The 288358-nt window shown below is 40.7% G+C and overlaps 4 protein-coding genes across 12 annotated transcripts in view; 1 reads left to right on the top strand and 3 right to left on the bottom strand.

Moving 5' to 3' along the window:
- The window catches only part of RASSF8 (ras association domain-containing protein 8), a 48251-nt gene extending 4423 nt beyond the window's left edge, over positions 1–43828 (bottom strand). Inside the window, exons 1-10 of one of the 4 annotated variants that reach the window (XM_071696879.1) lie at positions 43731–43828; positions 39698–39793; positions 36913–37023; positions 33170–34816; positions 31786–31935; positions 26511–26627; positions 23768–23916; positions 22518–22683; positions 20390–20528; positions 1–19064 (exon numbers count right to left, since the gene is read on the bottom strand). The exon at positions 1–19064 is cut by the window's left edge and continues 4423 nt beyond it. In XM_071696879.1, the coding sequence (XP_071552980.1) occupies positions 18964–19064; positions 20390–20528; positions 22518–22683; positions 23768–23916; positions 26511–26627; positions 31786–31935; positions 33170–34816; positions 36913–37023; positions 39698–39769 (2652 nt within the window). In that variant the 5' untranslated portion in view covers positions 39770–39793; positions 43731–43828 and the 3' untranslated portion in view covers positions 1–18963. Of the gene's footprint in view, positions 19065–20389; positions 20529–22517; positions 22684–23767; positions 23917–26510; positions 26628–31785; positions 31936–33169; positions 34817–36912; positions 37024–39697; positions 39794–40660; positions 41465–43730 lie in introns of those variants that run through there. The other 3 variants (XM_071696876.1, XM_071696878.1, XM_071696877.1) reach the window with 3 other exon arrangements.
- A 30515-nt stretch (positions 43829–74343) lies between these two features.
- Positions 74344–162819, bottom strand: LOC139767422 (cytoplasmic aconitate hydratase-like). 4 transcript variants are annotated; one of them, XM_071696788.1, is made up of 21 exons: positions 162677–162819; positions 156915–157010; positions 153224–153288; positions 150066–150167; positions 143769–143914; positions 130518–131405; positions 120666–120798; positions 116612–116741; positions 115991–116121; positions 114869–115040; positions 114153–114253; positions 113276–113392; positions 95829–95988; positions 94963–95183; positions 93663–93819; positions 92178–92413; positions 89518–89654; positions 87559–87706; positions 80344–80466; positions 80025–80210; positions 74344–76460 (listed from the first exon to the last, which is right to left on the bottom strand). In XM_071696788.1, exons 1-21 carry the CDS (start codon positions 162687–162689, stop codon positions 76347–76349), a joined length of 3576 nt encoding a protein of 1191 aa, XP_071552889.1. In that variant the 5' UTR covers positions 162690–162819; the 3' UTR covers positions 74344–76346. The 4 variants fall into 4 exon arrangements, with proteins under 4 accessions (XP_071552889.1, XP_071552891.1, XP_071552890.1 ...); XM_071696790.1 differs by lacking the exon at positions 162677–162819 and adding an exon at positions 162532–162633; XM_071696789.1 differs by lacking the exon at positions 162677–162819 and adding an exon at positions 162491–162616.
- Positions 162820–163363: 544 nt separating this feature from the next.
- Positions 163364–190546, top strand: Plap (phospholipase A2 activator protein). 3 transcript variants are annotated; one of them, XM_071696758.1, is made up of 6 exons: positions 163364–163460; positions 171744–171931; positions 173114–173337; positions 183073–183233; positions 187339–187503; positions 188738–190546. In XM_071696758.1, the coding sequence occupies exons 2-6, from the start codon at positions 171805–171807 to the stop codon at positions 190230–190232; spliced, it is 2172 nt and encodes a 723-aa protein (XP_071552859.1). In that variant the 5' UTR covers positions 163364–163460; positions 171744–171804; the 3' UTR covers positions 190233–190546. The 3 variants fall into 3 exon arrangements, with proteins under 3 accessions (XP_071552859.1, XP_071552858.1, XP_071552861.1); XM_071696757.1 differs by lacking the exon at positions 163364–163460 and adding an exon at positions 165417–165723; XM_071696760.1 differs by lacking the exon at positions 163364–163460 and adding an exon at positions 170800–170866.
- Positions 190547–207367: 16821 nt separating this feature from the next.
- The window catches only part of LOC139767410 (sodium- and chloride-dependent GABA transporter 2-like), a 142846-nt gene continuing 61855 nt past the window's right edge, over positions 207368–288358 (bottom strand). Inside the window, exons 2-12 of the mRNA XM_071696756.1 lie at positions 248327–248484; positions 247524–247658; positions 244266–244479; positions 243949–244081; positions 241833–241967; positions 222149–222377; positions 220633–220760; positions 218818–218943; positions 215369–215569; positions 212506–212682; positions 207368–210692 (exon numbers count right to left, since the gene is read on the bottom strand). Of these exons, the coding sequence (XP_071552857.1) occupies positions 210465–210692; positions 212506–212682; positions 215369–215569; positions 218818–218943; positions 220633–220760; positions 222149–222377; positions 241833–241967; positions 243949–244081; positions 244266–244479; positions 247524–247658; positions 248327–248484 (1864 nt within the window). The 3' untranslated portion in view covers positions 207368–210464. The remainder of the gene's footprint in view (positions 210693–212505; positions 212683–215368; positions 215570–218817; positions 218944–220632; positions 220761–222148; positions 222378–241832; positions 241968–243948; positions 244082–244265; positions 244480–247523; positions 247659–248326; positions 248485–288358) is intronic.

Genomic DNA, 288358 nt, shown 5'->3' with positions numbered 1-288358 from the left:
ACATATCAATCCTAGCTAGGATACCAAACTTCATGAAGCTACAGGTTTTTCATGAAAGATACAGAAACTTCATAGCACAACTTCTCGTGCCACAAATTATACAGATCTAAGTAATATCAATTTTGGCTCTGAAGAGCTATACAATTTATTCATGAACCCAAACAGTGTTCAATCATCATCATGTATGCTTACATGTAAAAATCTACAAGGATTTGTATGATGGCTTTATAAATGGTTTGGCTTGAGCACTATAAAAAAAAATGCACATATGCATGTATGCACACAATGAGGCATTGATGCATCAATAATTATCTTCATTACACCTACTCATGGTTTACTCCAAGAGAACACCAGAAGCAACATAGCTTTGCAATCTTTGCGACTTACAGAGATTAATATTCGAACAAGATAACATTCCTGAAGCCCATTTAGTTTGTATCCATCACAATTACGACTAATGTTTTCCTTCTTAGATTACATTGCAATGTAATGAATGTACAGCAGGGGTGATCAAACGATACAGCAGGCATTTAAAACAGTGATTCATTTCACAGCCACGATACAACTGAGGGATTAAAAGAGAAAACATACACACAAAGGAATATACATTATCTATGGATTGTGGGACTAAGAGAAAACTATTTCACATACACAGTACTTCAATCCCCTTATAATAAAGTTAATACAAGTAAGATTAATGCAGAAGAGTTGTTCCAAGATACATTTCCAATTGTCACAATGGCACTAAAAGTGAAACTTAGATCATTGACGGTAACAAACACTGAAAAGAATGTAATTCCTGAACACAATGCCTCCGACATGAGGATGTTGTTAACCATTTGTGAATGAAAATACTACAGTATAATCAAATACTGTACTTTACAGATATTTCCTAACACATTATAAACACTGCTGTACAACAATATAGAATTCAGACATAACATAAAGCACAATAAACAGTGATATGTTTTAGGTATATATTCAGAAAGTGATACAACAAACAAGTTCAAGCAGAAGGTATACTCAAATCGTGCAATGTTAAACGACAGAACATTTGTTGTTTAGTTAGTGCAATGTTATCTGAATGCCCAGTAAAACTGGTCCCATAAATTTTGCAAAGGAGGGGGAGGGAAAGAGATAGGGAAAGTGATCAAGAATGAGAGAAGTACAGAGGGAGTGAGGGATATACAGTATATACATCTATACATTACTATTCTTTGTTTTCCTGCCATAGCAGCCACATTACTGGGAATCCCATTGCACTCAAGAACTGGGCGGGACCACAGCTTAAGAAGCGTGGTACTGTGGTGGACTCTCTGTCTGAGGTGAGTGCAAGACAATTAAAGAGTAAGTCTCCAGTGTCGTCCAAATGGAAGTTGCGTCTTGGGCAGGAAAGGTTATGCTGAACTGGTGTTCGTAGTGTTGTACAGAGGGGTGGTGACTGGAACACCAAGGAGAAAGCGTAACTCATAATGATGAGTAATTTGAATGCGAGAGTAGGTGATATTAAGGGTTCAACTTAGGGGCATGGGGTACCCAGTGTGAACAAAAATGGTAAATACTTGTGGAGTTGTGATGACAATACCCAATTTCAAAAGAAGGACATGCATAGGTATATATGGATGTGTGAGGTTGATGGCAGGCAGCCATTACAGCATGCTGAAGGGAGACTTCTGGACATAATGTGCCAAGGGGCATCCGGTGGGTTGTCTGATCACTTCCTGGTGGAGGTGATGGTGAAAGTTTGTAGATTAGAGACTTTTGGAGAATAAGAAATAGGAAGGAAGAGGGTGGGGAAAGTGGATAAGAAGCTTGTGTGAGGCAACACCAGGTAAGACAATGAAGAATGACAAAAGGTGAGTAAACTTAACTTAGGAAGTAGGCACAGAATGGGAGGTATTCTGGCAAGCAGTACTTAGATGTATGAGATGTGCATGGCATGTGGAAGGTGGCTTGTGGGCACGTGAGGATGGGTAGTGAGTGGTGAAATGTGGAAGGTAAATTGTCAGTGAAACAGATAAGAGAGTTATGTGTGTGTCACTTGCAGGGAAGGAGTGCAACAGATTGGGGAATGTAAAGATGAAACTAGATGAAGCCAAGACGAAGAAGCAGGAGCTGAAAAAGAAGGTAAATGACAGACGGGATGAAAAAGTATCCACATCCTTCATGGAGATTAAAAAAATCTTTAGGTGGATGTGAATAGGGAAAGGAGAATAAAAGACAAAGGGTTGAAAGGGGGATAAAGTGACAGGCAAAGAAGAGGGGAAGAGTAGATGGAGTGAGATATGGTGTGTGGGACATGAGGGTATACAAGGCAAGCCAGGGCAAGTGGTATGGTGAAAAGAGAAGAGGTGGTGAATGCTTCGCATATGATGAAGAGTGACAAAGCTGCTGATGAGGATGAGATTTTAGATGAATTTCTCAAAAAATAGGTGGCAGTGTTGTTAATTGGTTAGTTTGGATTTTCAGTGTATGTATGGCTCAAAGTAAGGTACCTGAGGATTAGCAGAATGCCAGTACAGCACCAATGCAAAGCATTTTGATTTGATTTTATAGACTTCTCCAGCATCTTTTAGCATTAAAAGACATTCATAAACTTAAATCATTTACAGTCATACATATGTTTCCTTTCTAAGATATCTAATAAAACTAATTATGTAAAATAATTTATTTTGCCTTTCTTTAAAAATCAGTCTATTTGACTTAACATTATGGAAAACAATTTCTCCAACAGTTCTTCCAATGTTACTAAATGACTCATATTTGACTCTAATACTGATCTTTTCAGCATTCTGTTCATACATTCCATGGTAATGTTACAATTGCAGGTGTTACATATTAAGGGAAGTTGACTGGCTAGTCAGGATTTTCCGTCTCGGTACATATCAAGGTGAAGTGCCTGAAGACTGGCTAAATGCATGTATAGCATTCTTACTGGCAAATAAAGGCAAGATGGACAAAGCAAATACTCAAAAACAGAGTTACAGGTTTTTATGATTTTATGGTGTAAGGGAAAGCCACTACATGTAGAAGGTAAGGCATGTATACGAACAGTAAGGGAAGAGGGTGAATGAAGGTGGTTTTGCATCTTGGGTGTGGAATGTCACTATGGCTGTTTAATCTGTGATTGCAGAGGGGGAAGCAATGGTAAACAAGAAGGTCTTGGAGCATGTGGCAAGTCTACAGTATCCTGAGATGGGGAATTGTAGGGGTGGGTTAGTTGCTGTTTGCAGATGACACAGCTCCGGTAACAGACTAGAGTTAAGCAGAGGGACAAGACAGGATGATCTGGGAGTAAGCTAAATTGGAGGAAGTCTACTACTTTAGTCATACAGTGGAGAGGGGCTAAGGTCCTGGGTGCTTTGAGGAGTATGTGTAATGGGAGGTCAGCATTGTAGAATGAGAGATCAGCATTTGTTATGGCAAAGAAAGGGGATGGGAAAGGAAAAACAAGTTGGAAATGACAAAGGATGATAGTTATAATATGAGGAAGGTTGAGATGTGGAACATCAGTGTAACAGCAATGTGTAATAATACCTGCATTCTGATTAAAGAGAACTGACCAGTGTGTGTTCAAACAGGTCGACACATACAGAGAGAGGTAAAAGAAAGACTATGAGGATCTACATTTCATGAATGGAGAGAGAAAGGGAAAGTACCTATGAGTACCTATGACAAGCTTCTGCCAGAATGGCAGGGCTAGCATGTAGCACTCTTCCTCAAGTCTTGCTTCCTGAATTACTGCATACTGTTTCCCTCCACTATAACAGTGCTGTAAGGGTGCGAGACATGGGCCTCAAGCAAACTGTACAGAAACGGAATGTTTGAGGACAATATGTGGTGTGAGGAAGGTTAACAGAATAAGAGATGACAGGGTAAGAAGAGTATGTATAAGGGTTCAAGAGGGAGTACTGAATTGCTTCAGACTTAAGGAGAGGACGACAAAGATGGTATAAATGGCAGAAGTGGAGGGAGCAAGGAAGCGGAAGGACGGAGTGAGACGTGCTTTGACGGTTTAGGGTCTGAGCATGCAGGAGGGTAGAAGGGTTTCAATGGATACGGAAAATGGGAGCAATGTGTTACACAGGGAACAACATGATGTCACTGGGCTGAATCAGGGAATATGGAGTGATCAGGGGAGACCACTGATTGGTGTATGAGGCCTGGTTGTGGATAGGGGGGTCTTTTTTTGTACATTATACATGACAGTTAAGAGGATAAATGAGAGGGAAAGAGTCCATTTCTTTTGTCTGTTCTTGGCAATACCTCACTGACATGGGATGTGTTAAACGTATGAAAAAAGTACATATGTATACTTACTGGCATTACTGAACTCTGCCTGCTCAAGGTTACACCATGAGTGAATAGTCACATCTGATGAAGTTGTATCAACATTAGTACAGTCTTGCCAAAGAACTCACTCTGAGTTCAAATGTCCCTACTACTGGAAGTAGTTTAGCCTTAAGCTGAAGGACCCTTAAGAAAGAGATCCTACGTAACACCAGGCTCGTTCTTAAAAAGGGGCCCTGGGGTAATTATGAATAAATAAGCATATACTTACTTACTTACTTCCTGGCCCAGGAGTCCCTTTTATCTTTACGAGACTCCTCTAGCACTCAGGAGGATGGCCTTATCCATCAGTAGGGATCACAGCTTATAAAGTGTAATGATGTGTGTGTATATATGAGCAGGGAAAGCAAGATAACTAAGAAGTGCTTGGTGTCTTTGCTGCAGCAGTTGCATCATGGTTATGAAAGGTCTTGGGTTCTGTTGAAATGGTGTTTGTAGTGTTGTAGGAATGAGTGATGTCTAGAGCAAAGATATCAATATAAATCATGTATATAATTATGTATGTAAATTCTTTCCAAGTACTGCCTGGTTTACGCACCCTGACACATCATCATCACTACGTGACAATCAATATCCATGTGCCAGCGGATGTTAGTCATCAAAAACATACAAAACAGCTGTTACGTTATCCCCTTCTCCAATCAAATAATTCCACAACCAAATGCAGTCCCTCTATCAGAAAAGTATGGAACACAGAGAGCCACATCCAAAAACAGAGGTCAGTCTCTCTACATTATCAAGCTGAAAGAAAAATGCTTACTCAAGGGAACCGATGGCATCGTATGTAGGAAATGAATACTTGCTATTCTACTCCCTAAGTGTACCCAAGTACCTCTCCATCTATAATACACTACTTTTTCCAAGAGATGACAATAAATGACCAATCCAAGCCTAACTTACTGACACAATTCAAATGTTACTGTGATTATGACGTTCACAAAGAAAGCAGCTAGCACTGTTTATTTTGCAAATAGGTGTAAAGATAATTTTCAAGCACAGCAACATATCTAAAGACTTAAAATCAACCTTCTTGGTTCTCCTACCTGCACAGCACTTAATGTAAGTGAATGAGGCCATTTTTCATCCGTTCCTGGCATTACCAAACCAATGGTAGAAATGACAAACATATGAAAATAATGCAAAAAAGATACATACTTTAAAAAATTAAAGTCCTCCTGTCTTAAATATGTCAGTGACCTTTTGAACAAATTACAGTTCTGCAAATATGCTTAATGCAAAACTACATAAGTATACAATCTGGATTGGAGGAATTTTTGATGCAAAATTACATGTCAGACTAAGAAAGCACCGTAATTCTAATTTTCATCTATGCCCCTTTAGCTATTAGGTAAATATACTGGCCTGCTTACTCCAGAATATCACATGAATGAATAAAATCACTCACTCTCCAAAACCAAAAGTGAAAAAAGTAATGAGGAGGGCAGCTTTTGCAAGTAAATGACTTTGTAAGTTCCAATGGCTCAAAGAAAAAATAGTACGAAGTGTTTTTATACTAACTAGAAAGGAAAAGATTTACCTTAAAGATTCGACTTCAAAATATCTCTCATATGTCATATGAACTTAAGGGATATAAGAAATATACAAAGAAGGCAAAAATTTAAAGAATCCTACTAAAAAAGCCATAAATCTGAGTAACACCCAACGTTTTTCACTCTCTATACTTAAGATAGAGACTGATATGGTAAGACTTTCATGTGTATGGATGTGCATACAAACACAATAAAGTAAAAGTGTTCCCATTCTTTCAACCTGAAACAGCAGCATATCTATCTGCTGATTATTCAAAAAATCCAATAAAAAAGAAAACTCAAAGCTCCTGAATTCTCATGAAAATTTACTATGGGTTGGATAGAAGACCCTTGTGGGATGTAGGATATGTGAGGAACAAACCCCAAGAAGCTCCTAGGTTTTATGCACCCCAAACATTATTTCTGGGTAATCCTGGATATTCTAAAAGTATTAAGAAGACGAGCTATCAATGCGTACGTATGCTAGTATTCAGGGGTGGAATGATGGACTTCCAAACTTATGATAAGTATATTAATTTGCATTATTTAAGATCTAATAAGGGGCTATCTGCTTCGTTCCTACTCAAGGATAAGTACAAGAATACGGATGTGCATATACACACTGCATACAGCAAACAAACATTTAAGAAATTGTATGACAGTTGAGAATGTTCAAGAGATAGAGTCCCATGACTCTAAAACTCCCTCTCCATACAGTGCAAATAGAATATCAGATACACATGAAATGGAGCTAAAAAAGAGTTGAACTCCCACACGAAATGTACAAATGGGTAATTGCATACAACTTGCGAAAATATTTCGACTGAAGGATATTCAGTATTAATCATTCTAGACTGAATATGAAAGTAAGCACACAAAAGTTTTCATAAAATGATTCAACAATGTACAATGCATTGGGAAACCTACATTGTGTCCATTTAAAAGTTATGTTTTTTGTTTGAGTGAGTGCAAGTCAAAATATACATCTATTTACTCATCAAAAATTTCAAATCAAGATTTCATCTAAGTCTTAATACCTTATTTAATACTGCAAAACTTCATTACTACAACTTTGTGAAAAAGAAAATTCAAGTTGCAGCGATTCTATAGTAATAAAGTTGGCATATTAGGAAAAATTCATTATCAAAAGAGCAACGTCTAACTTACCACACAGGGAAAAGAGAATGGGAAACAGGAAAAGAATCATGAGGGATATTTTGACTAGTACGATGAAATTAGAACAATAATCGTATCAGAGTTTCAACTTCCCACACTCATCCACACCAACTAATCACTCTACAGTCATATACTCTTCCTGCTAAACATGTTCATAGTTCCCAAATTACTCAAGTAACTTTTACGACACTTGAGGAAATATCCTCAGTACCTCTCATGGAATGGTAACATAAATAATGACCATCCCACTGGTCCAGTGCCCTTATTTCATGTGGTATTGCCTGGTGAGGCTTACGATCGATCTGATCAGAGCAGGTGCGTTAGGTTCAAAATTTACCTTTTTCTCTTCTCTCTGTGCATGACCTTCATTTCACACCCCAGAGGCCTTCATCACATAGCTCACACAATGAACACCTGATACGTGGGAAAAAAATTACCTCAGCTTATGATCAAAAATGGTAAACACAGCAAGACTACAGCTCAATGAGTGCTTGTAACACATGAGGGCACCTAGCAGCACCAGCACAGGTGTGCTTGTAACACATGAGGGCACCTAGCAGCACTATCACAGGTGCGCTTGCAACATATGAGGGCACCTTGCAGCACCAGCACAGGTGTGCTTGTAACACATGATGGCACCTAACAGTACCAGCACAGGTGTGCTTGTAACACATGATGGCACCTAACAGCACTAGCACAGGTGTGCTTGTAACACATGAGGGCACCTAGCAGCACTAGCACAGGTGTGCTTGTAACGCATGAGGGCACCTAGCAGCACTAGCACAGGTGTGCTTGTAACATATGAGGGCACCTAGCAGCACTAGCACAGGTGTGCTTGTAACATATGAGGGCACCTAGTAGCACTAGCACAGGTTTGCTTGTAACACATGAGGGCACCTAGCAGCTCTAGCACAGGTGTGCTTGTAACACATAAGGACACCTTGCAGCACCAGCACAGGTGTGCTTGTAACACATGAGGACACCTAGCAGCACTAGCACAGGTGTGCTTGTAACGCATGAGGGCACCTAGCAGTACCAGCACAGGTGTGCTTGTAACGCATGAGAGCACCTAACAGCACTAGCACAGGTGTGCTTGTAACACATGAGGGCACCTAGCAGTACTAGCACAGGTGTGCTTGTAACGCATGAGGGCACCTAGCAGTACCAGCGCAGGAGTGCTTATAACGCATGAGGGCATCTAGCAGCACCAACATGGGTGAGCTCGTAACATGAGGGCACCTAACAGCACCAGCATGGGTGAGCTTGTAACACTTGGGGACACTTAGTGTTCACCAGCATGGGTGAGCTCGTAACACTTCACAGCACCTTGTGTCACCAGCACGGGTGGGGTCGTAACTCATGACAACGCCTAGCATCACCAGCATGGGTGTGCTCACAGCATCACCAGCATGGGTGTGCTCACTGCATCACCAGCTTGAGTGTGCTCATAACAATTACGGGTGAAGATTACTGTCAAGGTTCCCCTGCGTAGTGGGGAAAGGGGGAATCCTTAGGCCTAGCAATTCCATAAACAGGTATCAATATTTTCAGCACTAGCTACAACAATACCAACTCAGCTCAACCGATGTATCTTGATTACATGAGACATACTAAGACGTAAATTCAACTTCTGCTGTTTACTTGAAAAGACACAAGTCAAAGGTAATGATATCTATGGATATGAGCAAACACACTGTTTCATAAGAGTGCAGTGTATGTAAAACTTCTGGAATTAACTCGAGGGACACATTAATGTCAATTAACCTGAACATACTCTGAAGCAAATTTATAGTGGTCGAATAACACCCAGAGCTGCAAGCTGTCCCATACTGATAGCAATTTTGCTTTGTTTTAAAAGCATATGATCAGCTGACCTTAGAAAAATGGTTCTTATACGATGCTGATATTTGCTGAGAAGTTAGTTATGACAGGTGTATGTGTATCCAATACAAATACTTTTATCCAGCAATCAAAAATGCAATTGTTTAACAAAAGGAGACAAGCTTATATTGCTTACACTACAACATACAAACATACAAAAAATTATTCTTATAAAAGTAAGTATGTGCATGAAGGAAAAGAAAAGGTAGGAAAGCAGGAAAAAAATCAGACAGGAAGCATTACAAGCACAACTAAATGACATAAAAAAAGGAATAAACAGCAATGTTACAAGGGTAGTGCTGGATTTCAGTATATGATGCAAAACCATCAAGTGGTTTTGCATTTTGAAAATAAACTATTAAAGAGCCATTTACAAGAAAAACTGCACCTTCTCTAAGATTAGCCTCGCAAAATTTAGCATTTCATTTCAAGACCTATGTTATCACCCCAGTTATGCAGGCAACACTTAGCTTAGCCTTATCTTTCTTTTAATAAAAGAAATTAACAACATATACCATTGCCTAATTAGTCAGCAGAGGATAATACAGAGACACATCCAAATCATGAAATCAAGCAAATGATTATGAGTACAAAATTTGGAAGATGTGTCAATAAATGGAGTGCATGTGGCTTGATAAGTATGTACACACATATATATGTATATGCCCATGTGATGCGTGTGTATTATAATTCTACCTACCTACCTATATCTCTGATGCCTGTTCTTCCCCGGGGATTCCTATCAAGGGAGTGGCCATAGCAAAAGTTTCTCCATTCATCCATGTCCTTACATGTCTCCCTCGCATACACTATTCCAAGCATTCTTACCTCATTTCTCTTTCTCTTCCACACTATTTCCTTATGTCTGACATTAACCACTTTAATCATATCATCATATATTCTACAACTTGCATTCTTTTCACTTGCCCAAACTCCCTCAAAGAATTGCATTTCATCCACTGTACCTCTCCGCAATTCATTCCCTTCCATGCCACATCTCATGCACATCCTCATTACTTCCTTCATTTCACTGAGTCATACTACATCCTCCACCTCAAGTAACTCATTTCCACAGCCAGGATTCTCGACCTTTGTGACTCATTCCATGTCCATGTTTCAGCTGCATAGGTTGGGGTTATGAGGACTAGTGTCCTTTAATCTTTTCTTCACTTCTATACTTACACTTAATTTATTTATTTTCATTATACTTAACCGCTGTCTCCCGCGTCAGCGAGGTAGTGCAAGGAAACAGACGAGGAATGGTCCAACCCACCCACATATACATGTATATACATAAATGCCCACAAACACACATATACATACATATACATTTCAACGTAAACATACATATACACCTAATATAATTATCTATATATAATGCTAAACCCCTGTCTAAAAGGCACTTACAGCTTCACGACTGCACTCCACAAAGTCACAAGGAAATTATGGACTCCATTGGAGCAAGAAGGTCCTTAACAAGACTGCACTCCTTTTCATCCACAGGTGATCATAAAGCCTTGCAAAGGTGGTTTCTTGTCTTTGGCGCAACAAACAACAGTAACATGTACATATAGGTGTATGTCCATGTACTTAATCATATATAATCCCAAAAACCCATTTATGGCGATCCTGCAACTTCAAGGCTGCACTCCAGTAAGGAACATGGAAATGATGGACTAGCTAGGAGTAACATGTGCATGATGATAATGTACTCCTTTGTGTCCATTGTCCATAATATAACACTACTGAAGGTGATTTTTCACTTGCAGTGTAACCAACATAAAGGGGAAGTCCAGTAACACCTACATATATATACATAACTTGAAATTTTCACCGCATAACCCTTGGACCCCAATTACACAGCACCCGCAGCTTCAAGGATATGCTACAATCAGTAACAGGGAAATGATGCACTCTTCTGGGAATGAGATGTCATCAAGGAGACTGTAATCCTTCTCATCCACTGATGATGATACAATCTCGCTGACAGTCACTTTTTGCTTATGGTACAACCTCAAGGAGGTGAAGTAAACTAATGCCCATACATAAGACATTAAAATATATACATCTTTTTTCATGCATATTCGCCATTTCCCGCATTAGCGAGGGAGCGCTTAGAACAGAGCACTGAGCCTTCTCTGTTCCTTCCCTTGGAAAAGTAAAAACTGGAAGGGAGGATTTCCAGCCCCCCCACTCCCTCCCCTTTCAGTCACCTTTTACAACACGCAAGGAACACATGGGAAGTGTGGGTAGAGGAAGAATACAAGGAGTATTGGGAGTTCTCCCAATACTCCTCACATTATTCCTCTATCTACACTCTCGTATATTTTTTTTTCATATATATTTGCCATTTCCCTCACTAGCAAGGAAACATTAAGAACAGAGGACTGAGCCTTGGAAAGAACATCCTCACTTGGCCCCGTTCTCTGTTCCTTCTTTTGGAAAATTAAAAATGAGAGGGGAGGATTTCCAGTCCCCCACTCCCTCCTGTTTTAGTCGCCTTCTACGACATGCAGGGAATACGTGGGAAGTTTCCTTCTCCCTTATATATATTTATGTTACACAAACACTCACACAGAAGGGAAATAAGAGGTATGTCGTGGAGGTGGGATGTGGGTTGCACTGAAGTGCCAACCTCGGAGAAAGGAAGAATGATGACCAGTTATACAAGGTTAAGCCACAAATGCATACAGATAAATATATCTCTAAGGTTCATGCTCAATGCTAATCTCAAAGATAAGCCCATCCTACCAACGAACTGGAAAGCAACACATTAAATTGCTGATAGATGAACTATAACTCAAAAATATTTCTTGAGACACTATATGCTACTACAATGCTTAAAGCAAGATAAGAAGGAATATTGGAATGAATGCAAAATTATTAGGGTAGTATCTTAGGAATTTTACAATTAGCATAAATATGTACAAGAAAATCAAAGTTAGGCAATTTCTATTAATGTGAAATGACATTCATAGTAACATTAAGACATTTCAGTTCAACAAGATATGTTGCAGTCTATGTGTATTCAGAGCCTGTACCTTACACAACAAAACATTAACAGCTCTTCTAAAGGTTAGAAAAGCAGAAAAAATTTAGCAGATATATAATAAACCTTTATAGTAAAGTGGACTTACATTATAAAACCTACTCATATTAAAATGAACAATTTCTTACATAATTTTTCATGGACAGTGACCCATACTTACACAAACACTGATTTTTCTATGAATGCAAAGGAAAGATGTATCAACAGATAGACTAAATGTTGTTGAACATACACATCTTTACATGTAGTCAATCTTTTTTTTTAACTTGGTTCCATGTTTATCCAAACCAATATACAAGTAGTACAAGTGAATATACATATCTGTTCTTTCTTCTTCAGATTCCTGTTATTAATGAAGCTATCGTTGCTTACTCTGTATCTTCACAAATGAAAATTAAATTAACATATCAAGGATTGCTAGATTTTTCAGTGTGAACTGAAGCTCTGCACACAGACAATGCATAATCATAGATGAATCTGTGACGATAGTTTTTACTTGAGAGAGTAGAAATAACTTAAGAGTTATTACTAAATTGGCTGAATATGTAATGTATTTCAAGAACAACCAAAAATATATGAACATTTCTTTCTTAACTCTAGCAAAGACCAGTATGGCATAAGCTCACTATCTTCACTAAATGATCCTTGCTATTCACTCAACAATCTCACTATCAACCAATTACTGGTGCATATTCAGATGATATCTTTTTGTTCTGTCTTATTCAGAATGGAAATGTATAGCTCACAATGAGTCTGTTTTACTGGTAATAATAAGCACCTAACTTGTAGTATCAATTATATCATCATCTCTGCAATCAATTGGGAGATTTACTGGATTTAATGTAGAAAAATATATCTCTACTATCACTAATTAACTCACAAACATTCTCTTTCCTCTTTCATGATTTATTTACACTAAATGAAAAACAGATACTTTCCCAATAGTACGATTTGCACACTATTTACGTTTGGATTAAAAGCTGAAAGCGTCACAATGCAATGTCTCTTCAAATTTCAACTGGTAGTACTATAAAGCCAACACATACCTTCACATGTAAAAATTCTGTGTAAGGTAGTTAAGTCTCAGGCCCATGAAACTGGGAGCATTATATCTGTTATGATGAAACATCACGATGAAAAAAAAAATGACTAGAGCTGAAAAGGTGCCAGCGTTGCAGTGCAACTCACTGTAGATTACTACCATGCAAATGGTGCACCTCAAGTTGAACAATCAATACTTGTTATTACAGCATGAATCCTCAACAATACTGTATACTACTTACAATAATTGGCCAAGCTGACTGGTGGAAGAAATGCAGAACAACCAATTATAAGTCAGTATTAAGAGCCTTAGTAGGATTTCATCTAATGACCAAGAAGATACACTCAAACCTAATTTTAAAAAGTTATCATCAAGGACATCAGATATTTGAACTCCTTTCAATAATGGTATCATAAAGCTGTATGATTAACCTCATTAAAATATTCTATAATTCAGAAATCTCATTCAACTAATTTCATATAAGGTACTTGTGCTTATAAATGATATGCTACGACAGTAACTTAAGTAAAGAGAACCTTATAATGGTAACAGCTGTAAAACCGAGCAGTTATTGTTACCAAAGTTGATATGTTACTTTGCTCAGCACCAGTTTTACTTTTAAAGTCCCCTTTATATATACATACATACATTTTATATATATCATCCTCACCACATAACCCAGCTCCCTCTGATGGAGCTCCTGCAGCTTCTAGGCTGCACTCCATGCAAGAGAAGAGAAATGACAGACTCATCTGGAGCAAGGTGGTCCTTGACGAGACTATACTGCTTTCTGTCCAATGACGATGGCATAGCCTTGCTGAAGGAGGCATCTTGCTTACAGTGTAACTACTGGCAGGATGAGTCTAGTATCACCTATATATGTGTATGTCCCTTTAAACCCTGGATCCTATTCTATGGGGCTCCCACTACACTCTTGTAGCCAGCAATATCCACCAGAAGGGACCACAGGTCAAGAAATCTAACAATGCATCTGTGTCTTTGTAAGATAAGTAAAGATTAATTGGGAGAAAGTATTCAATGTTTTCTGTGTGATAGTTGCATCTTAGGCAAGATGAATCCTGTGAAATGTTGACTCTGTATTTTCACTGACAGAGAGATGGATAGTGTCCAAAATGTAGATAAGTACAGGAAACTCATACACATCTAGAAAGTGTGGTTTTGTATGGGCATATGTTTCATGAAGTGGTGGTAAGTCTGTATTTGGGAGGGTGTATCCATTTTGTCAGCGTTATGTTTTCTGACAAAGGAGTTATGTAAATATACAGTGCTGAAGTGTGAAAAGTGGTGGCTGGACAGAGACTGGTATCCACAGGAGAAGTCCTGCACTAATGCAAAGACTAAGCATCAAGTATATTGAGGTGAGATTGTACTATAAGTGTTTTGCTATCGTTATGTATGTGTTGAACATTTGTGGCTGCTTGACAGGTGGCAACTGTTATGAATGCTCTGTTCTGTGTGACTTGAAATTGTTATAACTGCTTTTAATTGGTTCCACATCCAGGAAGGTGAAGCTGGGTTTAGGGTGGAGCACATGAATTGTTTGCTGGGGATACTAAGGGACTCTTTTATGTATATACATAAATCATTATCATCATCATTGTTATTATTTACTAAGGGATGCTTTTATGTATATACATAAATCATCATTGTTATCATCATCATTGTTATTATCATTATCATCATTATTATTATCATAATCATTATTAGTTTAGTATCATGCTTTATAATCATCATGTAATCCCAAAGCCCCAAGTAAGAGGCTTGCAACCCCAAGGCTTCACTACAATCAGTAGCACAAAATGACAGGCTCTTTGAGGAAGTTCCTTCAAGAAATTATATTCCTCTTCATCCAATGGCAATAATACAACCTTGTCAATGTGACTTTTTACCTGAAGTGTAACACCAGCGGGCAGAGTTTTAGTAGTGTTGTGGTAGTAGGAGGCACTTAATAGCAGGAAACAGGCATACAGCTTCTAGGAAAGTACTAGCATCTGGATGTCGAAAAGGTTGGTAAAGTAGCGCTATATGCTGTATAACCCCCACCCCAAAGGCTGTTGTTTTGTTCTCTGTTTACCTCACTTTCATGTGGATGACTGGCATCCAAAATTTGGATGACTGGCATCCAAAACATAAACTCACACATCTCCATCTTAAACACATTTCACTATAACACAAAACTCTTTACTCTCCGCTAGTTTTTCCTTATTTAGTAAAAACATGGCATAAATTTCCAATCACAGCACCCCTAGATGAGGGGGGGCTGGTTGATTCCCAAGGCGCACTTAACCATTGTCAAGCGATTGGAACCCACATCATTCTTCCACAAACAGTTTCACAGAGGACATTCATAACCTAAAGAAGTCTACCTTACCCTGCTTTTGCATGGAGAATAGTCTTGAAAATGCAGGAGCACCACAAGAGGGATACTGGGGTTGTATACCTAACTACCAGTATATGTATCATACCATTACGCCATCTCTTTCGGTACTCCTGACACTTCGAAGCTATGCTGCTTTAGAGAGTATGGCATGGTGGGCTCCCTTGGAGTGAGAATATTCTCATCACAATGCCACACTTCTATCCTCCATTGAATATGGTAAAGCCTCATGGAAAGTGATTTCTAGCTGGCTTTATTACTACTACTTGCAACAGACAGACATGGATAAATAGATAACCCAACAAGCACTACACAACCACTCTCTTTGCTCCAACCCACCAAACATACACCCATCCGGAGCTGCAATCCCTAGACAAACAAGGGACACACTTTCCCATCTATGCTCTGGACATCACCCATCCTTACAACACTAGAAACACCATTTCAACATATCCCATGACCCTTATATACCCTATATACCCTCAATGCAACTATCACAATGAAAACAGGGAATCCTTACAGCTCACTTGCCCTGCACTCTCTGCACAGTGTAGTGATTATAGTAATGTGTATACATTACTATAATCACTACACTTAATGAACTATGGTCCCAACCAATGGTTGTGGCCAGCTTCCTGAGTGCTGCAAGAACCTCGTAAAGATAAAAGGAACTCCTGAGGAAAGAAGTAAATAAGCATACATGTTACTAGACTCTGCCTGCATCACTGGGAGTACAGTCTTATGAAACTTCTCACTCTAATGGAGTTAATCATTTTCCTGCTACTCGAAGTAACAGAGCCTTGGGCTACAGAAGCCTCTAGAGAGGAGGTCCTGGGTAACACCAGGACTCTTTCTTAGAAATGGGTCTTGAGTAATTCTAACTCCATATTCCGTGCATGTTGTGGAAGATAACTAAATAGGGTGGGAACAGGGGGGATAGAAACCCTCCAACCTTCTTGTAATTCAATTTCTGGAAAATGGAACAAAAGAGGGAGCTAAGTAGAGGGTGTTCATCCTCCTCAAAGGCTCAAGCTTGAGTCTCTAACTGTGTGCAGATGTAACCAAGTTAAGAAGAAAGGAAAAGTAGGAAGTATGCTTGAGGGAAGAAAACTGGATGTTCTGACTCTGAGTGAAATACAGCTCAAGGTTAAAGGGGAAGAAAGCTTTCGAAATGTCTTAAGAGTAAAGTCCAGGATTTGTGAGAAGATGAGTTACAAAAGGATTAGCACTACTACTGAGGCAGGAGTTGCGGGAGGTTTATGAGAGGACAAGAGTTAAGGAAGGAGTAGCACTACTCTTGAAGCGAGTATGAAGTCTGTTGGGGATGAGAGAGCTTGGGAAGTGAGTCAGTTGTTGTTCGCTGATGATACAGCGCTGGTGGCGGATTCATGTGAGAAACTGCAGAAGCTGGTGACGGAGTTTGGTAAAGTGTGTGGAAGAAGAAAGTTAAGAGTAAATGTGAATAAGAGCAAGGTTATTAGGTACAGTAGGGTTGAGGGTCAAGTCAATTGGGAGGTGAGTTTGAATGGTGAAAAACTGGAGGAAGTGAAGTGTTTTAGATATCTGGGAGTGGATCTGTCAGCGGATGGAACCATGGAAGCGGAAGTGGATCATAGGGTGGGGGAGGGGGCGAAAATTTTGGGAGCCTTGAAAAATGTGTGGAAGTCGAGAACATTATCCCGGAAAGCAAAAATGGGTATGTTTGAAGGAATAGTAGTTCCAACAATGTTGTATGGTTGCGAGGCGTGGGCTATGGATAGAGTTGTGCGCAGGAGGATGGATGTGCTGGAAATGAGATGTTTGAGGACAATGTGTGGTGTGAGGTGGTTTGATCGAGTAAGTAACGTAAGGGTAAGAGAGATGTGTGGAAATAAAAAGAGCGTGGTTGAGAGAGCAGAAGAGGGTGTTTTAAAATGGTTTGGGCACATGGAGAGAATGAGTGAGGAAAGATTGACCAAGAGGATATATGTGTCGGAGGTGGAGGGAACGAGGAGAAGAGGGAGACCAAATTGGAGGTGGAAAGATGGAGTGAAAAAGATTTTGTGTGATCGGGGCCTGAACATGCAGGAGGGTGAAAGGAGGGCAAGGAATAGAGTGAATTGGAGCGATGTGGTATACAGGGGTTGACGTGCTGTCAGTGGATTGAATCAAGGCATGTGAAGCGTCCGGGGTAAACCATGGAAAGCTGTGTAGGTATGTATATTTGTGTGTGTGGACGTGTGTATGTACATGTGTATGGGGGGGGTTGGGCCATTTCTTTCGTCTGTTTCCTTGCGCTACCTCGCAAACGCGGGAGACAGCGACAAAGTATTAAAAAAAAAAAAAAAAAAAAATATTAATTGATGTGCATATCAATTGGGGACTTTTGGATGTAAATGTTCTGAGAGGGACATTTAGTGAGATATCTGATCGCTATCTTGTGGAGGCAAGAGTAAAGACGTGTAAAGGTTTTCAGAAATGAGGAAATAATATTAGTGAGAAGAGAATGGTAAAAGTGAGCTTTAAAAAGAGACTTGTATGAAGAAATACCAAGTGAGACTGAGTGTATAAGGGAGAAAGCACTACAGGGTTGAAGTTATTGGGTCCCATTACAGAATAATGAGAGACTGAGCTTAAGAGGGGAAAATCCTCAATCGGGCCCCCCTTCTGTTCCTTCTTTTAGAAAAGTAAAAACTAGAGGGTCCCTTTCTTAAAGGATGCTGGTGTTATTCCGGAACCCCTATTCCAGGGGGCTCTCAGCTTCAAGGCTTTACTACACTTAGAAGGGAGAGGACGGTCTCCTTTGAAGTGAAAAGTTCTCTGACAAGACTGCACTCTGTTTTGTCAAATGACTGATACACCCACATATACACCAGGACCCAATCACAGAAACTGATCCTGGGGTACCTGGGGTATCTATAAATCAATAAATTAATTATATATATGTGTGGGTGTTGCCAGACTTTGTCAACATGAGATTACACAACAAATGAAAAGTCAACTTTGGCATAGATATATCATCATTTGTTGACGAAAGAAAGTACATTCACATGAAAGAACTTCTCACTTCAAAGGAGTCTATCTATCCCTGCTACAGTGTGTGTACCAAAGCCTTGAAGCTGCAAGATCCCCTAAATAGGGGGTCCTAGGGTTGTACTATAATAATAATAATAATAATAATAATAATAATAATAATAATAATAATAATAATACGATATATATACTTTTCTGCAAGTTCTAATGGACAGCACTTGTTCATTTCATGGTTAAATATCACTATGTGATCAAGCACTCTACAAAAGGAACAGCATAAGCTGCTGCATGGTTGGAAAACATCATAAGCACCATAGTGAAGATCACATTTCTTCGGTATTCTATGTTCTCTCAAAATGAAGCAAACTTTAATTAAAAAAAAAAATCAATCTCTATAAAAGGTATACATAAAATCCTTATACTGTCACATTCAAAGCCTACAGACAGAAATATAGGAGCCATAAAAAATATCAATTTGTTAAAACCAAGAGCAAACATGATATGATTATCAACAGATTATATATATTTACACCCAAACACCATGAGGATTCTTTGACGTAGGAACAGCATTTTCTAGTTGTCTCGGAGAACCTATCATGCGACGACTGCTACCAGGCTTTGATGTTCCTGAGGCGAGGGGAAAAAAATTACACGTCAGGTCAGATTCATAAGTTGTCTGAAATACTAACACAAGCAACACTAAAATGAGACACTGAATAAAATCAATCCCATTCAAAAACATACACAGCCTCATGACCAACATGATAAGCTTGTGTATCATGGGGTTATTTGGTGGTAAATACACACGCGATACTATTATGGGACTGATGTTCTATGGCTCAGAATGTATACCACATATGCAAGAGATGGCAGATGTTACTTGAGGTGCCACTTTATATGTACAAAAGTCCTCTGGTTAATAAAGTGTAAACCATATGCCTGATCTGTATAATCTTTCTGATAAGTGTATCAGTGATAGTCTCAACCATTAAATTCTGGAAATCATCACGTGAAGCCTAACATAACAGGAGCCATTAGCCACCACATGTGGCATCTTACATTCATGGGCTTCGTTTAATTAACTGCTAATACTAAGAACTTTAATTTGTCCCTGGGCAACTTTAAAGCCCATCATCCTATCATTAACCAAATCATTATGAGATAATTGACAAAAAACATAAACACAAGAAAAGTGGTCCCTGACACACCTAGCTACCCAGGTCAACCCCCATCATGTAACCCCCCTTAAACACTCTCCCTTTTAACGGTTAGTCGGTTACTGTCAGACAGGCCAGTGTGTTGTCTATGTTGGTAGATGCTGGATGGTACTTCTGTTGTGATATTGAGATTTAAATAACTTTATTAAGTACTGGCACCTGATGAGGTGGATTGTCTCCATGAAACATGTCGTGCCACATGTACAGAACAATTACATGTAAAAGACAAGATTTGGGGAGTGCACATATGAGTAACAAATATTTCTTTTATACTACTCGCCATTTCCCGGATCAGCAAGGTAGCATTAAGAACAGAGGACTGAGCTTTTGAGGGAATATCCTCACTTGGCCCCCTTCTCTGTTCCTTCTTTTGGAAAATTAAAAAGGAGAGGGGAGGATTTCCAGCCTCCTTCTCCCACAGTAACAAATATAGATAAATATAAAAGATGTAAAGTCAAATTTTTAGAGGATTTTGAACAACCTGCTGTATCAGATACAAAAGAAATAACATTTTCTTGAACAAACTTATTTAATATGCAGAGTGTGGAAGAAATAAATTACAAAAGTTTAACAATCCTGTTTAATATAGGATGAGAAACTGACATCACACTTCAGAAGTTTAAATTACTAACCTGAATCATTATGTAATTTACATATACATTATCATGCAGTTTTCAGTAACTAAAGCTAAATAAGACAAAGAAGTATGGTGATGTCAATGGCATGACACCATACCTGTCTTACCCTCCAAAAGGGTGCGAATCTCCTCAGATGGCGTTATTGAAAGGGACTCTAGGTTTGCGTCTTTCATTTCCATTACAAGCTTCTCAATTTCCCTCTTCTTCTCTGATATGATCTTTTCTGAATCTGCCACCTACAAAAAGAAATCAGAGAATGCATGATTCATTACTGAAGTAACAAATATCAATCAATGGCATTTCTGGGAAATGTTAAGCATTTTGAAGATTTTTTTCATACTCAGTTGCTGTTTCCTGTGTTAGCGAAGTAGCATCAGGAACAAAGGCCACATCCACTTACACCCATTCTCCAGCCACAACATGTAATGCACCAATAGGACAGCTCCCTAACAAAAACCAAGCCCCAAAGACCTTTTTATTGTTTACCCAAGATGCTTCACATGCCCTGGTTCAGTCCATTAACAGCACAATGACACCAGCACAGCACATTATTCTAATTCACTCAATCCCATGCAAAACTTTCCGTCTTATGCATGTTCAAGCCCTGATCACTCAAAATCTTTTTCATTTCATCTCCAATTTGGTCTCCCTGTTCTTGTTCCCTTCACTTCTGACAAATATATCCTCTCTGTCAACCTTTCCTCACTTATTCTTTCTATGCGTCCATACCATTTCAAGACACCCTCCTCTGCTCTCTCAACCCCACTTTATCACTCTTTCATTACTTACTCGATCAAACCACCTTACACCACATGCTGCCTTTAACATTTCATTTCCAATAATCCACCCTCCTCTATACAACCTTATCAATAGCTCATGCCTAACATCAATTAAAATATTGTTGGGACTATTATTCCTTCAAACATACCCATCTTTGCCCTACCAGATAATGTTCTCTCCACATCCTCAGCAAACCGAGATCCTTCGTCCTCTCACCCAACCTCTGATTCACTTCCGCCTCTGTGGCTCCATTCGCTGCCATGTCCATTCCCAGGCATCTAAAACACTTAACTTCCTCCAATTTTTCTCCATTCAAACTTACATCCCGGCTAACCTATCCCTAGACCTTGCTCAACATAATAACCTCGCTCTTATTGACATTCACTCTCAAGTACCTCCTTTCATTCACTCTTCCAAACCCAGTAACCAACTTCTATAGTTTCTCAGCTGAATCCACCACCGGTGCTGTATTATCAGCAAACAAAAACTTACTTATTTCCCAGGCCCTTTCATCCCCCATGGACAGCATACTCCATAATCTCTGCCATAGTTTTCAAAGCAATACATCCCCTCATAAAGTTTCAAGAATCTACCTGAGCTCTCCCTGAAAAATAATCATACAAAAACAAACATTTCATGAATATTTGCTATTTCCCACATCAGCGAGGTAGCGCCAAGGACAGAGGACTGAGCCTTAGAGGGAAAATCCTCGCTTGGCCCCCTTCTTTGTCCCCTCTTATGGAAAAGTAAAAACTAGAGAGGAGGATTTCCAGCCCCCCACTCCATCCCCTATTAGTCGCCTTCTACAATATGTAGGGAATATGTGGGAAGTATTCTTTCTCCCCTATCCCCAACATATGATATCTAATATGCTTTTTGAGCATTTTCAACTTGATAGATAGTCAATCCAGTTACTGCTTCTCTCCTTTCACAAGTAGACTAAGAAACTCTTTATCATCATATGTTTTTCCTAAGAACACTGATGAGACAAATTGTTTATCAATTGCAGAATAGGCTGCACTTTTTATATTTTTCTCCGACAAGCCTGACCCTAATGTGGGTATCTGTGCCTTTGTATAGCAAAAGAAACAAGGGGCTTGGAATGTTGGAGGTTAAATGATATGTAAGTCAAAAATTAGGTGTAGAGTATAAAGGCAACTATGCAGAAAGAATTAGGATGATTGGTATATGGATAACGGGGAAATGTTAGGTAGGCAAACTGCAGGTACCCACAAATGTATCAAACTTTCTATATATCCATAAGTAAGTAGGCAGGTTAAGTGTATGGGCAGGAGTGGGAGTGCCATCTGGTCTATGTAACGTGCAGTGATACAGACCATAAACTTTGCTAAGCTGCTCACTCCAACTTCCAACAAAAAAGGCCACAAAAGCATTAAAAGAAATATTAAAAAAGATATCAGATTAGTTTTGGTATTCATATTAACCTCTTGAAGAAGTTGCTGCGATGTTAGTTGAGCATGCTCAGCCTGCGCATTGGCCTGGGCAATGGCCGTCTGCAACTTTTCAATCTCACGCACTATTGCTTCCTGCTGTGCTTTTGCTTCCTCCTGGCCACGCTGCTTTTCATCACTCATGTTTTTCTCCAGTTCCCTGTACGCAAGAGAAGGATAGGCTGAAGAGAAATAATATTGATTTTTATTGAGAACAAATCATTGCATCAAAAAATTCTTTATAGCACAAAGTTGTATAACACTGTAAAGGTCTTACAGGTATTAGCAGACTGCTTAATCAAGGTCACACAGCATGAGAGACCTCACTTTGGTGAGGCTGTATCATTGGGAGTAAAGTCCCATCAAAGAACTTCGTAATATAGAGGAGTCGACATTTACTTGTTACAGGATGTAGCACAGCCTGGGCTGCAGAAGCTTTTAGGAACATTCTGGGTAACACCAAGACCCTCACAGAACTCAGTCATGGGGTAATTACAGACAGATATAAACAGACAGGGTCTGACATATAAATTCATCATATGTATGCCTAACTAGATAAGATTCTCTCTTTCCACATATTTTCAGTGCTCCCAGAACCTTTGCCCCCCTACCCATCCTATGACTCACTTCCGCTTCCATGGTTTCAATCGCTGCCATGTCTACTCCCAGGTATGTAAAGTACTTTAATTCCTTCAAATTCACAATTCAACTAACCTGTCCCTTAACATTACTTTTGTTCACAGTGTCGCTAACCTCTGCTTCAGTGAGGCAGCACCAGGAAAACAGACAAAATGAGGCCACTTTCATTCACACTGTCTCTTGCTGTCATGAGTAATGCACCGAAACCACAGCCCCCATCAACATCCAGGCCCCACGGACCTTTCCATGGTTTACCCCACAAGTTTCACGTCCTGGTTCAATCCATTGACAGCACATCGACCCCAGGATACAACATCATTCCAATTCACTCTATTCCTTGCACAACTCTAACCCAATCACATGATATATCATACTTAAAGGTAATTATAAACAGGAGATTACACACACATATACTCTCAAACATATTCATATATCTATTATATAAATAAGTTTGAGAGTATATGTGTGTGTAATTACCTGTTTATAATTACCTTTAAGTATATCATGTGATTGGGTGAGAGTTGTCAATGTACAGACATTAGATGAATACATATTGTTAATCATATTATTGAACTCTCCAAAGCAAAAACCAACAGTTATCTTACTGAGCTGACCTGACGGTCTCATTGTGAGCTGTCAACTGATTTTCACAATGAGTCACCTGGGCTTGCAATACACTGATCTCAGCTTTAATCTTTTCCTCTGTCTGTCGTACCCCTTCAGCCTCCTGCTCTAGCTGTTGCAGATGAGTTACCTGTGATAAATTCCAAAGTCATAATACAGAATGGAACCATCCTGCAGCAACACAAAAATCTGTTTATCAAATAAAAGGAAACTATCATAAGGATTTCTTTAGGTGCACTAACAAATGAGATGCGACTGATTTTTAACACATGATAAAGCAATGCTAAATAACTTAAAATCACTTCATTTAAGAAACCTGTATGTTCTGGCTATATGTGAAATTAAGCTCAATGGTAAAGGGGAAGAATGGTTTGGAAATGTCTTGGGAGTAAAGTCATGGGTTGGTGAGAGGTCAAGAACAAAGGAGTCAGTAGCACTACTGCTGAAGCCCCTACTTAACAAACTTATCCCTTCATAGTTTGAACACTCACCTTTTGCCTTTATACAGTGGCACCAATCCCCAGACAATTCATCATGATTCATGAAAATACACATTATCCTTTCTCAAAATTCAACAGCAATACTATCCACTCCTACCACTTTGCTGGATTTTGTCTTCTACAAGGTTCTCACAACCTCTTCTCTCTTCGTCAAACCCCTTTCCACCATTCTCTCACTTCACATACCATCCCAACCGAAACAACCTATATCTGCCACTCTATTATCGAACAGACTTAACAATCCTTCAAAATACTCACTCCATCTCCTCACTTCATCACTACCTGTTATCGCTTTCCTTTTTGTCCCCTTCACTGTTGTTCTCATTTGTTCTCTTGTCTTTTGCACACTATTTACCTCCTTCCAAAACATCTTTTTATTCTCGCAAAAGTTTAATGATACTCCCTCACTCCAACTCTCATTTGCCTTATTTTTCAACCCCCACACCTTTCTCTTGACCTCCTCCCGCTTTCTATTGTACCTCTTCCAATAATTTGCACTCCTTCCCTGTAAGTACTGCCCAAATGCCTCTCTCTTCCCTTTCACTAGCAACTTTACCTCTTCAACCCACCACTCACTTCCCTTTATGATCTTTCCACCTCCCACCTTTCACATGCCACATGCATCTCTTGCACATACAATCACTGCTTCCCTAAATGCTTCCATATATCTATTCTACCAGATTATACCTGCTCAATGTTACACAATGAGCGACAAGTCACCTGTGGCTAGGTCATATCACTACCCAGTCTAAAGTAGTCCATTCTTCCTTGCTACTAAAATTAATGCAACCTTGGGCTGCAGGATTCTCTAGAGAGATCCCGGGTAACACTTGAACTCTTTCTTTGATTGAGGTCCTGGGGTAATTGTAAACCCTAATATCTACCTATCTATCTATACCTCTAATGCCTGTTCCCAACTAGTACTACATCAAGGGGGTGGCCAAGTTAACAGGGTATCCATAACTAGTAAACTCTACTGCCGCTTCTTAGCCTTTAATGCCTCACCCTTAACAAGACACTGGCAGAAGGCAACTCCAGCACAGTGTTCGCAGTCTCCTACCAAATGATCATGATGACTACCTCTACCTAATGCTCCTGCCTAATGTTCCTTACTACTTCTACCTAACATTTCTATTTAATGCTCCAGCCTATATGTCCCTAACTACTCTGCTATACATTGCTCCTACCATTTACCAAAAGGAAGAGCTAGCACACTGTGCTTACTGCAGGAAAATCTAACTATGAAGAATAATCTGTGTGAGTTAAGAATTGTCAAGAGTTTTGTATGACAAGGAGGTTGTATGTTTGTGAACAGAATGCCAGTGATCCACATGTTATCAAGGCAGAATGAAAAGATAGCTACCTGAGTCAGAGGAGCGTAATTTGACCACCACCGAAGTGCTGGCTCACTATGTAGCCGTCTCTAACCCTCCTGATACCCTGGCGGGTAGTACTGGTAATATATCTCCCTTGTTGTTGGCTGCCTACCAACAACTACCTACCCTCTTTGTATTTTGAATTTCTTGAAGTTGGAATAGAATCAACCAAGCAAAGCAAACTCATCTACCTCAAGAGCCCAGCTGGGATGCCTGAACATTTGTGGAAAAACCAAAATGAAGGAGGAGAGATAGGTAGTCTGTTTGAGGAGAGAAACTTGGGATGTTTTAGTGCTGAGAGTAACAAAGCTCAAATAGATGAGGGAAGAATGGTTTAGGAATGTCTCTGTGGGTACAGCTATGAGTTATCATGAGGGTGAGAGCTAACGAAAGGGTAGCACAGGTGCTGAAGGAGATGTGGGGATGTAGGGGAGAGTGTAAGGAAGTGAACCCCAGATTGATGTGGATCAAAATGAAAGTGGATACAAAAGCTGGGTGACTATTAGTCCTTATGCACTTGGAATCAAGAGGAGTAAGGAAGAGAGGCAGGTGTTCTGGGAGGAGCTGGGAGAGTGTTTCTGCAGTTTTGATGCAAAGGACCGAGGATTAGTGACTTGTGATTTGAATGTGAAAGCAGGTAATCTGGCAGTAGAGCATATAGCTGGGAGTCATGGGACAACAATGTTAGAAGTCTGGTTCACAGGACAGTGGAATCCATTATATGCTATATACTTAAACCTAAAAATCAGTAAATAAATAATGCCAGAATAATCTGATCATTGTTCCAAAATTAAAGCCTCTTCTCATTAACTAGTCAAAAAACAATGAACAATGATTATTGAACTTACCTCTTGCTCTATCTGCTGAGCTAAATTCTCTTGTCTCTCTATTTCTGATGCAACATAAGCAAGCCGTGATTCATCTTCACGTGACCGACCCTCTAAATATGCAATTTCAGCTTCATACTGTAAAAAAATGATGAAAAACATACAATTTCTGAAACTTTTCTTTATGATCTTTTACTAATAATGTGCTGATGAAAAAGCTATGAATATTTCAACAATAAAGTGCCATTATCATCAAATATACACAAAAAACTTTGTTCTGAATAGTACCAGCATGTTAAAAACTACAAATTAATACAACTATCCTGCTAAACAATAATTCGCCTTTAACATACACTGATCCCTGTTCATTCCCACTCACTCCGTACTAACACCATCATCAGAAACATACACACACACACTGACCATAACCTTCAGGTTTTTAAAACAGTGATGAGAGAGAGATAAAAGTTCTTCAAGGGATACAGAGATAAAACAAGCAGAGGATGTTAAATGATTTTAAGGGAGAAACTTATTAAAAAAGATGTAAAAATTTATCTACAGTAAAAGAAAGGTGGATAGAATAAGATATAGTTCTGAGTAAAGCTCAAAGGTAATGAGGAAGAATGGTTTGAAATGTTTCAGGAGCAAAGTCAGGGGTTGGTGAGAAGACAAGAGCAAAGGAAGGGGTAGCACTACTCCTGAAGTAGGAACTGTGGGAGTATGTGACAGTGTGTATGGATGTGAGCTCAAGACTAATGTAGGTAAAAATGAAAAGTAGAAATGAATGTGTATGGTTTATGCACCTGGCCATGAAGCCATGAAAAGAAAGATTACTAGAAGCAAGTGTTTTGGGAGCAGCTGAATGAGTGTGTCAGCAGTTGCAAGACACAGGGTATCAGTGAACGGTAGTTTAAATGTGGAGGTAAGTAATGTGACAGTTAAGGGTATAATTGGGGAGGAATGGGATATTCAGTAAAGTAAATGGAAATGGTGAACAGCTTGTGGAACCATGTGCTGAAAAAGGACTAGTGATTGGGAATATCTTCTGCTTTGAAAAAAGGGACATAGACAAGAAAACGTATACGTAGGAAAGATGGTCAGCAGGCATTACTCAATTACATATCAACTAAGGAGAAGCAGTGTGGTTTCAGGAGTGGTAGAGGATGCGTGGATCAGGTGTGTATTCGCATTTGCAGACCTGGAGAAAGCATATCATAGGGTTGACAGATATGCCTTCAGGAAGGTCTGAAGAATATACGGTGAGGGAGGAAAGCTGCTAGAAGCAATGAGAAGTTTTTATCAAGGGTGTAAGACACGTGTATGAGTAGGAAGAGAGAAAAGTGAATGGTTTTAAGTAAAGATTGGTCTGTGGCAGGAGTGCTTGCCATCACCATGGTTGTTTAATTTGTTTATTGTATCGAGAGGAGAGAGTTAATGAGAGTCGTGTAAAAAGGGGCAAGTATGCAGTCTGGTGAGGATGAAAAGGCTGAAAATATGAGTCAGCTGTTGTTTGCTGATGATAAAACACTGGTGGCAAATTCAAATGAGAAACTTCAGAAATTGGTGACTGAGTTTGGAAAAGTTTGTGAGAGGAGGAAGTTGAGAGTAAATGTGAATATTGTTAGGCTTATCAGAGTTAAGGGAAATGTCAATTGGGGGTGAGAGTTTGAATGGAGAAAAACTGGAGGAAATTAAATGTTTCAGATATCTGAGAGTGGATAAGGCAGCGAATGGAACCATGGAAGTGAGATGTATGGTGGGAGAGGGGGCAAAGGTTATGGGAGCATTGAAGAATGTGTGGAAAGAGAGATCATTATCTGGAAGGGCAAAAATGGGTGTTTGAAGGTACAGTAGTAACAACAATCTTACACTGATGCAAGGAATGGGATATAGATGATTTTGTGTAAAGGAGGGTGAATATGTTGGAAATTAAAAGTTTGAGGACATGTGGTATAAGGTGGCTTGATCGAGTGAGTAATGAAATGGTAGAAGAGAAGTGTGGTAATAAAAAGAGTGTGGTTGATGGAAGTGAAGCGGGTGTGCTGGAATGGTTTGGACATAATGAGAAAATGAGAAGAAAGGTTAAAAAAGAAGATATATGTGTCAGAAGGAATAAGAGGAAAGGGTGAGACCAAACTGGAGGTGGAAGGATGAAGTGAAAAAGATTTTGAGTGACCAGGGACTGAGCATAAAGGAGAGTGAAAGGTGTGCATGGGATACAGAGAACTAGAATGATGTAGTATACAGGGGTCAACTTGCTGTTATGGACTGAACCAGGGTATGTGAAGCAGCTGGGGTAAACCATGGAAAGGCTTGTGGGACCTAGTTATGGACTGCATGATGTGGTTTTGTACACTGCAAATGACAGCTGAGAATGGATGTGAGCAAAGGTGGCCTTTCTTCATCTGTTCCTGGCACTACCTAACTAATGCAGAAAGTGATCTAGTATGAAGCGAAGAAGTGAAGAATTTATAAAGTCTGCTAAATGAAAATACCAGAATCAAAACTAAATTTGTCAATAAGCATGTCAGAGATTCTAACATAATGCACATAAACTTTACTGAAACATGGAGGAATGGTAAAATAAGCAATGTGACCTTCAGAGCTGAAGAGGATAATGCAAGCAAGGTGGGGTAGCAATACATGAAGAAAATATATATGACGCAAAACATAATGAAACTATCTAATAATAAATGTGCAACATTAACAGTAAGCATTACAGTAATAAGAACATTCATCACAGCAAATGGAGTTCAGTATGATATAAACAAAACCTGATGACATTCTAAGGGAGTGTAACGAGCCAGAACTAAGAATAATTTGGTCTTGAGATTTCAACTTTAATTCTGAACAAAGGGAAAAGTATGGGCTGGAATATGGATGTAATCAGAGAGTCATGAAAGAAACAGTGCACTGGCATATATGCCGACAACTTAACACAAAATATCAGGGGAAAAAAAATATGATTTTTACAAATATCTTTCATTATACATACTGAGGTCACAAGAATGAGTATCCCTGATCATAATATTACTGGAGTGTGTACTAATAATAATCTCGACATTGATACAGGCAGACATGGTGAAATCAAAGGCATATATATTGAGAAACATTAACCTCTACTTTGAAAAATAAAGTGGAATGAAGTAAATAATCTAAAGTAAAATATCCAAGAGTTGGACAGCCTGAATAGCAGTAATGCAAAATGAAGCATGACAGTGTTCAGACTACAGAGGTATAATCATAGTGTGTTGAGTATACCTAGTAATTTGTAGAAGAGGGAACTGCCTGCAAGGGTGAAAGTATGTACAGAGCGTCAGACTGGGGAGGAGCAGTGTGGTTTCTGAATTGGAAGAGGATGTGTGGATCAGGTGACTGTTTTAAAAAATGAGAGCAAGAAATACGTAGAAAAATGTATGGATATGTGTGTGTTATTTCTGGATCTGGAGAGGAAATATGATACGGTTGATAGAGATGCTTTGTGGAAGGTCTTAAGAAGATAGTGTGGGAGGAATGCTTCAAGAAGCAGTGAGAAATTCTAAGGGTATAAGGTTTGTGTACACTCGAGTCATGGTTCCAAGTGAGGCTGGGTCTGTAGCAGGGGTGTGAAATGTCACCATGGTTGTTCAATTTGTTTGTGGGTGAGGTGGTGAGGTTGGTAAATGCAAGTTCAATTTGTTTATGGATGAGGCGAGTATGCAGTCTGTGGGGGATGAGAGGGCCCTACAAGTCAGTTGTTTGCTGATAATACAGCACTGGTGGTAGATTTGAATAAGAAACTTCAGAGGGTGGTGAGTCTGGAAGAAAACTTGATAAGAGAAAGTTGAGAGTAAATAAGAAGAAAAGCCAGGTAATTAGGTTCAGCTAAGTTGAAGGACAGGTTAGTTGGGGTGTGAGTTTGAATGGAGAAAAATTAGCGATGTGAAGTGTTTCTGGTATATGGCAGTGGATATGGCAGCAAATGGAACCATGGAAGCAAAAGTGAGTCATCGGGTGGGAGAGGGGGGCAGAGGTTCTGAGAGCACTGAAGAAAGTATGGAAAGAGAGAAAGTTACGTGGGAAGGTAAAAATGGGTGCACTTGAGGGAACAGTAGTCCCAACATTATTACATGGACATGAGGCACAGGCTGAGCAAGGGAAAGGAAGTGTGTTGGAAATGAAATGTGGCGTGAGGTGGTCTGATTAAGTAATGAAAAGGTAGGAGAAAAGTGTGGTAATAAAAAAGTGTGGTTAAGGGAGTAGTAGAGAGTGTGCTGAAATGGTTTGGACATATGGAAAAAATGAGTGGGGAAAGGTTGACAAAGAGGACATATGTGGCAGAAGTGGAGGGAAAAAGAATGTGGTGACCAAACTGGAAATGGAACGGTAAAGTAAAAATGATTTTGGGTGATCGGGCACATGAACATGCAGGAGGGTGAATTTGTATAAGGTGGTATACTGGGGTCAACATGCTGTCAATGCACTGAACCAGGGATGTGAAGCATCTGGGGTACACCAAGCCTAGTTGTGGATATGTAGCTGTGGCTTTGGTGCATTACACATGACAGCTGGAGAATGGGTGTAAGTGGATGAGGCCATTCTTCATCTGTTCATGGCACCACCTTGCTAATGCTAGGAGCTGGGGAGGTTGAATATCCTCCCTTCCTGTACTACTGTCCAAAAGAAGGAATGGAGGAAAGAGCCACATGAAGATTTTTTTCTCTAAATCTTAGTCATTTGTTCTGGATGCTGCCTTGCACACAAGGAATATAACTCACAAGAATGAAAAAGATGTTACAGGCCTTCCACTACCCACATCCAAAGCCATAAGAATATTAACAATGGTCAGAATTACTGTACTTGAGATGGGGGCAATACGGACACTAATCAAACGTCTTTCTCTTTTAATCACTTCCTATCAAATGCTTAATAAAGCATCTATCTATCTATACATCTGATACCCATTCCCTCTGGGAACTCCTATCATGGGGGCCACGGCAAAAGAATCTACATTGATCCCCGTCCTTACATGTGCCCCTCACATACACCATTCCACACATTTTCCTAATTTCTCTCCCTTCAATACTCTTCCACTCTGTTCTCCCATGTCACAGGTGGTCTCCCTTTCTTTTGTCTTCCGTTCTATATCTTTGATGCCCATCCCCTTTGGGAACTCCCCTAAGGGGATGGCCACAACAAGAGTCTCCATGACTGATAAAATCCAGTCCTGCTTCTTAGCCTTTGGTGCCTCAACTACTTCCTTTCTTCATATACAACTAACATAATTCAGTGCAATAAGACATGCAGGCATTCTTACCTTAGTTATCTCCACTTGCTGGTTGTTTAATGTGTCACGTTGCAGGTTGATAAGTTTGATAAGGTCACGGTACTTTCCATCAACAACAACCTGCTCCACTTTATTGTTATGGTTCAGTCTCCCACCGTCATTACTTGCTTTAGGAGATTCCTGAGGTAAATCAAATCTTTTAATGTAAAATGAAAGGTTCTGTATAATCATTAGTAAAAATCAATGTACATTATGGCCAATCTTAGCCAAATCTTTACCAATAATTTACAACTATTCAACTTACAAATTCACGATGTCATTCAAAATATCATCAAAAGCGAACTGTCGAAAATGGACACACTTTCATGTCACTGTAGCACTTTTCTAAGACACTGAAAAAAATCTCATGCCGCTAAACTGAATCCTACAAGCATGAGAGAGTACTTTTTACAAAAAGGTTAAAAATACCTTTATTTCCTAATCATCCCTCATGGCTTACCTACCTGGAATTACCTTTCCAACCACAGTAACATCAATGACACAAGAAATGTAATGGTACATAAATACATACAATTAACCATTCTGGGTTGTAAAAGCATAAGCCTAAAAGTATCCATCGGGTCAAGAATTAACTTCCACACACCACTCAGCAGAATAAATAGAATAATCAGACCATAAGCATTCAAAAATCTCATGCACTTCATATTTCCATCTCACTTGTCCCCTCCACATCAAACACAAGCATCCTCTCTGTCAACTTCTCATGTCCAAACCATTTCAGTACACAGTCCTTAGCTCTCTCAACCGTGCTCTTCTTATCACCATATCTCTCTCTTACCCTATCATTTCTTTTACAGTATCAAGAAAAATTGTCTTTTTGCATTTTTTTCTCCTATGTTCTGAGTATTACCTCACTAAGGTAAGATATGTGGTAAAGTCAGAAAAAAAGTCTTTTAACAGTAAACAAGATAAAAGAGCACTGTCTCATCTGCAATCCAAATGAATACATATTATTTCACTTCAATGTTTATGTCTGATATTATCAGTTACATCCTTGTGGCACACCCAAAAGATCTTTGTTGACACGATCTGTTAGCTACTTCCTGAATTTTCTGTTTGTCAGAAATGCCTTACTCCATCTTCCTAGCTTACCTTTAATGCTCTGTGTTGCAACTTTCTCTAATCTGTTATTTACTTTATGAAATTACTCAGTACAGTCAAGAAAAACCGTAACAATTCTCTTTCCTCACAAGTTTCATACATGTGCTTCGAGTGAGATAGCAGCTGAGTTTGAGTAGTTTTCCAGACAAATCCTATCAGTCTTTCTTCTACCTTGTAACATTAATCAAACATGCTAAATAATGAAAGGGCTAAATACCACACCCAAAATAATACTAACTTCGAGACCACTTACCTTTGTTGGACTTCGACGGGTGTGAGGAGATTTGACATTATGATTGGTGAGCGCAGTATCTGAAGAGGAGTTAAGTCGTTCATTACAGTTGGAAAGGGCAATCTCACTATTCACTGGTGGCTCTTCACTGGTCCCACGTCGACCTTCTGATGTCAACTGGTCCATACTCCCCCTCTCTTGGTTCATCTTAAGTTGTGTATCTGAATTAGTTTTCCCCACACTGTTATTTACATTCTCTGACTGTAATACCTCTCTCGTGATATCACCTTTTACACCATCTTCTTTTCTAGAATTTGTTTCACCTTGCCTTGAATTTGATTCCTCATTCAATGGTCTAGAAGGGTATTTTTCATGACTGGCACTTCCTGGTAATTCCTCAATGTTAATATGTCTTACTGGGGCATTCTTAACTGGGCTGCTGGAACGTCCACTCTTAATATTATTTAGAGGATTAATAGAATTTAAGTTTGGTGGATTGACTGTATAAGGGCGTGTTGGTGATGGGTGGCGTGTGGGCGATGGGCGACGTGTTGGTGAGGGATGACGTACAGGTGAGGAATGAGGTGAGGCAGTGACCTGATGAGGGTTAGGCACTTTGCTTGCTGAGTGTGGCACTTGTGTCACTGGTGGAGGAGGTGGCTGTTTTGTAGGTGATATTTGTGTTGCAGGTGCTGACTGAGATACATTTACAATTTTCCTTGGTGATCCATGAGATGGAGTGACCTTGTTTGGAGAAGAAGAGGGTGGTGGAGGGTGGCGATATGGGGGAAGCTCTCGCGGTCCTGCTATGTGTGGTGGCTTTGGGCCATTATACACAGGGGAAATCTGACTAGGAGGGGGGCCACGTGTGGCATACTGAGGACCTGCAGGAAGGCCAATATTACCTTGATGTGTATAGTTCGGGTATGGAGCTCTTCGACTATCACTATAAACAGGTTCCGTCCTCACTAATGACTGAGAGTCAGTTCGCTGGTCTCTTCTACCTGTCGAATATGGAGGCTCACTAGTTGGAACTGGTCTACTTGGTGACTGATGGATAGCTGCAGCATTTGATGAATGTGATGGTGCCAGAGGGGCTTGAGGACCAGGCCGAGGCGCGCTCCAGTGACTAGTGGTAGCCCGAACATTATCTACCCCTACTCTGGTAGAAGCTGATGGAGGTGGAGGGGGATTACCTCGAACCACTTCATACGGTGGAGGTGCAGGCGGTCTCCACGCGACTGCTCCAGGTTTTTGATCTGCCTTACTTCCTTCACCCGTCCATCCCTGCCCCTCCCAATGTGTCACTGGGGGGGTGGGGTAAACAAGGTCTGTATGACGGGGGCCAGGAGGAGGCTGCACAGCCTGTAGAGTAGGTGGTCCAGCAAGAGGCTGAGATGGGGAACCCACCTCTTGTCGCCGAAGCTCTGCATGACCACCACTAAAGGTAAGAGATTTCTTTAGATCTTTATGAACATGAGGAGACTGTCTAGGTCGGTCATGCAAAGCCTGTGAGCCGAGAGGGACTGATGGCCTGCTGGGTGGCTCCACTCTCTGAGGGCCACCAGGTCGAAGGGCAGTTGGGCCATTCGGTGTCTTAGGATCGAGGGCTGATCGCTGAAGGATGAACTGAACATCGTTGGAGTATTCTCCCCATTTCATAAGAATCTGGTGGAAAAAAGATACATAAATAATCAAGTATTCAAGCCTATTTCATTAATGAGAGAGAATGAAGAAACAAAGTAAATGAAACCAAGTATGAAAAGTAAAAAAAAAAGGTGGAAAAACATAAAATCTGTCCTGCCTGCTAAAGCTGAAACCTAAATTGTAGATAAAGCCATCATCTGCAAAAGCCAGAGGCTCAAATACAATTTTGGCAATTTATTAACCACGAACATACCTACGTCAAATGAGCAATTTCGTTAGAAGAAACAGATATACCTGGATTAAGAGGAGCATGTTAGATACCTTAGCATGAAATGGAACTATGGGAGAAGTAAGCCAATGGGTGGGTGAGGGGGCTAAGATCCTGGAAGCATTGAGAAGGGTACAGGAAGACTTATTTTGATTTTTGCCGCAAGAGTGGCTATTCCATTGCACACTCCTTCCCATCCTGTCAGCAGTGGCACAAAAGAGGATACAGAGAGGGCAAAGATGGGTATGTTTTTGACGGTGAGGTATGGATGTGAAGTGTGGACCCTTAAAAAAAGTATGAAGCAGAGTGGATGTGTTCCAATGGAATGTTGTCAAACACCAACAAATAAAAAATGATAAGATGAGAGATATTGTACAACAAAGCTGCAAACCACAAAAATAGTCCATTCACATCAATTACCAGCTGCTAGAAACCACAAACACTCAACACCCTCACAATAAAACAAAAACCTTACTAATACAATCCCACCTCAACATGTTCAGCACTAGAGCACTCCCAACCAAACCACTTCATAACAAACCACCAAGCCCAAAGTAAAAATAAAAAGCTTATCCCTGTATCACACTTCAATAATCTCTACACACGGATTCCCTAACCCAAACAAACATAACACGAACAAAACATACACACAGAATTGACCCAATATGAAATAACCACCCTCCCAAGTCAGTCTGAATCTCCAACCCATCAAAACCATAAAACATGAAGCTATCTGAAGCCAAACTCAGAAGTCTGATCACTATCTATGTGGGCAAGGGTGAAAATTTGTAGGGATTTTCAAAAAAAAAAAAAAAAAAAAAAAAAAAAAAAAAAAAAAAGTAACAATGTCTGTGAGAAGACAGTGGTGAGAGTAAGTGAGCATGGAAAAAAAACTTGTGTGATAAATACCATGAAAGATCGAGCATAGAGTAGCAAAATGGGGGATTAAATAAAGGGAGTGGGTGAGGAATAGGAGTTATTTGGGAAGCAATGAATATGTACATGTGTATATATATATGTGCATGTACATATGTATATGTTGATATATATGTGTATGTGCATGTATGTGTATATGAGTGGACGGGTCTTTCTTCAACTGTTTCCTGGCAATACCTCACTAACGAGGGAAACGGTGATCAAGTACAATAATAAAATCAATAACATACATATAACAAGTTGTAAGTACACATATTGCAATTAGGATATCCAAACAAAAGAACAACAGCATAAATCTAATAAAGTAACTATATTCACTCAAAAACTGCTAAAGAGCTTACACTTCAGTAGCACTTGTATGGACCAAACTTCCCACAGGTAGCAGATGGTACTGAGAGATGGCAACAAAGGTAAGTCCTGCATCCTGACAAAGATGCTACTAGAGGGCCTCAGTGATGCTTGGGAGGTGTGAAAGGTATATGTGGTTCAAGAATGCTAAACTTACTGCACAACCGTGGTACAAACTGTGTTTCAAAAGAACTAAGTTGCAGCTGATGGTAAACCATCAAATGATGTATGTTGCAATTTGAGGGATACAAGACCCAAACATAATATTGCATTTTAATTATTCCCAATGCATTTACAACAATTCACAAATTTCTAATATCGTCAAACTTCATCTCCATTCTAAAAGCTCCCTGGACCTACACATAACATGCAAAGATTCCAAAAAAAATAGGAATTGAATTGAGACACTGAAGTAAAAGGTCCTGGCATCAAAAAAAAAAATTAACGTGACTATGCAAATTTAAGTACAAACAGGTAAATAATGAAAAAAATACATTTCTAGATCTGTTGGGACAGAAAAATATTTCAATTGGTTAACTGGAGTAAAGAAGCCCCCATGACTTACCTTCAATGGGTACTCATTAGGTGCTAGAAGGCGTTCATTGTTACGCCACCGTTCAATAAGAGTGAAACGGCCCGTCTTTCCTGTGGCATGGGCAAGCGCATACACTACATCCTGAAATCAAATGCTTTCTAAATTAGTACAGGCAAATGATTCAATACAATCATAAAATTACATATCAATAATTCTGTCCCTTTTTTCAGTAACAACTGCTTTGTCATGCAAGATGCCAAATGGTTTAACCCAGTAAGCAGGAACTGTATAGCAATGTTAAGTCAAATTTCAAGTTCATGGGTAATTAGGTGTCACTTAAAGTAAGGCTTGAATAAAGCCACCAGCATAACAGCAAGGCGTGAAAAATTTTTTGAGGAAAGCAGATAAAGGTATTTGGCACCTTCTACATGAACAAATTGTCTGTCAGTAATTATGCGAGTCAAAAACTTTCACAAAAACATACATGCATTATAATAAATACTAATAGTCACTGAGCAAATATTATATTTATATGTTTCTGTATGCAAAGAATATTGAACACATAAACATTACAATTAACGTATTTTACTTTTCCATAAAAGGAAAATTATGGGATTGATTCAAAACTTTTTCACAGCTTTTGATACTGTGTACTGACAAACAAATGCCATGGATCCTTAAAAAAGAATTTTTTGAGTTTGCATCTTGGCAATCAGGAAGGAATAATTCTTATCAAGTCATCCTTTAAAGTAATGGGATCTAACTCAAAAACCAGTCACAAATATATTCTCACCATTATCTTTAATTCAATGTTTCCTCAGTTTACATTTTTTAACATGAAATTTTCATTCTGTAAATATGTAGCATTTTTCATTATATAACGCTCTCTAAGAGTAAAGTAAATTTCATCTCCATCAACAAAACACACATTTACTACAGCTCTTCAAATGAAATTTGCAAACACTAGATAAATTCAAAAGAAAACTCATCATTTGTCCATACTACTACCTCAAACTGCTAGTACTGTAAACCTGGCATCTATTCCAAGCAACTATGCATTATGACTCATGAATCATTGGCTATGCTTTAAATGATGGAGTGGGTGTTGGATTTTCTTTCCAAATTCATGATAAAGTACAGGATGCCTTTCTTCGACGCAATATGTAAAAATAGGTGATGAGAGGCATATGATAGAGTTGATAGAGATGCTCTGTGGAAGGTATTAAGAATATATGGTGTGGGAGGCAAGTTGTTAGAAGCAGTGAAAAGTTTTTATCGAGGATGTAAGGCATGTGTACGTGTAGGAAGAGAGGAAAGTGATTAGTTCTCAGAGAATGTAGGTTTGCGGCAGGGGTGTGTGATGTCTCCATGGCTGTTTAATTTGTTTATGGATGGGGTTGTTAGGGAGGTGAATGCAAGAGTTTTGGAAAGAGGGGCAAGTATGAAGTCTGTTGGGGATGAGAGAGCTTGGGAAGTGAGTCAGTTGTTGTTCGCTGATGATACAGCACTGGTGGCTGATTCATGTGAGAAACTGCAGAAGCTGGTGACTGAGTTTGGTAAAGTGTGTGAAAGAAGAAAGTTAAGAGTAAATGTGAATACGAGCAAGGTTATTAGGTACAGTAGGGTTGAGGGTCAAGTCAATTGGGAGGTAAGTTTGAATGGAGAAAAACTGAACTGGAGGAAGTAAAGTGTTTTAGATCTGGGAGTGGATCTGGCAGCGGATGGAACCATGGAAGCGGAAGTGGATCATAGGGTGGGGGAGGGGGCGAAAATTCTGGGAGCCTTGAAGAATGTGTGGAAGTCGAGAACATTATCTCGGAAAGCAAAAATGGGTATGTTTGAAGGAATAGTGGTTCCAACAATGTTGTATGGTTGCGAGGCGTGGGCTATGGATAGAGTGGTGCGCAGGAGGATGGATGTGCTGGAAATGAGATGTTTGAGGACAATGTGTGGTGTGAGGTGGTTTGATCGAGTAAGTAATGTAAGGGTAAGAGAGATGTGTGGAAATAAAAAGAGCGTGGTTGAGAGAGCAGAAGAGGGTGTTTTGAAATGGTTTGGGCACATGGAGAGAATGAGTGAGGAAAGATTGACCAAGAGGTGGAGGGAACGAGGAGAAGTGGGAGACCAAATTGGAGGTGGAAAGATGGAGTGAAAAAGATTTTGTGTGATCGGGGCCTGAACATGCAGGAGGGTGAAAGGAGGGTAAGGAATAGAGTGAATTGGATCGATGTGGTATACCGGGGTTGACGTGCTGTCAGTGGATTGAATCAGGGCATGTGAAGCGTCTGGGGTAAACCATGGAAAGCTGTGTAGGTATGTATATTTGCGTGTGTGGACGTACGTATATACATGTGTATGGGGTGGGTTGGGCCATTTCTTTCGTCTGTTTCCTTGCGCTACCTCGCAAACGGGGGAGACAGCAAAAAAAAAAAAAAAAAAAGTGATGAGAGAGAGCACTTTCTCTCTGTCAGGTTAATATGATTATGTTACAATTTGATCACATAAAGCATCAAATAAATAAATAAATATATAACAGAAAACTTAAATGATATGAAAAAATGAAACCCCATTCACTAACATAATTGACTTAATTTTCAGGTCCCCTTGGTAAAGTCAATACCCACACTCTGGCAACCACTTGGACCTAAGGTTGCTGGACAACTAACCTTAAACAAAGGGTATAACATTCATTCCTAATCTACAATTCTTGGGAGACAACACATTTTCACGCAATTTATGGAATGTTCCAGGAATGTTTGGAACTTTTTCGCTTTTAAACATGCACAGACACCAAGGAAAATATGTAATGACTCACCTGACAGGTGGTGGTGTCTGTGACTCCACACACAATGCGCTGGATACCCTCTACCCACACTTTCAGCTCCATCCTGGCCACAATGAAGCCATCTTCCTGTTTATGTTAAATATCAAAACTTCAGTCTGTATCATTACAAGAAAAATACCACAGATGATTCTGATCTTGAATATAACATTAGTCTGTTCAGTTTAATATCACATAATCATTTCTATTCCTAGAAAATTCATTGCCTGCAAAGTAAAGTCTCAAATTTTGATGAAGATTACTTTTTAACTTTATCTTACACATAAAAGCAGAGAAGGCTGCTGAGAGAACTGATCTGAACCTTTTGTAGTTTTTGAAACAGATTGACAATGTGGACAGTGGACAGTTCTTATGAGAAATGCAGGGATAAAACAACCTGATGGCATAATGTGAAATTAAATCCGAAACTTGTACATAAAGATGTCAAGAAATACTTTCATAATATTGAGTGGTGGATGAATGGAACAAACTGCCCGAGGTTATAGTTAATACATACAGCATGAATAAATCTTAAAAGTTGTATGACAGCAGAGATCATTTAAGAGTTGGGGGTCCCACGAGTGTAAAACTCCCTCCCCATACAGTACACATAATTACAAACATACAGTCAAAATTGAACTTGCCGTTGTTGTACAGATAAGAATACGGCAAAAAAACTCAGATCAAAGCCTGGACAATTCTGTATGAGCAACGTGAGGTATGTCACACATTCAAGAGTGCCAGTAAATTGAAAATTTATGTGACTTTAACACTAACGTGAAATTAGATTGGAAAATCAGGACTGACTCTTTAATTCTTTTGGTGTTTGTGAATGGAAATATGGGAAGAAAACATATAAAACATTGAGTTAGAGGAGCCAAATTTAGTAATTTGGGTCTCCTCAGAGTAAGTTTTGGTGACTGAACAACAAACACAGGAAACAGGGGAAACTCTTACTCTCATGGTGGTTAGACTAATAGGAAATGAGGGATGGAATCAGGGGGCAGTGAATCCTTCCTTCCCATATCATTACAGATCATACGAACAGAGGAAATCGAGGGAGGATTTTTCCTTTCAGGCTCAGTTAACTGCTCCTGATGATACTGTACTTTACTGAAATAAGGCAAATAATTAAAGATTTGTACACAGTTGGAGAAATCTCGTGGATATACATGAAACATGGCAGCAAAGTTTTAGGAGGGTAAAGAAATCTTGGGGCAAACGGCGTCAGGTTTAGATGACTCAAGATCTGTGAGGTAAGCAAAAGAGAGTTTTAGCATTACAATCGGCATAAAAGCCACCTTTGGAGAAGAACAAATGATCCAGACTTTAGTAATCTGATAGTGTTAAGGGGAAGCAGCCTTGAACAATTAGGTTTGAGAGAGATCAGGGAAAGATGTGGAGATGGTGTTCCACAGTGAGAATAGATTGGAGTCTGCAAATGTTCCAGAAATGAGCTGAGGAAGGGCCAAGTCTAGTTGTGTCTATTGGGCAGAGTAAATCCCAGTTGCTTGATGTCAGTCAAGTGGGCCTGAGAAACCACACCACACAGACAACCTCAACTGATGGTGCTGAGCTGGTAACTGAGAAACTGAACGAAATGGAACATTTATTTTTGTTTTTGAGGAAGGAAAAACTAGAGAAGAGAGCATGAGGTTCTGTAAGGCATGTGATATCAAGTGCTGCATATATCTATGTATTATGTTTCTGTAACAATACATCACAATTTTCAATTTTCTAACCATCACTGCTTTCAAATAATTTAATACAGAGGAATCAAACAATGCTATAATTCACTCTCCACCAATCTCGTCTCAGTCTTTAAGCTCCACCATCACAAAAATAACCCATAATAATAAGCTATTAGTCCCATGTGGTAAAGCATTGCTTTACCATCACACATAACTCAACTGCAAGAGAATGTCAGGTTAGGTTTCCAGCAGTTCTGTCGATTTCTTCGAGCGATCACCTGTCACACTTTTATATTACTTATTCTCACATCTTTGATATTTGCAGACTTTGCAACTTTTACTTACCTGTTATCATAGGATATAAATAAATGTTCCCAAACATGCTCCCCGATCTCAGTTTACTCTAAGCACAATATAATAACAATGCAAAACGAAACCAATGAAATTCCAACATAATGAAGGTACTGATCTTAAACATCATATTAACGAAAGGCATTTCTTCCTTTTTCACTTCAAACAGATAATAACAATGGCAAAGTAGTCTTCTGAGAACATAGTATGGGGTCTGGAGTGAGTGATTTTTACATCACGAAAAATCTAAAACTACCATAGGTAATTCATTTATCAAAAAATTAACAGAATCTTAGCAAAATTTCCCTAGTATTCATATCATATGACAGAAATATTCCGACAAAAAATTAGTTTCAGACGAGGTCATCTGTTTGTTGACATTTAGTGGCATTTGTGCAATGCTCAAGCATATGTGAGACATATTCACGCTAAAATACTGAATGTTATGATACCTCTTATCTGCCAGGGAGGTTTTCCAATGTTTGATTGATCTCTTAACAGTATGCTTACTAGCATCATCTTATTGTATCAGTGGGACGATTGGTATTGGACTGCTGAAGCGGTAAGCCATGCTGGCTCCTTTGGTGGCCCAATACTAACGTATAACTTCTTACCTCAAATCCATTTATATCAGTTGCTGTAACTGCCTCTGCAGGCAGCTTGTTCCATTCATCGACACTTTGCTGGTTGAAGATGTAATTTCTGAAGGTTGTTATTCATCAATGCTTAAAAACTCTGTAGTCACACCCTCTGGCTGAGCACGCATTAAACAATGGGATTTAAGCCCCCCTAAGTCGATAAGTGATTTTTGAATAACAAAATCAAGTCACTTTTCTGTCATTGCATCTCCATGAAATTTGTTTTCTTTGCAAACTTTCTTCATACGCATGATTCAGAAGCTCGACAATCATATTTGTCATTCATCTTTACACATTTTGAACACTATTTATATACCATACATAACAGAGATGCCAGGCCCGCACACAGTATTCTAATGAAGGATATATTAGGGACGTACAGAGGAAGACGATACTAATACTTTACGGTTGGCCTTCTTGAGAATCTCAACAATGACCAAATTCACAACGATTCATACAACACCAAGGTCTCTATTGCTGTCAACAATGGCAATCATTCCACTGTACAGTCCTTTCAAATTCTGAGTACAGGAGTGTCCAACTCGTATACGTATACATACATCCACATCGAAGATCATTTAACAGGCTTGCGACACTAAATATCAACTATTGCACAAATCAATCCCAAATTACAAATAAAGTTTCTATTCCTCCATATCATCACTTATTATCATAAAAATTTCTGATTCGTCACATCATGATCCACAGTCTCGTCTTACTACGCTTGAAATCCATTATCGCAGGGATTCAGGTGGTGCCCTTAAACCTCAGAAGTACCACACAACTTCCTCACTATTATCCCTTGATAATCCAAGTTTATTCATAAATTATAATCGATAATTATATTCCCAGCCAATATAATCAATGCCATAAGTGATCGAGTGGTAATAAATTGGTTATTATGAACTTCCTAAGGGTATTAGGGCGGAAGGGGGGCACCTGAACACTCCAATTTTGCCACAGAACTTCATAAATCAAGAGGAATTAATATATATATTTTGATCTACAGTTTAGGACAGGAAAATGTCGACCCCATTGGTGAGGGGGGAGGAACTCTACTCGTATATCCTTCACAACTTCACTATATCCTTATTACTCATACTTTGAACTTTATAATTTATATTACATACATCAGATACCTCATCACTGCTATACCTCGTTGTATCTGGGAGGAAAACTTTCCCGAAAACGGTGTCTAACTCGAACGAGTTAGTGGTTAATGGTGGTTGGGGGGGCGTGTGCTATAGTGGCCCTCCTCACGCGCCATTATCCCCCTTAATGGCGGCTCCTCCAAGATAGACAGAGGCTAAATCCTACCAAGACATGATATCTGTAGCTGTCACTCACCTTAAACTAGAGTTAGTGTGCTACGGACGCATAGAATAGGGTCTAAAGATAACTTTGCCTTACTCTAACCGCCGCCATATTTGTTGACTTGAGGCTGGGAGACAAGTGCCGGCCGGGATGCGCATCCCGCTCTCAACCGTCTCCCTTTATCATTTATCATTCATTCCTCTCAATTACTCACTTAATGTCGGTCGATCACTATTTCTAAATCGTCTTAGTGATATAACTCGTACGTGAGCGTGAGTCTTGGGGGAGGGAGGGAGGGAGGGGGAATTCATCTCGCCCATGTATGGAGAGATTTGAACTTGCTGTAAGGAGAGCAAGTCTCCCGCTTTACATGAAGCCTTGACTCGGCATTTATTTAAGGGATTAACGAGGAAGTATCACCAGTCATGCAGATCTAAAAACTAATTCCCGTTACCCTAATGTAACATCGAATATAGAGGCAGTACGATAACATGTTGCACCACAGCCTCTGCATGGCAGCAATATCCAGCATCACTCATTATTATTAATCATTAATCTAAATCATTTCCTTATTCCATATACTTTTTGGGATATTATCATTCAACCTTCAAACTTATCACCAGCAGCCTTTATGAACATATGCAAATGAGAAAACTAATGATACATATCCATTTATATGTCACACTTCCACTTCCCAACATGTCTGATTTATTTGACAAAAATAAACCTTTTTATCGGCCAGTTGCTCCAATTATTGTCTAAATTATCTTTATGAAAGGTTTATCTACCACAATGTATAAATAATTGGTCAATAACTTGACCTAATGCATAGATACCGGTTCTTAAAACAGGACAGAGGATTAAGTGAAGTAACTGGAAAGTTGGTGATTACTTTACCCCTAACGTAATTAATATAATTTATCATAGGACGTTAAACAACGCTATATTGTAGTGTCTAACCTTGTAAAACCAATAAATATGCAAGAACACACTTCTTCATTATCAATATCCCAGCCTACATTGTAGTATTGACAATCTATCTCAATGTCTTAATCTAATTTGATACAATTCATAATTACAATTGAGTTACATTTCTCTCACAGGCCATAATGGCGATGATTGTCATAACTTTCACGAGTCCTCCTCAGACCCTAGAGGTCCACCTGCCCATCATTGACGAGTCTCCTCACACTCCCCTCCCCCCTCCTCCCCCCAAGGTCAACACTAGTATTAGGCCCCACTCCAATGCCTCCAAGGATCCTTGTCGGCAAAATAAGGTCCTCCATCGCCCCTGTGGCATTAGCCCCTAAGGAGAGAATGGACATTGTGAAGAATGACCATTTTACTGGCCATTTTGTCCTTGTAGATGTGCTTGCCTGAGCCATACAGAATATTAAGTAGATAAGACACTTGTAGAATGATAATTAGGAAGGACCCGATATCTCTCACTGCAAATACTTATTGAATTTCTTTACCATTTATCTACAGTGGTAAATTATCATGGGGGTCAGCATTTATAGTTATTTGGGCCTTTATCATACATCAAAATGTACTGTAATTCATATATGTATCTTCATATGTAATGTCTACATGCACATATATGTATTATGTTCCATTAGGAAAAGCAAAGAGACATGATATCTCATTTTGATGGTTTAATTATCTCTCTGGTGGAGATGAGGAGAGATAGTGGCCACAGTTAGTGGCACCTGGCATACAAACACCACTACATATGGCCACAGTTAGTGGCACCTGGCATACAGACACCACTACATGTGGCCACAGTTACTGGCACCTGGCATACAAACACCACTACATGTGGCCACAGTTAGTGGTACCTGGCATACAGACACCACTACATGTGGCCACAGTTAGTGGCACGTGACATACAGACACCACTACATGTGGCCACAGTTAGTGGCACGTGACATACAGACACCACTACATGTGGCCACAGTTAGTGGCACGTGACATACAGACACCACTACATGTGGCCACAGTTAGTGGTACCTGGCATACAGACACCACTACATGTGGCCACAGTTAGTGGCACGTGACATACAGACACCACTACATGTGGCCACAGTTAGTGGCACGTGACATACAGACACCACTACATGTGGCCACAGTTAGTGGCACGAGACATTCTACACACAAAAGGTTGGTCTACTGCCATGAACCATTCATGTGGCCATCATCATCCTGGTGTGTCTGGTTCCTGGCCTTGTCGGCTGGGGTGGACGCTGGCCACTTAACTGTACACTTCATTTTTTTTCCCCCCCATCACTCACACTTCTTTCTTCTTTCTTGGTCTTCACGCTTCTTTCTTCCTTCTTGGTCTTCACGCTTCTTTCTTCCTTCTTGGTCTTCACGCTTCATTCTTCCTTCTTGGTCTTCACGCTTCTTTCTTCCTTCTTGGTCTTCACGCTTCTTTCTTCCTTCTTGGTCTTCACACTTCAATCTTCCTTCTTGGTCTTCACGCTTCTTTCTTCCTTCTTGGTCTTCACGCTTCTTTCTTCCTTCTTGGTCTTCACACTTCAATCTTCCTTCTTGGTCTTCACGCTTCTTTCTTCCTTCTTGGTCTTCACTCTTCTTTCTTCCTTCCTGGTTTTTGTCTTCACACTGCTTTCTTCCTTCCTGATTGGGTCTTCACACTTCTTTCTTCCTTCTTGGTCTTCACACTTCAATCTTCCTTCTTGGTCTTCACGCTTCTTTCTTCCTTCCTAGTTTTTGTCTTCACACTTCTTTCTTCCTTCCTGATTGGGTCTCCACACTTCTTTCTTCCTTCCTGATTGGGTCTTCACACTTCTTTCTTCCTTCCTGATTGGGTCTCCACACTTCTTTCTTCCTTCCTGGTTGGGTCTCCACACTTCTTTCTTCCTTCCTGATTGGGTCTTCACACTTCTTTCTTCCTTCCTGATTGGGTCTCCACACTTCTTTCTTCCTTCCTGATTGGGTCTTCACGCTTCTTTCTTCCTTCCTGATTGGGTCTTCACACTTCTTTCTTCCTTCCTGGTTGGGTCTCCACACTTCTTTCTTCCTTCCTGATTGGGTCTCCACACTTCTTTCTTCCTTCCTGATTGGGTCTCCACACTTCTTTCTTCCTTCCTGGTTGGGTCTCCACACTTCTTTCTTCCTTCCTGATTGGGTCTTCACACTTCTTTCTTCCTTCCTGACTGGGTCTTCACACTTCTTTCTTCCTTCCTGATTGGGTCTTCACACTTCTTTCTTCCTTCCTGATTGGGTCTCCACACTTCTTTCTTCCTTCCTGATTGGGTCTCCACACTTCTTTCTTCCTTCCTGGTTGGGTCTCCACACTTCTTTCTTCCTTCCTGATTGGGTCTCCACACTTCTTTCTTCCTTCCTGATTGGGTCTTCACGCTTCTTTCTTCCTTCCTGATTGGGTCTTCACACTTCTTTCTTCCTTCCTGGTTGGGTCTCCACACTTCTTTCTTCCTTCCTGATTGGGTCTTCACACTTCTTTCTTCCTTCCTGATTGGGTCTTCACACTTCTTTCTTCCTTCCTGATTGGGTCTCCACACTTCTTTCTTCCTTCCTGATTGGGTCTTCATACTTCTTTCTTCCTTCCTGATTGGGTCTCCACACTTCTTTCTTCCTTCCTGGTTGGGTCTCCACACTTCTTTCTTCCTTCCTGGTTGGGTCTCCACACTTCTTTCTTCCTTCCTGATTGGGTCTTCACACTTCTTTCTTCCTTCCTGATTGGGTCTCCACACTTCTTTCTTCCTTCCTGATTGGGTCTCCACACTTCTTTCTTCCTTCCTGATTGGGTCTCCACACTTCTTTCTTCCTTCCTGAGTCTTCATTCTCCCCGGCACTTGTTGCGTGTGGGACCACAAGCCACTGTGTGGGATGGGATTAATAATGGCAGACATCCCATCCCAGGAATGTCGATGTTCACAGGATCCCAGCCCAGTTATTGGTCAAGTGTCGAGTACGCCCTTGTGTCGAGTACGTCCTTGTGTCGAGTACGTCCTTGTGTCGAGTAAGTTCTTGTGTCGAGTAAGTCCTTGTGTCAAGTGTGTCCTTGTGTCGAGTACGTCTTTGTGTCGAGTAAGTCCTTGTGTCGAGTACGGCCTTGTGTCAAGTGTGTCCTTGTGTCGAGTACGTCTTTGTGTCGAGTAAGTCCTTGTGTCGAGTACGTTCTTTTCTCGAGTATGACCTTATGTCAAGTACGTCCTTGCGTCGAGTATGTCTTTGTGTCGAGTATGTCCTTGTGTCGAGTGTGTCCTTGTGACAAGTACGTCCTTATGTCGAGTACGTCCTTGTGTTGAGTGTGTCCTTGTGTCGAGTACGTCCTTGTGTCGAGTACGTCCTTGTGTTGAGTACGTCCTTGTGTCGAGTACGTCCTTGTGTCGAGTGTGTCCTTGTGTCGAGAGCATCTTTGTGTCGAGTGTATCCTTGTGTCGAGTATGTCCTTGCGTCGAGTACGTCCTTCTGTCGAGTACATCCTTGTGTCGAGCATGGTCCTCGACCAGCTGTCGACTGGAGGGGGGGAATGGGAATATATAATATTCGACCATGAAGGAGAGGAACCTTTGTGTGTAGAGATAGACTGCCACTCTTGTTCTCCTTATTGTCCACTGTCGTAATCATATCCCACTTGGGATTTTGGGACATAATTAATATTCTAATTAAACTTTAGAATGTTCTCTAGAGTGATCTAGTTCTATTATGTTCTCTAGTGTGTTCTAGTTCCTAGTATGTTCTCTAGTGTGTTCTAGTTCCCAGTATGTTCTCTAATGTGTTTTAGTTCCCAGTATGTTCTCTAGTGTGATCTAGTTCCCAGTATGTTCTCTAGTGTGATCTAGTTCCTATTATGTTCTCTAGTGTGATCTAGTTCCTAGTATGTTCTCTAGTGTGTTCTAGTTCCCAGTATGTTCTAGTTCCCAGTATGTTCTCTAATGTGTTCTAGTTCCCAGTATGTTCTCTAGTGTGTTCTAGTTCCCAGTAAGTTCTCTAGTGTGTTCTAGTTTCCAGTATGTTCTAGTTCCCAGTATGTTCTCTAGTGTGTTCTAGTTCCCAGTATGTTCTAGTTCCCAGTATGTTCTCTAATGTGTTCTGGTTCCCAGTACGTTCTCTAATGTGTTCTAGTTCCCAGTATGTTCTAGTTCCCAGTATGTTCTCTAATGTGTTCTGGTTCCCAGTATGTTCTCTAATGTGTTCTAGTTCCCAGTACGTTCTCTAATGTGTTCTAGTTCCCAGTATGTTCTCTAGTGTGTTCTAGTTCCCAGTATGTTCTCTAGTGTGTTCTAGTTCCCAGTATGTTCTCTAGTGTGTTCTAGTTCCCAGTATGTTCTAGTTCCCAGTATGTTCTCTAGTGTGTTCTAGTTCCCAGTATGCTCTCTAGTGTGTTCTAGTTCCCAGTATGTTCTTTAGTGTGTTCTAGTTCCCAGTATGTTCTCTAGTGTGTTCTAGTTCCCAGTATGTTCTCTAGTGTGTTCTAGTTCCCAGTATGCTCTCTAGTGTGTTCTAGTTCCCAGTATGTTCTCTAGTGTGTTCTAGTTCCCAGTATGTTCTAGTTCCCAGTATGTTCTCTAGTGTGATCTAGTTCCCAGTATGTTCTCTAGTGTGTTCTAGTTCCCAGTATGTTCTCTAGTGTGTTCTAGTTCCCAGTATGTTCTCTAGTGTGATCTAGTTCCCAGTATGTTCTCTAGTGTGTTCTAGTTCCCAGTATGTTCTCTAGTGTGTTCTAGTTCCCAGTATGTTCTAGTTCCCAGTATGTTCTCTAGTGTGATCTAGTTCCCAGTATGTTCTCTAGTGTGTTCTAGTTCCCAGTATGTTCTCTAGTGTGTTCTAGTTCCCAGTATGTTCTCTAGTGTGATCTAGTTCCCAGTATGTTCTCTAGTGTGTTGTAGTCGCCCTCGGTTGGAGTGTGAGGTGCAGCACCAGGATGTGTGGCTCGAGGACCACCTCATCATCCTCAAGTGGTCACACTCGATCCCTCAAGCATTATTCCACTTGGGCTACTCTACCTCACCATCGACTTTTCACGGATGTATCGGGTAGATTGATCTACTTTTCATGGATATATCGGGTAGATTAATCTACTTCTCAGGGACATTGAAAAGTAGATTCATAATGAGTCTTTTTTTTTTTCTTTGGGTTATTCTGTAAGTCACTATTGACCAGGTTTTACTGAAGTCAATTACAGGAGTCATAGTCTGTTACAGAATTCCTGTATTTGTCTGTTCCAATTACAGGAATCATAATAGCCATCCAATTTCTGTGTCTGTTACAGAATTCCTGTATTTGTCTGTTCCAATTACAGGAATCATAATAGCCATCCAATTTCTGTGTCTGTTACAGAATTCCTGTATTTGTCTGTTCCAATTACAGGAATCATAATAGCCACCCAATTTCTGTTACAGAATTCCTGTATTTGTCTGTTCCAATTACAGGAATCATAATAGCCATCCAATTTCTGTGTCTGTTACAGAATTCCTGTATTTGTCTGTTCCAATTACAGGAATCATAATAGCCATCCAATTTCTGTGTCTGTTACAGAATTCCTGTATTTGTCTGTTCCAATTACAGGAATCATAATAGCCATCCAATTTCTGTGTCTGTTACAGAATTCCTGTATTTGTCTGTTCCAATTACAGGAATCATAATAGCCACCCAATTTCTGTTACAGAATTCCTGTATTTGTCTGTTCCAATTACAGGAATCATAATAGCCATCCAATTTCTGTGTCTGTTGCAGAATTCCTGTATTTGTCTGTTCCAATTACAGGAATCATAATAGCCATCCAATTTCTGTGTCTGTTACAGAATTCCTGTATTTGTCTGTTCCAATTACAGGAATCATAATAGCCATCCAATTTCTGTGTCTCTTACAGAATTCCTATATTTGTCTGTTCCAATTACAGGAATCATAATAGCCATCCAATTTCTGTGTCTGTTACAGAATTCCTGTATTTGTCTGTTCCAATTACAGGAATCATAATAGCCATCCAATTTCTGTGTCTCTTACAGAATTCCTGTATTTGTCTGTTCCAATTACAGGAATCATAATAGCCATCCAATTTCTGTGTCTGTTACAGAATTCCTGTATTTGTCTGTTCCAATTACAGGAATCATAATAGCCATCCAATTTCTGTGTCTGTTGCAGAATTCCTGTATTTGTCTGTTCCAATTACAGGAATCATAATAGCCATCCAATTTCTGTGTCTGTTACAGAATTTCTGTATTTCTCTCGCTGCAGGACAGCCCATCTTGATCCAGGAAGTCTTGGGAGATACAGGATCTCCCCTGTAACCTGATGTGGCCCACTTGTGTTATCATGAACATTGCAGGGGGACATCTTTTGGTGCATTCCTAATGCTGTTCATATGAAATGGAAAGACGTTCCACTGGGACCTCTTTGCAGCTTTTCCAGATAGTTTGACTCGAACCCTCAGCTCCAAGCTTACCAGAACATCCCTAAGTAATGTGTGTGTGTGTGTATACCTCCCAGTGGGACCTCTTTGCTGGCTTTTCCAGATGGTTTGACTCGAACCCTCAGCTCCAAGCTTCCAAGAACATCCCGAAGAAATGTGAGTGTGTATACGTTCCAGTGGGACCTCTTTGCTGTCCTTTCCAGATGGTTTGACTCGAACCCTCAGCTCCAAGCTTGCAAGAACATCCCAAAGACGTGTGTGTGTATACGTTCCAGTGGGACCTCTTTGCTGGCTTTTCCAGATGGTTTGACTCGAACCCTCAGCTCCAAGCTTGCAAGAACATCCCAAAGACGTGTGTGTGTATACGTCCCACTGGGACCTCTTTGCTGGCTTTTCAGGAAGGCTTGACTCGAACCCTCAGCTCTAAGCTTCCAAGAACATCCCAAAGAAATGTGTGTGTGTGTGTGTGTGTGTGTGTGTATACGTTCCAGTGGGACGTCTTTGCTGGCTTTTCCAGATGGCTCGACTCGAACCCTCAGCTCCAAGCTTGCAAGAATATCCCAAAGACATGTGTGTGTGTGTGTGTGTGTGTGTGTGTATACGTCCCACTGGGACCTCTTTGCTGGCTTTTCCAGATGGCTTGACTCGAACCCTCAGCTCCAAGCTTGCCAAAACATCCCAAAGACATGTGTGTGTATACCTCCTAGTGAGACCTCTTTGCTGGCTTTTCCAGATGGTTTGACTCGAACCCTCAGCTCCAAGCTTGCCAGAACATCCCAAAGAAATGTGTGTGTATACTGGCGTCTTCTTTCACAGTCCAAACTGGAATGAAGGAGGGAACTTGGGGGGTTGATTATCACCTCGTTGTATCGTGGAAAGTTCGAGATTTCGTTGTATACATACACAACGAAGTCCACCATCAATCCCTTCTCTCGCTGGGGATATGCCAAACATTAGCCTATCCCTGATGTGTGACCGCCTATTCTCCTCTCATCCCAAGGGATAGACTCCCTTTCCCTTGTTCTTTATAAGACATTAATAAAGCCATGTGAATTAAAACAGTCTCTCCTGCTCTGAGTGTTGTAAGACTTTCATTTGACCACCATTGTACCCATTTGACCACCACCATTGTACCCATTTGACCACCATTGTACTCATTTGACCACCACTGTACCCATTTGACCACCACTGTACCCATTTGACCACCATTAATGTACCCATTTGACCACCATTGTACCCATTTGACCACCACTGTACCCATTTAACCACCATTAATGTACCCATTTGACCACCATTGTACTCATTTGACCACCATTGTACCCATTTGACCTCCATTGTACCCATTTGACCACCATTGTACCCATTTGACCACCACTGTACCCATTTGACCACCACTGTACCCATTTGACCACCATTGTACCCATTTGACCACCACGGTACCCATTTGACCACCATTAATGTACCCATTTGACCACCATTGTACCCGTTTGACCACCACCATTGTACCCATTTGACCACCACGGTACCCATTTGACCACCACTGTACCCATTTGACCACCATTGTACCCATTTGACCTCCATTGTACCCATTTGACCACCACTGTACCCATTTGACCACCATTGTACCCATTTGACCACCACCATTGTACCCATCTGACCACCACCATTGTACCCATTTGACCACCATTGTACCCATTTGACCACCATTGTACTCATTTGACCACCATTAATGTACCCATTTGACCACCATTAATGTACCCATTTGACCACCATTGTACCCATTTGACCACCACTAATGTACCCATTTCACCACCATTGTATCCATTTGACCACCATTAATGTACCCATTTGACCACCATTGTACCCATTTGACCACCATTGTACCCATTTGACCACCACCATTGTACCCATTTGACCACCATTGTACCCATTTGACCACCATTGTACCCATTTGACCATCACTGTACCCATTTGACCACCAATGTACTCATTTGACCATCACTGTACCCATTTGACCACCATTGTACCCATTTGACCACCATTGTACCCATTTGACCACCAATGTACTCATTTGACCACCATTGTACCCATTTGACCACCATTGTACCCATTTGACCACCATTGTACCCATTTGACCACCACTGTACCCATTTGACCACCATTGTACCCATTTGACCACCATTGTACCCATTTGACCTCCATTGTACCCATTTGACCACCATTGTACCTTTGGGCCTTCCCGAGTCATGGCACTGGGTATAAAATGTGGCTGTCAAGTGGTCGTCATCTTCTTAGACACACAGTAAATGCTCGAGGGAGTCCAGCATCACAAGAGGCGCGAGGGAAGTCCCGCCACCAACATAGCTGTACCCCATTCCCCAGGTGTCCATGCCAGGAGTTGGCTGGGTCCAGAAGGTGATTCGCTTTCAAATGAAACTTCTAAGACTTGCCACATAAAGTCCAGCTCATATTCTGCTCAACAAATGAAGTCAGGGTTGAAGTGGTTACAAAGACTGAATGTGGATATGCGTCACCATGTTGCCACTGTGAATGCACTAAATCCAGTGGGGTGGAGGCTCTAAGTGTAGTGGATGCAGTGGGGTGGAGGCTCCTAGTGTACTGGATGCAGTCGGGTGGAGGCTCCTAGTGTAGTGGATGCAGTGGGGTGGAGGCTCCTAGTGTACTGGATGCAGTTGGGTGGAGGCTCCTAGTGTAGTGGCAGTGGGGTGGAGGCTCCTAGTGTACTGGATGCAGTTGGGTGGAGGCTCCTAGTGTACTGGATGCAGTTGGGTGGAGGCTCCTAGTGTACTGGATGCAGTGGGGTGGAGGCTCCTAGTGTACTGGATGCAGTGGGGTGGAGGCTCCTAGTGTACTGGATGCAGTGGGGTGGAGGCTCCTAGTGTACTGGATGCAGTGGGGTGGAGGCTACTAGTGTACTGGATGCAGTGGGGTGGAGGCTCCTAGTGTACTGGATCCTGTGTCTCAGGGTGTCAGTGAAAATTAAATTTTTTCCAGAGCTTTCAAAGAGCAGCTGTCTCCCTGGGGTAAGCCATGTGTAACCAGGGAATTAAGTCTCCTGAGTTATGTTTGCTACTCCAAACACAGGACTAACCAAAAGAACCTGGCTTAGCGTCAGCCACGATCCCTGGCGGTCTCTTTCTTTCCTAGGCAAAGGAGGCCGTAATGCCAGTACCTGCCTATATGGCCCAGTTTGTTTTCAACTTCAACATTAGAATGGTACCATTTAGTCTGGCCTCTTAACTATGTCTTATCTAGCTTGAATGACTTAGTCATGGACCAAAGTCTCCACTAGCACAGCTCCTTGCTTTATCGAGATGTGCAATCCTTTCCATGATGGTAAAGTGGCTTCGTGAGAAAAGGCCCTTACTGTGGACCCTTTGTAGCAAGATGGTCACCTCTATTGACTCCCTGAAGAAAGTGGATCTTGACTTCCCTGCTAACAGACTTGTAACACATCACAGTCATCCTCATCTCCTCGTTCTTTTCTTCGTTAGGTACCCTTGCCTGCTTGACCAACCCAGTTATCATCATTCCTTCTGCTGTCGCCTTCAAGACCTGTTACAATCACCTGGTTATGTGGTGCAAGAACCTCCTTCCATAATGTCCCTCTTCCTGAAGTGCCATCAACGCCATGGTATAACCTTTTCCTGGTGCTCCATGCCCTCCCTGCTAAGTATTATTTCTATCTTGGAGTTACCCATCTCTAAGGTTAGGTTATGGATGTAGTAATTACTTTGCAGTTCCTAAATCCAGTAGAAACTTCTTCAGCTAAACATGCATCTTGCCTTGACAAAGCAGAGGCAAAAACATTGAATAGATCAATGGATTCCTCTCAAGTACTTCACCTTTCATTATGAAATCTTGTAATTTTTCCTTTGTTCTGGATTAAATTTGTAATATCCACCAATTCAGACGATTACCTTACAGAATGCTAGCAAAGCTATATTGTATGAAAGAAATCGTGTCTAATCCACAAGATTAAATTGGGGGTGATATGTAAGCCTAGGCAAAGCCATTCCTTTCTATATACTCCCTGTCCCCTAACGGGGCACCCTAGTCCTGACTGGTACATAGCAGTCTTCAGATAGCCGAAAATACTGTCCCATACACCCTCAATTTTCAAAATTTTGTGGGAGCATTTGCCTGTGCTCCCACAGAGCTCTCGATTGTGTGTGTGTGTGTGCGTTGATAAAAGCTAGGGCTGGCCCTACCTACCCTTATGAATAGCTTTTAAAGTATTTGGGAGTGGTCAGCTCTTCCCTCATGGTTAAGTCTGGGACGAAGCTGCATCATTACCTAACAGAACATTCAAGCTATTTGAGGAGTCAGTCTATGGGCTTACATAACCTCCACAACATGGCGGGTCAGGTCAGTTTCCCTGATATTTCTCCAAATATTTTAAACCAATCAACAAGTTCACCAGGAATTTATTTGAGAGATCAGTATTAGGTACTGATGAAACACAGGGTGTGAAATGACTCACTTATTTTTACACAATAGCTTTTGTCGCCTATCAGTGTCACTGTCCTTATAAGCAAAATCAGACACTAAACACATAATTCATCCCGCTGGCAATGAGAAAGATGGTTTGGGGCAGTAGAGTGTTGGCCCTATCCAAGACTCCTGCCTCTTTAAGACATATTCCTCGACCACATCTATCCTACAAGCAACCCTGTAGGTAGTAAGTCATAGACAGCAGCTGTCTGGGGGTAAAACTGCGGAGTGTCTAAGTGATGCTTAGAACCATTTTATGTTCCTATTGTTACCCCCACCACTGGTTATACACCAACCCATGGGGCATGAGCATCAATGTGCTTGTTCATTATTGAATTCCATCATCTCTCTTTAGATTCTCAATTTTTCCTCTTTCAGGCAAGTGAGTCTATCTACACATCTTGGGGCAAGTGATAAGAGCAATCATTCCATCTTACAATCAGTCTCCTGTCTGGATCTTACAAGAGTAGTTGTCACTACTTATGGTAGACACCAGGTTATGAAGAGCCTAAGAATGATTTCCCTGATAAACTATGATTATGCACATCAGTTGCATTTACTTCACCTTTACAAAGTCAAGGAAAATTTAGCATACAACCCTCAGTGTTCATTTCCTATCTTCATACATGTATATCCATGCCTTGGTTAAATTTACAACTGATTTCAGTTGTCAGCCAAACTTTGGGGTGTAATCATAAAAAAAAAATCATATGAAAGAGCATATTAATGAGTGTCTCAGCATACTAAAAGAAGTAAATTGCCCTGGCCCAGGTCTCATGCCTCAGCAGTGAACTTCTTAATCAATGATTATCTTTGACATCCTCATAATACTCAGATTGTATTTGATACACTTACACTTCATGCATGGCTTGAAAACATTCTATGGGTAAAGTTTGGGGTTAGTGTGAGGGCAAAAGCATTATATCAACCAACCCCCTAGAGGCTGATAAACAGCTGGCTTGATATGGACTGATTGCTGCAGCCAGGATTAGAACCTATACACTCAACCCTTGGTGGCCTGTGAATGTGTTAGGGACACTGACTGCTGCAGCACAGATGTCCAGCAGCCGGAAGCTGTCAATAAACTTGCTAGTGTCTTCGTCCAAGCACTGCTGAACAGAACATAAAAGGAGTAAATTATAGGTCAAATTCATATGTCAAGGAAATTTAATATTGTACTTGAACACAGTAAAGCAAATGAATTATATAATTACACTATTCCTATAAAAGATACAACTTCTCACTAAGCATGAAAGCTCTTTACAAATACTCTTCATGCCCATTGAAACTTCAACAATCTTTTATTACACTTTATGCAATCGATAACATTAGAAAATTACATTTACCCAAAGCAGTATAATCAAGATAAAAAAAACATAAGAGAAAATTGTATCGATTCTCCTTTTACACAGACAACGAACAATCTACACAGGCATTTATCATACAACTTCACACACATAAAAATGGAATGGAGCAAATGATCCTACACGATTTTTAGGGAAATTATCAAACAATAGAGAAATTGATACATAAACAGTATCAACCCTAATCAATAAATAGCAGTATTGTTTCAAAATCAAAAATAAAATGTATGGGTATTCATAATTCTTCCCCGCAAAATCAACAGATTATGCTTCTTTCTCATCAATCAAAAGTTCTTATGGCAAAAATCAGCGCAAAAACTTACTGAAACTATAGATCATGTATGTACAATATATATGACAGGAGATGTATTTATCTATATACTTTGTTGCTGTCACCCACATAAGCGAGGTAGCTTAAGGAAACAGATGAAAGAATGGCCCAACCCACCCACATACACATGCATATACATACACATCCACCCATGCAAATATACATACATATACACACATGGACATATACATATATACAGATGTACATAATTCATACTGTCTGCCTTTATTCATTCCCATCGCCACCCCACCATACATGAAATATCAACCCCCTCCCCACCATATGCGCAAGGTAGCGCTAGGAAAAGACAACAAAGGCCACATTCGTTCACACTCAGTCTCTAGCTGTCATGCATAATGCACCGAAACCACAGCTCCCTTTCCATATCTAGGCCCCACAAAACTTTCCATGGTTTACCCCAGACGCTTCACATGCCCTGGTTTAATCCATTGACAGCACGTCGACCCCGGTATACCACATGGTTCCAATTCACTCTATTCCTTGCACGCCTTTCACCCTCCTGCATGTTCAGGCCATAATCGCTCAAAATCTTTTTCACTCCATCCTTCCACCTCCAATTTGGTCTCCCACTTCTCGTTCCCTCCACCTCTGACACATATATCCTCTTGGTCAATCTTTCCGCACTCATTCTCTTTATGTGACCAAGCCATTTCAATACACACTCTTCGTCTCTCTTAACCATACTCTTTTTATTACCACACATCTCTTACCCTTTCATTGAACCAGGGCATGTGAAGCGTCTGGGGTAAACCATGGAAAGTTTTGTGGGGCCTGGATGTGGAAAGGGAGCTGTGGTTTCAGTGCATTACACATGACAGCTAGAGACTGAGTGTGAATGAATGTGGCCATTGTTGTCTTTTCCTAGCACTACCTCATGCGCATGCAAGGGGAGGGGGTACCATTTCATGTGTGGCGGGTGGTGACAGGAATGGATGAAGGCAGCAAGTATGAATATGTACATGTGTACATATGTATATTTCTGTGTATGTATATGTATGCATATGTTGAAATGTATAGGTATGTACATGTGCGTATGTGGGCATGTATGTATATACATGTGTATGTGGATGGGCTGGGCCATTCTTTCATCTGTTTCCTTGCACTACCTAGCTAATATATTACTGGACTCTGACCACTTTTGGTTACAAGTTGAAAATCATCTTCAATGAGGCTTGATGAACATTTTAATGAGGTAGGGGAGAAAGAATTCTACCGCCATATTCCTTGTGTGTTATAGAAAAAGGTGAGGGAGCAGGGGGTCTGGAAACATCCCTGGATGTCTTTCTGAGAAAGAAACCTGGTGACACCCAGGACCTTTCAGAAGCTACCACAGCTAACAGCTGTGCTACTTTCAGCAGCCAGCACGTCATCTCTTTTGAAAAGTTCTATGACAAAACTACTCTTAATGATACAGGCTCGGCGAAGTTGACTTTTTGCTCGTGTCGTGAGCTTATACAGATGGAGTCTGGAAACATGGCGAGTGGAGCCCATCTATGATGGACCGAGGAGAATCTGCAATCAACCTATGAGGACATCTTCCATCCACTGAGGGACTAACCCTAGCTAGGACCTTCCTGCCTCAAAGGAGACAATATTCCCTACTTCCATGCAGATCAGAGCCTTAAGCTGTCCCTGGACACTATCAGACCAAGGGTTGTACCTGAGATCAGAGCCTTAAGTTGTCCCTGGACACTATCAGACCAAGGGTTGTACCCAGACATATTACACATTGACACCTTTTTTTTTCACTCTGGACAATGATGGCCCACTCATCTGCCAAACAGTAAAACATACCACTGACATTTGCCTCAACATTGCATCACCAGTGCAAAACACCCATCATTAAATGGCACTACTCCATCAGATACAATGGTAGCACCTTCATTGCACTTCACTGTTATCCACAAAAAATACTCAAAGCACTGGATATGCAGAAACCATGCAGACTGTAACTCTCAAAATCCCCTCACCATCAACAAAAATATCCAATGAAAAACAACACAAAATGCTCTGTCTCTCTCTCAAAAAAAAAATCTACCAACCCTCAGGGGAAAACTAGGCATCATGCAACCCAACGCCAATGACAGCAGGAACAAACACAGAAATACTTGACCCTAAGAACACTACATTCATGAAACAATCATGAAAGCACACTAACACCCAAATCCTCCCTTTTACCTTCCTGCAACTAAACAACTGCAAGAGAACTTAGACAATAAGGACAAGGAAGAGGACTCATAACACTCTTACACCAAACCATACCCGTCACCACCACTGACACTACAAAGCAGCTCACACACAGTGACAACATCCTAGAAATACAGTCCTTAAGAATAAAGATTCACAGCACTAATTGCAACATAATCAACATCTACATACCTCCCTATTCCACATGCCCCTCCAGATATACTCCACAACTACAAAATCTGACCAGCTTACCCAAATACTTATCTCAGTGGAGATCTTGATGTCCACCATACCACTTGGCTCAGCACTCAAACCCAATATCTTCTACCTGAACTACTCATAAACCACACTGCAACCTTGCAATATTCTCAACCTATTTTGTGTGTGGCGGGGTGGAGACGGGAATGGATGAGGGCAGTAAGTATGGACATGTACATGTGTATATATGTCTGTGTATGTATATGTATGTATACGTTGAAAAGTATATGTATGTATATATGCGTGAGTTGGCATTTATGTATATACATGTGTATGTGGGTGGGTTGGGCCATTTCTCATCTGTTTCCCTGCGCTACCTCACAAACGCAGGAGATGGTGGTTAAGTATATCAATAACAAAATATATATATATATATATATATATATATATATATATATATATATTATCCCTGGGGATAGGGGAGAAAGAATACTTCCCACGTATTCCCTGCGTGTCGTAGAAGGCGACTAAAAGGGGAGGGAGCGGGGGGCTGGAAATCTTCCCCTCTCTTTTTTTTTTTTTTAATTTTCTAAAACAAGGAACAGAGAAGGGGGCCAGGTGAGGATATTCCCTCCAAGGCCCAGTCCTCTGTTCTTAACGCTACCTCCCTAATGCGGGAAATGGCGAATAGTATGAAAGAAAGAAAATATATATATATATATATATATATATATATATATATATATATATATATATATATATATATATAATGCAAGAGTCCTGGAAAGAGGGGCAAGTATGAAGTCTGTTGGGGATGAGAGAGCTTGGGAAGTGAGTCAGTTGTTGTTCGCTGATGATACAGCGCTGGTGGCTGATTCATGTGAGAAACTGCAGAAGCTGGTGACGGAGTTTGGTAAAGTGTGTGGAAGAAGAAAGTTAAGAGTAAATGTGAATAAGAGCAAGGTTATTAGGTACAGTAGGGTTGAGGGTCAAGTCAATTGGGAGGTGAGTTTGAATGGAGAAAAACTGGAGGAAGTGAAGTGTTTTAGATATCTGGGAGTGGATCTGTCAGCGGATGGAACCATGGAAGCGGAAGTGGATCATAGGGTGGGGGAGGGGGCGAAAATTTTGGGAGCCTTGAAAAATGTGTGGAAGTCGAGAACATTATCTCGGAAAGCAAAAATGGGTATGTTTGAAGGAATAGTGGTTCCAACAATGTTGTATGGTTGCGAGGCGTGGGCTATGGATAGAGTTGTGCGCAGGAGGATGGATGTGCTGGAAATGAGATGTTTGAGGACAATGTGTGGTGTGAGGTGGTTTGATCGAGTAAGTAACGTAAGGGTAAGAGAGATGTGTGGAAATAAAAAGAGCGTGGTTGAGAGAGCAGAAGAGGGTGTTTTGAAATGGTTTGGGCACATGGAGAGAATGAGTGAGGAAAGATTGACCAAGAGGATATATGTGTCGGAGGTGGAGGGAACGAGGAGAAGAGGGAGACCAAATTGGAGGTGGAAAGATGGAGTGAAAAAGATTTTGTGTGATCGGGGCCTGAACATGCAGGAGGGTGAAAGGAGGGCAAGGAATAGAGTGAATTGGAGCGATGTGGTATACAGGGGTTGACGTGCTGTCAGTGGATTGAATCAAGGCATGTGAAGCGTCTGGGGTAAACCATGGAAAGCTGTGTAGGTATGTATATTTGCGTGTGTGGACGTGTGTATGTACATGTGTATGGGGGGGGGGGTTTGGGCCATTTCTTTCGTCTGTTTCCTTGCGCTACCTCGCAAACGCGGGAGACAGCGACAAAGTATAAAAAAAAAAAAAAAAAAAAAAAAAAATATATATATATATATATATATCCCCTGCTTCAGTGAGGCAGCGCCAGGAACACAGACAAAAAAAAGGCCACATTCGTCCATAGTCAGTCTCTAGCTGTCATGTGTAATGCACCGAAACCACAGCTCCCTATCCACATCCAAGCCCCCTTGACCTTTTCATGGTTTACGCCAGACACTTCACATACCCTGGTTCATTCCATTGACAGCAAGTCGACCCCAGTATACGACATCGTTCCAATTCATTCTATTCCTTGCATGCCTCTCACCCTCCTGTATGTTCAGGCCCCAATTGCTGATGTTTTTAATAACACAGCTAACATAATCAGGGAAGTAAATGGCACATTAGATACGTTCTATTTCATAGCAGAAACTGGTAAAGTACTTCCTCTACTCACCAGCTGACTTAGGCTGGGTGAATATATAAGCTTCATGTTTAGGACACATAAATAACACCAGTTTGACAAAAACATGGCACAGGTTTATCAAGTCTAAGAAAAACTGATTTTCAATCTAAAACTTTATCACAAGCTGTTTCACAGTAGCAATTCCCTATTTCAAGTAACTTACATTCTTTTACACTAAAGTTCTGAAACACTTGATTAACTACAATTCAGTTTGGTCGCACAATTTTACTAGTCCTTCCACAATAATGATAACATCAATCAAACTGAAGTATTAAAAAAAAATATAGGATCATAATAACAATTTTACTCATAACAATTACAGGAATGGAGGTAGGCTTTTGCAAGCCCAGAGAACATTTTCAAAATTTATCAGGCTCACCCGAAGAGGATAGAAAACTAGGAGAAAGGGAAGGGGAAAATGATACGTACCTTTCCGCCATAAGTAATTTCCACATAGCTTAAGTAGAAACTGCACTGTATTCATGTATTACTCAACTGAACTAACACATAAAGTATACATACTGTATTCATCAATTACTGAACTAGCACGTAAAATATACATATTCTCATTTTATTGTAGCAAATAGTGGTGAACAATGAAAGAAATGTTACATCAAAATTACCGGACAAACCCTTGTAATGTCATCTGTTGCCACGTGACCTGACTGGAGAATTTTTCATAAAACATGTATCACTTACTATACTCAGGAAATTATATCCATGTAATTGTGTTACATAGAATATATTCATAAGCTCTTGTTACCATGTAGGGTGGCCCAAATAACTGAGTTCTGAACTCACAAAAAGCCACTTTCCTTCAGAGGAAACCAGTGAGCATGAGAAATGAGAGATCCCAAATCTTTGGGATAAGTGGGCAAAACTAGATGGGCCCCTAGTCTCCGGCATCATGGTGTGCTAAGAATCTCTGGGTTCCTGCCTAACTTTGCTGTCAATGAGAAGCGGGAGAACATAAAGCAGTAGTTCCGGCCCTTTCCGTGATCATTCCCTCTTTGATTAACCTGCCTCTTTTTCAATTCACTGTACCAACACCAATGGTCCCTAGTAACCTCTCTTCTGTTAACCATATATCTATCTAGTACCTCTCCTAATGACTCTAGCAACCTCTCTTCTGTTAACCATATATCTATCTAGTACCTCTCCTGATATCTTAGTTCTCTCTATGATTCTCACTAGTCCCTTTTTCATATCCAACTATAACATCCACTCAAAATTTCAGTCCAAAGGCGATGTTTGTGCTTATTCCATTGTTACATTTTGATGTTAACTGGCTCAAGGTCTGTTTCTCAACTGCTAAACTTTTCTTTTGTTTCACCTACTGCTCTCCTAATTCTACAAATTATATATCATTCTTCGACTATCTTAACTTCAGCCACGAGACTATGGCATCCTCTCACTGACAAGCTGAGATCCCCTACTTAGTGGATATCATGTTCACCCTAAAGAATGGTTAAATTCCTATATGAAGGGTAGAGAGATTGAAGCCCTCACATTTTCAATTCTCAAGTATCTAGAGCAAAGTATCTCCCATCCTTCCCATATCCCTGATCGCTATGACCAAAGTCTTTGTATTCTGGATCTGTATCTAACCTTTAATCCTTCATGCTGTAACTCCATTATCTTGCCCCCAATTGGTTCATCTGACCACAGTGTCATAAATGTATCCTCCCTTCAGCAACCCATTCTAAACACACACATTGGTACCTCAACAAAGCAGACTAGGATAACTTAAGAAGTCCTTTCTGACTTTCCTTAGATATATTACTATTTCTTATGGGGTGATGCTTCTGTGATCACCACATGCACAGCAGAGGATATTGTCGCACAAATGGAAGCACGTAACGCCTCTTCCTCTAAGATGACTTCCTCCAATCCATGGTTCAATCACTCATGGTCTGAGGCCATTAGGGCAAGGGATCAGAAATATCAGGCTTGGAAAATCTGTCGTTCCTAATCCCATTCAGCATTGATCACAGCCCATAATCACCAAGTACAATACCTGTGAGCCAAAGCGTTCCTTCATTCAAAGGAAGTGTGATAACCTCTCCTTGTCATCTACCGATAGGTCGTTATGGTCTTTAGCTAGGAGCATCTCTGGCAACTTTTGTAGCTCTACCTTTCCTTCACTCTTCTGTTCTGACAGTATTAGTGGTGCTATAGCTGTCTCTCCCGAGCCAAAGTAACCATCTTTGGTTTCCGTTTCTCCTCTAACCTTGGATGACTCTTACATTCCTTCACCTCATGATGGTCCTCTTACTAATCCTATGCCTCTTATTGCTCCCATGGTCTTTCCTGTCAAAAAAGTGCCTCTCTCTCTGGACACAAGCAAGACTTAAGGTCCTGATGGCACCCATTCCTGTGCACTGAAAGAATGTGCCTCTCACTTGCATCTGTGTTTGCTCATCAGTTCCGTTTCTGTTTAGAAACCAGAACTTTTCTTTCTTCTTAGGAGCATGCATTGGTATATTCTATCCATATGAAGGATGATTTTCCTATCCCCTGTAAGTTTTGTCTTGCTTTGACATCTACCATTTCGAAAGTCTCTGAAACCCTGTTCAGCTCCCATATCCTCATACATCTTGAATCTCACAATATGACTTCTATTAGGCATCATCCCTGGAACATTTTGGGGAATCCTATGCAGCTGCCCTTTATATATCCAAAGTTCCATCTCTTCCGTGGTGTAGTGGTTAGCACTCCTGACCAAGACACATTCATGGGCCACCCAAGTACAAGTGCATAGGTTCAAATCCTGGTTGTGACAGTCAGTCCACAGTCAACCCAGCTGCTCATCCACCCCATGAGGTTGGTCGATAAAATGGCTACCTGGCTCAGGTGTGGGTGGGTGGAGTGGCACCAAGAATGGATGAAGGCAAAGAAGTATGAATATGTGTTTGCATCCATATGTATATTTGTCCCCAAACAATTTCACAGCCCATTCTAGCATTATCCAAATCATTATGAGAGAAATGACAAAACACAAAAACAAAAAAGTTGTTCAAGACACACCCAGCTACCCAGGTCAACCCCTGCCACCTGACCCCATTAATCACTCTCCCTTACAACGGTTATGGCCAGACAAAGCATACTGTGCTTGGTCTACAAAGACTGGTGTTGGACGGCAGAAATCAAGTGTGATGTAGGGATTTAAATAACTTTAAGTACTGGTACCTGATGGGGTGGATCGTCTTCACGAAACATGTGCCAAATGTAGATAAAAATTACGTTAAATGAAATTGTATGAACTACAGAAGTGCAATTTCACCTTCTCAATATATAAGTGTATATATATTTCTTTTCTTTCATACTATTTGCCATTTCCATATATTTATACTTATTTTATTATACTTTGTCGCTGTCTCCCGTGTTAGCAAGGTAGCACAAGGAAACAGACGAAGGAATGGCCCAACCCACCCACATACACATGTATATACATACACGTCCACACATGCACATATAAATATACATATAAATATACAATGTATACATATATATACATACACAGACTTATACATATTTACACATGTACGTAATTCATACTTGCTGCCTTCATTCATTCCCGTTGCCACCCCACCACATATGAAATACACACATATATATATATGTGTGTGTGTGTGTGTATATGCATATATATATATATGTGTATGCGAGTGGATACGCTTTTCTTCGTCTGTTTCCTGGCGCTACTTTGCTAATGTGGGAAACAGCGATCAAGAATTGTATATAGTGTTAACGGGTAGGGCTTCAGTTGCCTATATCATCTCAGTTGACATAAAAAAAGATTTATTTGTAGTGGGATTTGACTTTCCTTCTTAGGTTTTCAAATGTAATGTTTATTGTAGATTTTCAATGGTTTATAAAATAACTGGACATTTCTATTGAGAATGTTTGGGAAAAACAAAACATTAAAGCTCTTGTAGTTACAATATATACACTCTATGGTGGTGAGATGGGAGATTAAATCACTTTTAACTATAAACTAAAATATTTTATGACAGCTGATGCCTCAACATTATAATTATTTTGTTGTCTGGAACACAAACTGAAAAATCATTAATGAAACACTGCAAACCATTAATGAAACAACAATAAATCTGATATGGAAGAACATTCTTAAAACAATGTTGAATTTTGTTAATCCATGAAACTTAGGCTCTATACATCTCATGTTCACTGAGGAGTTCCACCCCAAAATACCATATTTCTTGGAATCTAACTGATATATACTTAACCCTGTCACTATGCAAGCTTTCTGAAGAAAAAAGTAACCAAAAAGTATGAAACTTTCCTCTGCATAGATGATGCAAGGGTGGAAAGGAGCAAGTGCAGGAAGGCAGCACAGATCCTCCTTAGATGTAAGTAAATTATGCTCAACTGTCCTGCACTCCTGGTAAAAAGATTCACTCACAACATTACTACTGTATGGCCTACGATTCCGACTGGTGGATGTGGTCGGCTTCCTGAAGACTGTGGGAGCCCTCATGCAGGATAGATGGGACTCTGTGTGGCAGGAAACGTAAGTATGATCGTGGTTTCTTGTGATTTCATTTTCAACACACTGAAACACATTATACACATTGTTTTTTTTACCAGATGTTATTTCACACATCCCACATGTATCATTTGCTTATCATATGTATTTTTCATATATCATATGCATTATATATGTATTTTTCATGTATTATATGCATTATATATGTATTTTTCATATATAACATGCATTACATATGTATCTTAATATCACTTACACAGAGAGAATATTCATATGAATTAATGAAAAACCTCATATAACAGAACAATAAGACAAGAGAAACTATTTCCTTAACTGTAAACCTGACTACACGACTTCCTGCCATGTTGATGCATTCAAACTTTCTTTGACAATCAATGGGTGAAAATAATGAAGGATATCATTTCCAAATATGTTGATAGGCTGTCATGATATTATGAATAAGAGAAAGAATCGTATCTCTGCTGGGAATTCTAACGAGGATGTGAAAATCTTGAGCCACAAATCTGGCTAGATATGAAGCTTGGTGCAATAAAAGGGCAATTACACTTTCTATGACGTTTTATGGATGACTGTGACGTATGATTCTTTCTTTTTTCAACTGCGTTATTTGGGTGCTACAGATATCTTTGGATAAGGTGTGGCATCATACATCAAATGGGAAGTCAAATGAGGGCAGAAAGGTTTAGAGAGACAAATAAGACTTCAGTTGGTGCAACATGCTATAGCCGGCCAGAAATGTGACCTGGTGTACCGAGAGACTTAAGAATAAAAGAATCATCACCCTGTCTTTCAAGCTACCTCAATAATGTGTTTGTTATATGATTTTGGCACGACTTCCATTAAAATGAGAAAACTGCAGTAAGAGATGGTTGCACAACATAAACACTTTAAATACAATATCAGCATATCGTTTATCCCAGCAAGGGGGGTGAGCAAGGATTAAGAATACAGTAGAAACAGTGGAAAGTATGAGTACTGGTAATGAAGAAGGGCAGTGACCACAGAAGCTGCCCTTTTAATTCAAAACGTGGCGAGACCTACAAACAACCACAACTCAAAGAGTAAGGCATTGAGAGAATTCCACAAAAAGTGACAAACTTTCCCACCGAAATATGTTTTTGACAAAGACATGTTCAAGGATAACTGTAGCCCATACACTCAAGCTAAATAAACGCTCTTCAATGGATGAGTGTAACCCACATGTCCAAAGTGAATAATATCCAAGCCCTAGTCATCAGTTTCCGTGTAATTTCTTGACATTCTCTCCATTACACAGCAGCACCCAGAGGCCATCAATGGTTCATGCTTGGGCTAAAGGACTGAAGAGATCCCATAATTTCCTTTTTACTTAGCACTAACCAACCCCGCTTTAACAGCACATTTTACTGTAAGCTGACCACACTTCAAAAGTTTACCATTAAGTCTTTTGACCCATGTAGAGCATCTCTCAGATCAAACAGCACTGCCTCTGGCTTTGTGGCATACTGACATAATGCTGTTGCTTGTTATCACAAGCTAAGTCTGGAAACAAATCATATCCCATGATTTGTTAGATGGGTGTCTCAGTATTGATGTAGTGACAACTAAATGTCAACAGAATTAAAGAGTGCTGAAGCTTAGACACAACAGTCCAGAAAAAAAATCAATAACTATTTCATAACTTCTTTAACTTTCCTATTTCCTAACTATTCTTTAACTTTCCTAATTCATAATCTGCAATGCATGACTTTTAACCACAGAAAGTCTAGGCTAGTAACTCTTTTTGCTAAATCAAAACAGAATGGCACCAAGCACTTGTACTTGCAAAACTGAACTTTCTACAGGTCTAATTAGTTGCCAAGATAAACTTTATGGTCACTTATCAGGTATGGGAAGGTTCAAGGTGGGCCAGCTCAATCATGTTGGAGGACTTTGTCAACATGGCAATTACTGAATTTCAGTGTCTAACTGCCCTCACATGATTATTAGCAAAGGTGGTGCCACTATACTCAGATCACATAAAGGTTTCCAAGATGACAATTATGCAAATCATGGACATGGCCCTCTATAGTCCAGCGAAGAAAACTGATCCCTTTTGCAGCAGTTTACTATTAAGACAGCAGGTACTGCTAAATCACAGAATCAGTTGTGAAACATAAAATGTTAAGAAATTCTACCATTCAAGGCTGCGGTAACCCATTTACACCAAAAATATTGAATACTGAATTCCATCCCTCATATTCCATAGGCTAAATGTAATATATACTACTTTCAGGATCATCCAATCAATGTAATCAAAAGCTTCTTTTGAGCTCAATGCATTGAGAATTGTGCTGGGTAACATGTGCTGAAGGTCCTCCACACTTCTATAATCAAAACTGAGGCCCATTAATCATTTACTGAAAGAACAGGCTGATCTCTCAAATCTTTGATATTAGCTTGCATACCCATCGGAAAAATAATTTTTGTACTATAAAATGTTATGTCACATCTTGCACATCTTCTCTTGAGTTTTTTAATGCCTGTTCTAATAACTGCTTCTTTCCCTTTACCATTCCCTGAGAACCACCTGGAAGCATATCTAATAAAAAAAAAGGGAAACTCTTAGTTACCCAAGATTCATCAAGTAGTTCTTATGCAACTGTTTAATTTGGGCATAAAATATGGCCTAAATTTATAAACAATGATAAAATAAGCTTCAATAAAAATCACAAACAGTTAAGTACAAAGTCTTTTTACTCCATACTATATTCTGCTTCTTGAGTAAGTTTTGAAATATCAACATAAACAATTCGAAGAAATATTATGATTTCCAAACACATACAGTGAACTCTTGATATTACTTCAACATAAGTCACGTATATAATTAAGTAAAAAAAAAAGTTTTTCACTCTAAACATTTACTATGCTGTTTCCCACAGTAAAAAAAAAAAAAAAAAGGTAATTGAAGAAACTTTGCCAGACCCTTATGTTACTATATTTTCCTATTTCACACTGTTTGAGGCAGAGAGGATAATTTTAAACATACTAAGCATACTGCTTTGACCAATTCCTGAATGAAATGATGCCTAATGCTCAAGTTAAGATAAATATGATAAATGATTTTGGCAAGTTTTCCCAGCATGCAATAAAGCTCATGTAAATAAATAATAAGAAGGCAGACAAGAGGAAAAAAGAAAAATGGTGATTAGTGATATATTATTTAAACACTTAAGTTCATCAACTGTGATTTCAGTTAACACATAAAAAAAGTCAACATATAAAAATATGAGCTATTAGGAAACATACATGTACAAAGTAATTGATAACTTGAAATGAGCCTGAGAGGTGAACACAGCACAAGAATATAGAGAGATACAGTCATGGAAAATCTTGATATTGTAGGCAACTCTGTTGAACTGGTTCATACATAGGAGTGTAAATATTCAAAATGATCGAGAGTATTCTTAAGTACAATGAATTGGTATAAGGATGAAAGATGTGACTAGAACAGTATGAATGAGTATTCTTGTGAAGTGCAAATGTATGAATGAACACAGGCAGATGTGACACTAATAATGATAAAACCTTCATAACTAAACTCCTGCTATTTGCATATACCATACATTAAAACAAAACTTCAGCTTCTGTTTAGTAAACCCAGTGGCTGTTCTTAAGTTTCTTGCTACCTAAGCAACATGAATAGGAATAGTTAATAGTGCGTTGTATAAAGGCTCACCTTCATTTGACACTTGTTCTTTTGCCTCTGATACTGTTTACTGTGGGCTGGAAATTAATTGTCAATTAATGGTGTATGCTATGATAAAGAGGAGACCCCCTACTGTCAAGTAACTTCCCTTGGTGATCTTATAGTGCATCATATCAATCACAAGTTGTGGCAGAATAACTACAGCCAAAAGAAGTGACATTTCTTGATTATGTATATATGTAACATAAAATGAATGAGCCGCAAGAATATCAAGGACAATACAATTCTTCAACAGAACTTGTCTAGTCACTAGAACATAGGGCTGCCAAAAAATGCTCAAGAGCAGTGAAACATTACAATTATCAAATCAGAAAATACTCAAGAGCAAAGAACTTTCAACTTATCATATAAGTTCTAAAATCAAGTAGGGGGATGTGCCAATGCAGAATGCCATGACACAAACTTTCCACTTCCATGCCCTCAAGTTCCTAAGGGAGAGCCTCCATGCAAATGAGATCACATATATGCCATCCTTGAGCCCAGCATCATTAGACTGGTGCAAAACTGCTCCCCCATTCATGCCAGCCACTGAGACGATTACCAACTGACTCTCATAGGTGTGACTACAATCCAATTGAAAATTTAGGGAGAATTATTGTCCAGGGATGGGAAGTTCTGCAATAAACAAGGGAAGTGGTAGTGAAGAAAGCAAGAGAATGATGGGAAAAGATCCTGAGTCAGCCAAATATTTGCAGAAACTTGGTAACTCCCTCCTGATCCAACTGTAGTGCCATTATGGCCCCTGAGTTATGGGGAGACATGATGACACTGGCACCACCAAGGACACGCCAAGGAGTGGTTGCCCTCACTACACAACAGTTGAGCAAGACACGGCCATCAGAAATGCTCCCTTTACCTCCACAACCACAATATTTGCACAAGAGGTCAAATGCACAGACAAACAATAAGAAACAGATTGCACACCATTGCCTGCATGGCCTTATACCAGCATGCATCCCAGAATTAATGGAACTCAATAGGGAGCGGCATATTGAGTATGCTCTAGAATGTCGACAAACCTCTTAGTTTCTGGGATAACATAATAGTCTGTGATGAGAGGACTGTTTCAACTCACAATACCTTCTCTCTCTGACAGTGTGTGTTTTTGTGTTATTTATGCTCATAATGAAATGTATTCAGTAAAAGGAAATATTTTCAAATCAAATAATTCCGTGTAAAGTCATAAAATGTAAAAATTCCAAAGCTTACTGTATTCATGTTTAGAGTACAAGTTCATTATACACTGCAAGGTATCATTTATAACTGTAATATGATTAATAAATGAAGTTGCTAGTACCACAATGCAACTTGAGGTAAATGGCAACTCAACATGTGGCACAGATGTTACACATCATAACTTGCTGTGGTGTTGCTATACAGTGTTTAGAAGCATATCTATTCTTACTGGAAGATTTGCTTCATCTGTTAATCACACTGACATTCAATGTGTTCTGACAGATATGTTGTGGAGTATTTATCATCTATTTTACTTTGTCGCTGTCTCCCGCATTAGCAAGGTAGTGCAAGGAAACACACGAAAGAATGGCCCAACCCACCCAGATACACATGTATATACATACACGTCCACACACGCAAATATACATACCTATACATCTCAACGTATACATGTATATACACACACAGACATGTACATATATAAACATGTACATAATTCATACTGTCTGCCTTTATTCATTCCCATCGCCACCCTGCCACACACGAAATAACCCCCCTCCCCTCTCATGTGCGTGAGGTACAGGTAGGAAAAGACAACAAAGGCCACATTCGTTCACACTCAGTCTCTAGCTGTCATGTAATAATGCACCAAAACCAGATGATGTGGAGTATGTGAGAGCTAATTTCAGAAGAGGCAGATTATCTGCTGCATTACTTGGTTGGATCCATGCATGTGCTAGCAGGCAACTAGCTAATGTTTGTGAGTGATAGTCGACAGGAGTGAAGTACATGGAGATGTTGGAAGAGGTGCCTCTCCCTTCGGTCAGTAAGGTGCCGATGTAACACCATTTTACCTCATATCGGACAACAGCCCTATAAACACAGCAAATGTCATCAAATACTGGTTTTAGGACCATCCAGAGATCAAGCAGTTGCCACATCCTGAAAAATCTCCAGACCACAACCCCACAGAACACATCTGGGAAGCAATGACCAGGAGGTGCCCTTGTCACAACTTCATCCAGTGCAGCTGATAAGTTGTGGTCAACAAAGCACTGTTGGCTTGGGACGAAATTAGAGCGCCAGAGGGACAGGACTAGACAGTCACTGATGGCCTCTATGCCCTACAAGGTGAACAGCGTCATTGATGCTGGGGGTGAATATAATAGATACCGAAACGAGAGACTCTCATCTAACAAGTAACAAAGATCTCTATGAATATTGGTATCATTTCCTATAAGGCACAGCCAATACCTAATATCATTTACGTGATTAATACTAGATATAATCATCATAGGAACCTGTGTTTTCTAAAGAATCTTGGATGCTAGTGTTGGTCATGCACTTCCAGTAAAAAATAACACTGACTGCCGTTGATATATTTTTGAAACATTATTATATCATTCCCCTAAAGATGGAGCACAGTTATTCACTATAATCAAAACATATGCCAAAAATAATATCCAGCAATCTCACAGATACTTGGAAGGCAAGTCATCTAACTTAATGCAGGTTACAAAATTACTGTTTAGGAGTTTTCATCCATTGTGATACACTGTATTGATGAGAAAAGGGGTCAATACTTTTAGGGAGAGTGTATATCAAGGGAATACTCTTACCCAAGTTGATTTATTCACAACTGCTCTTTTTGGTCCGAGAGATCTGTATAAAAGATCTATAATAACACATTCATCAAATGTTACAGCCTGTCTCAGAAAGCTATCAATATCAGCGTACTTTAAAAAGCTGAAGTGGGATACAGATATCAGGATGTGTTTAACACACGGAAAATATGGATAATTTCACACTCAAGTATGCCTCAGCATACACAACAGGAGTGGCTCTGTTCCAGGAGGTTGGGAAGGGCTATGCTTATTGACACATATAACCTTGTTAAACCAGGTACTCTGTCACCAAGTGAAACTGGCAGATACTTTATGACTTCCTAGATGGCAACTGTTTTTAAAGAGTTATTCTTCTGTTATCAAAGCCCTTAAAATCAAAGGCCATATGCTTAAAAACTTTTTCAGTGTGATTTTGTTTCACAAATTCATGGACACTTAGGTAAATGACATGTCCCATTTGCCAGTGTAATCAAATTTCTTATCTATGTATGAATCTATCTATCTATATCTCTGATGTGCAATCCCTCCAGGAACTTCTATCAAGGGGGTGGCCAAAGCAAGTCTCTACTTGTGCCTCCTTACATACCTCCCATGCATGTGTATTGCATGCATTATCAATTTTGTGCTTCATAATTTCTATGAATTCTGGGTTTTGTATGCATTATCAGAATTACATATAATATCATGTCAGATTCAATATGAGTTTTGAATCATGATCTGTAACAAAAAAGGAACTTATTGTATTAGCTGAGACAATTATAATGTTTTAAAATTAGTTTTATGTTGTTTAGCCAATTATTATTAGAGTAAAATTAGATATATGTATTAGGTATACATAAATCTACTTATCTTTTTCTTTCTTTTATACTATTTACCATTTCCCGCATTAGCGAGGTAGCGTTAAGAACAAAGGACTGAGCCTTTGAGGGAATATCCTCTCTTGGCCCCCTTCTCTGTTCCTTCTTTTGGAAAATCAAAAATGAGAGGGGAGGATTTCTGGCAAATAATTCTTTCTGGGAAGAGAAGTGAGCTGCCTGAAAGGATGAAAGAAGGCAATCACCTTCAAGATAAAGCAAAAAAAAACAGTTGAAGAAATTAGGTTTTTAGCCATCTCTTCAGAGGTATTCCTCCTGCTGTCTACAAGGAACCTATATTGTGGACATAAATTTTATAATATGGACATAAAAAAGTGCTTCATTTATATATTCAACAACAACAATGTACAAATATCCTGCAACACAAACATTTATAAATATATAGGTCTCCATCTGAATATTTACACATGTTTGTGGTGCATTTAATAGATAAACCAGGTCACACAAAACAGAAACCACTGTTGGGCTGGTATTGTAGCATTTATTAACCTGTCCATATAGGCAAAACTCACGTCTGAGCCACAACAAACTGAATGCACCAGGGCCCCATAACCCTAGCTACCCTAAGAACCACACTGGAACATTTAGTCTCCTGTGCATAAGAGAAACAGTGTAAGGATTCTATTAGCCTGTCCTGAGAACTTCCAAAAGGAAGTCGCCACAAATGGGACACCAACCAAATAAGGTACATCAGTAGGGGCACACAGAAGGGTAAGTAAACAGGAAGAAGCTGCCCAACATAGACTCTATCTACAGCAAGTGGAAAGGGATATCGTTTATCACAGAGAATGGGAAGTGATACTGATAAAAATATCCATCACAGAATTTGAGTCAAATAGGAACAGGAACCATTTCTCATGTTGACAAAAGGCAATGCTGACAAAGTTTCACAAAGAAAAATAATCCAAAAACCCATATAAAACCCACAGAAAGACCACTTAATTCTCAGGTTGGATGAAAAGCCTCTATCACTAAAGCAAGGATAAGCACATACGCTGTTCATGGCTAGCTGAAGAGCTTGCAAACAAAGGAACAGTAAGGCTAATCATGTCTGTGAAATAAACATCCAACCAGAGATATAAATCAGTCAGCCACTCAATAAAAACTTCATGCCCAACATTGAACCCAAATTTAGGATTAAAGATTAGGAAGAAAAAAAAGAAAAGAAGGCTTAAAACACCTTTGTCCCTTCAGTGATTTATCAACGTTACACTTGTACCAGTCACATGGGCATCACAATTACCTTCAAAATAACACTTCTGCATCATATCAATACGAGAAGTAAAAAGGAAAAGACAGAAAGCAAGTTCCTGAACCCAAAGGATAAATATCAGGTGGATGACAGGACACCAGAAGATGAAACTGTAAGAAAATACTGGCACAAACATGTACGACACCATGGAATTGTTGCAAGGACAGTGAACTCAACATGGGGCCTTCCAGTACTGGATGTGTCTAAAAAGCTTAATCATAAGGAACTATATGGAGGTGAGGATGTTCAATGCACAGTGATCCACCAAATGTTGGAAGGAGGGCCCAAGTCCCTCAAAATGAGAGGCAATAAGATCTCACTGCCCTCTTTTGGGAGTTAGAACTTTCACATACGAAGATCAAAGGATAAATCCTATCAGAGAGAAATGAGTTAACTCTATGATGACAATAGCATATACATATAACTACAGATGCATTAAATTTGTTATCTAATTGAGCAACTTTTATATTTATGACATGTTCTACAATTGAGAAATCTTGCAGAGTTATATCTAAACTGAGATAATTCCCATATAAGTACGTCCAATAGTGATATACTAAACCGCACAGTGGGAATTCCTCAGTAAGCTTCTAGACTGTGTGAGTACATAACCTCAATATTCATCATGCACACTCAGTTGCCTGACTTTGGTGTGAAGTGTCTCAATATCTTAAAAGAAAAAAAGTGTGTACCATGCACAATGCCAACAAAACTTAGGTTAAAAACAAATTTTAAAACCAAGGACAGACAGACATCAATCCACATGCTGGAAATGCTTTAAAATCATACAAAAAAGTTGTACTGCATATTCATCAACCTGTGAAATTTTTAATAAAATTTTCATGTTTTCCATTTAACCCATAAAATGCCATTTACATTTTCTCCAAAACACTGTGTACTAAAATATAAGTCCTAGGTTCAATCCATTCAATTCTGGGTGGTGAAAGGGCAGGAAAGGACCGGACCCATTAGACCCAGTCTCACCAAAAAGGAAAGAATTCCATACTGTGGAAAACAGCTTAATAAAATGTTTGAACCTTGTTCAATTTATCTAATCAAAATATGCTAATGAAATATATGTTGAGTAAATTAATTCACAGAGGGTTTGCATTAACAGTAAGTACTGCTACTGAATGAAAAATAGCATCTTCACTTTCTCTATCATTTATAAGTACATAGTGTTTCTAAATTCAGGCCAACGATAAATCTTGTTCACATGATCATTTTGCGAATCATGTAATTCAGGATACCACCATGACGGAAGTAAGTTAACTCTACTTCAGTGTCAAATCGCAGAAGAGCTTCAAATGAACGACCATCACCCAGCTGTGAAGAAGTCAATCAATTAGTAATCAGGCTGCTGTAAATATGTAGATGATACACAAAAGTATATGTGATTGTAAAACATTTAAATCTACATGTTATACTAAGGAATGATATACAAATGTAAAATCATTAAGTCTAGATGATCTACAAAAGTATAATACGTATATGGATGTAAAACCTTTATATCTATATGATACACAAAATCATGATACATGAATGTAAAATCTTTGCTTCCTAATCTCCAAACAGGCAAAAATTAATAAGATAGATGCATCAATAAGGTTACTTTCAAAATATTAAAAGAAATAGAAAATACGGTGTTAAACATATATGGTGTAAAGAATACAAAGATGCTTGGATAATAGCCTTTTTAAAGGCTTCAGAGGTATAAGTTTGTTGAGTATTCCTGGTAAATTATATGGGAGGGTATTGATTGAGAGGGTGAAGGCATGTACAGAGCATCAGATTGGGGAAGAGCAGTTTGGTTTCAGAAGTGGGAGAGGCTGTGTGGATCAGGTGTTTGCTCTGAAGAATGTATGTGAGAAATACTTAGAAAAGCAAATGGATTTGTATGTAGCATTTATGGATCTGGAGAAGGCATATGATAGAGTTGATAGAGATGCTCTGTGGAAGGTATTAAGAATATATGGTGTGGGAGGCAAGTTCTTAGAAGCAGTGAAAAGTTTTTATCAAGGATGTAAGACATGTGTACATGTAGGAAGAGAGGAAAGGGATTGGTTCTCAGTAAATGTTGGTTTGCGGCAGGGGTGTGTGATGTCTCCATGGTTGTTTAATTTGTTTATGGATGGGGTTGTTAGGGAGGTAAATGTAAGAGTTTTGGAAAGAGGGGCAAGTATGCAGTATGTGGGGGATGAGAGAGCTTGGAAAGTGAGTCAGTTGTTGTTCGCTGATGATACAGCGCTGGTGGCTGATTCGTGTGAGAAACTGCAGAAGCTGGTGTCTGAGTTTGGTGAAGTGTGTGAAAGAAAGTAAGTTAAGAGTAAATGTGAATAAGAGCAAGGTTATTAGGTACAGTAGGGTTGAGGGACAAGTCAAATGGGAGGTAAGTTTGAATGGAAAAAACTTGAGGAAGTGAAGTGTTTTAGATATCTGGGAGTGGATTAGGTGGTGGATGGAACCATGGAAACGGAAGTGAATCATGGGGTGGGGGAGGGGGTGAAAATTCTGGGAGCACTGAAGAATGTGTGGAAGTCGAGAACATTATCTCGGAAAGCAAAAATGGGTATGTTTGAAGGAATAGTGGTTCCAACAATGTTATATGGTTGCGAGGTGTGGGCTATAGATAGAGTTGTGCGGAGGAGGGTGGATGTGATGGAAATGAGATGTTTGAGGACAATATGTGGTGCGAGGTGGTTTGATCGAGTAAATAATAATAGGGTAAGAGAGATGTGTGGTAATAAAAAGAGTGTGGTTGAGAGAGCAGAAGAGGGTGTTTTGAAATGGTTTGGTCACATGGAGAGAATGAGTGAGGAAAGACTGACCAAGAGGATATATGTGTCAGAGGTGAAGGGAACGAGGAGATGCAGGAGATCAAACTGGAGGTGGAAAGATGGGGTGAAAAAGATTTTGAGTGATCAGGGCCTGAACATGCAGGAGGGTGAAAGGCATGCAAGGAATAAGAGTGAATTGCAACGATGTGGTACACCGGGGTCGACATGCTGTCAATAGATTGAAGCACAGCATGTGAAGCATCTGGGGTAAGCCATGGAAAGTTCGGTGGGGCCTGGATGTGGAAAGGGAGCTGTTGTTTCGGTGCATTATTACATGACAGCTAGTGACTAAGTGTGAACGAATGTGGCCTTTGTTGTCTTTTCCTAGTGCTACCCCACGCACATGCGGGGAGAAGGGGTTATTTTCATGTGTGGTGGGGTGGTGATGGGAATGAATAAAGGCAGACAGTATGAATTATGTACATGTGTATATATGTATATGTCTGTGTGTGTATATATATATATATATATATATATATATATATATATATATATATATATGTATATGTTGAGATGTATAGGTATGTATATTTGCATGTGGACGTGTATGTATATACATTTGTATGTGGGTGGGTTGGGCCATTCTTTCATCTGTTTCCTTGCGTTACCTCACTAATGCGGGAGACAGCGACAAAGTAAATAAAAAAATAACTAAAGACGGTTGTTAAAAAAAATGCACTGCATATGAAAGGCTACTGAAAACTTAGTACTTTGACACACTGGTTTAATGTACAAGGAGAGGGAGAACAATAAAGTATGGCAGAGGCAGTGAGTTAATTCTTCAGGATTCGAGACATTTCAACTGGATTTGCCAGATAATTCATTTCTGACTGTATGTAATGCAGGCATTTTTGTGCAAGATGGTTAGGATAAAATCTTTCGCTTCATCAAATGAATCAACTTTTAGTGTGCAAAGCAGATAATTGCATAGTGTTCATGTTAATGGAGAAGTCCGCGTACAGTCGCTTTACTATATATAAACAAATCTGAAGTAAAGGCAACCCCCGAAAATTAAACCTGTATAAATCAGGTGCACACTGGGTAAAATGTTCTGGACTAAAGTTATGACAAATAAGGATGCCAGTTGATTGTCTGCAATGGAAGCATTTTGTCTCTGACCGTAGTCTATGGATGAAAAATTCAGTTTCACCTGCCAAACCAATTTGAATGCAAAATAAAAAATCAAGGTGTTTAAGTCTGCAAGGAAGTCTGTATGTACATGGCCCATTACATATATATGGAACAGACTTAAATATAAATAAAAGCATACACCTGTTTTAAATAAAATTTGTTTCTTCACTCTCAAGAGCTATGTATATTGTCATCTTTCATTCGGCAGTCAATATATTTCTGTCAATTCTATAACTGTTCTACAATCACATTGACATACACTGCACAAAACAAAAAGCAAATCATTTAAAGTTAAAGTTGCTCAATCAAGTGTGGCCAAGATGATTTTACATGTATGTAAATTCATATGAATCAAAAGTACATCCCTTCTGAGGTAGTTCCACTTTTTTCAGTGAGAAATATAACGTTTGAGGTTTGAAAACTATTCATCTCAGGGTTGGTGTCCCATTACAATTAGCAGAGGGCTGAATGATGATTTGCAAAGGATATGTGGTGTGAAAACTCAATGGAAAGCTTATGAAGGGAGTTTCTTAACATGGTACAATTATGTACAAAATATGGAAGAAAACAGGGTGGACATGAAGACATAAAATATGGCTGAAGATAAATATTGATGAAGGAGACTGTAGAAGATATGGGTAGCTGGTGAATATCATCAATCAATTAATGGCAAAAGATTTTTCATTTGAAAAAGCATAGGTATTGTGTGTGACTGAGATTATGGATAAGTTTAGTATAAAGTTTAAGTATCCACTGAGAAATGGAGACTAAATCACAAGAGTAAAGTGTCCCAAATTGTACCTCATCACACTAAGCCTGGGTCAAGGATGTATATGAACGTACTGCAGCTGTACACAAAAGACCTCCCCATGCAAACTGGAAGAGAATTTAAGAAAACATATATTCAATATCTTTTACTTACATGTACGGGTATGACCATTCCAGTCTTCAAATCTTGTGGAAGCTTGATGGTGAAAGTCTCCCTTCCAGTAAGTCGTAAAGACTCTGCAGTCTGACCCTCCAAGAACTGCATAGGAATGATGCCCATTCCCACTAAGTTACTACGATGAATGCGCTCGTATGACTCAGCAATCACTGCACGTACACCCTGAGAAATTTTTAAGAAATTACTATTTCTTTAATACTAACTGAATTCTGGAGTAACAGCGTTGCAAATAATCATCAATTCACAATTGTTCTCTTAGACAAAAATGGTAAAGCTTTATGATACAGTAACCTACCAGTAGGAAGGGACCCTTTGCAGCCCAGTCTCGAGATGAACCTGATCCATATTCCTTTCCTGCCAGGATAATAACTGGGTGGCCTCCTTCACGGTAACGTTCAGCAGCATCAAACACATCCAACTGAAATTTTCAAAATCCACATGACATAACACTACACTTTTTAAGCTATATGACAAGCAGTTTCTCCTTAATTCTTAACAGCAATGAAAATGTTGCCTCCCCCATTATTAGACAAAAAGCCATTTAAAGAATTGAAGCCACTTAAGCACATCTGACATTTAAACCTTGGTATGATGCTCAGGTATCTAAATCTTGGCATACCACAGCCATACAAGGGCACTCTGTGCTTAATGACCTGTTGGCTATCCTCCTGTCATTTTCCTCCTCTTTTGGGTGAAGTCTGAGTCTTCCTCTGATACCATATACAACTCCTCATGGTCTACTGAAATGTTCAAATATGAATTACCTGTTATCATCTGCACTCAATAAAATCTTATTTGTTTATGCACTGTAGTAGGGTCGGGGTCAGGTAGGGAGCCTGTATTTAGTCTTCCCTCCATGGATTTGCTCTAGGAAACTAAGTCTTGTATATATTTCTGCATGCCAGTTAGAAATAGGAGTAACATCTGCCATCTTTAAATGCCTCTCGTCCGTCATCTTTAAATGCTTCAAATCAGTAAAGACACTGTCTCTTCCTTCAGGTGCCATCTATATCTGTGATGCCCATTCCCTCCGGAATTCCTTCAAGAGGGTGTCCACAACAAAAGAGTTTCTTTATCATGCAAAGAATGACTGTCAAAGTGAGGTGTTGTACCAAATGCAGTCTGACCATGAGAGCTGATCAGGGTAACCTGAAATAGTCTGGACATATGAAGAGAATAAACAAAGGAACAGTGACCAAGAGGATCTTCATGATGTCCGAGGTGGATGGAAGGAAAGGAAGCAGTAAGTTTTCCTGACTGTGAGGCATTCATGTGCTGCCCAGGGTCGAGCACATAGGTTCGAATCTTGGATGTGGACAGTCAACCCAGCTGTTCATCCATCCACAGAGGTTGGTCAATAAAATGAGTACCTGGCTCAGGCTAGGGAATGAATATGTACATGTGTATATATGTGTATGTATATGTATGCTCTATGTATAACAGAAGCATTTTTTCCATCTTCTCTGGATTTGTAGCCCTTGGCAGACAGTGGAGTAGACTGGACCACAGCATTATGAATTTTCTCAGCATCCTTCTGTATGTTGAAGACAGTGCATTCACTTAGGTTGTAAGCACGCCCAAGCAATGACACTCCCTCACCAGCATCAGCACGTTGCAAGATTTCTAGCTTAATTTCTAAGGTCAAAGAGGTTCTCTTCCATCTAAGTGCTGATTCTGGGGTAGGAGATGTTGCTGGACATTTGGATACCATACTAACAAACATAAAGGGCTACAGGAAAATCCCTTAAGTAGGTTTTCCCAAAATTGCACAAATAGCATAGATCCACACAGAACTGTGGTAACCGACAGACTGAACTGCTAGCAAAAATGTAGCATACTCCACCCAGGACCCACTCTTACTCCACCCGCAAACCCTCACTAAACTTTTGGTGCACTTTCTACTGCACACACCTGCATAGTAGTGATTTCTGACAGCAGAAAAAGAGGAACTTGTGATATGCTCCTCGCATAACAGCAAAATCACATATAATGATCCCGCATAAAGTGAGGACAGGGTGTATACTGATGAAGGTATCAAAATATGGATATATATATATATATATATATATATATACATATATATATATATTTTTTTTTTTTTTTTTTTTTTTTTTTATACTTTGTCGCTGTCTCCCGCGTTTGCGAGGTAGCGCAAGGAAACAGACGAAAGAAATGGCCCAACCCCCCCCCATACACATGTACATACACACGTCCACACACGCAAATATACATACCTACACAGCTTTCCATGGTTTACCCCAGACGCTTCACATGCCTTGATTCAATCCACTGACAGCACGTCAACCCCTGTATACCACATCGCTCCAATTCACTCTATTCCTTGCCCTCCTTTCACCCTCCTGCATGTTCAGGCCCCGATCACACAAAATCCTTTTCACTCCATCTTTCCACCTCCAATTTGGTCTCCCTCTTCTCCTCGTTCCCTCCACCTCCGACACATATATCCTCTTGGTCAATCTTTCCTCACTCATTCTCTCCATGTGCCCAAACCACTTCAAAACACCCTCTTCTGCTCTCTCAACCACGCTCTTTTTATTTCCACACATCTCTCTTACCCTTACGTTACTTACTCGATCAAACCACCTCACACCACACATTGTCCTCAAACATCTCATTTCCAGCACATCCATCCTCCTACGCACAACTCTATCCATAGCCCACGCCTCGCAACCATACAACATTGTTGGAACTACTATTCCTTCAAACATACCCATTTTTGCTTTCCGGGATAATGTTCTCGACTTCCACACATTTTTCAAGGCTCCCAAAATTTTCGCCCCCTCCCCCACCCTATGATCCACTTCCGCTTCCATGGTTCCATCCGCTGACAGATCCACTCCCAGATATCTAAAACACTTCACTTCCTCCAGCCTCTCACCATTCAAACTCACCTCCCAATTGACTTGACCCTCAACCCTACTGTACCTAATAACCTTGCTCTTATTGACATTTACTCTTAACTTTCTTCTTCCACACACTTTACCAAACTCCGTCACCAGCTTCTGCAGTTTCTCACATGAATCCGCCACCAGCGCTGTATCATCAGCGAACAACAACTGACTCACTTCCCAAGCTCTCTCATCCCCAACAGACTTCATACTTGCCCCTCTTTCCAAAACTCTTGCATTTACCTCCCTAACAACCCCATCCATAAACAAATTAAACAACCATGGAGACATCACACACCCCTGCCGCAAACCTACATTCACTGAGAACCAATCACTTTCCTCTCTTCCTACACGTACACATGCCTTACATCCTCGATAAAAACTTTTCACTGCTTCTAACAACTTTCCTCCCACACCATATATTCTTAATACCTTCCACAGAGCATCTCTATCAACTCTATCATATGCCTTCTCCAGATCCATAAATGCTACATACAAATCCATTTGCTTTTCTAAGTATTTCTCACATACATTCTTCAAAGCAAACACCTGATCCACACATCCTCTACCACTTCTGAAACCACACTGCTCTTCCCCAATCTGATGCTCTGTACATGCCTTCACCCTCTCAATCAATACCCTCCCATATAATTTACCAGGAATACTCAACAAACTTATACCTCTGTAATTTGAGCACTCACTCTTATCCCCTTTGCCTTTGTACAATGGCACTATGCAAGCATTCCGCCAATCCTCAGGCACCTCACCATGAGTCATACATACATTAAATAACCTTACCAACCAGTCAACAATACAGTCACCCCCTTTTTTAATAAATTCCACTGCAATACCATCCAAACCTGCTGCCTTGCCGGCTTTCATCTTCCGCAAAGCTTTTACTACCTCTTCTCTGTTTACCAAATCATTTTCCCTAACCCTCTCACTTTGCACACCACCTCGACCCAAACACCCTATATCTGCCACTCTGTCATCAGACACATTCAACAAACCTTCAAAATACTCATTCCATCTCCTTCTCACATCACCACTACTTGTTATCACCTCCCCATTTACGCCCTTCACTGAAGTTCCCATTTGCTCCCTTGTCTTACGCACCCTATTTACCTCCTTCCAGAACATCTTTTTATTCTCCCTAAAATTTACTGATAGTCTCTCACCCCAACTCTCATTTGCCCTTTTTTTCACCTCTTGCACCTTTCTCTTGACCTCCTGTCTCTTTCTTTTATACTTCTCCCACTCAATTGCATTTTTTCCCTGCAAAAATCGTCCAAATGCCTCTCTCTTCTCTTTCACTAATACTCTTACTTCTTCATCCCACCACTCACTACCCTTTCTAAACAGCCCACCTCCCACTCTTCTCATGCCACAAGCATCTTTTGCGCAATCCATCACTGATTCCCTAAATACATCCCATTCCTCCCCCACTCCCCTTACTTCCATTGTTCTCACCTTTTTCCATTCTGTACACAGTCTCTCCTGATACTTCTTCACACAGGTCTCCTTCCCAAGCTCACTTACTCTCACCACCTTCTTCACCCCAACATTCACTCTTCTTTTCTGAAAACCCATACTAATCTTCACCCTAGCCTCCACAAGATAATGATCAGACATCCCTCCAGTTGCACCTCTCAGCACATTGACATCCAGAAGTCTCTCTTTCGCACGCCTGTCCATTAACACGTAATCCAATAACGCTCTCTGGCCATCTCTCCTACTTACATAAGTATACTTATGTATATCTCGCTTTTTAAACCAGGTATTCCCGATCATCAGTCCTTTTTCAGCACATAAATCTACAAGCTCTTCACCATTTCCATTTACAACACTGAACACCCCATGCATACCAATTATTCCCTCAACTGCCACATTACTCACCTTTGCATTCATATCACCCATCACTATAACCCGGTCTCGTGCATCAAAACCGCTAACACACTCATTTAGCTGTTCCCAAAACACTTGCCTCTCATGATCTTTCTTCTCATGCCCAGGTGCATATGCACCAATAATCACCCACCTCTCTCCATCAACTTTCAGTTTTACCCATATTAATCGAGAATTTACTTTCTTACATTCTATGACATACTCCCACAACTCCTGTTTCAGGAGTATTGCTACTCCTTCCCTTGCTCTTGTCCTCTCACTAACCCCTGACTTCACTCCCCAGACATTTCCAAACCACTCTTCCCCTTTACCCTTGAGCTTCGTTTCACTCAGAGCCAAAACATCCAGGTTCCTTTCCTCAAACATACTACCTATCTCTCCTTTTTTCACATCTTGGTTACATCCACACACATTTAGGCACCCCACTCTGAGCCTTCGAGGAGGATGAGCACTCCCCGCGTGACTCCTTCTTCTGTTTCCCATTTTAGAAAGTTAATATATATATATATATATATATATATATATATATATATATATATATATATATATATATATATATATATGTATAGCGCAAGGAAACAGACGAAAGCATGGCCCAACCCACCCACATACAAATGTATATACATACACGTCCACACACGCAAATATACATACCTATACATCTCAACATATACATATATACACACACACAGACATATACATATATACACATGTACATAATTCATACTGTCTGCCTTTATTCATTCCCATCGCCACCCCGCCACACATGTAATAACAACCCCCTCCCCCCTCATGTTCGCGAGGTAGCGCTAGGAAGACAACAAAGGCCCCATTTGTTCAGACTCAGTCTCTAGCTGTCATGTAATAATGCACCTAAACCACAGCTCCTTTTCCACATCCAGGCCCCACAGAACTTTCCATGGCTTACCCCAGACACTTCACATGCCCTGGTTCAATCCACTGACAGCACGTCGACCCCGGTATACCACATCGTTCCAATTCACTCTATTCCTTGCACACCTTTCACCCTCCTGCATGTTCAGGCCCCAATCACTCAAAATCTTTTTCACTCCATCTTTCCACCTCCAATTTGGTCTCACACTTCTCCTCGTTCCCTCCACCTCAGACACATATATCCTCTTGGTCAATCTTTCCTCACTCATTCTCTCCATGTGACCAAACCATTTCAAAACACCCTCTTCTGCTCTCTCAACCACACTCTTTTTATTACCACACATCTCTCTTACCCTATTATTATTTACTCGATCAAACCACCTCACACCACATATTGTCCTCAAACATCTCATTTCCAGCACATCCACTCTCCTGTGCACAACTCTATCCATAGCCCACGCCTCGCAACCATACAAAATTGTTGGAACCACTATTCAGTTTGTTTGATTAATGGTGCTCATGCATATCACTTATGATTTTTAACACATCAAAAAGATCTTTTCATATAACTTAGTAGTGTTTATAGTTTTCTCAGCATGTTAAGCTTTGCTTAATAAACTTCAAGCTCTTCTATTGTGTGTTCATTTTCATAAACTTTTCTGAGCGGCTTTCTTGATATTTCAATCAGATTGCGCTACCTCGCAAACATGGGGACAGCGGCAAAAAAAAAAAAAAAAAAAAAAAAAAAAAAAAAAAAAAAAAAAAAAAAATCTTCCATGGGAATTTTGTACCTGCTTTTACGACTTTAGATGTAAAATCTAATATTTTTCAATGCAAGATTTATATTATGATCATGCAGCCCTAGGATCCCTTTAATGGGGTTCCTTCAGCTTCAAGGCTGCATTTTAAGGAGAAACAGGGACATGACTAAATCCTATGAAGTGAGAAAATCCATTGACAATGACACAGACTTGCTGAATGTGATTTCACACTCACAGCATAACTACTTGCAGGGCAGATTCTATCATCATTATTCAGGCACTGTGTTTTAGGAATTTGTATTAAGTCCAGCTCAGTTATCTTGGCTACTTTGGGTTATTGCTCATTAATCCAAAATGTTTGTTTACTAATCTGATGGCAGGTCTCTGGAATTATGCCAGATTAGCAAGTTTTGGCTTTCATTGCCTAATCTACTGAATGATCATGTCCTCATATATAAATAAATATTTATCCCTGGGGACAGGGAAGAAAGAATACTTCCCACGTATTCCCTGTGTGTCGTAGAAGGCAACTAAAAGGGGATGGAGCGGGGGGCTGGAAATCCTCCCCTCTTGTTTTTTTTTAATTTTCCAAAAGAAGGAACAGAGAAGGGGGCCAGGTGAGGATATTCCCTCAAAGGCCCAGTCCTCTGTTCTTAACGCTACCTCGCTTACACGGGAAATGGCGAATAGTTTGAAAGAAATAAAAAAAAAGATATATATTTTTTTTTCATACTATTCGCCAGTTCCCACGTTAGCGAGGTAGCGTTAAGAACAGAGGACTGGGCCTTTGAGGGAATATCCTCACTTGGCCCCCCGTCTCTTTATCTTCTTTTGGAAAATTGAGAAAAAAAAAAGAGAGGGGAGAATTTCCAGCCCCCCGCTCCCTTCCCTCCCATTTATAACTTTTCAAAAGAAAGAATGGAAAGGTGGGACAAGTGAGATTATTCCCTCTAAGGCACACTCCTCTGTTCTTAACACTACCTTGCCAATGCAGGATAAGTTGAAAATGTATGAAATATATATCTTTATACAGATCCGTACCAGCTCTCCAGATGGAATGTGGATGGTGCGTGGACCAGCTTTTCCAATGAACTTGTTTACTAGTCTTATGTTTGCAAATGTGCCACGAGCCATTACTGCATCATTGCCTCTCCTGGAGCCATACGAGTTAAAGTCCCTTGGGGTCAATCTGTAAAAGTATTGACAAAAAAATATTAACAACATTTACAGAACAAAGAGATAATGGTTAGAATACTTGACATATTCTAGCTTCTGGTGACTATAAACAAAGAAGTAAGTGAAATATGGCAGAAGCTCCAGAACAAGAACATGAAGGTTGTGAAAAGAAAACTGATGAAATGCATGGATTAGGCAATGAAGAAATATGAAATTGCACTAAGAAAATGTGACTGGCTTTCACATTCCTAAAAAATTCCCATGAAGAAACTCAAGTGTTTCTAAGCCATAAATAATATTGTGCTTCAGATCTATGCCATAGATCATACTGTAATTCAGATTTAAGCCAAGGATCATACTGTAATTCAGATCACTCACTTAAGGAGTTCTCAATCTTCTTCAAGAGAAATTAAAAGAAAAAAGAAAGGTGAGCGAAGCTACTGGTGAATCGGCCCCAATAATTTCCACACACCCTCATGTCATACCTAACCATTTTGTTAAATTTCTCCTTTACTGGGATTCTAGTTTGTTAATACCAACTACATTATATGCAGCACAAAAATGTGTTTGCGACCAAGGCCATTTGTTGTGAACAGCGATTCCCACTAAAAGTTTTTTTTTTTCAAACTACTCGCCATTTCCCGCATTAGCGAGGTAGCGTTAAGAACAGAGGACTGGGCCTTTGAGGGAATATCCTCACATGGCCCCCTTCTCTGTTCCTTCTTTTGGAAAAATTTAAAAAAAAACGAGAGGGGAGGATTTCCAGCCCCCCGCTCCCTCCCCTTTTAGTCGCCTTCTACGACATGCAGGGAATACGTGGGAAGTATTCTTAATTTTATTTATCTATTATTTATTTTGCTTTGTCGCTGTCTCCCGCGCTTGCGAGGCAGCGCAAGGAAACAGACGAAAGAAACGGCCCAACCCACAACCATACACATGTATACACATACACATCCACAAACACAAATATACATACCCATACATCTCAATGTACACATATATATACACACACAGACATATACATATATACACATGCACACAATTCACACTGTCTGCCTTTATTCATTCCCATCGCCACCTCGCCACGTATGGATTAACATCCCCCTGCCCCCTCATGTGTGCGAGGTAGCGCTAGGAAAAGACAACAAAGGCCCCACTCATTCACACTCAGTCTCTAGCTGTTATGCAATAATGCCCGAAACCACAGCTCCCTTTCCACATCCAGGCCCCACAGAACTTTCCATGGTCTACCCCAGACGCCTCACATACCCTGATTCAATCCACCGACAGCACGTCGACCCCGGCACACCACATCGATCCAATTCACTCTATTCCCCGCCCACCCCTCACCCTCCTGCATGTTCAGGCCCCGATCACTCAAAATCCCCCTCACTCCATCTTTCCACCTCCAATTCTCCCCGTTCCCTCCACCTCCAACACACACATCCTCCCGGCCAACCCCCCCCACCACTAAAAGTACGTGCGGCTTTTGGAATTGGAAACATTACTGCAATCATTTATGATGAGAAATGCATTTCTGTTTTGAGGGGGGGAAGGACAGAATCTAAAGAAATGAATAATGAATTTACAAGGTGGAAAGCTGTTATTCTATGAAGGATAATTTGTATTCAGCAAGTTCATGTAAAACAAAACTGAAAGGGGTGATGTGCTGTCTATGGACTGATCTAAGGCATGTGAAGCAGTTAGGGAAGCCACAGAAAGGTCTGTGGGACCTGGTTGTGGATAAGGGGCTGTGGCTTTGGTGCATTCCATGACAACTGGAGAAAGCATGCGAGCAAATAATATTCCATCACAGTTACCTACCCACGAGCTGCCAAATAACGAGCTGCAGGAGAAGTACGAGAAATCGAGCCAGCTGGTGATATGTGGTCAGTAGTCACTGAATCTCCCAGGTTCAAAAGAACATGTGCATTCTCGATGGCCTTAATTGCTGGTAAGTCCTGCAGGAAAAGACAGGCATGAATGGTTTATTTCAGTTTTACATGTTGGTGTCACAAATAGTAATCACCATTCAAAAGAAATATGTAAAAAACACACAAACTACATATACATTCCTCGATGTTCATCACGTTACAACCTCATGTTGTTTCTTAATACTAATGCTTAGATTAATAATTCACTTGCATATTTTTGCATATCAATATAGGTTTTTCAAGCATTTCATTCATCTTTTATGCAAATTAGGATGAGAAATTTCCACAAGGAATGTAATCACAATCCTACTGAATTGTATGGTAAAATGCGATCCACAATCTGGTGTTTCTGTTAAGTTGCCATAACCTAGAACATATCCCAAATGTCAAGTGGGGAATAATGATATCCTAAGATAGAGAAACTAAATAAATCAATACTGAACATATATAAATGTTAAAAAAATCATGTAATTAATGCATACCAGAAATAGTAGTGCACAGTGCATGTCAAGGCCTGGAAGTTGTGTGTGGGGAGTGGAGAGGTTACAGAAACAATGGGGCAACACCAGACAGAGTAGCGCTTACGTCTAGCATAATAATATGCGGTCTTATCAACAAACTCCTAACAGAAGGCTTGTTATTACTTGGCTGTCTTACTTTCCTCACATGATCTTGCATATCATAGGAGACATTGTTCTTCATATCTAATTTTTGGTGGAATATTGTAGTATTCACTGGCATTTGGAGTTAATGCAGACCCTCATTTTCTCTTTTTCAAGTTAGAGGCTCCAGTTACGGGAATAAGTCTACATCAAGACCAGGCCTTAATTGAAACACAGAAAGGATTATAAAAGGGAAAAAGAAAAGGGAAAATATTCATGAGTTTTGGAGGAAGTGACGATTTATGATTGTCTTCTGTGATGCATGACATTTTCCCCAGCTGTGCTGTTATGTTCCTTGTGATATCTATGGACATGTGAAGTCACATCAGCTGAGAATCTAAATGAGGGAGCAGAGGTTGAGACTAGATGTTGGCACTGTACCATACCATGTAATACCCTTATAGTGGCATAGTGCTATGAAGGGATTACTTTCATTCCCGATATCTTCTCATGCAATGCCTTCCTTCAAAGACCATTTTTCTTTTTCTTCTTTGCATCTACCCTGATGATGGTTATTTTTCTATGAACATAATAGTTTGGGAGTTAAAAAAACTGGCTTAACTTAGCCCAGTCTAACTGGCAAGTCTTTTCTTTCTGCTGTGGCTTCAAGAACAGTGTTGCCTGCTTCATGAGACTAATGGCCTTATTATACTTACCAAATATCTGGGGACAATATTCTTTATATCTAGTGGCTAAAAATTACTTTAATAATCTTCACAGCTTTAAGATGAATTCTGCAAATCTCCACAGAGTGGATTAATTGGTGCTACTTTCCATTTGCCTGCTTGTAGTTACACTGCATGTGAAAAGTTATCTTCTGAGAGGTCGTCCAGTTACCACTGGAGTACAATCTCAATGAAGAACTTTTCCTTCCAATGGAGTTGATCCTTTCCCTACTACTTATTGTAACACAACACTGAAGCTGCAGAAACCACAAAAGGGGAATGGGCTTCTATAACAATAATATTTTTCTTATTTTTACTGCTCCTCTTCCCTAATATTTTTCTTATTCTTACTGCTCCTCTTCCCAGCGTTCTACTTTGTTCTGAAATAAAGGCCTTGCCTGCTAACATTTTTATTCGTGCATGAATTATGGATGGCTTAAAATAATTATGAATGTTGGTGTCGTAACTCATACCTGCTTCTTGGTTAGCAGTGTAAACAATTCTCTCTTCAAACCTTGCCCTGATCTATCAACCACAGTTCCCATGAATTTTCTCCTCTAATATACACCTAGGATCCCCTATGTAATCATGAATTACCAAACATGCCCTACAGACCTTTCCATGGTTTACCCCAGCGCTTCACAATTCGTTCACCATTGTCTGCGTAAAAAGCAAGAAACATTTCACTCTTGAAAAACTTCATGCCATCCTGTAGGCATTACCCATAAATACTTCATTTTCATTTTTCTTTACTCTTACACCCCCTGCTATCAGACATGTTTGAAAAATCTTTAATGCCAGGTATGAAAACCTTAAGGAAGGCCAAAGGCTTATGGGAAATTGTAGATATCAATACAACATTTCAGTTAACCATTAACATCAGCCTCCTACAAAAAATTCCATCCTTTGTCATACCCTCAAAGCTCACTACACTGGGAGAATGCTGTGCTATAATCTCATTATACTTTGAGACTTTACTGCACTGAAAGCTTTCTACACGAAGAGACAACTTTGCTGTGTTCTAATCTCACTACAGACTGACTGTTTTCTTGTAAATCACTGCACTGGGAGACCTTGCTGTATTGGTGTCGCAATTGGAAGATTTCTTAATCTCTTAATTTCAAGAAAACTTTGCGAGACCCATATACAACCTTGCAACACTTGCTAATTAGCATCTCTTTTTTGTCAGCCATCAACAATAGCCTCCTACCAAACATTCCTACCTTTGTCATACCCTCAAAGAATGGTGGATTTTTGATGTATGTAGATTTTGAGTCCCATGGGTACAGCATCCCCTCAGGAGCTTCCAATTTGTTCCAGCGATCATTTCCAGTTGTAATGCGGGAATAGACTTCTTTGAACATGGCTGGTACAACATGTTCCTGCTCAACCAACTGTATGTCAGCACGCTGTGGCCAAATGTCACGCAGACACACTTCATGACCATCACCATTGTAACCTAAAAGGATATCAGTTATTATAAATATGAAAGTTCTTAATTACATAATAATTAGATATGCCAAAATTAAGCCTTCATTAACAGGATTATTATCATCATCCAGTTCCGAAAGAAATTAAAGGTTTATTAAGTGATGAAAATGCCTCTGCAATTTCATTCCTTACTAGAAAAGGTATGGTAATTTGGACAAGGCTCATCAGAATTAATAATATTTACCAAAGCCTACCATCAGAAATGGAAGTTTGGGATCTGTACAGAGATGTCAATGTAGGGTGCATACTGATACACAAATTAACCTCATCACATCTGATCATATGTGAGGAAGAGTTATTTGCGAAACATTCTTTTTACCTATCTATCTATCTATCTATCTATCTATCTGTCTATCTATCTGAATCTGACACATGTTCCCTCCAAGAACTCCCATCAAGGGGTTTGGTCAAGACAAAAGAGTCTCGACTTATCCCTGTCCTTCTATGCCTCCCTTACATACACTATACCATGCATTCATCCTCACATTTAATATTAGCGAGATGGTGAAATATTTCTCTCTATACATATTCATGTTATTTACAACCAATGCTTTACCTGTGTATGAAAGTATGAAATATGGGTGAAGTGGGAAACCAGTTCAAGAGACATGAACTGCTGTCACCATGTCTTCTTCTCTTGCTGGGTATGTCAAACATGTCATTCACCCCACCCCTCTTCCTTCTTACTTAGACTAGAACAGGCCACAACACAGGTTATCATATACATTTCTGCAACTTTTGAATGCTAAATTATCATCTCACAAATAAAAGGATTTTTAATATATTTTTGCATCCCCCAAGATGGAGTCTACAAATCCATGCCAGTAGTTTAAAAATCAGTTGAATCTGTGCACAAAAATGTATTAAAAAATATACTTTGTCACTGTCTCCTGTATTAGTGAGGTAGCACAAGGAAACAGAGGAAAGAATGGCCCAACCCACCTATCCCTGGGGATAGGGGAGAAAGAATACTACCCACGCATTCTCTGCGTGCCGCAGAGGGCGACTAAAGGGGACGGGAGCAGGGGGCTAGAAACCCTCCCCTCCTTGTATTTTAACTTTCTAAAAGGGGGTATTAAAAAGTACTGACAATAAAATAAAAAAAATTCAAGAGAGGCTCAAATTGCTTCACATCTGTGAAACCTTGGTTTAATGCATAGATAATTTTTCTAATAAATGGCCCTATGGATATAAAAAGGCCACAAAATCATACATACCAATTGGTTCTTTTTCAAAGTCAATATCCATTTTTCCAGCAATAGCATAGGCAATTACCAAGAGTGGTGATGCAAGGTAATTAGCACGAGTGTTGGGGTGAATTCGGCCCTCAAAATTCCGGTTTCCTGAGAGAACTCCACAACAGACAAGGTCATTCTGCAAAACATTATAAGTAAATTAGACACTAGAAAAAAATATTACAAATTTTGAGCAATACATCACCGGAAAATTAAGATAATAAACACTCCTGATGATTGTGCTTTCCAGCAGCAAGCTTTCTTTTACATCCTCTGCCTCTTCTAAAGCCTCACTGCTCCTCCCAAATCCGAAGTTCTGTATATGCCTTCACCCTCTCATTCAATACCCTCCTATAAAAGTTATCAGGGAGATTCAACAAACTAATGCCTCTGTAGTTTGAAAACTCACCTTTATTACCCTTGCCTTTACACAATAGCACTATACATGCATTACAACAATCCTCAGGCACCTCACCATGCTCCATATATATACTGAAAATCCTCACAACCAATCAATAACACACTCACCCCCTTTCTTAATAATTCAACTGCAATACCATCCACTCCAACCTCCTTGCCACATTTCATCTTACACAAGGCTTTCACCACCTCTTTTTTCTTCAACAAACAACTCTTCGTGACTTTCTCATCTCACAAACCATTCCTACCAAAACAACTAACCCCTACCACTCTAACATCAAACACATTCAACAGATCTTTAAAATACTCTCCATCTCCTCCTGTCTTCATCAATATCTGTTGACACTTCCCCTTTTATCCCCTTCACCGATGTTCCCTTTTATTCTCTTGTCTTTTGAACATTATTCACCTCCTTCTAAAACATCTTATTCTCCCTGAAGCTTATTAATACTTGCTCACCACAACTCTCATTTGCCCTCTTTTTCAACCCTGGTACCTTCCTCTTGACCTCCTGCCACTTCCTCATATACATATATTCACTTGCGCCGCTTCCCTGCAAGTTCGGCCCTTTATTATATTTTGCTTTTGTGCAAACAAGAACCACTGTGCATGATTTACTAATGACATAAATTACTTATGCAGAATACTTTGAGCAAATATTTCAAACATTGTTGCGAGTCAAACATTTCATATGTTTAGATGGATATCTCTGTAAATGCATTAGGAAGACTCTTATGTGCTACCTCAATATTCCTCAAGAAAAAAAAGACAAACATTTTTCTATAAAAACCAAGATACTCAGCTTGCAGGCATCATCTTTAAAGAAACCAATTGATAAAATACTCAAGTCCTGAAAACTTACTGTTTCAATAGCTTCTACAATTGATTCTGGAAGAGGACCAGAGTTTCCAATGCATGTCATACAACCATACCCAACAATGTCAAAACCAAGTTTCGAAAGGTATGGAGTAACACCAGAGTGTTGTAGATAGTGAGTGACGACTCCAGAGCCAGGTGATAAGGATGTCTTGATGTAGGGGGCAACTGTTAACCCAGCTTCTATGGCATTCTTGGCTAAAAGACCTAACGGAAGATAGAAGAAATGTGACAGTGGTTAATGATTTCACCTCATAAAAGCACTTTATCTCTGCACATCTGTCAGTCTATTTGGTTACACAGAAAAGCTACAGGCATCTGAAATGCACTCAGATTGCATGTGGAGGTCAAAGCACCATATCAATCCCTAATACTGAGTATATCCTCCTAGATTCACCTTCATCACTTCCATAGTACTTGTGAGGGTGGCTGATGTCTGTTCATAGATAAAGTGCAGCCATGCTATAAAATGCCACACATTAACCACTAACCCTCAATTCTCACCAACCCTGAGTCAGTATCAAAAGCCTCTTGCTGTCACAACTCAAATGTTTTTTCAAGAAAGATTTTCCAAAACAGGCCAGAGTAAGCGGACAATGGAAAAATTAATGCATACTCAAAGGGCTCTGCCTCCAGGAAGAAAATGGCTTTTCATACTTAAAAGCCAACATTCTTAACCTTTGAACACAGTCCTGTGAGCATCAGAGGGCTTACCCACGGGCAAATACACATCGTATTATTTATGTAGCTTCACTAATGACCACATTAAAGATCTTCAAGTTAAGCAGCATATTTCTCAAAAAAAGATCAGGTGAATCTATAATCAGGATGAAATGATTATATTAAACTTACCAGCACCCAACATTACCGATGGGTTGCTTGTGTTGGTGCAAGAAGTAATAGCGGCAATTACTACTGACCCATGCTTGAGGGTATATTCTTGACCTTCATAAATAAAGGGAACAGTCTTATCATGTTCGTCGGCCGGCAGGCCAAAACCCTTGAATCCGACCTGTGGAAAAGAACAACAGTTTTAACTGATACACAGCATTTATTCTCCATGAAACACAAAATGAAGTAAATGTTAGTACAGCAAAACCTATCCTTTTTTATTCTGTCATGATATTACATCCATCTATATAATGACAGAACTCTCATGCACGAGTTATTTCCACCTACCATTAAGTCACTGTCATTCCTCTTTCATTATCATCTACCTATTATACCTATCAGACCCCTTTCTGAAATGGACCTAGTTTTACTCAGGACCCCTTTCTGCAATGGACCTAGTTTAACCCAGGAACCCTTTCTGAAATGCACCTAGTTTTACCCAAGACCCCATTTCCAAGGTCTCACCCCACTGATTAGCAGGGATAGGAAGGACTCCTCTGAAATACATTCTTTGATGCAATCATACTCTTTTTCATTACCTTACCAAATGCGATTTTTCAATTGAGGTGTAACCTCAAGCAGGCGGAGCCCATAATCCCCCTCTTAAACACAAACACACACACGCATCTGGTGCTTTACTGTCCTAAGATTCACTTACATGCTGTTCATGATGAAATAAGGTATGAAGATATGAAAAAAAAAAATAAAAAGTTTCATAAAGTGCAATCTATAATGCATGAATGATTTTCAAGAATTTCATAAGGAGGTTCCAAATGTTCAACATGACATCACTGGGTTAGCAAAATATGTAGAACTGGTCAAAGTAGAGGAGGAGGATTTGGTGGAGTTGCCCAAATCCCAAAAGGAGGACTCGTCAAATGTGAATTTGATAAACCTGGAGCAACAAGAAAAAATAAATAAATAAATAAAAATAGAAATAAAAAATTACGTCAGTACAGTAACAAAGTCCCATAAAATATGAAGTGTAAAGAAAATTGCTGAGGCTTTTGGGTATCTGTGGATGTTGTCAAAGATGACCCAGAGAAAAAAAAGAAAAAATTTCCGATGAAGTTGCTCTATTGGACAATGCGACAAAGTCTGGGATTGTAAGGCAGCTGCGGCATTCACAACGCAACCGTTGTCCCTAAGGACACACAGGATGCCTGCCTGAATGTTCCCATCTATTGTTAATGATGTAAAGTAGGCCTGAGAAGGACCATCACGGCCCCCTGCCATGAGAGAAGGCCCATCATGGCCCCCTGGTCTGAGAAGGCCTACCATGGCCACCTGGCCTGAGAGAGAACCCACCATGGCCATCTAGCCTGGGAAGGCCTACCATGGCCACCTGGTATGAGAGAAAGCCCACCATGGCCCCCTGGCCTGAGAAGGCCCACCATGGCCACCTGGTATGAGAGAAAGCCCACCATGACCACCTGGTATGAGAAGGCCTACCATGGCCACATGGCATGAGAAGGCCTATCATGGCCACCTGGAATGAGAAGGCCCACCATGGCCACCTGGAATGAGAAGGCCCACCATGGCCACCTGGTATGAGAGAAAGCCCACCATGGCCACCTGGCCTGAGAAGGCCTACCATGGCCACCTGGAATGAGAAGGCTCACCATGGCCCCCTGGCCTGAGAGAAAACCCACCATGGCCATCTAGCCTGGGAAGGCCTACCATGGCCACCTGGTATGAAAGAAAGCCCACCATGGCCCCCTGGCCTGAGAAGGCCCACCATGGCCACGTGTTATGAGAAAGCCCACCATGGCCACCTGGTATGAGGAAAGCCCACCATGGCCACCTGGTATGAAAGAAAGTCCACCAAGGCCACCTGGCCTAAGAAGGCCTACCATGGCCACCTGATATGAGAAAGCCCACCATGGCCACCTGGTCTGAGACCTCCCATGGTCACCTGGTATGAGAAGGCCCACCATGGCCACCTGTTATGAGAAAACCCAAAATGGTCACCTGGTATGAGAAGGCCTACCATGGCCACCTGGCCTGAGAAGGCCAACCATGGCCACTTGGCCTGAGCGAGGCCTACCATGGCCACCTGGTAAGAGAAAGGCCACCATGGCCACCTGGCCTGAGCGAGGCCTACCATGGCCACCTGGCCTGAGAAGGCCTACCATGGCCACCTGGCCTGAGCGAGGCCTACCATGGCCACCTGGTATGAGAAGGCCTACCATGGCCACCTGGTATGAGAAAGCCCACCATGGCCACCTGGTAAGAGAAAGGCCACCATGTCCACCTGGCCTGAGCGAGGCCTACCATGGCCACCTGGCCTGAGCGAGGCCTACCATGGCCACCTGGCATGAAAAGGCTCACCATGGCCACCTGGTATATATATATATTTTTTTTTTTTTTTTTTTTTTTTTTTTTATACTTTGTCGCTGTCTCCCGCGTTTGCGAGGTAGCGCAAGGAAACAGACGAAAGAAATGGCCCAACCCCCCCCCCATACACATGTATATACACACGTCCACACACGCAAATATACATACCTACACAGCTTTCCATGGTTTACCCCAGACGCTTCACATGCCTTGCTTCAGTCCACTGACAGCACGTCAACCCCTGTATACCACATGACTCCAATTCACTCTATTTCTTGCCCTCCTTTCACCCTCCTGCATGTTCAGGCCCCGATCACACAAAATCTTTTTCACTCCATCTTTCCACCTCCAATTTGGTCTCCCTCTTCTCCTCGTTCCCTCCACCTCCGACACATATATCCTCTTGGTCAATCTCTCCTCACTCATTCTCTCCATGTGCCCAAACCATTTCAAAACACCCTCTTCTGCTCTCTCAACCACGCTCTTTTTATTTCCACACATCTCTCTCACCCTTACGTTACTTACTCGATCAAACCACCTCACACCACACATTGTCCTCAAACATCTCATTTCCAGCACATCCATCCTCCTGCGCACATCTCTATCCATAGCCCACGCCTCGCAACCATACAACATTGTTGGAACCACTATTCCCTCAAACATACCCATTTTTGCTTTCCGAGATAATGTTCTCGACTTCCACACATTTTTCAAGGCTCCCAAAATTTTCGCCCCCTCCCCCACCCTATGATCCACTTCCGCTTCCATGGTTCCATCCGCTGACAGATCCACTCCCAGATATCTAAAACACTTCACTTCCTCCAGTTTTTCTCCATTCAAACTCACCTCCCAATTGACTTGACCCTCACCCCTACTGTACCTAATAACCTTGCTCTTATTCACATTTACTCTCAACTTTCTTCTTCCACACACTTTACCAAACTCAGTCACCAGCTTCTGCAGTTTCTCACATGAATCAGCCACCAGCGCTGTATCATCAGCGAACAACAACTGACTCACTTCCCAAGCTCTCTCATCCCCAACAGACTTCATACTTGCCCCTCTTTCCAGGACTCTTGCATTTACCTCCCTTACAACCCCATCCATAAACAAATTAAACAACCATGGAGACATCACACACCCCTGCCGCAAACCTACATTCACTGAGAACCAATCACTTTCCTCTCTTCCTACACGTACACATGCCTTACATCCTCGATAAAAACTTTTCACTGCTTCTAACAACTTGCCTCCCACACCATATATTCTTAATACCTTCCACAGAGCATCTCTATCAACTCTATCATATGCCTTCTCCAGATCCATAAATGCTACATACAAATCCATTTGCTTTTCTAAGTATTTCTCACATACATTCTTCAAACCAAACACCTGATCCACACATCCTCTACCACTTCTGAAACCGCACTGCTCTTCCCCAATCTGATGCTCTGTACATGCCTTCACCCTCTCAATCAATACCCTCCCATATAATTTACCAGGAATACTCAACAAACTTATACCTCTGTAATTTGAGCACTCACTCTTATCCCCTTTGCCTTTGTACAATGGCACTATGCACGCATTCCGCCAATCCTCAGGCACCTCACCATGAGTCATACATACATTAAATAACCTTACCAACCAGTCAACAATACAGTCACCCCCTTTCTTAATAAATTCCACTGCAATACCATCCAAACCTGCTGCCTTGCCGGCTTTCATCTTCCGCAAAGCTTTTACTACCTCTTCTCTGTTTACCAAATCATTTTCCCTAACCCTCTCACTTTGCACACCACCTCGACCAAAACACCCTATATCTGCCACTCTGTCATCAGACACATTCAACAAACCTTCAAAATACTCATTCCATCTCCTTCTCACATCACCGCTACTTGTTATCACCTCCCCATTTACGCCCTTCACTGAAGTTCCCATTTGCTCCCTTGTCTTACGCACCCTATTTACCTCCTTCCAGAACATCTTTTTATTCTCCCTAAAATTTAATGATATTCTCTCACCCCAACTCTCATTTGCCCTTTTTTTCACCTCTTGCACCTTTCTCTTGACCTCCTGTCTCTTTCTTTTATACTTCTCCCACTCAATTGCATTTTTTCCCTGCAAAAATCGTCCAAATGCCTCTCTCTTCTCTTTCACTAATACTCTTACTTCTTCATCCCACCACTCACTACCCTTTCTAAACAGCCCACCTCCCACTCTTCTCATGCCACAAGCATCTTTTGCGCAATCCATCACTGATTCCCTAAATACATCCCATTCCTCCCCCACTCCCCTTACTTCCATTGTTCTCACCTTTTTCCATTCTGTACACAGTCTCTCCTGGTACTTCCCCACACAGGTCTCCTTCCCAAGCTCACTTACTCTCACCACCTTCTTCACCCCAACATTCACTCCTCTTTTCTGAAAACCCATACTAATCTTCACCTTCGCCTCCACAAGATAATGATCAGACATCCCTCCAGTTGCACCTCTCAGCACATTAACATCCAAAAGTCTCTCTTTCGCACGCCTGTCAATTAACACGTAATCCAATAACGCTCTCTGGCCATCTCTCCTACTTACATAAGTATACTTATGTATATCTCGCTTTTTAAACCAGGTATTCCCAATCATCAGTCCTTTTTCAGCACATAAATCTACAAGCTCTTCACCATTTCCATTTACAACACTGAACACCCCATGCATACCAATTATTCCCTCAACTGCCACATTACTCACCTTTGCATTCAAATCACCCATCACTATAACCCGGTCTCGTGCATCAAAACCGCTAACACACTCATTCAGCTGCTCCCAAAACACTTGCCTCTCATGATCTTTCTTCTCATGCCCAGGTGCATATGCACCAATAATCACCCACCTCTCTCCATCAACTTTCAATTTTACCCATATTAATCGAGAATTTACTTTCTTACATTCTATCACATACTCCCACATATATATATATATATATATATATATATATATATATATATATATATATATATATATATAGAGAGAGAGAGAGAGAGAGAGAGAGAGAGAGAGAGAGAGAGAGAGAGAGAGAGAGAGAGAGAGAGCTGGCGTGTGTGTGTGTGTGTATATAATTAAGAACGCGGAGGATCGAGGCCCAGCAGGACTTGGGTGTGTGCGTGGGTGACCTGACCTGACGTGACCTGACCCAGCGTGGGACCCGAACCCTCTCTCTTAGCACCCACTCCCCTTCCAAACCCCCACTAGTGACCTCACTCTCCCATCATCAGGAGAATGTGGCTATATACACCCCCCCACCCCGCAGTGGGCAGTAAGGGCGACAGTTCACTCCCCAACTGGTCGTCACAGACCTCACATGGCCCAGGTGGAGTCCTCGCCCCCTTCCCATACAGCCTCTCAAACAAAGACATACAATTTCCTTAAGTATTTCCTAACAATTACTCCGTTTTCTCTCATTTTCAATTCCATTTTCTCTAATTTAGCGCATTTTCTTTTGTGTTGGCCAATTTACCCATTAGTTTTCTTTACTTTCGAAACTCTTCATATTTAACCTTTGTGGTTAATGAAACTCCCACCTGATCTGTACCGTCAGTGTGGTCGAGAGAGAGAGAGAGAGAGAGAGAGAGAGAGAGAGAGAGAGAGAGAGAGAGAGAGAGAGAGAGTGTAGGTCATTTCCACACTTGGCCAGCCACATGTGACCTCCAGGTCACACCTACCCTCCCCACCCCCACTCCATGTGACCCTCCTGCCACCACCTGGTCACCATAATGACCACCCTGCCACCACCTGGTCGCCACCATGACCCCCTCCCAACACCTGGTCATCACTATGACCCCCCTGGACACCACCTGGTCACCACTATAACCCCCTCCCACCACATGGTCACCACTATGACCCCCTATCACCACCTGGTCGCCACTATGACCACCTGTAACCACTATGACCCCTTGCCACCACCTGGTCACCACTATGACCACCCCTGCCACCACCTGGTCACCACTATGACCACCCCCTGCCACCACCTGGTCACAACTATGACCCGTCACCACCTGGTCGCCACTACGACCCCCTCCCACCACCTGATCGCCACTATGACCCCCCCCCCTGACCACCTAGTCGCCACTATGACCCCCCTGCCACCATCTGGTCGCCACTATGACCCCTGCCACCATCTGGTCGCCACTATGACCCCTGCAACCACCTGGTCGCAACTATGCTCCTCCTGCCACCACGTGGTCACCACTATGACCCCCTGACACCACCTGGTCGCCACTATGACCCCTTGCCACCACCTGGTGACCCCCTACCACCACCTGGCTATCACTATGACCCTTCTGCCACCATCTGGTCACCACTATGACCCCCTGCCACCACCTGGTCACCAATGACCCCCTGACACCACCTGGTCACTATCATGACCCCCTTGCCACCACCTGGTCACCACTATGACCCCCCGACACCATCTGGTCGCCACTATGACCCCCTGCCACCACCTGGCTATCACTATGACCCTTCTGCCACCACCTGGTCACCACAATGACCCCCTACCACCACCTGGTCCCTATCATGACCCCCCTGCTACCACCTGGTCACCACTATGACCCCCTTGCCACCATCTGGTCGCCACTATGACCCCGTGCCACCACCTGGTCGCCACTCTGACCCCCTGCCACCATCTAGTCGCCACTATGACCCCTGTCACCACTATTACCCTCTTGCCACCACCTGGTCGCCACTTTGACCCCCTGCCACCACCTGGTCGCCACTTTGACCCCCCCCTGCCACCACCTGGTTACCAATGTGACCCCCTGTCACCACTTAAGTCTCCACTATGACGCACTTGTCACCACTATGACCTCTCTGCCACTATCTGGTCGCCACTATGACCCCCTGCCACCACCTGGTCGCCACTATGACCCCCTACCACCAGCTGGTCGTCACTATGACCCCCCTGCCACCACCTGGTCACCAGTATGACCCCCTGCCACCACCTGTTCGCAACTATGACCCTCATGCCGCCACCTGGTCACCATTATGACCCCCCTGCCACCACTTTGTCGCCACTATGACCCCCGTCACCACCTGGTCACCACTAGCACCCTCTGTCGGATCATTGTATCTATCGTCAGCCAGGGTCGTGGATTACTATATCTATCGACAGCCAGGGTCGTGGATTATTCTATCTATCGTCAGCCAGGGTCGTGGATTATTCTATCTATCGTCAGCCAGGGTCGTGGATTATTCTATCTATCGTCAGCCAGGGTCGTGGAATGCTATATCTATCGACAGCCAGGGTCGTGGATTACTATATCTATCGACAGCCAGGGTCGTGGATTACTATATCTATCGACAGCCTGGGTCGTGGATTACTATATCTATCGACAGCCAGGGTCGTGGATTACTATATCGACAGCCAAGGTCGTGGGTTATTCTATTTATCGTCAGCCAGGGTCGTGGATTATTCTATCTATCGACAGCCAGGGTCGTGGATTACTTTATCTATCGACAGCCAGGGTCGTGGATTACTATATATATCGACAGCCAGGGTCGTGGATTATTCTATCTATCGTCAGCCAGGTTCGTGGATTACTTTATCTATCGACAGCCAGGGTCGTGGATTACTATATCTATCGACAGCCAGGGTCGTGGATTACTATATCTATCGACAGCCAGGGTCGTGGATTATTCTATCGACAGCCAGGGTCGTGGATTACTTTATCTATCGACAGCCAGGGTCGTGGATTACTATATCTATCGACAGCCAGGGTCGTGGATTATTCTATCGACAGCCAGGGTCGTGGATTACTTTATCTATCGACAGCCAGGGTCGTGGATTACTATATCTATCGACAGCCAGGGTCGTGGATTACTTTATCTATCGACAGCCAGGGTCGTGGATTACTATATCTATCGACAGCCAGGGTCGTGGATTACTATATCTATCGACAGGCAGGGTCGTGGATTACTATATCTATCGACAGCCAGGGTCATGGATTACTTTATCTATCAACATCCAGAGTCGTGGATTACTCTATCTATCGACAGCCAAAATAAACGACATTGTATTTACTCATAAATTTAGGGCATTTTCGAAAATTTATTCCACATTGCCCGAGTCTCGTGTGATGATGATGACGTGTTCAGTGGTGTGGAGGTCCGGGTAAACACGACCTCGCACGATTCAGCTGGATGTGGTCCCCTGGGCTTGGTGCTGGCCCAACCACCAGCTGTAGTTCTACCACCACTCACACGGCTGGGATGACCGTCCCAAAACACCTGACTCCACCAATCACGTGGGGGCCCCTCTCCGCGTCACCTGGGACCCTGACCTGACCAATGGGAGGTCAGGTCAGGGTCCCGTGACCCGTGTAGGGTCCTGGCTGTGGCCAGGGAGCGGCCGCCACAACGCCAGGGAACGTCGTGGTGTTCAGTCGTTGTCAGTCTTTTGAAGTGTTCGCCTGCCACTACCTCCTCCAGGCGACGCTGTAGAAGGCGCTAGCGGGTGGAAGTCGAAAGCAAGAGCCATGGTAGGAGGCTACTTCGATGTCGGACGAAGGACCTACAGCTACAGGCGACCACTTCGATGTCGGACGAAGGACCTACACCTCCAGGAGGCCACTTCGAAGTCCGGACGCAGGACCTAGGGCGATGGTGGAGGCCACTTCGAAGTCCGGACGCAGGACCTACAGCGATGGTGGAGGCCACTTCGAAGTCCGGACGCAGGACCTACACCTCCAGGAGGCCACTTCGAAGTCCGGACGCAGGAACTAAGGTAAGTGTGACGAGCTGTGTCCAGCCAACACGTCACAAGGAGGAGGAGCAGCAGAAGGGTGACGTTGGCTTGGGGGTTCCTACCCGGAAGACGGTCAAGGCTAGAGCGTCACCGGGTAAGAATCATCCAAGTCCCGTCACAGACCCACACCGCGTCACGGACCACACCCCGCGCAAACCATCACGGACCCCCACATCCGTCACCAGAGGCCCATCACAGGTTAAGGGTGAGGCGTCGGATGCGTGGTCGTCTAGTGCATGTTTTACGTCCGGCCATGACTAGATGCGACACTCATCGACCACCATCTCCCTCCTTCCCTCCCTCCGTCACCCAACTGGAGCACAAAGGGAGGAAGTAAACTTCAAGGGGGGCGCGAGCGCCTTCCCCCAGCGGTCATGCAAGAAGAACCACCTGAAGAAGTGTGCGCCAGTGAGTGGCACAGATGACCTACCTTTGGTGGTGTGGTTATATAGACGAGAGGACACGAGGCCCTTCGTCATAAAAGCTACCACATCAAGGCGAGGTATACCCTCCTCCCTCATCGTCACAAGGGCAGCACTACACGGCTCGCACTTCGTCCGTCCATTTAGACTCTTAGTTAACACAACACAGTCGTCCAAACTTACCACCATTCTCACGGATCCTCTCCCTAAAATTTCTCCTTCATGCCTCGTCTCCCCAAAATTACTCTATGAATCTTAAAATCTTGGTCACTTTCTCTACTTCCCCCCAAAATTCGTGCTTTTTCATTCGTATCTTCCTTCAAAATTTGCCTATACAATTTTACGACACTTGTGTTGCAGTTGCATTAAAGTATAACGAATAATTTCAACTGTGTTGCATTATCTTTTTTTATTGAAGTATAACACTACTATTTTCAGTGCCCCATCTCAACGACATTATTAAAATTAAGTTGATCCGTAACACGTTGGTGTAATTTTGGACGGCCCCTTCCCTTCCTAGGTGTCATTAGTCACTAAATACCTTTTAAATGTCATTAATTACATTTATCACAATTAAGTAAGTATTAACTGTGCGAGGGCGGCGTCAATAACCCCCATTATATACGAGGGTAAGCCATTTAATATGTGCAGGGCCTTTGGTTCCATCCGGGGGTGCCATTACACCATTTAGAAGCTTCGGGTGGTGGGAAGAGGGAAGGCTCGAACCCCTTCGTCAGGTGTCCATAGTGCCTGCCCCCATACAGGTGTCCACGGCGTTGCCCCTAGGAACTTTGGTTGTGTATGTGCTCGAACCCCTTCGTCAGGTGTTGAGCCCCCTCCCTCCCTCCTTCTACAGGTGCCCACAGCGTTGCCCTGGGAACTCTGGCTGTGTATGTGCTCGAACCCCTTCGTCAGGTGTTGAGCCCCCTCCCTCCCTCCTTCTACAGGTGTCCACAGCGTTGCCCTGGGAACTCTGGCTGTGTATGTGATAATGCTGGTTGCCCTGGGAACTCTGGCTGTGTATGTGATAATGCTGGACACCATATCACAGTTGAAGTTACTAGACGCAGTCGCTCTCGCGCGTCACACACCCACCCAACGGCGTCACACGGGTTGGGGGAGGCGTCACGCGGGACGATAAAGGCGTGACGCGGCCCTGTAAGGCGTCGCACACTTTGAACTGTGGTGTCCTTAGGATGAGGCCCTTCCAGGGGCACGAGGCTGCTGCCAGTGGTGGTTCTCTGACCGGCTGCCGTGTGCTCGACATTTGCGTCACCGGGAGGAGATCCATCACCGGTACCGGATCCATACCAACCGGGAACCACGGTCGCCAGTACCGGACCTCGAAGCTGAGCTGAGCTTTGTAGGTCTCTCCCGTACGCATCCTGACGGAGAGGGACGCGTCCGTGGCTGTATCCTGACGGAGAGGGACGCGTCCGTGGCTGTATCCTGACGGAGGAGGACGCGTCCGTGGCTGTATCCTGACGGAGAGGGACGCGTCCGTGGCTGTATCCTGACGGAGGGGGGACGCGTCCGTGGCTGTATCCTGACGGAGGGGGACGCGTCCGTGGCTGTATCCTGACGGAGGGGGACGCGTCCGTGGCTGTATCCTGATGGAGGGGACGCGTCCGTGGCTGTATCCTTCACCCGGCCTGACATGATCCTTATGAAAGCTGTCACCGGGAATGATACATCCAGGGGCCGGGCCTCCTGCTTCCTCGCCTTCTGTAGGATGAAGACCACGACGACGACGACGAAGCCTCGTTCTTCTTCGCCTCCTGTATGATGCCCCTCATTATGACGACACTGTATGATGCCCCCTCATTATGACGACACTGTATGATGCCCCCTCAGTATGACGACACTGTATGATGCCCCCTCATTATGATGACACTGTATGACGCCCCCTCATTATGACGACACTGTATGACGCCCCCTCATTATGACGACACTGTATGGCGACACTATGTGGGACGAGTATGGACGGGTAGAATGTCCCACCAAACATAATTATCTAACTACTTGCCAACCTTAAAATGCTGATAACAAGTAGACAATCCCCCAAAATGTGAACAGTTTAATTTAACCTGTTAAAGTCAACTAAGTTCCACTCCCTTCGGCCCATCTAGTAACGTTGGAGGGGAGGGAAGGGGGGTGGGGGTGTTGATGGCGGGGGCAAAAAGGTTTTTGTGTGAGGGGGGAACTGTGGGGGCCATCATAAAATGTCAGACAGGAGGAAGGTCAAACATTAAGGGAATGTTGGGGGGTGGGGGGGTCAACCTCAGGGCAGCTGAGCTGGTCAGGATGTGTGTGTGTGTGTGTGTGTGTGTGTGTGTGTGTGTGTGTGTGTGTGTGTGTGTGGAGGGAAGGACAAGCTGACCTGGCCAGATCTGAAGTGTGAGGTGCAGGTTATTTATAGCAGCCACGAGGGAGGGCTGGCAGCTGTGTGACCTGACCAGACCTGACTCTCTTTCTCATTGATCCTCAACTGGCCGGTCTTCCTCAATCCCAAACCACTGTGGTCAATTTATTAGATGTATATGACAACAGCACAATGCAAACTGTATCTCTATATCTATAATGGGGTTCAACATTGAAAAATGGTGGGTCCCTAATTTCACTGTAGACAGTAAACAGCCATTATCCCAAATGAAAATAGTGTTCCTAATTTTGAAAAATGACTGGGGCCCTAATTTCACTAGACATAACAGCTATTATCCCAAATGAAAAACTTCATAATTTGGAAAAATGGTGGGCTCCTTAATTTCACTGAAGTCAGTAAACAGCCATTATCTCAAATGAAAAACTGTATTCATAATTTTGAAAAATGATTGGTTCCTAATTTCACTAGACAGTAGACATATATTATCCCAAACGAAAAAACTATAATTTTTGAAAAATGTGGGGTCCCTAATTATATATATTATCCCAAACGAAAAAACTATAATTTTGAAAAATGTGGGGTCCCTAATTTCACTGTAGAAAGTAAATATCCATAATCCCATATGAAAAACTATATCCATAATTTTGAAAATTGATTGCTCTTTTCTGTCTACATGTGTCTTGTAAGTTCACGGTAATCCTTTATTTCTCAAAGACAATCTGCTTTTAAAAACGTCGGCATGAAAAAGTACGTCACTTAAAATTTTGTGAATGTGATTTGAATTCTTGGATGATTAATCAAAGAAGACAATATTGAACTCAATCTACCTTTTGTTGATACAGGCCTTACCAAACTTAGAACATAAACTAAAATATTGATATTAATGGACCGTGAAGCAGTCTGTAACCATGAACAAATACTTGGACATGAACATTTTTATTTCAAAATATCAATCTTTCTAAAGAATAACATTTAAGAAAAAATCTAATGTTTGGAGACCTTCGGTGAGGTCGGGCCAGGTCAAGGACCCTGTACCTGAGGGCTGCTGGGTCAACTGTGACCCCTTGTTCCCTGGGTGCTGGGGGGTGGGTCAAACCAGCTACCCTGTTCCTCGTTCAATCTGGGTTCTACAATTTTTTGTAGAGTTTGTGCCATACCCCTCAAGAGGACTAAAATAGTATAGGGAAATTTGGGAATTTTTTCTTGTCTCAAGTGTGTGTGTGTGTGTGTGTGTGTGTGTGTGTGTGTGTGTGTGTGTGTGTGAAGCATGACCTCAGTCACCCCACCCCCCACCATGACCTGGGTAGGAAGGGATTAAATAGGTGAAACTCAGGCCACACCTGCACTACCTCACTCCCTCAAAGCCCAGTCAGGCAAGGAAATATATATAAATATATATTTATAAATATAAATAAATATAATAAATATATAAAAATATAAATATACATATAAAATATATATATATATATATATATATATATATATATATATATATATATATATATATATATATAATGAACTTATACGTGAGTGATTTAAGCACCCAAATGTGATTCTAGTCTTCCTTTCATACTATTCGCCAGCAGCAAAGGATGGCAAAGACTTCCTCCCTACTCTCCACTCCCTCCGGACACATGCTGGATGTGAAACAGGTGGAAAAAATGTACCTTATGGGTTTTAATATGCCTGACGAAAATTTCAAGAGGAAAGTCAGATGGTGGAATGGATGTGAATATCATGCATCCTACCTTTTTCTTATAAAAACAATAGTAAGGATGAAGTCTGATTTCCAGCCTTGTGAATTAATGTCTATATCACTCCAAGTGTGGAAGGATGATACAATAATTCCTTGTCCTCTTAAAGCGAGCAACATTAGTTGATCAATGTTGGCGAGTTACAATAGCTTGGCTAATCTTAAAAATAGCACGTAGTTTCCTTACTCTTTCTCCATATAAAAATTTTCTAAAGCCTAGTCAGTATATGAAACACTACTTCATTTTGAGAGATTGCATAATCTGCAGTGAATTTATTCATGATATATAACTTTTTTGAAGGTTTGCTGAATGTGTTTGATGATAGAGTGGCAGATATAGGGTGTTTTGGTCGAGGTGGTGTGCAAAGTGAGAGGGTTAGGGATAATGATTTGGTAAACAGAGAAGAGGTAATAAAAGCTTTACGGAAGATGAAAGCCGGCAAGGTTTGGATGGTATTGCAGGGGAATCTATTAAAAAAGGGGGTGACTGTATTGTTGACTGGTTGGTAAGGTTATTTAATGTATGTATGACTCATGGTGAGGTGCCTGAGGATTGGCGGAATGCGTGCATAGTGCCATTGTAAAAAGGCAAAGGGGATAAGAGTGAGTGCTCAAATTACAGAGGTATAAGTTTGTTGAGTATTCCTGGTAAATTATATGGGAGGGTATTGATTGAGAGGGTGAAGGCATGTACAGAGCATCAGATTGGGGAAGAGCAGTGTGGTTTCAGAAGTGGTAGAGGATGTGTGGATCAGGTGTTTGCTTTGAAGAATGTATGAGAAATACTTAGAAAAGCAAATGGATTTGTATGTAGCATTTATGGATCTGGAGAAGGCATATGATAGAGTTGATAGAGATGCTCTGTGGAAGGTATTAAGAATATATGGTGTGGGAGGCAAGTTGTTAGAAGCAGTGAAAAGTTTTTATCGAGGATGTAAGGCATGTGTACGTGTAGGAAGAGAGGAAAGTGATTGGTTCTCAGTGAATGTAGGTTTGCGGCAGGGGTGTGTGATGTCTCCATGGTTGTTTAATTTGTTTATGGATGGGGTTGTTAGGGAGGTGAATGCAAGAGTTTTGGAAAGAGGGGCAAGTATGAAGTCTGTTGTGGATGAGAGAGCTTGGGAAGTGAGTCAGTTGTTGTTCGCTGATGATACAGCGCTGGTGGCTGATTCATGCGAGAAACTGCAGAAGCTGGTGACTGAGTTTGGTAAAGTGTGTGAAAGAAGAAAGTTAAGAGTAAATGTGAATAAGAGCAAGGTTATTAGGTACAGTCGGGTTGAGGGTCAAGTCAATTGGGAGGTAAGTTTGAATGGAGAAAAACTGGAGGAAGTAAAGTGTTTTAGATATCTGGGAGTGGATCTGGCAGTGGATGGAACCATGGAAGCGGAAGTGAATCATAGGGTGGGGGAGGGGGCGAAAATCCTGGGAGCCTTGAAGAATGTGTGGAAGTCGAGAACATTATCTCGGAAAGCAAAAATGGCTATGTCTGAAGGAATAGTGGTTCCAACAATGTTGTATGGTTGCAAGGCATGGGCTATGGATAGAGTTGTGCACAGGAGGGTGGATGTGCTGGAAATGAGATGTTTGAGGACAATGTGTGGTGTGACGTGGTTTGATCGAGTAAGTAATGTAAGGGTAAGAGAGATGTGTGGAAATAAAAAGAGCGTGGTTGAGAAAGCAGAAGAGGGTGTTTTGAAATGGTTTGGGCACATGGAGAGAATGAGTGAGGAAAGATTGACCAAGAGAATATATGTGTTGGAGGTGGAGGGAACGAGGAGAAGTGGGAGACCAAATTGGAGGTGGAAAGATGGAGTGAAAAAAAATTTTGAGTGATTGGGGCCTGAACATTCAGGAGGGTGAAAGGCGGGCAAGGAATAGTCAATTGGATCGATGTGGTATACCGGGGTTGACGTGCTGTCAGTGGATTGAATCAAGGCATGTGAAGCATCTGGGGTAAACCATGGAAACTTGTGTGGGGCCTGGATGTGGAAAGGGAGCTGTGGTTTCGGGCATTATTGCATGACAGCTAGAGACTAAGTGTGAACGAATGGGGCCTTTGTTGTCTTTTCCTAGCGCTACCTCGCACACATGAGGGGGGAGGGGGATGGTATTCCATGTGTGGCAAGGTGGCGATGGGAATGAATAAAGGCAGACTGTGAATTGTGTGCATGGGTATATATGTGTCTGTGTGTGTATATATATGTGTACACTGAGATGTATAGGTATGTATATTTGTGTGTGGACGTGTATGTATATACATGTGTATGGGGGTGGGTTGGGCTATTTCTTTCGTCTGTTTCCTTGCGCTACCTCGCAAACGCGGGAGACAGCGACAAAGCAAAATAATAATAATAATAAAAAATAATTTTTTTGAAACATTAGAATAAGCAGTTAACAAATCCTTGTTTCCAGAGTCTGCGAAGAGTTGTGTTAGCCATAATATGGATGGAAGATTGGGGGAGGAAGTTATACTGAGAAAAACTAGCTACTTAAGTGTTGGATAAGGGTAGCTGGTACTTGGGTGCACAGCCGGGGATGCTTGGACCAAGTGCATGTCTTATATCTCGTGACTAGATCCATCACTCTCCAGCTGCGCTGCCCTCACTCACTACCTTGTTTTACTACTCTTAACACACCCTCGAGAAGACCTTAGCAAGAAACTGGCTTTGGTTTTGCAATCCATTCATACTATTGCCCTCTGTCCCTCATGTAGCTGTTCTGCCTTTTCTTATGTCTCACTCCCAGCATCCACAAACTTAAAGGATGACCCCCCCACCATATGGTCCAGATTTGCTGCCTTATTGCCATGATGCAACAAAGAGGAGGAGTTCGCATACATCTGGCCCTCGTACACACTAGTCCACCAGGGAGGCAAAATCTCCTTCAGCTTCAGGTATTCCAGGATGTATGTATTATGGTGATGTGTGAGGCTTGGATAACACTAGCTGGGATGACTGTAGCTACGGTGGTGTTGTCAAGGGACCATCACCGGGTAACATTCATCCTGGTACTGTGTCTGACAATCTGCTTCACCAGCCAAACCAACATTTCTGACTTGACAAGCTTAACCGTCATAAAATTTTGTTTGAGCACTACTAGTGTCCCCCACTTGGTATGTATTCGTCATAAGGTTTTTCTCATCTAAACCACATACTATATCTTACTTTTTACATAATAATTAGGGTGTATTTACTCTCCACTATTTGGCAATAGAGGGATATATTAAAGTGGAAAAGGCACATAGAGGATTAAACAGTTAAGTTGGCCAAAAAGAAAAAGTAAAATCCCGAATTAAAATACTGGACCAAAGTATACAAGCGTGCACCTTTTGAGAAAGAAATTTTGCAAAACTGGAACACTAGATGACTGATAAATATACCCATCCGGTTAAGACTTGGAAGTGCAAAAGAAGTCATCGAGTATTAGAGACAGACTGAATATTGTTGTGGTAACTGCAAGAAAGTGGAAATGAGCATCATGAAAATGAAGTTTCTGGACTATGTAGGTAAGAATGGTTGCTGAAAAATGGTTGAATAATATGGACAAACCAGAGCACAGATTATGAATAACAGGTACAATCACAGATGACAATGTACAAGAGTAGTGACTTGTGCATGCAAAAGAATGTACACAAGGCAACATAATTTAAACCCATGTGAAAATTTACAATGCTCTTAGAAGCAATGAATTCATATGATTCATTATCAATAAAATACCAGTCCTTACCTTATTTCCAAGGCACTGGTGAAAGTCTTCTTTCATGGATGAAACAGACACTCTGTCATGGGGTCGTTTTGGACCAGACAATGAAGGAACCACTTCTGCCAAATCCAAGGTGACCACCTGTTGGAAATTGAACAAGGTGCATAGTCTACAGTATAAAATTTTTTTTACAAAGTTTATCTAGCATACAGGACAAGGGAAATATGGTTGATGTATAATAATCAACCCCATGGATGGGGGAGAAAGAATCCAATCCACACATCCTGCATGTTGTAGACGACTATGTATGGTTGGAGGAGGGGCCTGGAATCCTCCCTTCGTGTATAATTACTTTCTGAAAAAATACAAAGGAAACAGCCAAGAGGATTTTTCTCCTACAGCACAGCCATTTTGTTTCTTGCTGAGGTGGGAAACGGTGTGTCTGCACCTGTTATCTCATTCTAAGCTCTAAATTTTCCTCCACATACCTTTCATCCTTGCTATCTTAGAAATAATTTTTCTAAGTATATCTAGAAATATAAACCTGATTAAGTTAAAATAAAACCATCTTAACTACTCATACCTGTTACCTATCTTTTCATCATAACAATATAGCATTTCAATAGGACTCCATCAATCCAAGCAACCATATAGACATTTATTTCCTAACATTGTATATTCATGTCTGTGTATGTATATGTTGAAATGTATAGGTATGCATATGTGCGTGTTTTATGTATATACGAGTGTATGTGGGTTAGTTGGGCCATTCTTTCGTCTGTTTCCTTGCGCTACCTCGCTAACGCGGGAGACAGCAACAAAGTATAAGATATTGCCTAACATTATTTTGGTCAGTGCTTTCCCACTTTACCATAGAAAACATGTCACAAACTTTTCTTACCTCGCTGAAAACAGGATCCTGGGAAGCATCTGAAAAGTCTCTGTACATTTTGACTGCCTTTAAATAAGCCTCAATCTGTGCAATCTTGCTTTCCTCACGACCTATCGGAGAGAAACCACACAAAAATCTCATTACATTGGGAGGTAGTATAGTTATGTACAAACACAGATACATGAATGTGCATGTCATCAAAAAATGAGAGAGAACACCTACCAATGCACCTAAAAGTATCTTGAAGATATTATGTCTCAAGGCAGAGCTCATGTACATATATAGTTGGTTTAGTGAACCGAAACAATGTATCATCATACAGGAGTCTATATGCTGTCAACAGAATGAACCAGGGCATGTGAAGCATTAGAGGTAAACCATGGAAAGGTCTGATCTCCACCTTTTGAGAGATTTTTTGTTTACTCCCATTTCATACCACCCACTTTATTGCCATAAGCATTTAATTAACATTTTAAGCTACTGTGGTGCCAAGAAATAATGAAACCATTAATCATGATTATTATTACTGTGCTCATATGAAATGGCTACCTGGTTCCATGTGTGGTTATTAAAGGTAGGCAATATCTGTCGCACCATTCCTTTTTGAACCAAGCTTCTGCAGAAAGCCAAACTAATGTAAGGGGACATATAACTCACTACAGAGGAATTACTAAACAATATTTTTGATTCCTTATTACAAAGAATTTAATAGCAACAACACTTACCACTCTGTCGAAGATACTTAACAGTTGTGTCATCTACTGGAAAGAAACCAATTGTTGCACCGTATTCTGGACACATGTTGGATATTGTAGCACGATCAGCCAAGGACAACTGTTGCACTCCTGGACCATAAAACTCTACAAACTTTCCAACCACACCTTCTTGTCGTAAATGCTGTAGACATAAGAATTTAGTGATTAGTGAATAAAAATTTAGTGATTAGTGAAAATTAGTGAAAATGTTAATATAAACAAAAAAATGCCTATAACACAAAAAATTGAAATTAAGAAGGGAAAACTGCTTCCAAGATCAATGTGCAGCAAAGCTGAAGAAACAGGGAAAGAACTATGCTACAACCTACAACGGCTTGCTTGCAAAGTGTATTTACTGCAGATGGGAATAGGTAAATTTCATCATATAGTCATTCAGTTCACGATGCATAACTATACGACTTCACTGAAATTCTGCTGGTGCAGGGGAACTGAAGGTATTAGTTCAGTAAGACATGTACAACCAGTGACATTCATTGGTTCTTGACAAAGGAGTTTTTAATTTTCTTTTCTCCAGATTGCATTCTCCTGCCTTTGGAAGACAGCACCAGGAACCAAACCTAAAAAATAAAACCAGACCATGTCTCCTGCCTTAGACACCTTCAACTACAGGGTAGTATTCTTTCTTCCTTATCCCCAAGGAAAATGTTTTTAAGATCATATCAGTTTCATTTCTGAGCCAACAAAGCCTGACCCTCTGATAGTTTCTCTGAAATCCATAATTTTTCCCACCCTCACAAGCATGCTATCCGTTAAGCCTAAAGAAAGTGTGCTGTTTATAAAAAAAAAAAAGACAAAGCCATAACATCACGTGAACACATTAAGTGGTCATGATTAATCATATAAAACTTATCACTCACACTATATTCCTTGTAAGCTTAAGAACACCACACTATACATAAAATACATGAATATGAAAGTCAAAAATGTACTTCAAAATACAAACTCACCCTAGTAACAGGGCAACATCAGTTGTACTTTAAATCCACCTTAATGATAAGACAGCTATGAACCCACCTTAGTGATACCTAGAGCAACTATATAACCTTAGCAACAGTACAACTATAAACCCACCTTAGTGATAGTTAGGACAACATCGGTTGAAGTAGCAAAAGGAGAAAGAACACCAGTGATGTAGTAACCAACAACTTTTGGCAACACCATTGACACTGCTTGTCCAAGCATGACCGCCTCAGCCTCGATACCTAAGGAGAGAGGAAAAATGTAATATAGATGCATTTAGGGATAGACCTAATAAATGAAGTAGTTCAAGTACAAGACTTTATTTATGCCTCCATAGTCAAAATGACACTGCAGGTCATTCTCTGAATTATCTGCATGCCCCCTACCATTTAATTCATGATTCTGAGAGTTTTTGATATCTTCCACTTTCACAAAGCCTTACAAGGACACAATGGTCTCTTACTGTTTGAATATCTTTGTATTCCTTTGTGTCTCTGCTCTTTTATCTTCATTTGCCACAAAATCATACTTCGAAGAAAACATGATCACTTTCCCAAATGATATATCAAACATGATGTTCATAATATCATAATATCCATGGTAATATGTAAGAAGATCCACTGTGCACATGCAAGTGGCAAAATAAGAATACTGAAATATATAAGTAACTGAGATCTACTGTGCATTAGTAATAAAAAAAATGGAAAATTAATTCAAACTTTTGAACTGTACCTCCAACTCCCCAGCCAACAACCCCAAGGCCATTGATCATTGTTGTATGGGAATCAGTACCCACAAGAGAGTCAGGAAACAGCAGCTTGTCGTCATTAAACACAACTCGTGCAAGGTACTCTAGATTCACCTGAAAAGAAAATAGAGCTAAGATTGCAATGTTACAACATTATAGGAATACAACTTAATAAAAGGCAATGGAAAGTTTAATGTTTCAACTGCACAATACTACAAACACCATATACATTGATCAAGTGCACAACTTTATTTCATCAATAAACACACCCATTTTGCCTTATAGCATTTAACAGATGAATTATCAACACATGATCATTGCATACCAAACTTTCAACCATACTTCACATTCACCTCAAAAAATATTCATCTGCAAGCCTCGTCACACACAAGTACAGATCTGCCATAGTCTTATGTATCATGTGTGTTAGAATAATTTACTTTCATGGTCATTTTGTAAAGTCCCACACTGAAGGTAGAGATATCTTGGGCCATGACAGTCAATGGGATGATATATGGTTTCAGTTCAAGTTTTCCCCACATTTACAAAGAGCATTAGATGCAGAGGCAACTTTGGTCTTGGCATGTTCCATGGCAGTCAGCCAATCATTGATTCAAAATAATTTTCATGTATTTCATGTTACACTTGGTTATAATTTTTTAATTTTCCAAAAAAAGGAACAGAGAAGGGGGCCAAGTGAGGATGTTCCCTCAGAGGCCCAGTCCTCTGTTCTTAACACTACCTTGCTGATGCAGGAAATGGCGAATAGTTTGAAAAAAAAAAAAAAAATGTTTGATATATATAAATAATGTTCTTTGATACGCCTGGCAACAAAAACACCTACATTAATGAAATAATAAGCCTCATGCAGCAAGTCCTGGATGAACTGAGTCTGTCATAACACTCAGGTGAAAGAGTATTTGTCCCATGAAGCTTTCACCCACACATTTAAGGGTCTTTTTTTTATTAATAACTATATATTCAGAACAAATAAAAATACATGTCACCAGACTCTGCCTGCATGTGGTAGCACCAAAGCAAAAATTCAACTCTGATGAGGCTTTATCAAATGGAGTACAGTCTCATCAAAGAAATTCTCAATCCAAAAGCATCCATCATTGCCCTGCCATCAAAGTAATGCAGCCTGGATGTGGAAAAAAAAAATCAGGGCAAAAAATTATCATCAGCGAAGGAACTTAACACTCTCTGTTCATACTTGATCGAAGTTTCCTGTGTTAGTGAGGTAGCACTAGGGATGGATGAAGAAAGGCCACATCCACTTGCATCCATTCTTTAGCTGTCATTTGTAATGTACTAAAACCACTACTACTTATCCACATCCAGGCCCCCAGTGACCTTTCCATGATTTACACTGGGCACTTCACATGTTATATCAACCCCTTTATATGACATCAACCCAATTCACTATTCCATGCATGCCTTCACCCTCCTGCATGTTCAAGTCCCGATCGCTCACAATTTTTTTCACTCCATCCTTCCATCTGTACTTTGGTTTTCCCATTCATCTTGTTCCCTTCACTTTTGATACATATATAATCTTTGTCAACATTTCCTTGCTCATTCTCTCCAAATGTTCATACCATTTCAGCATTCAGCTTTATGCAAATTCTCCCACAACCCAAATATAAAATTTTTTCAAGATAAAATATGCATTAGTAGCAAAACCTGAGAAAACTGCTGAGCTATGCATTGGGCAGGCAGCCACTTCCTCAAGGAATGAGTCTTACATGAATAGTGATGATGTTGCAGTGACTGAACAAGTCTACATTGTATTGAAACTCAGTGACTTAACATAGATATTACCCTTATTTCTAATGCATAATGACTGGAAAATGACAAAGTGATGATAAAAGTGGAAGAACTCCTCACAAACAGTGATTGATCAAGAGATAAAAATGAAAATTATAAAGAAGCATGGAGCCTGGCAAACACTCTTCCATCACACCTGAGTTCGGGCTGGATACCTCAACAGTGAACACAATTTTGGAGGACAGTGAATGTACTAAAGAATACATAAAAGGTTTGGCACCTTCAAAATCAACTGTCATAACAATGAAGAGATCTGATGCTATATCTATGAGCTGGAGAAAATTACTAACACTGTGGATGAGAAATGAGATTCATGTTATGTACCACTAAGTCTCATGGTGATACAAGCAAAGGCTACTAGTCTCTTCACAGATGTTAAAGGAAAGTACAGTATTTTGCGGCCAGTCATGGATGTGCTAATTTTCATATCAAAATGAGTGGCAAGCCTGAGCATCACTAGATTTAAGGTGTAAGGATATTTCTTTATAGCTATATAATTTCTTTCTCATGTTTCTTCTTTTCTGTAAGTAGCAATTTCTTTCACATATTTCTATTGGCCAATGTGCAGGCATTTTAAGTATGGTGTTGGTGTATGGATAACTTGAATATGGGAACATGAAGAATACAGGAAAACAATATGAATAGCCTGAATATGTGTAAGTCGATTATGGGAAAACAATAAATGTGATATAATGTACAACACACTCTTATACTTAAACACTCAGCGATATCATCCTTGACCAATGTAAGAATGGCTACTACTGTCATAGTCTGAGGCATGTGCCTTCCCACCACAAGTTTATTTCTGTGTGCTCTGTTGGCTTGCCACAGATGGCAACTCAAAGGATCAGTGAACAGAGCTTCACTACCCCACTAGTAACTGGTGGGCAGTTGTGGACATTTTCTACAGATTCACCAAGTCTGTGGCACCTACCATCATCCATAGCACCCATCGCTGTGCTCCCACCAAACTCATGGTGCACTTAATTTGGATTGGCCAATCCAGTACTTAATGTGCTTTCCCTATATTACAAATGCTTGTCTTTTAATATAAAAGGAAAAGAATGGTTTTGATCGTTTTTCTGCACGTAATCATTATAAGACAGAAAATGTAAGTAAATACATATTGTCTACACACAACAGGATACACCAGTAGAAAATGCCATTCCAAAGCATGGAATGGCTAAAGTTTGATTCTTAAGAAAAAAAAAAAAAAAACCAGTCCACCTTTTCACAAACAGAAGAAGCAATTGCATTTTTTTATTTACATTCTATTCATTCGTTTCTTCTGAAAACATCACCTGCACCCCCCAAATCATTCAAACGCATATTCCCTCCGGTTCATTCCTTTTCCAATTTTTTCTTCCAGGATACGTCTACAACATACTTTACTAAATATAACTATCCAAAAAAAATGTATACTTACCTTTGCATTGATGTGGCAGGGTGTTGAGTGGACAGAGGAGAGCCTATGCTAGTGGCAGGGATGCTCCTTATCTATGTAAGTATATGATAATTACGGGTTTTTTCCCCAAGCATGATTTCATGCTGTATATCATACACCCAATCACATTACACAATTCATGACTTTTTTCAAGGCATGATTTCACACTACAAATATATTCTTAATATAAATTTTACATATTACATGTATTCATAAATTTTTACAGTAGTTCACGTTTCCATGTTATTTATAGACAACATTTTTGTACAAAAATAAATGTCTCATACCTTTCTTTGCATCAAGTATATCAACGATAATAATACTGAATTTCTTCATCTTACTCTAAAACTAACAACAGTAGCGAGCATCACACAAAGATAATGCACACACACTCTCTGATGCTCTGTGGATGACTGAGATGCAAGATATTGCATCCATCTGTGGAAATAAGCTGCGAGTGACACCTATGGATAACTGGTGGAAGCAAACGTCAACTGGGATTTTAAACAGAAGTGGGAAGCTTTAACTCATCATGTGATGACAGGAACACCTTATATGGGTCATCAGGAGATGAAGGTTAAGTGTGAAGTTTTCTGTGGGATTTAGGAATACAAACGAGACCATATGTGAAGTGCAGTGTGAACATGACCAATGAAAATGATGATGAACAGATGGTAAATTCCTTGTTAACAGTGATATATTTATTCATTAACTGGTAAGGGTAGTCACTACATCTCTAAGGTTAAAAGAGAAATAAACCTCACCTGGTGTACTATGCCAGAACCAGGAGGGACAATTAGCATGTTCTTCAGTGCCTGAGCACCCCACTTGAGGAACACAAAGCGTTCATAGTTACGTTCAAACTCTAACTCTTGGTTCTTTTGTAATGCACTGGACCTAAGGAGAGAAAAAAATTGTACTAAGTACAAAAACATTTACATATAATTATGAATGGCTCCTGGAGTTACCCATGACCTTTCTAAAGGCTCCTGCAGCCCAAGATGGTGCTGCTTCTAGTAGCAGGAAAATGCAGGCTCCTTTGGAGTGAGAAATTCTTTAGTGAGGTTGTAACCTCAGTGATACAGCCTTGCCAAACGTCACCTTTCACTCCCTGGTTAATGTAAAGTAGATGGAGTCCATTAACACCAAAATATCTATTCAATATGGTCTTCATCACTTACTTCTTAATATACATCAACGAAAGATATAGATAAATACATTATAGCAAATGTTACATCCTCTGAAAGAATAACTACTCTCAAAAATGCCTAGAATTTACTGATAAAATACATGCTGTATTCAACTATCAAACACATTAGTTGAGTTTTCTTTTTCTGTATCATTCTTTTATGGATGATATAAGTGTACGAGATCCTTCAAGGCCGTTACTGTAGAAAAAAAAATTGCAGTCACCAAAACTTGATGGTATATCAGTATGGAAAGAGTTACAATTCTTGAAGACTAATTCATAACAATTTCTGCAGTATAAGTACAAACTTTTCCACTAACAACTCACCTTAAGTTACGGGATAATAAGAAGTATATAAAACAAAGAATTATGCGACATTTTACAATACCTATGCAAAACAACTATATATTACAGAAAAGCCTTAATATATTGTAAACTATCACACTACCTTTACAGTACAGGAGCCTCCTAAGCATGAAAATAAAACTTGCTTATGTATAGATAAAATTAAACTCTTTCCTGTAATCTAAAACATGAAACAAACTATACATCACAACTTAATCATCCTAAACTTGCAATGTTCCACAGCGAGATGGAGCACTTAGAAATGTTATTGTCGACCCTTTCACATGCTTCACTAACACATTGCAAACATACATACACAGCAAAATCTATGAGAAAAGACACCATCCAATAATAAAAAAAAGACATCTTTAAATCTGAGAACCATACAGGAATTACAAAAATCTATTATACAGTAATGTCCATACAGCAAATACAGCAACATCATAGGGGATATTAATTTAAGTCACGGACCACAACAAATCAGTGCAAAAGGAGGGTGGCTGATGATCATTTGATACCCAACACTGTTGTGTGCCACAAAAGTGAAGAATCATCGACTACCAGTCATGACCCCTACAGCCTCACTGGTCATGCAAAGAATGTATTTTCCTGTCCCTTCTGAATGAGATGTTTTAATATGTAAATACTAGAAATGTGCTGAACGGTATATAGTGTATCAAATCCATTCTCCTATAATATACTGCTCAAAACAGCAGGACATCAGGTGACTGACTAAGTTTCAATCTTCATCTTTCAAGTTTACATTAAATGTTACGTGTGTACATATACAAAATACTGTGGAGGAGAAGCAAGGAGCCCTGAGTTTTGGGGGGTCCAAAATATAAAAGAAAACAAGATTCTGAAGCTGTGATAGGACTGTGTACAGCACTCACCTCAGGAAAATGTTTCTGTTGAAAATAAGGTCATATGAGTTATGCATTGTTTAAGTGTTATCTGGGAGATGTAGAGCATGTAAATGTGGAGTACATGCCAGCAAATATAGATAGGAAAAGATAGGTGACACACAAATATAATTCCAGAACAGAGCCACATCTGTTTTATACTTGCATCTAAAAGCCAGAACAAAATGTACATATATATATATATATATATATATATATATTTCTTTTTCTTTTCTTTCAAACTATTCGCCATTTCCCGCATTAGCGAGGTAGCGTTAAGAACAGAGGACTGGGCCTTGAGGGAATACCCTCACCTGGCCCAATTCTCTGTTCCTTCTTTTGGAAAATTAAAAAAAAAACGAGAGGGGAGGATTTCCAGCCCCCCGCTCCCTCCCCTTTTAGTCGCCTTCTACGACACGCAGGGAATACGTGGGAAGTATTCTTTCTCCCCTATCCCCAGGGATAATATATATATATATATATATATATATATATTTTTTTTTTTATACTTTGTCGCTGTCTCCCGCGTTTGCGAGGTAGCGCAAGGAAACAGACGAAAGAAATGGCCCAACCCCCCCCCCCCATACACATGTACATACACACGTCCACACACGCAAATATACATACCTACACAGCTTTCCATGGTTTACCCCAGACGCTTCACATGCCTTGATTCAATCCACTGACAGCACGTCAAACCCTGTATACCACATCGCTCCAATTCACTCTATTCCTTGCCCTCCTTTCACCCTCCTGCATGTTCAGGCCCCGATCACACAAAATCTTTTTCACTCCATCTTTCCACCTCCAATTTGGTCTCCCTCTTCTCCTCGTTCCCTCCACCTCCGACACATATATCCTCTTGGTCAATCTTTCCTCACTCATTCTCTCCATGTGCCCAAACCATTTCAAAACACCCTCTTCTGCTCTCTCAACCACGCTCTTTTTATTTCCACACATCTCTCTTACCCTTACGTTACTTACTCGATCAAACCACCTCACACCACACATTGTCCTCAAACATCTCATTTCCAGCACATCCATCCTCCTGCGCACAACTCTATCCATAGCCCACGCCTCGCAACCATACAACATTGTTGGAACCACTATTCCTTCAAACATACCCATTTTTGCTTTCCGAGATAATGTTCTCGACTTCCACACATTTATATATATATATATATATATATATGATGTACAGAGCATCAGATTGGGGAAGAGCAGTGTGGTTTCAGAAGTGGTAGAGGATGTGTGGATCAGGTGTTTGCTTTGAAAAATGTATGTGAGAAATACTTAGAAAAGCAAATGGATTTGTATGTAGCATTTATGAATCTGGAGAAGGCATATGATAGAGTTGATAGAGATGCTCTGTGGAAGGTATTAAGAATATATGGTGTGGGAGGCAAGTTGTTAGAAGCAGTGAAAAGTTTTTATCGAGGATGTAAGGCATGTGTACGTGTAGGAAGAGAGGAAAGTGATTGGTTCTCAGTGAATGTAGGTTTGCGGCAGGGGTGTGTGATGTCTCCATGGTTGTTTAATTTGTTTATGGATGGGGTTGTTAGGGAGGTGAATGCAAGAGTTTTGGAAAGAGGGGCAAGTATGAAGTCTGTTGGAGATGAGAGAGCTTGGGAAGTGAGTCAGTTGTTGTTCGCTGATGATACAGCGCTGGTGGCTGATTCATGTGAGAAACTGCAGAAGCTGGTGACTGAGTTTGGTAAAGTGTGTGAAAGAAGAAAGTTAAGAGTAAATGTGAATAAGAGCAAGGTTATTAGGTACAGTAGGGTTGAGGGTCAAGTCAATTGGGAGGTGAGTTTGAATGGAGAAAAACTGGAGGAAGTGAAGTGTTTTAGATATCTGGGAGTGGATCTGGCAGCGGATGGAACCAAGGAAGCAGAAGTGGATCATAGGGTGGGGGAGGGGGGCGAAAATTCTGGGAGCCTTGAAGAATGTGTGGAAGTCGAGAACATTATCTCGGAAAGCAAAAATGGGTATGTTTGAAGGAATAGTGGTTCCAACAATGTTGTATGGTTGCGAGGCGTGGGCTATGGATAGAGTTGTGCGCAGGAGGATGGATGTGCTGGAAATGAGATGTTTGAGGACAATGTGTGGTGTGAGGTGGTTTGATCGAGTAAGTAACGTAAGGGTAAGAGAGATGTGTGGAAATAAAAAGAGCGTGGTTGAGAGAGCAGAAGAGGGTGTTTTGAAATGGTTTGGGCACATGGAGAGAATGAGTGAGGAAAGATTGACCAAGAGGATATATGTGTCGGAGGTGGAGGGAACGAGGAGAAGAGGGAGACCAAATTGGAGGTGGAAAGATGGAGTGAAGAAGATTTTGTGTGATCGGGGCCTGAACATGCAGGAGGGTGAAAGGAGGGCAAGGAATAGAGTGAATTGGAGCGATGTGGTATACCGGGGTTGACGTGCTGTCAGTGGATTGAATCAGGGCATGTGAAGCGTCTGGGGTAAACCATGGAAAGCTGTGTAGGTATGTATATTTGCGTGTGTGGACGTATGTATATACATGTGTATGGGGGTGGGTTGGGCCACTTCTTTCGTCTGTTTCCTTGCGCTACCTCGCAAATGCGGGAGACAGCGACAAAAAAAAAAAAAAAATATATATATATATATATATATATATATATATATATATATATATATATATATATATTCATTCTACTTAAGCCTCCCAAACTACCTCCTCCTCACTCATAGCAACACAGAGACCAACAACAGAAAGTGTAAAATGGGACATGCAGAATCATCCTAAGGACTATCTCACTGAACCAGTCCACTCCCTCTGAGCAAAACAAGCAGCTCACACAGAAGTTTGGCCATTAATTGTTGACACACCTCCATCACAGATACCTCCTACCCCTTGCTGCCCCTCCGCCATGGACTGCCGTTCATCACCACAGATAGATATGAGAACAAGTGAATAGCTAGGCAAGCAATCAGCTCAGTTTTCCATTAGGCTACATGATATGTCAACTACTGTATTACTATAACTATTCATCCCAATGTTCAATCAAATTCACTAGTACAAACCATACTATTTACTCCAAGAACATCACTGCATATCTGCTACCCTGTATATGTAAAAATATGGAAATATCTAATTCACCCTAAACTTATGCTCTTGTATGATGAGTTATCCAGTAAGTATCATGACCTCCCAGTTCTGAAGTATCTGTAATACCTCTAACATGTATTTTCAGTTAACTGGCTGCATAAAAAACCATTATCTATTCATCTAATCTATTTCACATAGTTGTGACCATACTATTTTCAGTGACTTTACCCGAACATAATTCTGGCAATTACTTCACAAAACATGTTTCTCATATCTTTATCATTTATTCTATTCTTCTGATTCCAACAATACTAGAAAAGAAGTTCATCTCTAGTTCTTATATTTCAAGCTGTCCTGACTAAGTAAAACTTCATATCAATATTTTGGTAAGATTTGAGCTTCTGAAAACACTGTGCTAAAGTTGCCCTCTGCAGGGGGGTGACCCGCTAAAGGTGAGGCACAAAAGGATAAGAAGTGGCACTGACACTCACCAGTTATGGAGACCCTTTTGTAGTGGCCACCCTCTCAAGGGAGTTCTTAAAGGGAACAGGTGTCAGAGATATAGATAGACAGATGGTATCACTTTCAAGAATCTTGTGCTCACTGCACAAAATAACATTAACGATGACTAAAGCTTTTAATGCACCTTCAATCATTCTTCACTGCATGACTCCACTTGTCTTTAGCTTTCCCACAACCATCCCTAGTAGTTACAACTACCAAATACATATATCAGTTCACCTCTAATTTTTCTCCAAGGAAATTATACACCTACAAATCTCAAGTGTACCAACATTCTTTTGCTTCCAGATGAGAGTCAGGCTTTCTCCTTTTTAGATAGGTAAGAGCCAACCATCTTAAAGCATGGGTGGAATTCCCAAAATGAAGTGGCAGCCTGGAAGATTAGAGAGACCATTTTTCTTTCAAGACAGCGAGGCAAACTGAGGCAAGTTGCTGATGCTTGCATCATTAAAAACACTACTCTTAGTGACTTCAAATGATTATTTCTCCTAAGAGCATCATATGCTTGTACCCAGCAAAAATCTTAGCTGTGTATCACCTATGAAAATATTTGGAATTCCTAAAATCCACTAGCAGCTTAGAAGATTCGAGAAAGAGCAGTGTTCCTTCAAGACAGCCTGAAGTGCACTGAGATAAGTTGCTGATGTTCACTACTATTAGTGACCATGTACAATGATTTCACCCTAAGAGCATCATATGTTTGTTTCCATCCTAAGAGCATCACCTATGAAAATATATGGGGGGAGAGCAAGGCTTTTTGCAGACACTGTATGCTTCAAGATTCTGAGTGTGACAGGGACATACACGAGTTTGCATGAGAAAGACAGACTATGGGAGGCCTGATTAGTCCACAACTGAATTGTCTAGTTAGAAAAAACTAATTCTGCTCAGCAGTTTTTAAGCCATCCCTAACCTGTTGGTAGAGTTTCATATAAGGAAAGTAGTAAAGGACATAAATTGTCTGCTGGTAAATATCAGAACAAAGCTATCAAGTATATGGATAAGGAAATATCTAGCAAGCTATTCATACCCCAAATACAGACAGAACTAGAATATGCTTCTCAAGTCTGGTCACCAGACCTAAAGAAGCACAAAGACCATCACAATTAAAGGAGCTGAGTTACAGAGATAGGGGGTTGTGATTTCAGTACATTAAACATGACAGCTAGATGGCGCTTGTGAGAGGATGGGGCCAGTTCTTCATCTGTTCCTGGCACTACCACATTAATATGGGAGACAGAGAAAAAGTATGAAAAGAAACAAAGTTATGGGAAAAGGCTACAAGCCTTAAACTTGCCAACCCTGGAAGAGAGGAGTGAAAGGTGGCCTGATTTCAACTACATTTTCAAACCAGACTGACGGTGTAGACAGTGATCAGTTCTTCAAAAGATGTAAGGATAGGACAACTAGAGGTCACAACATGAAACTATACAAGAAACTTGCTAAAAAAAGACCTAAAGAAGTACCTTTGAAGTTAGAGTGGTGGATGAATGGAATAAACTGAAAGATGATTGGTAAATGTGGATAGCATATAAAAGTTTAAAAGGTTTACAGAAAGTAGAAAACATTTAAGAGATTGGGCTCCAAGAGTGTAAAACTCCCTCCACATTCTGTATAGAAAGGTCATTGAATGTGGTGCTCACTGTCAGGTCATCCTCCAATATATGGCCATTTAAGAGGAACAGAGACAAAACACACAGGTCTAGGAATCAGTCAAGCTCTCTTCCAGCCAAGATTACAGCAAAAGCAAGGAATCCACCGAGTGAGAAAAGTGAAATACATGTTGGCTCTATGGATGGCATATAAAAATCATAAGTTGACAGCAATCGTCTTCGGAAAGTTATGCCAGTCTGGTGCATTAGTGTACTTATACATGATTTCAATACAACAATCAGATTATTAAAATCTCCCACACGAGACAAATTGAACCAAGAAGACTTATTTTTATTACTATTATTATACATAATCGCTGTTTCCTGCATCAGCGAGGTAGGGCAAGGAAACAGACCTAGGAAACAGATGAAGAAATAAATATCACAAAAAATCAGTTACAAATCAAACAAAATCAATACCTTTACATAACTAATGTTGATCCACAATGGCACCAGTAAGAAGACAAAACCTTCATTACTCACAGAAAAAACAAAAACATTTTTCCCACGAAGAAGTAACCCATTAACAGTATACAGGGTTATTTCAACAAAACTACATGAGGCCCTCCTCACCTAACTCACCAATAACTAAGAAGCACAGTTTAGTACCTGCCCCACCATCTGTAAAACGTAACCTTACTCATTTCATCAGATCAGAGGTTGTCGTATCATTCTACTGATACTTTAGTTCTCACTTAGCTCTCTGCCAACTGCTTCAAGGTGACTTTAATCTGGGAACAGGTGGCATCATTTTACTAACGGTTGTCATGTTAAAAGCCAGATTACTTTGTAATTTTCACAGCTCATAGAAAAAAAGTCTTACCATGTTTCTGTTTAACTTGCAAGACTTTTTCAATGCGAATGACAAAAGAAGAGTAAAGTTCTGTAAAGAGAACTAAAGGAGTTACAAGAGTCCTCATTCGACCCACCAATGACTGAGGATCAAAGTTCTACACCTGACCAACTATCATCTGACCTGCGAATGAGGTCACATATCAGATCACAAGTTGTGAGCCTCAGTTTAGGTAGGTCTGATGTAGAACCTTCTAAATTAATTTCTGTTTATCTAACCTTTTGTACTGTTACTGTTATTCCCCTAAAGAGACCCTGAAAAAATTAATGAATTCCAACATAGATGTTCTTTAATTTTTTCTTACAAAGATTACCAATGCAATTTGGCTTTTAACATTATAACCATCATACTGCTGAAAAGCACTACCACAACAAACCTATACTAAAACAATCAGCAGAAAGTAGGGTAAGAACTGCAATATCAAACAAATAAAATGGCCTCTCACATGACAAATGACACATACATACATCAAGCCAAAGGCTGTATTCCTAAAGTACTACTGTGCCAAATGAGGAGCCTTCAAGTATCATTCCCCCAAAGAGGTCTTGAAAAACTGACAAGAGCATGAGAAGACATTTTCTCAACTTCCCTGTGAGTTACAAGAATACTAAAGCAATCAATTCTAATATGGCATCCATCATTGTAGCTGTGCCAAACACTGGCAGCGACAAATCGTCTAAAATCCGTTTGCAAAAACCTAGGCGAGAACTAGTCACAACTTTAAAGCCACCCACATTTGTGCTAAAGTGCACCAAATCAATAGTACCAAAACCATAAATCACCCATAATTGGTAAAATTACGAATTATACATATCTAAAGTTTTCTATTAAAATGGGAACCATCACTGCACCAATGCAGAGCTCCTCATACTAACATGTAATGCTCCACACTCACCCTTCACCATCTATTCCTCTAGCTGAAAATTAAATCCGGTATTAGCAGATATTACTTATTCTTATATCTTTTCAGCAGTTTGATGTACCTTACATATTCTTAATGTCTTGTTCTTTTAAACTGTCTAAAACTGAGAATAGTTAATCCAGGGGGTATCCATAACATAACACTTTTTATGCAGAAGCTTTTCTTCACTGAACAATTTCACTTTAAATGGCCTTTTCTAGGAATAAATCCATCTTCTATACCAAGTTAGTCTAGTCCAATAACAAGGGAAAAGAGACATGTAGCCAATTTACTAGTGATACCAGTGTAAAATGAGGTCTGAAAAATCTATATGATTTAAATATTTGGTAAAATGTAACAAATCAAAACATAAAAAGTCAGAGGAACTTTATAAATAATGAGGTGTATAATCTACTTCAACATACTGGACATCACTTAAAGATACATGTAAGTGACTTCGGAAGCTGTATGTTCCTCATCCACCTCATGGTACTGAGAAAGAAGGAAATAATGACAAAAATTATTATCCCAATTCAATCTATCAAGTGGACAGAGGAATATACCTTAATACTAGCATATCTTAGAGGTACTACAAAACAATTTCTTATATTCTAGCTCACCAATGGACAATAACATGAACAAGCAGCGTTTTCATACCAAACACCATTACCAAGAAAGTCATGGGCAGCAGTCATAGATTCAACAACCTGTATGAACTTACTGGAGTTGATCGACAAAAATTCACCATCTGAAACCACTTCAATTCACATAAAACTGTGAATATAATTCTAAACATGCTCTTTCCTTCAATTCAGATTTTCTTGAAACTTCAATTTCACTATAATCTAAACATTCAGAGTGACAAGAGCCACCCAAGAAAAATCCTGTGACAAGCAGATTCATAAGTAAAGCCTGCCAGGGTCACTGGGAATAAGGTGTTACAAATGTGAACCATGTAATGTATGTACATTGATACTTAATGAACAGCAACACAATTCAGTAAACTTAACTACTGAAAACTATGACAACACAGATTTCACTAGAAAAAAAAAAGAACATATTACTTTTGGGTTTATCAGAAATCTTAGTTACATCTAAACACTTAAATGTTTTAGACCTTTTAATAACATTTATCAACATATTTAATATATAAAAAATACTAGCAATGAAGGAAATGCTAACCATTCAGACTGGCGCTCGTGGAAAGGACAAACTTCATCCTGAATGGGGATCCCTGGCACATCAAGAGGCGAAGGCAACGAAGAGAATGATAATCTTAATGATGGTGTCACTGTTACATCACTCGCACTAGAAGTCTCCGATATACTGGTGGGTGAATCAACAACACTCTCTTGCTTTTTGGATGGCTTTAGTCTTGAATTGCACAGTCCCCATGGTCTAAGGGAAATGTCTTCCATATCTACACTTTGATGATTCTCCGAGTCTGGAATCTGACAAAGATCTGGAGTGGTAGGGCGACTACCTGGTCTACTACTATGACACTGTATGTATGGAGAACCCACGTAGTAATTTGTAGGGTGCTGTGTCCTATTTATTTGGGCAGGGTGTGGGGCAGGGTACATTGGAGGGTGGTATCCAGGAACCATAGGTGCATACTGAATAGTTTGTTGCTGATAATTTGGCACACTTCCTAATGATTCGCCTATGGCCATGTGTGTCACCACTGTGGGTAGGTGGTGCGTAGTGGTGGGGCTTGCAGGATGGACATGCCATGGTTGCTGAAGACCCACTATCACATTCCCCGACACAGGTGCACTAGTTGGCATAAGGTACACTTGCTGCTGTAGAGGTTGTTGTGGAAGATTTACAGGTGAGGAAGAATACACTAAAGGACTAGAAGGTCGGGACTGCACCAGTGGGGAGGTTGGACGTGACCTTGATCCCTGTGAGCCTGGCCCACGTGAACGATGCAATCTGGATTTTGGGTGACCAATGGTCCGCCTCCCTCCTAAGGTGGCTGACATACAGCCTGAATGGCCATAGTTCATGCAACGGCCACAGGACTGGCTGTTGAAAGTGCCCCCACCACCTGGGTCGTTAACTCCACGTCTGCAGGGGAGAGACAATGTCAAGATGCTGCCTCAGCCTCATATATACGTCCTTACTTCTAGGTCACACAACAGCAATACAGAATAAGCAACATAGTTAAGTTCATGGTTGCCATATGCATGCATGAACTTCGCCACAGTCAAGAACATAATTTTCACACCTACAGTGAAATTTCAAATCTACCATCAAAGCCATAAACACACTCTAGAAAACATTCTAAAATGAAGTACTGAAATTCCACAACAATTATCCATGCCAGAATGTCTAACATCTTCCAGTAAAAAATCTCAACTCAATTCCTTTCTGAAAATTTCTTTTTAAGAGCAAATTTGTATTTCCATGACCACTAACAGCAAATGCTCTACAACTGTACACGATCTGAGCAGACTACTAACTTAGATATAATGTTAATCCATGTAACTGAATGCCGTGATACTACTACAAAAAAAACTCTCCCATAACATTCACAAGCCATGTCAAGCAAGCTGAAAAGAAGACTAACCAGGAAAGAAAACAAATGAAGTTAAGTCAAGAAATCACTGCAGTACACAAGGCTTATAGAAATGTTACATCTTATATATTTGCAACAAAAACTGATCTCATACAACAACTCTTAATGAAGGATTTAGGTTTCTTTCTAAATCAAACAGTATGGTGTCCTTGCCTTCTAATCTGTGACAACTGTCCAACAAGAAATATTCATCAACATTCCATACACAAGTAAAAGATCCCCAGTCTAAATGCCCATGGTCCAAAAGCATTAAAAATCCAAGTCCAAGCCCATTCAAAATTCCTGCCACAATAGGGGAAGAGTTTCGAAAGTTTAAATTCGTGGTGGTAATGCTCTGTACTCTTCTCCCACACTTCTGTGGGTTTGTATGCAGCCAACCCCAATCAATTCAGCTTTAATGTAAAAATGAGCCTCTACCTCAATCTGCATTATGGTTGTCAAAAGCAGAGATAATAAAGAATAATGGGTAGGTACATTTCTTAAAATGTTCCATATTGTATACATGTGCAGTTTATATCTTACATACATATAGCACTTCAAAACTGGAAAACCTGTTGGAAAGATCAATATCTATAACACAAAAAACTCCATGAACATCTATAATACAAACTAATTCCACAATTCAAAAATTACTTAGTTCAAAAGAATAAAGACTGGAGATCTACCTGTACTAATTCACAAGTTTTGTTTTTGTGTGCGTGTGAGGGTATTCGCAATAACCTACTATATATGTATTGCAACGATCAAGAGAATTTATGCATCAAAGGGCTCTAATTCCTCTTTCTTTGCTATTGTACAAACTACATATAATACACCTGGCATTCTTCTTTTGTTGCTGACCGTTTTCTTACTGTATGAAATATTTCTTCACACCTATTCTCTTTGTTTTTAGCAGCCTCTTGTTTTTCAAGGAATCTATCACAATTTCCTTTGAAAAACTAATCATTATTAATATACCAAAATGCTTTACGTACTTGAGAGTTATGATATCTGCCCTCTTCCCTCTAACAAGGGAAATTACATGACTCTCTCTCTTTTTCAATAATTGGTTTAAAACAGTTCTGAACAAGAGCCTAACCAATAATTAATCATACAATGTACGAGGTAGCAGAGATAAACAGTGTTGTTCATCAGGCAATCTATATGGCAAGAGCTGTGTACTAGCCCTCCATAATGGCAAAACCTTGCTGTAGCTGTGCCCAGGTACCATACTATCAACATTCATCAACCTAATCAGCAGCAGAAAATAGTATACTCATGGAGCCCATTTATCTTTTTTATACTGTCTGCATTCACTTTTAACTATTAGCTTATTCCACTGATCCACCACTCTATTCATACAGACACAGTCCATACTAGGTATGAGTTGGATAAGGACGAGAGGTTGAGGAATGCAGTGAAATCTGGCACACAAGACAATATGCGAGAAAAGGTGTGGCAATGCCGCTGGAGGATGATTCGTTTGAAAAAGTGCTGAGCTGCAAATGTGTCAGCACAAGATTGTTCATCACAAAGTTCAAATGCAAGACATTTATGGCTATTTGTATTGGCTGCATATATGCATATTCTGCCATGACAGAAAAGAAGTGGTTAAAGAGGTTCTCCTGGAAGAACTTTAATAAGCAACAAAACACAAAGATCCAGGGTAAAACTGTATGATGGATGACCTGAACTGAATGGGTGGGGGATAAATTGATATGCAGCTATGAAATTTCAGGTATTAATGACAAAGAATAAAAGAATATTGTACAAGGACTGTGAACGTAAGTAGGAATGAGTGTTGAAAATGTGCACTTTAAACAGTAGGCAAAATGATGTTTGTAAATACACATGGCACAGACATTGAGAAGATAGGAGTATAACAGATTTGTTTCTGGTAAGAAATGGCCTTTGGGAAGACAGGAGCATAAAGGATTTGTTTCTGGTATGTAGTGGCACAGACGCTGGGGAGACAAAAGTGATTCGTATTGCACATGATGAGCAATCTAAGAGACGGTTGGCATGAAGTATGTCAGATTATATGGCAGTGCTATGTTGTTAATTCTTTAGTTGTGGGCAACATATGACTAGAAATGTGAATTAGACTGAGAAAGGTACGAGTTGAAAAGATGAGGAATGAAAACATGAAACACCTTCCTCGAGAAGTTAAATAAAGAGCTGAGAAGATTCATTATGGTACAAGGTAAGGCCAATAAGTGGTGAGGAAGTAATTTAAGAATGCTTTATTTGAGGCTGGTATGGAGGTGTGTATCACTGCATGTGCAAGCTGCAGAAAAGGTGACACAGTACAAAGAAATATAGATCTATAAATGTTAAGAGATAAAGAGTGTCCAGAAGCAGAATCTGCCTGGAAATAATGAAGTATGGCATACAAAGAGTGCCAAGTATAGTAAAAGGTTCTGAACAGAAAGTGGTATACCGTACATGAAATGAAGTAATGCAAATAATCATGGGAGAAAAATCAATGAGAATTTAAAGGAGGTACTTTAGCAGGCAAAGAAACTTAAAAATGAGTTGGAATTTAGTGGAGTATGCTTCAAACAAATTGAGGGAATAGTAGAAGAAAGCAAAGAATAGTCAGACAGCCAAAAATGGAGGAAAAAGTGAGGCAAAAGAATGGAACACCCTCAACAACATTGTAGAGAGGTCAGGAAAGCTAAGCGATGGTGATGCGAGACAAAGTAATGTACACAAATGCTGAGGATTAGTATTTTTTCATACTATTCGCCATTTCCCACATTAGCGAGGTAGCGTTAAGAACAGAGGACTGGGCCTTTGAGGGAAAATTAAAAAAAACGAGAGGGGAGGATTTCCAGCCCCCCGCTCCCTCCCCTTTTAGTCGCCTTCTACGACATGCAGGGAATACGTGGGAGGTATTCTTTCTCCCCATCCCCAGGAATAACTGAGGATTATTACATGAAAATTACATTATAAAGAGATAGATTTCAAGGATCACATGAAGCTTTTTAATATGTAAGTACAAAGCAAATGAATTCTTTTGTATTATATGGTCATTCTCAGGGTATAGAGCAAAAAACATTAGCTAAAAAGAATTCAGAAACACTTCACAAGTAAAACCAACAGACTAAAGCATTCAAATTATTGTGAGAGGATAAAAGAACTCAAACTCTACAAACTACAAAGAAGAGAATGATACACATCAATCTATACAACCAAATGGTATCAAAAAACAAAGCATTCATTTCAAGTGTCCAAGAAGAAAAACAAAGTAATTAAATCTGCAATAACACCTTGGGACAGAGCAAAAAGATATCAAACAAAAATCAAAGCCCATCAAGAAAGGCAGAAAAGTTACTCAATGTACCACGAAGCAGAATTACAAATATGCTTTGTATTAAGCAGAAATATTAAAAAAAAAAAGAAAAAAAAGCCATGGCATATACCTAAAATCAATTCCAGATGAATCCAGGATCAACAATCATACAATGCGTGTAGCAGCAGGAGAAAAACGGCATTATTATTAAAGCAAGATGTGTGATAAGTGCGAAGCACAAGCCTTGCCTAATGACAAAAGACTGTCATAGCTGCTAGTAGGTAAGTAGGTACTCAATTACTACTTATGCAGAACGAGGAGAGTTCTCCAAGATGGAGTCCCATCTCCTGAACCACCTTTGTCACTATCAAATTTTTTAAACTTCTGTATACTGTCTGCATTCTGAGTTTCTATACTTGCCTTATTCTATCATTCCACAACTCTGATATTATAACAATGCTGTATATCTATTCCATCAAGCTGCTCATTTAAATTCTTTGTGCTTTGTGCATTTCTAAGACCTAAGTGCTGCTGACAATGTCAATTTGGATTAGAAATTTCAAGTTTATTTTCATGTTATTCTTTTATTTTTTTTTCCACTTTCCAACCTCTCTCTCTAATTCTGCTCTCTTATCAGGTCCCATTTTTGCTGCCTTCCTATGGACATTTTATACCTGAACATGTTTCTATATGTGTGGTGATCAAACTGGAGATCATTGTAATCTAAGTATGATAAAAGTTGCACAAACTTTACTGAGCTCTTCACATCCATGAACTTAATAACAATTTCATTATCAACTCGTGGACAACCTACCTCTTTCACAATTCTGGCAAGAGTTTGGGTACAAAGTTTGTAACAGAATTCTATTCACTTTGTGTTTGCTTGGGTTCAACATCTTCAACTATGTACAAAAACCAATGGAGCCTGTCTATGTCACTTTGTAATCTACTCCAGTATTTGTCATTCCTTAATTCTCTCACACCACAAACATATTCAGTTATGAATGTACTCCTGGCACAGCAGTCACACAAGTCAAGAATAGCAACCATTTTCTGAAAAAAAAAACCTGATAACCCCAACTCATGTGTGTTGTCTGCTCACTTCCACCAGCATAATTTTTGATCAACCTTATTCCAATATGAAAATCCAGCATCCTTACCAAACTCTGTGTGAGACAGGGTCAAATACCTTCTGGCAGTCTAAGAATGCATTATTCATCCATCCAAAGCTCACTCTATCACATAAGTGTTAAAAGATATATTATGCATGACCTCTTTTCTCTAAATAAGTACACGTCTCTCACTTCAGTAGTTTCTCCTTCTCCATGTTTAGCTTTTTCTTATCTTTACCAACATAGTATTGCCACACCCATCAGAAGCCCTTGTCTGTAGTTCAGTACAATTCCATAATCTCCTTTCTTAAAAATACATGACATTCACTCTCTCCCATTTTCTTGGCACTCTTTCCTCTTTCAATGATTTACTGATCATTAATTAAAGTGGCTTGTCTAGTGTTTCCATATACTTCGTGAGCAGAAACAGACAATTCACCAGGGCAGTATGCCTAATATGGATCAAGCCTTATTAAAAGCCAACGACAATCTTTCCTTCACAAGCCATCTCAAAAGTATGGGGTCATAGTAACCCCCAACATCATTACAATTCTGCAACTTTCATTCATTTCCTCACATACAGTCATCATCTTTAAAAATCCTTATCTTAATCCTTCAGCTTAATCAGATACTTTTTAACCAACAGTTCACACATGGAATTGATAAAGCTTTGAAAAAAATGTCTCGAATATAAACCCTTTTTTCATATTTGTTTGCCGTTTTCTGCATAGCAAGGTAGTGCAAGGAACAGAAAAAAAATAGCCTCATTCACTCACATGCAATCTCTATCATCAAGTGGTTTTAGTGCATTATAGACAACAGCCAAACGAGACCAAATTTGTCTGTTCCTGACGCTAACTCACAAATGAAGGAAAGAGTGAACAAGTATGAAAGAAAAAAAAAAAAAAAGAAAAAAAAAAAAGTTGAATTTTAACCTGCCTTGTCCATGACAATGTTTTTCATAGCTTTTATCAGTCCCAGATGAACCAAAACAGACTACTTTAAAACTGCAGAACAGTATAATTCATCAAACAAGGCACAAGACATGCAGTGAACCATGTTCTAACCCTGCTATCACTGCAAAATCCCATTGTATGTACATGGTTAGATCTCCTCCTGTATCTTGTTATACCCAACTCTCTCGTACCTTTCAAATGCTGACTAGCTGTTGTGCAAGCATAGTACATACCTATTCTTTGGTTTGTATTTATACTTTTCCTATCTTCTTTCTATGTTCACCATCAATAGCACACTGTAGATATCATAAAACCTTCCATAATAATGTTTTGTACTATAAACTATAGAATTTCATTTTCTAATTCATATTCTGAAAGAAACCGTTTGGCACGATGAAGGTCACACAACTGTATCTTCCCTATAAATCTTACTTCCTCTTTGATCTTTCCATGTCCTCAGTTACCACAAAATTAATATTGAGCAACAATCACTTTTCCCAAGTACAGCACAATATTATCATTTCCATGTTGATATACATAAAGTTAAGAATTGGAACATCATGAGACAGGAACTTCCTGATAAATATTCCATAACACATATCTCGATGAGAATCTATGTACTCCTCATCTCTCTATCTATCTATCTATCTATATCTCTGATGCCTGTTCCCAACTGGAACTCCCTCAAAGGGGTAGCCATGGCAATAGATTTTTCTACTTCTTTATATTCATAATGCCCTACTATTGAAACTTTATCATCTCTAAAAAGTACATGTTTCCTACCTTCTCACTAAAATTCTTAAGAATGTTGTAATATATCAACACAAATTTGCAAGTTTTCCTACAGCTAAACAGTTATTTAAGATAAAAGCAATCATTTAAAGTTGTCCCACCTTACAGTCCTTTCTCAGTACAGACAGACATTTACACTAAATCAATATATTCCACTTTTAAAGGACAAAAAATCTAAATCTGCACTTTAAATTTTGAATATGGCACCAAGTACACTACTTTATAGTATCATGAAAAACAATCAATGGTGTAGTTCCATGCTGCATCACCCTTAGGTCACCAATGTGTCTCCCTGGAGTACTGCCATCAATGCTTTTATCATTACTCATGACTAATCCCTCAACAATGAGGCCTGCCCACATCAAAGAGACTTCAAGATGCAAAAAATCTAAGATCATCATCATCCAAAGAAAAATCAAATGTTTCAAACCATTTAGATGCCACTGAGCATGCATTAGACGTTACGGAAGCACTTGGCTTTGCTCCTACGACCATCAAAACAATTCATGCCAATGGAAATAACATTGGATTAAGTGCTGTGCGAATAATGTGAACACCGTTAAGTGCAACAAGAACAAGGTGTAACAGAAACAGATGCATGGAGCAAATGAAGAAACTATTTGCTATCTGGAGTGGTGATCAGAACCAGTGCAACATTCCTTCAGGGAGAGCCAGATGTCTGTGGGTAGTTTGAATGCTTCAATTAATAACTTGATTCACAAAACATCAAGCTGACTGGTGAAGCAGCTTGATTAGATATAGAAGTGGCTCAAGCTTTCCCAGCCCAGTACAAACAACTCAGAAAGGATGGCAACTTTCCAAAGCAGATTTCAATGTGGGTGAGGCAGGATCATATTGGAAGAGAATGCTGCAGAAGCCCTTTGTCTCATGAGGGGGAAAAGAATGCACTACAATTTTAAACCACCAAGAACCATTTCACTCTGCTATTCAATGGAAATCCTGCTAGAGATTTCAAGCATTAGCCTCTGTAGTACAGATGTATCACTCCAGGACACTATAGATTTCAAGCATTAGCCTCTGTAGTACAGATGTATCACTCCAGGACACTATGGATTTTAAAGGATTAGATTACAATGCAACGTCGTCGTTTGGTGCACTGCTAAGGAAGCCTGGGTAACAATGTCAGTACTTCAAAATTTGTGCTTTCCCAGCTTGAATGGAATATTGAGCAAAGAAAAACTGAACAGTAAGATTTTGCTGCTCTTGGACAAAGCCCCTGCTCATCCCATAATTTGTATTCCCAAGGTTGTACTTTTGCCATCAAACACAACTGCATCAATCCAGCCCATGGATTAAGATGAGATTGCTACATCTGAGGCATTGTACATACAGCACACATTCTCTTAAAGCATCTCAGCGAATGCCTACATGTAAGCAAACAAACAAGCAATTCTGGTGGGACTTCAACATTCTCTGTGCTATCAAAAGCACTGCTGGGTTGCAAACTGAACATATCATCTTGCTTGAATGGAGTTTGGAAGAAATTCCTATGAGACCAAGTCCATGACTTCTAATGTTTGAATAAGTAGTCCCACAGGGTTAAACATAATACTGTCACTTACACAAATGAAGTTGATTTTGATGAAGTGGACAACGCTGGTATGGAGAAGTCATTTGCATAACAAGAAGATTTGTAAAATGAAGGATTGGAGGAGATGAAATCACAAACACCTAAAGAAGAAACCTTTCTGAGACACCAACCCAGGGAATACAGAAAATATTCAGTTTCACTTATCTCCTGTTTGTGAACATTCTTGTGGTATTATGGGCTGAGAAAGGACTGATGATTGGGAGTATCTGGTCTAGAAAAAAAAGAAACATACAAAGTACACATGGATGAGTAAGGGGTGAGGAAAAATGGCATTACTGGTCCATGCATTAACTGACAGGCATACAAAGGAGACACTTTTGGATGTGAATGTGTCAAGAGGGGCAGATGGTTGGATGCCTGATAATCATTTGGCGGAGGTGAGGGTGAAGATTTGTCAAGGCTTTAGGAAAAGAAATGATATGGGTGGAAAGACAGTGGTGAAAGTGGGTAGGCTTGGAAAAGAGGCTTATGTGAAGAGACACCAAATCAGATTAAGTGGAGAATGGCAAAAGATGAGTTAATGAAGCTGGGAATGTGGGTGAGAAATGGGAGGTATTTGGAGAAGCAGTGCTCACATGTGCATGAGTAGCAAGTGGCATCCAGAGGGCGGAAACATGATAGACAGTGGCAAGTAGTCGGATGAGGAAGCTACGTCGCTACTGAAAGAAAAATGAGCATGTATGGGTGTCATTTGTAGAGGAGTGCAAGCGAGCAGGAGATATACAAAAGAAAGTGGCATGATGTCCAGTGGAAAGTCTGAAAGAAAGAGCAAATGAGACCTGAGATGAGCAAACATTAACAAACATCAAGAAGGATATGAAAATGTTTTGGAAGGGGGTTAATGGTAAAAAACAAGAGAATAAATGGGAAAGCCAGTTAAGTGGCAACATGCAGAAATGAGATGAAGAGGAGATGGAGTGAGTAATCTCAAGGGATGTTTAATGTTTGAAGACACAATGGCAGATGTTGGTTGTTTGGGTCAGGGAGGTATGCACAGAGTAAGTGGCCTGGAAATTGGTTCAGTGAAAAGAAGAGGTGAAAGCCTTCAGGCAAAGATACTTGAGTGGATGGTAATGCAGATGAATTTCTTAAAGTGATGAGAATGTTGTCGATTGGCTAGTTACGATTTTCAGCATATGCATACACCAAAATGAGGTGCTTCAGGACTGGCATAATGCATGTAGAATGCCAATGTATAAAGGCATTGAGGACGAAGATGAATGTCTGAACTACTGAGGTACATGCTTGTGCAGTGTACCTGGTAAGCTGTAAGGGAGGGATGCACATAGTATCAGACTAGGGAAGCACAATGTGGTTTCAGGAGTAGCAGACGATAAATGGTTCAGGCATTTGCTTTAAAGAATGTGAGTAATATACTTTCATTAACAGAAGGGCTTGTATTTGGCATTTATGGATCTAGAGAAAGCATATGATATGGATGATACTGATGCTTTGTGGAAGATTTTATGAATAAGATGAGGAGAAAGGAAAGCTAAAACAAGCATTGAGAAGTTTTTAATTAAGAGTAAGGCATATGTGAAAGGTAGAGCTAATAAAGAATGGTTCAGGGTGAAGATGGGTGTGATGTAGAGGTGTGCAATGTTGTCATGGCTGTTTAACGTTTATGGATGGCATGCTGAGAGCAGTAAATGTATGGGTCTTGGGGAAGGAGGTAGGTCTCAATCCTTTTAAGGGTTGGGAGCCTTGCTAATGATACAGTGCTTGTGGCAGATTTGGGTGAGACGTTGCAGAAGCTGGTTTCTGAGTTTGGAAGTGCGTGTGAAAGGAGAATGCTTATGAGTAAATGTGAATAAAAGTAACGTTATTAAGTTTATCTATACAAAGAGATAGGTTAGTCTGGGTGTGACTTTCAATGGAGAAACTTAAGAGGAAGTAGTGTTTTAGATAACTGGGAGTGGGTACGACAGCAAATGGAACATAGAAGCTATAAGGTAAGTGAGGGGGCTGAAAGTCTTGTGCACACTGGGGAATGAGAGGAAAGAGAGGTCACTATCTAGAAGGGAATAGACAGGCATGTGAGAAAGTGTAGCAGTCCTGATGGTGTTGTATGGATGCAAGGTTTGGGCTCTAAGTGAAAATTTACAAAAAAGGGTGAATGTTGGATATAAAACGTGTGAAGTAATTATTTGGTGTGACGAAGGTTGATCAATTAAGAAATGATCGGGTAAGTAAGATGCGTGAAAAAAAAAGAGTATGGCAGAAAACTAAATTGAGTGTACTTAAATGGCTTGGACATATGGATAATAAGTAAGAAGAGACTGACAAAGAGGATATGTGTCACAAGTGGAGGGAACAACAAGGGGGGAGACCAAACTGAAGAGAAAATGACAGACAGGAGAAGTGTTTTGACTTCTCAAGAGACAGAACATGCAGGAGGGAATACGGTATTCTTGAAATAGTCAATTGGAGTGATGTGGTATACAGGTGAAATACTGTCAATGGACAGAACCAAGGCACATGAAGAAGTCAGAGAAAACCATGAAATGGTCCATGGGGCATGGTCATGGATGAGGAACTGTGATTTTTGTGCATTACACATGACAGCTTGAGAGTGGATGTGACCAAATGAGGCCATTTCTACATCTGTTCCTTGCGCAACTTCACAAAAGCAAAAAATGGTGAAAAATTAAGAATAAAAAAACTATTTATACTCATATGTGTTGATAGGTTATCCCTGGGGATAGGGGAGAAAGAATACTTCCCACGTATTCCCTGCGTGTTGTAGAAAGCGACTAAAAGGGGAGGGAGCGGGTGGTTGGAAATCCTCCCCTCTCGTTTTTTTTTTTTAATTTTCTAATAGAAGGAACAGAGAAGGGGGCCAGGTGAGGATATTCCCTCAAAGGCCCAGTCCTCTGTTCTTAACGCTACCTCGCTTACATGGGAAATGGCGAATAGTATGAAAGAAAAGAAAGTGTAGATAGGTGTCACTAGATTCCCTGGATGAAGTTACACCACAGGTGAAAAGTATATGTTTAGACAGACTGTAACATTGGAAGTAAAGTCTCAAAGAAATTCATACTCCAGAGGTCCATCATTTCCCTAATACTGGAAGTAGCACAGCCTTGGAGCTGATAGAGATTCTGGAAATTAACGTTACCCCAACCCTCTTTCTAAAAAAGTCCTGGTGTTACCCAAGACCTCTTTCAAAAGCTTCCTGCTGCCCAAGGCTGCACAACTTCCAGTATCAGGGAAAGACGACTCCTCTAAAGAAAGAAATTCTCTGACAAGACTATACTTCCAAAAGATATAGCCTCGCCAAAGGTGACTTTTCATTCAGGGTGTAACCTCAAGCAGGGAGAGTCCATACATTTTTATAAATGTACGGTCAGAGTTACATTACAAGAGTTTTGAAAAATTACTTATGTTGTCCAACCAAAACATTTCTAACTCAATAATTTTTTACTGTTACATTTAACACTATAAACTTTTTGCCTAACTGTATTTTGTCTACTAAGGCTTTAAGAAAGACATAAATTAGACTGCATTATCAGGAATTGCCATGTAGATTTCACTGTTTAGACTTTCCAGTGGTGATGTGAAAGACATTCTAAAACCACGCCTCAGAGTGAACCTGAACCTACTGCCATAAGACTGGAAATGGACAATAGGTACCTTAAGCCTGAAATGTTTAAGCTCTCCCTTGCCAAATCAATGAACCATAAAGATAAAGAAAAATCAGAGCCTCATCTCCTCAAATATCCTATATCTGCTTAAGCATGTTACAATTGTGAGAGAAAGTGTATATCAGTATAAACTTAGTCAAGTTTAATTACCTACCAACCATTTACGCTGTATAAGGAAGAAGTTTTACACTCATGAATCTTCATCTCTTGAACATTCTCTATTATCAAACATCTTAAATCTACATATGCTGTCAGCATTAACCATGTCCTCAGTCATCTTATTATGCACAGGTGGGGCAGAAGTTTAAATGCTGCACACGAATACTTTAGGAACTGTTGCATTAAAATGCTTATCCATCTGGAGAGTTAATTTATAACTGGTGGTACAAATCCTTGTATGCTCTTCCTTTACAGACAAGCATAACATGCTGAGCTAATTACACAAAAGTTATCCATACTAACGTTCTGGAAAATTCCACCTGGACGGAATGATCAATAACCAGATCAGCGGGACAGATTGGGTTAATGTCCTTTGGGTCTCCACCTAACTCTTTTACTGCATCCCGCATTGCTGCAAAGTCAACGACTGCTGGCACACCGGTGAAGTCCTGGTAGATTAAAAAGGTCATACATCACTCGTAAGTAAAATCTACTTGGTCAGAAAGGTTATAAACTTATCAGAAGTAAAATGTGTAATTACCTAAAGTCATTCACAGAAGAAACATACACATGACTTAAAACATTATTCTAAAGAACACAGCATGTCATACAGTTGAGTTTTGTTGTGCAGTTAGAGGTGAATTAACAGTTAGTAAAAAAATCTGATATTTTAAGTATAACTTGAAAATACACATAGCCAATCATTTTGTTACACATTCTTTAACAGGGAGAAAACTGTCCATCCTCTATAAAAATCATGGAAACATTACTATGGTTACAATGTCAGTTTTGAAATTGGGAAAACCTTTTCTCTTGGATTCAGTGTCCCATAATCATATGACTTCCTTTAGGATATTCTCTAAGAAAATCAGGGTCAGGACCTTCTAACCTTCAGCCTTTGTTAGTTTTTTCTCTTTCACTGTGAGAGTTCCATCTATGGGAGCAAGATGGTGATGAAAGGATGGAGATTATACCTATTAAAATTTCTACAATACTGAGAAATAATAATTATGTCCTGTCGTCTTTTATTACATTGTCATATCTTTCTTCAAATCATAAATGCTTTTGCGTACAAAACACTTTCTAGTTATGAATTCCATCTTTCAATTACTGTATTTGGGAAACTAAATTTCCTTTTTTTCATCCTCCCACTGTAGAGAATTTACAGCTATGATCTCTTGCCTTCCTCTTTGCAGGTATTACATTTTGCTTGTCATCTGCTTCTTCCAGTCCTTTCATACACTTAAATAGCACCATCATATCACACCTTCATTCTCCTATGGTTGGAAGTTTCAGTTTTTCAAGTCTTTTATTATCCTAACCCAAATTTTTCAAGGTAGGCCCCTAACATGAGGTTGTTCTCTGTACTTTTTCATATATTTTTCAAGAATGGGTTACAAGCAACAGATCATTCTCGAGTTAGTGTTATGAATTATACAATTAATTCTTTTCTTGTCTTCATCTATATATCAGCCAACAATCTCCACTATCCACTGAACAATGGCAGCAATGGCTCACTCTCTTAGGTCTATCTTTGCCCAATCAGAGACTGTCGCCAAGATGATATCACTGATTTATCCCTCCTAACTACCTAACACATCAGAATTTGCCGATCATGGGCATCAACCCAACGGCTGTTACAGATGATAGACAAAGATTTAAAAAGAAGAAAAAAAAGTAGAAGAAAAGGCAGGACAACATAAGAAAACCACAAAAAGAGAATGCTAATGGGACATCACTCCAGAGGATTTTCTTTTTTTTTTTAAACTACATTTCTTTCCACTGTGGTCCATCCTGCAAGCATGAGGACATACCCATTTGAAAGAGGAGGGATTAGAGAAAAAATTTTAAATATGAAGACTAAACCAAAGAGCCAAAGGAAAATCATCCAAGATGCCTTGGAGGCACACTACAATCACTTTCTCCTGATGGAGGAATCCTCAGAGCCACACAAAGTAAATTCATAACTAAACCAAGGTGCTGCCTAATGAAAGGTGGCAGATGAGTACTCAATACCTTCTTATCTAATTTCCTCCAAAGAAAGGTTTTGCAGGAGGGCAAAGCTTAAGGCCACTTTCCTTACATCATGTGATCAAGTATAAAACACAGGTAGAGCCAATATTGCAAGTTTTCTGATCCATGTAGAAAAAGTGAGAAGAGGTTGACAAAGAGGATACATGTGTATCTGAAGAGGAAGGGACAAGGAGCACAGGGACACCTAAAAAAGATGGAATGAATAAGATTTTTGAGTGCTTGGTGTCTGAACATGCAGAAAGGTGAAATGAATGCATGAGACAGTGAACTGGAGTGATGTGGCACACGGGACAATATGCTGTCATTGGACTCAAACACAGGACATAAAGCAGCCAGAACAAACCACAGAAAGATCCGTGGGCCCTGGTTGTGGATAGAGGGCAGTGATTTTGGTGCACAACACATGAAATTTAGAGCATGGACGCGAGTAAATGAGGCTTTTTCTTCATCTGTTCCAAGTGCTATCCTGGTAATGCAGGAAACAATGAACAAATACAAAAGATAGATATTCCTCATTGGGAGGGTGTTCCAAGGTTACACGGTGCACAAGAAAATGATTCCCCACACAATAATCTATGAAGTCCAAGAGGTCTATTAAAAGATGATGCACGATGCTCTTTTAATGAAGTCTTCCAAGATCTGGTTCCTATACAAAGTTATTATCTATCTTATTCATTTTACTTTGTCGCTGTCTCCCGCGTTAGCGAGGCAGTGCAAGGAAAAAGATGAAAAAATGGCCCAACCCACCCACATACACATGTATATACATACATACATACACTGGAGGAAGTGAAGTGTTTTAGATATCTGGGAGTGGATCTGTCAGCGGATGGAACCATGGAAGCGGAAGTGGATCATAGGGTGGGGGAGGGGGCGAAAATTTTGGGAGCCTTGAAAAATGTGTGGAAGTCGAGAACATTATCTCGGAAAGCAAAAATGGGTATGTTTGAGGGAATAGTGGTTCCAACAATGCTGTATGGTTGCGAGGCGTGGGCTATGGATAGAGATGTGCGCAGGAGGATGGATGTGCTGGAAATGAGATGTTTGAGGACAATGTGTGGTGTGAGGTGGTTTGATCGAGTAAGTAACGTAAGGGTAAGAGAGATGTGTGGAAATAAAAAGAGCGTGGTTGAGAGAGCAGAAGAGGGTGTTTTGAAATGGTTTGGGCACATGGAGAGAATGAGTGAGGAGAGATTGACCAAGAGGATATATGTGTCGGAGGTGGAGGGAACGAGGAGAAGAGGGAGACCAAATTGGAGGTGGAAAGATGGAGTGAAAAAGATTTTGTGTGATCGGGGCCTGAACATGCAGGAGGGTGAAAGGAGGGCAAGAAATAGAGTGAATTGGAGTCATGTGGTATACAGGGGTTGACGTGCTGTCAGTGGATTGAAGCAAGGCATGTGAAGCGTCTGGGGTAAACCATGGAAAGCTGTGTAGGTATGTATATTTGCGTGTGTGGACGTGTGTATGTACATGTGTATGGGGGGGGGGGTTGGGCCATTTCTTTCGTCTGTTTCCTTGCGCTACCTCGCAAACGCGGGAGACAGCCACAAAGTATAAAAAAAAAAAAAAAAAAAAAACATCTCAACATATATACACACATACATATGTACATAATTCATACTGTCTGCCTTTATTCATTCCCATCGCCACCCCACCACACATGAAATAACAACCCCCTCCCCCCGCATGTGCGTGAGGTAGTGCTAGGAAAAGACAACAAAGAGCACATTAGTTCACACTCAGTCTCTAGCTGTCATGTATAATGCACCGAAACCACAGCTCCCTTTATACATCCAGGCCCCACAGAACTTTCCATGGTTTACCCCAGATGTTTCACATGCCCTGGTTCAATCCACTGACGGCATGTCGACCCCGGTATACCACATCGTTCCAATTCACTATATTCCTTGCATGCCTTGCACCCTCCTGCATGTTTAGGCCCCGATCACTCAAAATCTTTTCCACTCCATCTTTCTACCTCCAATTTAGTCTCCCACCTCTCCTTGTTCCCTCCACTCCTGACACATATATCCTCTTGGTCAATCTTTCCTCACTCATTTTTTGTCAATCTTTCCTCACTCATTCTCTCCATGTGACCAAACCATTTCAAAACACCCTCTTCTGCTCTCTCAACCACGCTCTTTTTATTTCCACACATCTCTCTTACCCTTTTATTACTTACTCGATCTAACCACCTCACACCACATATTGTCCTCAAACATCTCATTTCCAGCACATCCACCCTCCTCCGCACGACTCTATCTATAGCCCACGCCTCACAACCATATAACATTGTTGGAACCACTATTCCTTCAAACATACCCATTTTTGCTTTCTGAGATAATGTTCTCGACTTCCACGCATTCTTCAACGCTCCCAGAACTTTCGCCCCCTCCCCCACCCTATGATTCATTTCTGCTTCCATGGGTCCATCTGCTGTCAAATCCATTCCCCTATATCTACAACACTTCACTTCCTCCAGTTTTTCTCCATTCAAATTTACCTCCCATTTGACTTGTCCCTCAACCCTACTGTACCTAATAACCTTTCTCTTATTCACATTTACTATCAGCTTTCTTCTTTCACACACTTTGCCAAACTCAGTCACCAGCTTCTGCAGTTTCTAACATGAATCAGCCACCAGTGCTGTATCATCAGTGAACAACAACTGACTCACTTCCTAAGCTCTCTCATCAACAACAGACTGAATACTTGCCCCTCTTTCCAAAACTCTTGCATTCACCTCCCTAACAACCCCATCCATAAACAAATTAAACAACAATGGAGACATCGCACACCCCTGCTGCAAACCAAAATTCACCAAGAACCAATCACTTTCCCCTCTTCCTACATGTACACATGCCTTACATCCTCGATAAAAACTTTTCACTGCTTCTAACAACTTGCCTCCCACACCATATATTCTTAATACCTTCCACAGAGCATCTCCATCAACTCTATCATATGCCTTCTCCAGATCCATAAATGCTACATACAAATCCATTTGCTTTTCTCTTCAAAGCAAACACCTGATCCACACAGCCTCTACCACTTCTGTACATACCTTCACCCTCTCAATTAATACCCTCCCATATAATTTCCCAGAAATACTCAACAAACTTATACCTCTGTAATTTGAGCACTCGCTTTCATCCTCTTTGCCTTTGTACAATGGCACTACTTTCCACCAATCCTCAGGCATCTTATATGCTTATATCAGATAGTTTCATTCTTTGCTGCATATCTTCGAGTTTAGGTGTAACAAACTGAAAGAGATTGTCATCATATATAAGATTCCTGTGTATGGACATAACACATAATATATGAACTCTTCTTGCTAAGCCCAAGGTTATAAAGGAAAGTTTTCATATCAAGACACCGTAGAGCCAAGGTGAAAAAAAAAAAAAAAAAAAAAAAAAAAAAAAAAAAAAAAAAAACTGTAAAAGGTCTTGGACTTTTGAAAGCTCACTCTTGGGTGGCAGTGGAGAAGCATCTAAGCCCCTCAGAAAGAAAGACTGGAGGCTGTAATCCCAATCTGAACCAAAAAGGGCACTAAGAAAAGCTGGTCCCAATGATGGCTCTCTTGCCTATCATCTCTATACTGTAACCTTGTAATTGCCATGTCAAGGACTATCCTAAAACTTTTTTTTTTTTTTTTTTTTTTTTACAAAAACAGCTGAGGTTTCCAACTCCATCCCAGATCTCTTTAACATGAGACACACCTACCTGTCAGATTTCCATAATTCTCCTAAGTGCTATAGTCAGCCCCAAGCTGAAATGGAACAGTTTAAGGGGAACATGCCTGAAAACCAAGCTCAATGACCTCAAAAGAGCTAACCTGAAAGGGCATTTCTTATAGTTAGACTTAGTTGCACCGAGGCTCTTCCTTCTTTGACGAATTAGGAAGGAAAAATAAAGCCCCCTAGTATCAACAGGTTCTTATGTAAGTGAATGTTCACAAATTGATAAAAGGGAAACAAAAAGAAATCTTGATTAACCACTAATGGGCAAGTTTTTGGATTATGCATAACTAAGAAATCTGGTGAAACAACATGTACTGTTGAAAGGTCATGATTTTTGATGCATATATATACATACATGAGAATATTTACAAAATTATGTTGCAATGTGAAACTTACATGAAACACTAAATATATCATTCTAACATATAGGTAACTTTTCAAAAAGATGTTTGGACGAGTGATTAACAAATATCAATTAAATGTTCAGAGCACATGGTTCCAAGCATTTTCATACAATGTGCAAGGATCTTTACAGCACTATATCTGTTGGCTTTCAACTGACAAAAACTAATAAAGACATTCAATGTCAAATACTTTTACTGCTTTCAAAAAAAGTCTCACTTAGATAATCATCAAACACACAAACAGTATATGATTGACTTCATAAATGGTTTTCAAATCAGAACTATGGCAATTTTAAAAAAGGCAAACACACCACTCCCTTTTGATAACCTACCATCTCCAGTTCTGCAAATCCCCTCCTTTACTGGCATAAAACAAACAAGTTGCAAACAAGTGAAATGGTCAACCAAACACTTACCTGAAGTATTACACGTGCTGGTCGAAATGCTACCTCCACTCCTTTAGTATCATTCTGCATTTTTTCCCAATCCAAAATATTATTCACATCATCTTCTTTCACCTGCAATAATATTTTCTCTTAACACTTATAAAATCAATAGTATGAATACAGTATCAAAATGAATTTAATTCACCTCAAAACATTTCTAATGATTTATCATGTACTCAAATGTATACATGGATGTGGAAATGGTCTACAAAATGTCTACATATAAAGGCTCTGAATCATAAAATTTTTGCAAATGGTCTCTGAAGGATAAAGAAATTACAGAAGTTGAAAAAACAAGTGTGAAAACAGCTCAACCTGACTATCATACGCTTTCTCCAGATCCACAAAAGGTGTATACAGCTTCTTACCATCTGCTGGATACTTCTTGCAGTCATTTTTATCATAAAAATCTGATCCACACATTCTCTACCTTTCCTAAAACCCCTTGCACATTACTGATCCTACATTCAGTCACTTCCTGTGAATACAGTATATATATCTGAATATTATGTATACAAAATACATGCAAAAACCCTACGAGTAGTGAAATATTCTATGTTACCATTATCTTTGGTTCACTGGATGTCATGTTATAATTTCCAAAATTAAGAAATATGTTATAAAAAATGATAATTAATATGTGGTCAAACACTGATGTGATGATCTCTTATATATGTAGCAATGTCGAGGTGGTGCATAACAAAGTCAGATATGTAAGAGAGAGAGTGAGCCGTCTTTGACAAAAGGGAAGGCAGAGTAGGTTATCCATATCTGGAATGCCAGAAAGTATCTGACACTATACTGCACAGGATGCTGATCAATAAGGGGCAAACTCCTTCAGTGAACAGAAGAGTATCTAAATGGAAAGGAACGAGAGACACAAGTCGGAGGAGCCATAGGGTTATCTTTTGGGATTATTATTCATCCTGATCTTTGTAAATGATCTGCCTTATGGTGCACTTAAAGAACAAACAAGTAAACATCAAATCTACATCTGGAAAAATACCTCAAGAAAAAAAAATCAATCCCAGTGAAACAAATGACAATCTTAAAAATTTTTTTTTTTTTTTTTTTTTTTTTTTTATACTTTGTCGCTGTCTCCCGCGTTTGCGAGGTAGCGCAAGGAAACAGACGAAAGAAATGGCCCAACCTCCCCCCCCCCCCATACACATGTACATACACACGTCCACACACGCAAATATACATACCTACACAGCTTTCCATGGTTTACCCCAGACGCTTCACATGCCTTGATTCAATCCACTGACAGCACGTCAACCCCTGTATACCACATGACTCCAATTCACTCTATTCCTTGCCCTCCTTTCACCCTCCTGCATGTTCAGGCCCCGATCACACAAAATCTTTTTCACTCCATCTTTCCACCTCCAATTTGGTCTCCCTCTTCTCCTCGTTCCCTCCACCTCCGACACATATATCCTCTTGGTCAATCTCTCCTCACTCATTCTCTCCATGTGCCCAAACCATTTCAAAACACCCTCTTCTGCTCTCTCAACCACGCTCTTTTTATTTCCACACATCTCTCTTACCCTTACGTTACTTACTCGATCAAACCACCTCACACCACACATTGTCCTCAAACATCTCATTTCCAGCACATCCATCCTCCTGCGCACACCTCTATCCATAGCCCACGCCTCGCAACCATACAACATTGTTGGAACCACTATTCCCTCAAACATACCCATTTTCGCTTTCCGAGATAATGTTCTCGACTTCCACACATTTTTCAAGGCTCCCAAAATTTTCGCCCCCTCCCCCACCCTATGATCCACTTCCGCTTCCATGGTTCCATCCGCTGACAGATCCACTCCCAGATATCTAAAACACTTCACTTCCTCCAGTTTTTCTCCATTCAAACTCACCTCCCAATTGACTTGACCCTCACCTCTACTGTACCTAATAACCTTGCTCTTATTCACATTTACTCTCAACTTTCTTCTTCCACACACTTTACCAAACTCAGTCACCAACTTCTGCAGTTTCTCACATGAATCAGCCACCAGCGCTGTATCATCAGCGAACAACAACTGACTCACTTCCCAAGCTCTCTCATCCCCAACAGACTTCATACTTGCCCCTCTTTCCAGGACTCTTGCATTTACCTCCCTTACAACCCCATCCATAAACAAATTAAACAACCATGGAGACATCACACACCCCTGCCGCAAACCTACATTCACTGAGAACCAATCACTTTCCTCTCTTCCTACACGTACACATGCCTTACATCCTCGATAAAAACTTTTCACTGCTTCTAACAACTTGCCTCCCACACCATATATTCTTAATACCTTCCACAGAGCATCTCTATCAACTCTATCATATGCCTTCTCCAGATCCATAAATGCTACATACAAATCCATTTGCTTTTCTAAGTATTTCTCACATACATTCTTCAAAGCAAACACCTGATCCACACATCCTCTACCACTTCTGAAACCGCACTGCTCTTCCCCAATCTGATGCTCTGTACATGCCTTCACCCTCTCGATCAATACCCTCCCATATAATTTACCAGGAATACTCAACAAACTTATACCTCTGTAATTTGAGCACTCACTCTTAAAAATAAAAATATATAAATAAAAGTTTTAAAAAATTCATGAGTACAGAAACTTGTTTGTGAGAAAATAAGGCCTACAATCGGCATTCTACTCTTACTTTATTTTCCTTAGTCTAAATCTGTATGTCTGTACCATTCCCCAAGAAGACCTGCTGTTCAACATCCCTATGATGTAAGGAATAACCTAGTCAGGAACACATCTCAACTATAATATGAAAGTACCTCATAAAATCCTTAGGCAAGGTTAGAAAGCACTGAAAAAATGTAAACAAACTTTAAGGAGAAGATTAAAACTGAGGATTAGGGAGATGATCTAAACTAAGAGTGTATAAAAACCTGGAAAATGAAGGTTATATAAACTTGAGAAGTATTACATAAAGAATAATCCTGCTTTGTGTTGTTACAATTTCTCAATGGGACAATACCTTGGCCATCTGAGGCATTAACCACTTTTTATAACTGTCCTTATAAAATTTGGCATCACCTGTTTCCAGGAGCAAAATTCTCTGATTCCGTGCAATGAACTGAATATACACCTTACCTGGAAGTTATCACAGTTTCGCAGAGACGATTCCAACAGGACCCTGATGCTAAATGGCAGACGTTCTGTAAGAAAATCAGTAGAAAATTAAGACACTGAGACCTACCCATGCAAATATCAATTGGCTTTTGAATTTTAAAATAAAAAGCAAAATGCCAAACATGATAAATTCTTTTAGATCTGACTTTCCCACTTTACCAAGATAACATTTAGGAACAAATGATCACTGATCCCATTTGCACACATCCAATTTCTAGCTGTCATACATCATGTGTGCAAAACTGGAGCCAAGCCTCTCAGACTACTCCATGGTATACCCTGATCATTTCATGTACTCTAGCTAAGCCCAATAACATCACACATACCCCATACACCACACTGTTTCAACACATTCTATCCAATGATACCTCTTGCCCTCCTGATGCCCGTAGAGCTTCCTTTACTCCATCTTTCCATTTCTCACTCAGTTTCCCCCACTTCTGACATACAGTTCCTCTTTACTAGTCTCTCTCAATTCACCCTCTCCATGTGTCCGAACTTAGTCTGCCTATGCAGTAAGACTACACTCACTGCCATACTGCCCCCTGATAATGCAGTTTCTAAAACTATCTCATACCACCTATTATCTTCAGGCACTTCATTTCTAGCTCATTCACCCTAATACTTCAGTTCCCATGGTTCTATCCACTGCCACATAGAGTACAAGGTTTCCCTATTCAGATCAAACTCAAAAATCCTATCTCATCCCCAAGCCTCCACCTCATTACCAGTCCAACAGTGTTATTCACAAGAGACCATAATATGATGAGGCACATCAACTTACTTTTGTTCACAGATATTTTCAACGTACACACACACAGACCCATCATCAATGGAAACCACTCATTCTCCATCCTTCCTACTTGCAAACATGCCTTACTCTCTTGGTAAAACTCCTTGCTGCAGTCAAAATTTTGATGAATGAGACATATCCTCACTACAAGTCAAAAAGCAGATTCAAGTGAGAAACTGAAGAAGTTGGTGTCTGAGTTTGGGAGTGTGTGAAAGGAAAATGTTGAGAGTAAATGAAAATAAAATCAAGGGGAGATGAAATCTATCCATGCATTCCCTGTACATCATAGAAAGTGACTTCATGGGGGGGAACTAGGTGGCTGGAAACCCCAACTCCCCCTCCTTGTATTTCAATTTCTTAAGATGAAACAGACGGAAAAGACAAGTGAGGAGGGCTCATCCTCCTCACAGGCTCAAGCTGGAGTGTCCGAATGTAATCATGATGAGAAGAAAGGAGAGACAGGTAATATGTTCAAGGAAAGGAACCTGGATGTTCTGGCTCAGAGTGAAATGCAATCAAAGGGGAAGGGAGAATAATGGCTGGGAATGTCTCAAGAGTGAAGTCAGGGAATGATATGAGGGCAAGAACTAAAGAAGGGGTAGCACTAAACCAAAATCAGGAGCTGTGGGAAGATTGTAAGGAAGTGAGCTCTAGAATGGAGTAAAAATGAGAGTGGGTGAAGAGATGGGAGATTATTAGTGCTTATGCACCCGGCCATGAGAAGAACGGTGAAGAGAGGCAAGCGTTTTGGGAGCAGATGAGTGAAAGCATCACCAGTTTTGATGCAAGAGATTAAGTATTAGTGATGGGGAATTCATAAGCAAAAGTAAGTAATGTGGCAGTTGATGGCATAACTGGGGGGGTATGGGGTTTTCAGTATGGTGGAAAGTTTCTGGAGTAATGTGATGCAAAAGGACTAGTGACTGGCAATAACTGGCTTAAAAAGGAAATAAGTGTATGTGGGCAAGCTGGATAGATGGTAAGTACACATCACTGAATTACATACTGATTGACAGGCATGCAACAGAGAGACTCTTGGTTGTGAATTAGCTGACAGGGGCAGCTGCTGGAATGTTTGATCATTACCAGAAGGCGAAAGTGAAGATTTGTAGAGATTTTCTGAAAAGAGGAAATAAAATGAGTGAGAAGAGGGTGATGACAGTAAGTGAGCTTGGAAAAGAGACTTGTGTGAAGAAATACCACGAGAAACTGAATATACAACAAATGCATGTATGAAAAAGTTTGATAAAAATATACATTTTTCCTTTGACAAAATTCTTATATTCTGTGCAAACAACGTATCTGTTCTTTTGCATTACTCTCCAGATTCAACCTGTTATCCTTTTACGGATTCTTAAATCATCTAAAATCATTATTTGTTGGCATGTGCCATATGAATTTGCAATACAGCTGGTAACCTCATTAATACCAATAACAACATACCTAAATTTTATTTATTCTTCAAAAAACTACTCAATTCTCTCTTCATAGAGTTGTTTGCATGCTGCAATTTCAAATGCAAAAAATTTTTTCCCCTGAAAACTACTCACTCTGTTCCTGTAATTGATTGTATGATGCAATCGCCTGACACCTATTCTGCATATCCGTTCCCAGCAACAATGTCGTTAACCTTTTCACCCTAACATCCCCTGTAGCTTCAGCTAATTCAAGCATCAGTTGTAATTCAGACATCAAGGAACCTACTGGAAGGTCAACTATAAACAGTGAGAGCCAAATTTATAGCCATTATCACAAAAGTAATTAATATAGACTGGATCTCATCTGCATTTTTCTAAAATTTCCATTCAATTTCGAATATAATTTTAGGAAATTGAATAATCAAAGAAACATAATGCATCTAGAGATTTTGTAAGATCAACTTATAAACTGTCCCAACTTATAAACTGTCTTCCAAACTTGACCCCTTTGCCATACACTGCAATGTTGGTTCACTTTCCCTTTGCTATACGTATTACTTTGGTTTTTGATCCCAAGAGCTGGCTGCTTGTGTGCCCCCACCACTAGCTAGACCAGGTAATACTCGGCAAGCTGCTGTGTCACATGATTATTGTATGGCCATTGGCAACTCAAGAGTGGGCTGTTTTGATTCCTGCTTCTTTCCCTACACGTTGAAGCTTTGGAACATTTTATCTTCTTGTGTCTTTCCCAATCACTATGCACTTGCACATTTCAAAAGACAGGTCTTTCACTTCCTCCATAATTCGTAAATACTTTCCTTGTTTTATCTTTTTCTGTTTCATAGTTCTCTCTATATTTCAATAAAGGCCCAGCTTTGATGTGAACTTTTGCCTGTAACTGAAGCCTTCAACATACAAAAAAATATTTCTTGGGTGATTAACACTTACCTTCCCATCCATTTTTTTTTTTTTTTTTTTTGCCGCTGTCTCCCGCGTTTGCGAGGTAGCGCAAGGAAACAGACGAAAGAAATGGCCCAACCCACCCCCATACACATGTATATACATACGTCCACACACGCAAAATATACATACCTACACAGCTTTCCATGGTTTACCCCAGACGCTTCACATGCCCCGATTCAATCCACTGACAGCACGTCAACCCCGGTATACCACATCGCTCCAATTCACTCTATTCCTTGCCCTCCAGTTACATCCATAAAGACTTTTACAGTTACAATTATTGTGTCTGGCACTTTGCATCCTTTAACAACTAACTCCATATCATCATTCAAGTCTAAACAATCAATGTTTTCACAGTCTCACATTTGAACAATCCATATTCCAGTATCAAGACACAGATGAATGCACATATAAAACTGTATCCCTTATCACAGAAGCACTGGTTTTGAGTTTTACACGAGGTATATGCCATACTTACCATACCGGTTGTCCTTAAGGCCAAGGGGGTTGTAAAATTTGAAGGAATCATTTCCAATCTTTATATCTGACAGAAGGTGAGAATAAGGGTTTGGTCCTGTAAGATAAAATACATTTGAATCAGCAATGCAGAAGCAAACAGCTGGGTAAAAAACAAATAATATAACAAAAGATTCACTACATGAAAATTGGAGATGCTTTGTGGAAGGTCTTCAAAATACATGGTGTGGGATGTAAGTTGCTAAAAGCTGTGAAAAGTTTTTAACGAGGGTGTATGGCATGTGCACGAGTAGGAAGAGAGGATAGTGAATGGTTCCCAGTAAAGGTTGGTCTGCAGTAGGGGTGTGTGCGATGTCACCATGGTTGTTTATTTTGTTAATGTATTGGGGAAGAGGGAGGTAAATGCAACAATCTTGGAGAAAAGGGCAAGTATGCAGTCTGGAGGGGATGAAAAGGCCTGGGAAGCATGTAAGTTGCTGTTCACCAATGATACAACACTGGTAGCTAATTTGAAGGAGAAACTGCATCAGCTGGTGATTAAGTATGGAAGAGCAAGTGAAAGGAGAAAGTTGAGTGAACTGAATGATGAATGAAAAAAAAAAAAAAGTTATCAGGTTCAGCAGGATTGAGGGACAAGTTAGTTGGGAGGCAAGTTTGAATGGATAACAACTGGAAGAAATGAAGTCTTTTAGGTATCCAGGAAAGGCCTTGGCAGTGAACGGAACCATGGATGCAGAAGAGAGTCATACGGTTAGGAAGGGGATGAAGGTTCTGGGAGCACTGAAGAAAGTGTGGAATGAATGTTATCTCAGAGGGCAACAATAAGTATGTCTGAAGGAGTTATAGTTCCAACAATATTATATGGTTGTGCGGCATGGGCTTTAGATAGAGCTGTGTGGAGGAGGGTGGATATGTTGGAAATGAGATGTTTTAGGACAATATGTGGCATGAGAAGGCTTGATCGAGTTAGTAATGAAAGGGTAAGAGAGCTGTCTGGTAATAAAATGTGTGTGGTTGAAAGATCAGGAAAGGGTGTTGGTATGGTTTGAATACATGGAGAAAATGAGTGAGTTAAGGTTGACAAAGAGGATATATGTGTCAGAAAAGGAGGGGAAAAAAAGAGAACCAAGAGACTAAATTGGAGATGGAAGGTTGGAGTGAAAAAGCTTTTGAGCCATCAGGGTCTGAACATGCAGGAGGATGAAAGGCACGCATGGAATAGAATGAATTGGAATGCTGTCAATGGACTGAACCAGGTAATGTGAAATGTCGTGTAGCACCAGGAGACAGATGAAGAATGGCCCATCCACTCATAAATAAATGCCAATACATGTACATATACATACATATACATATCAACTAATACATACACAGACATATACATATATACACATGTACATATTCATACTTGCTCGCCTTCATCCATTCCTGCTGCTACCCCACCCTACAGGAAATAGCATCGCTACCCCCCACTTCAGCGAGGTAGCATGAGGAAAACAGACAAACAAAAAAAGCCACATTCATTCACACTCAGTCTCTAGCTGTCATGTGCAATGCACCAAAACCACAGAAAAAGAATACTATTCATATATTCCAACTTATTATGGAAGGCAACTAGAAGGGTGGGAGCAGGGAGGCCACTAATACTCTTCACATTTTTCAAATTCAAAAATTTGGAACAGAAGAAGAAGCCAAGCAAGGAATGCTCATCTTCCTCCAAGGTTCATACTGGGGAGTTAGAATGCGTGTGGATGTAACCAGGATAAGAAGAGAGGAGATATAAATATTATGTTTGAGAAAAAGAAATGTGGAGGTTCTAACTCTAAGTGAAAAGCTCAAAAGTAACAGTGAAGAATGGTCTGGAATGTCTTGTGGGTAAAGTTAGGGGTTACTGTAATGGCAAAAGCAAAGAAAAGAGTACCACTACTGCTAAAACAGCGTAGGAATGTCAACTGAGTGATGAGGGTAAATATGAAAGCAAACAACAAGAGGTGGGTGATCATTAATTTTGATGTACCAGGCCATGAGAAGAACAATGAAGAATATTTTGGGAGCAGCTGAGCGAGTGTTTCAGTAGTTCTAATGCTACTGACTAGGTATTAGTAATGAGGGTCATACACAAAAATGAGTAATTTGTCAGTTTAGGGTAAAATTAAGGGGCATGGGGTGTTCAGTAAAGTGAATAAAATGGTAAACAGCTTGTGGAGTTGTATGCTGAAAAAGGAAAAACGACAGGTGACTGGAAAACCGGGTTTAAAAAAAGTGACATTCAGTACATTTGGGTGAGTAGGAAGGATGGTCTGCAGGCTTTACTGGATTATGTTCTGTGTGCAAAAGAGACTTTTAAATGTGAATGTGCAGAGAGGGGTGGCTGATGAGATGTCTGGGCATTTCCAAGTGGAGGAGAGGGTAAAACTTTGCAGTGGTTTTCAGGAAAGAGAAAATTATATGAGTAAGAAGAGGAGGTGAATGAGAGCTTGGAGAAAAGACTTTTGTGAAGAAATACTAAATGAAATTTGAGAGTAGAATAGCAAAAGGTGAGTGCAAATGAAGCTAGGAATGTGGGTGAAGACTGGAAGGTATTTAGGGAAGCAGGGGTAGCATGAGCAAGAAAAATGTGTGGCTCATGGAAAAAGGGAGGTGGGCAGGTGAAAAAGGGTAGCGAGTGGTGAGATGCCAAAGTAAAGTTGCTGGTGAAAGAGAAAAGTCAGTCATATGGGTAGTATTTACAGGAGAGGACTGCAAGTGATTAAGAGATGTACAAGAGAAAGCAGCAGGTCAAGAAGAAGGTGCAGGAGCTGAAAAAGTGGGTAAAAGAAAGTTGGGTTGAGCAAGTATCAGCAAACCTCAAAGAGCATCAGACATGTTGAAAGGAGGTTCACAGTGAGAAAAAGAAAGGAACAAATGAGAACATAAGCGAATGGGGGAAATGGTTAAATGCTAATGAGAACAGATGAGGAGGAGAGGATATACAATAAATACTGCAAAAGACTAGTGAATGTGTCTGACTACATGATGACAAATGTAGAGGGTGGGTTAAGCTGGGAAGTTTTGCAAAGTAAGAGAGTCATGGCAAGTGGTTTGGTGAAAAGAGAAGAGGTGGGTGACAGAACTGTGCGAGTTAAAATGTAGCAAGGCGAGCTGAAGTCAAGGGTATTGTAGTTAGTTGAATTCCTTAAGAGGAGGAGTAAATTTGTTGCCGATTGTTTATTTAGGATTTTCAATGTATATATGAACCATGGTGAGGTGCTAGAAGACTGGCAGAATACCTGTATAGTGTCACTGTACAAAGGCATGGGGGATAAGGGTGAATTCACAAATTACAAACACACAAGGTTGAGTGTAACTAGTAAGTTGTATGGTAATGTGGTAACTGAGATAGCACACACAGAGCATCAAACTGGGGAGGAACAATGTGGTATCGAAAAAAATGTGTGTATCACATGTTTGCCTTAATTGTGTGAGAAACAGGTTTTGCATGTGGCATTTATGGATCTGGAGAAAGCATAAGATAGATCTGAAAAATAGTTTGTGGAACATGTTACTAATATATGATGTGGGAGCGAGACAGTAAGGTATGTGAGCAGGTTGAGAGGAAAGTGGGGCGTTTCATGTGAAGGTGGGTATAAAGCTGTGTGATGTTACCATGGCTATTCAATCTGTTTATGGATGGGGGGGTGAGGGAAGCAAAGCAAGGCTTTTGAGGAGAAAGGCATGGGTTTGGGGTACTTGGGAAAAGAATCATCTATCGTTTGCTGATGGCATGGTGCTGGCGGCAGATGCAACTGATAAACTGCAGAATTTATCTGATTTTGGGGAGTGTGAAAGGATTTGTTGAGAGTAAAGGTAAATCAAAGCAAGGTTATCAAATCTAACACTAGAGAGATAGGTCAGTTGGGAAGCGAGTCTGAACAGAGAAAACTTGGAGGAAGTGAAGTGTTTTAGATATCTCATACCACGTGGCAGCAAGTGGTACGAGAGGAACCAATGTAACTCTTAGGGGTAAGTGGGGGGGTGTCCTAAGAACATTGAGGAACATGTGGAAAGGGAGGTCCCTGTATGGGAGGATGAAGATGGGTATGTCTGAAGGTATAGTAATTCTGACAATGTTGTACGGTTGTGAGGCATGGGATCTGTACAAGAATATATGGAAGAGGATGAAAGTGATGGAAATGAAATATCTGTTGACAATAAGAGGCGTGAGAAAGGATGATGGAGTATGTGATGATAGGGTAAAACAGATGGAAATGAAATATTTGTTGACAATAAGAGGCGTGAGAAAGGATGATGGAGTATGTAATGATAGGGTAAAACAGAAGTGTGGTCATAAGAGGAGTATGGATGAGAAAGTTGGAGATAGTGCAAGTTGAAATGGTTTGGATGGAGTGGAGGAAAAGAGTGAAGAGAGGTTGACAAACAGGATATGTGCGTCAGAAGTGGAGGGACAAGGAAGAGGACACCAAACTGGAGATAAAAAAATGGAATGGAAAAGATTCTGGGGGCTTGAAGTCTGGACATTCAAGGAGGAGAGAGACATGCATAAGAAAGTGGATTGGAGAATTGTGGTATATGACAGGAGATGTGCTATCCATGGACTGAACTAGGGTGCAAGAAGCAGCAGGGGGAGACCAAACAACGATCTTCGGGCCTGGTTGTGGATGGGAGCTCTGGTTTTGGCGCATTAAGCATGACAGATAGAGAATTAAGATAAGCAAATAAGACCATTTCTACATCTATTCCAGAGGTTAACATAGGGAATGGCAGACACGCATTGCATAACACAGTCAATATTCAAGTTAAAAGTAATGTGGAGTTATTCCACACATTTACCATAGATACTCATTTTGCTCACGGGTGTAAATGTCAAAAATATATTCTTTTTTGCTTAAAACTGGCCATGTAATGTTTCTTATTACTGTCATTCATACATAACAGTGTGATGGGTTTCAGTGTCAAAGCCATCAATGAAGTGGGGATGGGCTTTACTACACATGAAAAATAGATAATTAGATTAATTATAAACCTATTATCATGGGGTAACAACCCCATAGTCCTTAGAGCTGTACCTCTGCCGTAATTAACCTCATACCCAAATGGCTTTTCCCCACCCGCCCCCATACAACCCTAACTAATAACATCCCACACTTAGCCCCTTCGATTACTGCCTTCCTCTGTACTCTAATTCTAATTCTAAAACATTATATACATAATTCGTCATCCATCTCAGGTATTGATGGCTGTCAACCACAGTTGCATCATAGCATGAATATCTTAGTAGCGATTGACACAGCCTTAAATAAATGCTTTTCTTCATGATCAAGGAAATAAATACGTTTCTTTAATGAGAAGGATTTAATCTGTATATTGTATTAGACGATAATTGTATAATACACCTACGACAAATGAGCAGACATCGTCATATAATGGATAGAAATCACGCTCCACAAACATGATCCTTCCAGCGATATCTACGGCTTTCAATAGATAAAAAGGGACCAATTATGAAGAGAGTTGAAGTTGTAGGAGAGAATTAAGGATATATATTAACTCGGGTCCCTAACGAGCGCTGCCAATCACCTCCTAACATGTAATCAGCTGATAGAGCGGTGATCACGTACACAGAGCGTGCCTCCCTGCTACCCCGAACCTCCTGTTTTACCACGTAATTCACAGGGACGGGCCACGTGCCCTGCCACTGGCCACTCGGACCATTAATCCTCAAAGGACTAAACGAGCAGTTGGTCAATGAAGGTCACAACTCACCTTCCCGAGCCATTCTACGTCTCGTCGTTCGATGTGAATCCACTGGCAGTGCTGATGCGTAGGTCAGAGGCGACACTGGCCAGGCTGAGCGAGGGAAGAGGTGGTGACGCCTCACTGGCAACTCAACCTGTTGTGGTATACGATCATCAGATGGCGCCTACGTCGGTGTGCTCACCTACAACTAAGGGACTGTATATCCAACTACGACAAAGAAGTTCGTAGATAATGACACGACAAAAGCCTTTATATCCAAAAAAAAATGTCTTATATAATTCCACTTGATCCATCCAGCTGATTTCTTACCCTTGTGTCCACCACATCAAGACAGAGAAGTTAACCAAGAGAAGTGATAAGCACTATCTGCAACGATAAGCAGCGAGGATGATAATGATTATATGATAATGCCAAACACTCTTCTTATCATTGATTTAATTGTTGTAGAAACTGATGACAAGGAGAGTTCATATTGCCTGGCTGGAAGACATGAGAGGAAGCCACTCTCCAAACAGATAAGAATTCATGTGTGCCACATAAAAAAAAATAATATTAAATGACTTAAGTAAGACGACTCGCATCATAGGTATTAATAGTAAAAAAAATCATATCTGTTAAAACTGTGAGATATAATACGAGATTTAGAGATTAGCGAACATATATAAATATATTTTTTTTCCTTGAGTCTCGAAATTGCGCTTCTGGGCGGTAATGGCAGCCAGTATGAAGCCTTGTTGACAGGGGAAATCAAGAGTGGCTTCTTGTACGTCTCCTGCTGTTGAATCCTGCCGTTAGTATCCTACAAGAGTGTCCCTAACTATAATCTTCATTCACGTTTTCATTTCAAATGTGGCTTCTGTGCTTATTCCCCCGTCAACACATAATTTTATACGCCCAAATATGTCATCTGCCTCAAAATCTCTCCATACTGCCACTTTATCTTGTCGCCCGCTGCTCCCCTGTTGCCACGAGATTAAGATACCTGTCTTCCATTACTTGAATTCCTACTGTGAGGACGTGGCAGCCTCTAAATCGTAAGTTAAAGTTGTCTACCACAAGATTTCAGCTTGCACCATAGGGAAAGGTTGAACATCTCCCATGTGGATGGTGAAGGAGGACCTAAGCCCCCTCACGCTCTCCTTTTTTTAATGATCCAGAGCAAATTACCTCCTACCATTGATTCCTAACTACTTTAGGTGACAAGAGGCAATTTCACGACAACCTGAACATCAAACAGCTATATATCTCAAAGCTGTTTTTCAAAATTGGAAGAATCAAAATGGGCCCAAACCCAGTGATCCTCAAAAGCAGTATTCATTAGGAAGATCAAACTAGTTAAAATTAGTTCTTAAAAGCTTATTGTGGAATAAAGGAAGACATTGGGTCATTGGAATGATAAAAAGACGTATCCCAACCCACAGAAATCCTCATATATACGTAAAAAAACATGTCGCAAAGGTCCTGTATTCTTTTTTCAGGGATTTTCCAGTTCCAGTGGAACATTCTACACAAATAGTGATGATGTAGAAATATCTTCAACTAACCCTTAATTAAAAGCCAAGTTTACCTAACAAATGGTTGATGTTAGAACATGGAGGCAATGATCTTGTAGACCTGCAGACTTTCTGTTTATATTGTTATACATATAATTGTCTATTTAAATTGTTATATATACACAGCCTTGTCATTTTCCCTATCCCTGGGGTTACGGGGGGAAAGAATACTTGCCACGTATTCCCTGCGTGTCGTAGAAGGCGACTCAAAGGCGAGGGAGCGGGGGTGGGAGGCTGGAAATCCTCCCCTCTCGTTTTTTAATTTTCCAAGATAAGGAACAGAGAAGGGGGCCAAGTGAGGATGTTCCCTCGAAGGCTCAGTCCTCTGTTCTTAACGCTACCTCGCTGACGCGGGAAATGGCGAATAGTAGTCGTATGTTATGGTCTCATAGGAATATATATATATATATATATATATATATATATATATATATATATATGCATATACATGTGTATGTGGGTGGGTTGGGCCATTCTTTCGTCTGTTTCCTTGCGCTACCTCGCTAACGCGGGAGACAGCGACGAAGCAAAATAAATAAATATATATATTGCGCTACCTCGCAAACGCGGGAGACAGCGACAAAGCAAAAAAAAAAAAAAAAAAAAAATATATATATATATATATATATATATATATATATATATATATATAATCTAGCGAGGCTATGGCGTCATGTGTATAGCCTATCTAAATCATGGTATAGTTTCTATAGTGTTCATGATACAGGAATTATTGAATCACTTTCGAGACCTCATACGTGTAGCTCTTAAAATAAAAGTGGAAATTATATATATATCATAAACGAAAACTTATGTGTTCATTAAAGTTAATAGTGTCAGACACTCTGTTGCAAATTAGTATAATTTATAGCATTCTTTATCACCTCTCTTTCCACCATTATATATATTGAGAATGAACATGTCGGCAAAATTAGTCAGCACTCCAGCCCATGATATGTCATGGCTTAAAGAACATCTCGACTCCCATTTTAGAGACTTAAAAAGGGATTTTAGTCTCCTGGTCCTCACTTGTGTGGGAACGCGCTGAGACCGAGTATATAAGACTCTCATATATAGAAAAATGGATTCCTATAGATTATGAGGATTATATATAAGGTCATCTTGGTATAATAAGGGTCATGTGAGGTCAGGGCCGGATCCGGAGTTGGGGAGTGGGGTGCGCCCGTCCGGACCCGGACCCCCGGACTTCAAGCGACCCAAACTGTGACCAGAGCCACTCAAGTTGGACACCCGTCCCTCCTCCTCCTCCTCTGGGATATTATCGTCCCCAGGTGTGACCCAGGCCCTGTGACCCCCACTCTGGGACGTGCTGGTGAGGTAGTGGTGTGCAAGGATGGCGTCAGGCGGCGTGTATAGGCTGAGGTGCAACCTGTTGGGCCACTCCAAGGACGTGAGGGCTGTGGCCACCACTGGCCAGGGGCTGATCCTCACGGCCTCCAGGGACACCACGGCCAAGCTATGGGCTCCCGCGGCTGATGGGTGAGGGCGACAGTCGCATTCGATGTTTAGAATTATATATATGTGACGTTGGAGTGATTATATGTATTGTATGTGTGGGCCACCATGTTGTCTGAGGTTGCAAGTTGCATCGGGGTCGGAGTTTCGTCTCCCTCTTTGCTAGTTATGGAGGCACATGATTGGGTTTGGTATATCGTACATATATTTTGCATTAATATGGCTGTTTCTGGCGAGAGGCCACCCTGAGTAGGTGGGACTAGATTACGGTTTGATATCTCAGTGTCTCTGTGGGTAACATTTCCCAGGCTCGGGTTGGTGCGGCATCCTGCTCGTATGGATAATGTTCCGTGTTTTGCTACTGTTTCAGTTGGGATGATAATTTTTTTTATTCTGAGTGCAAGTAATTTTTGTATACGTGTGCTAAAATAATTTCGTGGTACGGTATTGCTAGAAATGTAAGCCATACGACATATTGTAAACTTAGAATTTTGTATTTAGCTTTTGGTAGAAACGCACATAATGTCATTCATTTAGGGAAGTATATGAGCTATTTTACAAGGTAAATAGACACAAAATGATCCTTTGAATATTGTGGGAAAGGATTACGATACAAAAAAATTTTTGGCTATGCTAAGGGTTCTGAGTATGTTGGTGAGTCATCATCGCAAAATGGTTGAGGAAGCTGTGTTGTCAGTCTGTGAAAGGGATTGTTAACTTTGTACCGGAAAAGTTTTAGTCATCAAAATTCCAACAATTATATATTTTGATATGAGAAAAGATGGCTGAATGTTCAGTTTAGATCCATATCACTCTTGGCATTGGATATTGAGTGGTTTTCTACAATGCTTGTTTTTCTTGAATGATTCAAAGCTTGAAATTTTGTTGACTAATATTAATTGAGTCAGTTGTTGTTCGCTGATGACACAGCGCTGGTGGCTGATTCATGTGTGAAACTGCAGAAGCTGGTGACTGAGTTTGGTAAAGTGTGTGGAAGAAGAAAGTTAAGAGTAAATGTGAATAAGAGCAAGGTTATTAGGTACAGTAGGGTTGAGGGTCAAGTCAATTGGGAGGTGAGTTTGAATGGAGAAAAACTGGAGGAAGTTAAGTGTTTTAGATATCTGGGAGTGGATCTGGCAGCGGATGGAACCATGGAAGCGAAGTGGATCATAGGGTGGGGGAGGGGGCGAAAATTCTGGGGGCCTTGAAGAATGTGTGGAAGTCGAGAACATTATCTCGGAAAGCAAAAATGGGTATGTTTGAAGGAATAGTGGTTCCAACAATGTTGTATGGTTGCGAGGCGTGGGCTATGGATAGAGTTGTGCGCAGGAGGATGGATGTGCTGGAAATGAGATGTTTGAGGACAATGTGTGGTGTGAGGTGGTTTGATCGAGTGAGTAACGTAAGGGTAAGAGAGATGTGTGGAAATAAAAAGAGCGTGGTTGAGAGAGCAGAAGAGGGTGTTTTGAAGTGGTTTGGGCACATGGAGAGGATGAGTGAGGAAAGATTGACCAAGAGGATATATGTGTCGGAGGTGGAGGGAACAAGGAGAAGAGGGAGACCAAATTGGAGGTGGAAAGATGGAGTGAAAAAGATTTTGTGTGATCGGGGCCTGAACATGCAGGAGGGTGAAAGGAGGGCAAGGAATAGAGTGAATTGGAGCGATGTGGTATACCGGGGCTGACGTGCTGTCAGTGGATTGAATCAAGGCATGTGAAGCGTCTGGGGTAAACCATGGAAAGCTGTGTAGGTATGTATATTTGCGTGTGTGGACGTATGTATATACATGTGTATGGGGGGGGTTGGGCCATTTCTTTCGTCTGTTTCCTTGCGCTACCTCGCAAACGCGGGAGACAGCGACAAAGTATAAAAGAAAAAAAAAAAATAAAATGTCTGTATTGTACGTAAGTCTGCAAGTAGATCGGCATAGATTTTAGCAAGAATGTTTTAAATTCCCAGCTGATGTATGATCCTTTACCTTATCCACAGATGTCGCTATTAACCCAGTAGCACACCTTGAAAAAATATGCAACACAGACACTCAAAAAGCATGAGTATAATTACGTCAGTAGGATGGGAAGCTAAGTTTTACGACAACAGTTGAAGTCAGTTTTTTAATTTTTTGATAAAAGAAATAATTTTGTTTTTATGTTTTTGGGTGAGAGTAAGGTTGTCTTTTCATTTATTCATATAAATGCATTGTATGTAAATAATGCATGAAATATTTAAAAGAACATAGTAAGTGAAAGATATGTTTATTATACTTATGGGATGCATAGAATCATGGATGAAAAACTATAATGTGTAACATACGTAGGTTTATTTAGATGAAATCACAAAGAAAATGCCTATAATCTTAGCATACAGTGCTAACATAGATAAGTGGCTCTCTGCCATCAACTTGATACATTCCTGTGCTTGAACGTTTTTTTCTTTAGTTACACTTGAAATGGAGATTTTCCGTTGTGTATGAAATATTTAGATTTATTTTTTGTGCATTGGGTGAGCATCATTTCAGACATATGCTGCAGTTTATTGCAGATACAGTGTACAGAACACTTACTACTATTACATTATTTGATATTTATTGTTATTTTTTATTATACATAATTGCTATTTCCCACATCAACAAGGTAGTGCCAGGAAACAGATGAAGAATGGCCCATTCACTCATATACACGTATATATACATAAACTCCCTCATACGCACATATACATATGTGTACATATCATCATGTACATATAATACCTACACATATGCAGAGATATACATACAAAGAAATTATTACAATGAAATATAATACTCCAAATCATGCTCTGCAAATGTTATTGTATTCCCTTATCACCAAAGTACTGGTGGCATTACAGAACGAAATCACTCAATATCCATAGCTACTTTTGATGAAAGAGTGTACTAAACTTTTACTGTAGGTAAGGTTCCACATTAAAGGTGTGATGATTTAACTTGATTGATGACAAATCATGTGGTAGTAATTTTGCTGACAGATATAAAGGCACATGTTTGTCATTTGGTACTGGGTCAGTATTGTTGATTTTTAGTACTGGATTCGACTTGGTGATTATATGCTTTAGTGGTGTGTATTAAAACAAGGTGTGCTTATTATCTTAGCTGAGATGGCATGGGCAACTAAAGTTCTAATAAAGACCCTCTCCTTCATGCTATATCCCTAGCCTGAGCCAGGTACCCATTTATCTACCAACCCCTGAGATGGATGGACTGAATACTTCAGCCAGGATTTGAACCTATGCGTTCAACCCTGAGTGGTAAGGAATACTAATCGCTACACTACGTTGTGCTAGTAGGTTCCCAGTGAAGGTAGGCCTGAAGCAGGGTTTTGTGATGTTACCATGGCCGTATCATTTCTTTATGGATTAGGTTATGAGGGAGATGAATCCAAGGATTTAGGAGGAATGTGGAGGTATGCAGTCTGTGGTGGGGTGGGGGGCCTGGAAGGTAGCAGGTTCAAGTGAGAACCAGGGCATGTGAAACATTTGGGGTAAACCATAGAAAGGTCTGTGGGGCCTGGATGTGATAGGGAGCTGTGGTTTCGTTGCATTACACATTACACTACCTCGCTGAAGCAGGGATTAGTAATGCTGTTTCATGTGGGGCGGGGTAGTGCCAGGAATGGATGAAAGCAAGCAAGTATGAATATGTACATGGGTATATGTGTAATATGTATATATTTTTATGTGTGCGTGTATGGGTGTTTATGTATATGTATGTGTATATGAGTGGATGGGCCATTCTTTGTTTCCTGGCACTACATCACTGATGTGGGAAATGGGAATCAAGTAAAATAAATGATTGTATTAGAGCAATGTAATATTGGGAACAGGTGAATGAGCTGTGATGGAAAAATATCCTCCCTCGGCTCTTTCCTCAGTTCCTTATTTTGGAAAGTTATACAGTCAGTCACAATGACTTCACCTCAAAAACTCTTAACTTAAATAGTGGATTTCCCCAAGAAGTTCTTTTTCAAACCCTATTCAGTCTTTTCTAATAAGACCTACCATTACCTTAGGCAGATCTCAATTATATAGTTCCTTTTGTATGCAGACAACCTCACAATCACTTCAATACACTCTTGACACAGTAGCAACATGGAACATACAGCACTACATTACTCAGTTGCAACAGTGACCCACCCAAAATATGATGTCTGCTTATCCACAAAAGTCTTTAATCACTCCTTTAATCCCAGACAGACATGAATACAGCTCACACCATCCAGTATCTTGAATAATCTGTCTCTCCTCCTGAGCAAAACACCAACCATTCAAGGCATTACACACAACACATACAGGACATGCACTCTTCACACCGATAACATATTCACAAAAGCAACTTTTAAACTAAAATCCTTCAGAAAATTACTTGGCTGGCATCAGATTTGCACAAGAAAAAGAAACCCTCAACATATATGAACACTTTATCTGCCCCACTTTAAACTATACCCCACCTGCCTGGTCTTCCACCTTCTCAAAAGTAACTATAATGAAGCTATAAACCACAAAATAATGCTCGTAGAGTGATCATTGGCTGCCTAGCAACCACAAACACTCATCACCTTCACAATGAAACAATACAGACCCACCTCAACATGCTTGACACCCAGTTCTTTGCAGCAGCACTAGACCACTTCCACCTGAACCACTCTATAATTAACCACCAACCCCCCAGGTAGAAATAGAAGGCCTACACCTGACTCACACTTGAGTGATGTATACTCAGATCCCTCCACTTCCAACAAATATAACACTGACAAAATGCTTATACATTGAAGTAACCCAATAAGCACTAAACAGCCAACTTCCCAGTTTAAGTTTAAACTCTAGTAGCCTTTAGAAATCACAGTCTCCAGGCAGACTTTAATCAAATTCTCAAGCTAATGCTGCTGACATCACCCATCACTACAACAATACAAACATTGTTTCAGCACATTTCAAGACCCTTCATGCCCATGGTTCAGTTACCATAAAAAAGACACAGCACTTATTACTCAGTTGCTTTACACTCTCTTCACATAGATATACACACGACATTACAGCACTTTATGACCTGTGGTCCCGACAGGTGGATGTGGCCATCTTCCTGAGTGCTGCAGAAGCCTCATAAGGATAGAAGGGACTCCCTGGGCAGGAAGTAAGTACCCGATGAAAAGATAATTATTGTACACTGGCCGTTCACCCACCTGAAGGCTGTCCATTCAGTACCTGACCACACTGTTATTGAGGAAATTACACTACTTTTTATGGTTTATGTTTTGATAAAAGACAATTTTTTTTTCCACACGGGAAATTCTCCTTGGATCAGTTTTACATTTGAAAGGATAAGTTTTAATTCACATTTGCAGGGATTACAATAATGTAGAGGATAAATAAATTGCTGAATTTTGGTTAACTAAGCATCACCAAATAATTCAGGAGAATGTTTGGAAAAACACGTTAACAGTTGTCCGTGAAGTGAAGTGATCATATAGTCTGTAGTTCTACTACTGTGTAGTATGTAGTACTCTAGGACGTAGCTAGCTGTGCTACATTGCATGAGTTTTTGGTGCAAAACATACATGCTGCATACTTACCAAGTGTGTTATTGGTGGATATTGTACTGTGTTCAGCAAATAATAGTAGTAATTTGTCAGCAGCATTGCAACGAAAGTGTTCAGCAGAAAATTTGTCAGCAGCATTTAATGAAAGTGTTCAGCAGAACAACATTGACCAGGGTTTGCTCATGCTGAGATGCCTTTTAATGCATAAAGTTTGGACTTTTTATCAATTACAGTTGTTTTAATAATTTATATGGATATTTACCATGTTAACTGTCATCATCAAACACAACTCGTTGAAAGCAAACATTCCTTTATGCTGTATGTTGAATATTTCTATTTATCCGTCACTTTCGGAATTATGTAAACTGCTGCAGTCAGCTGGTAATTCGGTGTTTCTATCCCAGTTGCAATGTAGTTTCTAAATCTTTACTACATATTTGCATATTAACGTGATTTTTTTTTCCCCCACAGTGTTGCATATGAAGAGAAGCAGATTTACGTTGGCCATTCTTCATATGTGACAAGTGTGTGTATGATACCAGGTGACAGTGAACATCCAGAGGGTTTGGTTGCAACAGGTTCAAGAGACACCACAATCTTAATTTACTCTTTGAATGGTGGACAACCATTACACACACTAACTGGCCACTCTGATACTGGTGAGTTCTTCATGTATCTCAAGGCACTGTTTGAGTTTATTTTAGTTTATTTAAAAGAAGTAACTTTAGCAAATTTACATGAATATCTGAGACGGTTTTCTGCTGTGATGACGAACCAATGTGAATTAGCCCATGACATTATCTCTGCAGCATACTGCTTATGGTGGTCTCTTGCTTATATTTTCATCACAGCTTCTCTTTGAGTTGAACTTTAAATTTGCAGAGTAAAGTATTGTATTCTGTTGGTAATATCACTTTTAAGTGAATGGACATTTTCGAGACAAAGGTCATAAAGTGTTGTGACGTAATGTGTTTGTATGCTTGTAGAGAGTGCAGGCCAGTTGAATCATGAGCGCTCAGTGTCTTCTTTATGGTAGTTGCGTCATGGGCATGAAGGGTCTTGGGATATGCTGAAACAGTGTGTGTGGTGATGTAGTGATGGGTGATTTCCACAGTGTAGGCTAGAGAGTGTGACTTTTTTTTTTTTGTGGGTGTTTGGTTTGTATTGGGTGTATGTCTAAGGGACTGAAGTTTAAGACTGTGCTGAGAGGTTGATTTTGTAGAGCTTGCCAGGTTATTTCAGTGTGCAAGTGTTTTGACATTGTTGATATATGTTGGGGAGGGGGGATCCTTGAGTAGATATTACTGGAGGGTGAGGCAGGGGGAAGCTTTTTATTTCTAATGGGGGGGGTAGGTGGTTAGTAATTATTTCCCTTTATGTGTGATCCATCCAGGGACCTCAGTTCTTCACATTAGCTCTGTAAAATTACAGGTGTTTTTTGGCAAAAGCAACATATAGATGACAAAAGTGCTGGAATATTTTAGATCCTTTATATGAAAAATGAATAACATTCACTTCAAAATACCTGATCTCTTGATGCATTCTGCAAGTTGGATATGTGCAGACAGTGTTTATATGGTGGGTATGATTTTACAAGGTGTTTTTTCTGTATCATTGAAATGGTTAATCATGTCAAATAAAGTTTATTAGACATCTAGTTCTGGCAGGGGTTTATTGGTAATTTGGCAGGTAGATATTATAGGCCTGTGTTGTTTTGATGGAGTGTCAAGCCTATTCCAGACCTACTCCTGCTGACTCTTGACTTGCCGATAATCTTTTTAAGTGCTTGAAATATTTCTGTTGAAATGTGTAGTATGAAATTTTCTCTCATTTGTTGCCAGTGTCGTGTCTATCGTGGGGTAATGGATTATTGGTCTCAGGCTCTTGGGACCATAATGGTCGAGTTTGGATAGACTGGGAGTGCAAACATGATCTGAAGGGACACACCGGGCCATTATGGTCAGTGGTATTGGTACCGAATGAAGAGGAAAGTGCACACCAAAAATCAACTAGCATTCTTACTGCTTCAGCTGACAAGACTATCAAGTTGTGGCAGGATGGAAAGGTGAGTCTGTAGTGGCTGCACAGTTTTTCTTTAATCCTTTAATTGCAGCTGGGGAATATAAACCACAGGAATTCTTTTTTGTTATTTGTGCCTAGGGCATTATTGTTGATTTTGAATTGGCCACCTCTGCTTTAAGGCAAAATATACAGCCATTAATGCTTGTAGTTGCATTCCATGAATTGTTTCCAGATGTTTCAGCCTATATTTTTTTCTATGTGCTGGTCACTATATTGCAATAATGATTTAATCTGTGACAGTCTTACAGGATAATAGATGTTAGGAATATTTTTTTTTTTTTTTTTTGCTTTGTCGCTGTCTCCCGCGTTTGCAAGGTAGCGCAAGGAAACAGACGAAAGAAATGGCCCAACTCACCCCCATACACATGTATATACATACGTCCACACACGCAAATATACATACCTACGCAGCTTTCTATGGTTTACCCCAGATGCTTCACATGCCCTGATTCAATCCACTGACAGCACGTCAACCCCGGTATACCACATCGATCCAATTCACTCTATTCCTTGCCCTCCTTTCACCCTCCTGCATGTTCAGGCCCCAATCACACAAAATCTTTTTCACTCCATCTTTCCACCTCCAATTTGGTCTCCCACTTCTCCTCGTTCCCTCCACCTCCGACACCTATATCCTCTTGGTCAATCTTTCCTCACTCATTCTCTCCATGTGCCCAAACCATTTCAAAACACCCTCTTCTGCTCTCTCAACCACGCTCTTTTTATTTCCACAAATCTCTCTTACCCTTACGTTACTTACTCAATCAAACCACCTCACACCACACATTGTCCTCAAACATCTCATTTCCAGCACATCCATCCTCCTGTGCACAACTCTATCCATAGCCCACGCCTCGCAACCATACAACATTGTTGGAACCACTATTCCTTCAAACATACCCATTTTTGCTTTCCGAGATAATGTTCTCGACTTTCACACATTCTTCAAGGCTCCCAGAATTTTCGCCCCCTCCCCCACCCTATGATCCACTTCTGCTTCCATGGTTCCATCCGGTGCCAGATCCACTCCCAGATATCTAAAACACTTTACTTCCTCCAGTTTTTCTCCATTCAAACTTACCTCCCAATTGACTTGACCCTCAACCCTACTGTACCTAATAACCTTGCTCTTATTCACATTTACTCTTAACTTTCTTCTTTCACACACTTTACCAAACTCAGTCACCAGCTTCTGCAGTTTCTCACATGAATCAGCCACCAGCGCTGTATCATCAGCAAACAACAACTGACTCACTTCCCAAGCTCTCTCATCCCCAACAGACTTCATACTTGCCCCTCTTTCCAAAACTCTTGCATTCACCTCCCTAACAACCCCATCCATAAACAAATTAAACAACCATGGAGACATCACACACCCCTGCCGCAAACCTACATTCACTGAGAAGCAATCACTTTCCTCTCTTCCTACACGCACACATGCCTTACATCCTCGATAAAAACTTTTCACTGCTTCTAACAACTTGCCTCCCACACCATATATTCTTAATACCTTCCACAGAGCATCTCTATCAACTCTATCATATGCCTTCTCCAGATCCATAAATGCTACATACAAATCCATTTGCTTTTTTAAGTATTTCTCACATACATTCTTCAAAGCAAACACCTGATCCACACATCCTCTACCACTTCTGAAACCACACTGCTCTTCCCCAATCTGATGCTCTGTACATGCCTTTATCCTCTCAATCAATACCCTCCCATATAATTTACCAGGAATACTCAACAAACTTATACCTCTGTAATTTGAGCACTCACTCTTATCCCCTTTGCCTTTGCACAATGGCACTATACACGCATTCCGCCAATCCTCAGGCACCTCACCATGAGTCATACATACATTAAATCACCTTACCAACCAGTCAATAATACAGTCACCCCCTTTTTTAATAAATTCCACTGCAATACCATCCAAACCTGCTGCCTTGCCGGCTTTCATCTTCCGCAAAGCTTTTACTACCTCTTCTCTGTTTACCAAATCATTTTCCCTAACCCTCTCACTTTGCACACCACCTCGACCAAAACACCCTATATCTGCCACTCTATCATCAAACACATTCAACAAACCTTCAAAATACTCACTCCATCTCCTTCTCACATCACCACTACTTGTTATCACCTCCCCATTTGTGCCCTTCACTGAAGTTCCCATTTGCTCCCTTGTCTTACGCACTTTATTTACCTCCTTCCAGAACATCTTTTTATTCTCCCTAAAATTTAATGATACTCTCTCACCCCAACTCTCATTTGCCCTCTTTTTCACCTCTTGAACCTTTCTCTTGACCTCCTGTCCCTTTCTTTTATACATCTCCCACTCAATTGCATTTTTTCCCTGCAAAAATCGTCCAAATGCCTCTCTCTTTTCTTTCACTAATAATCTTACTTCTTCATCCCACCACTCACTACCCTTTCTAATCAACCCACCTCCCACTCTTCTCATGCCACAAGCATCTTTTGCGCAATCCATCACTGATTCCCTAAATACATCCCATTCCTCCCCCACTCCCCTTACTTTCATTGTTCTCACCTTTTTCCATTCTGTACTCAGTCTCTCCTGGTACTTCCTCACACAAGTCTCCTTCCCAAGCTCACTTACTCTCACCACCCTCTTCACCCCAACATTCACTCTTCTTTTCTGAAAACCCATACAAATCTTCACCTTAGCCTCCACAAGATAATGATCAGACATCCCTCCAGTTGCACCTCTCAGCACATTAACATCCAAAAGTCTCTCTTTCGCGCGCCTGTCAATTAACACTTAATCCAATAACGCTCTCTGGCCATCTCTCCGACTTACATACGTATACTTATGTATATCTCGCTTTTTAAACCAGGTATTCCCAATCACCAGTCCTTTTTCAGCACATAAATCTACAAGCTCTTCACCATTTCCATTTACAACACTGAACACCCCATGTATACCAATTATTCCCTCAACTGCCACATTACTCACCTTTGCATTCAAATCACCCATCACTATAACCCTGTCTCGTGCATCAAAACCACTAACACACTCATTCAGCTGCTCCCAAGACACTTGCCTCTCATGATCTTTCTTCTCATGCCCAGGTGCATATGCACCAATGATCACCCATCTCTCTCCATCAACTTTCAGTTTTACCCATATTAATCGAGAATTTACTTTCTTTCATTCTATCACATACTCCCACAACTCCTGTTTCAGGAGTACTGCTACTCCTTCCCTTGCTCTTGTCCTCTCACTAACCCCTGACTTTACTCCCAAGACATTCCCAAACCACTCTTCCCCTTTACCCTTGAGCTTCGTTTCACTCAGAGCCAAAGCATCCAGGTTCCTTTCCTCAAACATACTACCTATCTCTCCTTTTTTCAAATCTTGGTTACATCCACACACATTTAGACACCCCAGTCTGAGCCTTCGAGGAGGATGAGCACTCCCCACGTGACTCCTTCTTCTGTTTCCCAATTTAGAAAGGAAAAAAATACAAGGAGGGGAGGATTTCTGGCCCCCCCGCTTCCGTCCCCTTTAGTTGTCTTCTACGACACGCGAGGAATGCTTGGGAAGTATTCTTTCACCCCTATCCCCAGGGTTTGGTAAAGTGTGTGAAAGAAGAAAGTTAAGAGTAAATGTGAATAAGAGCAAGGTTGTTAGGTACAGTAGGGTTGAGGGTCAAGTCAATTGGGAGGTGAGTTTGAATGGAGAAAAACTGGAGGAAGTGAAGTGTTTTAGATATCTGGGAGTGGATCTGGCAGCGGATGGAACCATGGAAGCGGAAGTGGATCATAGGGTGGGGGAGGGGGCGAAAATTCTGGGAGCCTTGAAGAATGTGTGGAAGTCGAGAACATTATCTCGGAAAGCAAAAATGGGTATGTTTGAAGGAATAGTGGTTCCAACAATGTTATATGGTTGTGAGGCGTGGACTATGGATAGAGTTGTGTGCAGGAGGATGGATGTGCTGGAAATGAGATGTTTGAGGACAATGTGTGGTGTGAGGTGGTTTGATCGAGTAAGTAACGTAAGGGTAAGAGAGATGTGTGGAAATAAAAAGAGCGTGGTTGAGAGAGCAGAAGAGGGTGTTTTGAAATGGTTTGGTCACATGGAGAGAATGAGTGAGGAAAGATTGACCAAGAGGATATATGTGTCGGAGGTGGAGGGAACGAGGAGAAAAGGGAGACCAAATTGGAGGTGGAAAGATGGAGTGAAAAAGATTTTGTGTGATCAGGGCCTGAACATGCAGGAGGGTGAAAGGAGGGCAAGGAATAGAGTGAATTGGAGCGATGTGGTATACCGGGGTTGACGTGCTGTCAGTGGATTGAATCAAGGCATGTGAAGCGTCTGGGGTAAACCATGGAAAGCTGTGTAGGTATGTATATTTGCGTGTGTGGACGTATGTATATACATGTGTATGGGGGTGGGTTGGGCCATTTCTTTCGTCTGTTTCCTTGCGCTACCTCGCAAACGCGGGAGACAGCGACAAAGCAAAAAAAAAAAAAATATATATATATATATGGGAGGGTATTGATTGAGAGGGTGAAGGCATGTACAGAGCATCAGATTGGGGAAGAGCAGTGTGGTTTCAGAAGTGGTAGAGGATGTGTGGATCAGGTGTTTGCTTTGAAGAATGTATGTGAGAAATACTTAGAAAAGCAAATGGATTTGTATGTAGCATTTATGGATCTGGAGAAGGCATATGATAGAGTTGATAGAGATGCTCTGTGGAAGGTATTAAGAATATATGGTGTGGGAGGAAAGTTGTTAGAAGCAGTGAAAAGTTTTTATCGAGGATGTAAGGCATGTGTACGTGTAGGAAGAGAGGAAAGTGATTGCTTCTCAGTGAATGTAGGTTTGCGGCAGGGGTGTGTGATGTCTCCATGGTTGTTTAATTTGTTTATGGATGGGGTTGTTAGGGAGGTAAATGCAAGAGTTTTGGAAAGAGGGGCAAGTATGAAGTCTGTTGGGGATGAGAGAGCTTGGGAAGTGAGTCAGTTGTTGTTCGCTGATGATACAGCGCTGGTGGCTGATTCATGTGAGAAACTGCAGAAGCTGGTGACTGAGTTTGGTAAAGTGTGTGAAAGAAGAAAGTTAAGAGTAAATGTGAATAAGAGCAAGGTTATTAGGTACAGTAGGGTTGAGGGTCAAGTCAATTGGGAGGTGAGTTTGAATGGAGAAAAACTGGAGGAAGTGAAGTGTTTTAGATATCTGGGAGTGGATCTGTCAGCGGATGGAACCATGGAAGCGGAAGTGGATCATAGGGTGGGGGAGGGGGCGAAAATTTTGGGAGCCTTGAAAAATGTGTGGAAGTCGAGAACACTATCTCGGAAAGCAAAAATGGGTATGTTTGAGGGAATAGTGGTTCCAACAATGTTGTATGGTTGCGAGGCGTGGGCTATGGATAGAGATGTGCGCAGGAGGATGGATGTGCTGGAAATGAGATGTTTGAGGACAATGTGTGGTGTGAGGTGGTTTGATCGAGTAAGTAACGTAAGGGTAAGAGAGATGTGTGGAAAAAAAAAGAGCGTGGTTGAGAGAGCAGAAGAGGGTGTTTTGAAATGGTTTGGGCACATGGAGAGAATGAGTGAGGAGAGATTGACCAAGAGGATATATGTGTCGGAGGTGGAGGGAACGAGGAGAAGAGGGAGACCAAATTGGAGGTGGAAAGATGGAGTGAAAAAGATTTTGTGTGATCGGGGCCTGAACATGCAGGAGGGTGAAAGGAGGGCAAGAAATAGAGTGAATTGGAGTCATGTGGTATACAGGGGTTGACGTGCTGTCAGTGGATTGAAGCAAGGCATGTGAAGCGTCTGGGGTAAACCATGGAAAGCTGTGTAGGTATGTATATTTGCGTGTGTGGACGTGTGTATGTACATGTGTATGGGGGGGGGGGTTGGGCCATTTCTTTCGTCTGTTTCCTTGCGCTACCTCGCAAACGCGGGAGACAGCGACAAAGTATAAAAAAAAAAATATATATACATACATACATACATATATACATACACATACATACGCACATATACACACACACACACACATATACATATATATACATATGAAAAATGTAAGAAATAATTTTGAAAACTGAAACTTCTAGCTTGAAATGAAATGAAAAATGAATATATTATTACTTATTATACTTTGTCGCTGTCTCCCACATTAGCGAAGTAGCGCAAGGAAACTGACAAAAGAATGGCCCACATACACATGTATATACATACACATCCACACATGCACATATACATACCTATATATACATACCCTCTTCTGCTCTCTCAACCACACTCTTTTTACCACCACACATCTCTCTTACCCTTTCATTACTTACTCGAGCAAACCACCTCTCACCATATATTGTCCTCAAACATCTCATTTCCAGCACATCCACCCTCCTCCGCACAACTCTGTCTATAGCCCACGCCTCGCAACCATATATCATTGTTGGAACCACTATTCCTTCAAACATACCCATTATTAATTTATGCAGTTCATTTATTTTTTGCTGAAATACTATTAAATACCTCACATCTCACTCCATATACCTTAAAGAACTGGAGTACCTTATAAGCCAGGCTGTGCAGAAGCATAAGTTGAAGGGTGCTTAGCAGATGTATACAATATTTCATCAGGTTGCGTCTTAACCTCTTTATTTAGGAAATTATGTTCTAGTTAAGTGCAATGAACTTAGGGAGATTTTTTTTCTGAATATTTGAAAATATGTAAGTAGGAGAGATGGCCAGAGAGCGTTATTGGATTACGTGTTAATTGACAGGCGCACGAAAGAGAGACTTTTGGATGTTAATGTGCTGAGAGGTGCAACTGGAGGGATGTCTGATCATTATCTTGTGGAGGCTAAGGTGAAGATTTGTATGGGTTTTCAGAAAAGAAAAGTGAATGTTGGGGTGAAGAGGGTGGTGAGAGTAAGTGAGCTTGGGAAGGAGACTTGTGTGAGGAAGTACCAGGAGAGACTGGGTACAGAATGGAAAAAGGTGAGAACAATGGAAGTAAGGGGAGTGGGGGAGGAATGGGATGTATTTAGGGAATCAGAGATGGATTGCGCAAAAGATGCTTGTGGCATGAGAAGAGTGGGAGGTGGGTTGATTAGAAAGGGTAGTGAGTGGTGGGATGAAGAAGTAAGATTATTAGTGAAAGAGAAGAGAGAGGCATTTGGATGATTTTTGCAGGGAAAAAATGCAATTGAGTGGGAGATGTATAAAAGAAAGAGACAGGAGGTCAAGAGAAAGGTGCAAGAGGTGAAAAAGAGGGCAAATGAGAGTTGGGGTGAGAGAGTATCATTAAATTTTAGGGAGAATAAAAAGATGTTCTGGAAGGAGGTAAATAAAGTGTGTAAGACAAGGGAGCAAATGGGAACTTCAGTGAAGGGCACAAATGGGGAGGTGATAACAAGTAGTGGTGATGTGAGAAGGAGATGGAGTGAGTATTTTGAAGGTTTGTTGAATGTGTTTGATGATAGAGTGGCAGATATAGGGTGTTTTGGTCGAGGTGGTGTGCAGAGTGAGAGGGTTAGGGAAAATGATTTAGTAAACAGAGAAGAGGTAGTGAAAGCTTTGCGGAAGATGAAAGCCGGCAAGGCAGCAGGTTTGGATGGTATTGCAGTGGAATTTATTAAAAAAGGGGGTGACTGTATTATTGACTGGTTGGTAAGGTTATTCAATGTATGTATGACTTATGGTGAGGTGCCTGAGGATTGGCGGAATGCGTGCATAGTGCCATTGTACAAAGGCAAAGGGGATAAGAGTGAGTGCTCAAATTACAGAGGTATAAGTTTGTTGAGTATTCCTGGTAAATTATATGGGAGGGTATTGATTGAGAGGATGAAGGCATGTACAGAGCATCAGACTGGGGAAGAGCAGTGTGGTTTCAGAAGTGGTAGAGGATGTGTGGATCAGGTGTTTGCTTTGAAGAATGTATGTGAGAAATACTTAAAAAAGCAAATGGATTTGTATGTAGCATTTATGGATCTGGAGAAGGCATATGATAGAGTTGATAGAGATGCTCTGTGGAAGGTATTAAGAATATATGGTGTGGGAGGCAAGTTGTTGGAAGCAGTGAAAAGTTTTTATCGAGGATGTAAGGCATGTGTACGTGTAGGAAGAGAGGAAAGTGATTGGTTCTCAGTGAATGTAGGTTTGCGGCAGGGGTGTGTGATGTCTCCATGGTTGTTTAATTTGTTTATGGATGAGGTTGTTAGGGAGGTGAATGCAAGAGTTTTGGAAAGAGGGGCAAGTATGAAGTCTGTTGGGGATGAGAGAGCTTGGGAAGTGAGTCAGTTGTTGTTTGCTGATGATACAGCGCTGGTGGCTGATTCATGTGAGAAACTGCAGAAGCTGTTGACTGAGTTTGGTAAAGTGTGTGAAAGAAGAAAGTTGAGAGTAAATGTGAATAAGAGCAAGGTTATTAGGTACAGTAGGGTTGAGGGTCAAGTCAATTGGGAGGTAAGTTTGAATGGAGAAAAACTGAAGGGGGTCAAGTCAATTGGGAGGTAAGTTTGAATGGAGAAAAACTGAAGGAAGTAAAGTGTTTTAGATATCTGGGAGTGGATCTGGCAGCGGATGGAACCATGGAAGCGGAAGTGGATCATAGGGTGGGGGAGGGGGCAAAAATTCTGGGAGCCTTGAAGAATGTGTGGAAGTCGAGAACATTATCTCGGAAAGCAAAAATGGGTATGTTTGAAGGAATAGTGGTTCCAACAATGTTGTATGGTTGCAAGACGTGGGCTATGGATAGAGTTGTGCGCAGGAGGATGGATGTGCTGGAAATGAGATGTTTGAGGACAACGTGTGGTATGAGGTGGTTTGATCGAGTAAGTAACGTAAGGGTAAGAGAGATGTGTGGAAATAAAAAGTGCGTGGTTGAGAGAGCAGAAGAGGGTGTTTTGAAATGGTTTGGGCACATGGAGAGAATGAGTGAGGAAAGATTGACCAAGAGGATATATGTGTCGGAGGTGGAGGGAACGAGGAGAAGTGGGAGACCAAATTGGAGGTGGAAAGATGGAATGAAAAAGATTTTGTGTAATCGGGGCCTGAACATGCAGGAGGGTGAAAGGAGGGCAAGGGATAGAGTGAATTGGATCGATGTGGTATACCGGGGTTGACGTGCTGTCAGTGGATTGAATCAGGGCATGTGAAGCATCTGGGGTAAACCATGGAAAGCTGTGTAGGTATGTATATTTGCGTGTGTGGACGTATGTATATACATGTGTATGGGGGTGGGTTGGGCCATTTCTTTCGTCTGTTTCCTTGCGCTACCTCGCAAATGCGGGAGACAGCTACAAAGCAAAAAAAAAAAAAAATCACTTGTAAAGAGTATACAGTAGATATCAGAACTTTTTTCGTGTTTGGCGAGATGTGTATATCCCTTTCACAATTTTCAGTGGATTAAACTGTAACCTTGCCTTGTTTGTCACCTGCATAGAAAAAATAATGTGACACTCTGGTGACTTGAATCGTATTCTTTACGAAGAGCATTGTGAGTTGACCTCAAGTATTTTTCCCAGTCCTTTTTACTTTTTTTCTTTAGCAAATTAAATCCATTTATTTAGATTTGTTAGCTTGTTACTACAGTTTCCTTAACTATATTCTCATGTTACCATTCATGTTTACAGTAGGGGCATTCAGGTCAATGTTTCTGTTTTATCAACCAGTATTTGTAAAGATTTGTCTTTCTACATTACTGTAGGTACATATATTTTTTCTCATTTTACAGGAATGCAAAACATATTCTGGCCACAAAGACTGTGTTCGAGGACTAATGGTTTTAAGTGCTAAAAATTTTCTGTCCTGCTCGAATGATGCTTCTGTTATATTGTGGGCCATCACAGGAGAGGCATTGTCTACATATTATGGACACACAAATTTCATTTATACGTAAGTCATTTGTGTCCCTTGCTAGGTGATAAGGAACAAAATGATGGAAATTCCATTTGATTGCCAGTCCATCTCTCTAACACTGTTGTGTCTGAGTCTTACTTTGCAGACTGTATGAGGTTCTTCAGTAAACATGATAGGCTTGTGGATCAGCATAAGAGAAACGGGCATAGGGAGGTTGTGGTTAGGTTTCCATGGCAGGGTTCAGTGCTTCAGGGAGTTATTCTGAATTAAATGGTCTTCTTTTATGAACTGTTTACTTGCAGAAAATGCGAGTCTCTTGCCTTACCAGACATCCCATATCACTGTATATTCTCATTCTTTTATTATACTTAGTTGCTGTTTCCTGCATCAGCAAGGCGGCGCAAGGAAACATGAAGAATGCCCCAACCCCTAATATACACACAGTGAGTCAGTTGTTGTTCGCTGATGATACAGCGCTGGTGGCGGATTCATGTGAGAAACTGCAGAAGCTGGTGACGGAGTTTGGTAAAGTGTGTGGAAGAAGAAAGTTAAGAGTAAATGTGAATAAGAGCAAGGTTATTAGGTACAGTAGGGTTGAGGGTCAAGTCAATTGGGAGGTGAGTTTGAATGGTGAGAGGCTGGAGGAAGTGAAGTGTTTTAGATATCTGGGAGTGGATCTGTCAGCGGATGGAACCATGGAAGCGGAAGTGGATCATAGGGTGGGGGAGGGGGCGAAAATTTTGGGAGCCTTGAAAAATGTGTGGAAGTCGAGAACATTATCCCGGAAAGCAAAAATGGGTATGTTTGAAGGAATAGTAGTTCCAACAATGTTGTATGGTTGCGAGGCGTGGGCTATGGATAGAGTTGTGCGTAGGAGGATGGATGTGCTGGAAATGAGATGTTTGAGGACAATGTGTGGTGTGAGGTGGTTTGATCGAGTAAGTAACGTAAGGGTAAGAGAGATGTGTGGAAATAAAAAGAGCGTGGTTGAGAGAGCAGAAGAGGGTGTTTTGAAGTGGTTTGGGCACATGGAGAGAATGAGTGAGGAAAGATTGACCAAGAGGATATATGTGTCGGAGGTGGAGGGAACGAGGAGAAGAGGGAGACCAAATTGGAGGTGGAAAGATGGAGTGAAAAGGATTTTGTGTGATCGGGGCCTGAACATGCAGGAGGGTGAAAGGAGGGCAAGGAATAGAGTGAATTGGAGCGATGTGGTATACAGGGGTTGACGTGCTGTCAGTGGATTGAATCAAGGCATGTGAAGCGTCTGGGGTAAACCATGGAAAGCTGTGTAGGTATGTATATTTGCGTGTGTGGACGTGTGTATGTACATGTGTATGGGGGGGTTGGGCCATTTCTTTCGTCTGTTTCCTTGCGCTACCTCGCAAACGCGGGAGACAGCGACAAAGTATAAAAAAAAAAAAAAAAAAAAAAAAAAAAAAAAAAAAAAATATATATATTTATTCATTTATTTATTTTGCTTTGTCGCTGTCTCCCGCGTTTGTGAGGTAGCGCAAGGAAACAGACAAAAGAATGGCCCAACCCACCCACATACACATGTATATACATACACGTCCACACACGCAAATATACATACCTATACATCTCAATTTATACATATATATACACACACAGACATATACATATATACACTTGTACATAATTCAGAGTGTCTGCCTTTATTCATTCCCATCGCCACCTCGCTACACATGGAATAACATGGAATAATAGTGCTAGGGAAAGACAACAAAGGCCCCTTTCGTTCACACTCAGTCTCTAGCTGTCATGTAATAATGCACCAAAACCACAGCTCCCTTTCCACATCCAGGCCCCACAGAACTTTCCATGGTTTACCCCAGACACTTCACATGCCCTGGTTCAATCCATTGACAGCACGTCGACCCCAGTATACCACATCGTTTCAATTCACTCTATTCCTTGCACGCCTTTCGCCCTCCTGCATGTTGAGGCCTCGATCACTCAAAATCTTTTTCACTTCATCTTTCCACCTCCAGTTTGGTCTCCCACTTCTTGTTCCCTCCACCTCTGACACATATATCCTCTTGGTCAATCTTTCCTCACCCATTCTCTCCATGTGACCAAACCATTTCAAAACACCCTCTTCTGCTCTCTCAACCACACTCTTTTCATTACCACACATCTCTCTTACCCTGTTATTACTTACTCAATCAAACCACTTCACACCACATATTGTCCTCAAACATCTCATTTCCAGCACATCCACCCTCCTGCGCACAACTCTATCCATAGCCCATGCCTCGCAGCCATACAACATTATTGGAACCACTATTCCTTCAAACATAGCCATTTTTGCTTTCAGAGATAATGTTCTCGACTTCCACACATTCTTCAAGGCTCCCAGAATTTTCGCCCCCTCCCCCACCCTATGATTCACTTCCACTTCCATGGTTCCTTCTGCTGCCAAATCCACTCCCAGATATCTAAAACACTTCACTTCCTCCAGTTTTTCTCCATTCAAACTTACCTCCCAATTGACTTGACCCTCAACCCTACTGTACCTAATAACCTTGCTCTTATTCACATTTACTCTCAACTTTCTTTTTTCACACACTTTACCAAACTCAGTCACCAGTTTCTGCAGTTTCTCACATGAATCAGCCACCAGCGCTGTATCATCAGCGAACAACAACTGACTCACTTCCCAAGCTCTCTCATCTAAGACAGACTGCATACTTGCCCCTATTTCCAAAACTCTTGCATTCACCTCCTTAACAACCCCATCCATAAACAAATTAAACAACCATGGAGACATCACACACCCCTGCCGCAAACCTACATTCACTGAGAAGCAATCACTTTCCTCTCTTCTTACACGTACACATGCCTTACATCCTCGATAAAAACTTTTCACTGCTTCTAACAACTTGCCTCCCACACCATATATTCTTAATTCCTTCCACAGAGCATCTCTATCAACTCTATCATATGCCTTCTCCAGATCTATAAATGCTACATACAAATCCATTTGCTTTTCTAAGTATTTCTCACATACATTCTTCAAAGCAAACACCTGATCCACACATCCTCTACCACTTCTGAAACCACACTGCTCTTCCCCCATCTGATGCTCTGTACATGCCTTCACCCTCTCAATCAATACCCTCCCATATAATTTACCAGGAATACTCAACAAACTTATACCTCTGTAATTTGAGCACTCACTCTTATCCCCTTTGCCTTTGTACAATGGCACTGTGCAAGCATTCCGCCAATCCTCAGACACCTCACCATGAGTCATACATAGATTAAATAACCTTACCAACCAGTCAACAATACAGTCACCTCCTTTTTTAATAAATTCCACTGCAATACCATCCAAACCCCCATACACGCACATATACATACATACATATACATTTCAACGTGTACATACATATACGTACACAGACATATACATATGTACATATTCATACTTGTTGCCTTCATCCATTCCTGTCGCCACCCCGCCACACAGGTAACAGCATTCCCACCCCCGGCAAGGTAGCGCTAGGAAAAGACAAAAGGCCACATTTGCACTCCCCTGTAAGTACAGCCCAAATGCCTCCCTTTTTTCCTTCACAAGCAGCTTTACTTACCTCAGTCCATTTCTCTGCCCTTTCTAATGTAGATTTTTTTGTGCATGGGGCAGCAAATGTGTCAGAAAGAATGCACTATGATAAGGTTAATCTTTCATTAGAATTAAGGCATGGAAGGGACTGTAGATTTCTTTGGTGTGTGTATCATTCATGATTATATGGAGTTATTGAGGGAAGACTTTTTATGTGCAATCTTTGTAAAAAAAAAAAAAAAGTGCAAGTATATGCAAGGATTGGGCTGTGCCACATCATACAGGCAGGAGACAGGCTTTGACATCTGTAAGAATTCATTACTTGTTTCCAGTAAGTAGGTAAATGAATGAGAATTGTAGTAGTTTGCAAGTTTTATGTGTTTGAAATGGCTTGTATGTTTCTTGAAAATGATGATTAGCACAGCATTGCCTAATTTTTTATTATATTTTTTTTTTACAGAATTTATATTTATATTTTTTTTTTCAGAATTTAATATTTAGTGATTATCATCACTAATAACTTCAACAAAATTTGTTTCTGTGATATTTCAGGATAAGTCTTCTTACTGAAGCTGGAGGCTTTGTGACTGGAGGGGAAGATAGAACACTTCGAATTTGGGGATCTAATGGCAACTGTACTCAGACCATTCATATGCCTGCACAATCTGTTTGGGCTGTGGCAACCCTTCCAAACTCAGACATTGTCTGTGGATCAAGGTAAGTTTTTGAATAGCTAAGAAATTGAAAGAAGTGACAGTGAGTTGCTTTTGTGCTGAAGGAAAGTCCATTTCCCTCCATGTATTGTGAGAGTTGATTTCCGTATGTGTTTTACATCAGAGTTCATATCCATCTATCCGTCCCTGTTTTGGAACAGGGTCTAGTTCAGTAAGATACCCAGAACTTCTAGCTTTTTGGCTGATTTGCCTGAAATTTGAATTGTAGCTACATGATTGTAAATTTTTTGGTATTTGTTACTGTTTTTCCTGTAAATTATACAGTTTTGACACATTTTTTCAAGTATGAAAATTCCTTATGTTTTGAAAAGATCGATGATTTGGCAAACTTGGAGCCAAGCGAGCAGAAAAGGTTCTTGTGGGCCTTTACCTTTATTTATTTAGCCCTGTTTCTGTGAGCCTTTAGCTTTATGTGTTTAGCCCCTTATTTTCCCGGTGCTTAATACCCCATGTCACTTTTGGTGGAGCCTCTGCAAACACTACCCTAGAGTTGCCCTCTACCAATGGCCTGTTAAGGATAAGGCACTAAAGGTTAAGAAGCAGCAATGGAGTTAATTGTTTATGGAGGCACTTTTACCTATGGCCACCACCTTGAGGGAGTTCCAGGTGGAAACGGGCGTCATAAATATAGATAGATATACTTTTGGTGGAGCATTACTGATACTTTCATTTGTAATAATGGTTTTCTGTTCTTTTGTATGAATTTTATATATATATATATTTCTTTTTCTTTTTCTTTCATACTATTCGCCATTTCCCGCCTCAGCAAGGTAGCGTTAAGAACAGAGGAGTGGGCCTCTGAGGGAATATCCTCACCGTGCCCCCTTCTCTGTTCCTTCCTTTGGAAAAAAAATAAAGTTAAATAGATAAATAAATATATAAGTTCACCATATTGTGTTTTCCTGCTTTGAGATATATGTTTATTATTAGCTCATCTATTTTTCTATCAGTGGTTATATGTATGACTCATGAATTGAGTTTTTTTAATTTGTTTATAACAGCAAACATCTACAGAGAGCAAATTTAAGTGAATTGTGACAGGATAAATTAGCTTTAGGTCATAGATGTTAGGAGTCACAAGAGAATGGATCTGTATCCCAGATTCTCAGGTTAAAGGGGATGTTAGGGATAGTTTAGAGTGGTGGTATTATGATTTCTGAATGTATCTGTATTTTGTTTTATATGGCGTATACAGTTTCTCCTCTTTTTTATTACAGTGATGGCATGTGTCGAGTATTCACAGCAGCTCAGGAGCGACAGGCTGATGCAGAAGGTCAGAAAGAATTTGAAGAGAGTGTAGCCAAGTCTACCATGGCTGTTGGTGACCTTGGAGGCATTAAAAAAAGTGAACTTCCAGGTAAAGAGATTCTCCTTGCACCAGGAAAACGTGATGGACATACTGTAATGGTTCGTGATGGTGAGAAGGTACACTGTTATTCTTGGTCATCAGCTGATCAGCAGTGGACTGCAGTGGGTGAGGTAGTGGGTGGTGCTGGAGGGTCACAAAGTACTTCAGGAAAAGTACTTTATGAGGGTAGGGAGTATGACTTTGTGTTTGATGTAGAACTTGATCAGGGTAATCGCCTGAAACTACCTTACAATGTCTGTGAGGACCCATATTTTGCTGCGCAGCGTTTTATTCACCGCCATGAATTACCTCAAGAGTTTTTAGACCAGGTAGCTACATTTATTATCAATAATACTAAGGGTATGACTCTGGGAGGGGAGACTAGCGGTCACTTTGCAGACCCCTTTACTGGTGGTGCCCGCTACCAGCCAGCATCATCAGCATCAACAAATGTAGTTGCAGACCCTTTCACAGGTAGTGGTCGATATATTCCTGGATCACCATCTGTTGGGATAAGTGATGCAAGTGATCCCTTGACTTGTGCATCAGGTTCTTCATCTCAGGGAACAATGAGCCCTTCTCCCTCTCATTTCTTTCCTCAGTTGATACCCTTAAAGTTTGAGGCTTGTAATTCTGCAGGTATCCTTTCAAAACTAATAGAGTCCAATTCCATGTTAAGTCCGGATAAGCAGCTTTCTCAGGCTGTGCTAGAAGAATTAGTTGGGGCTGTATCTGGGGCAAAGGAGTCAAATCCCAAACTTTTGGCTCCCTTGGAAGTTGCTTTGCAGTGGCCAGTGGAACATATATGGCCAGCCCTAGATGTGTTAAGGTTAGCTTTACAGTCTGATCATATGCAAAATGCATGGTTTACAGGGGAACGTGCAACAGTTTTAGTTAACCATCTTACCTCTTTGATTCGTTTATATTCCCTACCTACTGTCCAGCTCCTTGCGCTCCGTTGCTTGGCCAATATGGCTACTCATGAACTAGGACGTCAAACCCTCGCCAAAGCATGGGAAGAGGTGACATCTGCTACAGTGGAAATATCACCATATCCTAACAAAAATATGGAGATAGCAGCAGCTACAGTACTTCTTAACTACAGTGTAATTTTAGGCACAACAGGTAATCTTGAGAAGCAGTGTAAAGTTCTTAGTGGTTCTGGTGCTATCGCCATGTGTTCAAAAGATCCTGAGGCAAAATTTCGTTCTCTTGTGGCCCTTGGAACTCTTCTGTATCATAGTGCTGAATGTCGCTCTCTTGCTGGATCTCTTGACCTTAAAAGTGTGGCTCAAAGCTTATCAGGAGTTACCTCCCCCTCCAAAGTTGGAGAATGTGCTGGTCACATACTTCGGCTCCTTTAGCATCATGATGGTAAAATTGGTTAGTTATTTATGAACTTTACATTTTAATTTAATAATACAAATCTTTAATACCTTATAGAGATAAGCTGCCTTAATCACTGTAACTTGGAACAAATGATGTATCTACTTTTTAAAGTTTTAAGATTTAAGAAAATCACACAAAATGTTGATATGAAATTTTTTTTGTAATGTACATAAACTGTGATGAATAATGTTAATAATTGATATACAGTACGGTATTGTGAATTATGGAATTGACTAAATAAAAGTAAAGCAATATAGAAAACTTGCTATATATGATTTGATTTTCCTCATGATATAGTTTCATTTTTCCCCGGATTTTCTTGTTTTTTCCATATATTCTTGTAGAGAGTATTTATGGTATAAAATCTAAATAGTAGGGTTGAGGGTCAAGTCAATTGGGAGGTAAGTTTGAATGGAGAAAAACTGGAGGAAGTAAAGTGTTTAAGATATCTGGGAGTGGATCTGGCAGCAGATGGAACCATGGAAGCAGAAGTGAATCATAGGGTTGGGGAGGGGGCGAAAATCCTGGGAGCCTTGAAGAATGTGTGGAAGTCGAGAACATTATCTCTGAAAGCAAAAATTGGTATGTTTGAAGGAATAGTGGTTCCAACAATGTTGTATGGTTGCGAGGCGTGGGCTATGGATAGAGTTGTGCGCAGGAGGATGGATGTGCTGGAAATGACATGTTTGAGGACAATATGTGGTGTTAGGTGGTTTGATCGAGTAAGTAATGTAAGGGTAAGAGAGATGTGTGGAAATAAAAAGAGTGTGGTTGAGAGAGCAGAAGAGGGTGTTTTGAAATGGTTTGGGCACATGGAGAGAATGAGTGAGGAAAGATTGACCTAGAGGATATATGTGTTGGAGGTGGAGGGAACGAGGAGAAGTGGGAGACCAAGTTGGAGGTGGAAAGATGGAGTGAAAAAGATTTTGAGTGATCGGGGCCTGAACATTCAGGAGGGTGAAAGGAGGGCAAGGAATAGAGTGAATTGGATCGATGTGGTATACCGGGGTCGACGTGCTGTCAATGGATTGAATCAGGGCATGTGAAGCATCTGAGGTAAACCGTGGAAAGTTGTGTGGGGCCTGGATGTGGAAAGGGAGCTGTGGTTTCAGGCATTATTGCATGACAGCTGGAGGCTGAGTGTGAACGAAAGGGGCTTTTGTTGTCTTTTCCTAGCGCTACCTCGCACACATGAGGGGGGAGGGGGATGTTATTCCATGTGTGGCGAGGTGGCGTTGGGAATGAATAAAGGCAGACAGTGTGAATTGTGTGCATGTGTATATATGTATGTGTACATTGAGATGTATGGGTATGTATATTTGCGTGTGTGGACGTGTATGTATATACATGTGTATGGGGGTGGGTTGAGCCATTTCTTTCGTCTGTTTCCTTGCGCTACCTCGCAAACGCGGGAGACAGCGACAAAGCAAAATAAATAAATAAATAAAAAATCTGAATAGATGGTGATAATTTAGACAGTTGAAATGTATCAATACTGAAATGTCAGGATGTACTTGTATGTAACCAGGACGAGAATAAGGGAGAAATAGACGCTGTACAAGGAGAATAAGCCTGGATGATCTGGCTCCTACTGAAACTAAACTAAAGGGGAAAGGGGTTGAATGATTTGGGAGTATCCAAAGGGGGGGGGGGTAATGGCACATCTGATGAAGCCACAGGACTGTATTTAAGAGTGTAAGGAAATGCATTCAAGACTGATGTGTGTGAGTTGAGATATTGCTGTAAATGAAGTGGGGTAAATTATTGAGTGTGTGCTGAAAAAGGATGGTTAAATGGCATACAAAGGAGGGTAAGTGATAGTGGTAGGTTACACTCTTAATTGAGGGATTGTGATGGAGAAAATGTAGGAAGTGAATTGATCTAAGAATATGGGAAATCGATGGAACTGTGGAGATGGGAAATGGTGATAGGTGAGAAGGGAAAATAGGATGGAGGTAAATTTGGACTTAAATGTGAAGTCGAATTCGAGAAAATGGGTATGTTTGAAGATAGTGGTTTTTTGGATGAGGGGGTATGTGGTGAGGATTGGAGTATTGGACAGGGGAGGAGGCGAAAGATGTTGGAGGATGTAGTGTGTGGTGTGAGTTGGGTTTCATTTGAGTTCTTATAAATTGTATGAAGGTGCTTGATCGGTTGTCAGCAAATGAGGCTTGAAGACGGATGTTTGAAATGGATGGGATAGTTCCGAGTAATGAGGAAGGGAAGATCACAAAGGATTTAGATTGTAGGAGGAGAGAACGATAGGGAGGGGAACATTGAGTAAGATGGAGTGGAAAGTTTGCTCAGACGGGAGGGCTTGATGCACCAGGTGTTTGAAGGATGGGAGGAAAATTCTTGAATAGGGATGTTTATACATATAGGAGTTGGAAAGTGTATGTAGGATTCGGAGGCCTGTAGGTTCGGGAACATGGAAGGAGGTAAAACTTATATGCAGAGCTTGTTGAGGTGGAATGTATGTGTTAGGAGGAGGAGGTTGATGATCTTTAGCGTTTCTGCATCAGCATCGATAAAACCCTGGGCATTAAATCACTGATAAAAAGATGAGAAAAAATTTATTTTTGAAACATGGTTATTAATTAGTGACAGAAATTCCAAAACGGAAAGGGAATGTATTGATGTATGGAAAGGGAATAAGGGAAAGAGTGACCAAAGGAGATAATGAGTTCGCATGGATGAATGACTACTGGAAAGTTGAATAATGGATGGACATGTAGACTACAAATGGTATGTACCTGGTAGCAAGAGCAATGAGGAAGAGGGTTATATTCTGGTCAGAGTGGAGTGAATGCTGCAGCAATTTTGATTTGTACTATTGAGTCCTTGTGGCTTGGGATTTGATTGCATGGATGAGTGATGGGCAGTTAAAGGTATAGTTGTAAGGTATGGGGTATTGGCTGTAAATGAAAGTGGGGAACAATTTATTGAGTTGTGTGCTGAAAAAGGATTGGTTTCCAGAAAGTGCATACAAAAGAGAGGGCAAATGATAGATGAATTTATCACTCTATGAATTTTAGGGAGGTGAGAAAATGTTTTAGGAGGTGAATTGCACAAAGAAAGGGAACAAATCAGAGCAACTGTGGGAGGCAGATGGGAAAATGGTGATAGGTAGAGGAAAGGGAAAATAGAGATGGAGTTAGAAATTTGAATGTGCCAGATGTGTGTTTGGAATGAGGGGGTATGTGAGGTGAGAGTCCTGGCAAGTAATTTGGTACAAAGGGGAGGAGGCGAAAGCTTTGCACAGGATGTAGTGTAGCAACACATGAGTGGATTGATTTCATTTGAGTTTCTTCATAAATTGTATGAAGGTGCTGTTGATCGGTTCGTCAGGCCCAAAATGAGGTGCTTGAAGACTGGCATAATGCATGTATAGTTTCCTTGTATAGAGGCAAGGGAGACAAAAGTGAACATTTGATATTAAGAGGAGTATACCTGATTTAGTGTGGCTGAATGCACTGAGCATCTGACTGTGATGGGGCAGTGTGGCCTCCAGGAGTGGTAGAGGGTGTGTTGACCAGGTGTTTGAAGATGAGTGAAAAATTCTTGAAGAAGGATTTTTATATGGCAATAATAGAATTGGAAAAAGTGTATGATAGGATTACCGGAGGTGCCCTGTAGGTGTTACGAGCATATGGCATGGGAGGAAAACAACTAAATGCAGCGAGAAGCTTTTATTGAGGAGAGAAAGGGGTGTGTTCAAGTAGAAAGGAGGAGGTTGAATGATACTGAGAACGGGTGTGCATCAAGGATGTGTTATAAAACCCTGGCTATTAAATCCACTCATAAACAGGGTGGTGAGGGAGTCATTTACTGTTTGTAGACAACATGGTTCTATTGGCCAACTAGTGACAGAAATTCCAAAAGCCGGCAAGAATTTGGAAGAATGTGTGAAAGAGAAAGCTGGAAGGTAGTGTGACCAAAGTGAGCTAATGAGGTTCAGCAGGAGAATGAAATGGGACAGTGTGAGTGTGAATTTGAATAGTGAGAACCTGAAGGAAATGGAGTGTTTTGGATACTTAGGAGTGGACATGGAAGTGGATGCAATCATGGAAGCTGAAGCAAGTCAGATGGTGGGAGGGGTTTTATGTCTAGGGTGCATGTAGAAGTGCGTCGAAGGAGAGGTCACTGTATGTTAGGGTCTTTTTAGGGAAGCACCAATATATTGTTACTCGTTCCATGGCCTCTTTGCTCAAGTTTCTCATTGAATTTCATGAACATCTCATTGCCTGTTTATAGAGTGTCTGAGACTCCATTATCTCTCTTGTTTACCTAGTTACTCAATCTTTTACTTGCTCTTATGTCATTCACAACATATCTGCCTTTACTTTCCCTTACAACTTCATATATGTCTGAAATCATGATTACTAAATGTATTGAAACTCATAACATTCCTTAAGACATGCCTGGAAACACATTACCCTCTTTGGACATGGTTTCATATGCCATCAATTTCAATTTTCTGTTGGTTAAAAATATTTAGTCAGTTTCCAGGTTTTCCATGAGTATTATGTCTTTCCACATTCTTTATTAACTTTCCTTAAATTGCTTCATCCAGTTCTGTTGCAGAATGTAGAAAGACGGTGTCCATTCTCTTCACTTGCATTGGAGTTTCATGCATGTCATTATAGTCCAACAGTAGTTGTGTTTGTGTGCTTTTCCTTGTACAAATTCTTGATGGCCAGTTCAAGGCTGTTAATAACTGTGGAAATTATCCAACCCAGTTTATCTCTAATGTTGATGAAACAGGTTTCTTTTGGGTGTGAATAACATCATGCCCTTTCATCTCAATGAGTGAGAAGTATGAATAGGGCTTAAGGCCATCAAAGATCATCTTATGCTCTTGTTAGGAAGTAATGCTTCGGGGGATTTCAAGCTTAAGCTCATGGTCATCCACCATTGTGAAATGCCAAGAGCAGTGAAAGAATTCTCCAAGAAATGCCTGTGTCATGCAGGTGACAATGAATATTTTCCAGCAGTGGTGTGTGTTAAGGTTTTGCCCTCCCATCAAGTGTTACTGGGAGGCAAACAACTTGGAGCAATGAGCCTTGTTTCTGTTTGATAATACTTCTGGTGACCCAGATAATTTAGACTCCCCATGTATTTTGGTGTCAATTGAAGTAGTGATTGTGCCTCTCAACATATCTTTTCTTCTAGAAGCAGCCAGTGGACCAAGTTATCATTGCAAAGTTAAGAATGTTTTCTTTGACACACAGTTAGACTGGTTAGTGCAAGAGATGGTCAAGAGCAGTCTGATTTATGATTTTGGAAGTCTTAAAACCATGAAATCCACCAAGAACATCAGCACAGTTTGAAAGAAAGTCACCTTGTGAGGTGGGAGGTATGACCAGAGGCTTGTTACAAACTTGAAGTCCAAGCAAGGGATTACATGCAAGATCTTGCAGCGGCACACAAAGTTGACCTGGAGGATGTTGACGTTTATGATGTAGAGTACCTAATGGTCCGCAGGGAGTACACAACCAATCAGGTACTGCAGGGGCTGGAGAAAGGGAAGTCTATGAGGGACCCTGAGGATGATGCTGAGGAAGCTACACCTGCATGGAGCCTAGCCACACCCATGTTAAAGGATAGGATAACCAGGATTAATGAGGTGCTGGAGGTGTCTGGTAAATGATCCAAATTTGGAGCATAGCAGTTATGTGAAGAGATCTGTGGAAAATAGAATCTCCTGCTGCTAGAAAATTCTTTGTCGTAGGAACTGAAGGTAAGGCAGTCTACCATAGCTTTCATTTTTAAGAATAATGCAGTTTTTAAGAGAGATGAACCACAGTCTGGCCTTTCCTCACAGTAGCTTCTACCATTTCATCACCCACCGCTGTCTTCATAATGATACTTTGACTGCCTGTATTAATGAGTACTGTTTCATTATTGTGTGAATATTTTTATCATATGAAAAATTAATTTCAGTATTCATAGACTGATGTAAAACATTTTTCATGTGTACTCAGTCATCATTTGTGCAAATACCACCATCTAGTGGAGACATTTATATTGTTTATAGGTGAGTAGTGGTGTTGTGGGTATGCATCTCCATTGGAGCCATGCTGTAATTACCCAGTTCAGCGCTTTGACCAGGAATGCATCCTCAGTGCTGATCAAGGTTTGTCTGTATTGTTTTGGCATTGGTTTAGATCTACCCTTATGTACTGGCATGTGCCATTTTGTGTGTCTGCAACACTGGATTGCTTGGTCCTCTGCCACAGTAACATCAAGAGGGGCCTTGCTATTTTCATCCATGTATTTTTCAGGAATATGGTTGGGATTCTATCAGGTCCTGGTGCTAAAGTCTCTGTATATTGGTCAATTGCTTCAATTATGTTTCTGTTGCTAGGTTGGTATCTGTACGCTTTGCGCAGTGGGAGTATCGTAACTAATGAGGTTAGGAGGTGCTGCAACTGTGAACAAGCACAAAATTGGGAAAAGTTTTTGAGTTTCAGTACCTCAAGGAGATACTCTAGTTTTCCTTACTACACTATTAGGGGTGGACTGAAGGGGAAGGTGTTGCCTAATTCCATCTAGGAAGTCTTTTAAATACAGACAAACACTTGGGGTAAGCTGTGAGATTTTTTTTAGTTTTTTTGGACAATTTTGGAGTCTTGCTGCCTCTAGAAACACTGTGCTGGAGTTACCCTCTGCCAGTGGCCTAGTAAGGGTAAGGCACAAAAGGCACAGCACTTGAGTCTACCAGTTATGTTGAAGATTTTAAGATTCAAGGGTGATGGTGCTGAATGTAAATGGGATGGTTCGTGAGTGTAAAGGAAGGGAGTTTGTGGATAAGTTTAAAAGTCATAGCTTGGATGTGCTGGGGATTGGGGAAACCCAAATCCTTGGGCAGGGTGTATGTAGTGAAAATGGAAATGAATGCAGGTTATAGGAGGAGCATAGAAGGAGGAGTGGTATGGATGGGAATGAATGAAAATTATCAGGAAAGAGGGAAAGGAAAAAAGTGCAATTCTTCTTTCACTGAGAATCTGGGAAGGTATTGCAGAGCATGGATGGAATGGATCAAGAACAGTTTGGGTGAAAGGAAAGATTGGATAGTGAAGTATGCATGGGTTTTTGTATATGTTCCTGTGAATCTGAAGACTGTGTAAGGCAAATGAGGTAGGGATGAAATGAAGCATTTCTGGAGAAATTTGAATAACTGTATAAATGGTTTTCAGAATGAGAAAACATGGTCGTAATGGTTGATGTGAATGAGAAACTGGGATGTGATCAAATTTGCAAAATAGTTGGTAAATGGGAAGAGCCATGAATAAATGACAATGGAAATTATCTTGAGGATATCTGCACAAAGAGGCGTATATTCCTTGCAAACACCTTTTTTTCACTGCAAATTGATCCACAGGTACAATCTGATAAGGAACAATGGAAGAGAAGAGCAAAAGGCTCTGATTGACTATATAGCAGTGGATGAGATTAAGAAATACTGTGCTCAGTGCTATAGTTATGATAGGATTCTTAAGAGATTCAGACCATTTTGTAATTTTTGTGGGGATGAGGATCAGGGAGTAGAGGAGGTATGTTGTAAGGAAGAATGAAGAAGTAAAAGTGTTGGTGAGCAAGAAGAGGAACCTGAAAAAATGCAGGGAGGAGTATGTAAGGAAAGTAACTGAAAGTTTAGATGGAAGTCCAGTGAATGTAAGGACGTGTAATGAGATTTAAAATGTTTAGAGGAATGCTACTAAAGGTTGTAGAAATAGTTTTTGGATACAAGGTTGTGAGATGTAGGAATAAAAAGGGCAATGCATGGTGGATGGAAGAAATTAGAAATGCTGTGGAAGAAAAGAAAAAGGCATGTGATATATTAATTGAAAGAAATGTACCAGTGGAAATTCAGCAAAGGAGGAGGAAAGAATATGAAATGTGTTAGTGGGATGTTGAGAAGCTGATAAAGGAAAGCAAAGAAAGAGTAGATGAAGATTTTGAAAGAAAGTTGAGTGAAAAGTTTAGGGAAAATAAGAAATTATACTAGAAGAATGTGAAAAAGGAAAAAGGTGGATGGAAGAGGATATGTTAATGTGAGAAGACAGGAATGGGAGTACAGAATCAAAAGGGGGAAGTGAGAGGAAGATGGAAAGAGTACATTGACCTGATGAATGTGGGAGAAGGGGAGGCAGCAGTTGTTACATGCATGGGGATGGAGGATGTAAGGAAGGGGATACAAGTTGCCTACAGCAAAAAGGTAGGTAAGATGGGCAGTAATGAGGCTGAAGGTAGGAAAGACACCTGGAGTGGATGGAATTACAGCTGAAATGCTTAAGTTTGGAGGAGAAAGTGATAGATTAAGTGCCTCTGGTTTGTAATTTACCATGGAAACAGAAGGTTGTGCTTGAGGATTGGTTGAAAGCTATTATTATAATAGCTATGGATGAAAGTAGCTATTATAAAGGAATAAGTCCGGTAAGTGTACCAGGAAAAGTTTAAACATGAATATTGACTGATAGAGTGATGGAAGTGTCTGAGTGCAGATTAAGTGAGGAGCAAGGAGGTTTTAGGAAAGGTAAAGGATATGTGGATCAGATTTTTGTGGTAAAGATGACTATGTCAAAATATTTAGTTAAAGGTAAGAAGTCGTATGCATCTATTGTGGATATGGAGAAAGCATATGACAGTCTAGTGGAATGCTCTGTGGGATGTATTAAGGATATATGGTGTAGAGGGACAAATGCTGGATGGTGTGAAAGCCTTGTCTAGAGGAGCAAATGCATGTGTAAGAGCGGATGGGAAGTTGAGCAAAACTTTTGGTGTACATGTGGGTGTTAGACTGGCCTGTATGATGTCACCATGGCTTTTTAATACATATATATATGAATGGTGTGATAAGAGAGATGAAAGCAAATCTAAGGGAAATGGGGTGCAGAGATGGAGTGTGGCAGAGATATGGTGGCTAGTGGCAAGCCTGTTTGCAGATGATACTGTGTTGTTTGCTGAGAGAGAAAAGGAGTTGCTTCTAGCTATTTTCCTCCCACACATTATAATCTTATAATTCTCTACTACTTCCTTCCCAATCTGATGCACCGCACATGCCTTCATCCTCTCATACAACTTACCAGGCCACGAACGCAATCCACAACACCACGGAGGTGTAGCTCAATTGCCTTGCACTCTCCCCACATAAATGTACACACAGCATTACTACACATTATAGCCTATGGTCCCACTTGATGGCCATGGTCAAGTTCCTGTGCATTGTGGAAGACTTTCAAAAACAGAATGGACTTCTGGGCAGGAAGCAAGTATATATTTATATCAGCTTAACTGAGTCCACTGCTGGATGCCTAGGAATACTATACTGGAGAGGAGCTGTATGATTGCTTGCGGTGCCAAAAGGCCTTCTTCAAGACGAGGAATTTACCACAACATAAGACAGGAGGTCAAGAGAAAGGTGCAAGAGGTGGAAAAAAAAGGGCAAATGAGAGTTGGGGTGAGAGAGTATCATTAAATTTTAGGGAGAATAAAAAGATGTTCTGGAAGGAGGTAAATAAAGTGCGTAAGACAAGGGAGCAAATGGGAACTTCAGTGAAGGGCACAAATGGGGAGGTGATAACAAGTAGTGGTGATGTGAGAAGGAGATGGAGTGAGTATTTTGAAGGTTTGTTGAATGTGTTTGATGATAGAGTGGCAGATATAGGGTGTTTTGGTCGAGGAGGTGTGCAAAGTGCGAGGGTTGGGGAAAATGATTTGGTAAACAGAGAAGAGGTAGTAAAAGCTTTGCGGAAGATGAAAGCCAGCAAGGCAGCAGGTTTGGATGGTATTGCAGTGGAATTTATTAAAAAAGGGGGTGACTGTATTGTTGACTGGTTGGTAAGGTTATTTAATGTATGTATGACTCATGGTGAGGTGCCTGAGGATTGGCGGAATGCGTGCATAGTGCCGTTGTACAAAGGCAAAGGGGATAAGAGTGAGTGCTCAAATTACAGAGGTATAAGTTTGTTGAGTATTCCTGGCAAATTATATGGGAGGGTATTGATTGAGAGGGTGAAGGCATGTACAGAGCATCAGATTGGGGAAGAGCAGTGTGGTTTCAGAAGTGGTAGAGGATGTGTGGATCAGGTGTTTGCTTTGAAGAATGTATGTGAGAAATACTTAGAAAAGCAAATGGATTTGTATGTAGCATTTATGGATCTGGAGAAGGCATATGATAGAGTTGATAGAGATGCTCTGTGGAAGGTATTAAGAATATATGGTGTGGGAGGCAAGTTGTTAGAAGCAGTGAAAAGTTTTTATCGAGGATGTAAGGCATGTGTACGTGTAGGAAGAGAGGAAAGTGATTGGTTCTCAGTGAATGTAGGTCTGCGGCAGGGGTGTGTGATGTCTCCATGGTTGTTTAATTTGTTTATGGATGGGGTTGTTAGGGAGGTGAATGCAAGAGTTTTGGAAAGAGGGGCAAGTATGAAGTCTGTTGGGGATGAGAGAGCTTGGGAAGTGAGTCAGTTGTTGTTCGCTGATGATACAGCGCTGGTGGCTGATTCATGTGAGAAACTGCAGAAGCTGGTGACTGAGTTTGGTAAAGTGTGTGAAAGAAGAAAGTTAAGAGTAAATGTGAATAAGAGCAAGGTTATTAGGTACAGTAGGGTTGAGGGTCAAGTCAATTGGGAGGTGAGTTTGAATGGAGAAAAACTGGAGGAAGTGAAGTGTTTTAGATATCTGGGAGTGGATCTGGCAGCGGATGGAAACATGGAAGCGGAAGTGGATCATAGGGTGGGGGAGGGGGCGAAAATTTTGGGAGCCTTGAAGAATGTGTGGAAGTCGAGAACATTATCTCGGAAAGCAAAAATGGGTATGTTTGAAGGAATAGTGGTTCCAACAATGTTGTATGGTTGCGAGGCGTGGACTATGGATAGAGTTGTGCGCAGGAGGATGGATGTGCTGGAAATGAGATGTTTGAGGACAATGTGTGGTGTGAGGTGGTTTGATCGAGTAAGTAACGTAAGGGTAAGAGAGATGTGTGGAAATAAAAAGAGCGTGGTTGAGAGAGCAGAAGAGGGTGTTTTGAAATGGTTTGGTCACATGGAGAGAATGAGTGAGGAAAGATTGACCAAGAGGATATATGTGTCGGAGGTGGAGGGAACGAGGAGAAGAGGGAGACCAAATTGGAGGTGGAAAGATGGAGTGAAAAAGATTTTGTGTGATCGGGGCCTGAACATGCAGGAGGGTGAAAGGAGGGCAAGGAATAGAGTGAATTGGAGCGATGTGGTATACCGGGGTTGACGTGCTGTCAGTGGATTGAATCAAGGCATGTGAAGCGTCTGGGGTAAACCATGGAAAGCTGTGTAGGTATGTATATTTTGCGTGTGTGGACGTATGTATATACATGTGTATGGGGGTGGGTTGGGCCATTTCTTTCGTCTGTTTCCTTGCGCTACCTCGCAAACGCGGGAGACAGCGACAAAGCAAAAAAAAAAAAAAAAAAAAGACCATACAGGTGAGGAGCCATATTGGTGTTCCCAGTGCCAAAAGACATTCTTCCAGAGGATTCAATTAGAGGTGCATGAATACTTACACAAGAAAGAAAGCACATGAATGTTTACATTAGGAAAAGATTTAATCCTTGAGGAATCATTTGGTGTAGCACATGATTGTTTATACAGGGAAGCCATATCACTGTTCACAGTGCTAAAAGACCTTCTCTCAAAGGATTAATTTTGTGAGCCACTTAAATACTTAATCAGGTCAGAAACCACATGAATGTTGACTTAACAAAAGACTTAGTGTCCACAAACAACACTGTCCACCCCATGTATTTTAAAAGGCAATACATGGCTCAGGTTTATTGTGGATAAAAGCATCCGATGCTCTCAGGGTGAAATCAACACACATCTGATCACTGGGACTCGCTTTTTATTGTTGTGAGCACTAGCAACTCACCTCAGTAAGCTTCAGGTTATCTTGAGGGAAGAGTGTTTTTTCTTTATTCTTCTGGGCAATGTATTACTTCCACCTGTGCTTCAAGATGGTTGACTTTTACCTGTCATAGCAGGAGAAAGGCCAATTTCTCACCTGGGAGCAAGAAAATGTGAGTACGTGTGAACTTTCTAGGCACACTGGGCACTCGGAATGCACGATGAGGTGGTTGTTTCATGCGACACCTCATCAGTGTCTCTTCTCGTTAAGAGATCAAGACTATGTAGACAAGAAACATTGCCCTTAAATGCTTCAGGAACCAAGTGATTCCATGCCCAGACTTCTGCAGATGGTAAACAAGGCCAGAGATGACAATGTACTAAAATGCAGTTGTAACTGCCTTTGAAAATGTATTGGGAAGCAGACAAGTTTTTTTTTACAGACACTATACTTCCAGAGGAGTCATTTTATCTAGCTTGTGATTGATTATATTATACAAAAGAGAAGTGATTCACATTTTCATATTGCCAGGAGGATAATTCAGTGGAGCACATGACTTCATACAGGAGAGAAGCCATAGGAATATTCGCAGTGCAAAAAACCATTTTCCAGAGGAGGGGTTAAGTGCAGCCCATAACTGTTCCTACCCGGAGAGAAACCATATGAATGTTCACAATGCTAAAAGACTTTCTAGGTGGGTGGTCTAGTGCTGCACATAACTGTTCATACTGGAGAAAGTCCACAATGATGTTAACATTGCCAAATGACCTTTTCAGAGGGTAGTTTATTGCAGAACTTGAATGTTCATGCAAGAGAGAAGCCACATGAATGTATGACTTTTCATGCAAGAGAGAAGCCACATGAATGTTAACAGTGCCAAAAGGTCTTCTCCCAAAAAGCTGATTTAATGAGGGACATACTCATACTGAAGAGAAGCCACATGAATGTTTTCAATGCCAAAGGACTTTTTCCCTAAACATTCATTTAACGCAGCACATGAATGATTTTACAGGAGAGAAGCACAAATGTTTGTATTGCCACAAATCTTTTAGAGAATATTTTTTTGAACCGAATGCCCATTCATAAAGGAGAAAAACTATATGGATGTTCACAGGCCCAAAAGATCTCCCAGAGGGTTACCTAGTGCAACACACCTTCTCACATGGGAGAAAAGACATATGAATGTTTATTGCCCAAACGCCTTCTCTCAATGGTATACTTTAGTGAATCATATTAATTCTGAGTTAAGATGGAAGACATGAGGATGTGCAGAGGAGGATGGATGTGTAAGAAATTTAATGTTTGAGGACAATATGTAGTGTGAGATGCTTTAACTGAGTAAGTAATAAAGGATTAGAGAGAGGTGTGGTAATAAGAAAAGTGTGGTTGAGAGAGGTGAAGGTGTGCTGAAATGGTTTGCACATAAGGCGAGAATAACATAAGAAGGCTGACAAGGAGAATATGTATATATATCAGTAGTGTAGGGGACAAGGAAGAGGGGAGGCAAAATTGGAGAAGGGAGGATGGAGTTCAAAAGATTTTGAGTTTTCAGGGCCTGAACATGCAGGATGGAGAAAAGCATGCATATGATAGAGATAATTGGAGTAATGTTGTATACAGAGGGCGACATACTGTCAATGGACTGAATCTCAATATATAAAGGAGCTAGTGGAAACCATGGAAAATGTCCGTGAGGCCTGGTTGTGGATAGGGGGCTGAAGGTTTTGTGCAGTGCACATGACAGCTAAAGAATGGACGTGAGCAATGCGGTCTTTCTTTGTCTGTTCTTGGCAGTACCTTGCTAACACTAGCAGTGGCAAACATGTATGAAAGAAATTGTTCAGTTATGTATAATCCCACTAATGAAGAGTGTTACGTACCTCCAACTCCCTGACCTGTGTGAGGAATTAGAACAAAGGTGGGATGGAAAATGTTTCCCTGCCATGTCATACTCAGACTCGTCTCCCAAAATCAAAACCACCTTTCTTGTCCTTTCAGAATGTCAAGGACACATTGGAAACACAGCCCATGTTTGGAAACTACTCACTCTCCCTCATGCTATTCTGGAATGCCTTGGATATTAGGATTACAGTTAAATATGAAGTAAGTCAAAGCTTAACTATATTTCATTACAAGTACCCTTACAAAACAGGTCATTCAGTGGAACTTCTCTTGACTGTACCATAAATTAGGTAACCATTTAACAAAAGGCAAAAATTTATGTTAACAGAATTTTAAATTTCAAATAGCTCCCTGCTCTATTGTTTTGACATTAGGTTGACTATGGTACAATACAATCAAAAGATATTCCTTTTGTATTTCATGGTTCACTTAAGCACTCTGTCACTTTACTTTGTTGACCATTCTGTGATGTTTAGCAAGGTTTATGAGCTTTTCAAGTTTAAAACTACAGTAGTTTGTATCAAGAGGACTGGCAAAAGGGTGTTAAGAGCCTGTGATATCTTAGCTGCAGAGATAAGCCATAAACTAGGTACTTTAGAGTAAAATTGGAAGTGTTCAAGTGGTCTGAAAATCTCACCAAAAAATTTCGAAAGCATTAGTACATGCTCCATCCACTTTGGAAACAGCAGGTGATGTGACAGACAATAAAAGTGAGAGTGCTTATGTTCATACAACTAAGTGCTATGAAAGTGACTTGCCATTCAGAGTGATGTATGTATATACAAGGAAAGACAGGTGAGTGCCTGAATCAAGGAGCAGATTCATCATACGGTGCTGTTAAACAGTAAAAATTTTTCTGGTAAGTGTTCAAAATGTTACTGTTATTACCACCGTCTTTATATCTGTACTTTATTTTTAGTATTATCATCATTTCACTTCATATTTGTATTTAAAAAAGGGGTTTCCTGCATTCTTAATTTTGTTTTACTTATATAAAAAGGGTTTTCTGCATTCTTAGATTTGTTTTTGTTATGTCTTAAGTTGACTTTATTTTCTGTGTAGGAACACATCCAATTATATGATTTTGGAGTTAGTTTGGAAGCAGATTTCACTCAACGGAATGCCACTTAATGGACAGTTGTTCTGGGATGTGCCTATTCCGTAATGTACCAATTTAAGCAAAAGATAGAAGTGAAAAGACAATCATGGCAAAACACAGGGGACTTTAAATTCAGCAGCATGATGAATAGCTTTTGATTGTAATAAGTATTTTGATACTACATGTTATTGGAGTTGCACTTGTCGTAGGTTAGAGTTAATGTTGCTTTCAGTTTACAAACTAGTGCACGCGAGCTTTTGAATTAACATACGGAAACAATGGGTTAAAGAATTCACTTATGAGGTAAGATGCAAAGAATTCATGCCATTCTTAAAGATGAAGTTCATTATATAGTCATTGATTTGGGGCTAAAGACTTTCTGTTATCAGTTATATATTTTTTTCATGTTTGCTGAGATCAACATGTCCTACATTCATGTGGTAGCACCAGGAATAGATGAAGAAAGGCTGCACCTCAAAGCTTTGGAACTCTCTACCTTCACATTTCTTTCCCAATAACTATGTCCTGGCACAATTTAAAAGACAGGTTTTCCCTTTCCTCTTCTTTTTCCCTTTCATAATCCTCTGTATATTTCAGTTAAGGCCTAGCCTTGATGTGGACTATTGTCATTGATTGGAGCCTCCAACATGAAAAAAGAAAAACATCCACTATCCATTCTATAGCTGTCATGCCTTATGCAACTAAACCACAGTTTCCAGTCCATAACCAGGCCCCACAAAGCTTTCCATGGTTGACCCTGGATGCTTCACACACTGGTTCAGTCAATTGGCAGCACATTGACCCCAGTAAACCACATTGTTCCTATTCACTCTTCCAATGCATACCTTTCACCCTCCTGTATGTTCAAGCCACTGATTGCTTAGAATCAACTTCATCCTTCCATCTCCAGTTTGGTCTTCCTGTTGTCTTTGTTCCCTCTACTTCTGATGCATATATCCTCTTTGTCAACCTTTCCTCACTCATTTCCTACATGTCTAAACCATTTCAGAACACCCTCTTCAGCTCTCTCATGCACACTTTTTTCATTACCACACATCTCTCTTACCCTTTCATAACTTACTCAGTTAAACCACCTAACATTACATAATGTCCTCAGACTTTTCATTTCCAACACATGCACTTTATATACCCTAGCCTAAGCCAGGTATCCAGTTTTATAATGAACCTCAAATGAAGGATTAACTGGTGAGAGAACTGGGTGCCAGCTGCCCTGCCCAGGATCTGAAACCATGGGGGCCATTGCAGGCATCATGTTTATTAACATTAACCACTAAGCTACGTACACGCCACTGTAACCATTAAGCTACATACACTCCACTGTTGTTGATGAAGAAGCAGATAGGTAGAGTTTCTTGGTCAGAGAACAGTAACCCTTCAGATTCTGTTAGCAAGAGTTCCTACAGTATATAATTTTTTCATTTAAATATCACAGTAGTCATGGACAGCATAGTCCTCCCAACCCTGACCTCTGCAGCCGAAACATGGGTATGGAATGAGTCACAGAGGTCAAGAATCCAGACTGGGGAAATGAGCTATTTGAGAGAAGCATGTGGTATGACTAGATTTAATGAAGAAAGAAATGAAGGGGTGTATGAGAGATGTGGTATGGAAGGGAACTGTGGAGATGGGATGAAATGTAATACTTTGTGGTGGTTTGGGCATGTGGAAAGAGTGCAAGACTGGGCATTTACAAGGAGAGTGTATGATAGTATGATCAAATGGGTTGGCATGAAGGGAAGACCAACTGTGACTTGGGTAAATAGAGTGGAAGAATACTGGAGGGAGAGAAATGGTGGAAGAATGTGTGGAATGGTGTATGCGAAGAGGGCACTGAAGGACAGGGATAAGTGGAGACACTTTTGCTGAGGCCACACCTTCGATGGGAGTTCCTGGAAGGAATGTGCATCAGAGATATAAACAAATAGATGGACAGGAACTTCTCATTCCAAAGTAGTCCATCATTTACTTATTCCTGATTGAAATGATGTCTCAAAGCTGTAGGACCCCCATAAAATGGGTCTTGGGATTATATGATTAAGCTGATTAATCATGCAGATGTTACTGGATACTGCCTGTTTGAGGTTACACCACAGGTTCTCACTCCAAAGGAGTCCACATTCCCCTGTTTCTGGAAGTAGTACAGCCTTAGGCTGCATGAGTCTAGAAAGAGGTCCTGGAAAATACTAGGACTTTCTTAGAAAGACGTCCTGGGGTAATTATAATTAAATGAATTATACGCCTAGTTATCACTACACATTTGTATGTCCAATTTCCAAAATTCTGACATGGAATTGCATTGTATTAGGGAATACATGCCAAAATGGATAGCAGCAAATGTGGTCAGTGGACGGGTGAACAAACCACAAGTAAAACCCCATTTGGTTATGGGAGACCACAGGTAACCACAAAAGAAAAGAATAAACCAAGTAGGACAAATAGTTTTCCTCTGAATTATACTAAAGAACAAGTTGTTCTTTTTACAAATCCTGCACATAGGAAATGAAAGAAATACACATTACCTGTTACAAGAATGGTTAAACTGTATATCTGTGGCTCAATGCCAGAGCTATAACAGCCAGCAAAAATACACACTTTTACATTAGCTGTTACTGATCTCTCTGTTGAACCATGGGATTTGCACAAAATGGCACATCACTTTCCTTAGGTATGTAAATAGATTCTGAAAATACGTGTGAGTAAGAGTGAGGTTCTTGTGTATAACACTGATGGGAAGGTTGCAGAAATGTAAGTTTAGATATATGATGATGAAGTAATGCACTGGTGAGTTGGAAAAGCTCTGAGAACCTAAGCTTAAAGAATGTGATGTGTAGGATGTGCAAATAGTCTTCATAGTTTAATACTTTCACTTCATGTCAATTGATGTGAGACTTTAGTTTTCCTATGCACTGACAGTTTAAAAATGAGAGAAATACAGATGGATAACCTGATTAATTTATAAGGAATTAAGATTAATGCAGGTATTATGAAGGTATAGAAAAGATCCGAGTAAACTGACTGGAAGAGGATAGTGATAAGAGCCTACTAAATTGAGGGAAGCCATGTGAGAAATGATATAAAATTGCATATATGAAAGTAAAAGAATAAAGGAAAGACTTGGAAAAATTGACAGACCCACAGTAAACTGTTGACGGTTATGAGTATTTTATGTGAAGATACCAGGTGAATGCATTATACGTGACAGTTAGAGTATGAATCCGAGTGGATGAGGCCATTTCTTTGTTTATTCCTTGCACTACCATGCTGATGCAGGGAATAAAAATGGAATGATTGTTGACAATCTGAAATTAAGGAGCATTCTTTGGGAGAGGGTAAAGGAGATTAAAAGTTTCACTGTACGCCTCAGTGTAATACATGTGGTAAATCAATACGAAACATTGTGATAATTGAAGAAGACTGTTCAGATCAAAGAAGGATGTGAATATCCAATGAAGCTATGTGCACTTCATTCATTCCCTGAAAATGGCAATAGGGTTAAGGAAAATGAAAGTAGATTTTCATGCACAACTGTCATACATCTTTGATTCAATCCACAATCTGCAGTGTGCTTGCTCACACTGACAGTATCACTTTTGACCTTTAATACATGTCTTTCATCTCTGGCCATGACTGTTACTACTAATCGAAGTGTACACCAGTGATATCTTGGCTAGGCCATGTTACAGTCCCAAGACAGACCAATGTTTGGCTACACCTTAACTGGAAAAACAGACAAGGCTTAGGCTTCACCACAGCTAAGCAGTTTATCTAAAATTGCCTAAAATTGCTTAAGAGTTTCTGAAAACCCTTTGTTATACATATTCTACAAAGGCATGATTTTATGCTAGTATATATACATATATATAATATATATATAATTGTATAAATATATATGTATACTTTTTCATTCATGCATATTCACCATTTCCCGCATTAGCGAGGTAGCATTAAGAACAGAGGACTGAGCCTTTGAGGAAATATCGTCACTTGGCCCCATTCTCTGTTCCTTCTTTTGGAAAAGTAAAAACTGGAGGGAAGGATTTCCAGCCCCCTGCTCCCACCCCCTTTAGTCGCCTTCTGCAACATATAGGGAATACGTGGGAAGTATTCTTTCTCCCCTCTACATTTATATGTATATGTATTTGAGAAAGTGCACCATTGGGCCTAATGCAGTCCTAGAGAAATGTGGCATTTTGTTTGCCAAGCATTATGGGCTTCATGTTGGCTAAAACCACCAACTGGTGAGTTTTGCCAATATAGCAGATCTTTTTCTATATTATCAATCAAATAGGTACAAAAGTATAGTTATCTGTGGTGGTGAGCCAATATACTGGCTTAAAGGTGAAGATTTTCCAAAAGGAGTTTTTCCTCATCTGGTTGCTGTAAAAACCACAATTTTTCAAGAGTCACATTCTATGATTCAGTTTTCTGGTACACTAACATTAGGCATTTATTTGTTTCTTAAATTAAGATTTAAAATCTTTTTAGATTGGTAGAATTATACTCAATTGTGACAGTATACATGTTACCAGTATAACTTACCAATAATATCTATGCAATTTATGAATCTGGAAAATCTTAACAAACTTTAATGCCACTAGAGATTCTGGTTTTAACATTTAATATAAATTATTTCTGTCTCTCGGTGACACTTTTTATCTCATCCATGTTCTTGAATTTTTTTTTTTTTATTCATACTGAGAAAACTGAAAAAGATAAGACTACAAATTTAAAATACTTCTGCCCAGGCATGTTAGCTACTTTTAAGAGGAAAAAGGGTCAGAGGGACAGACATCTGTGAAAAAAATGAAAGAGGCACAAGTGCAAACAGATAAGTATTAAGAGAAGGCCAAAGATAGATGAGAGGCAGTATGAAAAAGAGACAAGATGATATATGGTAATAGAGTAAAAGTTACCTCGAGAATACAGTGTTGATTATGAAAACATGAGTGAGAGTACAATCCAATCCAAGCCAAACAAAGTATGTGAATGTGAAGTGCAAAACAAGACCAACAGTGCATGCAAACATGAGGTAAGGTGAGCTGATATGAAAACATCTGCAAATGTGTGAGAGTGGGGAAAAGAGAGAGAAGTCAAAGTGACAGTATTCAATTATGAGAATGAAGAGAGCATGAGAATTTATGAGAATGAATGAGTGTAAGAAATAGAACAAGATAATAAGTGTTCTGAAGGTTGCTAAGTGAGTGTCCAGAATTACATTCCTACCTACATTATTTTAGATCATAATTTGCTCATGTCTATTTTCTATGTACAGTGTTCACTTCTAACTATAAACTGAGTTTCATTAGGCATTTTCCCCATTCATTTTGGTTTCTGTGGTGTCTATACTGTTTTCCTTTGTGGAAGGGGAAGATTTATTCTCTAAATTATTTTCTTGGGGATTGTAGACTACCAGCTTCACTTGATGGCTGAGAGACTCGTGGCCATGGTTGTGGCCTTCTTCCAGACAGTTGAATGCTCGACCACAGCAGGGACATTCATCAATTGGAGAACGGATAGAATTTTTCAGTTTCTGTTGAGGCCAAAATTAAACAAGTATTTAAAGACAAAGGAATGTGGTTGCATAAAAGCACATACAAAAAACAGTATTAATAATTGTAATAATAATAATAATAATAATGAGTATGTTTGAAGGAATAGTGGTTCCAACAATGTTGTATAGCTGCGAGGCGTGGGCTATGGATAGAGTTGTGCGCAGGAGGGTGGATGTGCTGGAAATGAGATGTTTGAGGACAATGTGTGGTGTGAGGTGGTTTGATCAAGCAAGTAATGTAAGGGTAAGAGAGATGTATGGAAATAAAAAGAGTGTGGTTGAGAGAGCAGAAGAGGGTGTTTTGAAATGGTTTGGTCACATGGAGAGGATGAGTGAGGAAAGATTGACCAAGAGGATATATGTGTCAGAGGTGGAGGGAACGAGGAGAAGTGGGAGACCAAATTGGAGGTGGAAAGATGGAGTGAAAAAGATTTTGAGTGATCGGGGCCTGAACATGCAGGAGGGTGAAAGGCGTGCAAGGAATAAAGTGAATTGGAACGATGTGGTATACCGGGGTCGACGTGCTGTCAATGGATTGAACCAGGGCATGTGAAGTGTCTGGGGTAAACCATGGAAAGTTCTGTGGGGCCTGGATGTGGAAAGGGAGCTGTGATTTCGGTGCATTATTACATGACAGCTAGAGACTGAGTGTGAACAAATGGGGCCTCTGTTGTCTTTTCCTAGCGCTACCTCGCACACATGAGGGGGGAGGGGGTTGTTATTCCATGTGTGGCGAGGTGGCGATGGGAATAAATAAAGGCAGACAGTATGAATTATGTACATGTGTATATATGTATATGTCTGTGTGTGTGTATATATATGTATACATTGAGATGTATAGGTATGTATATTTGCGTGTGTGGACGTGTATGTATATACATGTGTATGTGGGTGGGTTGGGCCATTCTTTCGTCTGTTTCCTTGCGCTACCTCGGTAATGCGGGAGACAGCAACAGAGCAAAATATATATAAATAAATAAATAGTAAAGCTGTACTTCTATGAGATAGATACAGTGATCAAGAGTATTCACAATACATATAGGTCAGCTTTGGAGGATATGTGATTTAAACATTTTGATATTAATTTCAGCAATGATGGTAAAATGATGTTTTGATATCAAAGAGAGCTTTAAAAGGCAAGCATGTCTTTCAATGAAGTAAATAAAGGAAATGAATGACAGCCACTAGGAAGGACTGGATCAGTGAAGTAAGTGGAAGAAATAAATGACAGCCACTAGGAAGGATTGGATCAACATCTTTCACATTTAACAGTGGGATGTGGCTCTCTTGACAACAGGATGCCCAACAACTTAGGGTAAGCAAATGATACATATTTCTTGGAAAAAAAACAACAACAACAAAGCAGACAGAATAAAGTAAAGTGAACTAGTGGATTTTTTGCTATAATGGTTACTAATGATAACCAGAAGAACTAAAGATGTTGTATGGACACATGATACATCTGATGAGAAAAGAATATGATGAACTGAAATGAGCACATGTAATTTGAAAGTAAGGCAAGAACAAGACAGGAGTAAGGCAGTACATGAGAAGATGAGCATGGAGAAATGTGAAGAGATGAGCAAATGCAACTGTTGTCAATGGAGTCAATGGATCTTCTGCATGAACCATTCATGTATGCACTAGGTCTATGGGATACAAATACCATATATTTTGAATATCGAACAATAGTAGAGGATACCCTCTAGACATGCTAAAAATTCAATTAACCATCTGTTTATGCTGATTATCTCTCCTTACTTAAGAGTTGGAACCACTGTTGAAGTCTTACCTCAAAGATGTTAGTTCCTTTGGCTTTAACGATAGCTATGATTGCAAATATTGGGATAGGAGCGATAGAGAGCGATGATATTATCCAGCCAACACCAATGGCCCAGTCTGGATATTTGTACTCTCCCTTGTTGTATGTTGGCTGCTTGTAGTCCACCATCGAAAATATCCAAATGGCCTGTAAGATATAATTTGATGGCTTATATGTGGCTCTTGCTTGTGCAATACAGAGTAATGCATTTCTAGGTACCATTAACAAGTTCCCTTAAGACTCGCCCTTTTATTTCATGTGACATTTCCTTTATTCCTTCTCAGTTTACAGCCTCACTAATATTGCAAAAAAAATATTAGGGGAAGTATAGTGTCATAATGTGAAACAGCCTAAGAATTTACTTCATGCAGCACAAGACTTTTTGATTGTTTTCTATTTCAAAATTGTTCATCATTTACTGCAAACAGTGGAGTGTCAATAACAGAACACATCTTGCCTCACATGTTTACATCCACTCTCTAACTCTCTCTAAGAAGGTACTGAAACCAGAGCTCTTTATCCACAGCCCGGCCCCCCTTAGTTTTCCCTGACCTCTCATGTGCCCTGGTTCAACCCACAGACAACATTTCACCCCCTGTGTGCCACATTGCTCCAGTGTGGTATGTCCTATGCATGCTTTCACCCACCAACACATTCAGGCACTGATAATTCAAAGCGTCTTTCATTTCATTCCCTCTCTTTTATTCTTGTGCATTTAGGGCCTGTGACATACCTATGATGCACCGTAGGGACTACATTATCATTACAAATATGAATCTTTGCCCTGACAAACAGTGATATCTCTTTTCAAAGACTCCCCAGTTCACCAATGACCTTTGCACCCTCATCCAAACTATGGTTCCATGGTTCTGTCTGCTATGTCAACTCTTAGGTATCTATTACTTTCCATTTCCTCCAGGTTCTCTTCTTTCCAACTAACCTGTCTCACCTTCCTGCAAAATCTCATAACCTAACTTTTGTTATTCACATTAACTCTCCAGTTCAACCTGTTACACACACTCTCCCAAACTAAGACCCCAGCTTCTGCAGTTTCTCAGTTGAATGTACCATCAGAGCCATGTCATCTGCAAACAGCAACTGACTTACCTCCTGGGCTCTCTCACTCTAGCATACTGTAAACCCATCCCTCTCTGAAAGACCCTCACATTTACTTTCCTCCCACTCCCATCCATAAACAGATTTACCAACCATAGTGATACGACACATCTACAACAGGCACTTTTCATCCACTTCCTTTCCTACTAAAAATTTCTCTGCTTCCAGTAGCTTTCCTTCCATACAATATGTTCATATGATCTTCCACAGAGCATCTTTGTCAATCCTACCATACACATTCTCCTGATCCATAGATACCACATACGAATCCATCCCTTTCTCGGGGCATTGCTCATGCAAACGCTTCAAAGCAAACACCTGATCCGCACATCCTATATTACTTCTAAAGCTACATTGCCCCTCCTCAGTTTGATGCTTTTTGCATGTCACGACCCTCTCCATCACCACTTTCCCATATAACATACCAGGTATACTCAGGAGATTTATACCTCTGTAATTTAAACAATCAATTTCATCTTCCTTGTCTTTACATAATAACTCTATGCAAGCATTCTGCCAGTACTCAAGCATTTCGCCTTAAGGTATGGATATGATGAAAATCCTTACTAACCAAACAAAAAAAATATTCACCCCTCTTTCTTGAGACACTTGTATGCAATCAGATCTACTTTGGCCACTTTGCCCCACTTCATATCATGCAAGGCTTTCACCATTTGATGAAAATCCTGACTAACCAATGAAGAAATATTCATCCCCATTTCTTGTGAAATTTAAGTGCAATCCTATCCATTCCAGCCACTTTGCTACACTTCATATTATGCAAGGCATTCACCAACTCTTCTGTTTTCACCACCACATCACAAATACCATATATTTGCAACCCTATCATCTATTACATTCTCCATCACTGTTTTACATATCTGTCCACCTATAGTGTCCTAAATGCATCCTTCATTCTTTTCAACATGTCCTCTAGGTTCACCTCATGTGCTTTCTGTAATTTTTTGTGGTCCTGAGCAAATTCCACTTTTTTCACCTAGTCCTCTAGGTGGTATATTCTGAGCTGGGGCTTATTTACCTTATCCAAAAGGTGGAAGTTTTCATCTGTCAGGTTCCTCATTTCAGTTCCTGGCATCCTCAGTCACCCTTCAGAAACCATCAAAATTAAAACCTTTCACTAATCTTATTTTCTTTTTGTGTACTTTTGATGTGTTTATTTTTCCTTAGTTATACTAGAGAGAAGCTGTCTTGGGGGTTATGGAAACAAGCTCAGCCTGGTTATCTAATTTTCCTGTTCTGGCTTTCAGAACCTTAGTTAAGTTCATGCAGTGCTATTTGCCTTATTATGTTCCCCTCATATGTCTAAGGGTAGTGGTTCATTAGCCTTGTAGTACTAGAATATTAAAATAGGACTCTACAGATAAAGATTGTTGGCAGCATCTGCATTTACCAGGTTACGGTTAATCAGTTCTGTTTTTGTCCTCTTACTATCTCTCTTCTGTGTATGTTTCATTAATTTCCATAATATTAGCCTTTCCTGTCAAAATATAAACTTCTTCAATTGACAGATTAACTTTGTGTGGGAAGTGAAAAAAGTGAGAAGCACTTAAACTGGTGCTGAGGATCATGTTTTGCTTTGAAATGCTTGACAGAGGAATGAAACTAATGATAATAGCTAGATAAATGATTATTTAAAGAAATTCAAATACTAAATATGGATTTGTTGAAGTCAAATATTCATCTACATTAGACTTACCAAAATTAACATTGGAGCAGCAAAGTACCAGCAAAAGCGAAAGTACCAAGATGGTAAGCGACCAGTCATTTCACGTACATTTCTTGCTAACCGACCTGCTCCATATACCCATACAATGGCTGTTACTTCAAAGAATGCCAAGTACATTAGGGAAATTGCTGCAGCGTAGTAATCAACCAATTGGAAAAAATAAATGCCACCCTGCAATAAAGGCATGTATTTAATTGTCATAACATTAAATAGATTGACTGGTTACTGGACACCTTAATTCATGCACTAATTACACATCGAAAATATGAAAACATGAAATGGGATGGCTTTCAGCTTCAATAACAAAAAGCCTCAACCCAAACTTTTCTGCTAAGTAAGACCCTAAAGCGCTTTTACGACCAACTTCCTCTTGTCTAACACATTGTCTTGGTTGTTGGAACAACCACTAGATCATGGTTATTAGGAGGGAATAATCCTTGAATTTTTTCTTAATAATGAGATATTCAGTCAATATTTACATTAATGTGTATTCTGATATCATAGATACTTGGGAGAATTTCTTACTATATGCTGTGCCACTATTTCTTTGAGTACCTTGGAATACTGTAAATAAATTTTGTTCTTGAAAATGGCAGATATTTACTACCAGTTTGGTTTCATAAGTCCAATGACATCTAGAGCATGATATTTCTACACATATGGATGGGAACTGATCAAAATTCTTGTATGGAAACAGTGAATACTACATTTTATGATGGTTATCTCATTATCAACATAATCTTAAAGGAATGCAGCAGACAAAGTATTTTGGTGGCAGCTAAAAGAGATGTGTACAGCGTTATAGCTTCAAGACTAATCTAGAGTATCCTCAGGATAGAGTACACAATTTAGATGCATTAAGATCTAAATAGTTTTCTGAAAGACAAATGTATATACATTTGATAATAACTGGCCAGTGCTAGATTATATCCTATTTGATAGGCATGCTAAAGGGATACTTTTGGATGTAAATGTGCTGAGAGGGGCAGGTAGAGGAAAATCTGATCATTTCTTGGTGGAAGCAAGGGTCAAAGTTTGTTGGGGGTTTAGAAAAAGAGGAGATAATATTGGTTGGAAGAGGGTGGGTAAATAAAACTATGGGAGTGAGTGAGGAATGGGAGGTATTTAGGGAAGTAGTACTTCCATGTGTGAAAGAAGTGTGTGGTATGTAGAAGGTGGGATGTGGGTGTGTGGCAGGTAGTGAGTGATGAAAGAGAAAAAAGAGGTGTATGGGTGTTGCTGACAGGAAAGAAATCCAAGTGACTCAGTGATGCATAAAAGGAAAAAGCAGGAGCTCCTGTCAACAAGAAGGTGCTGGGGCTGAGAAAGAAGGCAAATGAGAGTTGGGGTGAGAGTATCAACAGATTTCAGGTAGAATAACAAAATGTTATGGAAGAAGTTGAACAGTGTGAGGATAACAAGAGAACAGCAAAGAAGGGAAGTGATGATATGCAAACAAGAGATGAAGAGGAGATGGAGTGATTATTATGAAAGTGTTGAATGTTTTAAATCATAGGGAACCAAGCGAGAAAGGATACTGAATGGTGGGATTAGGAAGTTCATTTGCTAGTGAAATAGAAAAGAGAGACGTACAAGCTTTTCTTGTAGGAAAGTAACGCAAGTGATTGGGAGATGTACAAGAAAAAGCAGCGGTGGCTGAATAAGAGGGCATATACGAACTGAGGCAAGAGAAAGGTTTTGGAGAAAGGTTAATAGTGAGAGAAAAACAAAAGAATTGGGAGTATCAATGAAGTGATAACAGGGAGGGATGAAGTGAAGAGGAGATGAAGTGAGTACCAAGGACTGTTGATTGTCTTTGTTGACAGGGAGGCAGATGGGATGTTTGGGTCTTGGAGGTATGTGAAGTGAGAGTCACAACACGTGGATTGGTGGAAAGAAAGAAAGGTGATAGACTTGTGTATGATGACATGGTGGGGTAGCTGGAGTTGACAGGATTGCAGTTAAATTTTTCAAGAAATAGGGGGACTTTTGTTGATTGGTTTATTAAGATTTTTAATATATGTATGGCTCATGGTGAGGTGTCTGAGGACTGGTAGAATCCCTGTATAATGCTCATGTATAAAGGTAAAGGGAACAGAAGTGAAAGTTCAAATAACAGAGGTAAAAACCCTCTTCACATCACATACTGTGCTCATTACACTTCAGTACCAACACCTTCACCCTCTTCCGTGCATACTTATCAACAGCCCATAGCTCATATCCATAAAACACCATCAGCACAGCACTATCATACCCTCAAACATGTACGTCCTTACCCTCCCAGAAAGTGATATTTCTTTCCACATATTTCTCAGTGCACCCAGGGCCTTCACCTCCTCACCCACACTGTGACTATGGTTTCATTTGCTGCCATGTCCACTCCCAGGTATCTCAAACACTGCACCTCACTTCAAGTTTGCTCCATGTAAACCTGTACCCAACTAAGCTGTCTCTCTCCACTGCTAAACCTAATAAACTTGCTTTTATAAACATTTACTCTAACCTCTCCTTTCATATACTCTTCCAAAGTCATATTCAGAAACAAACTTTTGCAGTTTCTTATACGAATCTCTCACCTGCACTTAGCCATCAGCAAACAATAACTAACTCACCTTCTCCCCAACAAATTGTAAACTTCTTCCACTCTCCGAGACCCTTACTTCCACCTCCCTGACCATTCCATTCAAGAATAAGTTAAACAGCCATTGTGACATCATACTTTAATGCCACAAACCCATCTTCACATGGAAACACACACTCATCCTTCCTAATCACACACATCTTACTCTTTAAATAAGAACTCTTCACTGCTTCTCGTAGCTTTTCTGCCACATGTAACACCTTCTACAGAGCATATCTATCAACCCTACCATGTGCTCTCTCCAGATCTATAATCACCATATGTGAATCCTTCTCTTTCTCCAAGTATTTCTTCTACACATTCTACACAGCAAATACCTGATCTGCACATCCTCTGCTGCTTCTGAAGTGACATTGTTCTTCCCAGTCTGAAGTTCTGTGCATGCCACCACCCTTTCAGTCACCACTCTCTCATACAACTTACACTCAACAAAACTATTCTTCTGTAATTTGTACAGTCACCTTTGTCCTCCTTCCCTTTATATGGTGGCAGTACACTTGCCTTCTGCCAATCCTCAGGCAAATCACCATGATCGTTACATATGCTGAAAATCCTAATTAACCAATTACCATGATTCTGACTTACACTGAACATGGTTGCTAATGAATTAACAACTCAGTCATCTCCTTTCTTAAGGAATTCACCTCCAGCCTCCTTGCTTTTTACTCTACTAAAAATCATTGCTTAATGATACAATGTAAAGCTAATCATCCATGAAAAAACATTAATCAAACACATCACATTACTTAAAAAAAATTGAGATTTCTAAAGGACCTACTTGCATGATGTTTGGAAGACCAAAAAGAAAGGATACGAAACAAGTAATCAAAACAAGAATTTCATGATGCTTCAAGTGCCTCCGAATCCAATCCGGGAATCCATCTTGAAGTGACGTGATAATAACCTGCAAGAAAACAAAAATAAGCTTCTCTTTTTATACCTTATAATGGTTTTGGAAGCTCTTTTAACTTAAATGTCAGCCTGGTATCAAGATACTGAGAGACTCATTTTTTCTGTCCTAAACAATCAGGGGAAAGAGGAGTAAGAATACTAGCCATGTATTTCCTTTGTTGCAGAATGCAACAAAGAGGGACAGAAAGGGGATGGGTGGAAAGCCTCCCCTCTATTCCTTTCAAAAAAAAAAAAGGGGGGGGGGAAGAAGGCAAGCAGGGATTTCTTCCTCCAAGGCCCATTAATCTTTTCATGACCCAACCTCACTTATGCAGATGCAGAAAACACCAAGCACATATTAAGAAAGAAAGGAAGGAACTAATGAAGAAACCAGGCAAGGCTATCTTCTAAGTCTCATTCATCTGTTCCAAACACAACCTCACTCATGCAGGAAATAACAAACACATATTAAAGAGGTCCACAGTGATAATTTGATTCTTCACTGATTTCTTTCAAGACAGTGTAAGCTTTTTTCCATGTGCAAAGCAGCCTTTTATTTGCAAATGTTCTGATAATATTTCTTTGACCAATGACCTCCATAGTTTCAACTGTAAAAGCACAACAGTAATATTCAAAACTTTAGCAGAACAATATTCCATATTGCTCTCTCTCTCCTTAACAGGTAGCCGAAAACAACTACTAACATTATTATGCCCCCCCCAAAAAAAAAGAAAAAGTATGCAGATCTCATACCTCTGAAGCCCAGAAGCTAAGGACATTATCAGAAAACCCCCGCTAGTCAAAAGAGTGATTGGGTAGATTGTCGGGTTATTGTTACATCAATGCACCATGATGGCATAAACCTGAGCAGATTAATGGATGGGTGCTGGTCATCAGATGGTGGTTTACACCTTATTTTGGAGGGTGATATAGTAGTTTAACCTTGAATGAGAAAATACTTTATCAGATGTTCACAAGGCCTTCCCTACAGGTGAGAAATAGCAATAAAATCCAAGAAAATGGTTCATGCAAGCAATGTCACCCATTATTCACTAACCAGTGCTATCCACTGTTTATTAAAAAGCGTTAAACATTAATCATTTATATTCAGATCTCGCTAAAGCATTATGAATTACTCCATTCCCTGATGTGAGCGCAAATTCCAATAACCCCACAAGTTTTTTTCATACTATTTGCCATTTCCCACATTAGCGAGGTAGCGGTAAGAACATAGGACTGAGCCTTTGAGGGAAATCCTCACTTGGCCCCCATCTCTGTTCCTTCTTTTGGAAAATTAAAAACGAGAGTGGAGGACCCCCCCCCACCCCGTCGCCTTTTACGACACACAGGGAATACATGGAAAGTATTCTTTCTCCCCTATCCCTATGGATAAAGTTAGGACTTAATGGGGATTAAAAGATTTTATTGACCTACAAATGACATGTGTGGAGTATTGTTTATCATAGCCAGTTAGGACATGAATATCAGATACATTACAATGATTATCATTATCATACTCAAGAACATTCATGGTGTACATTTCTTACTAAGTTGAGATATGGAAAATAGTTAACCAGATGTACTGAGTCAAACAAGAGTATTCTCATTGGAAAATAGTTAAACCAGATGTCAAACAAGAGTATTCTCATTTTAGTCAGGTAACAAATTTTGCTCATTAACAACTTAAAGGAAAAAGACTAACCTCAACCGTGGCAAACTGTGAATCAAGTCCTAGTATAAGAAGCATGAGGAAGAAAAGGACAGCCCAGACTGATGAATACGGCATCTTGGCCAAAGCCTGTGGGTACACCATAAACACTAGTCCTGGACCTGGAATAAGAAAAACATAAAAATGATAAAAGAAAAACTGGAATGAAGAATTTTCTGAATTTGAATGACTGTTTCCTCAACCCATACATCAGTCTTGTAATAGATTGCAAGAGTACAGTGATCTTTTACAGTATTCTGATCTATCAAAGAGATGTAGCAGCCCACTGTCGCTCCACAGAGTCACTTTACTTACAGAGCCTTGACTAAGTGGCAGATGAACGTGTGTGACCTCACCTGACCTAGTAATTCCTAGAGAAATGAGTTTGGTGGGCCAACCTAGAGCTGCACTTGTAGAATCACTCAAAGACATCCAAAGACAATGTTCGGTGGTGGCAGGTCAAAAGCTGTCACTGTAGCTATTCCATTAAATAGATGACCTGATCGTTTCCATGAAAAGAGCCACTCTTACGGACCTGCCCTCAGTCTAACAACATGGTCAGAGCTTGTGACATTCAACAGCAATGTCTCCAGTTTCCTTTGGGATTAGCTTCTTCTCCCAGACTGCCTTCATGGCCTGACCTTCCTGCATCTCCTATACCCAGGGTATCACTGGAGGAGGGAAGCCAGGTGGTTGACATATAATAAAAAACAAGTCTACCACCCCAGTACCTGAAGTCTTCGCTATGTGACTCAAGCCAACCTAAGGATGCCTCCTTCTTCAACAAAAGTCCCCTACATGACTTGATGTTTAATCTTTCTGGTCCAAAAAAGCTATTGCTTCGGGATGAAAGTTTTATGAGTCCAGCTGAGGTTACTTTGGAAAAAATTTGTGGTGACACATACACTGAAAGGTATCACCTTGAAATGCCACATGTTTGTCCCGATCTTGAATGGCAAAAATAATTTGTTATAGGATGAACTGGAATAAGCCATTGGGCATCCTTTAAATCTATAATGATTGTCCAGTTGTTCAACTATGAGGACTGGTAGACACTACAGGAGTCCTTTCTTAATTTTCCACCCTTCTACTAGTTTCTTCCTTTTCTCCCTCTTCTTATTCTTCCTCTCCCTTCCTTCTCATCTTACTCTCATTTTTATTTTCTCTTTTTCCTCATTTTTTATGCCTTCCCTCTTCTCCCACTTTTTCTATCAATTCTAATATCTCTTCTCTCCCCCCTCTCCATCCATCTCTGTTATGACTGTCTCTATCAGTTGCTAATTTTCTCCAAAGGATTTTTCACATAGAGCTTAACACACAATTCATACTATAATAAATATGATGAAATATAAGATTTACAATAAAAAAACAGAAAACAAAAAGTTTCAGGATATAACTAATTTCTCCATTCCAAATCTCATATTTAGGTTGAGATCTTAAGCTAATGAGGTTCAGATAGTAACCTCTCTTTAGTGACCTAAAATTTGTTTCAAAACATATCACTAGTTACCTTCTGCAACAACTTCATCAATATTTTTTCCTTGCTCTTCGGATATGTTGCCAAGAGTGGAGAAGATAATTATGCCCGCCAGCAATGATGTGAAGGAGTTTATTATACTGATGGCCCATGTGTCCACTATAATGTTGTTATTAAACTTGTTATAAGAGGCATATGCAATTATTGATCCAAAAGCAATGCCAATGCTGTTGAAGTTCTGGGCAGCTGCACTAACCCAAACCTAGTAAAGAAATAAAAATTAGTCAGTCATATCAAACAAAGTATCGCTATTACTCTGGCAAGTGATAGTTACATCCTCAGATAGGCATATGTATAACATACTCTATAGTTAATCTAACATGCATTAACAGGTTATACTTAATCAGATGCTTTCTGGACTGATTAATCATGAACCAATACCTCTAATGATCATGTTTACTAAATGTAACACACAAATCCAAGGACACAATTAGCTGGCAAAATCAGTGCCAGCAATGCACAATTTGGACACATGAAAATGAGAAACTGAGTTATCTTAAGAATCACTACCTATTGACAAAAGCATTACTGAGCACTAGTCCACTGTATCATTAGTGTTTCTGGTATCAATCTCTTCAAAATAAGGACTTGGAGACCATCTAAGAATTTCTTGCTTAATGTCAGACTGAGGGGATACAGAAGCAGTGGAAAAAGACAATATATTTTTCATATTAATATGCAGTCGATGGACTGAAGCAGGGCAAGAAAGGCAGCCAGGGTAAACCATGGAAAGGTCTGTAGGACCTAGGTGTGGATAGGGAGCTGTAGTTTTGGTGCATTACACATGACAGCGAGAGAATACATGTGAGAGAATGTGGCCTTTCTTCATCTGCTCCTGGTGCTATCTTGCTAGTGCAGGAAATTGCAATCAAGCTTGAAAAAATATTTACTAAAAAATGTAACAAAAGTCTGAAAAGTTGCTATAAGCTGAACCATCAGGTGGCACAAGGCTTAAATGACCATCAGGTACTAGACATTTGCTTGTATATGATGTGGTGAATAATTTTAAGAATGTTTTCAAATTTCCTTCACACTGACTTTGTCTCTATGGGAGGCTGCCTTACCCGTGATTTACAAGCCAGTGGTTCACTAAAATTCACTGACATTGTTCTTGTCATTGTTGCAAGATGGAATATTGCTAGCGTTATCCCTCTTCCCTTCAAGCAACTGGGTCTATGAAGTCAAGTAGTATGACACTAGCAAATTTTACAGCCAACAAAATTGACGTTACTGCTGAAGTTGGACCTAGGGCATGGAATTGGAGGCAGAAGTTCTGAAGGAGGGAGGTCGGCTGTTGTTGGAGGGCCCATCATAAGACTTATTTGCTAGAGCAGACCATGCTGGCAGGGTAAGAAGAAAAGGTTGGCTTGGAGTCAAGTGTTCCACAGACAGATTCAGTAGGAGTGTCGAGGTTCAAAGTCTTCAGGCAATCAACGCAGATGTACCTCAGTCCTGTTATGGCATTTGCTGCTTCCATATCTGTGAAACCACTTTAAGGGTTTCTGCATAAGGTTGCTGATCAAATTATGTCTACAGAGATGAAGATGTGGCTTGCAGAGCAGAGATCCTGAGGAAAAAATATTGGTTACATGGAAAATGGTAAGGTGCAGTAGGACTAATATAAGTTAGTGTAGCATGCAGTTTTTCCATATCACTATAAGAGCCTGGCAAGGCAGTAGTAAGTGCTGGAGATGGGAAGTCACTAAGGACCCAGACAGTGGTGCCAGAGGTCAGTCCTGCTGAAAAGCCTCACACTTCCCTCATCAAACAATAGATGCCATGAAGGATCAGAGGAAGTTTGTCAACCTATACCTCTGGATCACGGTGCACCATGAAAGCAGTCTTGAGCTGCTGGTGAAACCTCTTGACTACACCATTGGATGCTAGGTAGTAAGCTATGATGTAATGACATTAAGTTTCAAGAAACTGAGAGAGGTCCTTCCGAGGGTTGACCCAGATTGGTAACCTTGATCTGTAACTACAGTTCACTCGGGAACAAGCTGGAGTGTTGCTTGAACACCAGAGTGGGTATTGGTTAGCAACTGTTATCAGAGTAGTCGATGGGGCCTGAAGTGTTAAGAATAACACTGAAAAAGTGTGGAGTGCATCACTGATCATTTTGTTAGTTCCCTTGATTTGGCATATGTCTGAAAAGAATTACAAAGAGAAGACCACGTAATGTGCGACTTTCTGAGAGTGGGAATCATTGAAGGCAGCAGTGGTGATGATACAGACCTCTCATCCATGCACGAAGGGACAGAACTACTGACTGGCTGTAAAGATGGCTAGAAGCTCCCTGTCAGAAGTGTTATATCTCTCTTTTGCCAGGGACAGCAGGTTGGAGAAGAGTGACAGGGAGTCATCTGTCACAGAGAAGATGGTAAACAAAACATCACCAGTGGTGGACGTTGCATTGGAGGCAAGGTGGAGGAGTTTCATAATCTACTTGGCAGAGGTGATGACATAATCTGTAGCTAGGGCTCCCCTGAGAAGGGCACAGGTGTTCTTTTCAGTCCCTATAGGAAGCCTTGGAAAAGGTGGAGGATCTCTGCACAGTGGGTAACAAAGTGGCAATAAAAGATGACAATCCCAAGAATTCTGTTAGTTTCCACTGTGATGAGGAAAGGGGAAAATCCTTGATGGCATTAACTTTCTCCTCCAACAGCTGCAGCTGAGGCTGTTGTCAATAAAAAAGGCAATGGGATACAGTTCTTATAGAACAGTAGTTCTTAACATGTTCTTACTCAGATCCCACTTAAAGTGATCCACTTAGTCTGTGGATGATCCTCTGCCTATTTAAGTGCTGATAGTGGAGTTACTAAAACAAAATTGTCCATTAATGTGACTAGTGTGTAATTTAAAAAAACACTGTTGAACTTAGAAAGCTGAAGAAGACAAAGGAGAGGAACTTTAACTAAGTTTCATCTGTAATCGTACAACAGATCAGAGAGTATTGTAGGCCATCAGGTTTTATATTAAAATCATGCATATATAGATATAATTAAGAGTAATTATTTTTTCAACATGTAATTACACATGCTGTAACAGATGTTTAATTGAATCTGTTTCGGCTTTTCCGCAGACAATAAGTTAAGAACCCCCAATCTAGAGACTTTAGTCCAAGAACTTTAAGAGAAGTTGGTAAAGATATGGCAGGTGTCCATTAGGGGGAGGGGGCTTCTGGCCCCTAGAAAGTCATCAGTGTATGCTTAGTAAAACCATAGACTAGAAAACTTAGATGACAAATTGTTGAAATATCTGAGTGCATTCCATAGTTGTAAGGACAGTGGACTAAACACATTCAGATTGAGGGGCATGGTGATGAAGTCTAGCAGCTGTAGGTGGATTCCTTGAGAATATGGTTTGAATACACTGATCTGATCTGTTTTCAAGATTTGTGAATGCCTTGGATGGAGTCTTTGATATGTGCTTCGGGGTAACAAATCAGCTGAGTTTTGTTGCCAAGGGCAAAGTAATTACTCCAGGGGCACCACTCCCACGAAGCAACATAAATAACATGGAAAGGTGAGGCTCAGCAGCTTTTAAAAGGATAGATGATGCTCATCTTTCACATCTCGTTGATCTCTTTCTTGACAGACTTCTTCCTCGATACAGTAAGCATTATGGTTATCCAAAGGTGGGAGGTACCAATGTTTGTGCCGTGTGCTGTTTGTCAGCATGGAGCAGAGTGTTTGCAGAGATAGTAAAGAGATGCTAGAAACCAGCAGTGATAGCATAGCTTTGGTAGTCTAGGTTACTGAAGCTGTCCACCTGCAGGATCCATGGAGATTTTGTGGTGCTTGAGATTTTCATATCTCAGAATTATCGGCTGCAAATTAGTGTGGAGGAAAATCCACCAGATCTGTTCTTGGAGACCCAAAAGTGAGGGTGGACTGTCAACACTTAAGTATCTTCTCACTATTAGCCATGAGAAGGTGATGTGGGACTGTGGGGGGTGGAAGAACAACGAGTACTGCACTCATAGCACCTAGGAAATAACGGCTGGCTGAGATGATCAGACATACATAGGAATGTGACATCCAGAAGACTGAGGGGCACTGGCCATCTATAGTCCCTCACTAGGGATGTTTCTGACCAGACACAGTGTTCCTGGGATTTGTGGACCTAGGTACTGAACTGCTGTGGTAAAAGCTCCTATTGGAACTGAGACTAAACATTCATCACAAGATTCTTAATGATACTGAAGGCTGCTCTGCGAGATGTACTGCCATTATGGGACTCCTTCCGCAGTGCTTGAAGATGACTGGTGACATGGTGATGGATCTAGTCAAAGTAATGTTCTGAGACAACAAAGGCTTTTGTGGTGTAAGCTGGTCATTTCTGATGGACACTGAATGTGTGGAGTCATTCATCGGAGAAACATGATTCAAAAGGTAATAGGAAGGCAAGGGCACAGGCTTTCTTACATTTGCATTAAGAGCTCCAAGTGGCAGGAGAGCGGAAATGGCATGTAGCTTCCACAGGTAGGGGCAGAAAAGAACTGGTCATGGTATAGATCTACTGGAGGTTTGGTAGCTTTGAGGAGGGAATTCTTGATGACTTCATACAAACTGGTAGCAGGTGGACCCTTGATGCTGATGCTAATGTTTTCGAGAAAATTTGGTCATAGCAGAGAGGACATATACATGCATACTTGACACAGTCATCAGAGATCTTGTTCAAAGTGAAAAATGCTTCAGCTTGGGAGAAACCACATGTGGCTTGTGTTCACTTATGTAGATTGCTGTACAGTTATATCCCGTTGTGTTTCTCTCAGAGCTCTAACCCTTCTCAGTCTGATTAGGGAGTAGTTAGGTGTTGCATCACACAGTATGGTCAACAGTGCTGGAAGGCTCTACAACACTAGTCCATTGTCTAATAAGTATCCCCGGTATCTATCTGTTCTAAAAACTAAGACCAGGCTGAGATAATACAATACAGAAACCTTAATAAAACGCAACAATACATTCTTTACACTTACAATAAATGACATGTGAAAGTAAAATGCAGAATGTTGGTAGAAGCTGAAGCATCGGATAACAGAGAGCTTGCTTACTATTGTTGCATGGAGACATAACGTGAACAAACTGAGGGATACGTAAACAGACACCAGGTAGAGGAAACTTGCTTGTGTAGAATCTGGCAGATGTTTTGGGAGATATTTCCAAATTTCCTGTGCTTTAACAGGTTCATCCATTCACAGGATGCCTTTTGTTGATTCACAAGTCAAGGTTCTCCAAAATTCTTTGACATTGTTCTTGTTATTGTCACTGTCCCGAGACTGAACAGTACTGCAAGATCAATATGCTGTGAACCCTAATCTTTTTATGGCCTGCTTTACAAAATAAAGCATAAATAATTTCCACTCTAAGAAATCCAGAAATCCATACTTTCAATAAAATTCAATTTTTTTGTAAAAGCTACTTAAAAATGAAAAAAAAAAATAACTAAAAACAAAAGTCTAATGAATTTTCTAAATCCTCAACACAGAAATTTACCAGGCCAATAACATTTATCCAGGTCCAGTAGGATCAAGTCAGATTTTAAAATTCATTGATAAATATCACTGCTGAAACCAAAATCAATGTATATATCATTGATGTAAATACTAAGAACAATCACATCTTCCCCGTGTGATACCAGCACCATACTAGGGTATTACACCAACGTGCAGCCTTCACAACTTGTGAAATATTAGTCTTCCAAATCCAAGCAAAATTAAGGACACATGGATAGTTGGGTATATCCTTAGCTTTTCCAGTCTATGATTTCTTGTCCACTTGGACTTTTTTTTTTTTTTCCATACATGCTCGCCACTTCCTGTATGAGCGAGTAGCGTCAAGAACAGATGACACAGCCTTCGAGGGAAAATTCCTCACTTGGCTCCTTGCTCTGTTCCTTCTTTGGGAGAGTAATACAGGAATGGAGGATTTCCATCCACCTGCTCCCAACCCTTAGTTACTTTCTGCAACACGCAGGGAATACGTGGGCAGTTTTCTTTCTCCCCTATCCACAGGAGGTGATGATGCTGCTTGCTGTGGGGCGGGGTGGCACCAGGAATGGATGAAGGCAAGCAAGTATTAATATTTACGTGTGTATGTATGTATATGGCTGTGTATGTGTATGTTGATATGTATATGTATGTATGTGTATGGGTGTGTATGTATATATGTGTATTTCTAAGTGGATGTGTCTTTCTTTATCTGTTTCCTGGCACTACCTCACTGATGCAGGAAACGGTGATCAAGGAAAGTCAGATCCTCTGATTCAAAGAGCCTCCAAGCTAATTTGACCCTGCAAGAATTTAAGGAAAATGGATTTTTTTCATTTTCATCCCCCAATACACCACATAACACTTAACAATGTTCTTGGTCTGTGAAGACCATAGTATCTTGTTTTTTGAGTCCAGACTGTCCAAATAATCAAAGTATCAGTAAGCAGAACGAGAGGAGACATAAATGTATGGTAAGCTCCCATGAACCAGATCTCTTGAAATAACACTTTTGTAGTTATTTGCCTACAGACAGACTTTACATGACAATTGGCATGACTTATTATTTCCAAGAGCTTGCATTTCTTGATCCAGAGTTTATGTGTATTTCTTGAAGCTTTTTGTGAAATTTATACTCGCAGCAACTTGAAAATTATGAAGAAATTCATGAACATCCCGGAGACCTTAAAATATTCCGAAAGCTTTCACACTTGGTGCCAACTATGAGCAATCTCATACGTTATGAATGTAAACAAACAACCAACTAGGCAGGTGACTAGGCATGTGAAGTGTTACATTTAGGCCTTTCAGTCCTAACTACAAATGCAGCATGTTCTAAATTGCTGGTGTCTTTATATGCTAGAGGCAAATGTAGATGCAGTACATCACCTGAAACTCTGACCAGTCCACAGAAATATCAACATGGCTTAGTTAATCATAGGAAAGCATGGTAGAACATTATGAGTGCCCCACCTTGCCTGTTAGCAGAAACAAGATTTTGAAAAGCTCAGACAGCAATAACAGCCAGTAACCAACGACGTGGATATTGCAGCGTTCACTGTAAATGAATTCTGGACTACATATGTGAAATGCCCTAAGAAACTGATGAAAATACAGACTGCTTCACTTTACTGTGATGAACAGAGTAATAGTGAATATATGAAAAGACTTTTCTGGGTTTCATATCTGGACATCTCATATGACCATGAGGAATAGATAAGAGTATAATCTTTGATGAGGACTCAATCTACAAGCAAAAGAGGGCAAAATGAAAGTAAAATATGACATAATGGGTCTCTGGATACACAGTGGCTTTGAATGGCAGCAGCATGCTGAGATTTAAATGCCTATGTCATACCAAAGTTTAAATTTCTGTGATGTGCTGGGTTTAAATAGCTCTGTTTGTTTAAATGGCTCATAATAATACTTTGTATTTTACAAAAAATATTTTGTCAGACTGCGGGGGAGACAGCTATTGTAACATAGTTAGGACTGAAAGGGTTACATAGCCTATTTCATGGCATTTTCAGTCTGTTTATATAGGCTATAACGTAATATGGAGCAGAAAGGTTTATGTTGATAATCCCTCACGTACAGAGAGCAAGATATTGTACGTGAAATTTTTTACCATAAAACTGGAATAGGCATAGTCCACAAACTGATACTGAAGTCATACTTGTAAGTTATGTTCTGGCTTTTCCATACATGTGGCTTTACAGGTGTTACATAAAGGATCAGTACCAACTTAATAAGACAATTCTGTAATTTTGTTAGAGTGAAGATTTTGCTGGTAATATGACTGACTGAACAAAATTAAGCCAATAATAGATACAGTAAAAATTGAAGTGGAACTTTATTTTTGGGGTAATATTTTTATTTTTCCAAAAAATTTAATTTTCATGCTTATGAGTGATTTACAGATGTTTTTAATGTACTTTAAGTTAGGCAACAAAAAATAATACCAAATAAGGACTCATTTTTCAGTGATCAATTGGTAATTTAGAGGTGCCCCTTGACATCTAATTATGCAGCAAAAGGGTTAAAGTCCACTTACCCAGACTCCACCATGGCCAACACTTGCTCCTCTATCAATACCAACATAAGTGGGATGGTTAGTCAGTGTCTTTCTGGACTGCCAGAAAGCGTTTGACACTGTACCACATAGGATGTTGGTAAAGAAGCTCGATCTTCAATCAGGAATAAGGGAAGACTCCTTCACTGGATAGATTACCTTAGTGGAAGGGAACAAAGGACACAAGTCAGAGAAACATTCTCAAAATGGTCGAGGGTTACGAGTGAAGTGCCACAGGGTTCAAAGCTGGGACCACTGCTCTTCCTGATCTATTCAAATGACCAACCAGAAGGAGTGCACTCATATCTGAATGTGTTTGCAGATGATGCAAAGGTCATGAGAGGGGTGAAGAATGATGAGGATAGCATCAATTTACAAGGAAACTTAGATAAACTCTAAAGTTTGTTGATCAACTTCAACTCTGGTAAATGCAAAGTAATGAAGATGGGACACAGCGGAAGATGGCCTCATTACAATTACTATCAAGCACAAAACCAGCTAGTGAATCTCTGCAAGAGAGACACTTGGGAGCCAAACTGTTCCAAACTTGTCACCAGAGCTCTACAATAGGAAGATTGCTTGAGGAGTCAGACTGTCTGCTGGCAAAGAAACAGCATTTAAGCGCAGTGATAAGGAAATGTTCAGCAACCGATTCAAAATGTACATAATGCCAAAAGTGAAATATGTTTTTCCAGTCTGTTCTCCATACTTAAAGAAGCACAAAGATCTAATGGTGAGGGTCCAGAGGCCAGCCAAAAAGATGGTACCTGAATTGAGGGAGCTGAGCTACAGAGAGAAGAGGGAGAACATTAAGCTGCCCAACATAGAGGAGAGAAGAGAAAAATGCATCTTGATCACAGCTTCAACTTTGTAAGTCAATACGATTTCAACAGCAAACATTTCTTTATGAGATACAATGACAAAGCTACTAAAGGAGATAGCAAGAAGCTGTGAAAGAAGCCTGTTTGACAGCGAGTAAGGAAGTACTACTTCATCAGCATGAGGTGGTAGATGATTAGAACAAGCTAAGTGACAAAATGGAAATTGCTGGCAGCATATATAAGTTAGCTGATCGACAGTAAAGAAACTTCAAGAACTGGAGCCTTACAAGAGTAAAACTTCCCACCAGTGCTATTCAGATGGGTCATTACAACATAATGCTTAATAAGCCGGAAGCCTAAAGTCCACCGACTCTGCAAGTATATAAAGCTATGGCTTCAGTTTTAACCACTACAGGCAGGTGACCCATACTCCTAAAATACTCAAGAGCTGTAGAAAATTTGAAGCACAAATTAACCCACTCACTTTGGCAGTCCTAATATCCACTGTACACTCTGTGTGCAGGAGATTTTCAATTATTCTAAAAAATATCTCAATAAGATTATTATTACAATTAACTGGAACATGATTTTCTGAAAATGATATAGAACTCGCATGGTGCAACACTTTTTAACATATGCTGTATGGCCTTTAGCTTATAATGCTCTCATGCCAGGTGTATGGAAAACTCCAAGAGTACATTTAAGCATACACAGTGAGGTGTGTAGTATTTTAAGAGGTGTTTTTGTTACAGACAGCTATGTACATTACAAATGACAGCTAGAGAATGGATATGAGCAAAAGCAGCCTTTCTGCATCTGTTCCTGGCACTACCTCGCTAATGCATGAGGCAGCGATCAAGTATGATAAAAAAGATGTGATTGCTAAGGGTTTGCATCACTGATATCAGTACTGTGTGAAGGATGAATTTCCATTATCAAAAACTGAATGCAAAACTGTCTACTGACATCCATGAATAAATAGTTTCATAAAAAATATGGACATATGGAAAGAATGAGTGAGGAAAGGTTGACAAATACGATATGTCAGAAGTGGAGGGAACAAGAAGAACAGGGATATCAAACTGGATGACAGAAGGGTGGAGTGAAAAAGATTTTGAGCAATTGGGGCCTGAACATGCAGGAGAGTGAAAGACGGGCACAGAATAGAGTGAACTGGAACAATGTCCTGTCAGTGGACTGAACTGGGGCAGTGGAGCATTTGGAGTAAACCATGAAAAGGTCTGCGGGGTCCAGCAGTGGATAGGGAGCTACAGTTTTGGTGATTACACATGACAGCCAGATGTGCCCTTTCTTCGAGTGTTCCAGGTGCTACCTCACTAATGTGGGAAACAGCGATCAAGTATGAAAAAAAATTATTCATCAACATAAATAATATGATAAGAAATGAAATACAGGAATGATTTTAACCCTTTAACAGCACAATTCCTTAGAATTTTTTTTCCTTACAGAATGTTCATATTACACATTACTAAGAAAATTTGAAGAAAATACCCCAATATAAATAGTATATTTTCCTCTGTGTTAGTGTGGATGGGAGAGGGTTTGGGTTGGCAGCATGAATACTTCTCATTCCTGTATGTATGCAGTAGTTATGGCTTTTTCTAGGCGTGATTTCATTTTATATGTACATATAGCACAAAAATGATCTTTCCACCATCAGAGTTACATAATATGACATACAAAAAAAAAATTTGAGAGCATACTAGACTCAAAGTTAACAGGTGATCATACTGAGACTGTCGTTCACTGGTGTAAAGATTGTTTTTTGTGCTCTGTGTACCTAACCACATTACACACTTTATGATTTTACCGGGGATGATTTCACAGTATGCACTTTATTTACACATTGTTTATATATTACACATATCATTTACGTATTTACATATCATCTGCAAAGGCAGAACTTCATGTACACGAATAAATGAACAAATTGTCTTATTTTCATCAACAATGTAATCACTTATACATTGCTATAGAAACTTTTTTTTCTTATTGTAAAAGTAACTTGAATAGTAGGTGTGTACATCCAGCATCATGCCAAGATGATGTATGGGCACTCTTAATGACAATATCTGGGTAAATACGATGCATGACATTTCAACCATCCACAGCAATGGGCTGCTAATGACACCTATGCTTAACTGGTGGAGACCAACATCAGCTGGGATTTTAAATGCTAGCATGAACCAGTAAAACATTGTATGAAACATAACCAGTGGCTTCGTACTATGTCATATGATGCATTGTCTTACCAGACTCCTTCTGTTCAAGTTTATACATCATGGGCGAAAAGTTACCTTTGGCGAGTCAGCATCATTGGGAGTAAAGTCTCACCAAAGAACTCATTCCAATGGAATCTACTTTTCCTTGATACTGGAAGTAGTGCAGCCTTTAGAAAAAGGTCCTGAGTAATACCAGGACTCTTACATAGAAATGGTTCCAGGTTACTTATACATATATAAACATGATGCACATAGCAGTGAAAGGACAATGGATGAAACTCTCACAAGATTTTCCCAAGTCTGGATTTTTTACAAACACTAACTGAAAATGGTTTTCTGAATATATCTCTGGTAAGCTCATGAATCCTGGGGAATGGGGAGAAAGAACACTACCCATTTATATTATTTATTTCATTTTGCTTTGTCGCTGTCTCCCGCGTTTGCGAGGTAGCACAAGGAAACAGACGAAAGAAATGGCCCAACCCACCCCCATACACATGTATATACATACAAGTCCACACACGCAAATATACATACCCATACATCTCAATGTACACATATATATACACACACAGACACATGCATATATACACATGCACACAATTCACACTGTTTGCCTTTATTCATTCCCATCGCCACTTCGCCACACATGGAATAACACCCCCTTCCCCCCCTCATGTGTGCGAGGTAGCGCTAGGAAAAGACAACAAAGGCCCCATTCATTCACACTCAGTCTCTAGCTGTCATGCAATAATGCCCGACACCACAGCTCCCTTTCCACATCCAGGCCCCACAGAACTTTCCATAGTTTACCCCAGATGCTTTACATGCCCTGATTCAATCCATTGACAGCACGTCGACCCCGGTATACCACATCGATCCAATTCACTCTATTCCTTGCCCGCCTTTCACCCTCCTGCATGTTCAGGCCCTGATCACTCAAAATCTTTTTCACTCCATCTTTGTACCTCCAGTTTGGTCTCCCACTTCTCCTCGTTCCCTCCACCTCCGACACATATATCCTCTTGGTCAATCTTTCCTCACTCATTCTCTCCATGTGCCCAAACCATTTCAAAACACCCTCTTCTGCTCCCTCAACCACGCTCTTTTTATTTCCACACATCTCTCTTACCCTTACATTACTTACTCGATCAAACCACCTCACACCACATATTGTCCTCAAACATCTCATTTCCAGCACATCCACCCTCCTGCGCACAACTCTATCCATAGCCCACGCCTCGCAACCATACAACATTGTTGGAACCACTATTCCTTCAAACATACCCATTTTTGCTTTCCGAGATAATGTTCTCGACTTCCACACATTCTTCAAGGCTCCCAGGATTTTCGCCCCCTCCCCCACCCTATGATTCACTTCCGCTTCCATGGTTCCATCCGCTGCCATATCCACTCCCAGATATCTAAAACACTTTACTTCCTCCAGTTTTTCTCCATTCAAACTTACCTCCCAATTGACTTGACCCTCAACCCTACTGTACCTAATAACCTTGCTCTTATTCACATTTCCTCTTAACTTTCTTCTTTCACACACTTTACCAAACTCAGTCACCAGCTTCTGCAGTTTCTCACATGAATCAGCCACCAGCGCTGTATCATCAGAGAACAACAACTGACTCACTTCCCAAGCTCTCTCATCCCCAACAGACTTCATACTTGCCCCTCTTTCCAAAACACTTGCATTCACCTCCCTAACAACCACATCCATAAACAAATTAAACAACCATGGAGACATCACACACCCCTGCCGCAAACCTACATTCACTGAGAACCAATCACTTTCCTCTCTTTATACCCATATATCTTCTTTATTCAAACTTACCTCCCAATTGACTTGACCCTCAACCCTACTGTACCTAATAACCTTGCTCTTATTCACATTTACTCTTAACTTTCTTCTTTCACACACTTTACCAAACTCAGTCACCAGCTTCTGCAGTTTCTCACATGAATCAGCCACCAGCGCTGTATCATCAGCGAACAACAACTGACTCACTTCCCAAGCTCTCTCATCCACAACAGACATCATACTTGCCCCTCTTTCCAAAACTCTTGCATTCACCTCCCTAACAACCCCCATCCATAAACAAATTAAACAACCATGGAGACATCACACACCCCTGCTGCAAACCTACATTCACTGAGAACCAATCACTTTCCTCTCTTCCTACACGTACACATGCCTTACATCCTCGATAAAAACTTTTCACTGCTTCTAACAACTTGCCTCCCACACCATATATTCTTATTACCTTCCACAGAGCATCTCTATCAACTCTATCATATGCCTTCTCCAGATCCATAAATGCTACATACAAATCCATTTGCTTTTCTAAGTATTTCTCACATACATTCTTCAAAGCAAACACCTGATCCACACATAAATAAATATCTTCTTTACACTGAAAAAGGCAACTAAATTGGGTGGTGTGGGAAGCAGGAAATCCTCCCCCAACCTGGAACATCACTTCGTACAAGGCGTTATCAGAATCTGCCTACTTGTGATTACAAAGCGCTATCAGAATCTGCCTGCTTGTGGTTACATATTGAGGCTGTATCACTGGAGTACAGTCTCGTCAAACACCTACTCCTTCCAAAGGAGTCCAACCTTTCCCTTTTTCTGATTGTACTGCAGCCTTGAAGGAACTACTAGAGAAGGGATCCTATGGTTATAGAATAATAGTAAAGTGGGAACATAATTTTGCTCTACAGCTCATTTTTCTGTTCATGGTGTTACCTTACTACAGTGGAGAAAGGCAATCAAGTTTTAAATGAAAACCACAAAAGTCTAGTTTTATGATAACCAACAGACATCCTGTAAGAGAAGCTGAAGCAGATAGCTATGAACTTTTAAATAGAATGAAAAAAGAAATTAGTTCATTAAATTAGTTTACAACCTACCAACCCAACTATACATTCAGTAACATGAAAACTAAAAATCCCCGGAAAGGACTTACAAAGAACACTGAATGATCCAAAATTGAAGGTATAGCAGAAGCTTCACTAAACTGAAAAGACAAATCACCTGACTATCAAACCCAGTTATATCTAAGAACTAGATGACTTAAATGTACCATCAACAAATTTACTCACAAAAACAATGTCATAAAACAATTATTCTGCATCATATTTACATAGGGATGACAAGCACAAATGTTATAGTATAGTCCTGCCAACACAACTAGCATTACAGGAGATTCCCTTCATAAAACCCTTCGCTGGATCATGCCTCTTATTGCAACATTATTTCAGGTTAAGGTTGAAAAATGGTCTCAGCCTTGAATAATATCAATACAAATGCAATATGTAGCATACAGTCCTTACCATTAACACCAACATAGTATTCAAGCCACCACTTTTCATTCTAAAGTACATTTCGTAGCTCATTTATGTAATATGGCATAATCATTGCAAAATATATGATTCTAACTGTAAGCTCAAGATGCAAAACAGATATGTGCATGTGTTACAAGGATTTCAAAGAGAACCATCAGGAAATGAAGCATTAGTTGAAGATAACAAGCAGCTATGTTAATGACTATGTGGCACTATTACAGTGTGAGTCCTGCTTGTAACAAAAAATAAATGTTATTACTCTTGAAGATGATGAAGAAAAATTGAAGCTCATTATCCGAAATAACCTCAAGGTTCTGTTCCGGGAACGTATCCTGTTGGAAAGCCCTCCCTTTGTGGGAGAAGGGCACCATTAATACAATCCACCTGGGCTTTAACCAAGCACTTTCTATTCAGTACGTAAAGCTGCTGACCGGCACCTTGATAATCCACTGCTAAATCACCAGAAATATATACCAATTATTTACTCATCAATAAGATGCTTCATTAAGATTCTGTCTTAGTCAGTAGTTCTGAGATTTGTTAAAAAAAGTTAATTTTCATGGACACAGTTTCTTGGCCTCTGTCAACTGGCAATGTCAGTGTCTTTCCTTCAATGGCTATGGAGATTCTGTGTGACAACATACTAATGGCAAACTTACACAAGCTGAAAAATGTTGCACCACTGTAGATTCATCGTTACCAAAAACCCACCTTTACTTTGAATCTAGAGACTCTACGATGCCCCTATCAACCCTGGTGTCAGTGTCCAATTTACTGTATATAAACAGTCAAGATTTCTATTTTATCTAACATCATTAAACCCCTTTCAAGTTCCTTTGGGGTAGATCTACTCTTCAATACTCAGAGTGAAACATGAACTTCCATACTTACGTCTACTACTAGCTCTATGAAATCTTTATCTATCATGTTTATGGTGTACTGTATTTGTGTAAGGCCCAAGTTGGGGGCTGTCCTGAAATTTGCCAAGACAGGTGACAGATTTCATCTCCACCTCTTCCAACTAAAAGTCTCAAAAATTCTGAAGTTGTCCCTGACTTCTGAAAAGCTATTTAAAGGAGAACCAGCCTCAAGATCCAGCTTTACTGCCTCAAAAGGGCTTTCTAAAAAAAAAAGCACTTTTACCACCAGCAGACTTGGACTTAGATGCTCAAAACCATTTCCTTCTTAGAAGGTTAAGAAAGCAGTAGCAAGCCCTTGAGAACAATGTTTCCTTCAAAGTGAGAGAAATAATAGGAGCTGTCTCCTTCACATTAATGATTTTAGGAGCTCTTAAGACACCCGACTGGCCTCACAGGGACACAAGGGGTCAAAAAAGGGCAAGGATTACTTTACATGCTCTTCTTCATCAAGAACAGACACTACCTATCTTCTGCACTACTGCTTAGACATAAAAATTTGTATATATAACTAGGGCTTTTTTTTTACTTTTCCACAAAAGGGAACAGAAATGCAGGACAAATGAGAAATTTGTATATATAACTGGGCTTTTTTTACTTTTCCACAAAAGGGAACAGAGACGCAGGACAAATGAGGAATTTTTTCCTCTAAGGCTCAGTCATCTGTACTTGATGCTACCTCGTTAACATGGGAAATGGCGAATGGCGAATATGTATGAAAAAAAACCTCAGCATGTGTGGATGACTAAGTATCAGAGCCATCATGCAGCAAGAAGTCTCCAGGAAATGGAGGTTTAACTCTTTTCCGAGTATGAAAGTCGGTAGAATGATTCAATTAATGCTACTTCATTATAAAGAGCCTCAGATACACAGTTGGAATCCTCCAGCTAGGGGTTCCTAGCCAAGAGGACAGGCCCTTAAAATATCCTCGAAAGCCCATCCTTGTAGCTGTGAGTCGGAACCCCATTACAATTTACAACAAATCTTAAGTAGTACTAGGTCCAACAGAGGGACTTCAACTTTGGTGAAAGATAAGAATGGACCTCCATTTCCCTTAGAAAGAGAGGCACCCACAGGAGAAGGACTGTCAGAAACCTGTAATGAGGCAGGCACTGTCTTTAAACAGTTTGGGTTATTATGACTACCTAGTCAATTACATGGTGGAGGAAGATCCAGAGCATCCTCAACTGGTCCTCTAATAGTCAGTTAAAGAAAAAGAGTAGACTCTACCCTTCCTCTGCTTGTGTTTCAAGTGGTGAGCTCTCATAAGATTTGCTTTTTTTTCAACAGGGCAAATGGGAAATAGCAGTTGTCTAGAGTGTGCAATTAACCTAAATGCCGAAATCCACTCCAACATTCTGAGCACCAATTGGGGTGAAAAGCAATTTGATGAAATGCAGCTGCCACGGTAAACACACTTCATATAGGGTTTATTGGATTCATTGTAACCCACACAGTTGGCAATAATAGAGATTTTAGTTTTGGCTAAAAAGGGGCTGCCAAGACCCTAACAGTAAATGTTACCGATTTTAAAAACACTTGTATGTTGTAGAGGAACATAGTGGTTTGAGGGTAACCAGAACACAACTAGAGTATTTCTAAGCATTTCTTTTCACAACAGAAAGCAATAGTGTCAGTGAGACGAGTGAAAATACTATGAGGTTTTGTTTAGGTTGTACCTTTAAATTGGACTCAAACGTTTCCATTACAGTCATAGACAGTGTGTAACTGGGAACTTATTCAGATGGCAATCATTTCACACAACATAGATACAGATAATCATGAAGAAATCACATGTCTGACAGCTCGTAATGTTATGGAAGCTCCAATTTTCTCTCCACAAGTAATGAAAATTTGGTTAGGTGTAAAATTGATCAGTTATTGTACAACAGCATTAATGCTTATGTTTCTTGTCATGGAAAAAAATATTCATTCATTCATTTCATGTATATAATAGTTCTGCAAGTGTAAATGTGTAAATAAATGTAGATGAAACTAAAAGATACTTAAACAATGCCTATATGTGGAAAGAAACCAGAAGTGTATATCATGCTAAGGTGGATATATGTGTAATTACGCCTGGGAAAAAACCACAGTTATCATACTCCGGCTGCCCACCACCTCAGTGCAGTCCATATGTAATAATACACATTATTATTTTTCCTTTACCTATGGATTATACACATACATTCTGTAAGAAAAAAGAATATTTGTGGACCGGATGACCATCATTTCACATGAATTGTGCATTTTAAGGTTTAATCATCCCTGGGGATTGGATAAAAAGACCAAAGAGGCAGAAGTATAGGGGACGGAAATCTTTACGTCTGCACTACTGCTTTTTATAGATAAGAGCAGAAGATGGAGCAAAACATGGATTTTTTTTTTCAAAGACTCGGTTCTCCTGCCAAGGTGAGAAAGGAGAGCATGAATGAAAAAAAATCTAATGCCTTATACCTTTCTGTGGTTCAGAAATATTGCATTTGTCGTCTTGTCCATGCTAATGTGCACACTCTCCATATCTATTCAACTAAGGACTGTATTCACCATTAGGAAGGGCTAGCAAATCAATCTGGCTGGAATAGTGCATTTCTCAGGCATTTTTTAAGCAAAAGCTGTTAAATCACCTTGGATGATGAAATACTACATGGCCTTATGGACTCATTACAAAAGTACTCATCCATATGGCTACTCTCCACTAGTCGCCACAGAAATGGTGCATATAGGAACTCATTACTTGACAGCGCACAGTGTAATCCTATGATAGATTTTCTGGATATTTCAAAGCACATTCATTTCATGACACCCATGCACTCTTTGGTGTTAAAAGGTTGATGCACGCATCACTAATGCTTTAAGCTTGGTTCACATGTCTCGTATTTTCTACCTGACATTCCCTAATAGCCTCCTCCTTAAGTTTATCTACAATTTCCTTAACATTCTTACATCTTTCAAACAAGCCAAATCTGTCTTGCATTCACTCTTTGTTCCTTAGCTAAATCCTTGTCTCTTGGGGGTTCCAGCCCTTCAAACACTAGTACTCAGCGACAGCACATTTTCATGGACATATTCTAAGAATTCGTAACTTTATCATGCTCTTCTCCAGTGCATATTCCAAAAGTTTGCAATAATCTATTTATAGTTAAAATCTTCCACCACAATGTTTTCTTATTTTCATGTGAAGGTTTTCTTTCAGCTTCTTGTTCCACTCTGATTGTCCCTTCCTCATTTTTTATTACATATCTGATCTGGTCTAGTATGTTTCTTTGGAGACGTGAAAACTGCAGTCCCCCTCCCCCATTATGTCTGAGACTTTAGGCTGCTCTCATAATAAAGGACAAACTCTTCCTACTTGTCATTTATTCCTTTGTTGTTACTATCCATTCTTTGGGATATATTAGTTGTGTGTCACTAATCAAATTGTGACAACCTATCTTTAGAAGTAGGAGGAGCACTATACTTATGGGATTCCACTTTCTGACCTTTCTTTACTGTTACATAGCATCTTGAATAACTCTTTCATCATTTAGTTTGTTTTATTCATTTACTGATTAATACTATTACAGCCTTTCTCTTCTAACTCACTTTTTTCCTATTTTCATAAGCTCTCCAGTGGTGCCACTTATAGTTACTTTAAAATAGATGATCCCCAGAATATGGCCTAAACTAAATATTTGTAATAAAATATGTTAAAATTTTAATGGTAACATGTAGTGTCTTATATCAAAAGTAAAAAAAATTATCTATGAACTCATTGAGGCATATAAAAGTTAAAATATAGGACGCACTAATGCTGATCCGAAATGAAGACAGAACACACGATAACATCCTTTACATCTAAAATCCATGACCACAACCAAATCCACCTCAAAAACATATGCTAACCTTCTAGTGGAGGCACATAGAATGGGAGAGTCAAAGAGTGGAGAACTGGATTGGGCAAGGGTAATATGAGTGTCATGTATAATGACATGTCAGTGAGAATATTTAAATAATCTTTTACTGTAAAAAGTGTTGTTATTCTATTGCTACAGACAAAGTATCAGAATAAACTTCATTTTTTCAAGTATAAATGACCATCTAACATGCTATTGAAAGGAAAATTCTGATACCACTCCACCAGAGTGGGATGCAGTATATACTGACAAGCCTATTACCTTAAACTACTTTTAGTATTACACAAAAACATTATCACATACATATATGATCAGTCTATAACACAAAGTGTCATAAGAATCCACTGTGGCTATCCATACCTCAGCATCTAGCAGGAGTTCCCACCGAGGACCAAAAAAGTACTGGAGGCCTATAGTAGCACCTGGCAATGTCACTGCTCGCCAGAGGAATGCACCAATCAGTAAATATGGGAGCGTTGCTGTCACATACACCACCTACAGAAAATGACGTAAAATAATGAAGTAAATTGAAAAAATATTTATTTTCTGAAGCCACTTAATGCGGAAGTGCTCCAAAATATATTAGGGTGCATGAAGATACATGCCTATGTTTCTTGGTTCTGCCAACAATGAGAAAAGTATAGAGAGATAGATATTAAACCCACTGTGTTTCCCTAAAATCTTATCACCTTTGCAGTCCAGTGATGCTTCATCATGACAAAATCCTTAACTTCATCATGCTTTTAAGGTTTTTAAACATTCAAGAATTATATTCTAAAAAGCATGACAAGCACAAATTTTACACTGAAAAGATGAGAAATTGTGTCATATTGGTATTTTCTGGGTGTGTTTGAAATTTCTTATTACTCGTGTGTTTGTGCAAATGGCACTTCAATGTGACCATGAAAAAGATGTGTAAAATGAAGTGTACAAGGCAGCTGAAGTGTATGGGACTGCAATTGAATTTCTCAAGGAAAGAGGTGGTGTTGTCGATTGGTTAGTTAGGATTTTCAGTGTATGTATGTTGAGTGTCCTTGTTAAGTTGTATGGAAGAGTGTTCATTGAGAGAGAGGTGGCATGAACATAGGTTCAGAATGGGGAGGAACAATGGGGCTTCAGGAATGGCAGACAATGTGTAGATCAGGTGTTTCCATTGCTTTGCTCTTATGCTAGCTGAGATGACACAGGCAACTAAATGCCCTAATCCATACCATCTCCTTAACACTGTTTAATTTGTTTGTGGATGGGGTGGTTAGGGATGAAATTGCAAGAATTTTGGAGAGGGGTGAGTATGCAGTCTGCTGTTGATGAAAGGACTTGGGAAGCGAGTCGGTTGTTCGCCGATGATACAGCACTGGTGGCTGATTCGAGTGAGAAACTGCAGAAGTTAATAACTGAGTTTGGAAGAGTGTGTGAAAGAAGAAAGTTGAGAGTAAGTGTGAATAAAAGCAAGGATATTACGTTCTGCATGGTTGAGGAACAAGTTAGATGGGATGGAGAAAAATTAGAGGAAGTGAACTGTTTTAGATATCTGGGAGTGGACTTGGCAGTGAATGAAACCATGGAAGCAGAAGTGAATCATAGGATGGGGGTTCAGGGTGAAGGTTCTGAATGTGACAAAGAATGTGTGGAAAGAGAGCATGTTATTTCAGAGGGATGAAGAACGTGAGGAAAGAGAGAATGTTATCTCAAAGGGAAGAAATGGGTATGTTTGATGGAATAGTAGTTCCAACAATATTATATGGTTGCAAGGCATGGGCTATAGATGGGGTTGTGCAGATGAGGTTGGATGTATTGGAAATGAAGTGTTTGAGGACAATATGTAGTGTGAGTGGTTTGTCCAAGTAAGTACTGAAAGGGTAAGAAAATGTGTGGAAATAAAGAGTGTGTTGAGAGAGCAGATGAGAGTGTGTTGAAATCATTTGGACATATGGAGAGAATGAATGAGGAAAGATTGACAAAGAGGATATATGTGTCAGAAGTTGGGTAAAAAAAAAAAGGAAAACCAGGAGGTCGAATTGGAGGTGGAAGGATGGAGTGAAAAAGATTTTGAGAGATTGGAGCCTGAACATGCAGGAAGGTGAAAGACGTGCTTGGAATAGCGTGATTTGGAACGATATGGTAAACTGGGGTCAATGTGCTGTCAATGGACAGCATGTGAAAACATGTGAAACATCCAGAGTAAACCATGGAAAAGTATTTGGGGTCTGGATGTGGTTAGGGAGCTGTGGTTTTGGTGCATTACACATGACAGCTAGAGAATGGATGAAAGAAAACTTTTCATCTGATAACTTATATCCATAAGAGAAATCATGTGTGCAAGTAGTGCAATTAAACTCAAGGGAAGACCTTGCAAGAAGTATTCTGCTGTGAATATGTAAAAGGGGATGCATGATACAAAGAGATAGATTGGGGTCAACTTGTTCTTAGTTTATAAAGTAACTATGTCTGGAAATAGTTCTAACACTATACTCACCCGTCCTGAAGACTTGACGGATTTCCAGAGGGAGAAGTAGACAAGTACCCATGCACCCAACAATGCTAATAACAGCTCAGTTTGCATGGATCCCATCTCGTGTATTCCTTCACTCTTTTGAAGAACCACCTCACTAAATGAACAATACTTGCATTAAATGTAATAAACACGAGCTATCATTATAGCACAAAATTACATACTTGGACAATATATCATAATCAGAATAATCATATGACTAAGAAAAATAATGCATCATCGAATCAGCATAACGTATAAAAATACCAGACACAGAAAATCACTGAAAAATAAATACTAACTCAAAGAATTCTTCAGTAGGAGATTTTGTCCCATTTGGTGCTGTAATATTTGAACCATAATCATCGAAGCAGTTAATAGCCCATGTAGCATTGCAGCTGTTCCATGGTAATTTGGTAGAAAATGACTGCACAAAATAGAATATGGCCCAAGCAATAATGACATTATAGTAGGTACTGAGTAAGAATGATATTATCACAGTTCCTACTCCAGCACCTGAAAAGAAATAGGTGAGATAAATGCCACACAATAAATATTCTTTGATCATAAACTACTGTACAAAATAAAAAGCTTACAAAGTTCTTCATAAAATGGATAATCTATGGCCTTTACTTAAAATTACTATCAATTTCTCAAAAGCCATCTTGTCCAACAACACTGTTTCATTAAACACTACTGTTTATGCTGCCTCAGACAGTGACAATATCTAATCATAAGATGGAGCAACATTAATGTGTGAGTTCCAATTATTTCTTGTACATTATCATTCGACCCCCTCATGCTTCATATATGCCTTCCACACTGAAGACACTGAACACCACCTTATGTCTACTTTACCCCACAAAGACAAAAATACAATATCAACACTTCTCGACCAGTTGTCCTACCCAGTGGATGTGGCTACTCCCTGTGTGCTCTGTGAACTCCATAAAAGGTGATCCTGGAACTCCTGAAACTTGAGTTATGGTGCCCAATAAAAATTTAGTTAAAATCCATTGGATTTCATGACTACAAAATTTTGACTGGGTTCAAAAATCTATTTTGTCTCTAGGATCAGGTAATGCACTGGAAAATACAGAGCATAAATGTGCACCATTACATTTCATTTTGAATTAGATTACCATAACCATACAACCAATCACAGATTACAGGAAAAGAAAAGCGATATCAATGACCATAAATTTGGCATATAAAACAAATCAGGTCTGAAAAATATGTGTTTACAAAACTTTGGAATAGATTTTCCAAATTTTTTCCAAAAACATCTAGATTAATACCATAAAATGGTAGTCAAATGAATCCATTTTTTATTAAAAAGGAAAATATTCAGAGGTTAAATCAATCTCTTTTATGTTCATTTCATTGTTTACATATCTACATATTCTTTTTTAAGAAAACCTGTATTTTATCATATTATCCACCTAACATTTACTATTTTACTTGAGTGACCTTCTGCAGTTCTCAATAAAACACACTTGTTCAGTCTCTCTAATCTTTCTGACCAAACCAGTGTAAAGTTGAAGTATTATACCGATAGCAACTTATACATACACCAAAGTACAGAACCATGTAGATATTTAAAAAAAAAAAAAGGCAGACAAACAGAAAAAACATGAAATTAAGCACAAAACTTTTCATATAAGACGTAAAGAAGGATTAGATGTAAAGAAAGATTATTAAGGTAAAAGCTGTACGAAGGCTCAAGAGATGGGTCCCCATGAGTGTAAAACTCCTTCCCTGTACAAGTACAAATAGGTAACAATTAAGTAATTAATTGATTAGTGGTTAACAATGTGACCCTCAATTCCCAGAGGCTTAAGTATGAGCCTTAGAAAGGGCAGTTTGCTCAAAGCCAGCCCAGCTATTCAACCTTACCTCTGGGACTGGTTGATAAAAAATTACTTAGTGTAAGCTGAGATGTATATTTTTTTTTTTTTTTCCGCTGTCTCCCGCATTTGCGAGGTAGCGCAAGGAAACAGATGAAAGAAATGGCCCAACCCACCCCCATACACATGTATATACATACGTCCACACACGCAAATATACATACCTACACAGCTTTCCATGGTTTACCCCAGACGCTTCACATGCCCTGATTCAATCCACTGACAGCACGTCAACCCCGGTATACCACATCGCTCCAATTCACTCTATTCCTTGCCCTCCTTTCACCCTCCTGCATGTTCAGGCCCCGATCACACAAAATCTTTTTCACTCCATCTTTCCACCTCCAATTTGGTCTCCCTCTTCTCCTCGTTCCCTCCACCTCCGACACATATATCCTCTTGGTCAATCTTTCCTCACTCATTCTCTCCATGTGCCCAAACCATTTCAAAACACCCTCTTCTGCTCTCTCAACCACGCTCTTTTTATTTCCACACATCTCTCTTACCCTTACGTTACTTACTCGATCAAACCACCTCACACCACACATTGTCCTCAAACATCTCATTTCCAGCACATCCATCCTCCTGCACACCACTCTATCCATAGCCCATGCCTCGCAACCATACAACATTGTTGGAACCACTATTCCTTCAAACATACCCATTTTTGCTTTCCGAGATAATGTTCTCGACTTCCACACATTCTTCAAGGCTCCCAGAATTTTTGCCCCCTCCCCCACCTTATGATCCACTTCCGCTTCCATCCGCTGCCAGATCCACTCCCAGATATCTAAAACACTTCACTTCCTCCAGCTTTTCTCCATTCAAACTCACCTCCCAATTGGCTTGACCCTCAACCCTACTGTACCTAATAACCTTGCTCTTATTCACATTTACTCTTAACTTTCTTCTTTCACACACTTTACCAAACTCAGGGGGAGACCAAATAAAAGACAGAAGGATAGACTAAAAAAGATTTTAAGTGGTCAGGGGCCTTAAAATGCTGGAGGGTGAAAGGCATTCATGGGAAAGAATAAATAGGCGTGATGTGGTATATGTTGGGGTAATGTGCTGTTACTAGACTGAACCAGGTCATATGATACAACAAGGAGAAACCTTGGAAAAGTCTGTGGGGCCTGATTGTGGATGGGGAGCTGTGGTTTTGGTGCATTACACATGACAGCTAGAGCTTGGATGAGAGGAAATAAGGCCTACCTTCATCTGTTACTGGTGCTACCCTGCTAATGTGGGAAATGGTGAACAAGTATGAAAAAAAGGGTGGTAGGAAGGTTTTGCCCTCATTATACCCAAAAAAGAAGGAATCTAGGCTATGGTAAGCTATTCTAGGCTACAGTAAGCTAAGGAGCTTAGGTTGTCAGTGCTTAGCCAACTGAAAGCATAGCCTACCATACAGGTTCTCTGGTATACAGCAGGTTAACCTAAGATCTGGGGATTAGCCTACTGTACACATGGCATAGCTTACCAGCCTGAAGTGTTGAAGATTTTTCATGTTCTAAGACAATCCCCTCAAAAATATTACTTGTATATAAGTCAACCCCCTACTTTCTGCTGGAAAAAGGATAAGCTAATACATGCATATATACACAGTAGCAACTATGTTTGAGTGTTGAAAACCTGAAAGATATGCCTAACCTTTGAAAAGGGGGCATATCTTTTCCATTGCAGCAATAGGTCCTCTACGGGTGTACTGCCCTACAGCTAACTCCATCAGCAGCAATGGGATGCCACAGACAAACAACATCAGGAAGTATGGGATTAGAAATGCACCTGTTGAAAGATCAACAGTAAATTCAGAGGAAATTATATTACACTGTATAGTCTGGCTTCATAATACTACTCCTATGGTTCTTGTACCAAGCCTGACATACTCATTACGAGAATTATCTGTAGCCACTACAGTGTTAAAACGAATTTTCAAACTCTTTTAAGAATCATGCAAATGTGAAGGAAATGTACTAGACCGATGCATTCTCATATCATACATCGGAAACATATTCTGTGGACATATAATTAAGAGAATACTAACAGATTCAACAGTAAATGAAAAGCTCCATCAGTGAATTTTTTGCAGAATCTTCCATGTATATGGCATGCCATTTGAATCATGTCATGCATATATAATGACTTTAAAAAAAATTCAATGAATTCTAAAGCAAATGAAGCAAAATTCATCAATGGAATGCCATACTTATTTATTAAACAGTGATAATTGTGGCATTAGAATATGACAGTGCTAAAGCACTATGCACAGGGTCAGAATGTGTATAAATAATATTGCAAAAGCTGTATATACCTGATGCAAGGATTACTGCTATGCTGTATCAAGAATACTAAATTTTCTATTCTTTTTGGAAATGTAAGGGCTACATGTCATGATCTGAAAGGTATAATGAAAATAGACTTTAAATAAAAATTTAAAGAAAAAAGTTACTCACCACCACCACTCTTGTAGCAGAGGTATGGGAAGCGCCAGAGGTTTCCGAGACCAACAGCAGAGCCAACACAGGCGAGCATGAACTGTGCCTTGTTGCCCCATGTCTGTCGGGGCTTGTTGCCACCCGCACCACTCGACCCTTCATCCTTCAGGCCATTTCTGTGGAACACACACACAATATACTCACCAGGCTTAACTTTATATCATTCAGTATGGCTTCTAGTGAATTTTAACTTTTTTAATTCAGATATCCCAAAATATACAATTTAGTCATGAGAAGTAGATATAAAATATCTTGGTTTCAAAAGTCTTCTGTGCTTGGCATTTTTAAGCTAGTATTTTCTCATCAATATGTATATAAATACAGATATCAAAATGAGTTAAAAGATACTAATTTGCATGCAGCTCAAAGTAAGACACTACAAGATTCCAATGTCTTTGTGGGAATCCATGGTGGGGTACAGTACAACATTACATATATAGTATCTGCCAAGCAACTAACAGCTGTTTTTGAGCCAGCACTGATTTTCATCTATATGAATACGCATACGAATTCATGGATTTAACAGTCTTGCAGTGCATATAATAAAAAGCCACTACAAGAAGTAAACTTAAAAAGGTCACATAAACTGGCAAGCCTATGCCTGCTCTCACTTTCAGCTTGCTAAACTAACAACTTCCTGAAATAGCTCATATAACAAAAAGCTCATTTTTCATAAATGAAAGTTTTGTTTCCATATGGATGACTAATGTTGAGAGCAAGAATATATAAATATACCAAAAAAATAAACTTCTCAGGCCTGATATCCAAAATGAATCCCTGGTCCTAGTGGGGCCCACGGAAGCTGCTCTTGTGGTCTTGAGGGGAAGCATCAGGCAACTTAAAGTATATCAGAAGTACTGTGTACAACCTTCTCTTTTTACTGGTAACTGTAGGAAAAAAAATAATTGGCTTGTGCCTAAGATATAGTTACCTTTAGAAAACAAATTTTGATACGTTTCAAAGGAAACTGGGCCTAAAGCATGTGACTAGGATTGCCCAGTTATGCTGTCTCTATATCAGCAATAGTGTCTTGGTACATTCTCCCTACAAATGTTCCATAATGGAGCATGATTTCATATGCTTTGAATAGTCAGCAACAGGAAATGGTAGCAAAAGTGGATCTCTGGACATACTGTTACTATGAAGTTAAGTCCACTAAACAAGAGAATTCATGTCTTTCAAGTCCACTAAGACCTAATGATATATCTGTCTTGCCTGATGAGTTTGATCTTAGTTTTTTAATTAGTTTTTAATTTCTGCATGGGGACTAGTGGTTGGTTATGAAGTGCTCTGGGTGCATGGGTTTAGTGCTGTTGTGATACAAAGAATTGGATGCTGAGTATACATGGGGTTATAGTGGAAGTGTTTTTGTTTCTGTTGCATAGAATGTTTGTGGATGCATCCAGTGATTGTTGCGAGAGCTCTGCTTCATGTGGTTTGTTGTTATATTTCCTTGTGAAAGAATGGATGACTGGGCAAGTGATATGTAGACTGAGATGGAGCAGATTATTATTATTGTAATTATTATCATATTATCTATTCATTCATTTTCAATTCTGAGGGATTCCTCTTCTCCAAAGCTGATAACAGTAAGTGTTCTGAGGGCATTTACTTTGCTTGTTTATGGCCACTGTGTTGATGTTTGAGGTGTAGGGAGTAAGTTTCACATATGTGTGATACCTAGTATGGTTTGGGTTTGTTAAGTAGGAGTAGTTGATCATTCAAGATTACAGGAGAGTGCAGGTTAAATTCATGTCTGTTGGGAGTTATGAGGATGATGCCAGATTTCTCAGGGTATTCTTATATTCAGAGATGACATGGTAATCCATGCCTGTTGTGCCAAATGATAACTGTTTTCAAGAGGAAAATGGAAATGAACTTTCCAATACTTTCTATGTAGATTATGACCCTTCTGTACTCCAGATATTACAGCTCAAGTGCTTTCAACTGTTTACACTTAATTCTGATTTCTGACTCACTGCAAGCGTGGATGCATAATTTGTAACTCCATATTCGGAGCATCCTGAATGACGATTCTATGATGAAACCTCAAGGTAGTTTAGTCTGGAGAGTAAAGTTGCTCTGAAATGATTTATCACTGGCTTTCTCTCTATCATCTCAAAGGTTCACATCAAGCAACATGAATGTGATTTCCTCACACTGATAACCAAAGATCATAATGCCGCATTACGGTCTCCCTAAGTAATTCATAGACCATAAGATTATTGCATACACTCATGAGACCAAAACATCGATACACAAATCTATGAGACCAAGACATAGGTATCAAATCTATGAGGCCAACATGGTACACGGAAGTTCAACTAAATTTGTCATTGAATGCTAATGCATATATATATATATGCATAAAGTTAACATTTGCTATATCAACGGTATAAGCATGAGAAATAGCTAAACACTGACCAAGGTCTACACCCTTATCAGGGGACATGCATAACACCCGAGGAGGACGTGAACATTATCCTGCTGGGCATGAGTGCAAGCCCAGGGCAACAAGCCCCCTCAGGCTTCTGAAAGACACAGTGGAAGCGACAAGTCTTCATCACAGCACACAGAACTTTGACGTGTTGTATGGAAGAAGAGTAAGTTGTAGATATGGGACCCTATGAGTGTAAAACTCCCTCTTTATATAGTACAAAAGGAGGGTAAGTACTAATGGTGCTAAAATTAAAACACATAATCTAAAGCAAGTAATGTAGTAAAATAAAAAATGAAGTAAAATCAGCATGCTAGTTTTAGCAAAATCACGTAATGATAATAAAAAGTGAAGCTCCACTTTTGAGGCTGTTTACTCCACACAGACTATATCTTAACAAAACAGTAAAAAAAAAGTGGAAATCTACAGGAACATGTGCAGCAAGCACGGATGAGGAGTTATGCTAAAGGAAAACCTTGGGCTGATGGATAAGACCAGTGGTGTGCTGGAGGGACACCTACCTCATCTGCTCATGGCGCAGGAGGGATTCCTGCTGTTCCTGATCCTCCTCCTGCTTACCAGGGCAGTGTTTGTCGCCACTCAGCCCTTGGCACATGGTGGCTGCTTTGTGATACTCCCCAGCCACAGACCACAAGCTTAGCTACACGCCGTCTCTATGCTACACACCCACTAGTGTGTCCCACAACCTTGTCACTCGACCTACAGGACTCACTCCTCGACAGCCACCACCCCAACCTTACGGTGGTCACTCTTCAACCAAGATCTCTTGCTTTCTGGTGAACTGTTCTCTTGCGCTGGATTATGAGGCTGTAATGAAGAGTCGAAACTATATGTTGTCCTACTTAAACCTGCAAGTTGTCTTTAGGATTATATAGACCTGTTGGGATGCGTCTCACTTCTGGTTCCTTCAGTTTATACCTTTAAGTAATAAAAATGTCTTCCAGCTACTGTAAACCCAAATTCCTTGAGGTTGTCCAGTTTCTTGCCTTTCTTCAACAGCTTTTTGGATAGCATGACTTGGCTTGATGCATACTATAACAACTGTGGCTGGTCTCTTGCCATATTTCAACTAATTTTTTTTTCAGTTTTCCTCAAACACTCCTGGTATTCTTTGGTTGCTCAGCTGTTGTGTTTCAGTTGCTCTCCCTCTCTGTACAGACTACACTCTTTATGTAATGTGGCTCCTCTGCTGATACAATCTGTCAGCTACTTTGGTTTATGTTAACCATTCTCTTGGTATCATTTAGTTGCTTTTGGCGTCACTGTCTCTTCGGCTGTTTCCCATGCATGAAGCTACCCTCCTGGCGAACTTTACTGCACTGCTAGTACTTTCTATTTACAGCTGCAACTGTGGTGTTTTCCAAAAGTTGCAATAAAATAGGTGATGAATGGGTGTGTGAGGAGGGAGAGGTGTGGTATTACCACCGTGGTGGTCCTCATTTGTGGTAGTGGGCACCCTTGCTACACCTGCTACATGTGTGGCAGCACTTAAACTACAGCTTACATAATCTGACACCACTAACTTGTGACAAATATAAATTTCTTTTTAACTACAAAGATTTTCTCACATAAATAACTTATATTTATAAGTCCTGAAAAGTGAAAATGTGCTTAAAATACATTCTGCATATACATCATTTAATCTCATGTATAAAAATATATAAACTTTTGTACTGACATGAGACACAAAAGTACAAACTTTGGTCCCACCCCTTGAGGCACAAATGTCTATGTGCATGTGTGACCAGACTGACTTATTATAAGAAATCTATAAGAGTACAATGTGCAGTAAGGTTACAAAAAGATCTATAGAGCCTTCTCTTTGAGATTACCCTGAGAGTACATGGACTGACTATCCCAGGTAGACGAGCAGGATACTGATGTATCGTTGAGCAGGCAGGATGAATGACAGGAGGGCTCCTGATTACAAGAGGCACAGGAGGGAGGGATGAGGAGAGATAAGTAAGGGTTGATGCTCCGTGACCATTGGTGAATCACAGCTTCCTACACTCACAGTAATGTAACTTCCTGCTCATTACTGCTAATGAGTTGTTTTTGATCTAAGTTAGTAGCAAAAGTCTTTCTATGTTTGCCACACCTGGGATACTTGCAACGCTGGTAGTGTCACTGGCACTCTGGAGACGTGTTGGGATGTCACTGACAAACTGAGGAAAGTGCTGGACTATTACCTGGTTTGGGGATTACTCAGGTGTTATTGATGCTTGGAAGACATAAGGGACATTGTAGGTAGTGTGAGAAATCTTCTGATACCTTTATCTGATAAGGGGCCCTCTGGTATATTGAAGGTGGTGGGGATTACTGGTGGCTTGGGAAACAGACTTCTGGGATGTCACTGGGGAGATGAAGAGCTGGAAGAGGAGATGGTGGGCATAAGCCCTGAGTCACACCCTCCACGCTCAAAATAACTCAGTTCTGTGTCCATTATCAGCTGAAGATCCTCATAACAAGATCTAGTATCAACTCCTTTTTAGCGCACCACCTTGGGGTCTACACGGTCCTTTGGCTGCCGGGAGCGCTGTGGGTGTCACACTTGGTTAGGGGAACTGCTGAGATACCACTGTTAGTATGAAGGACTGCATGGAGTTCACTTGTGGCTTCGATTCTGCAGGATATCACTCTTGGCTTAGAGGTTGCTCGCACGTCACTGGTGGCTTGAACTATATCAAGCAACTCAGAGGCTGTTCACAGATAGAAAAAAAAATGCAATTCTATGAATGAAAGGTCACACTGGGCACTGAACACCAACACATAAAATACAAGAGAAACAGTCTAGTGTGAGGCATTGTTTATTAAATCCTATGAGGAATCTAAGAACATAGATAAATCCACTAATTGTATCATTTTAAGGGAATTCTCGTTCATCAATAAAATGTCATACCTTAAAATTCCAAAATCAATGTGTTATAACCAGCACAGACATTAAAAGAATTTAAACATTATTTTTGGCAATACATTCCATCTACCAAAATCCATTGAAATAAGAAAATATTAATCCAATATATATATACATATGTGTGTGTGTGTGTGTGTGTGTGTTACCGGACTCCACCTGCTCGGTGTTACACCACAAGTGAAAAATCACCTTTGGCGAGGCTTTATCATTAGGAAAACAGTCTTGTCCCAGAACTTCTCACTCGTAAGGTGTCTGACTTTCCCTGCCACTGGAAGTAGTGCAGCCTTTTCTTTGAAAGTTCCTGTGTAACAACAGGTCTCTTTCATAGAAATTGGTCCTGGGGTAATTATCGTGTTTCATTTCCCCGTGGACTCATAGGAATATACTTTATCATGCAATCAATTGTGATCCTTTCCAATATATATGTATATGTATATATTTATATTCATATTTATTTATTATACCTTGTCGCTGTCTCCCACGTTAGCGAGGGAGCACAAGGAAACAGACGAAAGAATGGCCCAACCCACCCACATACACGTGTATATACATACATGTCCACACACGCACATATACATACCTATACATCTCAACCTATACATATATACACACACAAACATATACATATATACACATGTACATAATTCATACTGTCTGCCTTTATTCATTCCCATCGCCACCCCGCCACACATGAAATGACAACCCCCTCCCCCTGCATGTGCGTGAGGTAGCGTTAGGAAAAGACAACAAAGGCCACATTCATTCACACTCAGTCTCTAGCTGTCATATATAATACACCGAAACCACAGCTCCCTTTCCACATCCAGGTCCCACAAAACTTTCCATGGTTTACCCCAGACGCTTTACATGCCCTGGTTCAATCCATTGATAGCACGTCGACCCTGGTATACCACACCGTTCCAATTCACTCTATACCTAGCACGCCTTTCACCCTCCTGCATGTTCAGGCCCTGATCTCTCAAAATCTTTTTCACTCCATCTTTCCACCTCCAGTTTGGTGTCCTACTTCTCGTTCCCTCCACCTCTGACACATATATCCTCTTTGTCAATCTTTTCTCATTTATTCTTTCCATGTGACTAAACCATGTGACCAAACCATTTCTGCTCTCTCAACCACACTCTTTTTATTACCACACATCTCTCTTATCCTTTCATTACTTACTCAATCAAACTACCTCACACCACACATTGTCCTCAAACATCTCATTTCCAGAACATGCACCCTCCTCCGCACAACTCTATCTATAGCCCATGCCTTGAAAACCATATAACATTGTTGGAACCACTATTCCTTCAAACATACCCATTTTTGCTTTCCAAGATAACGTTCTCAACTTCCACACATTTTTCAATGCTCCCTCCCCCACCCTTTGATTCACTTCCTATTCCATGGTTCCATCCGCTGCCATATCCACTCCCAGATATCTAAAACACTTCCCTTCCTCCAGTTTTTCTCCATTCAAACTTACCTCCCAATTGACTTGACCCTCAACCCTACTGTACCTAATAACCTTGCTCTTATTCATGTTTACTCTCAGCTTTCTTCTTTCACACACTTTACCAAACTCAGTCACCAGCTTATGCAGTTTCTCACACGAATCAGCCACCAGTGCTGTATCATCAGCGAACAACAACTGACTCGCTTCCCAAGCTCTCTCATCCCCAACAGACTGCATACTTGCCCCTCTTTCCAAAACTTGCATTCACCTCCCTAACAACCCCCATCCATAAACAAGTTAAACAACCACGGAGACATCACACACCCGTGCCGCAATCCAACATTCACCGAGAACCAATCACTTTCCTCTCTTCCCACTCATACACATGCCTTACATCCTCGATAAAAACTTCTCACTGCTTCTAACAACTTGCCTCCCACACCATATATTCTTAGTACCTTCCACAGAGCACCTCTATCAACTCTGTCATATGCCTTCTCCAGATCCATAAATGCTACATACAAATCCATTTGCTTTTCTAAATATTTCTCACATACATTCTTCAAAGCAAACACCTGATCCACACATCCTCTACCACTTCTGAAACCACACTGCTCTTCCCCAATCTGATGCTCTGTACATGCCTTCCCCCTCTCAATCAATACCCTCCCATATAATTTCCCAGGAATACTCAACAAACTTATGCCTCTGTAATTTGAGCACTCAGTTTTATCCCCTATGCCTTTGTACAATGGCACTATATATAAATATATATATATATATATATATATATATATATATATATATTATCCCTGGGGATAGGGGAGAAAAAATACTTCCCACGTGTTCCCTGCGTGTCGTAGAAGGCGACTGGAAGGGGAGGGAGCGGGTGGCTGGAAGTCCTCCCCTCATTTTTTTTTTTATTTTCCAAAAGAAGGAACAGAGAAGGGGGCCAGGTGAGGATGTTTCCTCTGAGGCCCAGTCCTCTGTTCTTGGTGCTACCTCGCTGATGCGGGAGGTGGCGAATAGTATGAAAGAAAAGATATATATATATATATATATATATATATATATATATATATATATATATATATATATATATATATATCTCCTTTCCTTCATACTATTCGCCATCTCCCGCATTAGCGAGGTTGCGTTAAGAACAGAGGACTGGACCTCTGAGGGAATATCCTCACCTGGCCCCCCTTCTGTCCCTTCCTTTGGAAAATTGAAAAAAACTGAGAGGGGAGGATTTCCAGCCCCCCCGCTCCCTTCCCTTTTAGTCGCCTTCTACGACACGCAGGGAATACATGGGACGTATTCTTTCTCCCCTATATATATATATATATATATATATATATATATATATATATATATATATATATATATAAAGCAAAAGCTTTGCGGAAGATGAAAGCCAGCAAGGCAGCAGGTTTGGATGGTATTGCAGTGGAATTTATTAAAAAAGGGGGTGACTGTATTGTTGACTGGTTGGTAAGGTTATTTAATGTATGTATGATTCATGGTGAGGTGCCTGAGGATTGGCGGAATGCTTGCATAGTGCCATTGTACAAAGGCAAAGGGGATAAGAGTGAGTGCTCAAATTACAGAGGTATAAGTTTGTTGAGTATTCCTGGTAAATTATATGGGAGGGTATTGATTGAGAGGGTGAAGGCATGTACAGAGCATCAGATTGGGGAAGAGCAGTGTGGTTTCAGAAGTGGTAGAGGATGTGTGGATCAGGTGTTTGCTTTGAAGATTGTATGTGAGAAATACTTAGAAAAGCAAATGGATTTGTATGTAGCATTTATGGATCTGGAGAAGGCATATGACAGAGTTGATAGAGGTGCTCTGTGGAAGGTACTAAGAATATATGGTGTGGGAGGCAAGTTGTTAGAAGCAGTGAGAAGTTTTTATCGAGGGTGTAAGGCATGTGTACGTGTAGGAAGAGAGGAAAGTGATTGGTTCTCAGTGAATGTAGGTTTGCGGCAGGGGTGTGTGATGTCTCCGTGGTTGTTTAATTTGTTTATGGATGGGGTTGTTAGGGAGGTGAATGCAAGTTTTGGAAAGAGGGGCAAGTATGCAGTCTGTTGTGGATGAGAGAGCTTGGGAAGTGAGTCAGTTGTTGTTCGCTGATGATACAGCGCTGGTGGCTGATTCATGTGAGAAATTGCAGAAGCTGGTGACTGAGTTTGGTAAGGTGTGTGAAAGAAGAAAGTTAAGAGGAAATGTGAATAAGAGCAAGGTTATTAGGTACAGTAGGGTTGAGGGTCAAGTCAATTGGGAGGTAAGTTTGAATGGAGAAAAACTGGAGGAAGTAAAGTGTTTTAGACATCTGGGAGTGGATTTGGCAGCGGATGGAACCATGGAAGCGGAAGTGAATCATAGGGTGGGGGAGGGGGCGAAAATCCTGGGAGCCTTGAAGAATGGGTGGAAGTCGAGAACATTATCTCGGAAAGCAAAAATGGGTATGTTTGAAGGAATAGTGGTTCCAACAATGTTGTATGGTTGCGAGGCGTGGGCTATGGATAGAGTTTCTCACATGAATCAGCCACCAGCGCTGTATCATCAGCGAACAACAGCTGACTCACTTCCCAAGCTCTCTCATCCCCAACAGACTTCATACTTGCCCCTCTTTCCAAAACTCTTGCATTTACCTCCCTAACAACCCCATCCATAAACAAATTAAACGACCATATATATATATTTTTCATACTATGAAATATATATATATATATATATATATATATATATGCGGGAGACAGCAACAAAGTATAAAAAAAAAAAAATATATATATATATATATATATTTTTTTTTCTTCTTTTTTTTTGCTTTGTCGCTGTCTCCCGCGTTTGCGAGGTAGCGCAAGGAAACAGACGAAAGAAATGGCCCAACCCACCCCCATACACATGTATATACATACGTCCACACACGCAAATATACATACCTACACAGCTTTCCATGGTTTACCCCAGACGCTTCACATGCCTTGATTCAATCCACTGACAGCACGTCAACCCCGGTATACCACATCGCTCCAATTCACTCTATTCCTTGCCCTCCTTTCACCCTCCTGCATGTTCAGGCCCCGATCACACAAAATCTTTTTCACTCCATCTTTCCACCTCCAATTTGGTCTCCCTCTTCTCCTCGTTCCCTCCACCTCCGACACATATATCCTCTTGGTCAATCTTTCCTTACTCATTCTCTCCATGTGCCCAAACCATTTCAAAACACCCTCTTCTGCTCTCTCAACCACGCTCTTTTTATTTCCACACATCTCTCTTACCCTTACGTTACTTACTCGATCAAACCACCTCACACCACACATTGTCCTCAAACATCTCATTTCCAGCACATCCATCCTCCTGCGCACAACTCTATCCATAGTCCACGCCTTGCAACCATACAACATTGTTGGAACCACTATTCCTTCAAACATACCCATTTTTGCTTTCCGAGATAATGTTCTCGACTTCCACACATTCTTCAAGGCTCCCAGAATTTTCGCCCCCTCCCCCACCCTATGATCCACTTCCGCTTCCATGGTTCCATCCACTGCCAGATCCACTCCCAGATATCTAAAACACTTCACTTCCTCCAGTTTTTCTCCATTCAAACTCACCTCCCAATTGACTTGACCCTCAATCCTACTGTACCTAATAACCTTCCTCTTATTCATATTTACTCTTAACTTTCTTCTTTCACACACTTTACCAAACTCAGTCACCAGCTTCTGCAGTTTCTCACATGAATCAGCCACCAGCGCTGTATCATCAGCGAACAACAACTGACTCACTTCCCAAGCTCTCTCATCCCCAACAGACTTCATACTTGCCCCTCTTTCCAAAACTCTTGCATTTACCTCCCTAACAACCCCATCCATAAACAAATTAAACAACCATGGAGACATCACACACCCCTGCCGCAAACCTACATTCACTGAGAACCAATCACTTTCCTCTCTTCCTACACGTACACATGCCTTACATCCTCGATAAAAACTTTTCACTGCTTCTAACAACTTGCCTCCCACACCATATATATATATATATATATATATATATATATATATATATATATATATATATATATATATATATATATATATATATATATTTTTTTTTTTTTTTTTTTTTTTTTTTTATACTTTGTCGCTGTCTCCCGCGTTTGCGAGGTAGCGCAAGGAAACAGACGAAAGAAATGGCCCAACCCCCCCCCCCCCATACACATGTACATACACACATCCAGACACGCAAATATACATACCTACACAGCTTTCCATGGTTTACCCCAGACGCTTCACATGCCTTGCTTCAATCCACTGACAGCACGTCAACCCCTGTATACCACATGACTCCAATTCACTCTATTTCTTGCCCTCCTTTCACCCTCCTGCATGTTCAGGCCCCGATCACACAAAATCTTTTTCACTCCATCTTTCCACCTCCAATTTGGTCTCCCTCTTCTCCTCGTTCCCTCCACCTCCGACACATATATCCTCTTGGTCAATCTCTCCTCACTCATTCTCTCCATGTGCCCAAACCATTTCAAAACACCCTCTTCTGCTCTCTCGACCACGCTCTTTTTATTTCCACACATCTCTCTTACCCTTACGTTACTTACTCGATCAAACCACCTCACACCACACATTGTCCTCAAACATCTCATTTCCAGCACATCCATCCTCCTGCGCACATCTCTATCCATAGCCCACGCCTCGCAACCATACAACATTGTTGGAACCACTATTCCCTCAAACATACCCATTTTTGCTTTCCGAGATAATGTTCTCGACTTCCACACATTTTTCAAGGCTCCCAAAATTTTCGCCCCCTCCCCCACCCTATGATCCACTTCCGCTTCCATGGTTCCATCCGCTGACAGATCCACTCCCAGATATCTAAAACACTTCACTTCCTCCAGTTTTTCTCCATTCAAACTCACCTCCCAATTGACTTGACCCTCACCCCTACTGTACCTAATAACCTTGCTCTTATTCACATTTACTCTCAACTTTCTTCTTCCACACACTTTACCAAACTCAGTCACCAGCTTCTGCAGTTTCTCACATGAATCAGCCACCAGCGCTGTATCATCAGCGAACAACAATTGACTCACTTCCCAAGCTCTCTCATCCCCAACAGACTTCATACTTGCCCCTCTTTCCAGGACTCTTGCATTTACCTCCTTTACAACCCCATCCATAAACAAATTAAACAACCATGGAGACATCACACACCCCTGCCGCAAACCTACATTCACTGAGAACCAATCACTTTCCTCTCTTCCTACACGTACACATGCCTTACATCCTCGATAAAAACTTTTCACTGCTTCTAACAACTTGCCTCCCACACCATATATTCTTAATACCTTCCACAGAGCATCTCTGTCAACTCTATCATATGCCTTCTCCAGATCCATAAATGCTACATACAAATCCATTTGCTTTTCTAAGTATTTCTCACATACATTCTTCAAAGCAAACACCTGATCCACACATCCTCTACCACTTCTGAAATATATATATATATATCCCTGGGGATAGGGGAGAAAGAATACTTCCCACGTATTCCCTGCGTGTCGTAGAAGGCGACTAAAAGGGAAGGGAGCGGGGGGCTGGAAATCCTCCCCTCTCATTTTTCTTTTTTTTTTTTTCCAAAAGAAGTAACAGAGAAGTGGGTCAGGTGAGAATATTCCCTCAAAGGCCCAGTCCTCTGTTCTTAACGCTACCTCGCTATCGCGGGAAATGGCGAATAGTATGAAAGAAAGAAAGAATATATATATATATATATATATATATTTTTTTTTTTTTTTTTTTCACAATTGATCACTGTTTCCTGCAACAGAGGTAGCATCAAAACAGATGAAGAAAGGTCACATCTGCTTACATAAATTTTCTAGATGTCAGTGTAATACAATAAAACCACATCTCCCTATCCACAACCAGGCCCCACACACCTTTCCATGGTTTACACAAGACACTTCACATACCCTGGTTCAGTCTAATGACAGCACATCGACCCCAGTACACTACATCATTCCAATCCACTCTATCCATTGCATGCCTTTCACCATCCTGCATGTTCAGGCCCCAATCACACAAAATCATTTTCACCAATTTGGTCTCCCCTGTTTCCTTGTTCCCTCCACTTCTGACACATATATTCTTTTTATCAGCCTTTCCTCACTCATTCTCTCCATATAGCCAAACCATTTCTGTGCACCGTCAATAGCTCTCTCATCCACACTCTTTCTGTTACAACACATCTCTCTTACGTTTACTTACTTGATCAAACCACCTCACACCACATATTGTCCTTAAACATTTAATTTCCAACCCATCCTCCTTCCTCCACACAACCTTACCAATAGCCCATGCATCACATCCATATAATACTGTTGGGACTACTGTTCCCTCAAATGTACCTTCTCTTCCAGATAATGTTCTCTCTTTCACCACAATCTTCAGCACTCCTAGAATCTTCACCTACTCACCCACCTTATGACTCATTTCTGCTTCCTTGGTTCCACTCATTGCCAAGTCCATTCCCAGATATCTAGGACATTTCATTTACAAGTTTTTTCCATTCAGACTCACCCAAACTAACCTGTCCCTCAACCCTGTTAAACCTAGTAATGCTCCTTTTATTCACAATCACTCTCAACTTTCTTCTTTCACACACAGTTCCAAAATAGGTCACCAACATCTGCAGTTTCTTACTAAAATCTGCCACTAGGGCTGTATCATTAGCAAACAACAACTGACCCACTTCCCAGGCCTCTCATCCCTCAAAGACTGCATACTCACCCCTCTCTCCAGGACTCTCACATTTACCTCCCTCACCACCCCATCCACAAACATTTTAATCAACCATGGCGACATCAAACATCCCTGCCACAGACCAACCTCCACTTGGAACCATTTACTCTTCTCTCTTCCTACTCATGCTTATATGTTATACCCTTGATAAAAACTTCTACTACTTCTAGCAGCTTCCCTCCCATACCATATATTCTTAACACTTCCCACAAGGAATCTCTATCAACCCTATCACATGCTTTCTCCAGATCTATAAATGCCACACACATCTGTCTCTCTAAGTATTTCTCACACACATTCTTTAAAACAAACCCCTGATCTATACATCCTCTACCAATTCTGAAACCACACTGCTCTTCTCCAATCTGATGCTCTGTACATGCCTTCACCCTCTCAATCAATACCCTCCCATACAACTTACCAGATATACTCAACAAACTTATGCCTCTGTAGGTTGAACACTTACCTTTATCCTCCTTGCCTTTCTACAATGGCACCATGCACACATTCCACCAATACTGATGTGCCTTACCATGATCCATACATACACTGAAAATCCTTAAGAATCAATCAACAACACAGTCATCCCTTTTCTGAAGAAATTCAACTGCAATACAGCCCACTCCAGCTACCTTGCTTTCACCACCTCATTTCTCTTCACCAAACCACTCTCCATGACTTTCTCACTTCACATACCACCTGACTCAAACATCCAACATCTGCCACTCAATCATCAAACACATTCAACAGTCCTTCAAAATACTCACTCCATCTCCTCTTCACTTAATCATTACCTGTTATCACTTCCTCTTTTGCCCCATTCACTGATATTCCCATTGGTTCACTTGTCTTTTTGCACATTATTAACCTCCTTCCACATCATATTCTCCCTAAAGTTAATTGATAACAGCTCACCTCAATTCTAATTTGCCCTCTTTTTCGACCGACTGCACCTTTCTCTTGACCTCCTGTTGCTTTCCCCAATCATTTGCACTTCTTCCTTGTCAGTGTTGCTCAAATGCCTCTCTTTTCTGTCACTAGTAACATTACTTCATCCTCCCACTCACTACCCTTTCTAACCTGCCCACCTCTCATCCATTACATGCCACATGCCAACACTGCTTCCCTAGATACCTCCCATTCCTCACCTACTCCCCTTGCTTTGTGTGCGTGAGATCTCACCTTTTGCCATTCAACGCTCAATCTCTCCTGGTATTTCCTCACGCAAGTCTCCTTTCCAAGCTCACTTATTCTCACCACTCTCAATTTGCTTCTAAAGATGTGTTATACACAAAAGTGCTTAAGCAAATTTTCCTGCTTTGATTTTTCCTTCGTGGTTTACAAGGTCATCTGTGATTGTCAATTCTACTTCATGATTACACCATATATATATATATATATATATATATATATATATATATATATATATATATATATATTTCTTTTTTTTTCCTTTTTTTGGCTTAGTCGCTGTCTCCCGTGTTTGCGAGGTAGCGCAAGGAAACAGACGAAAGAAATGGCCCAACCCACCCCCATACAACATGTATATACATACGTCCACACACGCAAATATACATACACAGCTTTCCCAGACGCTTCACATGCCCTGATTCAATCCACTGACAGCACGTCAACCCCGGTATACCACATCGATCCAATTCACTCTATTCCTTGCCCTCCTTTCACCTTCCTGCATGTTCAGGCCCCGATCACACAAAATCTTTTTCACTCCATCTTTCCACCTCCAATTTGGTCTACCACTTCTCGTTCCCTCCACCTCCGACACATATATCCTCTTGGTCAATCTTTCCTCACTCATTCTCTCCATTTGCCCAAACCATTTCAAAACACCCTCTTCTGCTCTCTCAACCACGCTCTTTTTATTTCCACACATCTCTCTTACCCTTACGTTACTTACTCGATCAAACCACCTCACACCACACATTGTCCTCAAACATCTCATTTCCAGCACATCCATCCTCCTGCGCACAACTCTATCCATAGCCCACGCCTCGCAACCATACAACATTGTTGGAACCACTATTCCTTCAAACATACCCATTTTTGCTTTCCGAGATAATGTTCTCGACTTCCACACATTCTTCAAGGCTCCCAGGATTTTCGCCCCCTCCCCCACCCTATGATCCACTTCCGCTTCCATGGTTCCATCCGCTGCCAGATCCACTCCCAGATATCTAAAACACTTTACTTCCTCCAGTTTTTCTCCATTCAAACTTACCTCCCAATTGACTTGACCCTCAACCCTACTGTACCTAATTACCTTGCTCTTATTCACATTTACTCTTAACTTTCTTCTTTCACACACTTTACCAAACTCAGTCACCAGCTTCTGCAGTTTCTCACATGAATCAGCCACCAGCGCTGTATCATCACATATATATATATATATATATATATATATATATATATATATATATATATATATATATATATATATATATATATATATCCCCCTTCAACTGGGCTGATCATGGAGCAACTGCCACAAACAGGATTAAAGCTACTACAGATGCTCCTTGACTTACGATGGGATTATGTTCTGATAAATCCATTGTAAGCTGAATATCGCAAGTCAAAAATACATTTAATAAGTACATCCAATACTGTACATCTAATCTAGTGAACATCATAGCTTAGCTTAGTCTTACTTAAACATTCTCAGAACACTTACATTAGCCAACAGTTGGACAAAATCATCCAACACAAAGCCTTTTTTATAATAAAGAGTTGAATATCGCACTATTGTGAATTTGAAAAAATCGTAAGTTGAGCCATTGTAAGTCGGGAGCATCAGTAGAGGCATTAGAGAGTTTTTGTCACTTTTAGGAGAGAAGAGAATGGAGAGACCCTGGAGGAAATGGAGTGTTATTAGCAGCCTGGGAGTGAAAATAACAGCGCATGGAATCATGGAAGCTGAAGTAAGCTCAAGGGAACTAGAATTCTGGGTATATTGATGAATGGATGAAAAGAGAAGTCACTGTCTGGGGGGCAAAGATGGATATTTTCAGAAGAGGGTGAATGTGTTGGGGATCAAATGTTTGAGGATAATACACTGTGTGAGAAGGGTTGATGCAGTAAGAAATGACTATGGTTGTAAGAAAAGTACTGGACTGGGTACAGGATAGATGTGGTCGTAAGAGGAGTACCAGATTGGGTACGAGAAAGATGTGATAGTAAGAACAGGACTGGATTGAGAAAGAGATGGATGTGGCAGTAAGAAGGATACAAGAGAGATGTCTTGATGAGACAACCAGATTGGGCTTGACAGAAATGTGGTAGTATGAAGAGTGCTGATATGTATGAAGGAGCTGAGGAGGATGTGCTAAAACGACTTGGAGCAAGTTGTATCAATGGAGTCATGATACAACTTACTTGACTACATGAAGTGCATGAAGGGTTTCATTAAATGAAGAGGTTTTTATGTAACCTAATGAGTGTAATAAATGATTCCCAGGTAATTAGTATTAACATGGTGCCACTGTACAGGAACTTACTGTAATTACTGGTGTTATACAAGGACCCTCTGACATTGGCTTTGGCTAATTTTCTCCAAGTGAACTTTTAATACATTTAAGTATTCCCTTCTCATGTCTTTCATTCTGTATTCCAGATCTGTTGTTTCTGTAGTTTTCTTGTACGTATATTATCAATTAACTTGCATATTCGCATGAGGCTATTTACATTTACCCAAACAACCAGTTGCAACTGGTATTATTGTAATGCAGGCACCTCCCTACATTGTGGACTGGGTCCCTTTTCCCCCCAAGAGTAAACATTTGAACTCTGAAATCTGAATGTGATTACCTTCACATTCATGATTACAATGAGAACTAGTCTTATTAATACAAGTAAGTGAATAATGGAAGTTTTCTCCTTCTTATGGAGGTGTTGGGTAACAGGCTTTCTCTTTAGGGTTGTAAAGTCATCAGGAGACACCTGAGGCTGTCAGCAAATAACACTTTCACTCCCTCAGCATTAGCCCTGAGCTCAGCTGCTGACGAGACAGTTGACATGCAGCTATTCCCAAATGAGACATCGCTCCTCTCATGTGTACGATGTATTCCGAGTTATAGTCTTGACAAAACATCTTTACGATAGTGATAAAAATTGAGATTCACAATACTCAGGTTCATGCTGAAATAGCTATGGTGAAAGTTATACCATCAATAATTCATATATATCAGTCTTACTAGCATACTGCATCTCAGTGTGCTTAGGCACAAATTTGAGGTTGTTGTCTGTTAACTTGAGATTATGATAAAAAATGCACGTGAATTGGTAATGGGAAAATTTTAAGACTAGGTGTACGACAGCAACTGTTAAGGGTAAATTTAGTAGATGAATATTGGATGGAGGGGATTCCAGAGGGTATATGTTCAACATAGGTGATAGGCAGGTGTATACAGGAGATGTGGTAAAGGTACTTGTGTGCGGGAGGCGAGTGCACAGGATATATGCAGGTGTGGGTGAGGAGGTAGGCGTTAAGGCTAGGTTCAGGGGCAATACATACGTGAAGGTGTTTAAAGCAGGTGCAGATGGCAAACAGACAGGGGGTGCCAGGGACAGATTTGAACAGGTGGTGATAAGGACAAGTGTGAACAGATGGTTTGGGCAAAGATGTGAACAGGGGCTTCCAAAGACATGTGAACAGGTGATGCTGTTGCTAGGGAAAGAGGTGAACAGGTGGTTTCAGGGATGTGTATACAGGTGGTGCTTGGGACTGAAGTGAACAGGTGATGTCAGGGGCAAATGTGAACAGGTGGTGCATGTGGCAGATGTGAACAGGTGGTGTCAGGGGGCAGACGTGAACAGATAGTGCCAGGGGCAGACATGAACAGGTGGTGCCAGGGGGCAGACATGAACAGGTGGTGTCAGGGGCAGACATGAACAGGTGGTGCCAGGGGCAGACATGAACAGATAGTGCTAGGGGCAGACATGAACAGGTGGTGCCAGGGGCAGATGTGAACAGGTGGTGCCAGGGGCAGATGTGAACAGGTGGTGCTAGGGGCTGACATGAACAGGTGGTGTCAGGGGGCAAACGTGAACAGGTGGTGCAGGGGGCAGACCTGAAAAGGTTGTGCCAGGGGCAGACGTGAACAGGTGGTGCCAGGGGCTGACGTGAACAGGTGGTGTCGGGCAGACGTGAACAGGTGGTGCTAGGGGCTGACGTGAACAGGTGGTGCCAGGGGCAGATGTGAACAGGTGGTGCTAGGGCTGACGTGAACAAGTGGTGTCAGGGACAGACGTGAACAGGTGGTGTCAGGGACAGACGTGAACAAGTGGTGTCAGGGGCTGACATGATCAGGTGGTGCCAGAGGCAGACGTGAACAGGTGGTACCAGGGGGCAGACGTGAACAGGTGGTGCCAGGGGGCAGACGTGAACAGGTGGTGTCAGGGAGCAGACGTGAACAGGTGGTGTCAGGGGGCAGACGTGAACAGGTGGTGCCAGGAACAGACGTGAACAGGCGGTGTCAAGGAGCAGAAGTGAACAGGTGGTGTCAGGGGGCAGACGTGAACAGGCGGTGTCAAGGAGCAGAAGTGAACAGGTGGTGCTAGGGGGCAGACGTGACAGGTGGTGTCAGGGGCCAGACGTGACAGGTGGTGCTAGGGGCTTACGTGAACAGGTGGTGCTAGGGGCTGACGTGACAGGTGGTGTCAGGGAGCAGACGTGAACAGGTGGTGCTAGGGGCTGACGTGACAGGTGGTGCTAGGGGCTGACGTGACAGGTGGTGCTAGGGGCTTACGTGAACAGGTGGTGCCAGGGGGCACGTGATCATCATGAGGAGACACACGGAGTTCGTCGGGTGGGGGGGGGGGTTGAAGGAGGGGGGGGGGATGTGTCAGCTTGGGGTGGGGGGGTGAAGAAGGGGGGGGGGTGTTCTTCAGGGATCAATATTCGTGATCAGCGAGAGATTCCAGCTACGGTTCTGGAGGGCCGTGGTCGCTGGCTGGGGTGTGCGCTGACATCCGTGGTCGCTGGGTAAGGGTGTGCGTTGGCGGCCGTGGTCGCTGACAGGGGTGTGCGCTGGCGGCCGTAGTCGCTGGCTAATGGGTGTGCGCTAGCGGCCGTGCTTGCTTGCTGGGGCGTGCGCTGGTGGCCGTGGTCGCTGGCTGGGGTGTGCGCTGGCAGCCGTGCTTACTGGCTAGGGGTGTTCACTGGGTAGGTTTGTTCGCTGGCGGCCATGGTCGCTGGCTGGGGTATGCTCTAACGGCCGTGGTCGCTGGCTAGAGGTGTGTGCTAGCTGGGGTGTGTTAGCGACCGTGTTTGCTTGCTTGGGTACCCAGTGCGCTGGCTGGGATGTGCGCTAACGGCCGTGCTTACTTGAGTGGTCGCTGGCTGGGATGTGCGCTAGCAGCCGAGCTTGCTTGCTAGGGTGTGCGCTGGCTGGGATGTGCGTTAGCGGCCGTGCTTGCTTGCTTGGGTGTGCGCTGGCTGAGATGTGCGTTAGCGGTCGTGCTTGCTTGCTTGGGTGTGCGCTGGCTGGGATGTGCGTTAGCAGCCGAGCTTGCTTGCTTGCTTGGGTGTGCGCTGGCTGGGATGTGCGTTAGCGGCCGTGCTTGCTTGCTTGGGTGTGCGCTGGCTGGGATGTGCGTTAGCGGCCGTGCTTGCTTACTTGAGTGGTCGCTGGCTGGGATGTGCGCTAGCAGCCGAGCTTGCTTGCTAGGGTGTGCGCTGGCTGGGATGTGCGTTAGCGGTCGTGCTTGCTTGCTAGTGGCTGCTTGAGGGTGTGCGCTGGCTGGGGTGTGCGCTGAATGTCAACCTGGTCTTCTACCGTATGTTTACCCTGCGTTGGTGTGTGTGTGTGTGTGGCCAGTCGTAGGGCCACACCACCACCATGTGGCCCTCCAACTGGCCACACTAGGGGAGGGGAAGGGTCTTCTTCGTTACGTAAGGCGCGCTCTCGCGCGTGTGTGTGTGTGAACAGCTAGGGTGGGTGTGGCCCGTTCTCTCGTACTCACCTGCAGTTCAGGTCGGGGTGGGTCGACGCTGGCGGCTGGTGTGTGTGTGTGGCGGCACACGTGACCAACACCACCGTCCACCTCGCCCAAGTTAAACTGGCGCGCGCGCACACCCCCACACACACCCTCCCCACACACACACCTCAGGGGGGAGAGCTCCTCCTCCTCCTTCTCCCCACCGGGGACCTCGCGTTCTCTCCCCTCCTCCTCCTCCTCCTCCCCAGAGAGTCGGGTAGGATCTTCTCCCCAGGAATGCGCTCCACTGGTGACGGTAACCACCCCCCCCCCCCGTGGGGGAGGGAGGCCCCCCTCCCCCTCCTCCTCCTCCCCTTGGGGAGACATTGCCTCCCCTCCCCACCCTCCTCCTCCTCCCCTCCCCACCCTCCTCCTCCTCCCCCCCTCCCCACCCTCCTCCTCCTCCTCCCCTCCCCACCCGCGTTACGACAGCACTGGGCTGGGCGCCAACCAGACTCCCTCTATATCTAAGTAGCTCCCCCTACGTAACACTCATCTCCCACCCCCCTCCTCAAATTCTCCCCACAGGAGCATTGACCAGGGGGAAGGGGAGGAAAGAAGGGGGGGAAGGGGAGGAGACACACACACACACACACACACACACAGACGCTTACGTCACTTACCCACTCACTCCCTCCCTCACCCCATACACTTAACACTTAATACACAAGTAATACTTCACTGGCTTTCTCGTTCCCTTCCCTAACACGACTGGGCCTGCTTTCACTTCTCCTCCCTGCTTTCACTTCTATCATCCTCACACCTGACCACTTCAGCTGGCGAGGTATGTCATTCATTCCTTCACCTCGCACTGCCTTCATTCGTGTGGCCGACTCTCCATTCCTTATATCTCTCTGAAAAAACGAGTTCTTTCCTTCTTTCCTTCCTTCTATTCTTCTTTCTTTCCTTCGTAATCGAACCGGCCCCAAGCGGTCTATACAGGCCCTAGCTGTGCATCGCTGATGACCTCAGCATCATCTGCAAACAATGTCTATGGCACACCGTCCACCGCCTTGCCTCTGTGTCATATACCCAGCGGATCCTGGCCGTCCACACATGACGTAACCAGGACGCCATCACACACACCCACACACATACTCTAACGTCATGTCTACCTCGTACCTATAAACCAACACACATATACTCTAACATCACGTCTACCTCGTACCTAGAAACCAACACACACCCACACACTCTAACATCATGGCTACCTCGTACATATAAACCATCACACACACCCACACACACTCTAACATCATGTCTACCTCGTACATATAAACCATCACACACACCCACACACACACTCTAACATCATGTCTACCTCGTCCCTAGAAACCAATACACACACCCGCACGCATACTCTAACATCATGTCTACCTCGTACATATAAACCATCACACACCCACACACACACTCTAACATCATGTCTACCTCGTACATATAAACCATCACACACACCCACACACATACTCTAAAATCATGTCTACCTCGTACATATAAACCATCACACACACCCACACACACACTCTAACATCATGTCTACCTCGTCCCTATAAACCATCACACCCACACACATACTCTAACATCATGTCTACCTCGTACCTATAAACCATCACACCCACACCCACACACATACTCTAACATCATGTCTACCTCGTACCTATAAACCATTACACCCACACCCACACCCACACACATACTCTAACATCATGTCTACCTCGTCCCTAGAAACCAATACACACACCCACACACATACTCTAACATCATGTATACCTCGTACCTATAAACCATTACACCCACACACACACACACACACACACACACACACACACACACACACACACACACACTCTAACATCATGTCTACCTCGTACCTATAAACCAACACACCCACACACACATACTCTAACATCATGTCTCCCTCGTACCTATAAACCAATCGCCCTCTCCTCACCACACTTTAGCTCTCTCACGCACGCACCTCGTCGTCTCCCTGGTCGATACACCAAACGTCCACCATGTACCGACCGCAGACATGGTTTCTCCTATAGACGCTCCATGTCATTCCTGACCATTTGAGGAGAAGATAAGTTTCCTCTGAGTCTCGTCTGGCGGAGGTAAACACGACAGCGTCACCCGTGACGTAATAGTGACATGAGAAAGGAAACTCCCGACCTCTCTCTCTCTCTCTCTCTCTCTCTATCTCTTTCATGCTAGTCGTCATTTCCCGCGTTAGCGAGGTAGCGTTAAGAACAGAGGACTGGGCCTTTGAGGTAATATCCTCACCTGGCCCCCTTCTCTGTTCCTTCTTTTGGGGAAATGAAACACGGTAAATTCCCAAGTGCACTTTCGTGTCATCGTCACATCATCATAAGGGGAATACAAGAATGAGATAGAAGACGTAGAACATAGGTTGCCAAGTGCACTTTCGTGTAATGATCACATCATCATCAGGGGAGATACAAGAATGAGATAGAAGACGTAGAACATAGGTTGCCAAGTGCACTTTCGTGTAATGATCACATCATCATCAGGGGAGATACAAGAATGAGATGGAAGACGTAGAACATAAGTTGCCAAGTGCACTTTCGTGTAATGATCACATCATTATTAGGGGAGATACAAGAATGAGACTGAAGACGTACAACGGTCAGTTGATATACAAGGAAGAGACGTAGCTTGTTTACCAATGGCGTCCTAGCTACGTCTCTTCCTTGTATATCAACTGGATGTTCTACGTCTTTTATCTCATTCTTGTATCTCGCCTGATGATGATGTGATCATTACACGAAAGTGCACTTGGCAACTTGTGTTCTACGTCTTCTATCTCACTCTTGTATCTCCCCTGATGATGATGTGAGCACTACACGAAAGTGCACTTGGCAACTTATATATATATATATATATATATATATATATATATATATATATATATATATATATATATATATGCCTTGTATATCATATAGGTGTGTATCATATAAGTGTGTATCATATAAGGTCTACGTGTCTATACATTTTACGGGTCGAGGTGATGTGTGGTGTTGAAGCACCAGTGGACCACGTCAGGAAGAGCTGTCTCAACCTTTCTAAACCTTTCCTCCCTCATTCCCCTCCCCCCCACCCCCATACAGCCCCCCCCATGCAAGTTCCTCCACCACAGGTTACCCCCCTACACAACCCCCCCAGCTTAACCTTTCCGCTCTCCCTCCCTCCCTCCCTCGCTATACTCACTCCATCATGGACCCTGTCTTCCTTCCCCACATATAGAGTTCTCTCCCTCTCTCTCTGTCTAACCTTTGTATCAGCTCCCCCTTGACACACACACACTCACCTCTCCCAGACTCCATTCTGACGGCTGTTCATGGCAGTCCAAACTAATTACCCTCACCATCCAACCCCTTAACAACCAACCAACCCCTGACCCGAACCACTTCACTCCTGACCTAAGCCAGTCCACTCATGTTCCTGACCCTGACCACTTCTCGCCACCACAAAACTGGTTTAAATGACATTGCACGCGCTATCATCTCTCATGGAATATCATGATCCCTGTTCTTAGTGCATCATCATGTTCTCCCTTATCTTCAGTGGTTCTCTTCCACACACACACACACTTGGAATCCCCTCCTGTCGCACCTCAGGTTATCTTGAGGTCAACCTTTGCTGTTTCCAGCGCATTTCTGCCTCCCTCGCTCTTCTCAACCAGTGACAATGCACATCCTCCGTTCAGGGGGGGTCGCTGGTTGTTTGCCTCATCTTGGTCACATCCACACATTCAGACACTCCAGCCTGAGCCTTCGAGGAGGATGAATACTCCTAACTCCTGTCATCATCATTTTGGCCAAATGTGTACAAAACATTTCCCTTACCAGATCAAATCAAAATTTATGACAGGCCCGAACACCTCCATCCGGTAACGCTTCTTTACCCATGGCGTCCTAGCTACGTCTCTTCCTTTGTATATCACTGACTGTTCTACGTCTTCTATCTCATTCTTGTATCTCCCCTGATGATGATGATGTGATCATTACACGAAAATGCACTTGGCAACTTATGTTCTACGTCTTCTATCTCATTCTTGTATATCCCCTGATGATGATGTGATCATTACACGAAAGTGCACTTAGCAACTTATGTTCTACGTCTTCTATCTCATTCTTGTATCTCCCCTGATGATGATGTGATCATTACACGAAAGTGCACTTGGCAACTTATGTTCTACGTCTTCTATCTCATTCTTGTATCTCCCCTGATGATGATGTGATCATTACACGAAAGTGCACTTGGCAACTTATGTTCTACGTCTTCTGTCTCATTCTTGTATCTCCCCTGATGATGATGTGATCATTACACGAAAGTGCACTTGGCAACTATGTTCTACGTCTTCTAACTCATTCTTGTATCTCCCCTGATGATGATGTGATCATTACACGAAAGTGTACTTGGGCACTTATGTTCTACGTCTTCTATCTCATTCTTGTATCTCCCCTGATGATGATGTGATCATTACACGAAAGTGCACTTGGCAACTTATGTTCTGCGTGCTCTATCTCATTCTTGTATCTCCCCTGATGATGATGAAACACGAAAGTGCACTTGGGAACTTATCGTGTTTCATTTTCCCCTTGTGGACTTGTAGGAATATCTTGATCACGCGCAAAATTGATCCTTTCCAAGATATATATTTTTTTTTTTTATTATACTTTGTCGCTGTCTCCCGCGTTTGCGAGGTAGCGCAAGGAAACAGACGAAAGAAATTGCCCAACCCCCCCCCCCCCATACACATGCACATACACACGTCCACACACGCAAATATACATACCTACACAGCTTTCCATGGTTTACCCCAGACGCTTCACATGCCTTGATTCAATCCACTGACAGCACGTCAACCCCGGTATACCACATCGCTCCAATTCACTCTATTCCTTGCCCTCCTTTCACCCTCCTGCATGTTCAGGCCCCGATCACACAAAATCTTTTTCACTCCATCTTTCCACCTCCAATTTGGTCTCCCTCCTCTCCTCGTTCCCTCCACCTCCGACACATATATCCTCTTGGTCAATCTTTCCTCACTCATTCTCTCCATGTGCCCAAACCACTTCAAAACACCCTCTTCTGCTCTCTCAACCACGCTCTTTTTATTTCCACACATCTCTCTTACCCTTACGTTACTCACTCGATCAAACCACCTCACACCACACATTGTCCTCAAACATCTCATTTCCAGCACATCCATCCTTCTGCGCACAACTCTATCCATAGCCCACGCCTCGCAACCATACAACATTGTTGGAACCACTATTCCTTCAAACATACCCATTTTTGCTTTCCTAGATAATGTTCTCGACTTCCACACATTCTTCAAGGCCCCCAGAATTTTCGCCTCCTCCCCCACCCTATGATCCACTTCCGCTTCCATGGTTCCATCCGCTGCCAGATCCACTCCCAGGTATCTAAAACACTTCACTTCCTCCAGTTTTTCTCCATTCAAACTCACCTCCCAATTGACTTGACCCTCAACCCTACCTTGCTCTTATTCACATTTACTCTTAACTTTCTTCTTCCACACACTTTACCAAACTCAGTCACCAGCTTCTGCAGTTTCTCACATGAATCAGCAAACAGCGCTGTATCATCAGCGAACAACAACTGACTCACTTCCCAAGCTCTCTCATCCCCAACAGACTTCATACTTGCCCCTCTTTCCAAAACTCTTGCATTTACCTCCCTAACAACCCCATCCATAAACAAATTAAACAACCATGGAGACATCACACACCCCTGCCGCAAACCTACATTCACTGAGAACCAATCACTTTCCTCTCTTCCTACACGTACACATGCCTTACATCCTCGATAAAAACTTTTCACTGCTTCTAACAACTTGCCTCCCACACCATATATTCTTAATACCTTCCACAGGGCATCTCTATCAACTCTATCATATGCCTTCTCCAGATCCATAAATGCTACATACAAATCCATTTGCTTTTCTAAGTATTTCTCACATACATTCTTCAAAGCAAACACCTGATCCACACATCCTCTACCACTTCTGAAACCACACTGCTCTTCACCAATCTGATGCTCTGTACATGCCTTCACCCTCTCAATCAATACCCTCCCATATAATTTACCAGGAATACTCAACAAACTTATACCTCTGTAATTTGAGCACTCACTCTTATCCCCTTTGCCTTTGTACAATGGCACTATGCACGCATTCCGCCAATCCTCAGGCACCTCACCATGAGTCATACATACATTAAATAACCTTACCAACCAGTCAACAATACAGTCACCCCCTTTTTTAATAAATTCCACTGCAATACCATCCAAACCTGCTGCCTTGCCGGCTTTCATCTTCCGCAAAGCTTTCACTACCTCTTCTCTGTTTACCAAATCATTTTCCCTAACCCTCTCACTTTGCACACCACCTCGACCAAAACACCCTATATCTGCCACTCTATCATCAAACACATTCAACAAACCTTCAAAATACTCACTCCATCTCCTTCTCACATCACCACTACTTGTTATCACCTCCCCATTTGCGCCCTTCACTGAAGTTCCCATTTGCTCCCTTGTCTTACGCACTTTATTTACCTCCTTCCAGAACATCTTTTTATTCTCCCTAAAATTTAATGATACTCTCTCACCCCAACTCTCATTTGCCCTTTTTTTCACCTCTTGCACCTTTCTCTTGACCTCCTGTCTCTTTCTTTTATACGTCTCCCACTCAATTGCATTTTTTCCCTGCAAAAATCGTCCAAATGCCTCTCTCTTCTCTTTCACTAATACTCTTACTTCTTCATCCCACCACTCACTACCCTTTCTAAACAACCCACCTCCCACTCTTCTCATGCCACAAGCATCTTTTGCGCAATCCATCACTGATTCCCTAAATACATCCCATTCCTCCCCCACTCCCCTTACTTCCATTGTTCTCACCTTTTTCCATTCTGTACTCAGTCTCTCCTGGTACTTCCTCACACAGGTCTCCTTCCCAAGCTCACTTACTCTCACCACCCTCTTCACCCCAACATTCTCTCTTCTTTTCTGAAAACCCATACAAATCTTCACCTTAGCCTCCACAAGATAATGATCAGACATCCCTCCAGTTGCACCTCTCAGCACATTAACATCCAAAAGTCTCTCTTTCGCACGCCTGTCATATATATATATATATATATATATATATATATATATATATACACTACTGGGATAAGGTAGGATGCACAGCTGGTTCAAGCATTGGTTTGTGTGTGTGTGTGTGTGTGGCACTTCATTAATAATTACTGGTCACATGTTCACGACTCTGCCTGCTTGCCTCACAAGCAGACCTGCTAGGCTGCCTGTGTTTGGCTCTGTTACCAGGCAACGTCCACGGGTCAAGCCTGTTATCTTGTGTTGACACAGATAACACCCTCTCCTTATCTTGTGTTGACATAGATAACACTCTCTCCTTATCTCGCATACTCGGGAAGTGTTATCACTTCACTTGTCATCACCTCAACTGGATATATATATATATATATATATATATATATATATATATATATATATATATATATATATATATATATATATATATTTTTTTTTTTTTGCTTTGTCGCTGTCTCCCGCGTTTGCGAGGTAGCGCAAGGAAACAGACGAAAGAAATGGCCCAACCCACCCCCATACACAATGTATATACATACACGTCCACACACGCAAATATACATACCTATACATCTCAATGTACACATATATATACACACACAGACATATACATATATACACATGTACATAATTCATACTGTCTGCCTTTATTCATTCCCGTCGCCACCTCGCCACACATGGAATACCATCCCCCTCCCCCCTCATGTGTGCGAAGTAGCACTAGGAAAAGACAACAAAGGCCCCATTCGTTCACACTCAGTCTCTAGCTGTCATGCAATAATGCCCGAGACCACAGCTCCCTTTCCACATCCAGCCCCCACACAACTTTCCATGGTTTACCAAAGACGCTTCACATGCCCTGATTCAATCCACTGACAGCACGTCGATCCCGGTATACCACATCGTTCCAATTCACTCTATTCCTTGCACGCCTTTCACCCTCCTGCATGTTCAGGCCTCGATCACACAAAATCTTTTTCACTCCATCTTTCCACCTCCAATTTGGTCTCCCACTTCTCCTCGTTCCCTCCACCTCCGACACATATATCCTCTTGGTCAATCTTTCCTCACTCATTCTCTCCATGTGACCAAACCATTTCAAAACACCCACTTCTGCTCTCTCAACCACACTCTTTTTATTACCACACATCTCTCTTACCCTTTCATTACTTACTCGATCAAACCATCTCACACCCCATATTGTCCTTAAAACATCTCATTTCCAGCACATCCACCCTCCTCCGCACAACTCTATCTATAGCCCACGCCTCGCAACCATACAACATTGTTGGAACCACTATTCCTTCAAACATACCCATTTTTGCTTTTCAAGATAACGATCTCGCCTTCCACACATTTTTCAACGCTCCCAGAACTTTCGCCCCCTCCCCCACCCTACGATTCACTTCCGCTTCCATGGTTCTATCCGCTGCAAATCCACTCCCAGATATCTAAAACACTTCACTTCCTCCAGTTTTTCTCCATTCAAACTTACCTCCCAATTGACTTGTCCCTCAACCCTACTGTACCTAATAACCTTGCTCTTATTCATGTTTACTCTCAGCTTTCTTCTTTCACACACTTTACCAAACTCAGTCACCAGCTTCTGCAGTTTCTCCCACGAATCAGCCATCAGCGCTGTATCATCAGCGAACAACAACTGACTCACTACCCAAGCTCTCTCATCTACAACAGACTGCATACTTGCCCCTCTTTCCAAAACTCTTGCATTCACCTCCCTAACAACCCCCATCCATAAACAAATTAAACAACCATGGAGACATCACACACCCCTGCCGCAAACCAACATTCACTGAGAACCAATCACTTTCCTCTCTTCCTACTCGTACACATGCCTTACATCCTCGATAAGAACTTTTCACTGCTTCTTACAACTTGCCTCCCACACCATATATTCTTAATATATTCCACAGAGCATCTCTATCAACTCTATCATATACCTTCTCCAGATCCATAAATGCTACATACAAATCCATTTGTTTTTCTAAGTATTTCTCACATACATTCTTCAAAGCAAACACCTGATCCACACATCCTCTACCACTTCTGAAACCACACTGCTCTTCCCCAATCTGATGCTCTGTACATACCTTCACCTTCTCAATCAATACCCTCCCATATAATTTCCCAGGAATACTCAACAAACTTATACCTCTGTAATTTGAGCACTCACTCTTATCCCCTTTGCCTTTGTACAATGGCACTATGCACGCATTCCGCCAATCCTCAGGCACCTCACCATGAGTCATACATACATTAAATAGCCTTACCAACCAGTCAACAATACAGTCACCCCTTTTTTTAATAAATTCCACTGCAATACCATCCAAACCCGCTGCCTTGCCGGCTTTCATCTTCCGCAAAGCTTTTGCTACTTCCTTTCTCTTTACCAAATCATTCTCCCTAACCCTCTCACTTTGCACACGACCTCGACCAAAACACCCTATATCTGCCACTCTATCATCAAACACATTCAACAAACCTTCAAAATACTCACTCCATCTCCTTCTCACATCACCACTACTTGTTATCACCTCACCATTAGCCCCCTTCACTGATGTTCCCATTTGTTCCCTTGTCTTACGCACTTTATTTGCCTCCTTCCAAAACATTTTTTTATTCTCCCTAAAATTTAATGATACTCTCTCACCCCAACTCTCATTTGCCTCTTTTTCGCCTCTTGCACCTTTCTCTTGACCTCCTGCCTCTTTCTTTTATACATCTCCCAGTCATCTGCATTATTTCCCTGCAAAACTTGTCCAAATGCTTCTCTCTTCTCTTTCACTAATAATCTTACTTCTTCATCCCACCACTCACTACCCTTTCTAATCTGCCCACCTCCCACGCTTCTCATGCCACAAGCGTCTTTTGCACAAGCCATCACTGCTTCCCTGTGTAAATCCCATTTCTCCCCCACTTCCCTTACGTCCTTTGTTCTCACCTTTTTCCATTCTGTACTCAGTCTCTCCTGGTACTTCCTTACACAAGTCTCTTTCCCAAGCTCACTTACTCTCACCACTCTCTTCACTCCAACATTCTCTCTTCTTTTCTGAAAACCTCTACAAATCTTCACCTTCGCCTCCACAAGATAATGATCAGACATCCCTTCAGTTGCACCTCTCAGCACATTAACATCCAAAAGTCTCTCTTACACACGCCTATCAATTAACACGTAATCCAATAACGCTCTCTGGCCATCTCTCCTACTTACATACGTATACCTATGTATATCTCGCTTTTTAAACCAGGTATTCCCAATCACCAGTCCTATTTCAGCACATAAATCTACAAGCTCTTCACCATTTCCATTTACAACACTGAACACCCCATGTACACCAATTATTCCCTCAACTGCCACATTACTCACCTTTGCATTCAAATCACCCATCACTATAACCCGGTCTCGTGCATCAAAACCACTAACACACTCACTCAGTTGCTCACAAAACACTTGCCTCTCATGATCTTTCTTCTCATGCCCAGGTGCATATGCACCAATAATCACCCATCTCTCTCACTCACTTTCACTTTTACCCATATCAATCTAGAGTTTACTTTCTTACACTCTATCACATACTCCCACCACTCCTGTTTCAGGAGTAGTGCTACTCCTTCCCTTGCTCATGTCCTCTCACTAACCCCTGACTTTACTCCCAAGACATTCCCAAACCACTCTTCCCCTTTACCCTTGAGCTTCGTTTCACTTAGAGCCAAAACACCGCCCAATCTGAGCCTTCGAGGAGGATAAGCACGTTATCCAACCATCGTTAAATATAGTTAACATTAAGGTAGTGTTACCCACACTACTAGTTAACATTGCTACCGTCCTGGTTAACATGTTCCACACAACGCAGCCGACAAGCCACTGTGTTGCGCCACCGGCCCATAGGAGGAGTATGAGTGCATAATAAAATAGGTATGAATGTATAATGAAATAGGTATGAGTGCATAATATAGGTATGAATGTATAATGAAATAGGTATGAGTGCATAATAAAATAGGTATGAGTACACAATAAGACAGGTATGAGTGCATAATGAAATAGGTATGAGTGTATAATACACAATAAAACAGGTATGAGTGCACAACAGAATAAGTATGAGTATACAATAAAATAGGTATGAGTGCATAATAAAATAGGGCAGGAGTGTATAATAAAATAGGTATGAGTACACAATAAAATAGGTATGAGTGCATAATAATATAGGAGTGTATAATAAAATAGGTATGAGTACACAATAAAATAGGTATGAGTGCATAATAATATAGGAGTGTATAATAAAATAGGTACGAGTACACAATAAAATAGGTATGAGTGCATAATAAAATAGGTAGGAGTGTACAATGAAATAGGCAGGAGTGCATAATAATATAGGAGTATATAATAAAATAGGTATGAGTGCATAATGAAATAGGTAGGAGTGTACAATAAAATAGGCAGGAGTGCATAATAATATAGGAGTGTATAATAAAATAGGTAAGAGTACACAATAAAATAGGTATGAGTGCATAATAATATAGGAGTGTATAATAAAATAGGTATGAGTACACAATAAAATAGGTATGAGTGCATAATAAAATAGGTAGGAGTGTACAATAAAATAGGCAGGAGTGCATAATAATATAGGAGTGTATAATAAAATAGGTATGAGTGCATAATAATAGAGGAGTGTATAATGAAATAGGTATGAGTGCCTAATAAAACAGGGCAGGAGTGTACAATAAAATATGCATGAGTGCATAATGAAATATGCAGGAGTGCATAATAAAATAGGTACGAGTACACAATAAAATAGGTATGAGTGCATATTAATATAGGAATGTATAATAAAATAGGTATTAGCACACAATAAAATAGGTATGAGTGCATATTAATATAGGAATGTATAATAAAATAGGTATTAGCACACAATAAAATAGGTATGAGTGCATATTAATACTGGAGTGTCTAATAAAATAGGTATGAGTGCACAATAAAATAAGTATGAGTGCATATCAAAATAGGCAGGCGTGTACAATAAAATAGGCAGGTGTGTACAATAAAATAGGCAGGCGTGTACAATAAAATAGGCAGGAGTGTCCAATAGAATAGTTCATAATATACGCCAGAGGCAGTATCATTTGATTATCTCTGACTCCTCATCTCCCTACTCTATATATATATATATATATATATATATATATATATATATATATATATATATATATATATATGTTTGCTCATGAGATTCCAATTCAACTCTAATACATTCCCGCCCCTCCCTCATACAGGCTTGCGCGCGCGCGCGCACGACAAACATGAGAAATGTAGCCAAACTTTGCACTCAGTAAATGTGATGTTGAGTACAACTTTGGCCTGTCCATTAGAAACCTCAAAACCGTAATTAGAAAGGCTAAGGCTAGTAATTTCTAGGCTAAGTCTAGTAATTGCTAGACTAAGGCTAGCAAATGCTAGACTTAGGCTAGTAATTGTTCGACTTATGCTATTAATTGCTAGGCTAAGGCTATTAATTGTTAGACTTAGGCTAGTAATTGTTAGACTTAGGCTATTAATTGCTAGACTAAGGCTAGTAATTGTTAGACTTAGGCTATTAATTGCTAGGCTAAGGCTATTAATTGTTAGACTTAGGCTATTAATTGCTAGGCTAAGGCTATTAATTGTTAGACTTAGGCTATTAATTGCTAGGCTAAGGCTATTAATTGCTAGGCTAAGGCTATTAATTGTTAGACTTAGGCTATTAATTGCTAGGCTAAGGCTATTAATTGTTAGACTTAGGCTATTAATTGCTAGGCTAAGGCTATTAATTGTTAGACTTAGGCTAGTAATTGTTAGACTTAGGCTATTAATTGCTAGACTAAGGCTAGTAATTGCTAGACTAAGGCTAGTAATTGCTAGAATGAGGCTAGTAATTGCTAGACTAAGGCTAGTAATTGCTAGAATGAGGCTAGTAATTGCTAGACTAAGGCTAGTAATTGCAAGAAATGTCACAACACCTTATTGTTCATAACAAGATACCTAAAATTTCAAGTCTGTATCCACTTTGACCTTAAATTTTAAGTCACGAAGGAGCTACCAGCATAAGGACAGACATCAAAATCTATTTCAAAGATACAGTAACATGGCGTTCTAACGAAGTACGTCTCTTCGTGGTATAATATCAGCTGGCTGTTGTATTTCTCAGCTGGCTGTTGTATTGCTTTCTTGTTGTGTCCTCCTTGATGATGATGACACGAAAGTGCACTTGTGAACTTAACATATTTCATTTTCCACCAGGGGATTCATAGGAATATATATATATATATATATATATATATATATATATATATATATATATATATATATATATATATATCTGACTGTTATATTTCTCTCTTGTGTCTCCCTTGATGATGTGATTATTACACGAAAGTGCACTTGGGAACTTATCGTGTTCCATTTACCCCTTGTGGACTCATAGGAATATATATATATATATATATATATATATATATATATATATATATATATATATATATAGAGAGAGAGAGAGAGAGAGAGAGAGAGAGAGAGAGCGCATGTTATTCTCCTCTGGTCCAGACTCCAGTGTGGCCAATCGATACCACTGACCTTTTTTTTTTTTTTTTACATATTTTTTTTCTTAGAAGGTCGAACCCTGGACCCGCCATTGATTGATCTGTATTGCTCCAGCCAGCCACACGTTTGCTGGAGGCCCCCCCCCCCCCTTACCTACCTACCTGCGCTCCGAAAAGCGGTACGGTGGGCCACATGACTCACCTCGTCTCCCCGGGTAGATCGAATGACGTCACCATCTCGTGGGCGGTCGCTGGGCAGTGCGCGTGTGGTGGCGCTACCAGACTCTCCTAGGCAACAGAGAGAGAGAGAGAGAGATAGACACGACGACCCCCCCCCCCCCCCCGCCGTCCCAGCCAGCGGTCGTCCGAAGAATGAACAGAAAACGGGGTGTGGGGGGACAAGTGGTGGTGGTGGGGAGGGTGTGTGTGGGCGGGCTCGGTGGACACGCCCCCTCCTCCCTCCCACAGCTCAAGCTGGGTTGAAGTCTTAGCTGCTTCCCCTGGGGGGGGGGGGGGAGAGGAGGGGGGGGGGGTGTTATCTCCACCTTCTTCAACAGCAGCTAAACTTTAGCTCTTGAACTTCTTTTGTTTGTTTGTTTGTCAAATATCAAAGAAAAAGAAAATGGGATACAAATTATACGATTCCTTCTTAAAATAATGTTTGGATACGTTTTTACGAGGGATGTTCTTATTATTGTACTATACTTAGTCGCTGTCTCCCGCGTCAGCGAGGTAGCGCAAGGAAACAGACGAAAGAAATGGCCCAACCCACCCACATACACATGTATATACATACACGTCCACACACGCACATATACATACCTATACATCTCAACGTATACACACATATACATACATTCCTATGAGTCCACGGGGAAAATGAAACACGAAAAGTTTCCAAGTGCACTTTCGTGTAATAATCACATCATCATCAGGGGAGACACAAGAGAGAAATATAACAGTCAGTTGATATACATCGAAGAGACGAAGCTGCTTCGTCTCTTCGTTGTATATCAACTGACTTATTTTTCCCTCTTGTGTCTCCCCTGATGATGTGATTATTACACGAAAGTGCACTTGGGAACTTTTCGTGTTTCATTTTCCCCGTGGACTCATAGGAATATCTTGATCACGCGCAAAATTGTGATCCTTTCCAATATACATACATATACATATATACACAGATGTACATATCCAATATTTGGTGCCTTCATCCATTCCCGTCGCCACCCCGCCACACATAAATAGACAACAAAGGCCACATTCGTTTACACTCTAGCTGTCACGCCGTATATTTCGACTTGGTATTAGCATATACCATCTACCGTAGATTAGAGACAGCACATCTACCGTAGATTAGAGACAGCACATCTACAGTAGATTAGAGACAGCACATCTACCGTAGATTAGAAACAGCACATCTACCGTAGATTAAAGACAGCACATCTACCGTAGATTAGAGACATATTGAGAAGGTCTGGCGTGTGATGCGCAGTCACCAGAGCAGCGTAGTACATGGTACATATACAAGATAAACCAATTTATCAGTTTTTTATTAATCAAGTGATAACTAATGTAAAGTGGTGGAGTCTTGTATCACCACTACATTTTCTTGACACTGGGGAACCACTGTGCAAAATTTGGTGAGGTTGTGAGTTGTAGATGATGAGTTATGAGCCATGTTATGACGCGCAGGAACTCTTACGTTGTTGACCATAGCACATTACAGCCCCGGCACTTTTAAGACCCCCAGAGCTCCCGTCAACTGTGTGGTGACAGACCCCAGCTCCACGTTTATTTATTATAGTCGCTGTCTCCCGCGTTAGCGAGGTAGCGCAGGGGAACAGACGAAAAGAATGGCCCAACCCACCCACATGCACATGTATATACATACACGTCCACACACGCACATATACATACCTATACATTTCAACGTACACATATATATACATATATACACATGTACATAATTTATACAGTCTGCATTTATTCATTCCCGTCGCCACCTCGCCACACATGGAATAACAACCTCCTCCCTCCACATGTGTGCGAGGTAGCGCTAGGAAAAGACAACAAAGGCCCCATTCGTTCACACTCAGCCTCTAGCTGTCATGTAATAATGCACCGAAACCACAGCAAATATATATATATATGTATATATATATATATATATATATATATATATATATATATATATATATATATATATGGGGTAAACCATGGAAAGTTGTGTGGGGCCTGGATGTGGAAAGGGAGCTGTGGTTTCGGGCATATTGCACATATATATATATATATATATATATATATATATATATATATATATATATATATATATATATATATATATATATACGTATTCGTACTTCCAGGAGAGAGAGAGAGAGAGAGAGAGAGAGAGAGAGAGAGAGAGAGAGAGCCCTTGGAACACATACATCTGGCAACACCGACGCGGGCGCGACGCTGCCTGACCGCCAGCAATGTTGTGCGTCGCTGGAATAGGTCGCTGGAGAGTAGGGCGTCAGTGATGGATGGCCACCTTAACCCAGCACCAGCAGCAGCGCCTCTCTCTCTCTCTCTCTCTCTCTCTCTCTCTCTCTCTCTCTCTCTCTCTCTCGCCGTCGTGGTCAGCCTCTGACTCAGCACATTCCTGCGCTCCATGACAACAGCAGGGCAGGGCATGTTCCCTCCCTCCCACAGCCACAGAGAACGCCCGCCCGCCCACCCACCCACCCGAGGGTTGAACTCACATATATATTTTTTTCTATTCATTTTTTTCGCCTCCAAAATAGATCCCTTCCCTCTAGGGGCCTCTACAACTGATGTGGCGATTAAATGGCTTTTGGAAGAGTGGCTGTTCTTCTTGGCCATTTAGTAATCAAATGGCTTTTGGAGTCGTTCTTGTTGTTGGCCATTTAATAATCAATGGCTTTTGGAGTTGTTCTTGTTGGCCATTTAATAATCAATGACTTTTGGAGTGGTTCTTGTTGTTGGCCATTTAATAATCAATGGCTTTTGGAGTTGTTCTTGTTGTTGGCCATTTGATAATCAATGGCTTTTGGAGTTGTTCTTGTTGGCCATTTAATTATCAATGGCTTTAGGAGTTGTTCTTGTTGGCCATTTAATTATCAGTTGATTTTGGAGTTGTTGTTGTCGGCCATTTAATAATCAATGACTTTTGGATGGAGGGGGGGAGGGGGTATTATTCAACCCCCTCTGTCTCTATCCTGAACCCCCTCATCAACTCCTCGAACCCCCCCTCCTCAACTCCTCGAACCCCCCCTCCTCAACTCCTCGAACCCCCCCTCCTCAACTCCTTGAACCCCCTCCTCCACTCCTCGAACCCCCCCTCCTCAACTCCTCGAACCCACCCCCCCCTCCTCAACTCCTGGTGCCCTCCATCCTCAACTCCTCGAAACCCCCCTCCTCAACTCCTCGAACCCCCCTCATCAACCCCTCGAACCCCCCTCCTCAACTCCTCGAACACCCCCCCTCCTCAACTCCTCGAAACCCCCCTCCTCAACTCCTCGAACCCCCCTGATCAACCCCTCGAACCCCCCCTCATCAACTCCTCGAACCCCCCCCTCCTCAACTCCTCGAACCCACCCCCCCCCTCCTCAACTCCTCGAACCCACCCCCCCTCCTCAACTCCTCGAACCCACCCCCCCTCCTCAACTCCTCGAACCCACCCCACCCTCCTCAACTCCTCGAACCCACCCCCCCCTCCTCAACTCCTCGAACCCACCCCACCTCCTCAACTCCTCGAACCCACCCCCCCTCCTCAACTCCTCGAACACCCCCCCTCCTCAACTCCTCGAAACCCCCCTCCTCAACTCCTCGAACCCCCCTGATCAACCCCTCGAACCCCCCCTCATCAACTCCTCGAACCCCCCCCTCCTCAACTCCTCGAACCCACCCCCCCCGCCTCAACTCCTCGAACCCACCCCCCCTCCTCAACTCCTCGAACCCACCCCCCCCTCCTCAACTCCTCGAACCCACCCCCCCCCTCCTCAACTCCTCGAACCCACCCCCCCCCTCCTCAACTCCTCGAACCCACCCCACCCTCCTCAACTCCTCGAACCCACCCCCCCTCCTCAACTCCTCGAACCCACCCCACCTCCTCAACTCCTCGAACCCACCCCCCCTCCTCCTCCTCAACCCTCCCCCCCTCCCCCCTCGAGAGCGAACGAGAGTGAATAATTCAGAAACCTGACCTTACCGTTACTGCCGGGGGGGGGGGGGAGGGGGTTGAGGTGGGGGAGAGAGAGAGAGAGAGAGAGAGAGAGAGAGAGAGGCCTGCACTCCGGCATGGAGGAGGGTGTGCATGGTGCCATGAAGATCCCACATCCACCCCCCCCCTCCTTCCCTCCTTCCCCCTCCCCCCACGTCATCAGTGGCTAATGGGGGGGGGAGAGAGGAGGGAGAGGGAGGGGGGAGAGGGAGAGGGGGGGGTTGAGGTGGGGGAGAGAGAGAGAGAGAGAGAGAGAGAGAGAGGCCTGCACTCCGGCATGGAGGAGGGTGTGCATGGTGCCATGAAGATCCCACATCCACCCCCCTCCCCTCCTTCCCCCTCCCCCCACGTCATCAGTGGCTAATGGGGGGGGAGAGGAGGGGGGGAGGGGGGAGAGGGAGAGGGGGGGGTTGTTATGGGATGTTGTTAGTGAGGAGGGGGGGGCGTGGGGGGGGGGGGGTGTGTGGGACTGATATATCCCAACTCAGCAAATACGAGCCAGCCCAGCCCAGCCCAGCCCCCCCCCCCCCCACCACACGTTATCCCATGGGATTGGACCTGATCTTCCCCCCCTCCCCCCCTCCCCCCCTCCCCCCCCGCTCACACTACTGTGTGGGTCTCTTCTGGGAAGACCATGGGAGAGGGGGGGGGAGAGGGGGGTCCGCCAAGCCGGTCAAATAGCCCACTCATCCCTACCCCCCCCCCCTCCCTCTCCCCCCCCTCTCCCATTCCCCTGAATTACGCTGATTACAGCGAGAATGACGCGTGGATTACATTGAGAATGACATTGATTACATTGAGAGTTACATTGATTACACTGAGAATTACATTATTTACATTGAGAATGACGTGGATTACATTGCCCTCCTGTGTTTTCTGCTTCGTGTCATGAAAGATCTTCCCACGAATATCTTAGTTCCTGGCGAAGAAGGCCCACTCTACCATCATCTGGGCCTTTAATTACCTTAGAAAATGGCCTTCTACCATCATCTGGGCCTTTAATTACCTTAGAAAATGGCCTTCTACCATCATCTGGGCCTTTAATTACCTTAGAAAATGGCCTCTACCATCATCTGGGCCTTTAATTACCTTAGAAAATGGCCTTCTACCATCATCTGGGCCTTTAATTACCTTAGAAAATGGCCTTCTACCATCATCTGGGCCTTTAATTACCTTAGAAAATGGCCTTCTACCATCATCTGGGCCTTTAATTACCTTAGAAAATGGCCTACCATCACCTGGGCCTTTAATTACCTTAGAAAATGGCCTTCTACCATCATCTGGGCCTTTAATTACCTTAGAAAATGGCCTTCTACCATCATCTGGGCCTTTAATTACCTTAGAAA

Source organism: Panulirus ornatus, chromosome 61 (assembly GCF_036320965.1).
Source record: "Panulirus ornatus isolate Po-2019 chromosome 61, ASM3632096v1, whole genome shotgun sequence".
NCBI classification, from domain to species: Eukaryota; Metazoa; Arthropoda; class Malacostraca; order Decapoda; family Palinuridae; genus Panulirus; species Panulirus ornatus.
Note: the sequence above shows the minus strand (reverse complement) of the source record. Positions and strands in the feature narration are given on the sequence as shown.

Coding starts and splice junctions, on each gene's coding strand:
- LOC139767422 (XM_071696788.1), bottom strand. Junction 153,289..156,914: donor CCTTAAGGACAACCGGTATG/GTAAGTATGGCA, acceptor ATTTTCTTACAG/AACGTCTGCCATTTAGCATC. Junction 120,799..130,517: donor CACGAGCGCCAGTCTGAATG/GTTAGCATTTCC, acceptor TTCTCTCCTTAG/GTCCAGTGCATTACAAAAGA.
- Plap (XM_071696757.1), top strand. CDS start 165,578: ATGGCGTCAGGCGGCGTGTATAGGCTGAGGTGCAACCTGTTGGGCCAC. Junction 173,338..183,072: donor AGTTGTGGCAGGATGGAAAG/GTGAGTCTGTAG, acceptor CTCATTTTACAG/GAATGCAAAACATATTCTGG. Junction 187,504..188,737: donor GACATTGTCTGTGGATCAAG/GTAAGTTTTTGA, acceptor TTTTTATTACAG/TGATGGCATGTGTCGAGTAT.